Source organism: Centruroides vittatus, unplaced genomic scaffold, assembly GCF_030686945.1.
Source record: "Centruroides vittatus isolate TY-2023 unplaced genomic scaffold, ASM3068694v2 contig_1012, whole genome shotgun sequence".
In the NCBI taxonomy this organism is placed as follows: domain Eukaryota; kingdom Metazoa; phylum Arthropoda; class Arachnida; order Scorpiones; family Buthidae; genus Centruroides; species Centruroides vittatus.
The window spans coordinates 539,776-789,635 of record NW_027120659.1 but is presented as its reverse complement, the minus strand read 5'-3'; the positions used below and the strand labels follow the sequence as shown (position 1 = coordinate 789,635).

Here is a 249,860-nt window from a genome sequence, read left to right as displayed (position 1 = left end):
GCAAATTTGGGTACTACTTTTTTCTTCGCGGAATCTCTTTCCCATGTCGTCCTTAGTCACTCTCCCAAATTTGGCGACAGTCCGGCTGTTAGATTGCTCTACAGATGTCTCTGAGTACTGTCAGTTTAAAAAAAAAAACACCCTGTACAGTAATACCTCGACTTACGCTGCCCCGACTTACGCGAACCCGGAGTTACGCGATTTTCAAATCTCGACGATTCGTCTTTTGTTTGAGCGCCACGCAACCCTTGATTACTCACTCCCCCCAAACTATTGTTCAGCTTACAGGTTCGGACGTGTCGCGTGGAATCGACGCATAGCTACAATTTATTTTGTCTTATTTATTTCTGTGTTTGTTATATCTACGGAGACTTGAGACTCTACTGTGTCATCCAAACGAAGTAGAACTGATTCTTCTGCATCAAACAAGAAAAGAAAAACTCCATCTTTAATAATGTTAACTTTACATTCCAAAGACTTCGATACAAAAATGAAAATTTGTAAATTGGCAAAATTTTATCCTTTAGACCCAGTTCAATCAGATGATCGAATAACGGTTGGAAACGTGACAGAAGGCCTCAGTTTAATTAAAAAGAGGTTACAAATTTTAGAAAATATAGACTCCAACGAAGAGCGCATTTCTTCTACAAAACAAAAAATAAAAAAATTATTAGCTGCTATGAGGAAATTTTACGGGAGAAAAAAATCTTTGAGCCGTCAGACAAATTTGTTAGATTTTAGGACGCCTTCTATAACAAAATAACTTCGATTTACGATTTTAATAATATAATTTGTTATACATATGTATTATCTAAGATTTTATTAAACATTTTTTTCTAAATTGTTGTTTTCTTTAGTCTCCGGCCCCAATTAAAAATAATTTGTATGTATTTATATGCGAAGTTATATCCCGACTTACGCGGTTATCGCTCGGTCCCACTTATTGAGTAAGTTCGGGGTATTACTGTATATAAGATAACAATGAAACCAGCGTTGTCCGTTAATAACATTAATTAATGTAAAAGGATCTCCACATGGTAGACAACGAGTCCGCATCTCTATGGTTTATACAACCAGTTGTCATGTGCGCCTTGCAGATTTCCAATCTCTCAAGATGTTTGACCGTTTGCCTATTCGTCGTCGTTTTTATAATTGCCACTTGATCCCATTGGACGTTAACATCCTTCTGTCTTGCGTATGATGGCAGCGCAGTGTTGTCAAGGTTCTTACTGATTGTATATCTGTGCTCTTGAGCCTTTGTTTTAAACTGCGCATCGTTGCACCCACATAAACAAGCTTGGAATTGAAATGTTGGTTGTGTAAAGGCACCGAATATATACCCGTTGTTGAATTCCGATCCTCTTTCTTTTTATCGTTTCTTAAAAGTTTGAAAACAGTGGGATTATGTCAATATACAATACGAAAATTATCAGACCTGGCAGTACATCTATGTATCTTGTTTAAAAAAAAATGGGATGTAATTAAGCACTATTCTTTTATATTTATTCGAAACACATTTTATGTTCTATAGTTAATGTTGTATTTTTTTTTGTAACTGAGGAAGATCGTTAAAAGCGATTGAAAACGTTATTATTTTATTAAATTTTGCTGGATTGATTAAGGTATAGTTTATTTATAAGTAATTTAATTATTAGTGTTAGTAAAGTAGTGAGTAAGTAATTAGTAGCAGTCTAATAGTTAGCAAAGCGGCAACGCGACAACGTAGGCTTTTGCGCAATTATTTAGAAAGTTAATTGAGTATTTGCAAATCCGCAGCGCTGGATCCAGCACCAAGTGCTGGATCCAGCAGGCTGAAGAATGCACTGGATCCAGCTGGATTGCTGGATGAGGGATCTAGCAATTGCAATCCCTAGTTGAGGCTAAGCTTGACCGAGCGAGGTTTTTTTTTAACTCTCTGCCTGTGGGCACTAAGAGGGCCTCTAAGTAAGCCCATTATGGGTTTGGCCAAGCCCACAATGGGGCAGCTGGGTGGTAAGGGATGGAGTCTGACATATCCTGATGGACCACTCTGAAAAAATTCCTGGGGATTTTTCGACCCATTTGGATTTGATCCCGGGTTCCCCAGAGCGTTAGGCTGCTACCTTGACTGCTCGGCCACCTGACCAATCAAGTGAGGTTAATACATTACACCCGGCATAATGGCCACATTATAGATTTAGAGGCATTGGAGATCTCTAAAGCAGGCCAGTTAGGCAACTGTGTTAACCATAAAGACTAACAACAAATTTCATGCACACCTCAATCCGATATTAACACCCTACTCCCACCCATACACATCTTTGCACTCCTGATTGGTTCAATCAAATTTATAACTTATTTGAATTTATCGATTCAAATTTGAATTCTGCAGAAAATTTTATAATCTACTCAAATTTTAACAATATAATTTCTAATTCTGCAGATGTTCTGTTTAATTTGTATATCTTTGATGCAGATCTCAATAGAGGGTCAAAGTATTTGTATTTCATTAAAACATTTTTACTGGAAGAATTTGGGTTTTCTTGTTGTGTATTTTATGGTGCAATTACTGCAAGAAGGTACAGAGATGAGGTTTTGGAATCCAATGTGAAACTTTTCTGACAAGCTGCAGGTGCAGATTTTTTTTTTCTTGTGGATGATAATGTCCATACACACATTAGGGCTGCACTCTGACAATTAAATAGTGGAGATATTCGTTTCTTGGAATGGCCAGCAAGATCTCCAGATTTAAATCCCGTAGAATGTATGGTATGCTCTAGGGAGATAAATATCATTCTGTCGGCCTTCACTAAGAACACTCTGAGAGCTTCAAGGTGCTCTTGTTCAAAAATGTACTTTGCTCCTGACAGAACCAGTACATTACATTATGATCAATATGAGCAATTGCTGTGCAGCATGTGTGAGTGCAAGTAGCAACTCTACACCATATTAAACATTTTCTGTGCAAAAAGATTTACACCAATGTTTAGTACTTTTTCATATTGTTTTGATTTATTATAATTTAGATTAAATTTTAGCTTTTTACTTATTTTGTTGCGTAAAGATCAAGGCTGTCCATCTGGGAAGTGCGGTGGGTGCAATGCACCCGGGCCCCATGATTGAGGGGCCCCAAAACAATCATGAACTAAATTCCCTTATTTAAACTTTATATTTTATTTAATTACTTTTTCAAATGTATTTAATTTGAGAAAATGTATACTTTAGTTTATTTTTAAATTTGATTACTAGGTATTTAAAATAACGTGATTATCACCTGCCACCTCACCACTTTACAAAGTAATTCTTGAGAATTCCTCTAGATGGAGAAAGCGTTTAGTTTTCGTTAACTGATGAGAGAGTGACCATATAAGGAACGCTTTTCTATTGGCAGTTTGTGATCACATGAACTTCAGCAGTCATTATTCGGTACTCTTTGCTTAACGGGTCACCAGTCAATTAATGAAATCCAATTTGCATTTACATCTTAATATTTGCTTTTAGATTAAATTGTACATAAAGTTAATTAGAATGCAAACCTACTGTTTTCTTTAAGTATGTATAAAAGTTATAAAAGTTGATTATGAATTTATACAATGATTATCAATACATGTTTGATATTGAAAACGATTAGAATATTTTAGTGTTGGTATAATTCAGGGGTCGGCAAATTACAGCTCGCTGGCCAAATCCAGCCCGTTGCCTGTTTTCAATCTGGCTCATGGGTTAATATTGTATTTAGATGGAAAAATTGCAAGTAAATCAATTGGGGATGGTGCAGCCAGTCTTATCTCAGATGGCACCATTGTCTTAAGGGTCATATTATTATCAACTTGCATTTATTTTCTATAGCTGTTATGCTTTTTATTGTTTAATTTTATTAAATATTGTTAAATTGTCTGTATTTTTTAATATTTTCCATTTGTATATTTATTTTCGTAGTTAACTAATAGTGATGATTAGATTTCAATAATTTATTTCTTTAAATCAGCATTTTTTTTTATTTATCTAATGTTTATAACCCTTATGCAAACTAATTATGGAATGCACCACTGTTGAAGCTGTTTGGTGCGGCAACGTCCCCATTATGCTCCATAACTCAATGGCCAATAGACGATTTCAGAAGTTTTGAATAATGACTGTGTGTGGTGTTACTAATTCAGCAAAGAGTGGAATACCACATGTCAGTTTTGCTTTAACCAGGCGTTAATATTGTCTTTCACGGCACTCTGCGAAATTTTCGCCATTCTATAATAAGTTTGTTAAAAATGTTTTTATTTGTTTTTAAGTATCAGCAATAATGTGTATAAATATTATATATGTAAATATGTCACTTCCTAATAATAAATAACTTTATTTGTCTTTGCTTTATGAGTAGAAGTACCTATTAAAAAATATACCTATTCGAGTTTGCAACCTGGCTTGCCTAACCCGACTTTTTAATACGATCTGGCCCTTTACTAGAAAAGTTTGCCGACTCCTGGTATAATTAAAAAAGTTAAATTTTGACTTCTAGTTGTATATTTTATGTATAATTCATTTTATGTTATTTGGTTGTAAAATTTTAAATTAGAATAATATTAAAATGTAAAATTAATCTTTTAATTTGTTTTCAACCTATTTGCATAGTACCGCATCTCAGTTGCGTCATTGAACATCATGTGGTTATGTAAATCACATTTCTTGGTAGGAGTGATGTACAGATACTTCAAAGTTACCGTAATGTATTTATCAAAGTTTGCCATAATTGTTCTCTTTGGTCAGTTTGTTATGATTCGATTTAAACTGGATCTTAGAATATGGCAGTTGTCAAATGACGAAGAAATTGCAATTCGTTTATTCCTAGAAACTGGAATCTTACACGGTGAGTTAGGAAATATGCTTTTGTATTGGCAGTTTGTGGTCACATGAACTTTGGCTGCCATTATTCTTCCACACAATGCGTGTTAGCGAGGTTGGAATGAAAACTTTGTGGATAAATTTTATTGCCTCTACATTTGTGTCTGCAAACAAATGGAAATTAATCAAAGGTTAGTGATATTAAGAACATAAACACAATATTTCTAATGATAATATACTGTTTATTTGTATTAATCTTAAGTTTTTGAGTTTTATGCCAGATGTTATACACTGATATTTGTTAGTTAAGTAAGAAGTTATTGTTTAGTTTAACTTATTTTACACTTTAATAATTCTTAGAGTATGACTGGATGTGCTGCTTTCGGTGCACAAATTGTGTCGAGAAAGAATTTTTGATGAAAGTTTATCCAAAAGATGTTGCATGTCTGAAACTTTGGGAAACAAAAGCGAAAAAAGAAAACTGGAGAGCAACTGACAGCAGCTATTTATTTGAAGTAAGTGAAGTATTAACAATCATCTATGTATATGTGAGAATCTGGGATTTAGAAGGGTAATTGTATTGGATGTCAACTTCGTATACAAGGGCAAAGGTCACTTGAGCCATGCTCTTAGCATTGCTTTAGTATGTTTTAGTCATGATGTAGCCATTGTTCACATTTTCGCACCCTCGCTGAGTACCCAATGGAGATGGCCAGATGGCTGAGAGGTCAAGGTGACAGCTTACAGCTCTAGGGGACCTGGGATCGAATCCGGACAGGTCAAAAAATTCCCAGAAGTTTTCGGAAGGTGGTTCGTCTGGATATGTTGGGCCCGTCCCTCACCACCCAGTCACCCCATTGTGGGCCTGGCCGAACCCATAATGGGCCTGCTAAAAGAGGCCCTGTTAGTGTCCACAGGGCATAATTTAGTTTAAGTTTATGAGTTGAGACATGAATTTCTTATCTCAGCTGGTGTCAGAACCTGATGTAAGAAAAAGAGAGATCTTGCCAATCTTCCTTTTTAACTCATGTACTTATACCATCCTGATAGTGAGCGGGTTAGGTCGAAACAATCCCCATAGTTCATATTTTGTTGTCATCCGAGTAGGAATTGAACAGCCTTGTTTTCAAGTTTTGGTGTTTCTGAAGTAAAAAAAAGCCCATTCTCATATTTGTTGTCAGGGGCAAGTTATATCCTTTGAAAGGGTGTTTCCCTTGAAAAACAGTGTTACTTTTTCTATAAGCTCACATTTGGTTCATAGTTAAGGATTAATTCACATTTGGTTTTTTGAGATTTTGATCACAATACTTTTTGAAGCTAAGTATTGGAAATAGTTCAATAAAATGCGAGATTTGAATTTATTTATCAAAATTTATTTAAACATTCCCTTCAAAGTAATCCCTTTGGAACTCAGTGAATTTTGTTTTATGACATCAAATGACTCAAAATGGTGACCACAAATCAGAAATTTTAGTCAAGGAAACAGGAAAAAGTCAGACGATGCCATATCAGGTGAGTATGGAGTTTGCAGAACTTAACTGAAATTCATGACCAAAAGTATTGTCAACAGGTACCTTTATGGTGCAAAATTCACGAGTTTTCTCGACACAAATTGGACAATGATCTATGAATGCTTTACTCAAATGACACAGAATGCTCAAATATTATTCTTTGTTGACAGTTTGGCCAGTCGTAAGGAATTCGTGATGCACAACACCATGAAAAATTGAAGAAAACAGTCAACACGACCTTTATTTTTGACTAACGTTGATGTAATCTCTTCAATTGTTGAACTGTTTTGGTGTCAGAAAGAAAGAGCCACATTTTATCACCCGTAATGATGCATTTTAAGAATGATTCACTTTGAGAAAGCATTTCTTTGGCCACATGTAGTATTTAGAAAAAAAATTACAACATGTTTGAGGACAATTCAAAAAACAACGCACTTGCAAGCCCAAATAATCTTTTAAAATTTCTCGATCCAAATGATAGTGGAACATATCCAATAATATCCTAATTGTTAAATGATGGTCATTGAACACCAAATCTCTCAAAGCATTGTTCATCACCAGGGCCACCGCTGATAATCTACCAGGGCCCTTAGTCTCGAGTTTTTCATGTTACAACTGCTAACGTGTCAAAGGTGTCACCTGGTACCATCTCACACTCTGATGTCAAATTGGTAGTCTCAAGTTATAACTCGCGTGCTTTCCCATCTCACCATGTGAGTTGAGCACGTGAGATCTCTACACAAAAGTGAAATGGCTGATGGATATGCTATTAAAATTATACAGTAAATTTTTCCAAAAATAAAAAGTAGTATTTAATTCATCAAAAAAGAGAATTAAAATGACAGTAAATTATATGTATAAATTATTAAGAGCATAGACACTATATAAAGATTATTCATTAATCAGAACTTAACACTTCTGATTAATAAATAATCTTAATAGACAAAACAATTTAATAAATAGATCAAGGAAGAAAACTATATGAAGAAAGGATTAAATGAAAATACTTTTTCCATTACACAACGGATTTTTTAGCTCCAACATACGCAATTAATTTTTCAGTTAATTCTCTCCACAAATCGAATTGTCTTTTTCTTTTAAATTTGTTGTCGAATTTTCCACTGTTCATTTTCTTATTATTTTCTATATACGTTACTAATATTTCTTTCTGTTCTTCACTTATTTTTTAAAATAAAACATTGGAGGTTTCCATTTTGTTTCTGTGTACTATATTGCTATAAGACAAGACTTTTAACTGTAACATGTGTACACTAATTCATGTTGATTTGTTTACAACTTGTTACAGTTAATTTGATTGGTCAAATCATTATAGTTGCAAACCCAGATGCATTGTAAATAATCCAGTCGTGCTTAACGACACACGTAACCAAGTGAGTATGATGAATTTCCGCTCATCTTTCGAGTTTGCTTGATGGGTCTAACTTGAGACTACCAATTATGTGAATCATAGTAACACGAGCGAGTTCAATGATGCCAATTTGAGTACAACACAAAAAACTCTAGACTAAGGACCCAGAGCGTGGTTCAACTTTGATGGGTTCTGTCTACCTCGAACAGCTCGTACTACTCAAATACTCTTGTTTTTGATAGAATATTGTCAACAAAGGCATTTTGCAACATTTCCAATGTTTTTGTAACTATAATTCCATTGTAAAAACAAAATTTAATGCATGTTTGTTTCTCAATTACAATCAACATTTTGAAAAAGAATTTTTGCCAGTGCAACTGATCACCCACTGTAAACGTTTGTTTTATGTGTAAAAAATTTTTGCACTGGCAAAAATTTTTTATACATAATTTAAAATTTTATAATTTTAAAAATTTACACACAAAACAAACGTTTACAGTGGGTGATCGGTTAACAAACATAATTCATTCCAAGACTGTTCACTATCCGAATTGTTTGTTAACTGATTATAGATTTACCATAGGTTTTTATGGGAATTTGATTAATTCATTTCGGAGACCTCAAAAAATAAAAAAATATGTACTTTCTTACTACATTTACTTATATGTAATAATAAAAATACAAATATACATAGTCTTGCATTTTTATTATTCATGTTTTTTTCCATTTGTGAGAGTTAAAGAATATGTCTAATGTTGATAGCTTTTCTCTCTTCTCTTCTCTTTTCTCTCTCTCAGGATTTTCCAGAAGTAATTAATAGTGTGAGATAAGCAGAGGGTCAGGGGGGAAACCTCACTGACACTTACGCTGCACGGGTTGGTAAAACCTGTCCTCGTTGTCGTTGGATGGCCAGGAGGGCAAAAGTGAGTGGGGAGGTGCGTCAGTAAGTCAACAGGCATCCTTACTTTGACAGGAGACAAGGTTGACAAATAACAATAAAGGTTTATTAACTAACAAAAGTGAACATACACTAAAGATACACATACAATAAAGATATACAGATAATTACTGCTAAAATGCGGATAAAATATCCCTATCGCTAATCGCAATCTAACCAATAAATTAGTTACGTGCCTAACCTCGAGTGGGAGAGAGTTTACAAAGTCGATATACCTTGATATGTGGTCCGATGACAGTATGCGACGACCTCCTGGACTATGGAAGCTGGAATCAGTCTTATGTCCGGGACTGGAGACACTAGATTCAGACCTTCCTGGATGATCGTGCTCTTTCCAGAGTCGATCAGGTTTTTATACAATCGTTGTTGGCATTGAGCCAGTCTATTATTCAATGCTCGATGACTAATTTGCTGACTCGCGATGACTGGGACTTCTGTTTTCTCTTTCTGATCGGATCGGATGTGTAATCAACATCCGACCGATTTCCTATCGAACTTGCGGGTCCTGAACCCCTTTAAACTCTCGCATTTACGCCCTCAAAACCTGCGGGCTCACAATAGCATTGTAATTGTAGAGACCCCCAAGCCTATTAACTTCAACTTGGTTTGGATGCCATTCTAAGACAATCATTCTGACATCCTCCCACTTCTTCAAAAGATGTTTAAGAGCATATATTGGCATTAATCCTTTTTTCAGAAGAAAACATATCTCGCTGAGTTTCTTGGTCTTCTGTCATCAGATCAGTTTCAGGTTCCATTATGAGCTCTTCAATGTTCTTTATTTCTCAGATCTGATTTTTGTTACTCCTTTAGCTGCTCAAGTCTTCGTGATTATACTGTATTTTTCTTAGATAAGATTGAACTGAGGCCTACTGTAGTCATGTTCAAGCCATACTGCCTGGCAACATCAGACATCATCTGCCCACTCTCTACCTTTGTTGTTATACTCTCACCTTTTGAAAATAAAAACCCATGCAAAACTTAATGAGTCCTCACCCGACAGTCTTGCAAATACTATAAAAGAATTGTTTCTGTCAGAAAAATAAAAGACTAGAATTACAAGGGAGAGTTTCAAAGTTTGGAGAAATACTATCCGATCGGTATATACCTGGTTGAGCGTCGACGTTGACGTCTCCTGCACTCCAAAAAGTTTGAATTGTTGCCTAAAGACAAGGGAAGACCATTTGGTATTCATTGTTTTACGTCGCTTTATGTGTTTGTTCTGTGAGAGGTGTTCATTGTCTTAACGTCAAAATCTTTCGCGAAAGTGTTCGTTAACCAACCACCCACTGTATTTGCAGATGAAAACAGATGATGATGTGCGGATTGCTGCTAGATGTCAATGAAAGTCATACTAAATGACAGCACCCTGTTGCATGTGTGCAATTTAAATGAACCATTCCTAACACTTTTTGATCACAGTAGTATAATGTTCTGTTTGTATGTTTTTACACATTCCAATCAGTAGTGATCTAGTAATTTGGAAGAACGGAAGTAGAAATTTTCTCAAGTCTTAGATTTTAGTTAAAAGATTAACAGGAGCCAGAATTAAAAATGTATCATTTTTGCATTTATGGTAGAGAAATATGAGCATAAATTTTAAAAGAAGCATATTTATAATCAAGCCACATTCCATAAGATTCATGTCTTCCAGTTACATATAGTTTTTCTGCATTTAGAGTTTCCTAAATGGTTTCTTGTCTAGAGCATTCCAGATTGAAAATAATGTATTTTGCAAAACTTGGTTTTAACATATGATGTAAGAAAAATAATTTCTGTAAGATGGTTATGTAGGTTGACAAACAAATAAATAAAATGAGGTGTAAACAAAACTAATGCAAATTGCAAGAAAGCTCTTTTATTGCTATTGTGTGTGTGAAAGGGTTTTGTAGGAAGTTACAAATAGTGAGATGGAGAGAGATTGTTTATAAAAGGAGCTGAACTCTTTTTAGATTATATTTATCAATCTGAAAACAAAGTTAAAGAATTAGACTAGGACATCACGAGACTTTGTTGTATCGTGATAGAATTGGGGAGAAAGAAAGAAGCGATCTCTGCACTTCTTAGGCACAAAAGAGTGAAATCTTGTACTTGACTGGTGAGGTTTGCATTTGCCTTTATAAAAGAGGCTATTCTTGTACTCGATGGACGTGGATAAGCAAACTTTGCACTTGCTGCTACAAAAGAAGCTAACTTTTGTACCTATATATGTGGCTAGAACATCTGGCACCTGGGGCAAACTTAAATATGGTGTCTTTTGGATAAACCTTTCATTAGTCTGTAAAATTATAAAATCGCCCTTTTTATTAATATAATGCACATTGCATTTCATAATATAATTTTTTGTACTCACTTGTGAGAATTTTCTATGAATTTATTAATTTGACCATGTGATAATTTTGGAATTTTGATGTTATGGGCTCGTACTCACTTTGCTCCTGCCTTTCCACAACCCTGCTTATACCTGCCGGCCGTGGGAGATGTGGTTCTTGTACTTGCTGACATAGAGAGGTGATCTGAGAACAAAGCAAACAATGGCGATTGCTTTGTTCTTGTGATTTGTTTGTATGTTTGCACCTATTTTCCATTAGGTGTCGCAATGCCGTGTTTCATTTTTCTCCTTTAAATTCCTTTAGGCACTTGATTGCGTCAAGGAGCATAGATATTGTCACTTTGATGCCACTGTATATCCAAAACAAAATTATGGATTCCTATTTTCTATATTTAAATGGACCCTCATTACATTCTTGAATTCCTCATCACAATTAACTAAAAACGACAAAGTTTTATCAAAATCAGCCCATCAAATTTTGAGAAGGAACTGAATTCTATAAACCCATGGAAGACATACTAGCAACTTTGGGACATCTCCTGATTCATGTAATATCTCTTTGTCATGCACACTAATGCTACAACCTTGTATCTCAAAAACTGTCATGGATGCCCATTTTTATAATGTTTTTGGATTCTTCATGCAATAAAGTCGAAGTTTAATCAAAATCGAACAATCAAATTTTCAGATGGAACACAATATCGGCTACACAGAAGAGGCTTCGCTAATGCTCCACCTCAATAAAGCAGATGTTTATTTCAACTCGGTTGTGGAGAGGTTGGAGAAATATTTAAGATGGTAATGAAGGAAAGTTAGAATTTGAATAGAATACGACGGACATAAGGATGGCCACAATAAAAACAATATTGGGTCAAGCTGATATTGAAGATTTTGACTCAAACAGAAATTCTTTATATCTAAAGTTATAGAGAAGAAAAGAAAAAGAAATAAGGAAAAAAAAAGAATGTAAGATGTACAGAAAGGATTTAAATATATGATAATGATTCAAAAAATCAGCATCGAAGTGTCTTTTAAATAAAAAGAAAAATGACAATGGCAGAAGCATTAAGTCAGAACTTCTAAATTATACATTACTATTAATTTTCATGTTTTAAAAATCCAGCAACATTTAAATGTTGCTGGATTTAAAACATGTGTGGCATCATCTGTTAAAAATATAAAATATTGTAATTGTTATAAAATAGCAAAATGCTTAATTTTGAGGTTAGGGATAGGTCTTATAAAAAAAATTGTAAATCGAAGTATCAAACACAAATCCGTGTTAATAACAACCACTTGGCTTTTTTCCACCTTTATTTAGTTGATACGGTACACGTTTCGGGCCTTATGCCCCTCATCAGTCAACAGTTCTCCCCCAGGTGGAAAAAAGCCAAGTGGTTGTTATTAACACGGATTTGTGTTTGATACTTCGAAGAATAATACAACACGGTTTCACAAAAATCAAAAATTGTAAATGCTAATAACGAGTAAAATCGTCATTAAGTCTGACCCTATTCGAGATACAAGACACGACCCTCCATCTCCCCTACCCGTCAACCTTTGAGGATGATAAATTTTGGTGGTTAATCCCTTAATACACAAACCTCCCTGCAAAATTTCAGACATTTTCAACAAAATGCATGGGAGTTATTAAGCTTTAAAGCGGGTGAACAAAATGGTGCCCCCCACACACACACGACCCCAAATAGGAAAAAACCTATGAATTTTTTGCATTTCTCGACATTTCAAGTCCCGAGTCCAAAAATGTAAAAATCTTGGGAGGAGTCAGTTTTTGACCGATTGTCATACTTTCTCTTTATTTTACTTCCCACCTGTTAGATATAACAAACGAATATTTAACAAAAGACATGTTTCTGTCATATTTTTGGATTTTTCTGTGTTGTTATTTGTAAAATCTTAAATTGATATTAAGGAAAAAAGTTTTTTTGATTGGATAACATTTGTAGATGGTTCTTCGGCATGAATGGAACCTAGAGGCGAGAGATCCAGTTTCTCTGAATCATTACGTAATGTCAGAATTGTTTAGTCTCGGACTAGACCGGGAATGTCTGGCCTGCAGGCCACACTGCAGTCCATGGCCTACTGCACCCTACACATTTTTTAGATACATTTTCATTTATTTTGGTAAAGTATGTCGAAAAAATTATTCCCATTTCAATGGATACACGTCTCTATTATTGTTTTTGGTCGATCTGCTCCAAATTATTCTTGTTTAACTCAGAATCTGAGGAAAATATAGACTATCACAAATCCTGGATACCTTTCCCCTCCCCTGATTTCATCCCCTTTATTAACTCCTAAACTCTGTCCGACCTGCACCAAATTTTTCATACATATTTTCTGGTATTGAGGAAAATGTAGAACTTCATGAAATCTGGACACCCCACTCTTTCCCTGATTTGATCTCCTCGATACTTTGCAATAAACATGACAAGCTAAAATAACAAAATTTACAGTATGGTCTTCATTTTAACGTTTAGCCATTATCCTGTTTGGAAGTTCCGAGTCTGGAAACAGTAGAGATGGGTTGTCCGTAACAGTTCCTTTGGAACTATTATGGAAACAGACAATAAATTTCCATTAGAACTGTCTTTTAAGTCAAAAGATGCTCAACTAAGACATTTCTGAACATGAAGATTAAAAATATTAAAACAATGTTTATGTTTTTTGAATTTTACATATCTTTCCTTGCAATAAAGCCATAGAAGAATTGATAAACATTACAGTACTAAGAATGCTACAAAAATTTATGTTTGTAAATAAGTGTCTTCAGTAGAAAGAAAACTTAGTAATGATCAGTAAACACCCATTTTTAATGTTTTTTGATTGAATGACATTTTTATAATAAAGAAATAATCGATAAAATGCTTTCCATCTATTTATATCATAAATAACATCTACAGTTTCTATGCTTTGTTAATAATAATTAAATTATAAACGAAACCATATTATGCTCGAATACAAAAATTGTAGCATCTTCTCTATTGTTACATCCAGCTTTACTTTTTTTGTTATGCATAATGCTATTTCTGAGAAAGAGCTAACCAAAGGAGAAGCGTAGTTCTTGGAATAATTTAAATAAAAAAGTATATTTTCCCATTTGGACTAGCTTTTATCATTTAAAAAATTGAAATACAAAATTATTTCAAATCACTTAATAAAGTAATTAATTTGGGTACACATAATTATCGAAACAGCAAGAACTTTTATATAAAAATGTGAAACAGTTTGGCAAGATGAAAGATTTATTTCAACAGAACCGACTACTGACATTAAAATGCCACGATTAAAATACATTTTGGAAGTGTTCAAAATATAACATTTTAAAATTCAAACAAGCAAACATAATATGTATTGCACACACAATATATTGCAAAAATTAAAAATAAACTGACCTTGATATGTAATTTAACTAGTGATGATGGTAGCATTTTCCAGTTTAAATTTTTGAGCTACCATAATGACAACAACCTGTTAGTGATGTTTACAATAGAAATTCTGAAGCACCTGTTTTGTTTTAGCTACGATAGGCCTATTTTTACAGATAACAGCTAAAATTTAACTGCTAGCCTGCACATGTTTTTACATTTTTGTGTTTCAAAAACACTGGTTGTATCCTCACAAACAACAACCCGTGATAATTCTTTGATATACCACTAAGCAAGCAACACTCACGGATGAAGTGTTTTTGCTACACGTACACTTTAAGGGAAGACCATAGGTAGAAAACACAGTGTTCTGTCACCATGACACGCATACAGTGATATGGCACAGGTGGTGAGCCCCACAAGTTGGCCACGAGTTCAATTTTAGCTAGGTCTTATTTACGTGTTCGGTATCATCAGACTTACTTGGTCGATAATAAATGGCAACTAGTGGGAGCTTGGGAAGACTTAGATTTTTTTTTATTTATTTACTGTTCGTCCATTGGGACTCAAAGCGCAACGGTTCTAATATTTTATCGTCCGACACGATGCATATATTGTGCACAAAAGTGTCTCCGTGCCTTGTTATATCCTCCGGGTGATTAAAAAAGTATTTAGGACCGCAGTGTGAGACGTTTGCCATAACCCGATGAGAAATATTCTCTGTCCGTGAAGTGAGGCAAGGCAATGAGGCATCACATCACAGAAGGCATACACAGCAGTCAGTCTTTTTCAAATGAGCACGTGCCTACTTAGCACAAAGGCAATGAATAAGAGGAATATGGAAGCACTGGTAACTGAACATTTTCCACACTGTTTGATTTCACTTTCCTGAAAAATGTGTATATATTTGTTTTAATTCATATACACACATGCAAAAATTATAAAACTTAAAAGATTGCTACTTACTCCTGCATGATAATTAGTACAAGATTTCGGCCTGTCCCTATAAAGACCCGTTTTCATATGTAAGCATTTTACGGTATTATTTGCTTGATATTCTTCTGCCGTAAGTTTAACGGAATTCTTCTCGCATGGACAAGATGTATAAACAACTAACATTAAAAGATTTGTATATGGGACTTGTTGTACGATAAATTGCCTGAAATAAAAAATATATAATTTTGGAAATTTCAAATAAAATTAAATCATCAAATCAGTTAAAATAATAAACAACATTTTTTTAACTTATAGAAATTATTAATATAATTTGAATACTATTAACTAACTTCATTTTAAAATCCTCCTAAGAAGAATATATTCAGAAACAATTCCTCAAATTTGATATTCCGGCCAAAAGATTAGTCTGGTATGAGATATGAAGTGATAATTTTCATATAATGTTAACTTAGTGTATAACTGCTAGCACATAACACTATCAGATTTTGTAGTGTATGTTTTAAGATATTAGCTTTAGATTCAGACTAGAGTCCTGCTGCTCTACATGACTAGTTTGAATCTGAAAACTTAAAATTTTATGGATAGTTAGGCCCTCCTTATATGAGTCAATCTCATTACCCAGTTGTTTATATTGTGAGTATGGAAGAAAAGCTTCTTAATGTCCATATAACAGAAGAAGTTATACATTAATATAGATAAAAATATTTGTTCATATGTGGATGAAGATTATCTATGAAATATTGATAATTGGATATTAAATGTCCATAGAATCTTATGAAATAAAAAGTTTGTTTTATTTAAAAAATGCAAGCAGAGCTAGAGTGGAAATTTGTTTTCTTCCACATTTTAAACTTAAATGTGCTTTAGAAATGTAAAATTAGTTCTTATTGAAATTTTGCCAAATATTTTTTAATACAAACCATACAGAACTCTAAATAATTTTGAATACTTGGTTAGTGTGTTTGAATAAAATTTTTAAATGTTGAAAAAGTATATCATATGACTTTTCTCACGGGTGCATTGCCTCTGCCTCATAAGCATCATTATGGTAGCCACTGTTGTTTGCAACATATATACCATGAGTACTGGCTGCATGTTACATAACCTATGGAACAAATCTTAAACGTCTATGACATGGTATGGAACTTTAAAACTTACTACACAATTGCTGATAACTCTACATGCAGTACAATTTACTTCTGTTGTGTATATGGCTTTTGGTCCGCAAATCATGAAAAATGTATCGGAAATATTTTCAAATCAGTCAATGACAAACTGGGATGTTTTGAAAAAAAATTGTAATGATAAAAGATATGACTTCAGTATTGGAGTCCCCTTCTTGTTATAAGAATTTCATAATCATTGAATCATATCTCATTTTAATTAATGACAACATTGATGCAGTTCTGAACATACATAAACCTAACTTCAGAAATATGCCACTTGAGATAATTTAGTGTTTAAAACTGATTAAAAAGTCATTCCTTGTGTTTTGAATTCTTTAAGGTTTTATACTTTATAACTAAATTTTGATTATGTAATTTTAGTATTCTGAGAAACATTTTGCATTTTGAATCATCTACTTTCGTGAAAACTTTAACTCAAATAAATGAAATGCATTAATTCAAACATCATAGTAAATATGAAATTTTAATACAACTTTAAGGAAATGATATTTAACTTACTTGTCACAACCTGTCTGATGGCACATTGACAGTCTGCCTTTGATTGGATCTCCTGAATCTTTAACTTGCATTTCATATAGATATAATTCCTTTTCACATGGTCTTGGTTTGGTTTTATTCAATAAAACATCATCATAATCTGCTTGATTAAAACCATAATCTAGGAAAAATGCAAACAAATATCATAATGCATTGCCCTGTATAATATTAATCCTTTTCGTTCCAATATTATTATCTAGAATAGCTTGAAGTTTTTCAAGAACAACAGATTTATAATCAGACTTAATTATTTTTATTACGAGCAAGTTTGATATCTTATTCAATGGAATCTACAAACATTGGTTGATAGACAGAAAGCCCTAACCATGATTGAAGAACCATGTGACATAAATCAAATTCAAACATAGTTTCCTACAATAATAGGAGAATTCCTTAGTTTTCTCTTTATACAATTTACATCTCAACTAGTGTTATATTGATTACATTTAAATGATTTGAAATTGTGTATAAGGAGCTGTCCATAAATGACATCTACATTGGAAGGGGGAGGGGTTACAACTGAGATTTTCCGCACTATCTAGAATTTTTATGCGCTGATGTTAATTAATTTTCCTCTATTCTCCGCATTTTCGTCGGAGAGGTCAAGAGGATGACTCATTTGTTTTCCCTTTTTATTATGACGCAGTAGAGAAGTGACCTCATTTTACACAAGACGTTGCAGGCATCTGGGAAAATTCCTCCCCCCCACCGAGGGTTTTGCTATCTGTATCTACCATCGTAGGACGTCGTTTTGTACCAATTATTATGCAATTGAACAAGTCCCTCGATAGAGAGTAGAAAAAGGGTCACCTTGCTGAGAAGTTTGAACCAAACTTTCTCGCCTGTGACTAAACCGATGATTCATAAAAAGAGCAACAATCATCATATAAGTCCCAACAAAAAGCTTAACCTCCTGACCCTTCCATCTGGTTGTGGAAAGCTAGATACTTCGATTAAGAACAGTTGATATCAACACGTCTTAGTCATACATGCACACACCACCTGGGGTGTGAGTCAGCATCTGTTCAGATGAATATAAAAAGGGGCTGAATACGGCCATCAACTGACGATTCCAACAGACGTCCATCGCCATACGCTACAGCGGCTACAACCATCCTCTGGCCCGCCTCCGCCATACTTCCGAAGGCCTACAAACTTTCTCCATAGGTTACAGCAAGACTATGGCCAGTTTGCCACATTCTATAAAGAGATCCACCTCCACGGTAGGAGAAGACTTATATACCCTCTCCCTGAGGTATTGACTTATTTGTAAACTCTCTCTCTCTCCGCGACTAGGTTTAGCAGACCCGCAATCGGATGGCATACGAAATCCTTGTCGCGCATTGTTGTACGATTTGCACGATCCGTGCAATATAGTCTAGATTGTTATGCGCTTTATAGCTGTAACGTACGTATATTTAACCTCCTGTATCTTAGGTTATCTTATTTTGTAGCATAGTGTATATTGCCCTGTATTGTAGATATATTAAATGTTTGTTATGTTAAACCCTGTCTCTTTCCTTACTACGGACAACCTGGACACTTTACTTCTGGCTTCCCCACTCACCCCTTTGCCCTCCACTCGTAAAATTTGCCATCCAGTGACCCCGTGATGGATCTCTCCGATCCGTGCCGATAAGTGGGGCCAAAAGCACACAGCTTTTACCCCCGGGTTCTCACACAACAAGTTGGACAAGGAGGAGGGGGGATTTAGCATTAATGGATGTTTGTTTATTTCATTAAATTTTATACAGTTTATGCATTTTATTATATTTATTTAAATTTCTTGTATGTTTCATTTCTACTTATGGTAACCCCGACTGTGCCTAGTGGTGTCGGGAGAAATAAAGTTTATTTTTTATTTTGTCTACTTATGGTAGCTATCATTCATAAAATGATAAAGGTTGGAGGAGGATTGAGTTTTGTTGGACATCCAAAGAGGGAAAGGGGATATAAAAAAATATGCACAACAGACCTGTAATGAAAGTTAATTATTTTAGGTTTATTTCTGAAAAACTATTATCAAATGCTTTTACAAGTTATTGAGGACAGAGAAATGCAGTAGTCTGCCAATCTGTGGACCAACTACAAACTAATTTTAAAATTCGTGACTCAGATACAGCTGCGTAACTAAGGGGATGTGGGGAAGGTGGGAATGTTTCCCAAGCACCGACCTTTGAAGTACCAAAATTAACTCGTAGAATTTTTTATGAAATTAATGTTAAATAGGGAGCACCAAGTATGAGGTTTGCCTCAGCTCTGCCCAGAGATGAATAAACAAAGTAACAAATCCTAATCATTTGCTAATATTGACAATTAATATGTAATTTAATACAAGCAAAAAACGAACAATATGATAAACTCTTTCTTTTCATGTTTTTACATAATTTACTACCAAACTATTTAGAATAAAATAAAATAATACAATTAAGAATAGCTATATTGGTAACAATTGGATAATAATAGAAGATTTAGTGTTGTTAGATTATACTATACCATACTATAGTAACTAGAAGATATAGAAAAAGTAACAGTTAAAAAGAATAATGATATTATTACATACAAAGCATAAAAATAACTTTAGTGACTGATAACAATTACCTGAAGCAAATACTCCTTCATGAGACCAAAGTCCATAGATGCTGTAATTAACTAAAAATCTGAAAGAGGAAAAAATATAAGTCTTTATGCAGAATACTAATTAGTCAATATCAAATACTTACACAGCTAATTTACTCCAAAGCCAGTTCAACATATTTTTCACATGATGAAAAGGCTGTAAAAAATTTTTATTTAAGAACAAATGATTAAACAATTTAATATTTCTATTAATATTTAAATAATTGAGTTTGAAGCCAAATGATGGCAATTTATGAAATAACTTTATAAGTAATATAAATTTCATAATTGTATATAATACAAATAATAGAGATTGATAACAAAATAATTAGGATTTGATATCTACTTTCAGGATTCAAATTACTCTATATTAATTAAACTTCAGTGATGATTTTAATATAATAAGTAAATGGCAACACTTCTGCTGCTTTCATAAAGTAATGATATAGATTAACAATATATAACAATGTTTGAATGTATTCATGATATATTACAATGACAAAATATTGGTATTATTTCACTGACACATTTTGTGAACCCAGCCCAATATGCAATGAAATGAATCAGCATGGATGAAAGTTGACAAAATATCCTTATTTTTAAGTAAATTATATCCTTATATTTATGAAAAATCACAATACTATTGTGAGATCGCAGGGCGCTAATTTATTAATTAAATAATTGTAAACTTTATTGAAAATATTTAAAATAATATTTTGTATAACATTAATGAATTTTTATCTAAAGGGGAAGTTTCTGACACGAACTTTCTTGATGACGTAACGGGAGATACTGTAACTACTTTCGCTTTCCTTTGTTAAAGCAAAATCTCCTAAGTTAGAGAAAACAGAATACACCTAAATGATCAACTATAATCATAGACCTTGGTTAATCTATAGATAGAATAATATAAAGTTAGTAGATGAAGAAAAAGCTTCAAGCATTTAGGTAAGGCTTAACTTTGACAGAAGTCAAACTTTCGCTTCTGACTGAAGTGAAGATGAATCATAGAACAAGTCTTGGCTGGCTGCTAGGCCCTATAAAAGGGAACCGTTTTAGTGCCAAAATGCGCAGTCCATAGAAGGATAGAAGTCATACTCATAAGATGTTAGGTGCAGTCCTGAAGATAGGAGAAGCCATACTAGTTAGGCACAGTCCATAGAAGGAAGGCCATTCAAGAAATAATTATTGGGCGTAGTTCCCACATGCCACTACTACTTATGTGAATATGAGAAGATTTCAAGTTCTACGAATATGACATGCTATAAGAAGCAACTGAGGTATTAGAATTGATAGACAATTGTAAACTCTCTCTCTGCGCATTTAGTTTAGATATAGCGTGAAATAGGTTATTTTTAGATCGATCGTATTAGTTAATTTCCATGCAATTTATTATCATGTTTATTTGGAATTCATTTGTTTAAGTTACTATGTATATCTTGTAATTATTCTAGTTTAAGTCCCAATAAATATAATCTTGTTTTATTTAACATTGGACTTAGAATACTTTTGTTATCGCTCACGTCATATCGCAAGTCGATTTCTGTGTGTTATTCCGCGTATTACAAAACCGAATAACTGGTGTCATGGTTCTGACAATAAAGGAGAAAGTCGATTTTGTGATCAACGATCTCTGATCTTATATCTTTAAGTCCCTCCTACCACTCAGAACCATAAGGAACCATCTCCTAAATTGGGTATGACAAACTAGAGAAACTGTTTATGACAAACAGGGTCGTGTAAGCGGTATAAAAGATAATTTCGTAACTTCCATACCCTTGCGGGATCTCACACTATCAAACAGATTTAAATCCCAACCAATCATGGTAGCAGAATGTCTCATTGCAAGACTATTTGACATAAATATTAATAATTATAATTAATGCCCTTCTAGATTTAGATGATGTGATCAAGTTAAAGCATGAGAAATATTGTAAGGAGTTTGGTAATGCTATAGGTCAAACTTTGTTGAACCAGATGTGTTTGTTGCATCACTGGCTCATGACGTTACCAAACTTCTTGTTACTTCTTGCAAGTTCTAATTTTGTTTGATCACCAATTAATTAAAATGGGCTGGAAAAAATTCAGTATTGTTTCTTTGCTTGATTTAGTATTTTTACATATTTTAAAGTAAATAAATTCTTTTATGAGGAACTTTTATCAGCAGTAGTCTAATGTTCAGTTTTCTTTCTAGAATAATTTCTTGACTTTAATTGCCTGGGCAAAGCACAGGCTACTGGGGTATCATTTTCACTTTCTTGTCCAAGTTTTTAAAAATAATTCCCACGTTAGATTTTCGTGATTTTGGTGTCAAAATGCTCAGTATAACCTTATCCTTTGTCAGAAATACTTTCTGTAAAATATAATCCACTCTGAGAAAAGATATATTCAAAAAACAAAAGTGTCGACTTTCTCCACTTTGACACTTAATAACAAAAAAGTATTTTGACATTTTTGAGTGCTGTTTTTTGGAATTTATAAAGGCACACAGTTGCTTCATATTTTTCCAGAGTTTGGTGAATTTTGGTTGAACTACAGAAAAGTTATACGAATTCTAAGAAAAAAGGTATGTCCCTCATTCCCACTAGATGGCACCACATTACCTAGCTCTAATAATGGGAATACATAATTTAAATGCTTAATTGGGACAATTTTTGATAGGGATCTTCCGAAAATATGTCAACTTTACATATGCTAATTCAGTGATCTCGTACCCTAAGACGAAAATAATTATAAGTTGTACCCCCTATAATATAATATATTAGGGAAACTTGGCGTACTCCCAAGTATCACTTTGCATACTCCATGTGGAGATGGAGACCACAGCACTAATGTCATGTAAGCCTAACAGTTGTTGGAGACAAAGCAATTTTGTCGTTTACTCGGGCGATTCAATTTCTCCACAGGGGGTCAGCATTGTGGGGACATAGTGGTATCACACCGGGATCATGTCTGAGACTGACCTGAATACAAGCTACTGACCACCTCCAGATTAAACCAGCAACTCCTTCCTCTTGTCCCATTGGAAATTTTCAACTTTTATGTAACTATTTCAAATACATGTTTTTTAGTCGTGTCAAACAACTCACCAATGCTATGTTTCAGATGCAGTTCCCTCAGTGGAGACTGGACAAAATCTCAAACTTGGCTGCTTTTAACAAATGTGAGCCCGCAGGTTTTGAGGGCATAAATTCGAGAGTTTAAAGGGGTTCATGACTCGCAAGTTCGATCGGAAATCAATCGGATGTTGATTACACATCCGATCCGATCAGAAAGAGAAAACAAAAATCCAAGTCATTGCGAGTCAGCAAATTAGTCATCGAACGTTGAATGATAGGCTGGCTCAGTGCCAACAATGATTGTATAAAAACCCAATCGACTCTGGAAAGAGGGGCGATTGTCCAGGAAGGTCTGAATCCAGTGTCTCCAGTCCCAGACATAAGACTGATTCCAGCTTCCATAGTCCAGGAGGTCGTTGCATACTGTCATTGGACCACATATTAAGGTATATATTAAGGTATATCACTTTGTAAACTCTCTCCCACTAGAAGTTAGGCATGTGACCACTTTATTGGTTAGATCACGGTTAGCGAAAGGGATATTTTATCCGCATTTTAGCAGTAGTTATCTTTATATCTTTATTGCATATGTATCTCTATTGTATCTCACTTTTGTTATTTAATAAACCTTTATTGTTATTTGTTAAACCTGTCTCCTGTCAAAGTAAGGACACTCATCGACTAATTACGCACCTCCCCACTCACTTTTTGCCCTCCTAGCCATCCAACGACAACGAGGTCGGGTTTTACCAACCCGTGCAGCGTAAGTGGTCAGCGAGGTTTTCCCCCTGACCCTCTGCTTATCTCACACAAGCGACTCCAATTTATCCAAGACTTTTCCTGCTTAAATGCCAACTGATTTTATTTTATTATTCTTTTATTTCTTATTTTTTCGTTTACTTTAATTTCTTTATTACACTTCTCTTTTCTATCTGTACTTTTCATCGTAGTTTTTTTTCTTTTCTCAACAATAAGTCACTTATAATCTTTCATTTGTGACATATCAGTGCTCAAACTGCTCACCCTGACTAACTACATCAATAAACATAGTCTCGAGTTTCTTGATGTCACATATCTAGTTAAATTTATTGTAATTTATTAAAAAAATAACTTACAGTTAAAAGGAATGCAGCTGGACCAGAAGAATCTGTTGGTTCAAAGCAAATAGCCTGATAGTCAAATAAATGAACCCTAATTAATAGATAAAAATGTTTATTTCATTTCAAACTATTTATATTTCTTTTCATTATGAAAAAATTTCAATATCACATACTTTTTATATATTCCGTATTTGATCATCGAATTAAATAAAGTAAAATCAATTTCCCCAAAAAATTTTCCAGTCTGAAATTAGAAAAGTGAGAGTTTAAATATGAATTAATTTTCATAATTTAAAATTATTAAACTTTAAAACTTTCTAAAAGTATTATTTTTCATCAAGAAAGGAAGATTCATTAGTGTACCTGTTGATAGTTGAATATTAAAACAGGTGCATTTGTAATTATGAATATTTAAAAAGTTAAATTATGATAGTAAAACCTGTCTTCGGCAACCACCCACGGTTCCTTCAAAAAGTGGTCTTTTAGACAGGTGGTGCTGTAATACCGCATTTCCGTATGTAGTGTAAGTTTTATGTCAATGGTTAAAATGTGTACAAAAATTGAAAATCCCACCAAATGCAAAGTGTGAAGTGTTATTTGTTTTCTAAACATGAAGAAAGTTTATCCTATAGAAATTGATAAACAAATCACAGAAGTGTATGGTGATCACATTATAAATGAAACAAGTATGAGAAAATGGTGTTTAATGTTTAATCAAGGAAGATAACGTGCAACTGCATTCTGCTGCAGCCACTCAAGCTGTGCTTCAGAAATTTGGCTGGGACATTTTTGACCACCCACCATACAGTCCCGACCTGTCCCCAGTGACTTTCACCTCTTTCCCAAACTGAAAGAGTTTTTGAGTGGATTTGGAATGTTTTGTAATGGATGATGAGGTGAAAGTTGTTACTAACCGGCATTGGAAGTATGACAAAGGAATCAAAAAAACTAGTGTTGTGCTACAACAAGTACTTAAGTTGTAATGGTCACTATGTAAAAAAATAACTGGTCTTGTACTAATTACTTAATAAAACTTTCTCCTATCATTACTAATTTTTCCTTTTTTATAGCCAAATGTGATTTTTTTCTGGGTGTTCCTTATATATGAAATAATAGTTTAAATAAGTATTAGCAAGTGCAACATGACTACATGAATGAGTTTCATGTATTGTCAAATCATATATACATGTTAATTTGTTGTTTGCTGAAAGAATTAATTTTAGATATGATATTAAAGGAAATGTAACATTATGTTAAATTTATATATCGGTACGACAATTTTCACGCCAAACACCGTATAAATGTTGCAAAAAGTTCAAATGTGGATATAACGCTGAACTCAGTAAACTTTTTGCAACGTTTATGTTAAATTTACAGTTCTAATAACATTTTTAGATGAATTTCTATATAGAATTAAATAAAATGCAATATATTTATTTCGAGAAATATAGAAATATGACATGTGAGATGATCAACATGTCATAACTGTGTTTAACTTTGTCTACCTGAGACACTAGCAAATTAAGGCTGTACGGCGGGCCATAATTTCACTCATTACGGTCATTATCTTCAATGGTATTGGTCAAACTTGGGGAGAGTTAGGAATAATGCTTAAAGTCCATACTACTAATGATAAATTATTGTCTAGATCAGATCCAATCTAAGATCTTCATGGCAGTAAGTAAAAAATTGAATATTCATTTCATACAGCATCAGATTGCTAATGCAATGAGACGAATATTCAATTCTTTACTTTCAGTAACATGAAAATTTCTATTTTTAATAGAAAAAAATAATAAATAAGAATTTTAGTATTTGTCATTGAAGAAAAATAAATATTTTGCTGAATTCATAACAATTATTTCTTGTAAACATGTTTACAAGATGATTACTTGACAAATGCAAATATAAATTCTGATATTTTTATATAGATTAAGTCTAAAATTGTAATTTTTACTATTAGACTGATACAATTTATATAAAAATAATTCATTCAGAAAAATTATAAACTTTGCATTTCCATTCATTCCAAGTGATAAATATAATTTAACAATCTAGTAAAACATTCTTTCAAACATTTATTTTATTTCTAAAGAATTAACTTTCAACAACCTTCCATCTTATATTTTACTATATTGTAATCTGAAAAACAAAGATAAAATATTTCCAGAGAAATTTATTCCATATTTAAATATTTGATTTCTTATACTAATTTTTTATGAATTAGTAAATAAATATTTGAATTCTTTATCTACCTGTTCATATTCTTCAGAAACTACAGTAAATCCATTATTGTCCAAAAGATAACAATCTAGATCCTAAAAAATTAAACATAATTAATTACATTGATGATAAAAAATTGGTTCTAATAAATATTAAGTGCTATAATTTTAAAAATTCTTAATTAAAACGAGCCATTATTTATTATAGCATCACAATGCTGGACTGCAATTTTTCACCACAATGTTCTCAATTTTTTTTTTTTTTTTGTGTTTCTTGCCCTAGCACATCTTACTTTCCTGTTAGCAATAGATTTGTGCCAATCATCTATAGTTAGATAGATGATTGGCACGACTGTTCAGGGGGAAATTTTTTAATTGAAATAATGTGACTTCTGGTGCAAACCAGAAGTTTGTATATACTTAATTGGGACACAATCATTCACAACTAGGTAAACTTGATAAAAACCCATAAAAAAAAAAACCAAATGTCAGCAAAAAAAAAGAGGGATAGAGCTAGCCTCTGCCCCTAAGCTTTGCATATCTGGTCCCAACTTCCATCTATCTAACTCTGTTCTTGAGAATACAGGACAGACAGAGAGATAAACAGATGGATGACTGGAAATTTATGGGTCTACAATTTTTTCAATTTGCAGCCCAATTAATTTTAAACAGTCTGAGTCAGACAGATAAATTTTAAATACAGTACAATCATTTCAATTTTTATATTTTGAAAATGATTCTGAATAATGATATATATATATATATATATAATTTTTATCTTTTTTTAAATGATTTTCTGCAGGCTTTATTGAATTACCAATTTATTTACTTCTACCTTACTCTAAACTTGTGCATTATATCAGTTGTCCTCAACCATTTGGATGACACAACAATGAGCTAGTGTCACATAAAAGATTCATTTATACATAAAAAGAGAAGTTGAAGATTTTAATATTTGCATATTTCTTATATAAAAAATGCAAAGATAGAGAAACAATTAACATGTTATTTTTTTAAATTTTGTGGCATCAGTTAAGAATCTTTGCAGTATATTATAAAAAAACAGTATATTATTATTTATATTATATTAAAAAAAACAGTTTTTAAGATGTTCAGCACTATTTAGTGTTAACTAAACTTCTTATAAAGAAATAAAGTGAAGTTTATTTCTTTATAAGTGAAGTTGTTAGTTACTTCTAATAAAGTGAAGTTGTGACTATAATTTATGTCATAAATTTCATCCCTTATGTATGAAACCAAATTTTACTTTTACAGTGCTATAATAATAAAAAATAATTACCTCTCCACCACATTTATATCTGCATGGTTGCAGCATACACTGTAACAAAAATGATTTAAATTATTGATTAAAATTTAACACATTTATTTAAATAAATTATTATTGTAAACTAACTTTTGATGTAATATCAAAAAACGTTTTAGAAAAAACAGAATGAAGAAATTGTAATCCGACGACAGCTGCGGGAGCTTTTTTCTTTCCGGTACCCAAAAAGATGGCGTGACTTGCAGTTACTTTGGTATTTTTCTTTGAACCTGCAAATAATTCAGTAGTAGTATTTGATAATCAATCAAATTAAAATCTGAAAATTGTATTCTTACCTGCATTGTGTGGGACAGAAAAAACAAAGGCAGAACTGTTAATATTATAAAAGTCAACAGCACGTTTGTAAAACAATTCATCAATAGCTCGAACGTGTAAATCTTGAAAGGGCCTAATAATAAATGTAATAAATATAGTGATATTAATTAAAAATAAATTATAACTGTTAATACAAAACTTTTTTCTAAATTGTATAATTTAAAATATAATTAGAAGCATTTTCTATGTATGTTTGTATATATATATGAAAATGGATATCTATCAGAAAAAACTTGGGTGTTTGAGAAATAGTTAAAAAGACATAATTACTCCAGTAAGGCAGAGATTGTATATATATACACAGTAAGACCCCACTTAACGCAGGAGGTATGTTCGTATGTTCCTAGATGACAAAGTGCTAAATGAAACAGCGTTAAACAAGGTCATTTTAACACAGAGTAAATAGAGAAAGGAGAACACACAACCAAAAATAAACAGATTTTAATTAATTATAATTGCCTTACAGGAAAAATTACTACAGGTGATATAATAAAAGAAAATTTGTTTTTTTCTGAACTAATTTCTCATTCTTGTGTCAAATCTAAACACCAGTGTAAAATCCTATTAATGAGTAATGTCCATGTAGACAATTAAAAATAAACAGATTTTACTTTAATTTTAAGTTATTTTTATATTAATTTGTATAATATAATATGTTAAATAACACATGAACGTTACATTTCTATGTTAATATGTTTATTTTTTGTGACAGCTCTTCTGGCTCTTTTGAAATTCTTGTTTTTGTGATAAAGTCGTGTAATTTCATTTGTTGCTTTCTTTTTCTTTCCTTAAGCAAATGTCGTTAGCAGGGGATCGCATCCAAAATGCTTCATCTTGCTTTTGCATTCCTTTCAAAACCTGGATCATTCGGTACAATTTGATTGATGATTTCGGTTATCATTACCAAACTTTTACTAAGGAAATTTGTAGAACAATTCTTTGGGTTCTTTGTTTTCAGAATCACTATTTTCCAGTTCTACATGAATTCCTTGTTCTGCCTGTTCTTGAAGGTCACTGGTAAGGCTCTCACCAGAAACCTGCAGTAACTCCTCAATATCCTGCTCGTCTACATCTCCTAGTCGTGCTGTATCGATTAGGTTGACAATTTGGTCAACCTAATGATACAGCGATAGGTTCTTCTCGTTTAGAATTCTTGGATACCTTCAGCCATAACTTCTTCCACACTTCGTTCATGCATTTATCAGTTAATTCTTGCCAAGCAAAGTCAATATTGCCTATGGCATCCACAATGTTATATTTTTTTCCAAAATTGCACCAAACAAACATATATTTAAGTAAAGTACAGCACTACGACAAATTGCTACCTTTTGCTGATTGGTTCGTGTTCATGAATAATCGTATTATATATGAATCAATGAAATGCTGTGATAATTTGAATCAGTGTAAATTTTAAGCTTTTTTTTAGGCTTCGAGCAGACTGTGTTATATTGAGTCAGTGTTAAGTGGGGTCTTACTCTATATACGAGGTCTGTTCAAAAAATAACCAAACTTTATTTTTTATTTTTATTTTTTTTTAAGTTACAGATTATTGGTCCTTGTCCCTTTCAAAGTACTCCCCTCCCCTATTCACACACTTATCCCAGTGGTGTTTCCACTTTGCAAAGCAGTCTTGGTAAACTTGTTTTGGACAGTCCTTCAATGCTTGTGACGAATTTGTTTTAATGTCATCAAATGTGTCAAAACGACATCCTTTCAGCACTGATTTTAATTTTGGAAACAAGTAAAAATCACAAGGAGCCAAGTTTTGATGATATATATATATATAACTTGAATTGTGATCAATTTTCCCATGTTTTACTTTACTTTAAAAAAAAGAAAGTTCTCTCTAATATTTTTTCAGCAGGAAATTTTCATGGGGGCACAAAAGTACACTAATATCTCAAATACTATAGTAGAGATAACAGAGACTTATGACACTTCTATTATCAGAATACAACTTTGTTACTGATATGCATTTCAGTACACATAAAAATGCATACTAGTAATAAAGTTGATTCTCTGACGATAGAAATGTCATTTTGATGTTACCAGTATCAGTGTGGCCCACTAGTGGCCAAGCGGTCTTTGTTCCCAGAACACTGGGAGTTTGATCATGGATTCACGCCTTGCTCGGACGGGCTGGCCACGTGGAATTTTCCAGGTTTTTTCCATGTTTGTAACGCCTAAATGGGGACCAGTTTTCCTTAAAAAGACCTCCCAGAAGGCATTCTCCCTAGGAGATCACCCAAGTGTTGCAATGCCATAACTGAACTAAACAAACAAACAAACAAACAAAAACCAGTAGCAGTGTCATAAATCTCTGTTATCTCTACTATAGTATTTGAGATATTAGTTTCAACAATTTTCAAGACAAGATGCTCTTTTATAACAAAAGTACATATTTTAATTTTTTCATTATTAAATTTATTAGTTTTTGCATGTAGCAGTTGTAATGATCTGAACAAATAAAAGCAACATTATAAATCACATTTACACTTAAAGCAATCTATTTGTAAACTAAATTGTGTGTTTAATCACTAAAACACTCATATAAGTTTGTTTACTCAATGGCAACCCATAACAAAAGTGACGGTTATGATTAAAGACTATGCAGCAACAAAATCCACAGGTGCAGAAGCATTTCAGCTACTGCACAACTGAATTAATTGTACCTGATATTTAATTTAATCTAATTTTTTTTTATTTTATTATCTCCTACTAACTATCTTATTCAATCATCAATTGTAAATATCTGTAACAAATTCCTGTTAATCCACTCTAATAATTGTAACCAATACTATTTATCTAGCACATCATTATTTTCACTGTATCAAACTGGGTTATACCTATGTGGCACCCAGTATATGCTGTACCTAGTGTGTTGAATAAAATATATCTGTATCTGTATCTGTGCATATGCACAGCTTGGAGGAAACATTGATTATGATCTTAATCTTTTTTCAACTTATGAACAATATGACCGTACATCTAAAATTTAAACTTTCTGTGGATTCTAAAGTTCTCTTGCCACTCATGGAGTGGCGTCAAAGTCAGCCTTTGTCCCGTAGTATAATACATATTTAATAAATAATTAATGTGGACTTATTTCTATTGAATGTCATCATTTTTCATTTTTTCACAAATTCTGAGGTTCATTGCTGCTCATGAGATGGCAACAAAGTTGGTAATGTTAAAGTAATGGCATTTCTTGATATTGTTTATAATTTTTATAAACTATTATGATTAGTGCTTCAAAAATGCCTCCAAAACATAATAGTAAATCTAGAGATAAATGCAAGGCATGTCGATTATTATCATGGAAACTAAACTGGAATTTATAAAACTGTGTATTAGATGAAAAAATTGCATTTATAATGACCACTACTAGCAGCAGTGAGAGGGTAAATGAGTGTAATGCATTCTGTTAAACATATTGAAGGATCAAATACCAACAAAAAGTAGTTATTCTGTACACAATGTAATTTCTAGGTTAGTTTTCAACTTATGAACATTTCAAGTTGTGATAAAACCTCAGAAACCTAACCTGCTTGTAAGCAGGGAAGATCCCGTAATTGATAATAAAATATGCCTTAAATGTATTGTCATTTGTATTGATATTACATAAGTTAGTATACTTTCAGGCAAATATTAAAAATAATTACTTTTCAGTGCTATTTCTTTGCTCGTCTTCACCGAGATATTCTAATACTCTCAAAAGACCACTTCTTGTTGCCACAAATGTTACAGTTATACCAAACATTTTGAACATATTTGGCCTGAAAAATGTAATACATTATTAGTAACTAAAAATAACATAAAATTCCAAAATGGAAAGTTATTATTTTAAAAATTAAAACAGGTAAATAATTTGATTGTCCAGTTACTTATTCAATTAAACATGAATAAACTTTTTTTGTGTTAAATAAATCATGTAACAATTAAAATGTTTAAGTGGAAATCTTGCTTACTATATTATATAACTTATATACATGTATATGTATATAAAAGCCCTAAGTATACATTATATATATATATATATAGTTTAAATTCCATTAAAATTGTATTATTATTATCAATTTGATCAATTTGTATTTAAAAAATTTTATTTCTGTAAAATTAAACACATTGTTATCTGTACCATAAAACAATAAACAAACAATGCATGCAATTCCAGTCCTGACAATCAAGTTAATATTTCATCTTCCCTATACGGATTTAAAATGCTACACTGTACCTGGGTATTAAAGCCAGTAGAAGACCTAGTGGGCTTATGCATTAAATAATGAAGTTTTTGTTAGTCATCACAATAATAGAAATGTCATTATGGAACAGCCACTTAACCAAATTACAGCATATAATGGAATAATTCTAATTTTAATTGAAATTTTTATTTAAGTTTCGTTAAATTGTTTAAACAAATGTATTCATATTGTATTAAATCGGCTTGAATTATTCCATTTGCACTGCTTATTTATGATACAAAAACAAGTGAATGGAAATTCAACTTACCTCATCCTGAAAGCTATGTTAAATTTAATATCTAACTACATAAACTGTAAAAATTCTTTTATTATTAAAAGATTATTTAATTAAGTAGATTCATTAGAATTTAATATTAACATTATTTTATAAAAATAATTATAAATAGCAAAGTTTACAAAAAATATTAAAAAACTAGCTTTATAGATGCTCTTGCAATTATTATATAAATCAAAAAATACACTTACGTAAAACCAGATAACCGGAGTGATTAGTATTCGGGTCGCAAACGTTCCAACATATTTTTTAAACATTCATTTAAAAAATATGTTGGAACGTTTTCACGTGACGGAATTCGAAACTCGTTTCTTTCAAAAAGGAATATATTCGAATTTATTACTACTAAGCCTGAAGAAGAGCCTAGAAGAGGCTACGAAAACGTTTGCGACCCGAATACTAATCACTCCGGTTATCTGGTTTTACGTAAGTGTATTTTTTGATTGAATCACCGGTGTGTAAGGAAGATTGAGTATTATATAAATCAAAGATTTTACCATAATTTTCATTATTCTGTTGGCTGAAATTTAATTTGGCTTGTAGGTATATAATATTTTCAGCTTAAATTCATTTCAAATAGTAATTCAAAAATATTTAGAAGAAAAGATTGATCTAGAATAGGATTTGTATATCCAAGTGTATAACCAAGACTGGAGCAAACACTTGATTGACAACAGACTCACTATGATGACGGGCTCCTTCCCTTTTATTTGGGATCCTCCCCCATTGGGTTCTATTTCCATATTTGGTAATGTAGGTTAGTTAAACCAATAGCGATTTTTTGATGTTATATTTCCAATACAGTCAAAAGTGACACAGTCAGAAGATGTGTCATCTCTGGACAAGGAAGCAAATCCATGGAAAAATGGAATCACTTCCTGCTATCACGATTGAGTGTGAGAATCCAGACTTCAAGTTAAACAACGTAACTAAATATTATAATAACTTCTTAATAACAACTTTGTCGAATATCTGTCAAATTTCACAACTGGGAGTATATCTTCCTTTAAATTCTCAGCATCAAAAAAGATGCTTTCTCATGACCTTCTGACCTGCTGTCTCGATTTCGTCGTTTAAGATGACAACTAGCATCCAATTAAGTCAGTCGTCACCTATTCCTTGATGGGTCAATTGTTTGTGTGTGCTTGTCGGAGACCTTTGATTTAATCATCACTGGATACATCGGTCACTGATACTTCATTCCTCTCATCTACGACCACATCTACAGTGGATCTACAAGTTACAAACTATTTTCGAGAACTTTCGTCTTACTAACCCAATCAGCAGACACCAGATCTCTGCTCTTCTACAAAAGGTATTTGTCCCCATGTGCTCTATTGTAAACTCTCTCTCTCTCACAACCACCTATGGTATATAGGTCAGTTATTTCAACATATTACAATATATCATGTATCTTTTTTTCCTTTCAAATAAACAATTATTTGTTTGTTAAACCTAGTATCTGAGTGCATTACTTCCATTATGCTGTCTCATAGTCCTCCATCTGGAATTCGATCGCTTACACACATGGTCACTTGCGTGACTAATTTTGAACAAAACACAGTTTGTTGTTGCAGGTTCTGTGTTGAACAGGACACAGTGGTGTCATTCTGACGTGGCATCGAAGAGGTGCCGACCCTCCGGTCACAGAGAGTTAAAATTTATACTTAATTATTTAAGTAAATTAAGTAAATTTTCTTTATTTAGCCTGGATTCTCACACATAAACCCAAACAAATTTCAAATATTGAAAACCCACTATCTAAACGTTACCCATAAGGGGCTGTCTGTAAATTACATCTACATTTTTCTTGAAATTTTTACTTCTCCCCTCGTCCCAGTTTGTCCAAGTTTCCATAACTCCTCCCCTCTGTCTGAAGAGGGGACATCCAACAAAACTCGACCCCCCTTAAAACCTTTATCACTTTATAATAACAGATACCATAAGTAGAAACAAAACAAACAAGAAATTTGAAATAAATATAATAAAATGCATAAACTGTATAAAATTTAATGAAATAAATGGATATCCACTGAAGCTCAACTCCTATCTTTGTCTGACTTTGTCTGACTTGTTGTAACCTCCTCCCTCCTTTCCAATGTAAATGTCATTTATGGATAGCTCCAATGCCAACTCATTGAAGATCTAAACAGGTTACTGTCATGTAATGGATTTGAAATGCTAATCCTTGGGAAATCAGCCCAAATCAATGGAATATTAAACTAATTTCCTAAAATATGAAATGAAGAAGTTGGTTTCTCAAAGTTAACCAAACTGAATGGTTATTGATGAATTTTTAGGTTTTTAGCAATTTGGTTATATAGTTTTCCATTATGAAATATTTAAATAAAATTTAATTTTTAAATTATGCCAGAAAAAATTTTTTCTGGCATAATTTATCTAATTGCAAAAAAAAAAATATTAGTTTCATTTTCCATATGAGACAAATAATTAAAATTTAACATACCTAAATGTTTGAACAAAGCAGATTTAATTAAAATAAAGTTAAGTAATTAAAAGTAACTGTTCAATGTTTAACAGAAAAACACTAAAATGCTTTAATGAAGTTAAAAATTATTAACTAAATACACAGGAAGCCATTTTGAGTGCTTTTGAATTCAACAATTCATCTTTAGGACACTTCTGGAAACAAACACCATTTCAATGTTCCAAAAACAAATATGATGTACGTACAGCCATTGCTATAGTTACTTTAAAGTTAGAAATTAAACAAAATAATGTTTCTTATATATTAAAAATTAAAATAACTTTTTAAACTGTAATACTATCATGAAAAGTGGAAGTGGCTAACCACAATTAATGTGGTTAGCCACTTCCACTTTTCATGATAGTTTGGAAATCGACCATCCATGTGTTTCCTCGAACTACAAAGTTTACCCTCAACCTCAAGACATCAAACCAATCAAATTTGTTTACTACTAATCAACAACAGAAATCAAGAATAGTGTGCCTCCGTCCACATAGACGTCGAAAAATTACTTTTATATCTTATATTACAATAATCAATGCAATTGTACAAAAAAAAATGATGAGAAAAAAATTTTGTTTTGTTTAATTTAATTCTATATTATTGTAACGCGTTGCTATTAACTCTGTACCTATTTATATTAATGAAATGTCTGCAATTAATATATCAGCTATCCAAGAGAGAGTAATAATCGATGTAACTCCCAGACAGTTAAATAAAATCGAACTAGTCCCTTTAAAGACAAGTTCGATTTAGAAAGACCAATGTAATGTGAAGACCGGACCCTGGTCCTGAATGCAGCCCGTATTATTTCACACAATGACCCCGTGGGAAATGTTAGAAAAACTCAAAATATAGACAAGATATTCATCCTTCCTCCTTCAGTGAGGGCTTCCTGTCTCTCCGGATTCAAACCCTGAGTCACGGAGAGTTAATCATCCCCCTTCATGATTGGTGTTTGACTATAACGTGACCCAGGGTATATAAAGTGGGTAAGAACAGCAAACGGGGTCGCTGAAGGAAAAGAGGGAATGCTCGTCTCAAGCCAGCAAGGTCAAGAACCCAGGGCCGAAACCTGCCGACGTGCCTCCATCGACCTCTCCTCCTGCCATCCTCTCCGACCAGTCCGACGACTCGTTTGAAGTCTGATCCGAAGACTTGAACAATCTATTACATCGAGATATCAATACTGGGAAGAGGTATGACCCCGAAAGTTGTAAACTCTCTCTCTTAGCCCCGCAGTTAGGAACCGGACTATTTGTATTAAGCACGATCGCCAATAAATCGTTGTTTTGTTTAAATGGAGTTGATTATACGAATATCGCCTTGATCTTATCGACAAACCCACACGCTTCCTCCACTCGACCTGACAATTAATTACTTAATCTCGACAATCAGGGACAGTCCAAATCGAATCCAGCCATCCGAAAGTGGGGTGGGTCTTGCCGACCTGGTTAGCTGAAAAAAGGAGGTATGACTCCGTCCTACCTCCCGGTGATCCCACAATATAGCAGAAAATTATTCCATTATCATTTGCTGCACAATATATCAGTTGGTTAGATATTAATTTAATCAAAACTTTGCTGTGAAAAAACAGAAATTACATCTCGAGTATTTTTGAATTACCCATCTCCAGGAGTTTAACTAATGAATGAAAAATTTTATATCATTTTATTATATAAACTTACTTTTATAACAACAATAAATACAAATATATAATTTATAACATTTTCTCACAAATCAGTTATAAAAGTTTTTATGTTAATGAAATTTTTGATGATTATTATTATTATAAATATTATATTTTTATCATCAATTATTATAAATAAAGTCAAATGACCAATGTTTTAAGTCATTTTTATCGGCAAATTCTTTCTTCTATATACACTAAACCCTCGATGTTCGTGGACATCAGTGTTCGAGAATTTGATCATTCGTGATCAGAAATTTATGCATCAAAATTTCAACTTTTGTGAAAAGTTCCGACCTTTCAGGAAATGGAAGATTACGTACTACTGTAAACTGGAGTTGGTGCCTGCACAAACTGGATGTTCGACCAGGCACAATGCTAAAAGATCACTGCATTCACTCATTGGTATGGTGTGTGTCATAAGTTATGTTACCAGTTTGTTTATTATTTTTTCTTTGGCTTAAATAAAATGAATTTTGCAGTGCTACAAACCATTGCACAGTTTATTTATTTAATAAAACTATCTATTTTTCTGAAAATTTTTTAAAATAGCAGTAATACATAAAGTCTTGGAACAAATTACAAATTTATCGTTGAAAATAGAACTCAAAGTTCGAGAATTTGATGTTCTCGAAGGATTATTTGGTCCCAATTATTCACGAACGTGGGATCAGTGTATATGAACTATTTTCTATTTTGTTTTCTGATGAATAACCTATATTAATGTCATATTTACTGATCTCCTTAATAAATTTATGTTATAAAATACATTGTAAATATAAAATTTTTTTATTTATAATTTTAAAAATATTAAATTATAAATTTTTTATTCATATTTTCTAGTTACTTTAAAATTAATCTTGACATTACAGTTTAAGATATTTATAACTAAATTATTTTAAATTATACATGAAAACATTAAACTTATTAACTTTTCTAAATTTCAGTATGCATATTAATTTTTAAATTAATGATAAATAAATAAATAAATTAATTAATTATAATTTAACTACCTTTTATTCATTAAAATTAAAATATTTTTAATACAAAACATGAATACTAAACAGAATTACATATATTAAAAAAATTAATCATTTTAAAGCTTAGAAGAATAAATTAAACAACACTTGTTCTTGTATTGGAAATGGCTGTCCCAAACCAATTATCAGGAGCATTATATACATTTTTTTCTATTCTACATAATGTTAATTTAAAATGTTTTATTAATTAAAAAATTTTTTAAATTATATATATATTAATTCACAAAAACCTATTTAATTTTTAATCAAAACTTCAGAGACTTTTCCAAAAAGATAATTTATCCAAAACAACAAATCCATTTTACTTCATAGGAACATGATTAAAAAAGTTCTTTAAATATAAAAATTTATCATTGTCAATCACAAAAAGTTAAAAATAAATATTTGCTAACTATTTAAATTATTTTTTCTCTCTTTAATTTCATATTTAACATGTAAACTAATATCTACAGAAACAAAATGATCAAACAGTAATGTTTTTCTTTTGGATCAGAATATTCAACATTTGACAATTTACCGCTATATTTGATAAAGCCACCTGGGAATTTCCGACAAAGAAACTGACCTGAATATGTAATGAACAAAGTGACAGTTTTATAAGTATATTATCATCTGTGTTGTAGAAGGTGTTAAGATATATAAATAAATAAATGACATATGCACCTGTGTTTTTTCCATGAATCTGTTACTGATTAAAGTTAATAGATACTTATCATTTAAATTAAGAAAAATCTGCTGTTAATTTTACCATAAAGAAATCTGTCCCTAAAATTTATTGTTATTATATGAGGATTTGAAGTTATTAAATAAATTAATTCTTTAGAATGTATTAATAACTGAAACCTTTTTAAAATTCTCTCTTATATCACTTTTTCATCTCTTAAAGTTAAGTTTATATTAATTAAATATATGTATATTATAATTTTTTACATTATAAAAAAAATATAAACTCTACTAAATGCATGTATAATGTACTGTTTTGTCAAGAGGTTAAAAGAATTTTAAAAATATTTTCTCTTTTAATCTAGGATTAGTTGTTGCACTTGGGCTTCAACAAAACTTATGCAACCTTTCAATCATGTAACATTCACTTACAGACAATTTAGATATCATCATTGACAGATTAAAGGGTGGCTTTCATATGAGAAAACTGTCAAAAGATTTGTTTCTGGAAATGTATCAATTGAAATCAGTTACAAAAATTGATTTTTTCTGAGATCTAAAAATTCTACAAGAAATTCTGTGAAATCAACAATCGAAAAAGGCCACAGTTTAATTAGAGTTAAAAAATATTTTAAATCATTAATGCATATTTTACTGTTATATGTATATTTCATAAACGAATGTGAACAATTTGGAAAAGTTTCTGATAGTTGTGATTGGATTATTAATTAATTAATCACTCATTTGAATTTTTATTCAATGTTTAAAAGTTATTCATTAAAAATGTATCTAAACCAAACATCTGAATCTATTAAACAGATTGGTCAGCTTAGTTGTTTGCACTTTTGTACATATATATTATTAAAGAATACAAATAAATAGTGGAGAATATCTCTGCAAAAACATTTATATTAATAAATGTTCTACAACTTATTCATTTACAATATCAACTATTTTTATTTTGGATAACTTTGGAACTAAATACAGTATACAATTTGATATTTTGTAGGTATAATCAGTGACGGCCCAAGGCAAGTTTTAGGATGGAGCGAGATCCTATTATGGCGCCCCCCTTGATTGCCTTTAATTTATACCAGTGATGCATGCAAGCAAGTAACTTGGAAGATCTGGACATCTTAATTAACTATCTGTCTAATTTTTCGATTGAAAACAGCCGTACTCGTTGGCACTGCACTCCTCACAGTACCTATAGGAACAATTCATATAGAATGAAAAAAAATATATGTAGGATTAATGTACATTTCTTTATCACAAATATTACTTTTATAATGAGATCACTCATTGGTATTATTTTACTAACTAGTAAATGAAAATTCAGTCAATATTCATGGACAAGATCAATAAGCATTATCAACTTTGGTACTGGTACTTATTTATTATTAATGTAACGATACTTATAAAATTCTTAACTATTCAGGCTACAGGCTCCTAATAATAATAAACTACTTAAATCACCTGGAGAACAAATTTTAATTAAATCGCTGCTTACACACTTTTGCATTTGCAAATTTTTTTATGCTCTCATACGATAATATCTGAGCTATATGATTTTCAATCGACAGCAAGGCTAGATCAGAAAGCTTGTCTTCTGCAAGAGTCGACATAAGGTACAGTACTTTATGATTCAATAAAAAAAATTATAATTTAAAAAAAACTGTGTTTTCTATTTAATTGAAATCTTGTGTAAATTTTGACACCCTTTATAATACAAAGTAGATACAGTACATCTCATAGGTATCTCTATAAAGTATGAAAGAATACCTTAACGAATAAAAAAATACTTACTCACACGTCAGCTGACAAGTGAAATTCATGCAGAAAGCGCGGGAACATGCTCGGCAGTGCTGGCGCTTCAAAATGGACTCGCCAACTAAAACGGCAGCGCCTGTGGTGGCAGCACTGATGATGTAACTGAGGCGGGGGTGGAACTCCACCCACACACTCGACTCCGCGCATCTCAACAGATAAGGCCATTCACATACTGACCACACGCTCGCAATTAAAATATCGAAAAGTGAAAAAAAAAACTTTTTTTTAAATTTTCTTTACCATTGAGGCGCCCCCTAGGACTTAGCGTCTGGAGCGGCTGCTCCGTTTGCCCTATGGTAGGGCCAGTTCTGGGTATAATAAATTAGTTTCCAAAATTTTCTTATGCCAAATTTAAGATAATTGATATTGGAATATCTTAGAAGCTTTTCAGAAAAAACAGGTAATGCTGAGTTGATAGAATAAAATACATCTAAGAAGACAATTACATTATAGAACAAATATAAAAAATATGACACGGTTTCAAAAAATGGCAGAATTACATCTTACTTCTATTTGACTTCATAAAATTTGTCTTAGTTTTTGTTAATTTATATTTTTTTCGTAGACTTAAAAGTATTTTTCTTTATTCTATTTAGAAACTCTTAATCTGGAGTCCAAGGACCCTTGAAAGTTTGTGAATGCTTAGGTTATCAATATCTAAAACTGCCACTGACTCAACTTTTTTAGAATTTTATTGCCTATATCTTCAAGAAATGAGATTTCTAAAGTCAAGATTTCATTTCAAATCAATACTCTGATGTTGCTCTAGACATAGAGGTATTAAATACTATTAAATTTTTTGTCCATGAAGATGAATTAATGGGCTTGAAAACATTAAATGTAATGTTCTATATTTATTATGCACAATTACTTTTTGAAATTATTTTTAAAAATCATTTAAATGTCATTGAATAAAAATTCAAATTTATAGTTATTCAATCTTATTGTTAAATATTTTGTCAAATAATGTAAAAAATATTACATAAATTTTATTTTTATCAATTTGAAATTTAAATAATAAATAAAAATATATATAAATAATCTAATTAAATATGCTAATTTAAGTTTTAGACTACAAAATACTACTGTATGCTTTATTTTAACAGAATATTATGTAAATTGTGTTGGGATTAAAATCCAGTTACTGAAGATTAGAATTTTTCACTAAAAATTCATCTGTCTAGCTTCTTTGATTTTAAAAATATAGAATTATTATTACTAACTAAATTCAAGAAAATTTATATTACGCCAAATGACTGACTGATTAAATCAGGCTACTTCTCCACTATTATTTAATTAATTTCTAAATAATTTGTCATTAGAGGCAAATCTTATTAAATTTAATAATTATAGTTAAATTTGGCATGTTACTAATGTTTTGGAATGTTTGTATAAAGTTTATATTAATCTAACTCATGTATAAATTTTAAAATTTTCAGTAAATGGTTTTAAATATTTTTTATGCTATACGGATGTGTCATTTTATGCCAGTTGAACCAATAAATATGAGTCAAACTAGTTAATCTTTAATTTCAAGCCTTTATAAATCTAAAATGTCTTCTTTTTATTTCAAGATATATATTTAATATTTCTGAATGTAAACTGTTAGAAGCGAAGTGTATTAAAGTTAATTTATACAAAAGTCTGTAAAGATTTTGAAAATCTTGTCTTTTGCTTTATAATAAATAAATGTAAAATATACATCTAGCAATTAGCTTCTATTTTGAAGCACATTCGAAATAGTAATGTAAAATCTCCAAAACCATTTTAATTAATTCTAATAAAACACTTATCAAATATTTAATAGCAAGGAGTTGTCATAAAACTATTACAAAAATATAGTATCACGTGAATAAATTTAATATATTGTTGTAGATTCCTATATAATGAATTTTGAAAACAATGGACTAAGTCTTATTTCAAGCATCTGTCAGAGTGAGAATACAAGACTATGACTATTAAGCAGAACATCGACAGCTATTATTAATGTTTCTGCTTGGAAATTTTGTTTGTTTCTCTTATATTTATAACCCAATAAGCAACCCCAATCCTTTATTGTGATATTTCATATAAAGTTTGTTTTATAGCTGACATTGATGTCGTTGGATACAACATATAATTGGCATTATCAGACCAAATTAGTCAACATTACTACAAAAACTTATAATTATGTAAAAATCATCTCTTGTAAAAAATTTAAAATGTTTTTAAAACAAAATAGTGACTTGGTTGTTTTTCATCTAATTTGGCAAATGAATGAATCCATAATTTCTAACAAATACTAAAAATCTTCATTAAAATAAAATAAAACAAAGTTGTTCAATTGGCATAAGATAACCATGTATAACACTATATTAATAAAAGTTTTAATTAAAACTAATACTTTTACATTATTTTAAATGCATTTTTAAATATAATTCTAACTAAATTCTTATTACTTTATTCAAATTAAATTTAAACTTACTCAATTTGAGAAGGTATTGAAGTTGGAACGCATTTTGTGACGTCAATATTAGTCACTTTGGCATCAAAAACTAAACTTTGAATGAGATCTTTCTCACCTATTTAAAAGTTGAATTAGTATTAATAATATAATTTTTCAGAATAATGATAAAAATTTAAAATTTTATAATAATAGATATGTTATCAAAGAATTATTATAAAATAAATTTTATTAATTTCTCTTCCATGGAGATTCAAAATAGAAATAATTTGGTTAGAATTTAATTATTACTTATTTAAAAAGTTGTTTAATCTAAATATGTTTTACAATATATACTCACATATAGGTTGATCAAATAATGGAGGAAAAGTGCTTGTAGTTCTCCAGCGAAATTGTTGTGTTTGAAGAAGTTCTGTTAAGAACTTTCTTATTATTTTTTCTGGTGATAATTTAATATCTTCATCTTTATTTCTAATGTCACAATAAACCCTAAATATATAAATTTATATTTAATTAACCATAGAATATAAAATAATATTTAATTTGAATTTAAATTGAAACTTTTTAAATTCAAGATTCTTGTATAAATAACATCGATAAAGTTTAAACCGTATAACTAAGTTACTCGTCTTCTGACTAATTCATGAATTGGGTGAGCATTGGATTCGAAGGACATAACATTTTGGCTTATTTGTCCAAAAAATCCTTTTAAGTGGTTATAAAAGTGAAATGAAATTATGTAATATGATGTCAAAATCTTGAATAATAGAATCAAAAAAAGATTTATTTGACCCGAGATCAATATATTACTAATGAAGACAAAGGAAAGTGATCGGCATGAATTGCATGACATTTTATATACATCGTTAATTCAAATTGTTAACTCTAAATTACTGTTAAATTATTTTAGTCAAATTTGTGAGTATGAATTAATACAGTAATTATTTTAGAAATTTATAAAATTAATTACTTAAAGTCTCACTTTACCATTATTGTTATAAATATATTTAGAGATTTTAATGAATTTATTTGTGAATAAAATATATTAATATGCAACATTTAAATATCAAGTACTGTATCTGGGTTTACATTTGATAAAGTACTACAGTAAATTTCACGCTAATTAAACTAGATGATAATATATTATTATATTGCACTCCATAATATTTAAGATTTTACTCTTGTTAATCCATTTTACATTAAGAGTAAAAATAAAAAGTAAGATAAAAATATCATCTGCTTACCAGTCAGGATGAACTCTCCATTTGTCTCCTTTGAAATAATCTCTCCCTTTTAAGAACAGTTTGTGATATTTAAATTTATTAAACCATAAACTATTTATTTTTAAAATAAAAATTTTATATTTAATTTTACTATGAATTAATTTTTAAAAATAATTTAAACACGAATAAAACCTTTTAAATGTGTAAATTATAAAAATTATTTAAAAAAATTAACATTCTTTAGTTTATAACAGTAAACTAAGATTAAAAAATTTTAATTAACAATCATACTTACAATCTTCCTTCATTAACTTCACTTCAATTTGACCAGTAACACGATAATGTCCGTAAGGTTCAGGAATTGATATAGCCATTCTGCATTCACAAAGCAAGCCATGATTTATGAAATTTGCCAAACTATTTTTCTAATATTGAAGAATATATATAAATATATAGAAAACCATAAATGTGTAAATATTCTCTTGAATTACTTACGAGAAAGGAGTGTTTTCAATGGGGCCATAATAATAAGTATTAGTCCTGGTGACGACACGTCTCTATAAATTTAAATTGAATTTATTATATTTCATTTAGAGGTTTATGGGTTTTATTATAGATTTGAATAAAATATTCTTTTATTATTTTATTTGATAAAAATTTAAGTTTGAATTCTGTATTCAGCTTAGGGTTTATAATATTCTTTTAAGGATCAAGAACAGGATAAAATATTTTCCGAAGAAAAACACCAGGACAAATGTGAGATAGTTAGTGTACTCTAAATGTATCAAATAATGTCATTTGATATTTTTACCTAATGACAAAAAATGGTAGTAATAGATATAAGATGTTACAAGTAGACTTGTCAATACATTTGAGATTAGTTCATTTATACACATTTTAAACCAAATTATTTGAATAGATTTTAGAAGTAGAGGATCTTTCAAAAAGAGTGCTAACATTTTAAATTATTGTAATTATGTTAATTATTATCTGAGATATTGTAATGTACAGTACATTAATACATTGGAAAACTGTCCAAGCTTCACTTATGCCCATTACAATTTCTCAATGTGTGCACTTCCTGCTATACAGCACACATCCAATTGATACTCAAATTCTTCCTATACTCACTACAGAAACATATCCATTGTCACTCCTCCCAGAGAACTACAATTCTACAATTCCTGAAGATTACTTGATATGTTGCACAATGATGAATGAGAACTACTAAACACAAAATGCCTTTTCTGTGGCAAAGTTGCAATTTTTGTTTATGACACTTCCTACAAGCAGTAGACAACAAGACAATGAAGATGGGAGTGAAACTCAGGCAGTTATTCTATTAATTGGTATATGTTGCATACTTCTAAAATAATAATTAATGTAATTATAGTAATTTAAACTGGTAGCATTCATTTCAGAAGACTTGGAAGTATTGTTTTATGTCACTGCTCTATATGTTATACATGTAATTAATAAAATAATGTAAATCCTGACTGCCTAAATTAAGATTTATTTGCCTGCTGAAATAAATTAGAACAACACAGAATGTGATACTTAAGGATTAATAATCTGATTAAATTCAAAGATTGTCTCTCAGAAAATAATAATAATAGCTTAATTAAAGCTAATAGCAAAGTTATAAATATACAGGAGAGGTTGGCAGAACCTAAAAATGGTGTAGAAGAAGAAATGGAATTGGATTTTCAAGTTCCAAAACCCAAGAACTGAGGATGATATGCAATTTCCAATAGTTTGTTGGAAATGAAATTAACACTCCAGAATATGTCAAAAACACACTTAAAAAAAGACCAATGTATGCACCTGGAACCCATAGATTAGTACCAGAATACATTATGCTGGAGGTCTAAACCTTCATACATAGCCTAAATGAAACATACACTGCAACCAGAAACAAGACATAAAAATGAAGCTAAAATGAACAGCAGAAATTGCCAGGATGCACAGCTACACTAAAAGCTTAGTATATAACATGGCACATAGGCAGAAATCAACACAGGAACCAGCAGAATAAAACTCCAATGAGAGACCCCAGCAGGATGCTGCTCTACATCATAAAATATATGATACCACATGCATTCTTTACATCAGGAGAAAGCATGATATGTTGGTGCAAAAATCGCACACAGATGTAAATCTGATGCATTCAAACTGCTTTGAAATGAGAAAGACCAAGTGGACATAGCAAGAACACCAGGAGTCTATAAAATTCCATTTAAAGATGACAAATTTGATAGAGACCTTGTATACATTAGATCTACAAAGAGTTCTCTCAAGCAGCACCTTCTTGAACATAAGACTGATGTAGAAAAGAAGAGACAAACTACTGCTTCAGCTATATATGCAAGTGATAATGAGACTAAACCAAAATGCCAACAAGCTACTCTAACATGCAAAACATACCATAGAAATCAGATCAGAAATTTAGGGGCACTAGAAATATTTAAGACAGACCTCCAAAGCCTATCCATCTATTTTAAGAAAGAAAAACAGATCTCAAAAGCATGGCAGGCTATATTGGACCCAACACTGTAATATGTGATGCATAGACTGTAAATATTTTAAAAAATTGGATATTTAAGAAAAGTTTTAAAAGTCAAAACCATTTGAATTCAAACACTATGGATAATCTTCTACACATTCCAAATCTAGAATACCAGTATCAGAAAGATTCAATTTTGGAAAAATCTACATGAAAAAGGTCTTAGATATAGCATTAGTAACAGCTTTCTCATTTATATGCAAGGCATACACAACACAATTAAAGTATATTTTCCAAAAAAATGTTTATCTGTTTTAATTAAATCCTATACTTGTTTACTACAGTTCAGAACTACTGTGAGTACATAAGGAATAATACATGTAGAAAACTTTTTTGTGAAATCAAACTTCTCATATATTCTTAATTTTAATTACACAAACATATCTGCATATATAAAAACAGATTAACTAACTAATTTGTCAATCTTTTAACATACATCCATTTGGAAAACCTACTTTATTCTATAATGGTCTTTCAGCTTTAACAGACACCCACTTGCCTAAATTAGTCTATTAAGGTTTTACTTTTTAATGCCCCATTTCAGGGCCCTCTTTATTCTGGGTCCTGTGCATCTGTTATACAATGCTGTAACTATGCAAGTGTATGTGTATATGTAGATATATAAAAAAATCCTGGCTGTCTCATAGATGTCGTTGTATTGTCACTTTATAAGTGCATTACATACGCGTAGATTTTGGAAGATTATCTGCTGGATTAATGTGATATTAACTTTTTTCTGCTTTTTTTAAATGGATGTTTGTTATTTTCTTTGTTTTTTCCCAGATAATTCTCCTGATGAATTTGATTATTTGATTGATTGATTATTTATTTGTTTTAGTTATTAATTATTGTATAGTGCACTGTACTTGCTTTTGTAATAATGCTTTGTTGTATTAATATGATTGTACTCCCTGCATAATGCATAAAATCAATATGCTAAATTAATAAATAAATAATATATAAAATATATAAATCTTAAAAATTTGGAAATTATAATAAAATCAAATAAATAAACACTGTGAAATTAATTTTTAGTTAAAAATTTTGAACTAATATAAATTTAATTCATAAAGTATATACAATATGGTGACACCATCTTTAATAATTAAAACAAATGCCTTTTTGAATTGTAATTGAAATTTATTTTATAACTAGCAGATGAGCCTAGCATTGCTTGGGCAAAAAGTTATGATAGCAAAAATTAAGATTATTAGATTATAGCTGATCTTACTCATTTTCAGTGGGTGCAAGAATTAGTTCACCCTCTTCTGAGACTAATTATAGAATTTTTAGATGGGCCTAAAAATACGTTTGATTTCTCACAAAAAACTGCATCTAAAATAGTACAGTAGAATCCGAGTTCAGGGTAATCCTTAACCCTTACCCCTCTCTTCTGCAGGGAGGAGGGATTTCCAAAAATATCTTCTTAGTGTACATTCTCATGATGTACCCTAACTGTGTACCAAATTTCAACTTTTGACTCTCAACCGTTTGGGCTCTGCACTTATTATTATTATTATTATCAACCCATCTCTATTACATTATAAAATTCCTGAAATTTAAAACTACTACAATCATAAAAATAATAAAGTTTAATAAATCTTATATAGAATTTTACATTCAATTCTTGTCTAAAATTAAATTAAAAACAATAAAGATTATAGTCAATTCAAAAACTTTATATATTAATGTTCTAAACTTACCATATCATCAAAATGAGATTTTATTTCTAGACGATTCCATCCAATTCTCCTATTTATCATGGTTTCTCTCATCTAAATAAAGCATTTTTTTATTATTTCTTGATAATAATAGATATAATAATTTGCATATTATGAAATATATATATGACAAGTAATAATTCTTTTTATTTTTATTGAATAATCTTATAGTCAACACATCAATGTTATATGGCAATTAATAAATATAGCATTAATAAACATTTAATTAATATAATCAAGAATACTTACTTCTAATAATGTTGAATTAAATTCCTACAGAAAAAAAATTAAATATTGAATTAAAATCATCATCTTAGAAAGTAATTTAATTTATTAAAATTTTTAATTACATCTAATGTATTTTTCAAAAGATCTTGAGAATTAGTGTGAGTTTTTTTCCAGTCAATTTTATTGTTAATACTAAAAAACAGAGTGATTTATTAAGAAAAAAATAAACTGAGTTGATCTATTTTAAAACATAAAACTTCCAATATTGAAAAATATATTGAAATTTATATATATTTAAAAGCTTTTTTCCCCTCCTCATACATTATCTGATTTTAGGTAAAAGGAACAATCACTATTTGTGTGACTGAAAACAAATTGTAATTCAAAAATCTTTTAAGAGTGAAACATACATTTGAGTACATTTTATTGTTTACTTGATGCTGAAATGAATTTAAATCATTATTCATGCTTAAAACTTCACATATCAAATCAAAACAATATATTTAATTGTACTGAATATCAGTGGCAACTTGGGGCTATCTAGTGTGGGAGGGCTAAGCAACAACTACTACTTTATATAACAAACTATACTGTATATATAAGCTTATTTTAGTTAAATTTTTAAAAAATATAAAAACTTCAGGATTTGAAATTTTTATCTTTTTCATATTAACATTTATAGGTCACAGAATACTCTGCATTTTGCTTCAACCCAGTAATTAATTCTTGCCTTGTGTCCATACTGTAACAGTAATGTTAAATGATTTAGTGCTATCATGAGTGATATTTCATTGTGTGATTGTGATGGCTGAACAAGTGAGACTGTTTTCCAATTGGGAGATGAAAGTACACTGTTTAATAATATATGACACATTTCATGCAACTGCCCTAATAAAACCGTTTTTTTATTCTGTATTGGTTTTGATTAAAAAAAATTCATTTTAATTGTGCATAATAATTTATATATTTATCATATAATAAAAATCAAGACATGCTGCAATTTTGCACTACTTATCTCTAGCTGCTGCTGCTGAATATGCAACAAACAAATTTATTGTTCTGAGTTTTAAAGTGTAAAATAATTGTTAAGACAAGCTTTTAGATTACTCAAAAAATTTTGATGAAAAACATGTTAAGAATTGAAAAGCCAATTATTTCCTATAATTTTTAAAATATAGAGGTACTCCTCACTTTACGACCGAGTTCCGTTCTGATGACTATGTCATTAAACAAATTGGTTGATAAGTGAGGAGCTTGTGCCAGAAATATAGGATTGTTGTAAAATTATAAAAATTATGCAACAAACAAATTTATTCATAATTTATTCATAATTCATAAAAAGACATGCATATGTACATATTATCATTTGTTTATTTGGTTATCTGGAGCTGTAGAGGATCCAGGTAAAGAAGATGACAATGGTAAAATAGAAGTTGTACCTTAAGGGCAGAGGTCCTGGATGTAATAGTTGAAAAGAAACTCAAGAAACCCAAGCCGATTTAATGTTTTTAATGCAATCTAAAATACTGTATGATTTCCAAAAATCACGAAGGGTTACTACATCATTTTTTGTTGCTGCTACAGCTTGGGAAAAAGTCGTGCACAAATAAAATTCTTTGAACGTAGCTATAGCATCCTGATCCATTGGCTATAGGACAGCAATTGTGTTTTTAGGAAGATGCACTATTTTTACGTCTGGATGTAGATCATCAAGATGCTGGGGGTGGCCTGGAGCATTATCAAGCAAGAAAATAATTTTAAAAGGAATTCCCATTTTCAAACAATAATGCTGGATTGAGGTTATGAAGCAGTTCAAAAACCAATCTTCAAATAAAGGTTGCATCATCCATGCCTTTTTATTTGCATGATAGTAAACAGGCAGACTGTTTTTACTATTGTTCTTTAATACACATGGGTTTTCAGAGCAATAGATCAGGAAAAGCTTTAACTTGAACCCAATGGCATTCCCTCCCAACAACAACGTGATCCTGTCTTTAAAAGCCTTGAAACCGGGCAACTTTAGCTTCTTTGTGCATATAGGACCTTTCAAGCATTTTTTCCCCATCAAATCCCAGTTTCATCCACATTGAATATCTGTTATGGGCAGTAGCTGCCTTTTTTAATTATTCCATCCAATTCGTCAACAAATTTTTCTACTGCTTCTACATCCATGCTTGCTGCCTCACTGCTGATTCTCCAATTATGCAGGTTGAATCTCTGCCTAAACCGTTCAAACCATCCATGGCTTGCTGTAAATTATTCTGTCAATTTTTTGCCTTCACGTGCCTTCAAAGTCTCAAAGATACTGCATGCCTTAGCTTGAATTATTAAAAGGCTTATCGGCATATTATTTTGCATCTGGTTATCAAACCAGATCACCAATAATTTCTCCATTTTGTGAATAAGACTTTTTCACTGCCTAGTTATTATGGCTTTAAATCCTGTTGATGATTTCACCGCCTCTTTCACTCTAACTTTATCCTTTAAAATCATTTAAATTGTCGAATGTGCCAATTTCAAGTCACATGCTATTTCTTTAACTGTTTCACCAGCTTCGTAGTCTTGTATGATTTTTATTTTCATTTCAAGGTCAATAGCTTTCCTCAGTTTCTTAACAATTTCTCCAGATGATGCCATACTTTTTCTTTTTGTTGATATCTGTACTATTTTGGGGTTACAAATGTGGAAAAAACGAGGTTACACAGTGACTGCTTGTCGGAATGAAACTGACTGAAAAAGTGTATAGTGCATATATCACCATTTGCCACTGATCAACACTCAAGCTGAGAAAGGAGATTCCCCAAATTGCAGGTCAAAATTCGATTGGTTGTAAGTGCAAGTGGTCATTAAGAAGATAGGTCATAAAGTGAGGAGTACCTGTAATTTAATTATATTGTATATTATATTTACCCAAGGAGAGTTCATTTCTCCAACAACTGCTTCAACTTCAGTAACATCTACACTTGTGTAACCAGGTTTTAAAAATTCACCAAACTGAAATAAAATATTTATAGGCTATTAATAGTAAAAAATACATATCATTCACAATAAAATAATATTTTGTGCTTACTATAAACAATTTATTTAGACAAGAACACACACATACACCAAAGCCAGCTATGTAATTTCAATACATTTAGTAAAACAAATGTTTCGGTCTATTTTAAATGGACATTTTCAGATTACATAAGTTCATATAACTGGTTTTGGTGTATGTATGTGTTCTTGTTTAAGTACTTCTAGTTTTTGTCAAGTTAAACAGAGTTTATTTAGATTTGATATTGTTATAACTGATATATTGTTATTTTGGACTTTTGAGTCCAAAATTAGTTAGCAGATAATTTTCAAGATTTCTCTCAGCTCCAGATCAAATCTGAATAAATTTAAATAATTTAACTTTGTTTGTTTAATAATTTTAATCGTTTCCTAAGTTAATTTGTTTAGGAGCTTAAGATGAAAGAAATCTCAAAAATATTCATCTGCCATCTAATTTATGACTTCTTTAATCAAAGAATTATTTCAGAATTTTAAATTAACATACAGGAATTAACAAAAAATAAAAATTTAAATTAAGTCAAATTAGTTAAATAAGTTGAATTAAGTCATAATTAGTGATGAGTTAAGTTGAATGAAAAACAACTGATCATTTGATATCAAAATTACAGTATTTGAAATATCACAAATGATTTTAAAATCATTCAAATTATTCCCTTGTCCTTTTAAATGTTTGAACCTTAAAAGAAACAAACTGCAAAAACAGTTGTAAAAATTCCTTAGTCTACAATTGAAATTTTATACCAAATGACTACTTTCATCCATAAGACAGCAATTTTGCCCATTGGGAAACATTGTACTACATGAGCTGAATGCTTCCTATCACATGCCATAAAAACAAATGAATTAATGGTTTTTTAAACAATTTATTTATATTAAAAATCTCACTTTATTTCTATGATAGGCAATTAATAACAGTGTTTATATTTTCAATTCTTCCTGAAGCCTGCAAGGCAAGGATAAACTTTTTCAGAAATGTTCATGGATCTTGGCAACACAAACCCTATCATTCCCAGGCAAATTTGCTTCACAGATGAAGCATCCTTTTTGCTTGCAGCAAGGTAAATGCCACTAATGTATGCTATTGGATACAGGAAAACCTGCATCACTTGTGAATAAAATACACTCAATGTCGGCAGTGATAATTGAACGATTACTTGACCAAGTTCTTGGATCATTTTTTTATTGGCATCCTTAATTCCCAAAAGTATTTGAAGCTCTTGACAATGCATATTTTCCACCAACATGATGGAGTTCCCTCTCAGCCATTGGGCTCTTCCAGTTAGTTTGTCTTTACATGCCATTTTTCCAGGAAGGTGTATTGGTGGAAGAGGTTCATATCCATCCTCCACCAATCCACCTACAAATGGCATTAAATCAGAAGTGGGGAGGAAATTCCCACTCTCTTGATTTGACACCATTAAATTTTTTTCATTGGGGGTATATAAAGGACAGAGTTTACCAAACAGCAATTGAAAATGTCACAGATTTACAACAATGCATAATTGATGCATGCTTCTGCACGGATAACGACTGACTGGCTTAGGAAAATTGAGAAAGATTTTGAGTCATCTTGCATACTGTTAGGTAGTGTGATGATTGTTCGTCATGTTTTTCCTATCTCAGACAATGCCCTTTGTTTGATGCATTCCCGAATGTTCCATTGTCCGTTAGACCCAGAAGGGGCAATGATCCCAGTAGGAGGGGGTAAGAGTGTATAAAAGGTGATAATGCAGATGGAAAGGACTTTTTCGGACAATCTGGGAAGCGAGCTGGGTGAACAACGAGGTCAACGGAAAGCAAGGGTTATTGACAATCGAGATCGAAGGTGAACAAAGAGTGGGGATAGAGCTTATAGACAGTTTTGCCCATATATTTAATTGTATATGATATATATATTAATTGTGTGTAACTTATGCATATCAGGAGGAATTAATTGTCACGAAAACTGAGAGATTATTGTAGTATATATCGAATCAAGTGTTAACTCATCTTCGGGTCGAGAAAATAAATCTTACAGTAGCATGGGGCACCCATTTTAAACATCTCATGAAACAGGTAAAATTTCCTTGTCAATTCTTATATTACTTTTCCAGCTGTTACATATACATAACAAGGAAAAGTAATGAAATTATGTCAAATTTGACTCTTCAAGTTTTTTGCAAAGCTCCATATTTTGAGACCTCCTGAACCCAAAAATGTAAAAAAAAAGCAAAAAAAAATTCCATGGATTTGTGTGTGTGTGTGTGTGTTGGCATCTATTTCGCTTAATATCTCAGGATGGGGTGAAGATTAAGTAACAAAATTTGGCACAATAGCTTATGTATAAGAGGCATTGATGCTACTAAATTTTGGTGATGAAAGATTGAGGAAGAGGGGAGATAGAGGGTGGACATGTGTCATATCTCACGTGGGTTGGACCTAACAAAGATTTTACTTGCTGTAGCATTCACAGATCTTTATAAAACTCATTTCTACCCTCAAAATTAAGTCATTTGCTATTTTACTATAATTAAAAATATATAGAGTTTTTATAACAAAATCCCATAATAGATGGCACCACATATAATTTTATTTATTTATTATGAATAATAATTAAACAGTGATATTTTTTAAAATAAAATTTCATAAAAGCCAGGAAAGTTACACAACTCATTGCTAGTATTTTCTTGGAGTTTGCAAGAGAACTTTTTTCCTTCATTTCAGTAAAGAAGCATGAAATTAGCATGTAATTTTATTTCCAATTAAAAAGTTGTCTGATTTAAAACAACCTAATAGTTATTGCTCAATCAGTATTGTACATATGTGGTATAAAGGTCACTATTCCTACATTTTATGTTAAATTTTTGCATAATTCCACATAATAACATAACAACCAACATGTTTGCTTGGCTACATCCTTACTTCATTGGGGACTCCTATGATGCATTATTTTCCAAACTTAATTTTGATGAAAAATATGGAAAAAATTAGCTACTGCACATGTTTTTGCTAAGAATAAAATAACAATTCACTATCATCAATATCAATCAACAATTTATAAAATTATAACTTCTCACAAACTCTAATTTGTTTGAAAAAAAAGAACTATCAGAAACAAGTTAGAAATGCTTTGAAATTCCAAAATGAAACTAAATTATCCCACAAAAATGGCTAAATAATTTCTGCAACATAATGCCATCTGTTTTAGAAATAGTGAAATAAACATACAACAATGAATGCATCAAAGATGTTAAAATAAAAATTTCTACATTTTTCACACTGAATATATGGCACACATCAAAGCCAAAAAAGTGATCACTATGCATAGACGTAGGGATGTAACAGTGACTGAGAAAGGGTTAAAGGCTATTATTTCTTTTCTATTTTTAAAATTATTTAAAATTTTGATTATGTAAAACAAACATGGTATTTAAAAAATAAAAACCTATCAGTTTATCTTTAGAAGAAAATCCAATTAACAAAATGAAAAATTTATATTGAAACCAAGTTCAAATTATACAGTAATAAATGAAGTATTATTGATAAATTTATTATGAATTAACAATACATAATAAATTTGTTACAATTATTAACAGGAATTAAAATAAAAGTAATTACAACATACCCTTGGACGGAGATCAGGATGGTATAAAACGTAACCATTGTTGGTAATTGCAAATGAATATCCATTTACACCTAACTAAAAAAAGTATATAAAAAATATTATAAGATAAATTATGTTAATTTTTTATAATTAAAAAAATTATTCAAAAAGTATTAAAAAATTTGGGTGTACTATAAATTACCACCTATGGAATTTCAGGACTTTGATTATATATTTGAACTCAGGTGACTGAGACGAGTTCAACGGTACCCTATTTTTGGACCAGAGACGAAAAATAAAAAAGTTATCATACTTTTTAAGTTACCATACTTTTTTAATGCTCTCATGAAGACGGCACCATAGTTGCTAGTACTGCCATCTTGCGGTAAAGTCTGCAAACCATGACGTCGGACTACAGTCATCTCCAGTAGGGTTAAACACACGATATGAGAGCAGAGAGAGCGACGCGACTTCCGATCATCGCGTGATCGCCATTTCGGTTAATGTTACTTATGGCAGCGAACATGGCAGCCATTCCCACTGTTCGTGCTCCTGACTGACCTCCTGGAGGGGAGCCGCCGGCAGGCCGCTATGTGCTAAACGTCACTAGTTATTGATTCACGGTAGTTCTTGAACAAAGTAAAAAAAAAGGGGGAAACGTCTACTAAAGGCAATTTTAACGGCAAGCGACACTACTCCCGATTGCGATAGCGAGGCCGACTTAGTGGAGAGAGCGACGCAACTCTCTATTATTGCGCGATCGCTGAAAAAAGTAGGATAACTTTATTATTTTTCGTCTCCTGTCCAAAAGTAGGGTATTGTTGAACTCATCTCGGTCTCCTGAGTTCAGATATATACTCAAAGACCCGAAATTCCATAGGTGGTAATCTATAGTATCCCCAAAAATTTTAACATAAATTATTATTTTATTATACAACAACAGTGATAAAATGTGGCTTTTGAGAAACATTTCACTAACTTCAAGATTTCATATATAGAATCTACAAAAAATCATTATACCCTAACAAAAATCATGAAAATATAATGCTAACATTGTTAAAATCATTACATAATATCACAATGTCCATATAATAAATAAGTCTAATTTGACTGACAACATAATAATGTGAAGATAGTATTATCACTAAGATCATAATGTTATATTATATTATGACATCATCCATTCTGTTTTCCACATGCTTTAGCATGTATAAATATAATTAATCAACAATTGCAAGAGCTAGTAGCTCTTGCAAACAATGATTAATCTATTTATAGCTCTTACATCATTACATAATCTTTGACTTCCGATACTTTCTGAGCAGAAAATCTTTTAATTAAATTTTATCTATTTTTCAGATTAACATTTATTTTTAATAACACTTTATACAATCTTCACATGACCAATTGCATAAATCTAACATATTTTTCATACGTTGATTTTTTATATTGAAATATTATATAATTAAAATGCTAAATGTAGTGATTTTGTGTAATTATGATGGTACTGTTTCATTTAGAAAAAAAATGTACTTATACCAAAAATTCATTGTATATGAGTGATGACTATATTAGATACTTATCAACAAATATAAGTCATAATAAATTAATAATAAGAATGTGATACCAAGTGATGATGACAGATAAAATGACCTATTCTTTAATTTCATTCTTTGAAGTCTTAAGATGGTTAGAGGTAATGATAAAAATGTGAGAGTCTGGAGACTCTCCCCTTTCTTTCCTGTGGGAATGTTTATGTAACAAACGATAATGACTGATTGTGGGTGTGTGTGAATCATGACATTTAAACAATTACATGGTGGTGAGAATCAAATAACAAAATGGAAACAAACTTTCATCCAAGTCATCAAAATCCTGTAACAAAATCTTATATTGGCCCACCAGGACACAGCTGTGACAAAGAATTACCTGATCAAATTCCCACACCTGATGGGGATATAACTGGGTCACACTCGAGGTTCGAGGACGACTCCACCCTCGAAGCTCGGTGACCCAAGGCTCTTCCGTCAACACTCTCACAATTGTCATCTCCCGTCTCTCTCAAGAAATCTCCCTACCAATACTACCAATCAAAAGACATTGGTCAACTAGTGGTATTATGAACCGATTTATGTAACTCTCTCTCTCGGTCAACTTAGATATAAGTAGCTAGTTTGTCGAATTGTATTTAATCGATATATTTAATCCCTTTGTATGTAACCACTGTTTTATTTAGCTTATTAAATTGTTTTATTGGTTAACTTGCCTTCTTTGGAGATCAGCTCCCTTATCAACTTACTTATGGCTCTCCCCACTTGAACTATGAATTATCCTCCATACTAATTCCCGAATCAGCCATTCAGGCTGGGGGTAAAGCCTTCTTACTCAACCTTTGTTTACTACACTCACAAGTTAGGACACATATTATAATTATCCTAACTGGTGTCAGAAATCCTAGACAATCAGAAGATCTCAACAATCTTCCTGTTAACTAAACAAATGCCATCCAGTTGTGGCTGTACGCCATATTTTTGTACATGTATTTTAGATTTAATTAGTTTTAATAATTTTCTCTCCTTCTTAACCCTTCTTTCTAACTTCCTTTGTCCATTGTTCTGGCTTCTGGGAACGCGGGCTTCCCACTCCCCACCCACCAGGGGGTCGTGTGGAACAAAGAGTTCGAGTGGAGGACGAGTAAAATCTGGGTCACGAAGGGTCACTTTTTCCCCGGCCGGACAAGAAGAAGCACGGACGAGAACGGCGAGCTCGTGAGACGGAATTCTACGAGGGCCGAATGGAGAGCCGTGAGGTGAGGATCTGGATTTTCGAATCAGAGACCCCGAAAGGAAATTATAGTAGAGATATTTGAAACGTTGACGAACCCAGAGACACGGAGAATAAACCACCAGCCAGCATCGGAGTTCAGCGAGAACAAGGGTACCCCACTGTCCTATCAATTCTTCTCACTTCCTACTTTTATACTTTTCTATCCTTTTAGGTTTAAGTTAGTTAAGAATCGCGCGGGTTTTATTAGTATTGTCGGGCAAGTAGTTGCCAAGAAGGTAAGCTACTTGGGTTATTGTTACAATCGGACAATAAGAGAAATTGGACTGAGGGAATCCAAAAAGAACTTATTTGTATATATTATTAATCGCGAAATTAAATTCGTTTTAATTGAATCCACGTGTCTGTGTATTCCTATCGCGCTTCACACTTTACATTGGCGTCCGCGACAGGATTCCCTCCTCGTTGATCCAATTCTCTGTATAGCTGTACTGATTATCAGCCATCGTTGTAAGTTATATGGAGGACAAAGGTACTCCCAGTATGAGTTTGGTGGCAGAAAGCCACAGTGAGAACCCCCCACTCGTGGTTACTGGATTCTTAGGGATGATCCCCACTTTCTCAAATTCGCCTAACGACACGGTAAATATAAATCAACTTTTTAGAACCATTGATAATGTGGCTAAGTTAGCCCAATGGGGGGACGAGGTTAAGGTGGCTGCGTTGCAAGCTAAACTAAAGGGTGAACCATTAAACACTTTCTTTTGTTTATTGGAGCAATCGCCTGCACCAACGTTTAAGGAAATTGAGCAAGATCTAATTAAATGTTTCCAGAAGCACGAAGGGAAAGGAAGGGGCTTACTCGATCAATTACTAAATTTGAGGCAAGGAGGAAAGGAATTAGTCAGTGAGTATATCATTAGGACTAAAACCATAATGTCTAGGGCTATCCGGAGTAACCCAAATATCGTGACATTCAAAGATGAGATTATCAAGGAGAGGTTCATCAGGGGATTAGACATAAGTATCCGAAGTCACGTATGTCGCAGGGAACCTGCTACCTTAGAGAAAGCTTTCGAATGCGCTGAAAGGGAGGAAGAGCTAGAAAAGGAATGTAGTAATCCTAGAGACCTCAAAACGGTCTGTTATAACTCCCAAAGCGAAGTGGGTGCTGAATGTACTAGTCCTGAAGTAAACCCTGACAAGACTCCAAAAGATGAGGATCGGTTGGCTAGTTTAGAAAAAGGGTTGAAGACCCTGTTCGAAATAGTTTCCAAGATGGCCGAAAACCCGACCCAGACTATTATGTCGCCTAATGTTAACGGCAGACTTTGTTTCATTTGCAATAGCCCAAATCACTTGGCTCGGAAATGCCCCAAAAGAAAAAGTTCGGAATTGAAACCAGCCCGGGAACCCGATCAGGGTCAGTGTCGCGTTCCCATCCTCACATTTAAATTGACCGAATTTTCACCTTCGGAGAGGGGACTCCCGTTAATAAGTGGCAGGGTAGCAGGGATAGAGATTAAGTTCTTAATTGACTCTGGTGCAGAAAGGTCTTTAGTTGATATAGCGCTGACTCGAAACTCGAAAATAGCTAAGTCTTTCCAAAGTTCAAGAAGGGGTGAGATCACCCATATCAGAGGTATCAACGGCACAATCTCCACATGTAAGGAAGTCCTAGAGGGATCCATAAGCTACAAGGATGCGATAATACCTGCTTCCCTTTGTTGTATGGAATTCCCGGATAGGCTAGAATACCAAGGGATTTTGGGGATGGATGTTATCAATTTAGTCCCGTCATTGATAATTGATGGATGTACATTCATAAACCGTGAAGCTAGAGTGTTGAACCATAGTCCTCGCCCATCGATCATGTATTTCGATTGCTTAAGTTGTACTCCGATTGACACCGCCATAACCCCAGGAACTACAAAAGCTAATGACGAAAATCAGGTGACTCGCGTCCTCGATAAGTATCCCGGTTTGTCTTCGGAGGGGGTCGAAGATTTGAAAAACACCGATCTTTTTATGCATAGTCCCAGTTTCCACCATAGAGTAGTAGAATCACAAATGGAGGACGATTTTTTAAAAAAAATGAAACTAGGTCTTGCGAAAGCTCAAAGGAACATGCATCAGGGTCTTGCCGGAAAGGGTGTCCAGCCAGAATTCCAGTTGGAAGGAGGTGTGTTAGTCCACGTTAAACCAGGAAGAGATGGACTTTATAACTGGAAGCGGATATGTGTAGGTCAGAAAATGGGTGAGGAGGTTGTTAGAGCGTTCCATGAGTCTGGCCTTGGGGGGCACTTGGGCATAGAGAAGACTTGTAATACTGTTGGCAGGCATTACTACATACGGGGCCTACAATCGATAGTCCGATCGGTAGTGAGGGTGTGTAGGACATGTCAGCGGTGCAATACAAAAAGGAAAGGGCGTAACTTTAGTGCTGGTGAGAGAGTGTGGCTGTTATGCAAGCACCAGAGTAGGAAGTTCGGGAAATTTTCCCCTAAGTATTCGGGCCCTTACCGTATTACGAGAATTTTAGGTCCAGTAACCGCAGAGTTGGGTGGTAGTGATGGAAGAAAAAATTGTACTGTGCATTTCAATCGTCTGAAACCATATTATTCATATGCTGTATATAAGGGTCAACACCATTACCGACCCAACAACAATGACTCCCCGAATATAACCGATGATGATGGAGGTGACGAGATTGCATTACAGTACAGGAGACAGCCGATGACATCAATCAGGCGACAAGAAGACGATGCATCACCAGTGAATCCCCTTGAATCGGATGACGGGCATCAAGCTGTTCCCGCAAGTGAGAGTCGATACCACCTTCGAAAAAGGAGAGTAGACTACTACAAACTCCATCATGGACTTTGAGCCTTTCCGATGGGGGCGTATGTGGCTGTACGCCATATTTTTGTACATGTATTTTAGATTTAATTAGTTTTAATAATTTTCTCTCCTTCTTAACCCTTCTTTCTAACTTCCTTTGTCCATTGTTCTGGCTTCTGGGAACGCGGGCTTCCCACTCCCCACCCACCAGGGGGTCGTGTGGAACAAAGAGTTCGAGTGGAGGACGAGTAAAATCTGGGTCACGAAGGGTCACTTTTTCCCCGGCCGGACAAGAAGAAGCACGGACGAGAACGGCGAGCTCGTGAGACGGAATTCTACGAGGGCCGAATGGAGAGCCGTGAGGTGAGGATCTGGATTTTCGAATCAGAGACCCCGAAAGGAAATTATAGTAGAGATATTTGAAACGTTGACGAACCCAGAGACACGGAGAATAAACCACCAGCCAGCATCGGAGTTCAGCGAGAACAAGGGTACCCCACTGTCCTATCAATTCTTCTCACTTCCTACTTTTATACTTTTCTATCCTTTTAGGTTTAAGTTAGTTAAGAATCGCGCGGGTTTTATTAGTATTGTCGGACAAGTAGCTGCTAAGAAGGTAAGCTACTTGGGTTATTGTTACAATCGGACAATAAGAGAAATTGGACTGAGGGAATCCAAAAAGAACTTATTTGTATATATTATTAATCGCGAAATTAAATTCGTTTTAATTGAATCCACGTGTCTGTGTATTCCTATCGCGCTTCACTAAACAAATGCCATCCAGTGATGAAGTGAGCAGGGCTCACCATCCCGACGTCGGAAACAGGATTGACAGTAATAATCTGTCACCCCCCGAATTCTCACAAAAGTAAAGTGCCTGCTTTGCTTTCTCAAACTGGACAATTAGATAAGCTGTTCAGAAAACAACAGCAAATGTAGAAACAATTACTATTACAACAGCTATGAAAAATTTGTTTGAAGCTTTACTTAGAAACACGACTTCTGATGATACTTCTCTGACAAACTTTGCTCTGGTGAACGAACATTCGTTTCAAGAATTTAATCCTAAAACTAATCAATTGCATCTGTACTTAGTGTTTGAGTCATCGTTTCAAAGCACATCGCCTTACTAAAAATACCAATTGATATCATTTAATATGTCAAATGATGCAAAATGGTAGATATAAATATAAGATGATATGAATAAATTTCTCAACACATTTGGAATTAGTTCATTTGTAGATTTATCCAAATGTTACATATTTTAGAAATATTTCAAATACTTTGACTAACTTTAAATCATTTAACATAAGCCCTATACATTAAAATCAATGTAATCTATAACTTTTAAAAAATTCCAATTTAAACTTATCAGAAAAATTCATATACTTTCTCTTGACCTATCAATAAACAGTAATCATAATAACACCAAATCTTAATCTTAAAATTGGTAATTCTATCATTTAATAAAATAAAATACCAAGAAAGCAATTAGCGTGAAGCTGATGATAGGCAATTGCAGTTGTTAATATGGATTCAATGATAGTATTTATAATATACATTATAATAAAAATAAAATGGATTAAAACTTTAGATAAAGCATTATTTTAAAATTTTTTCTATCAAATAGTGTAATTATAAAATAATAATTGCAATTTTTAAATTTCTGAATTTATAATTTTATAATTTATAGCCTTTTTCCTAAAAAAAATTAGTTTTATAGAAATATTTCTCAAAATTATCTCTTGAAATTTTCTTTATAAGAAATTACCTTGTATGCTGGTGTCAATTTCATAAATTCTTCTATAGGCACATCTATACCAGCTACACCTAATAAATCTGCTAAATGAGCCTTAAAAAAAAAGAAGAAATAATTATTTATATATAGCAGCATATGTTTAGTATGTAGCAAAATATTATTTTAAAATTTATAAATTATTTTAGCATATTATTATTGCTAAAAATTTCCATATACAATAAAATTACATATGAATGAAACTCAACTAATATAATATACCTATGATAAAATTTTAATATATTTATATATACGACAAAAAAGATGCAAGATGTGCAGAAGTGTAATTTTATTAGTTTTTTTTTGCTGTTTGTAGAAAATGAAAGTTACCTTATCTCTATGAAAAATAAGAAAGATAAGAAAGAAAAGTACCTTCAGGCTATTTGGTTACAATGAAATTTGGATTTAATGGACACTGGGTTTAGTAAACATCTGTACTTACTACATAAAACTTCCGATTCCAGATTATTGATGTATCTGAATTAATATAATCAAGGTAATGTATCACCTTGATTAAAAGGAAGTGCCTTCTGAAGACACAGGATAAAAATTTCCTATTCTTCCTGTTCTCTACAATGACAATTATACTTGTAGGTGATTTCTCTTATTTGTCTACAAGTGGAATTGTAACTTAACCTGGGTAAAGTAAAAAATTATGTTGTTTGTACCAAAAACCCTCTTCTGTTTCTGCATTAGGCAAATTTCTCACTTATGATAAGATTTAATATAAAAAAACCCTCCATTCTAAGAATCTTTTCCATTTATGCAGGTTTCCATTTTATACAGGTTTTACTATATTCTACTATGTTGTTTTCAGTGTCATCTTTTTTGTACATTTTTATAGTTCCATTTTTAGATAGTATTCTGATATTCTTTACATCAAACATTAATAGAGTAACACTAGCACCCTCTCTTCTTTAATGGAAGGGAAACATTAAAGAAACAGAATTATGAAAACGAAAGGAATGACATAAAGTAGAATAAATCAAATGAGCCATGGGAAAATTAGTAAACATCCTACTTGGAAAACTTAGATAATAATTAGCAATTTTTCTTGCCTCAAGGCTAAGTCATTTCTTTTAGTTTAATTAATTTAGAGAAATCTAAGTTATCATTAATTTCTAATTATTGAATTTAGTACAAAATGGCACTTAACACAATTTGGCACTAAAAGTGTCAATTGAATAATTACTGGATAAAAATAGGCCTTTAATTTCAGCAATTGTTTTTCTATTTTTTTACTTCTGTTCTTATTATACACTCTTGTACAAAACAAAACCATGTATTATTATTTAAAAACACCGGATATTGTAAAATATTCAGCAAGTTTTAATGATTACCTGACTTAAATAGACAAAGTCTTTAATCCTGAGAATGTCTGCTAAACCAAGCTTCTACTGTTTTTGATACTTTATAAAAATTCTAAGATGGTAAACTGTACATTTATTAATTTCATTTTTTTAACTTAATTTCTTCAAGCTTAAATGTAACTGAAATAAACTTTAAACATAAATTTGAAAATCTTACAAAAGAATAATAGAATAGCATCACATGTAATTCTTTAATACAAGAAATAATTTACAGAATGCAAAAATAAATATGATAAATATTTACAATATTTTCAGAGCAAAAAATAAAATTTTTATAATAGTTCTATATTATTCTGAAAGTGTTACTTTTTATCTATTACATCCTTTAATAACATGAATATATTAAATCAAAATATTAATGAAAAAGACTTTTGTATCATGTAATTGAAGTAAATTAAACATGCATGAGCAATTAGACATTTATGCAATTTTATATTTTAATATAGTACAGTAGAGCACCAATTATCCGACTCAATTGGGGACTGAGGTTGGTCGGATAACTGAAAAAACGGATAACCAAAAAGTATGAAAAAATACATTATTAGTATAGTGTATTAGTCTATTAGTATATCCCATGTAATAAGCATATTAGTATATTGCTATTAACCTATTTCGCGTTGAATTTTCATCGATGTTAAGCCTAACAAATTTTTAAAAAAAATAATAATCATCGTTAAATTATTTCTTTATTTTGCACAAAATAAATACAGAAATAAAGAAAAATAGAAAATTAAGCCTGGTTTAAATACTGGCCTCCCTTTCATGGTCGAGCCAGTGTTTCTAGCTAAAACACGCAAAAATTTAACAAAAATAATATTAAAGTAGCCAAGACATAGCCAAATATTGTAGCGCCACATCACTAGCGGACATTTGACTTTGCCGACTAGAACGCGATCGGTTAACCGATGTGATGGTTGATCGGGGGTCGGATAATCGATGCATGCTCTACTGTATTTAATCATCTCCATTTCAGCATCATGTGTATCAATAATCAAGATAAATTTCAACATTATGAATATTGGAGATATACATAAACATAATTAAGAAACTATCTCCAATTAAAATAATATCCAACTGTTAATGATATATGAATTCTAAATAAAATCTTATAACATGCTTATACTTCATTACTCCATTTTTAGAGAGCATTAATGTGCAGTAGCATAACTGGGTTATAATTAATATTAAGGGGATCCTAGTTAGAATGTGTAAACCTACTTCCACTGCTGTACCACTGTAAATATAGTCCAGTGTTTTTCAACCTTTTCATTGAGTGGCACCCCTGAATGAAAAATAAAAAGTCGTGAAACCCTTGATCAGCGGTGGATCTAGAATCTAAATAAGGGGAGGCTGATGGGCCAGATGAACCTTTTGCAAAAACAAATATTATGTGCAATGCTGGGGTGGGATCCGGGGAGGGAACTCTATCCCTGAGAAGAAAAATTTTAAAAATTGACAATTTGAAGTAGCATTTTAATGCAAAAAACACATTTCTACATGTTAAAAATCAAAATTTAAGTCCATTGAATTTTGTCGAATTACCTACATGTAAAATAATAGTCTCACTATTGTTTTTTAAATCTACTTTTATTATTGGCCCTAAACTTTGTGACACCCCAATCATGGTGCTGCGGCACCCCAGTTGAAAAACACTGATATAGCCACTAGCACTGTAGATGAAGAGTAAACTGTAAGATATTGTTTAATTATGTGCATAAGTAAATTTATCACATTCAAATCTTTTTCCTGTACTTATCTGATTTTTTTCTTCATTTATTTATTTACAAAGGTAAGGGGACCCCGAGCTTCTGGTTACGCTACTGTTAATGTATATTAAAACTGACATTAATGCTTAATATAATAAAATTTTATCATCAACAATTCTACAAAATTCACATATCTTATATATCAGTGTAATGTTATTAAGGATTTCACATTTTAATTTTTCGACTTTTGTATTTTTAATATCTGTGTTATATTGATTATTTAATTTTACCATTTAAAATTTCGTGTGTATTCAAAAATTATATTTATTTATATTTATATAACTCACTACTATATTTATGTTCTGCAAAAATATTTTTGTTGGAGATATTTAAACATGTTGACATTCTACTTATTCTTTTTCCTTATTTACAAATTTATGTTAATAGTTTATTGTATTCTGACTATAATTAGACCTAAAGAAATTAAGTTTAAAATTAATGAGAACATGGCATTAATAAATATAGTTTATAAAAACTTTACTTAAGAAGATAAAGTAATTAGTAACACCTGAAGATAAATTTCTTTTTTATCTTTTTTAGATATTCATAAAAGTTTTTACTCTCAACTTCCAAAAAAAAAAAAAAAAATCAAACTTTTATTTTTTATATTAACAGTGGGATTTTAATAAGACATCAGAGTTTTTTGAAAAGATGAATAAACTAAAAAATATTATAAATAATATATTGCAAATTTTCTATCTAATTTGTTATTTAAATAAAATTATTAATTAAAGAAAAGGATTTTATTCAACATTAGAAGATAAGCATTGTTTTATTTCCTTAATTTAACAACTTGAAAGTAAAAGTATTATAATAGCTCTTTAATTATACAGTTTTTTTGAAATAATTATGATAGACAAGGAAGTTAATAAACTACTTGATCCCGTATTGATAAAAATAAACTTTAGACAAAGATTTGCTTAGACAAACATTATTTATTTTGTTAAATGTTCTTCAGATGCTAAGTTCTTGGTGCCAGAATTTTCTGCAAGTGTAAAATTTTATTGTTTTTGCAACTTTGCAATTCCGGAACTGATTATCAAAAATATTTAACGAAATAATTGTCTCCGCGCTCAAAGCTAGAACTATTTAAAATCAATGACACAAAAAACCTTACACACGCTGTTTCTAGCAATTAAACTAATAAACAATGACGTCACGTAAGTATTTGCTAACCGATGTTCCAACCGACCTCAGTGCACCTGAAGAAGGCCTTTCAAAACGGCCAAAAATGTTTGTGCTTATTAGTTTAATTGCTAGAAACAGCATGTGTAAGGTTTCTTGTGTCATTGAAATAATTGTCTATCGAATCATTGTCTAAGTCTTTTCTTTGCTAATTTTAATTAATTAAAAGCAGTCAGATTTTAAAAATAATTTTTAAAGTTTTCTATAAACATTATTTCGATTATTAATTATATATATATTTCACCTAAAAATTTTCAAATTACTTAATAATTTTAAACAAACAATTATTTATTGTCACATGTCACAATGCTGGGCTACAATTTTTCATCACAATGTTCTCAATTTTAATAGTGTCTTACCCCTGTACATCATACTTTTCTTGTCAACAACAGTCATGCTGATCATCTATCTAACTCTATTCAGGGGAAAATTTTTGAACTGAAATAACATGACTTCCAGTGAAAACCAGAAGTTTATTTATAGTTAATCAGGGCCTCCTGCCCCTAAGCTTTCCATATCTGGTCTTGCTCATAATTTAGCGTGAACCTTTCATCTATCTAACTCCATTCTCGAGATTAAGAAAGGACAGACACCACACAGACCACCAGTGGGAATTTACAGATGTACAGTTTTTGAAAATTGCCAGTGGCGTGCCGTCATTGGAAGCGATGGAAGCGCCGATTCCACCTTCCAATGACCTTCCCTTGTATTTTATAAAATATAAATTTTCATATTTTAACGTTCTTTGACTTAATTAAAATGAATATTTTATTATAACTGCATTATGTATCTTTTACAAATTTCTATACTACATGTGAAAAAAACGATAAGATTGCTATTGTATATTCGAATAATTCGGTGGCGGAAGGAATGTCAAAACTGGGTCAGTTTCTAATCAGCTAGATTATATAGGCATTAGCACACATGGTTTACACAGCACCAACCTCACCCGGTTTAGCTGGTAGAAGCGACACACGCGTACGGAGTCCAACTTTATAATCTGGACCGGTTCTGAGCTGTTAGCCGCCTGCCTGTCAACTTCCAAGCAGCCAGATTATAGGCATTGGCGCATGCGCTTTACAGAGCACCAACGTCACGGTTTAGCTGGTAGAAGCGACACACGCATAAAGAGTACGCGACTTTATATCCCGGAGCGGTTGTAGGCTGTTAGCCGCCTGCTAGATATTTGGCCACCCTCGCCCGATTATGTGAATCATGAGCAGACTAGATCAACGGCGGGCAACCCGTGGGCCAGCTACGGCTGGCGAAAAGTTTCTATCCGGCCCGCGAGATCTTTAATAGATTATTAAATTGGAAAAATAACTATTAATTAGTTATTTTTCCAATTCTTTGTAATTTTCGAAAACGATAAAAAAAATAAATGTAGTAATTAACTTTTTATTTATTTATTTCATATTTGCAGACTAAAAAAATTACGAGTCACAAGAAGGCGTCAATTAACTACTATGGCGCGGAAAAAAACGTAAAATTTATTCTGGCCCATGTTATAAAAAGGGTTGCCCACCCTAGACTAGATTTATAACAACCCAACCGATAGGAGTTTACTGGCACGTTTTTATGATAGTTCTGTATAGTTGACAGGAGTTTTAAAAAAATCCATTAAAATATTTGATACATTTATTTCACGTTTATTCCGCTCTCCCATCTTATATTACTTACGGATTTCGATGTTAAACCGGCGATATTACGATTTAGTATGACCCATCTGTAAGGGGATGCAGAAAAAACGTGTACAATTCTAGTACAGTGATAAAAAATTAACTATTACTTTGGCAGCATCATTTACAACCAAATTTAATGAATGAGACGTACAATGGTACAAAAAAAGCTCTAGAATTTATTTTCCTTAAATTTACGATTTATGTATCGGTTGTCGTAAAAATTTCTTTCCACTTCTTTCCCGAGACTACAGATATTCGAGTACAAAGTAACCAGTTTCGACTTATTCCTATTTAAGAAGTAGTTAAATAATTAAGCGATTAGGGAATTAGAAACAAAATAAAACCCCGATGAAAGAGCCGAAATTTTACTTAAACAGAAGCTTAACCAAATCAATTTCTTGCCGAGTACAGTGGGGTCTGATCTCTTCATAATATTAGATGTAATAAAGACAGAAATTTCTCCAGTTCAATGAGAGTGACCGAAAAGTTGTAAATTTTCGAAATTTCCGTGAACACTCGATCCTAAAACGAATTAGTTAGAAAACGAACGACGGACAATCTGTTAAGTTTAACATATTTAGATTTTTACAGCTATGGTGAGAAACGTTTAAAATCTACAACAACCCCGTCGCGTCCTTTGATATATACTAGTGACACGACAAAAGAGGCATTTGACATCGACCGGTATCGGCACCCTCGGGATTTGGCACGGACACACCTACCTGGACCGTCTCTGATTCCATTCATTAGCCACTCGTAGGGAGCTATTTCATTAAGTGGATTGTTTTAAGATTTAAAAAGTAAAGAATATTTTATGTTATTTTTATGTACGTTTCTTTACAAAGCTATATTTTAATTATAATTTTCTTTAAAAGTATAGTAATACAATCAAACAATACATTGTACCAGGTATGTATATCCACCGCACATTTTATTTCACCGAGTAAGTTTTTATAATTTATTTTTAATTTTAGCCCTTATATCGTGGCTAACGATTCAGAATGTAATTGTGATATTAAAAATACATTTAGAGAAGTCTACAGTTTTTACTGGCTTATCGAACAAATGAATACGAATGGACCCTAGACCAGTGATTCTTAACAGGGGGGCCGCGGCCCCTGGGGGTCCGTAAGAAGTTTGCCGGGGGCCGCCAAATTATGCAAAATTTCCTTCAGAATATAATAAAAAGAAAATTGATGTATAATCCGAACATCGTATTGAAAAGTGAAATAAGAAAGATAAAGTTTTCCTATTTAGTTTTTATTTATTTATTTTGTATTTCTTCCTACATACAACTTTGTTAGTACAGAAGAAATAAATGCAAATATGCTACTTACACCGCAGTATTTACTTCTTTTATTCCAAAGCAATTTTAAGAAACTATTAATGCTTGGAATTTTAAAAATAATTAGGAAAAATAGTAGGCTTTGAAAATTTAAATATTTTTGCAAAAGTTATGCAAAATCCTTACGACAAGTGGGCGTTTTAGTTTTAGTTTAGTTTTAGCATCGACATTGGATCGATTTATCGACATGTTTCTTATTTTATTTTCTGTTAAAAATTAATGAGTTTTCATGTTTAATTGTGAAGTTTGAATGTTATTTAAATAGATAATGAAATAATAAAGTTATGATTTACATTTATTATATAAAAAATAAAGCAATAATAAAAAAATCAATTTATTATAGATAAATTATCAAATTATCAAATATAAATTATTATTAAAAAATGGGGGTCACAAAAAAATTATGAAATATTTGGTGGGCCATGAGTATAAAAAGGTTAAGAACCACTGCCCTAGACCATCAGTGACACGCAATTAACTGATGGCCCCTGGAAGTCGGCTTCTTACAGAAACACAGCTTCCTTGTCATCAAATGTCACGGCACGCCAGTGGCGTGCCATCATTGGAAGCGATGGAAGCGCCGATTCCACCTTCCAATGACCTTCCCTTGAATTTTATAAAATATAAATTTTCATATTTTAACGTACTTTGAATTAATTAAAATTAATAATTTATTATAACTGCATTATGTATCTTTTACAAATTTCTATACTACACGTGAAAAAAAACGATAAGATTGCTATTGTATATTCGAATAATTCGGTGGCGGAAGGAATGTTGAAACCGGGTTAGTTTCTAATCAGCCAGATTATATAGGCATTAGCACATGCGGTTTACAGTGCACCAACCTCACCCGGTTTAGCTGGTAGAAGCGACACATCGTAAAGAGTACGCGACTTTATATCCCGGAGCGGTTGTGGGCTGTTAGCCGCCTGCTAGTCACCCTTGCCCAATTATGTGAATCATGAGCAGACTAGATCAACGGCGGGCAATCCGCGGGCCAGCTATGGCTGGCGAAAAGTTTCTATCCGGCCCGCGAGATCTTTAATAGATTATTAAATTGGAAAAATAACTATTAATTAGTTATTTTTCCAATTCTTTGTAATTTTCGAAAACGATAAGAGAAATAAATGTAGTAATTAACTTTTTATTTATTTATTTCATATTTGCAGACTAAAAAAATTACGAGTCACAAGAAGGCGTCAAGTTAACTACTACGGCGTGGAAAAAAACGTAAAATTTATTCTGGCCCATGTTATAGAAAGGGTTGCCCACCCTAGACTAGATTTATAACAACCCAACCGATAGGAGTTTACTGGCACGTTTTTATGATAGTTCTGTATAGTTGACAGGAGTTTAAAAAAACTCCATTAAAATATTTGATATATTTATTCTGCGTTTATTCCGCTCTCTCATCTTATATTACTTACGGATTTCAATGTTAAACCGGTGATATTACGATTTAGTACGTCCCATCTGTAAGGGGATGCAGAAAAAACGTGTACAATTCTAGTACAGTGTTAAAAATTAACTGTTACTTTGGCAGCATCATTTACAACCAAATTTAATGAATGAGACGTACAGTACATACAATGGTACAAAAAAAAAGCTCTAGAATTTATTTTCTTAAATTTACGATTTATATATCCGTTGTCATAAAAATTTGTCTTTCCACTGTTTTCCCAAGACTACAGATATTCAGGTACAAAGTAACTGGTTTCGACTTATTTTTACTTAAGAAGTGACTAAATAATTAAGAGATTAGGGAATGGGGACATAAATAAAATTCCTGTTGAAAGAGCCAGAATTTTACTTCAACAAAAGCTTAACAGAACCAATCACTCGCTCAGTACAGTGGGAAACTGATTTCCGTGTACAACTGGTATTAAAACGAATCAGTTAGAAAACGAATGACTATTAAGTTTAACATAATTAGATTTTTACAGCTACGGTGAGAAACGTTTAAAATTTACAACAGCCCTGTGGCGTCCTTTGAGAAATACTAGTGATGCGACAAAAGAGGCATTTGACATTGACCGGTATCAGCACCCTCGGGATTTGGCACGCACACACTCACTACACACCTACCTGGACCGTCACTAGTTCCATCCATTAGCTACTCGTATCGAGATATTTGACTAAGTGGATTGTTTTAAGATTTAAAAAGTAAAGAATATTTTATGTTATTTTTATGTACGTTTCTTTAAAAAGCTATATTTTAATTATAATTTTCTTTAAAAGTATATTAATACAATCGAACAATACATTGTACCAGGTATGTATATCCACCGCACATTTTATTTCACCGAGTAAGTTTTTATGATTTATTTTTAATTTTAGCCCTTATATCGTGGCTAGCGATTCAGAATGTAATTGTGATATTAAAAATACATTTAGAGAAGTCTACAGTTTTTACTGGCTTATCGAACAAATGAATACGAATAGACCCTAGACCAGTGATTCTTAACAGGGGGGGCCGCGGTTCCTGGGGGTCCGTAAGAAGTTTGCCGGGGCCGCCAAATTATGCAAAATTTCCTTCAGAATATAATAAAAAGAAAATTGATGTATAATCCGAATATCGTATTGAAAAGTGAAATAAGAAAGATAAAGTTTTCCTATTTAGTTTTTATTTATTTATTTTGTATTTCTTCCTACATACAACTTTGTTAGTACAGAAGAAATAAATGTAAATATGCTACTTACACCGCAGTATTTACTTCTTTTATTCCAAAGCAATTTTAAGAAACTATTAATGCTTGGAATTTTAAAAATAATTAGGAAAAATAGTAGGCTTTGAAAATTTAAATATTTTTGCAAAAGTTATGCAAAATCCTTACGACAAGTGGGCGTTTTAGTTTTAGTTTAGTTTTAGCATCGACATTGGATCGATTTATCGACATGTTTCTTATTTTATTTTCTGTTAAAAATTAATGAGTTTTCATGTTTAATTGTGAAGTTTGAATGTTATTTAAATAGATAATGAAATAATAAAATTATGATTTACATTTATTATATAAAAAATAAAGCAATAATAAAAAAATCAATTTATTATAGATAAATTATCAAATTATCAAATATAAATTATTATTAAAAAATGGGGGTCACAAAAAAACTATGAAATATTTGGTGGGCGGCGAGTATAAAAAGGTTAAGAACCACTGCCCTAGACCATCACTGACGCGCAATTAACTGATTGCCCCTGGAAGTCGGCTTCTTACAGAAACGCAGCTTCCCTGTCATCAAATGTCACGGCACGCCACTGAAAATTGCAGCCCAATTATTTTTTAATTAGACAAATTTTTCAGAAATTTCAATTGGGTCCTATTATTTCAATAAGGAGCTATTTGCTCCTTATTGAAATAATAAGACCCACTTCTCAAGCATTTGTGAAAAATAGGCTTCTGAAAATTGAGTGTTTAGCTTACAAGTCTTTGGAAATTTCATTTCTTGTAATAGCAATAGCTAAGTGGATAAAACACTAGGCACTGGAGGTAAATGATGTAGGTTCAAATCTATGCAATTTCAGTTGTTTTTTTAATGTGTGTAATAACATAATTATTTTATTATTTTACCATATCATTAGCATTATTATTACTATTATTATTCCTCACATTTAAAGCTTATAAAACAAAAATCTTAAAAATACGTGACAACATTTCCTGTTTAGCAAAACTGAGGTCTCTAGATTTAACTCTTGTATGTAGTGAAATAAAATTTTTATTTCTTCATATTTATTTTCAGATTTTTCACTCGTGGTTACATACTATGTCACCACAAGCAAATAAGCTTCAGATGTTACTGCAGATGAACAAAAAAGACAAGGATGATAAAAATAGGGTAGCATAATCACAGTGAGTTTTTAATTGTTATGGACAATTTCCTGATGTGCTTATGTTTGTTACACTTCAAATATAACAAATACCATCATATCTAAAAATTAATTATTTTACACATAAAAAAAAACTGAAATTGCCTACATCCTGTAGCTTCATTGGCTAGCATCTTATCCACTTGGCTATCACCATTACAAGAAGTAAAACTTGCAATGACTTATAAGCTAAACACTCAATTTTCAGAGACCAGTTGTTCAGAAATGCTTGAGAAGTGGGTCCTATTACTTGAAGGAGCCATTTATGTTTAGGACTACATGCTCACCAAGTTTCATTCAAATCAAAAGACCTGAACATCTGGCCCTCTCTTTGTAAGCTGAAACTAATTTAGCATGAACACCTTAAATACTTTTTCAGCAACACTATAATTTATTTAAACAAATGTTTTCAACCCTTTTCAAAGATTATAACTTAGAAAAAGACAAAAAACGTTTAGAGAGTTGCTGAAAAAGTATTTAAAGTGTTGTTCAAGCTAAAGTTTTCACTACAAAATATTTAGAATATGTTATTAAAGTTATTTCTCAAATTAATTTTTTCAATATCTGTGCTAAAATAAAATTTTTTGATATATATTCTCATTGAATTATTTCCAATAATTGATCTTTTGTTCCTCTGTATAGAATAACAATTTAATAAAGTTTTACTTATTTTAATTTTAACTTTTAATTGTCATAAAGATAAGCTGTGCAGCAAATTCACAGATCAACTGAAACCTATAGTACAGAGGACATCACCTCTGACCTAAAGTTTGATATAAACAAGGAGATGCATGCTACCTGCTGAACATTTGTATCGACATTGCTCCCTATTCAGTAAAATCATCTATTCACCCTGTTCCTCTTGTAAATATCAGGTACTTGGTTAAAGTAAAATGTTACATTTTATGATTTGGACTGCTGTTTGACTCCAATCTTACCATTGAAATATAGTCACGCAGACAAAGCGTTTGGGTTAACCATGAAGTAGAATGAATTTTCTTTATACTATTTTGTATCGGCATATTACTTTGATAGTGACATCTCAACACTACAAATCTAACCAATCTTGTTATTCTTGTTATTTGTAGTCTACAACAAGAATTAAACGATTAAACTAACACAATTTATTTCATTAGACAATTTCAGAAGAGTTTAACTCAAAAATAGATAACACATCTGCACAGTAAAAAGAAGTTGCAGGTTTGTATCAAACTCTGAATCAATCTTTTAAAATTTTCTAAATTATTTGATTAATTAAATTAAATTTTTAATTATTATTATTATTTCAAGATGCAGCATAACTGCCTACTTTTAGACCAAATGTATTGGCTTAATCATTTTATTTATAATTTGAAAATAACCCAGTTCAGTTAATTAAAATTCACAGATTTTGTTAAATTAAAATGTTATGCAATTCTAGAAAAGATATTCTTATGATAATCTCTTAACTTTTAAATATATTTTTATTTTATCTTGTGAAGATACTCACAGAAGTATTCCTTTTATCTATAACAGGTGTTGCTACAGTTGTTAACAACTGAACTTTAGGAGGCTCTTCATCCTACAAAAGAGGTTATAAATTTCATACATTTTTATAACTTTAATTTTTACATTATGAGTTTTTATCACCACAACAACTTAAATTTTTGTATATTTTAATTTATAATTAAAATTAATTTATATAATTTATGATTTATTTAATTATGAACCATCTACAAATATAGAATGTTCAAGTTATAGTCTCCAAATTTATTTCTCTTCATTAAATATACAAGATACTGAAATAAAATTTATATTGTAGCTGTACGCTATATATTTTTGTTGTAAATATAAATTTAAGTTTAGTTTAGTATCCTTTTTTTTTCTATTCTTTGTCTCATCTCCTTCTAGAACTTTCTTGCTTTATCTTTCTGGTTCATTATCCCTTGGGTGGGATTACCAATTCCAAGAAAGGTGTACGTAAACAAAAGGTGAGGCAAGGCCCTGGGGCTGATGAACAAAGGGAAGAGACCCTTTCGGTGGAAACTCTCAACGAGGACGGACAGAGAGAAGGAAGGTACCAGATAGCTAGTACGACAATCGGAGACCACTAGGTTTCAAAAAAGAGACTTGGACTCGAATTCCGAAGAATAAGGGTGGAATTAGGGTAGCCACCCGATCGAATTTTAGATGATTGAAGGCTACGTTCACCCCAAGGAAGCTAGTGAAAGAAATTGAAAGGAGTGCCGACAGATAACACGAGGAGCAACGTTCACCCCAAGAAAAGCATCAAACTAGTATATCACCCAAGTCTTTGAAAAAACAGGAAAGTCCCGGATATTTCTACTTTTTTTCTTCTTCTATTTTCCATCTTCTCTTCTTTCCTTAGTTATAATTAGCATAAGAATTAGTTTGTAAGTTTCGGCCCGCGTATAGTTGTCGCGCTCGTTGATCTTTTGTTTGTTAGGATATATTGTAACGTGTGTGTGTGTATAGAAATCACTTGTAGTTGTTGGGATCCAAAGAACCTGTTTAGAGCAAAAATAAATTACTTTGTTACGAGAATAAAATCTAGTTATTTATTTGTACTATCCCTCTCGCTGGACCTTGTACTTGTTGCCCTAAACTTCACAATATCGCTTTTCAATATAGTCTTCTAGAAGTAATATCCATTCTTTGGAGATGTGTTTTACTGATACATGGCAAAAGTAGCTTTTGTTGGCTAGAAAAGTTACTGCCACAGATCATCCTTTATTGTTGGAAACAACCAAAAGTTACAAGATGCAAAATCAGGATCTGGTGCTGGTGTTTTTTTTTATTTTAAAACTTTATCTTTGCTGCACAATGGCATGGATTAGTATCCTGATAACATCAAATATGATGAGAAATTAAATGATATTGTTTCTGAAATGCTAGAACAAACTTTTACTACAGAATCACTTCATATGAACTACCTGTCACTGTAGTACCCCTGGAACACAGTGCATAAAAACTATTCCATCACAAACCTGGAAAACAGCAATTACCATTTTCTTCAAATTTGTAGCAACATGGAATTTCTGAGTGGTAGTGTGCCCATAAGGTCATAACATTCACATATCCTTCTGGACATACTTATGAGTTATAACGATTTCTAATAAATTTTGTCTACTAAATTTTCTGGAAGTTTTTCCAATGAGATATAATTATTATTCTTATTCTGTATAAATAAACATTCATCTTAAATATTGCTGTTTAAAATGTAATTGATGTGTAGATATTACATGATGATATAAACTTTTGGGTACATCTTGTGTATGTTATATACATAACTGACAACTATTTAAAAAAAAAATCCATAAAGTATATTTGGGTGTGCCCATCAGTGGCTAAGCAGATAAAACTGTTGAACATTAATAGTTGGTCCCAGGTTTGTGTCTAACAGATTAATCATGTGAAGTTTTCTGGGTTTTCTTCATATCTGATATCTAGGTAAGGGCCAGTTTCCAATGTCCATCCAGGAAGTACATTTCCTTGATAGATCACCCTTGAGTTGCATTGTGACCGTCGGCCATATTGTATATATATATATTTTATTGTATATAGTTGTAATCCTATCTTATTTTTGCAATTTCCTCCTTTTTCCTTTGTCTATTCTTTCTTAAACTTTCCATGACCGTTATCGCCGTGGGGCTGGATTAGCTGTTCTGAGAATCAGTAGGGACAATAGCAGGTAGTGTGGCCTGGGAAAAAAGTGGCTAAGAGAGGGGTCACTTTTCGACTAGACACGAAGAGAGTCGGACGAAAAGAGCGAGGCTCGATTGTGATTTCCGAGAGAGGAAAGAAGTTTGCGATAGTCTAGTGAAGAATCGAAATATAGAGACCGGCATATTGGAGAACCCCATAATTGAGAGAAGAAAGGATAGTGAAGAAAGCCACTATCGTCGAACCCAGGTCCTACACAAAGTACGTATCCGCCGAAAAAGAGAAAACCCCGGGTGAATCATCCCTTCATTTCTTCTACCTTTCCACTATCCTATCTTTCTTATTTTTCCTTAATATTAAGTTAGATTTAAGCTAGATTTAAGTTAGGTTAGTCACGCAATTATGAGGAACTGATTGTTATGCGCTTGAAAATTAACACACCATTGTGCTTTGTTTAGGGACAGAGAGTCCCCTGTGTGAAACACCTGGAATTGTAAGTCAGTTGGGATTCCTTAACAACAAAAACCTTATTTGTTCTAAGTGGAATAAAGGAACATTGTCTATTATTGTAGTCGTTGCAGTGTCCTTTTCTGTATGTTTCATTTGCGGGCCGTACTGCCTCACTTTTATAGAACACCACAGCATTACCTTGTCTCATCAAAAGTATTTTTTTGATTATTTTTTGAGAAAAAATGAGGAGACCTTATAACTTGTTCATATATTAATTATAAGTACATACTACATAAAACTGGATTAATTAAGTCCATTGCACATAAATATACCAGAAATATCTAGCACAAAATTATACTTACTAAAACTAATGATAAAAATGTTTTCGACAATTTTTAAATTGTCATCATCTGGTTAAAGCTAGTCGAACATCAATGTAAACATTCAAACATCACTTTAAAAATGCATGGAGCAATCATTTCATTGGTTGAAAAATGCTGATGTTAAAAATGACGTTAAATTAAATTTACAGTCTATAGTCTTACTTCAAAAATAGATCTCCATGCTTTGGAGAATGTATCTGCATCTCTGTAATTTATGACCATGTTTCAAAAATTAGCTTTGCATGTTTCAAGAATCTCTAGATGTTTCAGATTAGTCCAATTCCTACTAGTATGTATTAATCTTGTTTCATTGAGAAGTACCCTTATATTGTTTTCAGATGAAAATGTCGCTAATGTTGTGGTGGAAAGGCTCTTTTTGATAGAATAATGGTGCTCCTTGACACACTTGTAAAGATATCAAGCCATTGCATCTATGTAGACCCATTTCTTGTTGAATCTGTTGTCTATAATGGGAATAAAATATACCCCAGATAAATTCTGTGTGTTGATAGGGTCCTTGACATTCCGTAATAAAGAGAATACAATTGAGTTTCTTATGTAGGAATGTAAGGAACTGAGTCCGAGTGTTATTTTTATTTTATTATTAATATTATTTTTCGTTTTATTATATTTTGTTTGGGGCTTATGTTTAGTTAGGACGAAGGTTCCCCACCACTCTCTTATTAGTAACCAAAAAAGAAGATAATAAACCAACTCACGAAAGAACGAGCGCCGTAGAAAAAATCACGCGCACTTGCGCTGCCCAGCGGAAATAAACAGTCCTCAGAAAAAATGGAGGGGGAATCCCCACACTCACTAGAAAAAAAATACTTACTAAACCATCATAAAACATCCCAGAAAAATGTGCTAAATGCTTTGTAAACGGTTTATAAGATGTTGTCAGAGAATTGAAGCTGCCAGAAAGAAATTTGATGTTAAAAAAACTAAGTGTGTAAATAAGGGGAATAACCTAGCTGAATTGTGACGTCACCTCTCAGCATAAAACCAGCACGCTAACCAAAGACGAAGGAGGTGATTTCCAGAGTGAGGTGATTCCTGATCGAGGTGATTTCCAGAGCGAGGTGATTCCTGATTGAGGTGTACTACTGAGTGAAAGATTCGAGGCAAAGTCCAGATTGAGAATTAAGTGATCCAAAGTGTTTAAAGAGGAATTCGATTTGAGATAGCGAAAGGATTGAGGAAACAGGTTCCTAGTATAGTGAGGTGACAGATAGACATTCAGTTCGTAAGAGATTTTGTTCATAGTTCTTAAGTATTTGATTTGTCGAATTTTCAAAGGGGAATTAATATTAAGTTAAGCTAAGTAGCTGAGTTTTATTGTCAGGTTGACTTGTTGATTTTTGTTAATAAATTTTGTTTTGGATTATAGACAATTGTACATAGTTAAATTCGATTTACTAATTAAATATATTTGAAACTTTTTCTTTGACTTGATATTTGTCGTTATTCTTACTAAATTTTTCGGTGCATGCATAAAAGCCCAGGCCTGGCAAACTAATCTCGAATCCACGTAAAGTACCCGTTAGGTTAACAGAAGTTTTACCGGCCGCAGTTAGTAGTCGGTTTCCTAAGATACTAAAAATAGTACTTTACATGAAATACAAGTTGGTTTGTTCTCTCAATTTGTTTGTATACCCTTGAAAGATGTTGGTTAAGACTGACGACTTTGTGGGATTTAGATTAGTCCTTCTTAAATGTATTTAATATTTATGGATGAGATTTTCGATGAGGAACTAGAAAGATACCCATGTTGTTTCACTATGCTTGTGATGTATTTTAGTTTGATCTCTCTGTCAATGATATTGGTGCAGTGAGTGAATACTCTTTTGATTAGGGCTCTGTAGGCTGATGTTTTAAATATATACAGGTCTCTAGATTCTGTTGGAATAAATTGAGGTTCATACTCCAGTTTTCTATAAACCTTAGTTGAAATGTGGCCATTTTTGAGTGTAAGAACAATGTCCAGGAAATGAACTTGGTGATTGCTTTCTTGCTCAATATGGAGATGAAAGTCATAGGGGTTGTTGCTGATGGTTTTTAAGAACTGGTTTAAATCAGGTTTCTGTCACCAGATTATGAGATCATCATCAACATATCAAGTGCTTGATCATTAAAAAATGAGAGCACCTCTTTTTCAAAATGACAGGGAACTAGATACCAGGCTGCCCACTGGGACACCTTTGCTTTGAACAAACATTTGCCACTGAAATTGAAAGAATACAGAATAACAAATAATTTCTGCTTGCTTCAAGATATTTCGATGGAGTTTCTGTGACTCAAAAATGTGTAAATAGGAAATCCCAAAGTTCTCAAAAATAAGATTCAATCTTGATTGATTGAAGGATTCAAAATCACAGATGGTGATGAATTCTTCATTGACTAAGGAGGTATTGGCTAACCATTGTAATAATTCTTCCAAATTGGTTACCATGTGATTGTAGTCCTTGACTAAGGAGATGATGAAGTGGTTGAGTATTCTTTTAATTTTTATAAAGGGAGATGCAGATTTGTCCACTACTGAATGTAGTTGTTTATTCAGTTTATGAATTTTAGCAACAGCAAACATATGTGATAAGATAGTGCCTGTATGATGGCCTTATGCATGTGTAACTTGGAAACTAATGGAGTGTTGGTAAACTCGATGATTTACATATTTAAACAATAATGACCATACAAATAATCCTTGAAACAATACAATTTATGTAATTATGCAAATATTGTTTAATTTCTGAATTTCCACCAGAAACTCTAGAGTGGTTTTTCTTTTCACATTTAAATACAACTGTGACCTGATTGATATTGTGAAAATGTTTAGTGCTGTGTGCAGTTGGTGCCAGATCCTATGATAAAAAGTTGGAGTCAAGTGTTAAGTTATTCTGGTTTTATGTAAGTGTATTTTTTGATTGAATCACCGGTGTGTAAGGAAGATTGAGAATTTACAGAATGCCTTTGTCAAGAACTGATTTTAGAACATAAATAAATATTGAATAAATGTAGAATTTTATAAATGTCATCTATATTTTTAAAACAAATTCCTGATGAAGGCAAAAATGATTGATTTATTTTAACTTATGAAAACATTTAAATAAAAATAACACCAATAAACAGACTAATTCTTTTAACAAATTGTATATGTATTGGTGTATATCATTATTTTACAATAAAATAATGGAATTGCCTAATTTTATTATTAAAAATATTTCAGATGATTTCAACCATGTATATCAGGGCTGACCAAAACTTGTCATGACAGAAGCCATATATTATTGCCTATCAGAAATATGAGAGCCACATTCTCATATACCATATTTAAATTGCTAATTTATATAATGGATATGTATGTGATAAGGAATCTTAAGTAAGGATCTAGAACAGCATTTTTCAACCTTTTCTCATTGCAGACTGGTAAAATTATGGATAATTTTACTCGGACTGATAATCATATGCATCTATGAATTATGCTTATATATGTTTATCTAAAATTACTGTACACAACAAAGTTCATACATTAACTCTAGATTACTATTTAAATGTCAGCTGTAATCAACTGCACCAGCATCACTACAGATGATTGCTGGTGCAAAAAAATTTCACCAGTCTGCAGAAAATATTTCTCTGCAGACTGGTGAAATTTTTTTTTATGGACCAATGGTTGAAAAACACTGATCTAGAGGACATTTTAAAAATATCAAATAAATTAATGAGGTTTTTTTGTTACATCATTTAATAATTTTCATATGTATCTGAATATCTTCATGAATATCTCTCTTTGATGAGAAAAGAAGTTTTAAACAATAGTTGTCAATTCTCATATCTGACTCATAATCTAATCTAACATTTTTGAGATATCAAAGCTAAAACTGAAGATGTTACAAGAAGTCAAGTTTTTTTCTTTCTTAGAATTTTGTCATCACTTGTGGATAATATTTGTAATTTCATAATATTAATTTAATTTCATATTTTTCATAGAAGATTTTTTAACTACTGCACTTTGTGATTGTTAGCACTTTTCTACATGGATAACATGTGGATAACATATTTGATTAAAATACAATCAGGGTCAGATCCATGGAAACAGCTACAGGAGCTTAAAATCAAAATATCTACAATACAATCATTTTGCATCTGTTAGTAAAAGATACTTATAATTATTCAAATATTGTTAATTTTTGAATTAGCTCCTTTGGGTTCATCTGGATCCACAAATGAGTATAGTGACTATTTATAATGCTTCATTATCTTTACCAAAAAACTGATAACACAAAATATCATTATAGGGAAATCAATAAATGTAATCATGTTTTGCAGCATAATTATATTTTATAACAACAGTCTATCAAGCATTTTTTTTATTTTATACCAAGTTTTTATAAAAGAATAAAAATATGGTGATAGATCATCAGTAGTTTTGAAGTGGGGTGATAGCTATTTTCATGTCTCACACTAAGTCAATGCTATAGTTTAGGCTGCCTAAGGCAAGACATGCATTTGGTTCCCCTTATCCCCTTACATAAAATGAAAAATAATTTGTTTTGAAATGCCATACCAATTAGAAGTTCCATACCTTGTTCCATCAATAAATATTCAACTTGTGCCATATAATATAAAAAAAAAATATTTTAAAAATAATACAACTGAAAATTTTGTATAAATTTATGAAAATCTGCCACTTGGGCAAATGCCCAGTTTGCCCATATGGTAGCACAGGCCCAGAACACTGTAAGTGAATACCATGAATTTCATTAAGTTGGCCAAGCCTGATAAACCCAATTTATAATTAGCAGATATCTTAAAAATTTGTCAGAATTATAAATATAATTTTTTTCAATAATTTCATTGGTAAGAATGTTTAAGTTCAAATAACTAAGAACATTTTAATTTTTTAATGTTTACTAAGTAAATGAACAAAATAAAAGTTACTAAGTTTTCTAAATAAAGTGAAAAATAAAATGTCAAAAATAAAAACAGATAACAAACAGTGTTAAACATATACCAATATTGCTGAATATGTGATACAATTAAATCATTTAGTATAGTTTATAAGAAATAATCTAAATTTATTTAAATATCCAATGGATTTTAAATTTAATTCTAATGAAATTTTTTTAATGAAACAAATATCTTTTATCAAAATATCCATAACTCATAGAGAAAAATACAACTTACTTTAAAATGTTAATTAGTGAAATATTTTCTAAAAAACAGATGTTTAGTTTCTAAATATAATCGCTTTTAATTAATTATCTGTACTTATTAACTTTGAAGTTTAATCTAAATTTATTTAAAGAATAATTCAACTGCAGTATAATAAATAATGAAACTGTTAAAAGTATTTTAAATCAATATAATGAGTTTATTACACTTCATTTATTTTGTAAATTTAACTAACTCTTAAGACAATTTATAATTTATTGATGAAAAGTCTTTTGTATAATGGTCTGTTTAATTGCCTTTCTTTTCTTGTTCTTTTAATAAGAACTATTGTATCTTATTATCATCAAACATATTTAAATTAAAAATCTAATATATAAAAAACAATCGCAAAAAGGTAAAATACTTAATAATTAACAAAAAAATTATTACAAATTATTATTTATAATAAATAATTATAAATTTTTATAATTTAAATGAAAAATCATTTATGGTTAAATAATTTCTAATATTGCATGTGTATATTACATAAAGCTAGGCTCACACTGTTATATTAATAGATGAAATGAATAATAATCAAAGTGAAATGTTGTTTACTTTGTACTACATAATGCAAATTGAATTAGAATGTAATTGGTTGAAAAAATCTTGAACGCTAGTTGTGAAAAGCTGATTGTTGAATGAACAGAAGTTGGACAAAAGAAATATTTTAAACTCCTAATAAACTGGTTGAACTGTCACCAAAATGGGACAAAATGGCAGTTCGTATGCGAATCTAGCTTTAATACTAATAATAAAAATGGAACTAATTTAGTTTTAACTTCAATACTTTACTTATTCATTAGTCACAAATTTTGTAAATTTTTAATTCCTTCTTTATGTTTGAATTTTAAAAATCAATATTAACAACAATTTTTAAGATTTATTGTTCGAATATTTAGATTGTTTCTTATGTATTAAATCTGTTTATTTAACTCTCTCTTAAATTCTTAACATGAAATCGGACCCCAACCTAGAAGATTCTAAACAAAATAAAAAATATAACGGTTGCCTGGTGTAACAATAATTAATAAATAATAAGTTAAATATATACAAATTTAATGTGTTATTTATTATTCTGGTCTTGATACAAGTAAAGAGCTTGGCTTGGCATCTACATCTGCTAGTATCTTTAAGCAGCTCCATGTCTGGCAAAAGTGTAAGGAAAGGTTATCAGCAGATTGCAAATTTTTGGAATGTATTGGAAGATAATGTTTTTTGAATGACTGAATAAATGTGAATTATTAAATTTGTGCTTATTACAATGCAATCATTTAAAATCTAAAAATACCAATTACCTTAGTTTGTATGCATATGCAGACTCTGGTGAAGCAGTTTGATTTTATGAAGAGAATTATTATGTATCTTTCCCTTATCAGTTATCATATTATTTTATTACTACTTGAAGATTTTTGTACATATACAGCTTTTTTAATTATTTAATAATTTAAAATATTTTTTAAATTGTTGAGTCTGATTTAAAAATTATATTTTTATATATGATGTAGGTATTTAATGTCTTATATTTGTTTTTACTTTGGTTATTTTATTACATAAATTACAAAATATTGAGTTCAGAATTCAACTAATTTTCAAATCTATCTTGTATTTTTTTTTCTTATTTAATCTTATCACAACACACCTTTCTTGTTGCTGAGATAGTTTTATTGAAAACTAACGTTTTCGGCCTACTCTATAGGCCATTGTCGGGCTTAATGAGAGAATGTTCCAATTCTCTCGTTAAGCTCGAGGATGGCCTATAGAGTAGGCCGAAAACGTTAGTTTTCAATAAAACTATCTCAGCAACAAGAAAGGTGTGTTGCGATAGGATAATTATTTGCTGAGCACGTTCTGTTTAATCTATCTTGTATTTTTTGGTTTTTTAAAATAAAATAATAGATATAAGTTAAATTTTAAAACATAATAATCAACCTAATGATAAAAATATTAAAAATAAGAAATGATAAAATTATATTGATAATTATGGAATAATGTAATGTTGTAATAAATACAATTGTATAAATGAATTTTTTTTTTAATTTGTGATATATATAAAACAAATATATAATTTAAATATTTCATTACATTAAAAACTGCTTTATTGGAGAAACTAACAAAAGAAAATTATCCGAATGAGAACATAAATATATAGAAAACCCTATATACTTTTTACCGGAGTGTCTAAATTTTAAAATACCAACAAATATTCTCAAATGCTTGGCTCGTAATTGGAAAAAAAACAAATAAGTTACAAATTTATAAACTTTTAACTTAGTAATAAACACACTGTATACCAGATTAAATTACAAATATCACTTACAAAACTAAAAATCCAGCTCTTAGAACACAACTTTGAAGGATGCTTTGTTCTATGAGTTGGTGTTTTGGTTTTTAAAGTGATATTTATAACTTTTAGCTTATAACTCTTATTTATGTTTATTAGCATTTAAATTAGCTTTTTATTCTAATAAAAAGCTAATATATATTCTATCAATAATTCATGTGTCATATAATTAGTTAAAGATGAAACAAACATATTAAACTATTATTAAAATGATTTATTATTATTTATTGTTAAAAAGTTTTAATAAAATTCAGCTTACTATAATTATTCTAAATATTCTATATATAATTATTTCTATATAAACACTATGTACTACAATATAAACAATTCTCACCTTAGATGTGCCTTTTTTATAAACTCCACTCTTGTTTGTAGCATTAAAGGAAACAATTAGGGGAAGAAGGAAAAGAAAAAAATAAAATACAAGGGATAAAATTGGTTAGGTAAAAGGAAAAGGGAAAGAAATGGAAAAAACTGTCAATTGCAAATTTCATGCATTCTTTTAATTCAAGCAATAAAACATTCAATATTCAAGAAGTAGCAACAAATTTTTATATGCATATACAATATTATGTCTTAACTCTTAAAAACCTCATTATTTATAAAAGAGTATACAATGGAAAGGATCAGAAGACATTCTTTCAATGAATAAATATCAAAATGATGTAATGGGAATGGCTAGTACAGTATTCAGAATGGATAATTTTGGTAAAAAATAGAACAAATATCATGCAAAACAAAAAAATTCTGATTAATTTCAACAAAGCACATAGAAAATGTCAAATCATCAAACAAAATTTTTAAATAAAACAAATTAATTATTATGGTGATTGGTGATATGATGCATCAAAAATCAGTAGTCATATATTGAACAAGATTCCATAGGAATGAAAGATTGACTACATGCTCAAATGAGTTTTTCATATAAATAAAACCACTTTGTTAATAATACTAACATTTTCATCATCATCATCATCATCATCATCATCATCATCGTTGTTGTCATTATTATCATCACCATCTTGAGTTAACTGCTCTTCTGTTTCAACTGTATCAATGCCATTCTCTTCAGAAACATAAACTTCGTCATCGTCGTCGTCAACTTCCGTCTTCAAATGTTTCACATAATTTTCTCTAAGTTTATCATGTTGCTTATTTTTCCACATCCAATCAGAAAGAATATTGCCCTATGATCAAATCACCTATTATAACAGTTCTTCTATTAAGACGGTCATTATGCCAAATTTTTCTGATCAAAATGTTAATTGTGAATTGCCAATCACCATTAAAAAATTGTAAATATTAATTGAAAAAATATATATTTTAAAAAATTTTAAATAATTTAAATTAAAAATTAAAGTTGTAAAAATTAAAAAAAAAATCAAAATTTAAAATACAAACAATATACAAAAAATGTATTCATATTTATATTAAAATATAAAAACTAAATGCTAAAATTATGAAAAAATATTAAAAAATTCTTCTGAAAATTTGAATTTTTTATTGAATATTTTTAATGTATTCAAAATATTGATTAAATATATATACATATGGACATATATACTTTCAGCAAAACTGAATATCAATGCAGTCTATATTTAACAAACCATAAAAGTATATATTGAAAGATATAATCAGATACAATAACAGTGCATGGAAAAAGTGAACATGAAGATTAATTATAACTTACTGATATAAAAACAAGTTTATATAAATAATACGATTCTGTGACTGTATTTTTCTCTTAAGACTGATTTATTTTATCCCAAATATTTATTGAAAACAGAAATGAATAAACTGCAGAGTAGGATTGCCAATTTTCAGAGTAACAAATTCCAAACACAGTGCAAAAAAACATCAACTTGGAAAAAGTGATGAGCAAAAGAAAACCTACAAACAAACTTGGAAGCATTTTTTCCTTCTCTTCATGATTATGATCATGACGAGACAGCCTAAGATATCAGCTCTACCATTTTTAGACTCCACGATCAAATCCAGCCAAACAATCCCAGGAAGTTTCATGAGTGGTCCATTTTGGACTTATCAGGCCCTGTCCCTCCCCACCCTGCCATCTCCATTATGGGACCTGGCCAAACCCAAGCTAGGTATGATTAAAACAAGTCCTCTTAGTATCTGTAGGGGAGAAAGAGAGAAAAATGGGAAAAAATACAAGAACTAAAATAATTCAGATCACAGTTAAAGGTACCAACTTCTCATGAGGAAAAAGGAACAAGTTAAAAAAAAAAAAACCATTTATTTCTTTCAAACATTTTGGAACAGTCTTATTTTTCTGAACAATTTTTAAAAATAACCGAAATTCTGTAATTTGGAAAATTCCAGACGGTTCGCAATCCTACTCTAGACTAGGTAGAGAATACATCTGCATCATCTACAGTAACCAGATTCTACAACATTTGAATTAGCTGGCTCCAAAATTATACAGGAGAAAAAAATAATAACAATAATAAATTATTGATATGGAAAATATTTTTTGTATTTTAATCTAATTTTTGAAGATTAATTATATTTGTGTATGCAATTGATTTTGCTAGTTTCTAGTATCATTACATTTTATATGTCTACTTTTATAAATAAGCAGAATAAATATATAAAGATAACACACTTATTTACAATTTGCAAATGTTTCTATTTGACATAAATTTCTTTTTGATACTTATATCAATTTGAAAAACAGAAAATAAAAATGTAATAGTAGCTATAAAATAAAATTATTTAGAACTTATTGTTTTCACATATAAAAACGTAATCAATTTTATAATTTTACATATTACAGTAGAGCATCGATTATCCGACCCCTGATTAACCGACTTAACGGTTAACCGACTGCGTTCTAGTCGGCAAATTCAAATGTCTGCTAGTGATGTGGCACTACAATATTTGGTTATGTTGTGGCTGTACGCCATATTTTTGTACATATGTATTTTAGATTTAATTAGTTTTAATAATTTTCTCTTTCTTAACCCTTCTTTCTAACTTCCTTTGTTCATTGTTCTGGCTTCTGGGAACGGGGGCTTCCCACTCCCCACCCACCAGGGGGCCGTGTGGAACAAAGAGTTCGAGTGGAGGACAAGTCAAATCTGGGTCACGAAGGGTCTCTTTTTCCCCGGCCGGACACGAAGAAGCACGGACGAAAACGGCGAGCTCGTGAGACGGAATTCTACGAGGGCCGAATGGAGAGCCGTGAGGTGAGGATCTGGATTTTCGAATCAGAGACACCGAAAAGAAATTATAGTAGAAGATATTTAAAACATTGACGAACCCAGAGACATGCAGAATAGAGCACCAGCCAGCATTGAGTTCAGCGAGAACAAGGGTACCCCACTATCCTATCAATTCTTCTCATTTCCTTATCTCTATACTTTTCTATCCCTAGGTTTAAGTTAGTTAAGGATCGCGCGGGTTTCATTAGTATTGTCGGGCAAGTAGTTTCCAAGAAGGTAAGCTACTTGGGTTATTGTTACTAACGGACAGTAAGAGAAATTGGACCGAGGGAATCCAAAAGAACTCATCTGTATATATTGTTTATCGCGAAATTAAATTTGTTTTAATTGAATTCACGTGTCTGTGTATTCCTATCGCGCTTCACACTTCACATTGGCGTCCGCGACAGGATTCCCTCCTCGTTGATCCAATTCTCTGTATTGCTGTACTGATTATCAGCCATCGTTGAAAGTTATATGGAGGACAAAGGTACCCCCAGTATGAGTTTAGTGGCAGAAAGCCACAGTGAGAACCCCCCACTCGTGGTTACTGGATTCTTAGGGATGATCCCCACTTTCTCGAATTCGCCTAACGATACGGTAAATATAAATCAACTATTTAGAACCATTGATAATGTGGCTAAGTTAGCCCAATGGGGGGACGAGGTTAAGGTGGCTGCGTTGCAAGCTAAACTAAAGGGTGAACCATTAAACACTTTCTTTTGTTTATTGGAGCAAACGCCTGCACCAACGTTTAAGGAAATTGAGCAAGACCTAATTAAATGTTTCCAGAAGCACGAAGGGAGAGGAAGGGGCTTACTCGATCAATTATTAAATTTGAGGCAAGGAGGAAAGGAATTAGTCAGTGAATATATCATTAGGACTAGAACCATAATGTCTAGGGCTATCCGGAGTAACCCAAATATCGCGACATTCAGAGACGAGATTATCAAGGAGAGGTTCATCAGGGGATTAGACATAAGTATCAGAAGTCACGTGTGTCGCAGGGAACCTGCTACCTTAGAGAAAGCCTTTGAATGCGCTGAAAGGGAGGAAGAGCTAGAAAGGGAATGTAGTAATCCTAGAGACCTCAAAACGGTCTGTCATAACTTCCAGAGCGAAGTGGGTGCTGAATGTACAAGTCCTGAAGTAAGCCCTAATAATACTCTAAAGGATGAGGATCGATTGGCTAATTTAGAAAAAGGGTTGAAGACCCTGTTCGAAATAGTTTCCAAGATGGCCGAAAACCCGACCCAGACTACTAAGTCGCCTAATATTAACGGCAGACTTTGTTTCATTTGCAATAGCCCAAATCACTTGGCTCGGAAATGCCCCAAAAGAAATAGTTCGGAATTGAAACCAGCCCGGGAACCCGATCAGGGTCAGTGTCGCGTTCCCATCCTCACATTTAAACTGACCGAATTTTCACCTTCGGAGAGGGGACTCCCGTTAATAAGTGGCAGGGTAGCAGGGATAGAGATTAAGTTCTTAATTGACTCTGGTGCAGAAAGGTCTTTAGTTGATATAGCGCTGACTCGAAACGCGAAAATGGCTAAGTCTTTCCAAATTTCAAGAAGGGGTGAGATCACCCATATCAGAGGTATCAACGGCACGATCTCCACATGTAAGGAAGTCCTAAAGGGATCCATAAGCTACAAGGATGAGATAATACCCGCTTCCCTTTGTTGTATGGAATTCCCGGATAGGCTAGAATACCAAGGGATCTTGGGGATGGATGTTATCAATTCGATCCCGTCATTGATAATTGATGGATGTACATTCATAAATCGTGAAGCTAGAGTGTTGAACCATAGTCCTCGCCCATCGATCATGTATTTCGATTGCTTAAGTAGTACTCCGATTGACACCGCCATAACCCCAGGAACTACAAAAGCTAATGACGAAAATCAGGTGACTCGCGTCCTCGATAAGTATCCCGGTTTGTTTTCGGAGGGGGTCGAAGATTTGAAAAGCACCGATCTTTTTATGCATAGTCCCAGTTTCCACCATAGAGTAGTGGAATCACAAATGGAAGACGATTTTTTTAAAAAAATGAAACTAGGTCTTGCGAAGGCTCAAAGGAACATGCATCAGGGTCTTGCCGGAAAGGGTGTCCAGCCAGAATTCCAGTTGGAAGGAGGTGTGTTAGTCCACGTTAAACCAGGAAGATATGGACTATATAACTGGAAGCGGATATGTGTAGGTCAGAAAATGGGTGAGGAGGTTGTTAGAGCATTCCATGAGTCTGGCCTTGGGGGGCACTTGGGCATAGAGAAGACTTGTAATACCGTTGGCAGGCATTACTACATACGGGGTCTACAATCGATAGTCCGATCAGTAGTGAGGGTGTGTAGGACATGTCAGCGGTGCAATACAAAAAGGAAAGGGCGTAACTTTAGTGCTGGTGAGAGAGTGTGGCTGTTACGCAAGCACCAGGGTAGGAAGTTCGGGAAATTTTCCCCTAAGTATTCGGGCCCTTACCGTATTACGAGAATTTTTGGTCCAGTAACCGCAGAGTTGGGTGGTAGTGATGGGAGAAAAAATTGTATTGTGCATTTCAATCGTCTGAAACCATATTATTCATATGCTGTATATAAGGGTCAAAACCATTACCGACCCAACAACAATGATTCCCCGAATATAACCGATGATGATGGAGGTGATGAGATTGCATTACAGTACAGGAGACAGCCGATGACATCTATCAGGCGACAAAAAGACGATGCATCACCAGAGAATCTCCTTGAATCGGATGACGGGCATCAAGCTGTTCCCGCAAGTGAGGGTCAATACCACCTTCGAAAAAGGAAAGTAGATTACTACAAACTCCATCATGGACTTTGAGCCTTTCCGATGGGGCGTATGTGGCTGTACGCCATATTTTTGTACATATGTATTTTAGATTTAATTAGTTTTAATAATTTTCTCTCTTTCTTAACCCTTCTTTCTAACTTCCTTTGTTCATTGTTCTGGCTTCTGGGAACGGGGGCTTCCCACTCCCCACCCACCAGGGGGCCGTGTGGAACAAAGAGTTCGAGTGGAGGACAAGTCAAATCTGGGTCACGAAGGGTCTCTTTTTCCCCGGCCGGACACGAAGAAGCACGGACGAAAACGGCGAGCTCGTGAGACGGAATTCTACGAGGGCCGAATGGAGAGCCGTGAGGTGAGGATCTGGATTTTCGAATCAGAGACACTGAAAAGAAATTATAGTAGAAGATATTTAAAACATTGACGAACCCAGAGACACGCAGAATAGAGCACCAGCCAGCATTGAGTTCAGCGAGAACAAGGGTACCCCACTATCCTATCAATTCTTCTCATTTCCTTATCTCTATACTTTTCTATCCCTAGGTTTAAGTTAGTTAAGGATCGCGCGGGTTTCATTAGTATTGTCAGGCAAGTAGTTTCCAAGAAGGTAAGCTACTTGGGTTATTGTTACTAACGGACAGTAAGAGAAATTGGACCGAGGGAATCCAAAAGAACTCATCTGTATATATTGTTTATCGCAAAATTAAATTTGTTTTAATTGAATTCATGTGTCTGTGTATTCCTATCGCGCTTCACACTTCACAATGTCTTGACTACTTTAATATTATTTTTGTTAAATTTTTGCATGTTTTAGCTGGCAGCACTGGCTCAACCATGAAAGAGAGGCTAGTATTTAAACCAGGCCTAATACACTATACTAATAATGTATTTTTTCATACTTTTCGGTTATCCGACTTTTCAGTTATCCAACCAACCCCAGTCCCCAATTAAGTCGGATAATTGATGCTCTACTGTATTAAAAATTTATATATTAAATGTTACAATAAAATACATTTATGACCACATATTGATACATAATCAAAGTCATATAAAAACATTTCATTTTGTAAATAAAATGCTATCAAGATAAACAGTAATTATTTTCTAACAAATCGACCATACCATCTGATTTTACATTGCCTTTTCATTCTGCTTAAAAAGAGATATAGAAACATTTAAAAATTATTATATTTGGAAAGCCATTTTTTTGCAAATTTATTATTAATTTTTACTTAGTGTTGTTCAGAATTAATAATCCACAATGCTTTAAATCATAAAATAAGATTAAAAAGATATTAATTTTACTTATAAGAATAATTTCATTCCTCTTGAGTTCTTTTGGTAAAAGTTTAAAGAAAAAACATGATAATATTTAAATATATAATAATTCAATTACATACATATATATATATTCAATAATAATATATGACAATAGCAATGTTAATTCAACATTTTAAAGTTTTCTATAAAATTTTTCTCATAATTAGGTTTTGTTTTGATATAAAATTGCAGAATTTCAAACTATTTCTACAATAATTTCCTTTCAGTTAATAATTAGGATAAATGTTAATCACTGAAAAAAATATTATCATCTTTTAGTACAAATATATATTTAGTACGTGAGTATATATTTAAAATTAGTACGTGATATATATTTAAAATAATGTCTGGTATATCATCATCATCATCATCATCATCACCAAATCTATATTTTATTTTTAAGTATACTATTCCAGCTTTCTGATAAATGCAACTGCTAAGATTTATTTGATGTAAAAATTTTTTATCTATTGTATAAGAGAAGACAATGGAAAGCAAATTTATAGTAATGACATGAAACAATAATATAAATTTACTGTATAATTGTTGAGCATCTTCTAGATATGTTTTATGTGCAAACTTGCATATAGGAAATTGACTAAATTGAGTGCAAAGTTTATCTACCCGCAAGCTTAAATGTTATCTAAATTCAAAATTGCAGACAGGAAATTATATGAAGTAACAAACTGAAAATATTTCATTTAGACATGAATTTTCCCATTCACATATATTATGATGAGTTTATGATCTATGAATTGAGTTATTGTAAAATAGCAGCATGCTGTAAGTAAGTGTGCTATTATTTGTAATAACTTTACAGTATACTGTATATACAGTGTATGCTACAGATTTGGCTATATAAATGACATTTTCAAATTATGGATGTTAAACATCCTAACTGATATAGTAAAAAAAATAATCATTACAGTTACATTCACATTAATAATTAATACATATTGCAATGTTTCCAATCTGAGAAAAGCAAATTGGCTGACAAGGTGAGCTAAAAGGGCTGATAAATAAAAGTTACCTTACTCTAATTAGAATAAAACTCATTCTGAATATGTTTTAACTCCCTTTCCACACAAGGTGCAGAAAAGAGTTAATGGAAAAGAAAGAAGAAATATATACACTTACAATATGTTAAAAAGATGCAGAACTTTGTTGGAAAGTAGAGATACCAAATGGAGACCATCTATTTATACCATTTTTAAAACCATTGTTAGTCAACTAATCACAGCGAGAGATTTAAATTTTGAAAAGAGTAATTTTTGAAATCAAATACAAAATTGTTTACAGTAGAAATCTGTCAGCCAGTCAAAAGGATAATTTCAATTTCCAAACATTCAATGGGTGGAAATCCAAAGAAATCAATTATAAATCATTCAACTGTCGATAATAAAATCAAAATTAATGAATTTTATTTGTAATCTAAATTTTTAAATTTTAAAGTTTGTTAGCACTGGCCATTAAATTAATTAACTTTGTAAATTTTAGTATTAATTTCTGACATCAGTAATATCAAATGCTGTCCTTCTGTCAGGAAACGATCCTGTACACTAATACTACTGACCAGACAATAGGATATAACAAGTAATAGGGTAATACAAGTATAACAGAAAATAGTTCTCATTTAACATTGAAGAATATTAAAAGAAAGAGCAGTCATAGAAATTATTAAAAACACTCAAAAGCAATAAGAATAAATTCTGGAAGGCAGGCTACAGAACAAATGGTTGTCATGTACAATGTAGCTGGATGAGTTTTTTTCTTGAAATTCAGATAGCATACTAGCAACATATCTACATAATTATACAATTACCCCAGGATTATTTTAGTTCACATTTTTGCCGGATTCATGCACGCTGAGAGTCTTCTGACAGATTCATGCCCGAATCCACCAGAGGACTCTCAGCTAAAAGTGTGAGTATAAAACAAGGATGCTATTGTGAAGGATTTTTAATAATTTTTAATGTATTGTAGATGCCATAGCCTACAAAAACAGGTCAGCATTGAGATCGTTTTTAATTATGTGTTAATCGTTTGATAGTATTTCTTCTGTTTTTAGAAGTGTTTTTTACTTCAAGTCGCCTGCTGTGTTCGTGGTTCCTGGATGGAATAAAGGATAAAAATTTTGGACTCAAACTTTGTTTGTATTACCTTGTAAGTTCACATTTTTGAATTGAACATATTTACATATCAAGCAAAGCTTAATTAACCCTTTTGCAACCGGGGTTCCGATCTATCGTAAGCCTAATTGTTAAGCAAAAAGGCCAGGGTACCAATTGATCGTTACCCTGTTAACAATCGATTTTTATAAAATTTATCGACAACAGATGTCAGCACTTGACGGCAGCGTCTTGTTTATCATCTGTTTCACATATTTTTGTCCAGGTGGTGATTTGTCGACTTAAAAAATTTTAATTATTGGGTTTTTTTCTTAATTTTTCATTTTCTGATAATTTTTTATTTCATTTTTAGCATATTCATGCAATAATATTACTATAATAAGTTCATTCATGCTATAATAAGTTTATTCAGCTATAATATGTTAATGCATTATAAATATTCGAGTTATGACCTTCAGTTCTGATATTTTATATATTTTTTTAATTTTTAATTTTTATTTTAATCGAAAATATCAGCAAATGTTACATCTATTGTTACTGGCAATCATATGTTTATTACAAAAATATATAATCTTGTTTGATATGAAGTGAATAAAGTATATTAGTTCATTATATTAGTTGAAAGCAGAATAAAGTTTAGATTTCAAACAAATGTTTGATATAATGTGCGATAATTTCACAACGAATAAACGTGCATGCATAAATGTTATATCAAATTGTACAGAACAATATTCTACGTCGTTCTGGCTCAGTGCCAATAAGAATGAAGTAACCAGACAATGTTAATTTTGACAAAAAGTAAAAAATTTTCAAGTTTGAATGTCAGTTATGATATATTAAATTTTTTTCTCATAAATTTCTCTAATAAAATTTATTGAAAAATACCATATTTAAAACTAAAGATATTACTAAATGTACGTAATTTTTTTCGTATGAATATAATAATAATTTGATTTTTGGTGAATTTTTAAATTAATATTGCCTGACTGACCTTGACTGACCTATATTGCCCTTGGTCATTTTTCAAAATAAACGTAAACAAGGAGCAGGACAAACGAGGCAAAAGGGTTAAACCATAAGTCTAAATTTATAGATCATTAATTAAAGTAACTAGCCTAATTCACAGTGGCGTGCCGTCATTGGAAGCGATGGAAGTGCCGATTCCACCTTTCAATGACCTTCCCTTGTATTTTATAAAATATAAATTTTCATATTTTAACGTACTTTGAATTAATTAAAATTAATATTTTATTATAACTGCATTATGTATCTTTTACAAATTTCTATACTACATGTGAAAAAAAACGATAAGATTGCTATTGTATATTCGAATAATTCGGTGGCGGAAGGAATGTCAAAACCGGGTCAGTCTCCAATCAGCCAGATTATATAGGCATTAGCACATGCGGTTTACAGTGCACCAACCTCACCCGGTTTAGCTAGTAGAAGCAACACACTCGTAAAGAGTACAGCTTTGTATCCCGGAGCGGTTGTGGGCTGTTATCCGCCTGCCTGTCAACTTCCAAGCAACCAGATTATAGGCATTGGCGCATGCGCTTTACATAGCACAAACGTCACGGTTTAGCTGGTAGAAGCGACACACGCGTAAAGAGTACGCGACTTTATATCCCGGAGCGGTTGTGGGCTGTTAGCCGCCTGCTAGATATTCGGCCACCCTCAGCGCCGGATCCAATAGGAGCGAGGCCCGATTGAATTTTTTTTGCGGGGCCCCTCAAACTTTAGATAACAAAATTAATTAACTGTTAATTTACATATTGAAATATGTTGGGTTTTTTTAATAATAATATACCTAGATATTTATTTTTGTAACATGTACTATTTTTAAATATATAAATTTTGACGTGATGCGGGGCCCTTCAAACGCGGGGCCCGATTGGCACCAATCGCTCCAATCGCCTAAAATCCGGCCCTGGCCACCCTCGCCCGATTATGTGAATCACGAGCAGACTAGATCAACGGCGGGCAACCCGCGGGCCAGCTATGGCTGGCGAAAAGTTTCTATCCGGCCCGCGAGATCTTTAATAGATTATTAAATTGGAAAAATAACTAATTAATTAGTTATTTTTCCAATTCTTTGTAATTTTCGAAAACGATAAAAAAAATAAATGTAGTAATTAACTTTTTATTTATTTATTTCATATTTGCAGACTAAAAAAATTACGAGTCACAAGAAGGCGTCAATTAACTACTACGGCGCGGAAAAAAACGTAAAATTTATTCTGGCCCATGTTATAAAAAGGGTTGCCCACCCTAGACTAGATTTATAACAACCCAACCGATAGGAGTTTACTGGCACGTTTTTATGATAGTTCTGTATAGTTGACAGGAGTTTAAAAAAACTCCATTAAAATATTTGATACATTTATTCCACGTTTATTCCGCTCTCCCATCTTATATTACTTACGGATTTCGATGTTAAACCGGCGATATTACGATTTAGTATGTCCCATCTGTAAGGGGATGCAGAAAAAACGTGTACAATTCTAGTACAGTGTTAAAAATTAACTGTTACTTTGGCAGCATCATTTACAACCAAATTTAATGAATGAGACGTACAATGGTACAAAAAAAGCTCTAGAATTTATTTTCCTTAAATTTACGATTTATGTATCGGTTGTCATAAAAATTTCTTTCCACTTCTTTCCCAAGACTACAGATATTCGAGTACAAAGTAACAGTTTCGACTTATTTCTATTAAGAAGTAGTTAAATAATTAAGCGATTAAGGAATTAGAAACATAAATAAAACCCTGATGAAAGAGCCGAAATTTTACTTAAACAGAAGCTTAACCAAATCAATTCTTGCGAGTACAGTGGGGTCTGATCTCTTCATAATATTAGATGTAATAAAGACAGAAATTTCTCCAGTTCAATGAGAGTGAGCGAAAAGTTGTAAATTTTCGAAATTTCCGTGAACACTCGATCCTAAAACGAATTAGTTAGAAAACGAACACGGACAATCTGTTAAGTTTAACATATTTAGATTTTTACAGCTATGGTGAGAAACGTTTAAAATCTACAACAGCCCCGTCGCGTCCTTTGATATATACTAGTGACGCGACAAAAGAGGCATTTGACATCGACCGGTATCGGCACCCTCGGGATTTGGCACGCACACACACCTACCTGGACACACCTACCTACATTCCATTCATTAGCCACTCGTAGGGAGCTATTTCATTAAGTGGATTGTTTTAAGATTTAAAAAGTAAAGAATATTTTATGTTATTTTTATGTACGTTTCTTTACAAAGCTATATTTTAATTATAATTTTCTTTAAAAGTATATTAATACAATCGAACAATACATTGTACCAGGTATGTATATCCACCGCACATTTTATTTCACCGAGTAAGTTTTTATAATTTATTTTTAATTTTAGCCCTTATATCGTGGCTAGCGATTCAGAATGTAATTGTGATATTAAAAATACATTTAGAGAAGTCTACAGTTTTTACTGGCTTATCGAACAAATGAATACGAATGGACCCTAGACCAGTGATTCGTAACAGGGGGCCGCGGTCCCTGGGGGTCCATAAGAAGTTTGCCGGGGCCGCCAAATTATGCAAAATTTCCTTCAGAATATAATAAAAAGAAAATTGATGTATAATCTGAATATCGTATTGAAAAGTGAAATAAGAAAGATAAAGTTTTCCTATTTAGTTTTTATTTATTTATTTTGTATTTCTTCCTACATACAACTTTGTTAGTACAGAAGAAATAAATGTAAATATGCTACTTACACCGCAGTATTTACTTCTTTTATTCCAAAGCAATTTTAAGAAACTATTAATGCTTGGAATTTTAAAAATAATTAGGAAAAATAGTAGGCTTTGAAAATTTAAATATTTTTGCAAAAGTTATGCAAAATCCTTACCACAAGTGGGCGTTTTAGTTTTAGTTTAGTTTTAGCATCGACATTGGATCGATTTATCGACATGTTTCTTATTTTATTTTCTGTTAAAAATTAATGAGTTTTCATGTTTAATTGTGAAGTTTGAATGTTATTTAAATAGATAATGAAATAATAAAGTTATGATTTACATTTATTATATAAAAAATAAAGCAATAATAAAAAAATCAATTTATTATAGATAAATTATCAAATTATCAAATATAAATTATTATTAAAAAATGGGGGTCACAAAAAATTATGAAATATTTGGTGGACCGCGAGTATAAAAAGGTTAAGAACAACTGCCCTAGACCATCACTAACGCGCAATTAACTGATTGCCCCTGGAAGTCGGCTTCTTACAGAAACACAGCTTCCCTGTCATCAAATGTCACGGCACGCCACTGCTAATTCAAATCTCAGTTCTATCAGTATTTGTTTGCAAAGCATTTAATGTTGATCTAGCTTGTAATGTTGTTTTAGTGCAATATTTTGCGTAATTTGTTATTTTATATTTTTAAATTAGTCTAAATAAACATTGTTAATTTCAAATAGAATAGATCATTCCCGCTACTAAATGTTTTAAATTTTATGAAACAAAACACTTCATTGCAATATATAGTTATTTTTATAATACTGTTAGGTTTACGTATTAATTTCTGAACAGTTTTTTTGTATTCTTTTATTTGCTCTTAATAAAATAAAAATGCCCATAATTTCAGTAATTCTTTATACTTTTTTATGGTATTATTGAATTTGTAATTTCATATATATGTGATGATAAAAATATATTAGTTTTAATTGTTAAAAAAGAAACAGATTTATTTGAAGAGAAGTTCTTCAAACATTCATAAATTTTACACTGTTGACAATAGCTTTCCAAAATATTTTATATGTATAATACCATCTTAGTCTAAACCAATTAAACAAAAATTTTCATTTTAAAATTTTTAGTAAAGGTTTTTCTGTGAAAAGGCAATTATCTATCAGATATAATGATAAAAATAATCTAAACTTATAATTCTGTAAAATAATATTAATACTTTTCTCATGGCATTAATATCTAATTAATAATTTTGTATTTTGTGTATTTACAATAAATATTTCATTCAAAATTTAAACATAAATAATTGACATTATCTTAATAAAATTATGTTAAATCATTTATCATTTATGTTAAAAACAACAAATTATTGTTTATTTGAACATTTTTGTAGACTGAAAACTTAAATAAATCTTCAAATATAAACAGAAGTGTATAAAATCTTAACTTTATACTTATTTTCTATATACTTAAAGAGCAATTAACTCTGAAAATATGCAAGTAAATAATAAATATTTCAATTAAGATAATATTAATTATTTTTAAATTTTGAGTGAAAATACTATACAAAGTTTATATTTGTAGAGTATTTTTACCATTTGTTTACATGGCATTCATATATAATAAGTAAATAATGAAACTATTTATTAAGAAAATGAAAAATATTCTATTCAAAAGCATTTCAGATAAGAATATAGAGTTTTACAAAAATAAATATCTTATTTTTAAATAAATAAATATCTTATACAAAGCTAATTCAAAAATTTTGAAAATAATGTTTCTGAATACAATATTTTAAAAATTTTCTTAAATATAAATATAGTATATAAATTTATTTATTCATGCATATAAAAAATATTTTCTATATTCAAAAATAAAAATTCAAATGTTTACAATATTAACATTAAAGCATATATTAACTATAAGTAAATAGATATGCTGTAATATAATTACATTAAATTTTATCATTATTATTAAAATATTAACTTACAGGAACATCAGCATAAACCCCTGTCCATATAACAGGATGTAGACCTGATAATACAATTGGTCTACTCATTACAGGAACATATTTCTATAAAATTTATTAAAAACTAATTTTTATAATGTTTTCCTAATTTTTATATATATTATATAAAACAATATATAATTTCATCTAACACACTACAAAAGTAACTGACTTGAACTTCTTCCTTTACTTCAGTAAATCTTGCTACATGAGTAAAATATCCTGGAAAACAAAAATTGTTATGTAGAAAAGTATGCGTACAAAATCTATAAAATGTATTTATTTCATATACTTTATTATGTTATTAATCATGAAATGAGAATATAGATTCATTTAATAAACTTCCATAAATGGATATCAAAAGATCAAGTAAATCATACTTTTATTCAATGGCACCTAAAATTTAATCTTGGGAGAGCAGAGTTGAACAAATAAAAAAATTTTTAATGCAAACTCAATAAAATTTCCATCTTACGTGATTGCTAATTGATCAGTAATATATAAATAGAAAAATAAATTTAAATTAGGAAAATATTTTTGGAAAATTTACTAGTGTTTCTTTTCCTTTTACTTTGAGGGTGTCAGAGCTCCCTTGGCCCACTCCCTGGGTACACCACTGCTTTATTGTGGTAAATGATTTTAATGCAAACATTTTCAGCCATTTGAATAGATGTCATCAGATTTAAAAATGGAAAATAAATTTAAATAACAAAATAATATAGTCTGAAGCATAAATTTAAAATGAGACAAAGGACAAATTAAAATGAGTATGCGAAATAAAACTAACAAAAATATTCTATATACAAAATTATAATGAATATTTTAATAATATAAGAATAAAATACAAATATAATTAGAATATTAGAGCACAAAATTCTCTAATCCAATCTAGCCTTCGTGGAATCGAAGTGGTGTCAGATTACAAAAGATCTGGATTACCAAACCCATTTATTTTTACTAGATTTACTTAAAGATATGCTTTAAATGATTCAAAATTATTCTTTATATTATGTGTATTTTCCTCCCTTTTGTTCTTTTTCATTTCCTTCAGTTAGTCTTAATATAATTCATAAATATTGCAAAATAAATATATTGTTGCACAAAAAGCAGTCCTACAAGCAATTATGAATAAATCATTGGGGCTAGAGGGCAAACTGTAAAATTGTGACTGGTAGTTTTTTCCCAGCCAGCACTAGACATATTAGCTGAAGTTTAAGTGTAAAAATAAATAGCAGTAGCCTAAATTTGCATGATAAAAGCAAAATCATATAATATATATACTGCATATGGGCACTTACTAAGCTGAGGGTACTTAGCTCCCCATAGCTATGGGTTTAACAAAAAGTCAAAAACACGTGTGCATTCACTTAAATGGCACTCACAAACAGTGATTTAACTCAATTGTCAAGGGCCAGTATATAAGATAGTAATATAAAGTTATTGAAAGTAACACTTTAGATTTGTCATTAAACAGTAAATTAATCACTTTAGATTTATTATATTTCTTTATGTCAGAAACATTGAGTGCTAATTTATGTTGGAAGCTTGGTCATTCCAGTCACCCTGAAAGTTATGCCAATGATCAAATATATGGATACTCTATGAGTAACAGTGATAATAATAAGAGGCAAAGTTGTGCAAAGTTATTATGCAAGTGTTATACTGCATAACTGTTTTGCATAAATATGGAGACTTCTGAATCAACTTGTAGATTTCAAATAGAAATTTATATATGTACTGTGATTTGCATGCTAATTAATTAATCTATTAACTAACTTTTCATCTTCTCCTACTGAATGTACAAAGCATATCTTTCTTAATATTTATTAAATCCTAAAACTGGAACTATCTTGTAAGCATGAAAATTTACATCTTCCTCTCAATTTTCAGCATTCACTATTTAAAAAACAAATGTTTTCAGCTACATTCAGTGGCCTGTATCAGGTTAAACAGATTCTATATTGAATGACTATAGCAGATTTGAAGACTTTGAGCTTGCTATAGACATTCAATATAGAATCTGTTTAACCTGATGCAGGCCACTGAATGTAGCTAAAAGCATTCATTTTTTAAATAGCAAATGCTGAAAATTGAGAGGAAGGTGTAAATTTTTGTGCTTTTTTAATATGTTGTTATTCAATTATATATGTTAAATTTAAAATAATTAAGAAATTACCTTTGTTTTCACAAGCCATCCAATTTACTTCACGTATTTCTGTTACTTCTATTCCTACTAAATAAGTGAACACCCTTACCTAAGTCAAGTAGATTAAGAACATCAAGCAAATTACAATCAAAATTTTTAAAATTATATATAAACTATAGATTTTAGCTCCTAAAGTTTAGAACAGGAAATAATTGTATTATTAAAATATTTCAATTATCTAAAAATCTTTGTCAATATTATACAACCAAAACTTCTATCAAAAATTACTTATGAAAAACAGTTGAAATATAGTTTATATTAATCATATTTAAAATATAATATACAGCACTTTATAAATTATTTTCTACATATCATTATTGTAATCACAAGATATATTCTATTTTCAATGGCTTTTAAATTTAAAACATTTAGATACCTATTAGGAAATATGGGACAAGAAAAAATACATAAAATTTAGTAAAACTATCAAAAATCAATATTCATGATAAAATGTTCTAAGTTTTTAATTTATATAAATTAAGCTTAAAACAAGGCAATTGAATTACAATAACTGCCTTACAGCTTTCATGACCTGATGAGTATTTTCGAATTATTTAGAAACTAATATTATTTTTTTCATTTGACTAAATTTATAAATTTCAGAACTTAAAGATCAGAATAAAAAAAAAACCTTCTTTATCTAAATAAAACTGTTTTGTTTTGTTGTCATGTGACGTATCTAAACTGGAAAAATACAAAAATCGTAGTTTTTCAAAAGTTTTTTCAGGATTTTTATTTCTTCAATTAGTGAAGTTTGAAATTATTAAATAAAGAATATATTCTTATAATTTAAAATAAACAATGTTATATTTTATCATATTTAAATTATCTCTAAATATATTTAGTAATTATTAAAATAAGAAATTTTTAAAAATTCTCTGACTATATATTAAAAAATAATAATAAACTTACTGGTATATTTGGCCAGTTATATTTACGAAATATATCTTCGTATGTCTGAGGTGCTCCATCTGTTACTAACATTATAGCCTGATTACATTGACTTCCTAATTTGGATTTATTATACTGGAACAATTATTACATAAATAAATATCGTAAATAGTTAAAGTGAAAAATTACTATCTAATTAGCAAAAATCGTGTAAAATTTGTTTTATTTCATATATTATGTTAAAAATTTATTATGATAAGTAAAAACCTTATAATACTTCAGAACATGATATAAACATGGATAATAATGTGTTGATTTAATACTGATTTGATAGCAGATAATCATTAAATAGATTACTCAAATTGAGAATAACTTCTCTTGAAATAATTTTGAAAGATAAGGATCAATCTAAAAGTTTGTTAATACTGTATTAACAATTCTTTAGGTCACTAGTTCTTAAACAGTGGGACTCAAGATCATTTCTAGGCAGTGCAATAAAATAATTAATATTGTTTACTTCAAGTACAACACCCACACATACTTGATAATCTATTCACTAATTTTAATACAATATAGCATTAAAATACTCACGACTTCATTAGTATTATTACATTTTAAATCATCATAACTACAATGATAACAAGTCATTATATCATCAAAATTTGATTTTATTTAGCAGTATTTTTGTGTTATTCTACTTTACTTTCACCTAAATATTATAGACTTAACAATATAATTGATTTTGAAATGACTATTAGAAATTCATTCATAACACCCACTTTGTTAGTAACTGTAAGGGTTTTTATATTTTAAATTGTAAAGAGAGTACAGTATTCTCAATTGTTTTATACAAGTTTAAATTTTTTCTAATGTAAAGAAAAAAAGCATGCTACATGCATGATGACATTGTGAGGATATATCTTTTAAAACTGATAAAAATTTAAAGTAAAATTAAAAAAACCTAAATCCTATTTTTTATTTCTTTGTTTCAAGAAAATAACTGGCCAAATTGGCTTCTGTAATTTTACTGATATTCCTTTGTTATCTATCAGGAAATATTTATATTGCTGTTTAGTTCATAAAGTAGTCCAAAATATTTACAGAATATCATAGAATTAAGTCAAATGCAAAATTTTCAGATTTTTGCATAGTTTCTTCTACAAACTTGTATTTTCTAATTTATTTTCAGATGGACAGTCATTTTTACTAATTAGTACTATAAAATTGTAAAATAATGTAGAGTCTGGGATGAACGAAACAATCCAGACATAAAGATCGGTAAGAAAAAAAACGAGGACTTTACACAATAACAAATTTTATTATTTAAATAACATAAGAGAGGAAAAACAAAAGGAACACAGACTTAACCTAACAAGATACAAATTAATTTACAGACGATAATTATACACGTTCGAATTACACATTATACTCAGTCGATTGGGAAATGGGACATCCACGTGTTGGGAAGAAGTCCTTTCCAGCGAAATAAATGTGATGACTGAATGAATGTTCCTTCCTCCACGAAATACTATTGTCGCAAAAGGCACATACCGTTTCCTCGCGCCGATGGATCTGGATTGTTCTTCCTAGCTCCACCGCTCCAATTCCTTCCTTCCAATCCGTTAGCAAAACTTCTCGCTCGATCCGGGCTAATCTCCAAGAAAGAAAAAGTACTCCCCTGTCACCACACGTACGTTTTATATATTCCCACCATCCGGGAACTTCTGTATCACGTGACCCATCAATCCGCCAATGACCGCTTACAAACCTCACCCGTCAAGGGTTGGTACGCGACGACATAAACGGAACGGAATTTATTTCCGTTTCTCTAACTACAATACAATAAAATAAGTAATTGACACAAACAAAGAAAAAAAAAATATACATTTAGTGATCAAGCACTACATATCTCCCCCCAAAGAATTTAACCGAAATGCAATTTCCTAAAATCTATCTTCCGCTCTCTCAGATTATAATGCCTTTGCTTGTCGCTTCCTGTAATAGATTGATCGCACGAAGCCTCCTTAGCCTCACTACCGCCCTTCTCAGCATTTTGTTTTCTCATAATACGCATATCCAGATCATCATTGTCATCTTCCTTATCCGTGTCTATTTCTTCCCTCATGCGAGGCTGTCTCCGCCTCTCGGGCTGTATGCACTCGAAACACGGTTTTAGCCGGTCCACATGCACCGTTTCCACATCCCTTTTTCTACAACCTTCCACGCGATAAGTTGTGGGGTTTACCACCTTAACTACACGAAAGGGCCCCAAGTAATTGGGAGCAAATTTATCCTTCTTAACCCCCTTTCTCCTCACCCAAACCTTCTGTCCCTCGCTGAAATTTTTCAGTTTTCTCCCTTTATTGTAATAGTCACGATTTTTCTTTTGACAAAGTTCGGATTGCTTACCAGCCAACTCACGTAACATGCGTAACTTCGTTAGAATATATGATCTACGTTCATCGGCCGTCCTATCGATTGGCGTACAATTGAACTCAGGGGTGCATGGATCTGTGCTGAATAAAAGGAAGGCAGGTGAGTCGTCAATAGCGGAATGGTGGGCGTTGTTGTACGCAAAACAGGCTGATGGGATGAGATCATCCCAATCGGCATTATCATCGTCCAAAGACTTGGCAATTATGTCAATGAGAGACCTATTAGCACGTTCGCACATGCCATTAGCGCAAGGACAGTAAGCAGTAGTTATATTGCATTTAATTCCCAACCACCTACAACAATCGCTAAATAACGAGGATAGAAAATTCGTCCCGCAATCCGATATGATTATCTCGGGGACACCGTACCTGCATACCACTTCGTCAAATATAACGTTACTGACCGCCCAAGCGGTTTGGTCCTTAAGGGGATGGGCCTCAAGGAAACGTGTGCAAAGATCGATTATAACTAAAATGAACCGATTTCCCCGTCTTGAAATTTTAATCGGGCCAATCATATCAATTGCAATCTTCTGAAAAGGAGTATCTGCTCTCTCGTTCTCTTGTATGGGGGCCTTGCCTTTATGGATGTTATGTTTTTGGCATTTTTCGCACCGTGTCACCACCTCCTCAGCTATCTTTCTTAAATTCTTTACGAAATACTTTCTCTCAATGTTTTTAATTGTTTTCAACACACCCCAATGACCATGCAATTGATTTCCGTGAATGGCAGTGACTAAATCATTAGTGAGCTCTTCCCCTACACATATCTTGTCAGTGTGATAGTCGCGTCCTTTCCAAAACATTTTTTTATATAAGCACTCATTCACTAATCTATACCCGTTAAATTCACCGCTCGTGTGGTTACTTCTCATAATATCCCTTTTTATTGGGCCAAAGACACTATCACTGTCCTGTGACTTGCATATTTCCTCTTTATCTGGGATCCTCTTCCTCCCAAAATCTACATCTATGTGATTTATGCCATTTATGTTACGCGACAGGAAGTCAGCCACTTTGTTGTCTACCCCTTTGACATGGTTCACCTCTATATCATAGTCCATAAGTTCCATCACCCACCTTATTAACCGGCGATTCCCATTATGTATGTTGCTAAGGAAAACCAAGGGTTTGTGATCAGATAAAATAATGGTCTTCTGCCCTAGTATTAGATATCTAAAGTGTCTTAATGCCATGACAATCGCTAAGCACTCCTTCTCTATAGTAGAGTAATGTTTTTCCACACCCTGGAACCTCCTACTATAGTAGCCTACCGGGACTAAATTATCACCATCCTTCTGCTCTAATACGGCTGCTGCGGCCTTGTCGGATGCATCAGTGTGCAGGTAGAAATCTTTTTTAAAATCTGGATGTGAAAGAATCGGTGGGTGGGATATAGCCTTCTTCAGACTATCGAAGCTGTTCTGGCAATCTTCACTCCAACTAAATTTCTTCCCTTTTTTAGTGAGCTCAGTCAGAGGTGAGGCAAGTTCCGAGAAGGACGGGATAAAACCCTTAAAAAAGCCTACCACTCCCAAAAAACTTCACACTTCCTTTACACTAGTTGGAGCCATGATATTCTTTATGGAGTCAATATTGACGGGGTCGGGTGTAATCCCCTTTCTACCTATGATATGGCCCAAATATTTCACCTCCTTGGCCAATATCTGGCATTTGTCCGGATTAAGTTTTAGACCTTCATCTCTTAGGGTTCTAATAACCTGGTCGAGTAAGTTCAAATGATCTTCTAAAGTTTTCGAGAACAGCACAATGTTGTCTTGGAAGACGAAACAACTATTTCCGACAAACCTGGCCAAGACCCTTGTCATCACAAACTGGAAGTATCTTCCGCTATTCTTTCCTCCTTGCGGCATCCTACACAACTGGTACTTTCCCCACGGCGTGGAGAAAGCAAAAACGTGTCTTACTTCGGGCGCAAGAGGGATTTGAAAATACCCTGCCTTAAGGTCGAGGACAGAAAAAAAACTATTGCCTTCCAGCTGTGACAAGATGTCATCGATCCTGGTCATTGGGAAGATTTGCGGCTCAGTGATCTCATTGATTTTTCGTAGATCTAGTGTTAATCTAATTTCACCTGACTCCTTAGGCACCACGTGTATTGGAGAATTCCACACCGAGGAACTCTCTTCGCAAATTCCCGCCTCTAATAACTCCCCAATCTTCTTCTTCAGTGATGGTAAGTGGTTGTAAGGGATGCGATATTGTTTTATGTTTATGGGCCGTTCAGAGGTCAATTTAACATGGTGTACATAACTCTTGGTACCGGGTATTTCAGTGACTTCTCTAGCAATCGCATCAGGATAAACGCTTAACACACCTAACACCTTATTCCTAATTTCCCCACTCAAGTGATCAAGTTTCCACACTTCCTGTCTCTTGTCAATAACTTTATTAATATTAACAGAGAAATTACGGACTTCCTCCACCATACCCGACTTAATAGCAGGGCCCAGATCGAATAGGAGCTCAGGACTACGGCCAATGATGTCCATACCAATAATTAAGTCATAAACAGCACTGCTTGGAAATTTTTATGATAGGAATTTTTATCTGAATTTCGTTATCCTTGGCCACTATGCACTTAGTGACGATGGCTTCGTCGCTCTGGATGATAGCACCTGACATCCCACTTATGTAGGAATCATTACAAACCAACCAATCTTTATTTTTTATATTAATCCGATCCATAATCTCACTACTTATGACAGTTTTCTCCGCGCCTGTGTCCACTAGGCACTTCACTTGACAACCAAAAATGTTCCCATCAACAACTGGTAACCCACGCTCTGTTAAGTATACCTTTGTGGTCAGAGTTAATTGCGTCAAACGGTCATTGGCCTGACCTCTCGAATGACCGTTCTTCAGTTTAAATTTTTGCGTCGTCTACAATTTCTGGCCACGTGCCCGACTTCGCCACAAGCATAGCACCTCCGCCTTTCGCCTCTAACATTTGTGGGGGCTCTAGTTTCCCTAACAAGCTCGCTTAATGATTTCACGGATTCAGTTAATTGCTTAACTTGCATTTCTAATTCGCAGATCCTCGATTGCTTTTCCCCTAGGTCACTCTCCTGTTTGACATTGGCACAAATCTCACTTACATGTATTCCCTTACCACACGCGGCCTCAATTTCCTCTTCACCCTCCGCTTTTGCAATGGCCTCATCCAAGGTACCCGGTCGTCCTTGCATGACCCGCTTCCGAACCTCGGGGAGTAGGCCTTTCATAAAACAGTCCTTTACGGAATTGTCCCTTAGATCGCTAAATTATGGTTTCGCATAACAGCTCTCGAAAACAAAGATTTTACACAAATTCCGTACTCCCATACCCTTTCACCTTTCTTCTGAGCTACATTAAGGACTAAGTTAAATGGGTCCTGATCACGTTCTTTGTGGCCAAAGCATTTTATAAGGGCCTCCTTCAATTCACTATAGCCAATTACACCTTGATCCTTCAGGTCAAAGAATACAGAGAGGGGCTCACCTTTGAGTCTTGCTTGTATTACTGACGTCTTTACGTTTTCATCCCATTTTGCTAGTGAAGCCACATTCTCGACTGTTAGGAAGAAACGGCGTACGTCTAATATATCGCCGGGTAAGTTGGTGAAACAGGGAATCATACCCATAAACCCAGTCACTATAGGCACATTCTCGGTCTCCGCCATTCCAGATGATGTTCCGCTAGATACTTGTTCTTCCATTACAATATTATTAATACAAACACCTATAGACCTAATATCACAATACTAACAATGATCCTTAACACTATGCTTAAACTAGCGCCGATACAAATTATGTGTATATATCTACCATTACACACGTACAGTACACTTACAACCTGTACAATCCAGCACAATTTCAGTCCTCTTACAAACTTTCCTTCTTACCTGTGACACAAAATCCTGTCGCGGACGCCATTTGTAGAGTCTGGGATGAACGAAACAATCCAGACATAAAGATCGGTAAGAAAAAAAACGAGGACTTTACACAATAACAAATTTTATTATTTAAATAACATAAGAGAGGAAAAACAAAAGGAACACAGACTTAACCTAACAAGATACAAATTAATTTACAGACGATAATTATACACGTTCGAATTACACATTATACTCAGTCGATTGGGAAATGGGACATCCACGTGTTGGGAAGAAGTCCTTTCCAGCGAAATAAATGTGATGACTGAATGAATGTTCCTTCCTCCACGAAATACTATTGTTGCAAAAGGCACATACCGTTTCCTCGCGCCGATGGATCTGGATTGTTCTTCCTAGCTCCACCGCTCCAATTCCTTCCTTCCAATCCATTAGCAAAACTTCTCGCTCGATCCGGGCTAATCTCCAAGAAAGAAAAAGTACTCCCCTGTCACCACACGCACGTTTTATATATTCCCACCATCCGGGAACTTCTGTATCACGTGACCCGTCAATCCGCCAATGACCGCTTACAAACCTCACCCGTCAAGGGTTGGTACGCGACGACATAAACGGAACGGAATTTATTTCCGTTTCTCTAACTACAATACAATAAAATAAGTAATTGACACAAACAAAGAAAAAAAATATATACATTTAGTGATCAAGCACTACAATAATGACATGACAAAATGGTCACCTTAGGAATATCCAGCTGTATTTGAATATCTTATTAAAAGTAAAGCATATGATTACTAAGAAATGCTTAATGATAGGAGTCTTGATTCTTATAATTATTTTTCAAGTGGTAAGGTAGGCAAAACTTTAATTAATAAATGGTCACAAAACATTTGTGTCCTTATGTGAGAACCCAAACGAGGTCTGAAATCACAAAAATGCAGAATTCTGTTGTGAAAAAAATAACAATAAATTATATGAGAGAAAGAGAAAAAAAAACTCTTGATCAAAACAACGTGACGAAAAATGTTAACGAGTCTCGGGATGACACCAACGCGTGTCAAATGACCTGTTAATGTTCAACCCAAAGGTAGAACTCTGACACGTGCTCATAAATAGGTACAAGTTTGACACAAATACTCAAAGAAAAAATTCAACTCAGGAAAACAATTTCAGAAAAAGGGAAAAATTGGAGGGATAGAAAAATATCGCATGATCGTTAGAATTCCAAAATCACATCAATTATAAACAACGGATTAAATTATGAGTGCAGGTGTTGTGGTTCTATCAACAATCTCCGAGCACAGTCGACAAAGGGTGTCAAATACACACCTCAAATTGGACCTCTCCCGCGACCTGACATGGTCTCGTTTTGTGCTTGGAAACAAAGGGGAGACCAATCGGGAAGCGAGGAAAGGGACGAGGGACTAATCCGAAAGGTGGATAGTACACGAGAAAAATGTATAAAAACTGGGACTTCAAGATCGAAAGGGAGTCTCTTCCAAATTAAGAACTGTCTCCTGTGGATTAAGCCGACGGTGTGTATAGTGCCATCACCCAGAACATCTCAGTGTATCTCCGCTCGTCCACATCGCTCGAGACATCTCTGGGTATCTCCGATCGTCCCCATTGCCCAACGGCCCTTCTTGTCCGGCCGGGACTGGATTACAATCAACCAACCGAACTCAAACGGTTTTTCGCATGTAAACACTTGTTATCATTTGCCTCCTTCGCAACCGCCCACATACACAGGTTCCCTTAGGCTCATTCTGACGAGGGATTAATTGTAACCCCCTTGAAAGTTGGCAAATCTTACACTTAAGACAAATATAGAGTCATCGCAAACGCTATCTGCAAATAATCATTCTGTATGGACTTATGTGTCTAATGATGGCAAAGTTATTTATCTAGCTGGATATACTCAATTCTAACCCTTTCCACCCTGTGGGCACTAAGAGTCTCTTTTAGCAAACCCATTATGGGTTTGGTCGGGCCCACAATGGGGCAGCTGGGTGGTGAGGGATAGGGCCCGACATATCCAGATGGACTATCCCCAAAAAATTTCTGAGGATTTATCGACCCATCCAGATTTGAACTTGGGTCCCCCAGAGCATGGCGCTGCTACCTTGACTGCTCAGCCATCCAGCCATCAAAGCTGTACTGGTACATACATGGCTGGTTATCCATTCTCATCTTAAATTTTCATCACATGGAAATAAATAATTATTTAACTGGAATAGTTGAATATACAGACAATCTTGAAGCATCATGTTTTCGTGTACATTGCATATAGCTTCAAACCACTTATAAAGAACTCTCTGGCTATTATGGCAACCAACCACTGCACAATATCTTTCTAAACTGGTCTTATAAGGCAAGTCACCAATGAATAACTAAAAATTGCAGACCTATACTAACAACTAGCAGTATCTTAATGACTGTCAAGACATATGTCCTCATGTGGCAGAATTCAAAACCACATTCTGGAAACTTGTGAATGTAATTAAATAAAAAAAACCACACTTTCATATAAAATATAAAAATTAATTACTTACTCTTTGTAATAGTTCAAAGGCTGTCGTTAAACTTGAAGTGAAATTTGCAACATTTGAAGTATTCACATTTTCTAAATGGTCCTTAAACACCTTCAAAAGAAAATTAATAATTTTATTATTAATTATTCATACAATCAATATAAACAAAACTAAGACATAGAAACTTTTAATAACATATTTTAGATAATGCTTTAAAAAATTAAATAAAAAATTAAAATTTTGTCATTAGTACATTTTTATTAGACTATCTTGCTGTAGTCTAATGCAGGGTCCTAAACTATAGGATGCAGCCTATATTTTGAAATACCTATCAGTCCTTAGAAAACAGATTTGTACACTTCTATTAATACCATACAATAATTATAAAATACAATAAAACATCTAGTTTAACATTGTACATTTCACATTTCTCAGAAAAGAAACTTTTATATTAATTTGAAGAACATATTATTTTTGTGTGTCCTATATCATTCTAAAATGACATACCTGATAATTTTTCAGCTTTTCTACATACTGCATATCTAATAGGTGTTTCAAAAGTCAATGAAAGATAGTCTTAATTTTGAAAGTATAGATAGCTAAATCTTAATAACTAAAGAGTATTGCTTCAAGCAAGTTTTTATAAAGTAGTTTAGAATAAAACCTATGTGGAGTTTAGTCATTAATCTTTTAAGCAATTCAAATATAATCTAAAATATAATATAACACATCTAATTATCATTTTTACTCAGTGGTGTAACTAAGATTTTGCTCTGGGTAATCTGGGAGGATGATCTAAAAAAAATACAATACAAATGAGGAAAAATTAAGTGCCCTTACCCCTTATTGCCTACAAATGAGCATTCCTTACATACCTAAAAGACAAATTTATAGAATGTTCCAATACATCTAGAAGGAAACTCCAAGAACAAACTTGATATCCTAACTATGATCTTTCTTTTAGAACAGTCCACAGTCATATAGTGTAAGTAATAGATTGATAACCAAGCATTCATTTTTTTATTATAATAAAAAATGAAATAATTGACTGATAGTGAATTATTAATTAAATAAAATGTAATTTTAGATTTGTTGTTTAAGATAAAAACTTTTTTTTTAGTTTTATTCATCAGTTAATTCAAATTTTATTCTTAAAGCCTCTAGGGAAATCCAACACCTATATAACCCATCATACATCATCATAAGTATGCAACAGTTTTTACTAAATAATTAAAGACAATTGTTAAATAATTTTCTTTAATCATTTAATTATAAATTTATAGTCATTCATTATCATCCTTATAAAAATTTTTAATTATAAATTATGATATATAATAATAAATTAGTCTCAAATACAGTTCTTATTAATATCAAAAATCTAAATTTTAAGAATCCAGATTTTGGAGAATTAACTGAATTGTTAAGAGATAAATTAATGCTTCACTTTTTATACCTGGTTAAAGCATGAGTACAGTAGAACTAATTATCCATGGTAAAGTGGACTGATGCTATCTTAGATAACTAGAAACTCATAAAATGATGGCCATGGCCAATTTGGATTAAAAACATAAAGGATTTGTATGGTAGCATTCTTAAGCTTCTTTTTATACCTTACAAGTTAATGAATTTAATCATATATATGAAAAACATTTTTTACATCATTTATTATACAGTTAATACTTACAATAGTTTCAAGAATAAAAATGAATATTATTTTAGCTACTTTTTAAAATGAATGCATTGTCTCACATTGAAGTTAAATGATATAAGGTAATAGATGCCAGGGATGCTCAGAGGGAGAGAAAATCATTTTGTAATACATTTTATCATGTTAAACTTTCTTTTATAAATTAAGAATAAGGAAAGCAGTATATTCACTTTAAGGTTTATCTTGAATAATACAGAACCTAGGTTAACTAGGGCTTAGATAATTGGGGTTCTACTGCACTATTAACAATATTGAAAAGATTTTAATTCATTTATTCTTATTTTACATTTACCTGTATATTTTTGGCATTTGCTTGAACAAGAGATTGATCAAAACATGGAACTAATGGCTCCACAGTATCGTTGAACTAAAAAAAATTAAATTAATTTGTAAGAAATTTAAAAAATACAAATTTATATTTATTTTAGATATACTTACACTGGACGACAAAAAAAATAACGCACTATGAAGGACTTGTTGGATTTGAATAAAAATTGGTATGTGACATCGTCATAGCTAGTCAGGTATATGATTGCAACCATAAAGCAAAAATATACTTTATTGTGCAGTAATGTTCAATACAGTGCAGGCACTAATATCCCGTTGGGCTGCCTCTAGCGCGGATACAAGCTGTGATACGCCTTGGCATGGAGGCATAAAGGTTGTGTATAATGTTCTGTGGCATATCTGTCCATGCGTGATGCAAATGAGACTCAAGATGTGTCAGATCTCACGGCTGTCGCAGCTAGCGTCCCAGGTAGTTCCATACATGTTTGATTAACGATAAATCTGGAGACCGTGCAGGCCAAAGAAGTGTGGCAATGTTATGTAGGCATGCTTGGGAGACCGCTGCGGTGTGTGGCTGGGCATTATCCTGCTGGAATATGCCTGTTGGAAGCCCTGCCATGAGGGGCAACACATGTGGCCAGAGGATGTATTGCACATATCGTTGGGCTGTGAGGGTAGTACGCATGACAACTAGAGGTGTCCTACTGTCATATGTTACGGCTCCCCACACCATAGCACCGGGGGTTGGGCCTATGTGCCGCTCCACAGTATAGGCTGGGTTGATGCCTTGACTAGCAGGGCCGCCATACCCTCACACGGCCATCGTGAACCCCCAAACAAAAGCGGGATTCATCGCTGAAGACAATAGGGTCGGTAGCTGTCCATTGTTGTCATGCAAGACACCACTGCAGACGGAGGCATTGGTTGGTGGCTGTTAATGGTAGAACACATACTGGGCGTTGGGAGACCAATCCGCCTTCTACTAAGCACCTGGAAATGGTGCGGCTGGATACATGGTTCCATAATGCAGGTGCTACTGCTGCGTGAATGGTAGACGACGAAGCTGTAGAAGCTGTTCGTGCTTGACATACAATGAGACGATCCTCCCGCTTGGTGGTCTGTCGATAGTGTCTGGAGCCTGTTTGCCATTCATGCGTACCCGTACGTACCCACTGCTCATAACACATCCTAACGGTTCCATCAGAACGGTTCAGATGGCGGCCAATCTGGCGGTATGACAATCCTCTTCCTCTCAATCCAACGATGTGACCTCTCTCAAACTCACTTAACTGAGCGTAAGGCCGTCGAATGTGTCGTAGAGGCATGTCTATCACTCAACGAAGTCACAACCATAAACACAAGTGCAGGACATATGCACAAGTCATCACAGTGTGCACCTTTATACCAGACAGAGGAAGCACTTTTCTACCCTCTGGTGGTGATACAACACAGGAACCTGATCCCAAAAGCTAATCATTTACATATCTAGCTATGATGATGCAACATACTAATTTTTATTCAAATCCAACAAGTCCTTCGTGGTGCGTTATTTTTTTTGTCGTCCAGTGTATATATAAAATGTATGCAAAAAAATTATGGTATTTTATAAATATGAAGATTATTATTAATTTTAACAACTTATCAGTTCGTCAATGTAATTATACTATTCAAAAATAATTATATTCAATTTCAAACAGCATACATAAAGTTAAATATAATGAACACAAGTCTTTTCATTTTTTATTAGTATTATGCAAACAAAACAACAAATATAATAAATAAAGAATTATTTTTTCTAAACTTATTCATAACATATTTTCAGAAAACATTCCAAAATGAATGCAACCAAGTTGGAACTTTGAATATTTTTAAACCGTAAATTATTTATGCGTTGATGTATTATTTATCATACAAAAAATTAAATAAAAAAAATAAAATACTATACATTTACTGGACATATGTATCTTTCTTCCAATCATTTCTGTCATATTAAAATAGAATACTATAATAAACACATTCGGTTAATGTAACCCTTGGTGCCAAGATGGCGGCTCGTCATTGATTCCAGCAAGGAAACAGTGGGACGCACGTTCTAACCTAACCTAACCTATTCTAATAAATTACCATAATTATTAGCAACCAAATTATTAGAATAGTTAGGTTAGGTTAGAACGTGCGTCCCACTGTTTCCTTGCTGGAATCAATGACGAGCCGCCATCTTGGCACCAAGGGTTACATTAACCACACATTCAAATAACCTTGAAGAAACAGCAAAAATTTAATAACTAAAATGTTTTTGGACATTTTTAACAGCCTCTTAAGGACTTAGTGCTCCTCTCATGTACCAAATACACAAGGTCCTTCTTGAATATATTATGGCCACAGAATGCATGGTGGCTCTCCAACATCTATTAGAACAACTACAATGCAGACTAAAATGTTTTGTATGCACCACTTTGGCACGAGCACTCCCACAAGAAATGCCACGGTTATGTCCCCATTAACACCCAGATTATTTATTTTTGCAAAGGTGCACAAACCAGGGAAAAGATTGAGATCAATGGCGGACAAATGCGGCTTGCTCAATTTGAATCAGCAGGGCATACTGGAGAGGCTGTCTTTGCAAGCTCTATTTTTAAAATTTCTTATCCTCTGTTTCTAATGATAGTGGATCCAGGACTAGAAATGGGTCTCAGCCTTCCTGAGCCAGAGATGTTCTCAGGAAGTGTGCTTTATGCAGTCATAGTCTGTAAAGTGGAGAATAAGGCAGCAGAGAGTAGCAGGTTTGAAAACTAACTTCAAAGTCTTCAGATATCCTTGTTCATCTGCTTCTACTATTTCCAAGAATAACATTCTTGTGACTGTGGGCAGTTCTAAGGGTTCTGCCTCAGCTCTGAGTATGCCTCTGCCCATGGTGGTAAACCTAAGTGTAAAAAAATTTTGCATCACTTTTGTTGGCTACCTGAAAATTTATCTCTCTTCTGATTTGCCAAATCAGATTCAAGATTTTCTCCTGGAAGAAATCAACAAATCCACGAATCTAAATGACTCTCCTAGGTTTATTTTTTGGGGGTCATTGAGACTTTCTTGCTTCTCTTTGAAAAGTGTTACTTGACTTAGGAAGCATATTGAGGCCTTTGCTCATGAGCAGGAAGTCCCTTTTTATTGTTTTCAGGGTTACCCAAGCCTGTGAAGGTTTTGTGGCAATCCTGGATCCTCTTTAGATCCTTACAAGACTCAAGATTCAGAATCTTGGTCTGATGTTACTTGGCCCTGGAAATTACTTGATAGAGCTTTTGGCCCTTATGATAAACATATGGTTCTAGTGATTGACAGTGCCTTGGTGGAAATGCTTCAAGGCCTAGACCTTAGGCCTTTTCTGGGACTTACTAGAGTCACTTTTAAAATCATTGATAATTTCTCTGACTTATCATCAGCATCCACATAGGCAGTTACAGGGGGCCTTGGAGAAACAGGCCATTACCATAATGCTCATGCCCAATCACACCAGATTGGCATAGGAGCTCTGGTGTGGGTGCAAAAAGAAGCATATGGAAGCTGGGACCAGGATTGGTGACAGGGCAGACTTGACCCCTTTCATTTACAGTACAAACAGAAAGGAAGGAATACCAGAAGTACATGGATCAACTATGATCTTGGGTGGAAGAATCACCTCTGTGGAAAAAAAAAGATTGGCTCTAAAAAAGGGTGATTGCTGGTGCAACAGGCAGGACCATCGATTGTTGAACCAGATAAGGCTGAAGGAGAAGCACTTTGCTGCAAAAACAGATGCAGCAATACCAGCAGCCACAGGTCAGGAGGGCCAGTTCTGCATCGTTCTTTATGTTTGAGGTGACTCCCACCACTCTAAGATCAATTTCTTGGGGAGGATAAGGTGATGATATCAGGATATTTTAAGGGAAAGATGATATAGGAAAGGACCTGAAGGAGAGCACTGTGGTTAGAGAAGAGAGAAGCGTTAGAATTAATGTTAATGAAAAGAGGAAAAAAAAACATTCTCATTTAAAAAAAAGAACTATCGAAGAAGACTTGAGGGACATTATCCCTGTGAGTTGTAGCACAAAAAACATAGACTGACAGTGACTATGTCCATGTCCATGGGTATAAAAAAAGACTAAAACTGGTAATAAAGATCATGCCTTACTTTTAGTTTTGTTACAGATAGGATTATACTGACTCTTCCCACCTGGTAAGATCAATCTCAAGATCTCTGCTGAGGTTTTTACTACTCATCATCTTTCTCTCCTAATTGATTGTGATGCAAATGCACACAACAGGAGATGTAAAAAAAATAATCTCAGAGGAGACTATTTTCTGGACTTTTTGGTGGCCATTGACCTGTAATTTTAAATCAAGGTAATAAATCCACTTATGATGAATTCCAGACATGTGGAAATTCTGGATCTCATTCTAGCTTCATCTGGTTTAGGTAGCAGAATGATAGACTGGCATGTCTCTGATGAACCATCCTATCTGATCACAGACACATTACATTATCTCTAGTTTGGCTTCTAGTTAAAATAGGTGGCATTTTACAACCAAAAGAAGGTTGATTAGCATTTTTTAGAGTGCTTGTCTTCCAGATTACTTTGCTTTTCATCCTAATTTGGTGCTGTATTGGACATTGAGTTGGCTGTTAATTTTGTGCAACAGCACATTCTCAAGTCCTACACTATTAGTTAGCCTATGAAGAGAAGCTCATCCATTATTTAATTCCTTGATGGAACATGGAACTGAGCTCAATGATTTATACAACTTGGAAATTATTTAATTGTAATAAGCATACTGATGAGTGGAGCTTTTTGTAAAGCTGTCACTCAGTATAAAAAAGCTCTTAGAATGGCAAAAAGATCTTCATGGAGGAACTTTTGCTCAAACATTTCTAATTTTCCTAGCAGCTCAAAACTCATGACAATTTTAGCTAAGCAATCCTGCTCTGAACTGAATTCCCTGATTCTTCCTGACAGTAAGACTTCTGCTTGGAAAACTATCCTCTGTTTACTTGAGGCTCATTTTCCAGGCTTCAGAATTGATGATTCAAGTGAATCTTTTGAGTTTTCTATGCCATTATAAAGAATCTTGGAGGTAACCCAGATCAGTGGTTCCACTGCTAAGATCAAATTGGCTATTAAATCATCAGATTTATTTAAATCAGCTGGGACTGATGGCATTATTCTGGCTCACCTGCAAATTTAAGCTGATATTTTTTTTGGCCTTTAGTCTGTCATATTTACCATACCTGTCTGGAATTATATTATGTCTCTGCTAGTTAAAGCAATTTTCATTCCTAAGCCAAGAATCTTATTCTGAAGCTAAGGCTTTTAGACCTATTATCCTAATGTCTTGTATGTTAAGACACTAGAAAAGCTTATTGATAGGCACTGAGGAACATTTCTTTGAGTAGATTTCTCCATTCCCTTCTGTTTGCTCATCAACCTGGTAAGTCTTATGAGGCTTAAACAGTTTGGTTTTTCAAATTGAAAAATTAACTGCATTAGCTGCCTTTCTAGATGTTGAGGATACTTCTAATAGAACATCTTTTGAAACTATCAAACACACTGTACTTGAGCATTGCATCAGTCCTGCTCTTTATTTAGTGGATGACTACATGCTATGCAATCATAATGTCATGCTTTTCCTTTTTGAAACATTCCTGAGAATATCCATAGTGCAAAGCTACCTAAAAGTGGTGTTCTTTCATCCTTGTGGTGCTGTCTCATTATGGATACTCTCCTAAGAGATTTTAATAGTTCTGGATTGTGTATCCTGGAATAAGAAAATGTTAATGTTCTGTTTCATGTGGGGAAATTTTCCAACATCTCTCAGACCTTCCTCAAAGAGACCTGTAAAAAACTGGTGTAAGCATAAGAGCTTAAGTATTAGTCCTGACAAAACTATTATTACAAGTATTCTTTTACTTACAGGAGAGCTTTTAGAGGCTTCTCTGAACTTCTCTGTGGTAAAAGATTGCTGTTTTCTTCTTGAGTCAAGTATCTTTGGGTACTACTTGATTCTAACATGTTATGGATTTTACACCTTGAGATGATTGTAATAAATGTAATAACCAGGTATCTTCTGATTATTACACTTATCAAATCCTGGGATCTATAACCATATGTACTCTTTTGAAATTTACTATAGTGGTTTGACCCAAAGTAGCCTCTGCTGCCTTAGTTTAGGCTACTGCACTTTGCAAAGATTGTCAGACAAAGCTACAAAGTTTGCAGTGAACTGTATGCCATGCTGTTACTGGAGCTTGTACATGATCCCAGATAGTTCTTTTGAAGTTCTATTGGATCTTCTTCCTCTGCATCTATTTATTTATTCAGGCTGAAATGCAAAGGATCCTCATAGGCTCAAGAGTAGGATTTCCCAATGGGGTCAGTACTGACCCCATATAGACTGATAAAAGTTTGAGGGGAAATCAATAAAACTTTGCATATATATATTTATTTTAAAATATTAAAAATTGTTCACATTTTTTGTTCACAATAAATGTAGAAAAATGCCTTCTAAAAATTATGTAGGAGGTTGTTGCATGTGTTTTTATATATAAAATAATATTGTTTAGTATATAATATTGAAAGAGGTCAATGAAAAAAATTTTTTCTTAAAAGGCTGTTAATTCATGAAAAAAGGTTGGAAGCTTCTGCTCAAGGGTATTCGTCAACTGATTTTTAGACCAAATCCTATTGGACATTTGACTCTACTGAGAAACATGATGAAGAAAAGACATCTTTTTTATGGGTTCCAAAAGAATTTTCCTTGGTTTATGTTTGGCAAGTGTTATCTGGAGTTATCATTCCTCCTTGACATGCTTGACATATGGGTAGGATAACCTTTTGCTTACAGATGGATCCAAAACTGATAATAGCATAGGTGCTGGCATTTCTGGGAGACAGTCAGGCAAGGACTTCTTTGTCCCAATGGATAAGTTCTCTATTTTGTTTCAAGCACAGTTTCTAGCTATTATTTGGTGTGTTTGCAGTATTTTATGTAGAAGTCCTCTTAATAAGACTACCTACATTGTTTTCTGAAAGTCAGGATGTCATAAAGACACTTGACTCTTGTCAGGTTGTTTGGGAGCACTTGTTTAGGAATGCTATTTACATCAATGAGCTGGCTACTTGCAACAGAATTTTTCCCATAGTGACATGGCAGAATATCAGGGTAATGCTGGCAATGTAAATGCTGATCTATTGTACAAGCAAGGAGTTTTATATCACTTTGTAGTGCTCAAACCAACTCTTAGTATTTCTTGTAATACTTTATTAGAGCTGTCAAAAAATGGACTACCTCTAATCAGTGGAAGTTAACCACTGATTTAAAGCAGAACAAGGCATTTTTGCCTAGTCTGTCCTCAGGGTGGGCTAAGGATTTCTTGACTTTGAACAAAATCATGTTTGTTTTTTAGTCAGTGTTGTGACTAGTAATCATTTTTGTAAACATCTGTGCTAATAGAAACCTTCCTTGTCAGCCTTTTGTTGTTTTTTAGATCTTCTGAAGAGACTTTCCTGCATTTAATTTGTGAGTGTACAGTTTTTTGCTCAGGCAGCCTTGTTTTTCTGGGTTCTCTTTGTTGAGCCTTGATGATGTCCCTCAGCTTTCCTTCAGAAACCTACTGTCTCTTTTTAAGAGATTAGATTTCTGAAGTAATCTTTCATGGAGTGCACAAAGAACTTTTTAAGTTGAGATATATTTAACATGCTGGCTCCTACTTGCACAATAACAACTACAACATGCCTGTTTCTATATGTCGTAAGTTTCCCATAGCTTTTTTTTTTGTAAATGAAAGCAAAATTTCAATACTATGTGTGGTTCATTACAATCAACTTCCATTTTATTGTAGGCAGACAGAAAAGAACATTTGTTCTGAATACTCAAGTGCAGAGGTTGGCAACCTTTTTGTCAATAAGAACACAATATAAATTCAAAAGTTATGGGGACACATAAGAAAAACTTCAAAATATTAAAGGTTTTATTTCAAGAAATATGCATAGATATATTTAAATTATAAATACAAAACAACAATTATAAATACAAACATCCAAATCAGTGACACTTGACATTGCAAATCTTCTACCAATTTGTTATAATTAAGAGTATAATTAGAATTACATGTTTTTAAACAGTTATCTAAATTAGAATCTGTGAGCTTTGATCGATATTTTGTTTTTAGATACACCATGTTTGAAAACAGACATTCACAATTATACGTAGTTGCAAAATATGAACAAATTATTAGTGCACATTTTCTTAAAATAGGTTATTTATCTTTATGAACTAAATTCCAAAACATGTTAATGTTATCATTATGACTTGTTTTTAAAACAATATTGTTTTGCAGAGTTATTATTTGTAATTCTATTTTATCCATATAACTAAGCTCAAAATATTTGCCAATCACATCACATGCATTATCAGAAGACACGTTAAACGGATTAACAAAAAATATTGCAACAGATTCTAAATTTGTAAAATCTACAAATCAGGAAGAAAATTCTTCTGAAAGATTCTTCATAATTTTTATATATGATGTAGATTTTTTGCCAATCCTTTAGATTTTGTCGTGCGATATGGTTCGATAATTATCTCTTTCTAGTACTAATAATTAATATTACAAGTGTTGCATGTCAGAATCGAGACTGCCCGGCATCTGGTATACAAACCTGTATATTATCTTAATAGTACAATTAAAGTTTTCTTTGTTCATCTACTATCTTTGGTTATTTGTGAAACACCTTTATTTTAACAAAGATTTATTTCATAAATTAATATTAGAATAAATAACAAATATATATTCTTTGTAATACATACTTTGAGAACAGTGACAAAATCATTTTCAAATAATGTATCCAAAATATTCATTACAACATTTCCTGCTATTTCTTTTCTAATACCAGTCATTGATCCACTAACATCTAGCAAGATAACAATATCTTTTGCAGATGCAGCAGCTTGAATATACCTGTAATAAAAATTATTATTATAAAACATATAATAAAATAAAGTTTTTAATTGAAATATTACAACTTTTAGTACTTATAACTGATTAGTTCAGTTATATTACATAATTGCAACAAACAACTGTTTCAACAGAATCAAATATAAATTTTCAAAATAATGAAATAAAATTGATTTTCAATGTTAAGTGAAAAACTAAATCATCCTATGATATATTTATAGGATAAAGTGCAAATAATTTTACCTTACAATTATTTACAATATATTTAAATTTTATTAAAATACTTGACAATTTCAATAACTCCAATTATTTTTAGTTGCTCTTGTTGTTCAAAGAGATATTTGGGAGAGAATAGTCATAAAGCCAAACAGTTGCTGAATTATAGTGGGTTATATTACTATCATTATTATTTATTAAATGCTAAGTATGTTGGCACTAGAGTAAGGGTAAGGTGACCAGATTTTAACATTGGTGAAGCGGGACAAAATTGACAAAGGGAGAGCGGTTGTCTTGTTGAAAAAAAATTGTTCTAGAGCAACAAAATTTTATCATCAAAGAATGCAAAAATTGTATTGTATTATGTATTTTTAAATTTCAACATATGTAAAATTTACAAATATAATAAATATATATACTATTATAAATCATTAAAAACTCTTATTCTTTTGCATATTTCTCAGCTGAGTTAATTTTTTCTTAGTAGATTGCTGTCGTTGTTTAAAATGTCATTAAATTTTTCGCAAGAATTTGTTAAATTATATTTCACACATAATATGACTTTCAAAGTCTCAACATTTAATTGTGATTTATCAGATGTCCACACTTTATTTACGGTAGAAAAAATATGTTCAATCGCAGCATTAGTTACTGATAAGGACAACGCATATTCCACAATTTTTAAGGCATTATTGTATGGAACATAGTTTGTTTCAAAATGATGAAATATTTCTAACCATTTGTTCTGTGTTGATACTTTTGCTGATGTCCAAGATTTAACCTTTTCCTTATCAATTTACTCAACTTACGTCGGTAATTGGTTTCAGGAGAGGCAACCTAAGTCAAACTTACTTGTCTTCCAAATTTGCTTGTCACTAGGCTAAACCACAAATAACCATTCCCAGTTCTGTATTTTATTTATAAATGCATTTTTAATAATATATGGTTAATAAAGATCTATTTTAAGCTTATGAACAAATTACTTTTTTCTGTACTTTATTAAAAACTAAAATTTATCTAAATTTACAAATACATGTACAGTACATACATACTTGTAAATGTACATGTTTACAGTACATCGTGGACTTTTTATTTGTTAATGTGGTTTGCTCTAAGACATTATAAAATAAATTGATTTTGTAAGGTTAAATAACAAATATAGTTGTTATAAATTATTTTGCGATAGTAAAAAAATAAACTAATTTACATTAAATTTACCAATAAAGACCACTAAATAAGATGACAACACAGAGTCACAGATGCTTTCATATTTCGTTCTCTAGGATTTACGATGTACATTATTAACATTTACTGTAAATGTATGTATTTTAATATGATTTTATATACTTTTATTCTTATTTATTGTATAATAACATAATTTTATGTGCTTCTAACACTTTTCTAGTGATATTACGACTTCAATATTTGTGGTGGACAGACGTAAAGGCGAATAAAATGACTTGAACTTGATTTTTATTTTTTCATACCTTTTTTTTGACAAACGACTTAACTTAAAATGACGTAACCTGAGGTATACCTGTATAATTTCTTTAATAACGATTACTCATTAAAAAGATCATTTTCGAAAATATTACTATCTGGAATATGTCAACTAATGTGATCGAATCATTATATCTTTTACACTTATTTTATGCTGTGAGGTTCCTCCATCTTCTGCTTCCTTGCATAAATTCTTTACAGTAATATGCTTTAAATCACATAGCATGTATTTTGACATGCCTAAGAAGTTTGCAGCTGTAGATATCTCACTGATGATTGTTAGAGCACAAAGTACTTGCCTAAGCATATTTTTGCAGTGTTTTAGCCACTTCTGCAAATGTGAAAATTAAAATGTTTCTTTTACTCAATCATTTATGTTTACAAACTTATTAATATTAGATTAATATAAAATAATAAAACAAAACAAAATTATTGAAAGTCATTTAACAAAGAAACCCTTAAACAAATTTGTTATTGTTGAAAAATACTACTACTCTTTTCACTTTTTATCACCGAAATTGTAATAAAAATAGCCCATAAAAATAGTTCAAAAATATTTATATATTTAATGCAAATAAAACAAACAAAATACTTTTAAACAACAGCAAATTTTTCCCACCAAGTTCTTTAAAAATTTTCAAGTTAAAACTTAAGTTGAGTCGCTTTGGTGATTTAAGACCAATTCAAGTTTGAATCAATCAACTCAAGTCAATAGTATGGCTAAAAAGCAGTTCAAAATTTATTGAGACGACTCTTAGTCTCAAGTCTAAAAGTGATTTGCAATAAACAAGCAATAAAAAAATTGATAAATAAGTGATAAACTTGAAGAAGTACAAGTGTTCATTATAACATTTATGAAATCGTACTAACTTAATTTAATTAACCTATTCAAATAAATGCTATAATTAAAACATAGTGTAGTTAAAGTTATTACATAATTCTGTATCTTTTTTAATGTATATTTTTGTTTATATTTCATATAAAAGAATCAAAATATATTATAGCAATGGTATTGAAACATTTTAACAGTGCGACCCCAAGGTAATTTTCCACGACCCCAAATGGGGTTGCGACCCATAGATTGAATACCACTGTATTATAGTATTGTCAAATATTTGGTATTTCTCTATAAAAATAAAGTTTAATAAATTTAATAAGAGAGGAATATAATACACCACGCAATACTGCATGTGAACTTATTAAAATATATTTATTTTTGCATTTTAAATTAATAAAAAGAATTTAATGTTTATTTAAAACATGTTCATCTCACATTATGCTATTTCATTTTAAAAATAATATTTCTTTAAAAATAAATAAAATTTACAAAATGATACAAGCTTAGACATAAGAGGGGTGCTCATTTTCAAATATACCATTTGTATAAATTTGAAAATCCAAACAACAGAAATGAAAATCTACTTTAAAAAGTTCATTTAAAAAAATTAAGTAATAAATATAATTTATTTTCGTATCCAAATGAAAAATAATAATAATTTCCTTAACTTTCAAAATTTTTTGCATGTTAACACAAATTTGTTAAACTGAAGATAACATATGTTTAAGTAATGTTTTAAAGCATTATTTTATGAAGATAATATTATAATTTTGTCTGATTTTCATTTTTATTCTATATACTTCTTCGTATTTCTACTTCTGACATATTTGTTTCAATTATATTCTTACCTTATATCAATTATTTATTTATCATTTAATGTAAATCAGAATTTATTCATTATAAAATTATTTCATTCTTGCTGCTAGTAATTTAATCAACTTTTATACTATGGAAATGTTTATACATTTTTAATAAGATAGCTGTTTATGAGAGTGTCAGTAATTACAGAAATATAGTACAATTATACCTGATTAAAATAAATAATTAATTAAAATAAGATTTAAAAAAAATAAATGTTGTTAGTTATATATATATATATATATATATATATTTAATTAATTAATAGAAATTTTAAATTGATATATTTATTATATGTAATTAAATATACACAATTAATTAATTTAACATTAAATACTGCACCTTTTAAAATTCTTTTGTGATTTATTAAAATTAAATTTATAACATGTTAATTATTAAAATTATAATCTAACTTTTGCAATTAATTCAGTATTATTAATATTTAATTTAATTGAATAGAAATGATCATTTTAATACATATATCTAAGTATAATGAATGATATATAACCAGACTACGTATATTCAGCTTTTTCTATTCTTTAAATATTGTATATAAAATTTTTATAACCTTCACAATAATTAAATTATTGAAAAACAGCATTTTAATTCAAATATTAGTATTACGGTCAATTTAAGAATGTTTTTAGCTTGGTGTTCACTTAACACTCAGCTAAAAATATTCTTAAATGAACTATTGTTTGTTTTTCAGCTACGCATTCATTCATTGTGTTCTTTGTAAGTTAAGAGTGATGCCTTCTGAAGTTACAAAAATAAAGATTCCAAAAATATTCAAGAATTAGAAGTTGACTAATGATTTCCTTATCTTAAAGATAAATTTGTTGTAATTAAATTAAATTCATCCAATTAATAGATTTATAATCTTTATTTTTAAAATTTAGTTTTATAAGTATTATTATATTTAAAAAAGTCAATAAAATTGAGAAATTAAGGATTAGTATAAGTTAATCTTTTCTTAGATTCTAAGAGAGCAACATTATTTAGTATTAACTTCTTGGAACTTATAAGAATGAATTATATTGAATTTTTAGTTAATTCTGAATTAGCTACTTTCTTTGAATTTTTTCTAAATTAGGATAATTTATGCATCTAGTGTTTTTTGAAAAAAATATATAAATATATATATTTACCTATTCATAAAGATGTTTAAAATTTCAAAATAATTATGTTATTCATTTTATTTTATGAAAATGCTTTAACAAATTCTGCCGGTCTGACAATAGAATGCATTAAGGCATTGTTCCTTATTCACTAATTGTAGATTTGAATCCCGACTTCAGCAGATATTTGTGTTTGTCAGATTTGGATAGGAATTGTTGTTTTAGGGAAGTGTATTGCCGTTGCTATAATTTGTAACATTGCATTTTTATAAATTTAAATAAATAAAATGTTAATTATATAAAATAATAAAAAAATTGTAAAATAGTGCATGAATTAAATTCTAAAAAATAAACTAAAAATTTTTAATGACTTATTCTCATTTCTAAATTTTTTTCAAAATCAAAAAATTTGAGTTTAAGGGTCATTAACTTAATTATCAAGTTTATCATTTAATTTAAAACATTACTAAGTTTCTAAAATTACTATAAATATAGTTTTTGCACTTTTTGTACTTTTTATTTAAATAAGACAAAGGATTTGGGTTTGAAATTGTATAATTTCCAACAACAGTGATACAAATAATTGAATGATTTAATATTAATATTAAAAATGTGATACTTTGAAGCTTCAAAAACCTTCTAACAAAGTCTTATATTTTTAATAAATACATTAAAGTCAAACAATCTGCCAGATTATACAGGCTGTAATAGATTATTTGGCCTTAATTGAAAATCAGATTATTGGCTGTTTATATTTGTAAATACTTTAAAATAGGAAACATTTTATAACATTATATATTTTAACATTCTTATAAGTTTTCTCAAGCTTATAAGAAACATAATAAAGTTATTTTTTTTTTTGTTCTGTATTGTACTTTAAAGTGTGAGAATCATAAATTGTTTCAAATATAAATGTTTCTTTGTCAATCTTTGACCCCATACTTTTACTCATTTATAACAGAACTAATTGATTACAAAGATTTTTTTTATTTACTTGTATTAAATGCTCAAAAAATGTTTAATACATTTAAATAAAAAAAGACCTCTATAATCAATTAGAAATTTTTATATATGAATAGAAGTGTTTGTTTGTTATTTTGAATCATTATTAAAAACTTGTAACATGGTAGAAAAGTCATTTTTTCTTTTAAAAATTGTATTATTTATAAATCTACAATATTTAAAACAATATGTATATTAAACACAGACAAACCTAAAACCGGAACAAATTAGCAAGGTTGCAACCGAAGTTTTCATCTCTAAAACATGAACATCGAATGTCACTATCTTGTAAGTGGCACTCGACATTCGACATTCACATTTTAGAGATGAAAACTTCGGCTGTAACCTTGCTATTAACTCAAAATAGTACTTTTACTAACGTTTTTGCAGAATTTACAACATTTGTAGCAGATGTCCTCAGATATAATAGATATAATGCAGAATTAAATAAACAAATTAAAATTGAACATGATTTTTTGAATAAATTATAAGTTCAGTTTAAAATTATTTTCCAAAAAAAATTATAAATTTTGTTTAAAATCAATATATATATTAATTAAAACAAACCATTATAAAACTCAACTTTTAAAATGGAAGAGATAATATTTAAAAATCAGGGTTAAAAATAAAAAAGCTACCTCAGCATTTGAAAAGATAAATAACTCTGTAAATAATCAATATTAAAAGCATGCATATAATTTACTTACTTAATTACATACAAAAATCAATGTATTTCTACTTAAATTAGAAACTTGAAATTTGATAAAATTATAGAGCTTAGTATACACCTGGTACAAAAACTCTAAAATACATTTAATTTCAGTGTTTAAAGATTGTTTTAAAAAGCTAATTTCTTAAAAAGAATTACAATTTCAGGATTTTTTAATAAAATATATCTTTAGAACATTTTTTTCTTTTTTAAAGACTATCACTGAAAGAAATACTGTAAGTAAACAATAAAATAATGTGTATTTATTTTAAATCTTTTTGACTTTCTCAAAAATTTTGTTTTTAAATATCAGCAATCAGTAATTTAACAAAGTCGACTATTGTATAAACATATGAAATGTAAACATCTAAATTCACAATCAATCAATCTGATTTTAATAGTCAAAACTTTATCAAAGTTTAATGACTAATATGTAAAAGCAAACCTTCTAAGAATGAAGCTCTAATAATAATATTATATCTAATCAAAAATATTATTTTTCAAATGTTTCCAGAAATAAAATTTGATTCCAATAAGCAATGTAAGTAAGGTTCTTTTCTGTTAACAGGATGTCAGTTGTAACTTTAATCCAATGTGACTATTGCATTTAACTATTTAGCCAACATGGTTGTGCCAGCTTGAAGTAGCCTAGCCCACTTGACTGTTTGTGGGGTACTTGATGTTATATAATTTTAGGGGGCTTGCCCCCACCACCCTAAAACTATATAACTTGCACATCAGGAGTGGGGCTTGCCCCTACCCTCAAGGTGCAAGTAATAGCGAGCACTGAAGTGCATAACTATATGTGAAGCATGTAAAATAGGCAGTATACTGATACATGTTAAAAACTGATCTTTGAAGGCGAATATCTCACAAAGGGTCAATAATTCTGGGGTAGTGCAAAATCTCTCATTCAGAGCTTGAATATTACCTGTTGCTGTACAGATTGGCTGGCATCCCATTAACAGAAAGGTACCATAAGTAATTTCTAGAATATTGTTCCAATAAACTTTTGTACAGAAAAGTTTTGAAAGTTATTCTATCAATGTAATTGTTGTATTTAACATATAATAAACACAAAACATATTAATGTCGTGACTGTATATTTAATAAATGTTTATTTTTATTCTTTATTTAAAAGCTTTCTCAATACAATTTTCTAAATTAATTTTTAGAATATGCATATTTAAATTTAAATTTGAATGTGTATTGTAAAAATAAATTTTATTCAAAAAATAATTTAAGTAAAATCAAAAATTATAAGCAAGGCAGTTCTATGAGAGATAACATGGGTTAAAGCCCACTGACACAAAAACATTAAAATTTATTTGTTGAAACTTTAAAACATTTATGATGGCAAATATATTTATCAGACTTCAATACAATCATTCCACACATGCTAACAAAAATACTTATAATTCATACTTTGCAATTACATTGTAATTTCTATGTTGTGAATTATTTATTTATTATGTATAACACACTATTATAAAATTGAATAATCTCTATACTTTTTCACCAAGAAATCATGACAAAAAGTCAGAATGTGCAGTTTATCCAAAACAATTTGGTGACAGAACCTATAAAGTCTACTGTGCTTTCTGTCACTAAGTGTTTTTCTTACTTTGATAGTGATGAAATTCACTTATCAACTGGATGACTTTGCTTAATATAATGGCTGTCTGTAATCAATGGTCATGAGCAATATTATTAAACATTTTTGTGTGACTAATTTTGTGAAAATAAGAATAAATAAAGTTAAATATACAACTGAGATGACAGTAAATAATCTTTATTCCTATGTTACCTCTTAGTTTAAGCTATTAGTCTATTGGTAGATTTTCATCTTCAATTTAAATTAAACAATGTAAAGAAGTCTTACTTTCATTTTGTGGCAGTGTGCCATATTTTGTATATATATATTTTTTATTTTAATATAGTATAGTTTCTTTTCTTTCTTTTTTGTTCTATTGTCTTTCCTTTCTAGAATTTTCCTTCTTAACCCTTTCCTCTTGAGTGTTGATGACCCACACAGAGAACAAAAGAAAAAGAAGAGCCCTGAGTGCTAAAGAGGAGAACAAGATACTCTTTTGGTTGGGACATCTGAGGGACAGGACATATGAAGAGGTGCTCTAGGTCATTTTGGCAGTGACTAGATACGAAAGAAGGCAAGTTCGACAAATAGAAATATAAGGACTTTGAGAAATTACCAAAGTGAATTTAGTAAAAATCAGAAATCATCCATGTTTTCCACAAGAAAAAAAATCAAAGATTATCATCACCCCAAGATCATTGCTATGTTTGGATACCCACTTTCTACTACTTTCATTATTCTACACCTATTTCTTCTCTTCTTTTGTAGTATATAAATTAGTTTTTTAAGTGTCTAGTTATAGTTCATTTTATATCTCTTGCAAAGATTGTGGTAAAATTTTGTGTCAAGAGATTATCCTTAACCATTGTCCATATTCCCACATTTTGTACAAATATTTACTGTAAGACTATGAAATTGTACACCGAGGAGGGTCGGAATCCAAAAGAATCCTATTCACAACATGCAAAGAAAGTAAAGATACTTTATAAAATTGTATATTTCCTCTCGCTGGATTACTTATTTTGCGTGAACTTTTACAATTTAATTAACACATTAATTCATTATGTAATACATTACTATAAATAGTAGATAATTTATCAGATATGCAAATAACCTTTTTCCCCTTGGTATTTTTATCTTTTAATACTACATGGACTTGTAAACTGAACATCACCCATATTAAATGATACAAAACAGAAAGGGAAAATTGCTATTTTGTTATAATTAGTAAAATTTTGTTAAATATATAATAAATTAAATTAGTCAAGTTTCTTCTTTTTTTAAACTAGTATCTAAAAAGACTGGGAAATATGGATTACTTTGAGGGCACAGGTTATTGGAGTAAATACAGTAATATTTATTTATGCTAGTTTGATTTTTTTATAACTATCATAAAAGATCTAATTTTTATCAAAATTTCATTTAATAAAATTAGTTTTTGTAAATATTGATTTAAATGAAAATAGAACTAAACAATTTTGGTAAAGATATTAAACATTTTTTCTGAAATTATTTTAGTACTTTATGCAATAAATGTTTCATTTAGAAAATTTCAATTTTTATAATCACATAAAATTTCTAAAATGCATAACAACTCTGACATTAAATGTAAAATAAGTGTTTAATAAACAATTATAATGCACAAACCTTTTTCAACTAAAAACAGAAAAATATAATAAACATTGTTATATCTTCCAAAATTATTTTCATTCACAAAATAATCTTTCAAGTAATAATTTCAAAAGATAAACAAATAAAAATCATTTTGGTCAAACAATTTCAGATTGAAGAAACTAAAAAACATATAAAAAGTCTTTCAAATTCTATAGAAAATTAATTAATATCTTCAATAAGTTTCATGCCTCGTCTGGAAAAAACAAACTCAACCTTATAGCTTTTGTATTAATTTCTCCCTTTATTCATTCTTCCATATTAGCATATTTTAATAAATATTATTTATTTTTAAATAAAAATATTCACGCCAATAAATCTATTTATTCAATGAGAAGTGTTTATTTCTGTGTTACATTATCAAACTTAACAACAAATATTTATTGCAAATCTACAAATTTATCGTTAATCTATTTTTCATTTAAAATATGTTTATTGAATATTATTTGATAAAGATGTTTTTAAAAATCTGATGCATTGTTATTTTAAATTGTTCAAAAATCTAATGTTTTAAAACAAAAATTATTTTAAAAATAATTGTATTAAGTCAGTATTACATTTTAATCTAATTATTCTTTAATATACTTAACAAGTTATAATGTTTATACACTTTTGTATAAACATCCCCAAGCCCAATGTATTAATACTAAATCAAACTATGGCAATAGTTTGGTTTAATACATCCTTTTGATTTTGAATATTGAAAACTTACCATGGTTGCATGCGACAATCATAAAAATCGGGATCCTTCTCATCATCATCATTTTTTGGCCATTTTGAACCTGTAATATATATCAATCCATAAATTTATCAGTATTAATTTTCCTATTAAAAAATTAAATTTATTTTTAAAATTTTTGCCTGGAAATGTTCGAAGAAATCCTGTACTGCTTCCAAAATATTGCCAATGAAGAGAAGGATCTGCTGCTAAGTTGTTCCTGAAGACTGGGTTGAGGTATTCAGACCATTTAATAGCATTTACCAAATTTGATTCTATAAAAAGCCATATTAAATCATTCTATCTGATGGATTAACATGACTGAAATTCAGCAGTTTATAATTTTTAAAATAGAAACATTTACTAACCTTTATCGTAGACGTTTGTTGGAACATGTATGGAACTATGCATAGTATTTACAGGAATATCAAAATTACGATGGGGTTTTAATTCTAATTCTTTCCATCCAGCATCTTTTACTGGCTGTTCATTTGTATCATATATTTTTTTGGCATTAAAATATTCAAACTACATAAATAAAATAATTTTACACATTAAAGAGATAAAAAGAAAATTAATTTATTATTTTAAATATATTTTTAAAATTTTAAATAAAACTAACATTTAATGTCTTTTCATGTTGGTGAGTGAATACAGCTGATTCTGCAGCTTCCGCTATCCTCTGAAAAGTAAAGTAATAATTTCTAAATTATATCAAGATTAATTTTCTTATGTTAAAAACGTTATAAAAAGTTTATTAGCCAAATTTATTATTTTTATACATTAATAAATATTATTTATATTTAGTTTATTAGTAAAAAAATTTATGTAAGAAATGAAATTTTTTAATATCAGGTCAGTCCATAAGTCCGTGTGCATTTTTATGACCTTGAGAAAAATTTTGTTTTGCTGTTAAAAATGTCAGTCTAATGTGATAATTTTTACACCGAAGTGTTAAATTGGATCTCATTCATATAATACTGTTCAGAATTGTGAACATTTCAGTTGTTTATTTTCGTTAAAATGAAAGTAACGGACGAATACAAAAGACATGTTTTATACTTTTTACTTTTAAGTGGTGAGAATGCTACAAATGCAGCCAAAAAAATAAATACTGTACATAATCAAATCGTAATTAGTGCAAGGACTGCGCAGAAGTAGTTTGAAAGATTTAGAAACAATGATTTTAGTGTGGAGGATAAGGCTCGTACTGGAAGATCCATTGACTTTGATGATGATGCTCTCTCTGCACCAGTTGAAGCAGAACCATCTTTAACAGTTGACGAAATTGCGGAACGTTTAAATTCATCCCACGGAACTGTTCATAGACACCTACGACAAATCGGAAAAGTTTCAAAGCTAGGAAAATGGACACCGCACGAACTGTCAATAGCTAACCGACAACAACGTGTAAACATTTGCACGTCTCTTTTATCCCGTATTGCTTTAGAACCTTTTCTTGGTAGGCTGGTTACCGGAGACGAAAAATGGATCCTCTATAATAATGTGACGAGAAAAAAACAATGGATGGATGGCGACAAGCAGCCAAAACAGACTGCAAAAGGTCGCATCCAAAAAAAATTCTTTTGTCTGTTTGGTGGGATATGTCGGGTGTAATTCACTTTGAGCTGTTAGAACCTAATCAAGCAATTACAGCTCAAATGTATTGTGAGCAATTAGAGCGTTTAAATGAAAAATTGAAAAAAAATCGACCGTCGTTACGAAAAATACGCACGAACTTATGGACTGACCTGATACATTAGTATTAAAGCAAATTAATATAATCTACAAAAATTAATATATTTCTATGTATAATTATAATACTTATAAATTCTAAATAAAACTTCAAAATAATTTTTTTAAAATTATTTTGAAGTTTAAAATTTAATAATTTCATTTGAAATTTTTCAATTCATTTATCAGTTCTACATATTAATTGTTCTATAATAATAGTTTTATACAAATAGTACTAAATTTTAAAATTATCAATGTTGGGACCTTCTGATGCTAATTATTGATGCTAATTATTGTGCTACTTCATAATGCCAGACTGCAATTTTTAATTTATTGAAGAGACTATTTCTCGTCTATAAAATCGTGCTGCTGTCAACGGCTAGACACCTTAGAGCTGTGTTCCACAACTGGTGTGCCATCACAATGTGAAAGGTGTGATGTGAACTTTTACATCTATTAATTGTCAAGTTTTATTTATATATTTTTTATTACAGTTGCTGTGTTTCTTATGCTTGTATTTCATTCTCTTCTGTAGCACTGATGAAATAAGATGATGTTTGTTTATTCTTTATTACAAGCCATGTATTCTAAGAAATTAAATGTAAAATAAATTTGCTCACAGGTGTTGATGTCTGTTTAATAATAATAATAATAAGATGAAGAAGAAGAATGATGATAACAATAATAATAGGTTAGTGGCATTACATAATTCTGCTACTTGTACCATATCATACATTTTGAGGGGAATAACATTTTGGTGTGCTGTGTTGAGTCATGGGTGTGCCGCAAGTAGAAAAAGGTTGCAGAACACTGCCTTAGAGGTATGAAGGAGTACATGTCAGGAGTTGCAATTTGGCACAGTGTATTTGGTGCCCAAATCATATGCACATAAAAAAACCAGACTTGCAGGTAATCAGGGAACTGAAAACCGGGTCAAAATAAAATACAAAATGACAAGACTGTTTCTACAAACAGGCACGAGTGCAAGATTTGCACATGCATTGCTTGCAAACTGAAGCAATAAACAAATGCAAATGCAATGTAAAATCTCAAATTTTAAAGATATTCACAAAACATTTTGTTTTTTTAAAATTTGATTTTATATTTAAAATTCAAGAGGTATTCTTTATAATAACTTTAATTTTGAGATTCAGTAGAAAGAATATTTCAAATAGTATCTCTGATTTTGAATTTCAGTTTTGCATAGGTTTTAATATAAATTCACATATAGCGAGACATAGCCTTGTCCCAAAAATGGCTTCGCAGTTTTACTTGTTTAATTTAGAATATATGCTTTCCATCTCTAATTATTAGTATCTTGTCCATGTACACCATACTTTTCCTGACAACAACACAGTCATGCTGGTCATCTTTGTAACACCATTCCAAGGAAAATTTTTGAATTGAAATTGCACGACTTCTGGTCTATACTGAAAGTTCGTATATAGTAATCGGGGCCTCTTGCTCTTAAACATTCCATATCTGATCTCAACTTTCATCTATCGATCATTGTTCTCAAGATTAAGAAGAGGACAGACAGAGAGACGGACAACAGTGGGAATTTATAGGTCTACAGTTTTTTCGAATTACAGCCCAAAAATTTGAAAAATATTTCAAACAGTGATTAAATCTTTTTAAAGTTCAGTTATGTACATTATTTTGAAATCTTTTATTTACATTATCATTCTATATTTTAGAGCATTATATTTTTTAAAGACAACTTATTTCAAATGAACTGAAAATTTTAGCAAGACAATCAATTAGAACAACTGTGAAATTAAAATATGATTTTGAAATTATTATTTCATGAAATTAACTATAATACAAGGACTATAGCTTCATGTAACAAAGAAAGAAAATGTTTCTCTTCTTCATTCTTCCAGGAAAAAAAGCAAAATCTTTTTTGGTACATATGCTTTCCCTAAGGGTATGCCAACATATATTGAAATAGAATTGACTATTTGAATCATATGGAATGAAAGAATAGCATTTCTTTTTTTTAGTGAAGATACTGAATGTATGTAGTACATAAATAATTGCATAAAAAATTATTATATTTTAAAAAAATAGTTATTTAAAGACCTTATAAAACATGTAGCTTGTTAAAATTAACTTAAAACTTAAAAAAATATTCATTTAAATATATTTATATTAGAGAATTTTATTAAATATTCTATATCCACCTTTTGACTTAACTGTTGTCTAAGTTTGAAGAGCAAATAACTTCAAATTATTCAGATTAAATTTATGTTTATGACATTCTTAATTTTCTAACAACATATGACTACAATTAACTCTACATGTTAAAACTGAATCCTAACTAACTTGATGTAATTGTTCTATTGATCATTATTTGAGTTTTTTACTATATTTTACAATCAATACACTTTGTATACCTATTATATCATTGAAGGACTTACACAAGAATCTATAATACATTTAATATAATTTTTCAATATTTTATTTTTTGTTTTCTTGAATTAAAAATAAAAAGAAATTACATGAAATATAAATTATTTACATACATATGTGTATATATGTGTATGTGTATGTATTATAGGCCTATATGTAAGTAAAATCTAAAATCAAATATCTAAAACTGAAAGCATAAAAATCATAGCAAAAGAAACTTATATAGAATATTTTTCATCAATTTCTGCCTTTTTAATTTGTTTTGTGATAGTCACGTGAGTGTACAATAGTCCCCGAGAGGCAGTACACAAAAAAATAACAACAATTACAGTAGAGCATCAATTATCCGACTCAATTGGGGACTGGGGTTGGTCGGATAACTGCAAAAACGGATAACCAAAAAGTATGAAAAAATACATTAATTAGTATATTAGTATATCGCTATTAACCTACTTCGCATTGAATTTTCATCGATGTTAAGCCTAACAAAATTTTAAAAAAAATAATAATCGTTGCTATGTGGCTGTACGCCTTTATTTATGTATAGTTTTTAGTTTAATTTATATTCTATTTCTATAAATCTATCCTTCTTTCCAATTTTCTTTGTCTCATTGTCTCGAACTTCCGAGAACTCGGACTTACCCATAGCCCACCAGGAGGTAGGGGAAAACAATAGACAGCAACGAGCCTGGAGGGGAAAAGGAACATTCCACTGGACATTCTTTGGCTGGACACAAACGAAGAAAGACGTGTGGCTGCGAACCTCAAGAGTGAGAAATTGGCGAGCTCTGTGGAATAGGGCCAAAAGGAACAGATTAAGAAGAGAATCCGATCACTGGAAGAAAACGCTAAGAAACTCTCATTGTAAGAGAGAGTATACAAGCATTATAAGTCAGGACAAGGATCTGCGTCCAACAACAGCCAAGAAATTGGGTACCCATCTATCCTATAATCCTTCTTACTTCCCTTTTTTCTTCTATCCCTTCCTATTAGTTTAAGTCCGATTAAAATTCGCGCGCATTAGTTAAGTAGTATTGTCGGGCAGCATTTGTAATGGAACTGTACTATGCGGATTACGGTTACGATACGAACACCGAAAAACAGCGGGAATCCATAAAGAATTTGTACCATTTATTTCCAACGCAAAATTAAATTTATTTTAATTGATCAACACGTGTACGTGTTTTTCTTTCGCGTCATACTTTTCACAGCTATTGTATCGTTAAAAATTATTTCTTTATTCTGCACAAAATAAATACAGTACTGTACTGCATATTGAAAAATACAGTATAAAACAAATATATATATATATATATATATATATATATTTGGGTAACATATTTGGGTAACATATTTGGGTAACATATATTATAAAGTAGGCCTATACATTAAAAAATGAAGTCCAAAATTTTCTTTTGCTTCACAGCTGACCCTTGTTTTTTGCCGCTAAATCTCGCACATGTTTTAAAAACAGCAATTGGATAGCGTCCTTACATAAAATTAAGCCTTGTTTAAATACCGGCCTCCCTTTTATGGTCGAGCCAGTGTTGCCAGCTAATAGACGCAAAAATTTAACAAAAATAATATTAAAGTAGCCAAGATATAGCCAAATATTGTAGCGCCACATCACTAGTGGACATTTGAATTTGCTGATTAGGACGTGGTCAGTTAACCGATGTAATGGTTGATTGGGAGTCGGATAATCAATGCTCTACTGTATTTGTTTTTTTTCACGTGATTAACAATATACAAGATTCTTTCGGATTCCAACTCTTAATGTTATACAATATCCCGAACTGGGCGTGGAATCGAGCAAATACAGAACAAAAGAATGTGCTTGCAACAAATAAGAAAAGACCAACTTGTAATCTTACAACTAACTTACACTAAATTATAAACTAAAAAGGAAAGGAAGAATAGCAAGAAGTTTTAGTATGATAGAGGAGATCATAAGGAATACCCGGGTTCTGTGTTTGGTATTGACGCTCTTCTGGTGGGGAACCACTCTAAATTGTTTCTTGCTGATCTTTTTCAGATCTTTTCGAAGATTCTCTTTTGTACAAGGGACGTTGTCTCTCTCCCTCTCTTTATGTTAGCAAGGTCCTTTCTCTTTCTGTAGGCCACCTTCATCTCCCTGTGTCCTTCCAGATGACAAGCAGGAGCATAACTTTCACATGTCTACCTTCACCGAGAGTCCGACCCAAGAATGAACCTTCTTATCATTCTAGTAGCCTCAGGGTCTTCACTTCCCATCGTTACCATGGTTCATGGAAAGGGTTACCCCACCCATAGGAAGAAATGTTCATAGAAAATTCGAGAAAACAAAAGGAAAAACAAAGAAGAAAGAAAACTAAAAAATAAACTTATATCTAATATATACATTAATATGGCATATTGCCACAGTTTCAATATGAAATAATACTTTTCTCTTATTATGTAAAGACAGAAATGTATTAAAATTAAACATATTAAAATACTAAAAGAGTATTACTAATAATTTTTTAAATTTTACAAATATCATCAAAATGTAAAAGTGCTAAAAAAAGAATGATGACAAATTAATTATAAAAATGTAATAAAAAAAAATAAATGTATTATATATATATATATGTTGATAATTTGTCATTGTAAATGGCATAAGTTATAGTTTGTTTGAAAAATGTAAATAAATTTGTAGACTGTTTAAAAACTATTCAAATAATTAGTGTATATGCATGTAAAATATCCATTTTCTTAATATAGTAATTATATTTTTCTTATAACAATTAATTTAGTGACTACTGAAAAATCAATTATTTTTTCTCTTCCAGTGCAAAATTCATTTATAGCCTAAGCTATTTTCAAAAGTATTGTTATTTATGAATATCTTATAAATTATCATTTGAATTTCTTCCAGTTATAAATTTCAGTGGATGATCAATATTCCACAAGCAACTGTTTCAGTTACCTTATATATGCTGATATTATTATGCTTAAGCGATATGTAAGTACAACATTGTGTGTCATGATCAGTGAATGCAAAAGTTTTCATTGACACCTGTTCAACTGTCTTAAGAACCTATTCAATTCTTTTCTATAGAATACCTGAATTCCGTGGAATAAAAATAACAATTTGATGCTAATTACTCACTCCAATGTTGTGCCAGTGACTAAAAAGAAATTAGGTTATATGCATGTTGAATGCATACACTTTATGGTATGCAGTTGAATAAACTTTTTCTGCTTCTTTAATTTACATCAATTTAGTGGCATATAACAAAAGTTAATGTAATAAAATGTTTCTAAGAAACTGTGTTCATGAAAAAATAACAATTTGTTCATAAATATGATGATACAGATTTTCAAAATGATTTTAATTAAAGAATAATCTTAATTGTTTCAACATATTATTTTGAAAACGTCAGTTGTTTTTAATACTTTAAATAAAATGTATATTTAAAATATTAAATTAATATTGAATTAAATATTCAGAACTATTCGGATTATGCTATATTTAGAACAGAAATTAATGATTAGATTAATTTGTCTCTGAGATAAGTTGAATTGCTATCTATTAATAACTTTAATATTAGATATTTTTAAACTAATTTAATTAATAATTCAGAATTTTCAAACTTGCAACTCTTGTAATAACTATTTTCTAGATATAAAAATTTACACTTATTATAGTCATACAGATTAGGTTATCATCATGTAACACTTTTCATGTAAATAGCATATTTTGCTCATAAAATTTATATATATAAATAGCATATAATGTTTTATAAGTTAAAAACTAAAAATACTATCATAATTTCATAATCTTAACAATAAAAAAAATAATAGCAATCATTATTAAAACTGTAATGAATCTTTCAATGCTGACTTCACTTTTACTGATTGAAAAATTAATGTATGTCATATACTAGCAACCTACACAGTTTTCTAGAAATTTACACATCTGCTACTAGAGAATGATATGGCAATCAACATTTTAATTACAAAGTAACCTAAAGATGGTAATCAAATAGCTAATAACCATTATCCATGTTTTTCTTTCTTTAAAAAATGAAATATTGAATAAACACAAATAAACATCTAAAACTGACTATAGAATTAGAATATTCAAGCTTTCAGCAATTTTATTATTATTTTATTTTATTATTATATATATTATTCATTTCCACCATTTTTATTCATTTTATTTAGTAATAAATTCTATAAAATGCAATTATTCAAATTGCTTTTTTATGGTGACAATTAATAGAAATGTCTTATTTACAAACTAAGAATTGAGAAATTTACGTAAATCATAAGTTTCTTCATAGAATAAATTTTCATACAAGTTTAATTTTTTTCACGAATTTTCAATTTTTTCCTTTACTTCTATATTCCAAAGATTGATTTTTAGATCGAAAAACATTTGAAAATATATAGTTTTATTAATTGCTTCTATAATATAGGAAGTTAAACATTTTTGTGAATAATTTATAAAGAAATGTTTTTGCTTATTTGTATTTATCAAATGTGGACTGTATTCGTAAAAGTAGAACTGTACTACTTATACTACTTAGTAAACACAAGGAAAGAGTCTTAAATTACTATTTCAAATTTTCAGAGTTTCAAAATCCTTAAACAGATGGTCTGATTTTTAAACTTAATGATAATGAAAAAAATCGAATTATTTCAAAGATCCAAAATATTTATTAGTCTTAACATTTATAAATATCTAATTTTATCTTCAGAATTATTCTATTGAGTATATATTGACTTCTAGAAATAAATGAAATACTTTAAAATATAAAGTTTTACTTTATGTAAATGAATATTTGTATACTTTCTGTATTTTTCTGAATTATATTCACAATAAATATTATTTCAATGAAAGGTAAAGAAGTTTTAAACTGAATGGATATACAATTATACTATAATAAAATACAAATAACATTAGAAGAGATTTCCGTTTTCCCATATTTATCATAATAATTAACCGTTCAGTTAAATAATTTTTTTTATCTGTATAAAAGTGAATGCCATTCTTAAACAAAATTTGAACTGTTCTTTTTATTGTTCTAAAGTAAAGTTTATGCTACTGTACTAAAAAATGGAAAAATACAAAATTGTTTGTCCAATAAATAAACTTTGATTTCTTAAATATTAAAACTGTTTTGACTTTAAGGTAATAAAATATGAGATTAATCATAAACTTTTGTGCAGATATAAATTTAACGTATCATTTTAGTGATGAGATGTTGAAGCTATGAAAGAAAACACTGAATAAAGAACATGCACAGTACAGCACATATACAAATAATTTTATTTTTGATACTGTTAAAGAAAATTTCATTATAAATAATAATATCTATCTGTCATACTTCACATAAACGTTAAATAATAAATATAAAAGAGTAAGTATTTTGAATTACCAGGATAATTAGCTGAATAAGAACTAAAACCATTCAAGTTTTTAAGTTAAATGGATTAATCTCAGCTGTCAAATTTCTTTATGAATTAATTTCCATTCATCTTAAAATTAATCTCAAAAAAACATCTGATAATTTTGATTGTTATTTTAAAAAATTAATTAAATAATATTTTTTAAAGTAAATTAATAGGTTAATGTTACCTTAGGTAGCCAAGATGGCGGCTCGTCTCTAATTCCAGCAAGGAAACAGTGCGACGCACGTTCTAACCTAACCTAACCTATTCTAATAATTTGGTTGCTAATAATTATGGTAATTTATTAGAATAGGTTAGGTTAGGTTAGAACGTGCGTCGCACTGTTTCCTTGCTGGAATTAGAGACGAGCCACCATCTTGGCTACTTAAGGTAACATTAAACATATTTAAAAATATGAATTTTCATAATAACTTGTAATTGTAATAAAATAAATAATTTTTTCCTCTTTTTACTCACCTGAACAGCATCTCGCTTCCAGCCGAGCATATTTTTTACATCTAATCGCATTTCATCAAACATTGGTGGTATTTCTACCCATTCTACTTTGGCTCCATGTTCCTCAAAATTCTGTATAATAAATTTTACATTATTTTTAACTGTTAGATAATTTAAATATAATATTTATTTTAATATAAAGTATAAGGCATATATATGGCAATCGATAATTCTATACAGTGGATATATAAGTATGCAAAGTAAAAAATAAAATAAAATTTATATATTTGGTAATAATAAAAAATATTTTAAACATTACTTGGTATATAGTCTGCATTAAAAAAGTTATCTGCTATCATGCCTTTATTTAGTGACATAAAAAAACATCTGTTTACTTATTTTATAACATGAAATAAGAATTTTCTAGTTCAAAAAGAATTTTACAACTTTAAAAGCATATAGAATTTTAATTAGAAGCTTCAAAAATCCACATACAACAGCAAATTATGGTCATGACAGTACAAAGATGAATGTGTTTTGTACTCTTAGCAAATATAAAATGTATGATAACTTCTATTTCTATGAGGGGACTATCAATATAATAGAAAATTTTTTCATTTCACAGTTAAACAATGACAAAAAAGGATATGTGCACTTTCAGCAAGATGGTACACCATTCCACTATCATACAGATGATAGAGATTTTCAAAATAAACATTTTTATCAGTGGACTGGTCAAGCAGAGCCAACAACATAGCCACCTTGTTCTCCAGATTTGACATCTCTTGACTTAATTTCTGGGGTTTCATTAAAGATCAAGTATTTATGTGGAATAAATACTTGATTTTCAAATCTTTAAAAAATCTTTCTGCAAATCTCAGAAACTGGAAATGGATTCTGGAAATCTCAGACCTGAACTAAATACTTGAATCACCATCATAGATACCAAAGTGACAACAGATATATTATTTCAAGTTTGGCAGGAAACTCAATTTAAGTGAGATGTCTATCATATCACTAATGGTGCTCAAATCAAACCAAAATGACTGAAATAAAACTTGATGAGTTTTGCTATAAATTAACATATTAATTGATCAACTGATTCATACAGTTGATATCAACATATCAACTGTGAGTCTCCTGATTAAAATTCTGTATGCTTTCAAAGTTGTAAAGTCCTTTTTGAATCACTGTACATATTTCTTAAAATTATAACTATAATTAATGTAAACTGCATATTTAACAACAAGAAGAACAATTATATAATTATATTTGTACTTATTTTAGTTTTCTTTACTCTTTTTGCTAACAGGACCTTTCTAATTGTATCCATTATGTATTTGGGTATGTCACAATGACAGCAATTAAGTAATAAGGGACAAAACCTAACATATAGACCAGGTCAGACCCATCCACAAAGAATTCCTGAGATTTCTAACCTAGGCTTAAACCAAGTTCTCCAGAATGGCCAGCTGATGCTTTTACTGACTTGGCTGTCTAAAGACATCCTGTATTATTACATAAAATGCCTTTAATGTTATTGTCTTGTGGGATAAAAAGTAATCCATATAAAGAAAGAAAAGTATTTGATCTTTATCAGCTCTCTTTAGCACTAAATAGTACAATACAAATTATATGAAAAAATGACTTAAGATTAAGGTTGCCAGACATTCTTTATTTCAAAGGACAATCCTTTATTTTAGCTAAATTGACCTTGTCCTTTGTGTAATTTGTCCTTTACTTAGTAATGGCAAGGGGGGATTTATGCATGGATGTACACTTATCCATATATATCAATCCAACTGTGAAAAAGATATAAATTTATTTTAAATTCTAAACTAAACTTTGCAAATATTTATAGTCAATATAAAAACTATAATTTTAAATAAAAATTTAGAAAGTATAAACAAAGAAACTGGATGAATAAGTAAGTTTAATAAAATTAACATTTTCAACTGACTTTATAAGTAAAAATACCTTCAAACATAAAATACAATATATAAATATGAGTGATCAAATTTATATATTTTATTTTATGTTTGACAGTATTTGTACTTCAAATAACATTCACAGAAACCAAAATAAGCCTTTCATAATGGTTAAATATGTCAAGCAAGTTTCAGCCATACATAAGGAAATAGCCAGAGAAAAAACTGCAGAATAGTTTATAAAAGAAACTCCGATCTACTCTACTAAAGAATGCTAAAGATCCAAATGATCCTAAACACCTCTATTAACCAATACATCATCCATGTATTGGTTAATAGAGTTTGTCGCAAGTTGGAAGGAGCTTAGGAGCAACAGCATGTTCTTTGAACATACAATTAAAAGAACTTAAGAATCTATTAAAAATGGCCTTGCCACAGTGGCTTTAGTAGCATACAGCACCAACCATAAAGTGCAGGTCTATCTAGACAGAGCACATCTACTCCATCGTATCTGGGACAAAATCCAACTAAAACACCTGGAGATTATTGAAATTTATAAGGTTAGTAGAAATGTGTCAGCTATAAATTATATAGAAATGAACACAATTTCACAAGTGTGGAAATTTATTTTTGAAACAAAGTAATAAAAATTTTTTAATACACAAGTGATGATGCAACTGGAAACTTCCAATTGAACAATTATTCTTTTTAATCAAATTTATATATTCTATTTTATGTCTGATGGTATTTTTATTATAAATCTGATGATGGCCAATAGTCATTTGAAAACATTAGTTTTATTAAAGTGTTCTTTCCTCTTTTTTTTTGCTGGATTTTTGATATTGTGGTGATTTTACTTACAAAATATTAACTAAAAAATCATTTAAATTTACATTTTTGGTGTGAAGCAAGAGAAGTGAAAGTTGGAAAGTGGTAACATTAATCATTTTTAAGTATTCTTTAATCAAGTTGTGGAAATCTAGCAACCCTACACGAGATTGTCATCCAAAGTCAACATTGAATATAAAATCAAGGAGTTCAGGTACATTGATCGGACTGAAATTGAATAAATGAAACAGGAATTGGAATAGATTAAAAATAATTTCATTGGGAATAGACAAACAATGTATACTCTTTTTTGATTATTTCAATCTGTCACCATGCTTGAAAAATACAGAACAATAAATTAGTAATCTTGTTTAAATTTGAAAATTTCAAAATTGTGAAGCAGTTAATTTCCACAAAAAATGATATGAATGATTTGAAAGCTGATAAAAAAAAAAGAAAAGAAGAAATGGCAGATTCTTCCATACAGCTAAAAACCAAATAATTAAGACAAGGTCCATTTAAATAGATAATATAAAAATACTGGTATTCTTCAAAATATTGAAAAAAACTTTGTAAAAAGTCAAGCCATTCTGAACAAAAAATTTCAACATTTATATTAAAGTGTAAGGAATAAAGACATCACAGAATTTATTACAAACCAACCTATTCAAGTTAAATAAAAGTCATAAAATAAATTATCTTCCTATTTCACTTATATTTCCAAGCATGATCAATCAACCATAAGATTTAGTGATAATCTCCATTAATCCATTAAATTATTGTGTAAATTTTCAAGTTATTTGTTGGATGTTTACTCAGATCACTTCCATTGCAAATTTAAATTTTTTTTTTTTTTTAATATTCTCAAAAGACAAGCAATTGTCAACAAACCAATGGAATAAAAATAATATTTTTTTCTGGTAAGAAATTGAATTTTCAGTTAGAATCATTTTTAAATTCCATAGTCAACCACATAACTATAACCAAATCGTTATGTATTAAATTAGTTACTAGTCCTAATATCACCGATAGATAACACAGAAGATCATTTACCAACAATTCTTTTAATATTTTCAACTGTAATATTTGTCTTCTTAGTGCCCGCAAAACAAAAAGAATTAAAAATAAAAATAAAATATCCTTTCTATTTTTCTTTATAAACCACGAGAGTTCAGATTAAAGATTTTTCAATGAGAGATGATCAAGTTAATTAAACAATCAACCACAGCAAGTAGGATTAAAAACACCATAATGTCAATCATAGAAGGCATATAAATTATGACACAATTCCAATTGCTACAAATGAATGATATAAATGAAGAGAGATTACATATATTGTACACACAATTATTTACAACATATATAAAACATACATAGTCATAAACAGATAAAGAAGTTTCATTTACACACAACAAATTAAATTTTCTCAAATATTTAATAAGGAGAAAAACATATTTTAAATACGATCTTCGACAAATAAAATTAATTCCAGTTTCATCTTTATTGATACAATATACACATAATTGAACACTCTTCACTATACAAGCTAGAGATAATATTTATATTTTGAATTTAGAATGATTTTTTTCTAGAATTTCATATCATTACTACTATAAGTTATCATTAATCATATAATAAAGAATGGTATTTAAGATGGTATATTTACAAAAAAGAAACTTGAACTTGTAATTTTGTAATTTAAAAATAAAAGTATTACCATACTCAGTACAACTTCCTTTCAGAATCTGTTAAAAGTTTATAAATCCATAGATTTGAATAGCCCCACAAGCCTGACCTGCTTCTAACAGATTAAAAAAAATAGATCAATGGCGAGTCTTTTTGAGAATACAAGTACAAATCTACGGTATTCAGTCTTTAGAAATATTTCATAAAAATGGAAAGATATATTTCTAAAACTTTATTTCAATACTTACTTATAAGCAAAACTATATTTCTCTAAACATTTGTTTAAAATATGTAACCTATTATTGCTTGTGAAAAACTATTCTAAACTTTCAACATCTCTGCAGATAAATGACAATAAATATCTATAAATGAAATCGAAAAGATAATTCAGATTACCTGACTATATATTTGAAAACATAAATAAACTTTTAAAAAAGCAAAATATTGATATTTATATCAATATTAATAAAAATTTATGTAGTATATACTTTAAAAGATACTTCTAAAACTTAAAAGATAACTCATTAAAAAATTTGACTGCATATTTTTGTTGTTATTAATCATTCAAGAATATTTATTAAAATATGCATATTTTGTATCATTTAAATTTTTGGTATTCAAAAATATTCAAATATCTTCTTTCACATAATCAACATATTGCTTTTTATACTTTCATTTTGAAATAATTTAATTAATTTTTTAGATAATTTTAAAATATTTTATTTTTTAAATTCTTTTGTGAACAATAATATTTCTTTATTATACAAAATGTATAATAATGGTGATAATTTAATTATTTTACTAAAAACACAGATTTTCTTATTACAATGTTTTAATAATTAAGGTAATTATCATCATCATCAGATATAATAAAAATTTTTAGTATTTTTCATTTTCATATACACAAGAAATTTAAAAAAATAAATGAAGTTTGATTTTGTGCAAGACTATTTTTTATATTATTTTAGTATAAATGTTAGAAAATGGATTTTCCTTTCAGATATATCCAGCAAACCTTCCATGCAAACCTTTCAACTAGTATTTTTTATCTAAATATGCATGATTTGTATAAAATTATATATAATTTGAAAGAAATCAATAATTCAAATTATTGTATTAATGCTATATATCAATGTAAAAAAAAAAAAAACCTTTCTTACTTACAAATGTATTTAATTTATTTTACTTCACTGTATGAAATAACAACTAATTAAATTTCAGTAATTTAATTATTTAATTTTACACTGTGATCTTTGTCATTTTAGAATAAAATAGAAAATGATACAGATTAAGTTCTAATTTACATGCATCAAAATCAATTATCTACAATGTATATCATTGAAATTTACAATTTAAAATAAATGTAACTCCTTTATCATCACATTTATCTTCTAATCAATGAATATCTTTGAAATGTAATTTGTGCATTACATTAGAATAATTTAAACAGTAACAGGAAAGATCATTTTCTAAGGAACTGTTATTTTAGCACGTATATTAAATGCAATTTTAGTCAAATTTTCAAATAAAATAATGAAATATAAATACCAGTAATATAATTTCAGTGTTAAATTAGCAGAAACTGAAAAAATTAAGTTTTATTATGTATTATGTAAGAATATACAAAAATTTCTACAATATTACAAGTAATTAACAGATAAATTTTGTTCAAGCTTACTAATAATTATTGCTAGCCTATATTTTATGTAAACAAGATTTTGGATTTAAAACTATGTGTTTTTTCAAAATATTAAGTAATGTTTTAAATGACAGAAAACTTTATATTAATGAATAGTAATTATGATGTTTTTTAAGCTAAAAATATATTAACAGTTTAGAAATTGTAATTTAAAAATTTAAATAAAATTTAATCCTGTATAAATGTAAAAACTTTTGGAAGAAAATTAATATGATATAAACCTGAAAGTTTAACTACATTCTGAAACAGTATAAAAATATAATGGCATATATTATATAACAAATTATGTTTGATAAAGAAGCTTTTAAACTAATAATAAATTGTGTTTAATAAAGCATAATTTCAGTAACTTTGAGACACATCTCAGTACTTCCATATAATTTTTTTTCTAATTCTATTAAATGCAAAATATACACTTTTTAATTGTTTTTTCACTAACTTCCACAATATTTTCAACAGAGTTTTAAATCTGTGGAACTAGGAAGCCGTTTCATTCCATAAAGATTGTTATCATGAAGCCTTTTAAACAATAGCTATTCATGGATGCATTGTCGTATTGAAAAATATCATCATTTATACTTAACATGTCTATAATAGTATTAAGATATACTCCATGATATTTTTCTACACTCCAAACTTTGTCATGTTATTTAGAAAGCACAATTCACCTAACTTCTGTAAGGAAAAAGAAACCACACACCCCATAACTTTAAAAGAGAATTTTTCAGTAGGAATTTTTCAGTTTATAACAAATATAAAAATTCCTCCAGAATTTTCAATACAATCTTATCCTTTTCAAAATAATATTAAAAATGATAAAATACTTAAAGATAAATATTTCGACATTTTCGGTATTATTTTTTTGTTCAATAAATATTTCTACAGATTTCACTTTCTGGTTAATATTAGCACATTTCTTCCACATTTTTGATACTGTATTACTTTTAATTTACATCTAATAAATCTTATTAATAATTTGTGTTAAGTGTTTCTTAATAAATGACAGAAAAACAGAACTTTGGATGGAAATCTCTTATTTCTGCTTATAGCAAGAAAAGCTAACCATTGCTTATTAATCAAAATATGGAACAAACTTATAGTAATTGAAACAGGCTACATTCCAGCAATTTCTATCTTTATTGAATAATGAGAGGTGATTCTTCATATTAAGTATAAAAATAAATCTAAGATAATTATTGATTTATTGATGTATGTATCAATAAATAAAAACACTATAAATTAAGTGAATTAGTTTTTTTTAATGTTTTTAATATATTTAGATGTACTGTACAATATAATTAATTCCTAACTAAAAATCATGAAAAAGCAACAAATATATATGTATAAATTAGAGATAAACACTAAATCATATCAGTCTAATCTAAACAATAGATTCCAAGAATGGATTACAAATAGATGGTAAACTGATTTATATATATCAGTATAAACATATACATACAGAATATATAAAAACAAACATTGGAGATTGAATAATACTAAGAATTTATAAATATATCAAAAGTTTAATCTACTATTTTATTACTTATTTGCAAATATTTTAAAAGATAGAAGCAGTTTAGAATATGTATAGCAGAAAACCCCATCTCTTGAAGACCTACTAATGAGATATACAAGGAGGAGTTGATACGTATAAATTCTTTAACAAAGAGGTGTTTAGAGTTAGAAACAGGAGATAGCAATGCTAATAATTCTCAAATAGCCAATTAGCCATAACTTGCAGATTCTGTTATATCCATAATATAATTTCATTAACAATTCAGTTAACTAGATTGTTAGTGAGATTACATTATATATATATAATACTATACCATAGTATACATCTTATAGTTACAATCAAATATTATTATAATATATATGTAGAGTTAGAAACTTTTGTTTTGTTAATGATAAATAACAATTATGTTTCTAAATTAATTGTAATATTAATCTGTCTTGAAAAATATAAATTTAGAAAAATTCTCATTTTAATAACTATTACAGGTTCAAATCCAACTTTAGACTGTTGATTTTCTAGACTTATTTAAATATAATTTAAATATGTTATACTGTCTAATCATTTAAAGAAATCAACAGATTACAAATGTTTCAATATCAATTAGTTCTAATAATTAATTAATTAAATGACTAATAGCACAAATATAATTTGGAAAAATAATGTAATTTTTTTTTAAAGATATATTCATTATCAGGTTAAATACTGAATGCAAATGCAATTTAATACAAGTATTATCTTAGTATAAATAAGTAAATAATAGTGCTCTGAAATATCTAAATATATGTGTTTTTTTTTTTTTTTAGATTGAATTAGTTAGCCTAATAAATAGGGTTGTAATAAATTAAAAGGCTTAGGGCTGACAATTCAATCTAAATTAAAGTTGTGGGCTAGAAGCATTATTTATTATTATATATAAGTCTTTAATATTCTATGTATTGATCACATTATTTTCATGACCTTTCTTATGTGTCATTACTTTAATTAGCATTCATGTAACTTATTATCATTCCGTTTAAATATTTGTATCAGTTCATCCCAAACTTCTTTCTGTAAGACAGTATTACAAATATTGTGACAAGGAATGTTGAAAATCTTTTTTTTTTTTCTGGGAAAACCTTAAATGCAGAAAAGAGATACTGTAATTACTGATATTTTGAAGTTGACATTTCTCTAGTTAATAACTAATCTCTGCCATGTGCTCAATTCTGCCACATCATGAGATATCATTATGATTAAAAATTAATGTCACACATTTTATTTTTAATGAAGATTTCTAATTATCATTTAAAGCCAAATGTATCTGAGTGTCAAAAATATGTAAGAAACATTCTTCTAACAATTTTTTAATAAATATTTCATTCATATAAAATTTAATAAAATGAGATTTATGAAATTTTGTATCTAAATTGTAATATTAATCAAAATTTTTGCTTGAAATTTAAAAATTAAATTTTGATTAAACTGACAGCTAAATTAAATGATAAACTTAATAACTTTATTATATCTAATCACTAATTGTTATTAATATAATTTCATTATACAGTTTTAAAGAACAATAGAACAGTATGCTAAAGGGTAATGATATCACTAAATAAACTTTATCATCCAGTTTTGTATCTGACCATTATCATTTGTGTTCTGATACTCTTACTAATCAAAAAAACTTTTAAAATAATTAACTTGACTTACACAACAATTTCAGATAAACAATAAAACAATGAATATACAAATCCTAGAAACATTATGACATATTCAAATTTAGTCATTTTTAAATTTAGAATGAATTCTATATTAAGAATTTTTACCTATTCCAAAATGTTAAATGGACTGAAAGGAAACATTTCCTATTTCACTGGTATTTCAATCAGGCAAAATTTGTAAGAAAGTAAAAGATAAGATGCACAGCATCTTAATACATTGTCAAAGCATTGGGTTACATAACAATTCTTAAGTGTTTATCTTCCTTTCTATTGTGACCGTCGGTTATATTGTATATATATTTTATTGTATATAGTTGTAATCCTATCTTATTTTTGCAATTTCCTCCTTTTTCCTTTGTCTATTCTTTCTTAAACTTTCCATGACCGTTATTGCCGTAAGGCTGGATTAGCCGTTCTGAGAATCGGTAGGGACAATAGCCGGTGGTGTGGCCTGGGGAAAAAGTGGCTAAGAGAAGGGTCACTTTTTGACTAGATACGAAGAGAGATGGACGAAAAGAGCGAGGCTTGATCGTGATTTCCGAGAGAGGAAAGAAGTGCGATAGTCTAGTGAAGAACCGAAATATAGAGACCGGCATATTGGAGAACTCCAATAATTGAGAGAAGAAAGGATAGTGAAGAAAGCCACTATCGTTGAACCCAGGTTCTACACAAAGTACGTATCCGCCGAAAAAGAAAAAACCCCGGGTGAATCATCCCTTCATTTCTTCTACCTTTCCGCTATCCTATCTTTCTTATTTTTCCTTACTATTACGTTAGATTTAAGCTAGATTTAAGTTAGGTTAGTCACGCGTTTACGAGGGACTGTTTGTTACGCGCTTGAAAATTAACACACCTCAAATTGTAAATCAGTTGGGATTCCTTAACAACAAAAACCTTGTTTGTTCTAAGTGGAATAAAAGAACATTGTCTATTATTGTAGTCATTGCAGTGTCCTTTTCTGTACGTTTCATTCGCAGGCCGTACTGCCTCACTTTTATAGAACACCACACTATCCATCAGAAACAGTTCTTGAAACTATAGTATATGATGCATCCAAGCCATAAATGTAAAGAAGAGTTGAAATCATTTCTAGATCTCATATTTTATAGAAAAAAGTGACCTTAGCAAAACTGCTACATTAGCTTTCAGATAAGTCAGCATGGGAAAACAACTACAAATCCAGAAATATATTCTTAAAATTGTTGAAGTGCTCTTGATTTTGGATTCAGTATTCATGCATTATAATGCCAAGAGATTGTTTATATATTGATTTGTGATGCTTTTCTTTATGACAAAATATCATTTGCTTGCAAAAACTGGCATCCCCAATAACTTACAAATTCTGATATGTTAAGTCAAGAACAATTATTCTTAGACATAGGCTCTAGCAATTATAGATAATATGAAGAAGTTTCATGGTTTAATCTATAGTTATTCCACTGATATTTAAGTACTGTACATTCTAAGTTCATTTTAAGATTTGTGGATAGGTTGATCCGGTATGAAAGATCCTAAATTGTTATAATACAATTATTTAAATGCATATGATTATTGACTAACTTATAAATCAGTAAAATCATTACTGAATGCAGATATATTTACTGACAAAGTTATTAAATTGAACATAAAAGATATTATTTTTCTGAACATTGGAGATCTGCAAAATCTTAACTTATAATTTTAATTAAAGATAGTATTTTATTACAAATGTTCAGCTGGACATTGAAGGACAGACAACAAGAAAACAGTTTTTTGAATTTGATCCCTTTTCTCACAAGTAGTTTGAACTGTCCATACACAAGGATTGCTTATTTGAGAGAATAGAGCAGTTATTTTATTGTCATGTCAAAAAGTATTGCTAGAAACATTTCAAATAGTACATCATTTGGAAGAAAAATCCAGAAAATATTTTTGATGGTCAGAATTTGATACAGACATTGAATACTAGGTTAGAGTCAAAACTATCAAGTGGCTCAACACAATCTATCAATAGTTTGTATGTTACTCGAACATCAGCAGAAATTCCACAAATGCAGATGCACATTGACTTTACAGGTTATTTCAAAGTTCATATTTTTTTATAGTAGAGGATTCTTACTGTAAAAACAAAGATCAAATATAATCAATTACATTCAAATATAGTCATTATAACAACTGTCACAATGACTATGTTTCTCAATGATTATATGTCTCAATGATATCACACATGAAAATTGTGATACCTAATAATAGCACTACTTTAACATATGAAAATGTTTGATCTTTGCTGTCAAAAAATAGGGTCCATCATATTATCTTTTTCTTATATTATAAAATCACTTCTTGGCCATGCAAAACAGATAATTCAATTTACTAAAAAGACATTAAAGAAAATAGTATATGATGATAATTATTTGCATTTTTTACCCATCATTAAAAGTTGGGAAACAGAAATACTAATCAAAAGATCTATCACTGATGTTTAGGAAATTCTGCAAACTGAACCAACCTAGCTTTACAGTCAATAAAGGATTTAGAAATTTGAAATGATGATAAAAATAGATTACACAATAGTATATTAATGCCAGCTCTTGATAGTTTGATACAATATTTAATATAAAACAAGATTTGAAATTTAAAATTTAATTGGCAAATGTGAGATCCAAATACATATTTGTTTCTAATGTTTGGCTATACAGTTGTTAGGTAATAAATATTGAATTTAATGTTCTGTTGCATATACAGTATGTAGCATATAAAGTATATATTAACATCAAATTTCTGAATAATCAAGATTTTAGTAGATTTAAATTATAAATTTTGAAAAAATATTTAAGTTCATTTTGTAAATATAAAAATAAATATTAAAATATTGAACAGAATTTTACAAAAACAAGAGAAGTTATTGATAATGGTCTTAAGAAATAAATTTCTTAAAGATGATCATCAATAATGAATAATAACTTTCAAAAAAAACAGGACAAAGCTGGAAAGCTATTAATAACTATCAACTACAAGAATGCGATATTAATTCCAAAATGTGTAGAAAAATTTGAAACATAGCATAAAATAAAATAAACCCGATAAATGATGACGATTATTTGTTTTTATTTAATTTCTATAAATCCATAAAATAACATATTTATCCAAATATAAAGTTCACTTTTTTGCAAGTTTTCAAAGAACAAATTTGAGGTACATCTTATTTGCAAAAGTTTCTTTTGCATCCTTTTGGTGCAAAAACAACCTTATCAATACTATATATGAGGGCATAAAAGAACATTATACTAAACAACATCAACATTTTAACATAAACAAAATGTATTAAGTTTAACAGTTTAATTTTAAAACTAAAATTATTTAATTAAAAAAACATACTTATGTCTGTTTGCACATTGATCACAAGAAGACAGGTCATCGCTAGTCTGCTGTTTTGAAAGGAATTGTTTAGATAACATTTTAAAAAATCTGGAGAAATAGTGGTTATTCCCTTCTTTAATTGAAAAGATTACCAATTTAAGTTTTATGAAGGGCAACACAATGAATCATGAAAGACAACCTGAGAACCAGCGCCGTAACTAGCCTTTTATGCGCCCGGTGTGAGCATCTGTAACTATGCCCCAAAACTTGGTCCAGGTCATTTCTGCACCCCCGGGTCTACGCCCTGTGCCCGGGCACCGCCCTAGTTACAGCACTGCTGAGAACTGAGGAATAAACTTTTCCAAGTGTCTAAGGAGATGATATGATGCTAGCTTTAAGTTTGCAAGTTTTTATACATGCAGAAAAGCATGGAAATCATCCAGCTTCAAGAAAATATGAAAAATATAATGATAAAGTTTTCCTCGTTTTAGAAAAAGGATCAAAGTAGGGGTGAACCTTGTATTCAGGTATTTATGGTAAATTTATATAAAATTTTACAAATATATATATTTCTTAAAAATCAGAAAAAACACTTAAAATAAGATGCATGCATTTGTCAAATATAAAAAAATTTTACAACATATAAAAAATAATATTGGGTTGTTCAAAAAGTAATTTCATTTTTTTACCACCAGAAGATTAGTTGTATTTTTACCTGACAATTTCATTTTAAATCATATTGTCATTATATATTTTGACAGCTGACATTTCAAGGCTTATTTGAAAAAATTTTGTTTGATTCTTTGAAATTGTTTTTCTTTTGGTGTCCCATTAAATATGAAAAATCGAAAGCAGCATTTTCGGCATATTTTGCTTTTTTATTACCAAAAAAATAAGAATGCTGTTAAAGCAAAAAAAAAAATTGTGTGATATATGGAGATGATGTGTTGACAGGATGACAATGCTAAAACTGGTTTGCAAAATTTTGTTTTGGCAATTTTGATAGTGAAGATGCACCATGTTCTGAAAGGCCAGTTGAAGCTGATGAAGACAAAATAAAGGTATTGATTGAAGCAAACCACCAAATAAAAACATGAGAAATCACTGAGATAAATTTGTTGAATTCAACTGTTTATGATCATTTGAAATGATTTAGTTTTGTTTCAAAGCTAGATATATGGGTTCCACATGTTCTTAAAGAAAGAGATTTGTTCCATTGCATTGACATCTGTGATTTGCTTCTCAAACTCAAAGAAATAATCCATTTTTGAAGTAAATAATAACTGGCAATGAAAAATGAATTGTTCATAACAATGTCGAACGCAAGTGATCACAGAGTAGAAGCAATGAGCCAGCTCAAAGCACTTCGAAAGTTGATATTCATCAAAAAAAAGTGATGCTCTCTGGTGGGATTTAAAATAATGGCTTTTTCAAGTTTCTACCAGACAATTCTACAATTTATTCAGAAGTGTACTACCATCAACTGGACAAATTGAGTAAGACCATCAAACAGAAAAGGCCAGAACTGATCTACAGAAAAGGTGTAGTGTTTCATCATAATAATGCCAGACCTCACAAAAGTTTGGTAACTCATCAGAAGCTGTTAAGAGCTTAGATGGGATGTGCTACCACACCCACCATATTCGCCAAATCTGGCACCCTCAGATTATTACTTTTTCCGGTCTTTACAAAATTTTTTAACGGTAAAGCATTTAGCTTTACCGTTAAAAAATTCAAATGAAATTTTTGACATCCTTCAAATGTGGATGTCAAAAATCACTTCAATCAGTTTTTTGTAAGCAAAGATCAGAACTTTTATGAGCATGGAATCATGCTACTACCAGAAAGATGGCAAAAGATATTGGACCAAAATGGTCAATATGTAATTCAATAAAATATTTATATATTATAAGAAAATTGTTTTTTTCATGAAAAAAATGAAATTACTTCCTGAACAACCTGTATTTAATCAATAACTAATCAATATTTAACTAATATCTAGCTCAAATGAAATAGTTATTAGTAAAAATTAAATATCAGTTAGTGTATTAATAATTCCTTCAAATTTTATATGTCATAAATAAATTTGCTATTCTTTTACCAATATGTTAATGACAGTCATTGTTTCTTTGTTTTTTTCATGCTTTTAACCTTACTAGGATTTTAATTTTTTGAAACACTAACTGAAATATAACTGATAATTCTTCTAACTACTAGAATTTCAGTTTTGATTTGAATGTTTCAGTTAATTTATAAAAAAGTCAAAATAAATGGAAACTTGAATTAAAAGTCTATCAAAGTTTATAATCAAAATCTATTAAAATTTAAAAGCTTGACTATTGATTTATCGGCACATCACACCAGTACATTAAGACTATATGGCTAACTGCAATTAAAAGTTTAAAAGAATATGTAAAGAATAGTTTATAATCAAGTAACTACAGTGAAATGTATAAACTGGACTCATGCAGTACTGAATACTTTTTCCAGTTTGGCAGTTTTCCATTCTGAACAGGATTTTTTAACAAAAAAATTTTTCTGTTTAGGCAGGTTTCCATTTTATTAAGGTTCAGTTTTGGACAGGTTTTACTATACATACAATTATTTTATATATCTTGGCTAGGCAATGCACAGTATTTGGTTGGGCTCTGAAAGTTTTATAAAGTTCAAGAGCTTCTTTTTGGTAATGCACAATGACCTTGTCATATTTGACAACAATCTGTTTCTTTCACTAAGTATATAGAGTGGTTACTGCTATTCTGCAGTTCTATAGCCTGGGTACAATTCATGAAATGAGTTGTAGATCCAAAAGTATTTTGTACTTAATAATTTTCATAAAAATTCTCTAGGCCAAAAGTGAATATGAAACAGAAATAACTACAATAGTTAATATTTACAAACTACTGTAAATGTCACTTTGTCAATTATAAATAACAGTTAATCTTAATTTTTATAACTTTTTTTCCTTTTGTTATGATTTGATAAAACAATAAAATATAGATTAATTAATGAATAATTTTTATTTATTAAGGGTTTATCACACTACTCTTTAATCACACTTATACAATTTTAAATTTTATTTTCTTTTGGTTTATTATAAAAACAAATGCACAACTAAAAAAAAATCTTATTTTGCTAAAATGAATTTCAGGTTTTGGGTTAAATGCATAAATAATAGAGAGGTTGCAGCCGACATTTGCAATGCAAAAACGTGTACGTCGGATGTTTGACACAGCCTTCCAGTAAGCCTAGAAATTTGACAATGGCGTTTGGAACATCAGTGGAATCATGCTCGATGTTCCAAAACGTCGAGCATGATTCCACTGACTGCAGTGTCAAACTTATAGGCTTACAGGAAGGCAGCATCGAACGCCTGACATATACGTTTTTGAGTTGCAAACGTTGGCCGCAACCCGTCTAATGCCATAATAATTGATAAATATTTATTAATTTTATTGCATGCACATTCAAATCTTTTGTAACCCATCATTAAATTTTATCTAAAGATATAAATCACATAACAAGTATTTACAGTAACAATAATAAAAACTGACTTTACTGATTGATAGTGATGTATCCATAGTCATTAGTAACAGTCATTAGTTGAATAATGAATCAAGTACTTCACAAATTGATGTGGTTGCAGAAATTTGTAGTATTTTTTAATGCTTGTTCCAAATACAGGTATGACAAGCTTTTTCAAATTGCAATGAAAAACTATTTTCAATTTTATTGTAACTGTATTAGGGCCTACAATATTTGCAAAATTATACAGTCTAGAATTTACACCACTAAAATTTGGATCACATTGTAATATTAAATATAAGAAAAGTATTATTATAATTAATAATAAATCTATGGTAAAAGTATGAATGGCTTATTAAAACCTAAACAAGAACCATTAATTAGCCACTTATGTGGCAATAAGTAGAACAATATTCACAATAAGCAAAATCCTAATGTGTTTGAGTAAAATAAAATATTATTTCTAAATTTTCACCTATATTCAAAAGTAATTTTAAATAATATAAATACTAAATAATTTAAAAATGAATGATGAGATTCACTTATTCAACTTGCACAGTTATATACTGTATTATTCATATCTGTTAATAGAACTGTCATGTCTGGATAACTCTTATTAAATGATGTAACTTATACATTAGCTTATCTAATATTCTACTTTATATCTCATACAATTAAAACAGTTCTCCTAGCAAAAAAATGTCCAGTGCTAACTAGAAAAAACTTAATCAATCAAAGAAGACACAGTCTGTTCAAAAATATGGTGGATTCAAAAATATTTTTGAACAGACTATGTCTTCTTTGATTGATTAAGTAAAAATTGCCTAAGGACGAAAAATTCAACTAGAAAAAACTTATTAAAAATGCAAATTTTTATACATGATTCAAACTTATAAAATATTTGATCAGATTCAAATGAGTTTGATGACCAAATTAATAACATTTGATATTAACAGCATTAACTTATTAATAAAAAAATAATTTTTATTAAAAACAACAAACTACACCTTAATCCAGTAAAGAAGGAATTAATGTTTTCATCCAATAAATAACAACCTTCTTTTACGTTCCAGCAATATTCTATTTCGTAAAAAACGTTTTCAACTGCCTTCAGCAGCCATCTTCAGTTAACCAGTAGAACACCACGTGCATATTTTGGAATTCTATGTTCTTTTGTACTGGTTAACTGAAGATGGCTGCTGAAGGCAGTTGAAAACGTTTTTTACGAAATAGAATATTGCTGGAACGTAAAAGAAGGTTGTTATTTATTGGATAAATAATTCCAGTAAGCTTTGTTTATTTATTAATGTTTTCAACCTTTTCAAGGCCATCATCTGGTTCTAAAGATGGAACATAAATTCAAATAGGAAACAAAATTAAAATGTAATTAGATAGATATGTCATGACATTTCGCATGCACAGGCTTTAAAAAATAAGGTCCTCCATGCATGTGACAAAGGTGCCAAGTCTCTATGATTGACTGCAGTGCCTTTGAGTTGGGAGAAAACCTAATAATGTTTTTGAAAAAATTAAAGATGTTAGTTTGTCATTAAATTTTTGTTGTTTGCTGGATTAAGGTGAAGTTTGATGTTTTTAATATTAATTACAATAATTTTTATAACTGAATGATTTGTTAACAAACAAAAACAAATCCTAATATACTGTATTAACAACCTATATAAAACATATCTATTCAAAAAAACCATCAATTTCTAAATGATTAACTTTATACTGGAACTGTAGTATACTGAAAATAGTTTAAAAACTTTTTCTATTAATTTTAAAATGTTTAATTCAAAATTATCCATGAAAGACAGAAATCCTTGTTCAATTTATATGTAATACAATCACAAACTACAGATTTTAAGAGATTAATAGATTTACATATTAAGAGTAAGAGATTAACACAAATAATTACTCTATGACAAAATTTATCTTATAATAACAAAAAAAATTTCAATTTATTTTCAGTATTACAGAATTTTTCCCATAAACTGATATTGTATATTTATTTTTAAGTTTAATACTGTGCCCTTGGGTATATAAAATCATCAAGCAAATTAATCAAGTTTAATTTAACTACATTTTAACTTGTAAAACTCATTTCAAATCTGATATGATAAAATCAATGCCATTGGAATTTGCGTGCTTTGAAGCAATAATCTAATCTCAAAACAATCGAATGAATAAAATGCAGTAGCAAATTATTTTCAATTTATTATCTACATTGCATTGAAACATTTCGTACGAATTCCCCATAATCAAATGTATTCGATCAATATTGTGTCTATTATCGAGCAAATATAATGAAAGCATGCAAAAGAATCGTACTAAATAATAACGAAAAGTGGAAAGGAAATGATTCGAAATACTTCGAGCGTTATCGCTATTGATCGAATGTCAAACTTGGAATGAACCGACCGACAATTTTCCAATCGAGACAATAAAATTACTTAAATGTGGCAAGATCGATTTTTAATTCCCATATTAAACGCCTTTAAATGCTCTTTTTGTTTACAATAAATTCATAGATTACAAATACATAAAACCTTCGTTGGTTTGTACAATTTTTGCCAGAAATTTAGTACAAGTATTGCTGTAGTTCACACATTTAAAACATAAGTGCGGTAAAACCTGTTCAAAACGGAAAAATTTCTACTCAACGCAGCGATTTTCTGGCCTAAAAGAGAGGAAAAAAAAAAAAAAAACTGTTCAAAACAGAAACCGGCCAAACCGGAAAAATATTCGGTACAGTACAAGTCCGGCTTACACAAGTTTCACTGTAAACAGACAAATAATAATACTTCTCATCCAATATTCTCGAATAAACACTGAAAATTGATATAAATTTGCTGGAATTAAGACTGTTTTTATCGAAATCAACTTGAATTCGAGATTCCAACCTTCCAAATGCAGTTATCTCCAACACAATAAGAACAATTCGGTTAATGTTACCCTAGCTATACAAAATGGCGGCTCGTCTCTGATTCCGGCATACAGAAGCGAGGAAAGTGGAGATGCACGTTTTCTAAACCTAACCTATTCTAATAAATTATCATAATTATTAACTACTAAATTATTAGAATAGGTTAGGTTTAGAAAACGTGCATCCCCACTGTGTCCTCGCTTTTGTAGGCCGGAGTCAGAGACGAGCCGTCATTTTGTATACCTAGGGTAACATTAATTCTACATAAAAATTCAGTTTTATAGACGAAAAACCAGTCAAGATGGTTGTCTAGTTACCTGAAATCTCCACGGAAAATAGTAAATAATTTTTTTTTTTTTTTAACTTGTTAAATTTTCTTACATTAAATTAATTTTGACAGCTGTATTTATCACGCTGAGAGATTGATAAATCTCTCCTTATTACTACTGAAACTTACGCGAAATATAACACAGGTAACACTGAAGATCATCGTACTGTCTAATTTAGTAATCAAATTCTTGTTTTAACGGATTCAAGAATATGTTTAGTGTTACAGATAATCCAATATTTTAAGATGGGCAATTAGACTTGACCAAAATATATTTATTTAGCGATTGGTCACTTTGTCTTAAAACAATTACAGACGATGCTGTTCTTATTCTACGAGACGATTTCATTTTCTGCTTATTTTTCCGTATGTACTCCTAATACCACGTATATACTGTACTGTGGGGAAGTACTCGATCTTGAGAGTATTCCCCGTGCAGGAACAAAACAAAAAGAAACAGAAATAAATCATACATTCCATGACTCCAATGCAAGGAACTTAAGGTTTATTTTAGTCCTTCCAATCACTACTCTGTCCTTCCACTATAACAGACACGAAAACAAAGGAAACAACACACACAAAAAAAAACAATCTCGCGACTCTCTCGTCTACACGTCCTCCTTCCCTTTCTTTCTTCCGAAAAAGTCCCTCTTTTTCCCTTGAGCATGCGCGATCCACCTCCTTTCCTCCTTGATCCGGTTTTTTCGGTTGTCATCGAGAATGCATATCCGTTCTTTACCCTGTAGCCCACCCAAGGAATTGGTTACGCAATAGAACACGTGATCTTCAGACCACATACCTCTCCTTCTCCCATTAACTTTTACACTATGAGGACCCATCCCTCCTTTACTGCGTGAACCACCCAAGGGGCTGGTTACGAGCCGGTTAAGCAACAGAACACGTGGTCTTCAGACCACAGTACTGTATATATTCAAGATGGCCATACTTCTTCGCTGTATACATTCATAAATACAGTATCTTGTACAAAGAACATGTTTTGTATAGATGTAATATACCAGACACTAAAATCGTCATTTTCAGATCACATAACATCAACAATTAGACTGTGTCTCAATTTTAATAGCAGTCAAGGTGGCAGTCTACCGCTCTGGAGGACCCGGGATCGAATCCGGACGGGTCTAACAATCCCCAGGAATTTTTCGGAGGGTGGTCCGTCCGGATATGTCGGGCCCCGTACCTCAACACCCGGCAGCACTACGCGTGCTTAATTAAAAACTAAACAAAATTCAACTATTATAGTAGTAAGATATAATAATAAATGATTTTTAATTATCGTAATTGGGCTGCAATTTGAAAAAAATTGTAGACCTATAAATTCCCACAGTCGTCCGTCTGGTTGTCTATCTGTCCTTAATCTCGAGAACAGAGTTATATGGATGAAAGCCGAGACCGGATATGGAAAGATTAGGGGCAAGGGACCCCAATTAATTATATACGAACTTCTGGTTTGCACTGAAAGTCATGTTATTTCAATTCAAAAATTTTCCCTTGAATGGAGTTAGATAGATGACCAGCACGAATTTATTGCTAACGGAAAAGTATAATATACAGGGGCAAGATACTACCAATTTGGTTTATTTCAAATTAAATAATTATTAAAAATATTATTAAAAGTTGCAGCCCGACATTGTGACGGTGTCGAAATAAATAATCGCTCGTTTTATATTTACTTCACTTACAAACAAACTGATTCGTAAGTTATAGAAAAAACTTCATATATTTTTAGACTTTCAGAATTTATTACGTAAATATTGTTCTTCATTTCATACGTAGCGAATTGATTGAGCGCATACTAAACCTTTTTTGTGCATACAATAGTAAATCTGATAGAAGAACTGACAAAAGGAGAGTTAAATAATTACTAGGATTTGACCGTTAATACCTACACAAAGGTTATTTCTTCCGGAATAAATAACCGATACGATCCAATTTATTCAAAACACTTTGTTCCTTAGAAAATAATCTTAATGACGCTTCTAGTTTTGAGATTTGTAAGTTATATAATCACATGATAGACTACGATAAACTATATTATTTTCAATTCATTTACACATTTTAAATTTAAAAGTTCTTTCTGCCCTGCAGGCATTAAGAGGACCCTTTTTATGCCAATCGTAAGTTCGGCTAGGTTTTTAACGGCCATCCGATGTCTGTTCTTTTATAATAAGGGAGATAACAGAAAAGCCTTCCTTAAGAAAAACAAATCGAGATTTATAGAGTTTGCTACAAATGACCGGGAGGATATTTTACTTTTTATATAAAACTAAAGCTTCTATTTAGAAATTCATTTGATTTTTTAACTTGTATATATTTTCCAATATATATACATTGTCTTCGAAAGCAAAGTTTAATCGACCGCGCAATAAAGAATATTCTTACTACCGCGAGGAATCCAAATTCGAATCTGTTCCGGATTCTCGTGCTTTTTCGAGGTAATACATTAAAGATTTTCCTTTCTCATTCTTCAAAGTTAATATTTATTACTGACGAAACACGATCTTTAATTGACAAAATTGAAATGCTCGTTGCCACAGAATCTCTAGTTATTTAATCCTGTTGAAAAAGTTTAATCTATCCAAAAATAAAAACTCCGCTCGAATTTAATTTAAAATCTTTATCGAATCGTATTGATTCTTTAAACTAGTAATTTTTTCATACAGACCTACGGTACCCATCTTTGTCGTCATCGTTATATATTGTAACTCACTTATTCCTAAGTGAGTTACAATATATAACGATGACAACAAAAATGTATTAAATATAAAGTAATTTTACTAAATATCATTATTGTTTTCTGTTTTTCCTTTTCTACCTAGTGAGGAAGGACCTTTTTTTTATTCCCATCGTGGTTTCGATCAGATTTACAATGGGTGCGAGTGATGAGGAACGAGCCCGAAATATCCAAAGAAGACAACTCTCTGCGGTTTTCACCAGCCTGATTCGATTCCGAATCCCCCAGAGCGGAAGGCGGTTCCAATGCGGAAGTTGGTAATATTGTTTTTGATTATTACAACAAATAGAAATAAATTACAGTAAACTAATTATTAACAAATAGTAACAGATATCAGTATATACGAAATTCGTTTTCTATCAGTACAATTAGTAAAGAAACGTCTCAGCTATTTTGAATATAATTCAGAATAATCTAATATTATACCTAATAGAATAGACTATTATGTATTGAACAATGAAGAAATAAACAGATTAATTGTAATAAACAAATTATTACAATATAATAATAATAGTAATAATAATAAAATCAAAATTTACAGATATGCAGAATAAATAATATTTCATAAGATGTAAATTTCTTAGACTAATAAACAGAGATTAAGATGGCAGCTTTAATGAGGATTTCATTGCTGAATTAAAAAAAAATACAAAATAAATTATTTTAATTACTGAAATAATTGCAACTTAATATTAAACAATACATTTTCTTCGAAATTTACAATGTCAAACACAGGACTGGGGGACTAAAGTTATCTTTAACTCAATTAGACTTAAATATTGGAATGATACCAAATTTGAAATAAAAATATAAATCTCTTAAAAAGAATTCTGTGAGAATAAACTAAAATAAGATAAATAATGCATTAAATTAATTTTCCTTTTGAAAAACTAAATTAAATTTTTAAAATAAATTATGAATTCTGTTCAGCTTTCAATCTTTTCGACTTTTTATAGCAAATAATTTAGAAAAAATTATAATTTTGTCACCGTATTACATACATTAATCTACATATTAAGCTATTACAGGCTAATATATTCTAAAGCCGGTAGAAAAATAAACAAAAACATAAAATACATTTATTTATTTAATATTCTTAAATTAAAATATTAATTACTGTTTTTATTTTTTTCAATTCACTCTAACATTGATTATAATCAAACGAATTTTCTATCAAAAATGATTTTATTGATTGGATAAAATACCCTGTGGATTTAAATCCAACTGGGATTTGTTACAAGTTGCAGAGCATTAGATCGAAAAATAAAAAAACGAAAAAAAAAGAGATCTATATCTAGAATTATCGAAGAATTTTGAGACGATTTGTACCTTCGACGACTAGACTCAGCTTTATCCCTTTAGATTTCGAGTTTGATATCTTCTCCTGTTATTGAATTAATCTACAGAAGCAACAATTCCAATTTATAAGCCAATGCTGTTGTTTCTAATCCTGTAACCACTTTAATAAACCCTAAACATTACTGCATGGTAGCGATAACAAATAAATAATCCTACTAACAATTATAAATCTAATTGTTTTAATTTGTTTTCTTTCTTAATTTATGGCATTTAATTAAAAAATAATAATTAAATTCCTATACGTAATTTTATAGGATAGAAACTTTTATAACCATTTATTTGAAATAATAAAAATCTATAATCACCACCCGATCCCCATTATGGGCCTGGCCGTACCCGTAATGGGTTTGCTAAAAGAGACCCTCTTAGTGCCCACAGGGAGGAGAGAGTTTGAAAAAAAAAAAAAATACTATGAGGCGTATGTAAATTCAATAAAACATTAAATATATAGGCCTATATAATTTATTTTAAAATAAAAAAATACAGGAAAATTATTGGGTCTGTCAAGATTTAACTTAAGGATTTTGGTTAATTTTACCCTTGGTGCCAAGATGGCGGCTCGTCTCTGAATCCAGCAAGGAAACAGTGGGACGCACGTTCTGACCTGACCTAACCTATTTTAATAAATTACCGTAATTATTAGCAACCAAATTATTAGAATAGGTTAGGTTAGGTTAGAACGTGCGTCCCACTGTTTCCTTGCTGGATTCACAGACGAGCCGCCATCTTGGCACCAAGGGTAACATTAACCAGGATTTTAATGTGTACAGAAATGTCATTAATTGAAATTAAAAAGTAAATACAAAAACTAGTAACAAAAGAGAAATAATTAAAAAAATAAATTCTATTTGAAAACTAAAACAGTTTATTCAGTTTCCATTTCATAAGTAAATATGTTTTAGAATTTTCTAATTTAAGTTGATATTGGATATGGATTTAAATATAAAAATAAATTTATAAGCGAGTAAATTTTAGAAATGAAATTGCTATAAATTTTCAAATTTAGAATCTTTATGCATAAAATTATCTTTAAAAAATCATTATTTCTAACTTTATTTTACCAATAGATACTAAAAAGAAATAAAAGTATCGCTCGAAAGCCTATAATAAGTATGTAAACGATAAAACGAAAATAAATTTTTATAGAAATAAAATATAATATAATCAAAAAAATATGACTGGCATTAAAAAACTAAAGAATGAAATAAACAGAATTCAAATAAAACCATTTCTAAAGAGAAGTATTATGTAAATTTGTGAATGCAGTGGATATTGTATGTAAATGAAATGTTCCATCTTTGCTGTATTTTTATGTAGATGTAGAGGTGAATATTTGAAAAAAGTGTAAATTGGTGAATGGCTTAATGGTTAATCCAAAAGTATAAAATAGCTGTAGATAAATAAATCATTGTTTACATTATTTAAAAAAAAAATTCTACTCTAAACGGTTATTGCATTTCTCGTTCTTGTAATAGAGATCTTCTAATCAGTTGGTTTAAATTGATTTGTTTTTTCGTTATTGGTAATCGTTCTCCAGTCGAGGACGGATCGAAGAAAGAATTCGTTGCAAACTATTCTTTACATCAAGTTTTCTTAACACTTCTTGTTAATAAAGCAAAACTTCTTCAGTATTTTTTGTTACGTTACCATAATGCATTTTATATTAATATTTCATTACTTTGACTCGTGATTCAACTAGCATTAAAATTATTCTAGCTGTTTAAGAAAAGGTCTGCTTATAAATTTGAAATGGTATTGATGACTTCTAAAGATTATTTACTGTGAGATATTTCGAGTTCAAGCCCATCTGCCATTTCGGTGACTCGCGATTTTCATGTAATTTTTGAATGATCTTCCTGAATTTTCTTCCATAGTGCGCAACTTCATGACGCTAAATTTATTAGTCATATTCATGCGGAATGAGACTAAGGTTGCTGGCATTTCGCAATAAAATTCAATTCAATGTAATCTTCAGTCATACCATTAAAGCATTGATTTACATTGTCACTTCGAATTTTTTCACTTAGAATTTAAATAAACATTATTTTGATTTAAGAAAAATAAAACCAATTCTGCGTAGTTTTTCTGCATAACAATAAAGCAGGCAATTAAATTTTTGGTTTTCCTTTTACATTAAACGGTGAAATAAAACTGAAATAATTTTCCTAAATTTTCATTTTTTTTTTCTATTAAAATAAATTATATTTTTTAAAATAAGCGCATATATATAGTTTATAATTATACAAATACATAGCTATATTTTAAATTATAATTTGTAAATATAAGAGAACAATATAGTTTTTAATGTTTTATTGAATTCACATATGATTCCGAATTCGTAAGAGAAAGTGCTGCCTGTTAATAAACTATACTGTGTATATGAAAAAAATACAAGTAAAAGAAAATAAGTAATATATCAAATAGTTAAAGTAATTATTTAAAAAGATCACGTTACTTATTGATTTATGTTTGAGAAAAATCCAGACGAGAATTGAAGTGAACCTGCTTAAACCACATGGCATAAGTAGAGTCATTGGCATGGCCTTCGTTTTCTGAAAAGATTCATCTCGCTACTCATTACTAGTATTTTTGTTCTTTATTTGTATGAAGCCTCTAAAAATTTGGACCAGGAACTTCAAAGTGCTTTAAACACGGTCTTAGACATGCCCTCCTACAAATCTAGTATAGCAGCCATGTTTTTTGATATGAATAAATATTAGTGTTTATAACAATATATAAAAATCCATTTACAGTAAAATGAAAATTGTTTAATCTACCGAAAATTGTTTTAAATTTTTCTTGAATTTTTGGGAAATTCTTTTAATTTCACGTATACAATAAATCATTTGTGTGCAAAGATGTGGAAAACTGTTTTGGCCAAACAGTTTCAGTATGAAAGATTAACCAGCAGGGATAATAAATTAGAGTTCAGACCAGACAAGATCGAAATGGCACCTTTCTGATAATTGAAATTATATGGACTGGCAATTAGCCTGTACAGTTCAGTCTATGACTCCAAAGTTTTTCAGTAGTTCGAAAAAGAAATTATCTCAATGAAATGATGTAACAAATGATTAAATAATTCAAACAAGTTTCAGCATAAGATTTGAGAATATTTTAATATCACGAATTTTTTCCAGTTATTTTCGGTTCTTTAGCAAACAGTTGAGATATACCAAAAACCAATTTACTAAATATTATAAACTTTCAGTTTCTGAATCGAATTAAGAAAATATTTAATGCTGAATTAAAAAATAAGTGGCTATTTTTCCTTCAACAATGAACAATTTAGTTTAAATATAATAAAGCTTACATACTACAAAAATAGAAAACTCAAAATAATATGAACGAAAACGAACGCCATAAAAACGTTTGAATAGATAAATGAATACTTCAAATAGTTTTGTATGAGTTTTTTGAAAGGTGAAGACCACGTGTTTAGGTTATTTATTTATTTTTAATATATCATGGTATTAAATTCGGAAAGGAATATTCGATGTATATGTAATACAAAGAAATACTTAAATATAATATAATACTTCAGAAAATTATGTAAATAAAAATATAAAATATAAATACCTAACAAGAAAACAAGTTATATAAATAGTCATTACATTACTGTCCGTTCACGCGAAGAAGAGACTACAAAAGAATGTGATGACGTCAAATGGGAGAAATCCACTTTTGAAAATAGGGGTGCCGAAATTTAATTGATAATGCAACCATTACAATTAAATAAATAAGAATTTTTTTACGATGGATACGTTCATATTATAACTTTCTGAAATCGAATATTGCGTGATTCTTTATAAAACATCAATTTGTGGCTAATTGATGACAATTTTCAAATACTTTACAAACATAAATAATTTTGTGATAATTATACTTAATTTTAATCTTGGCATAAATTAAATTATGCGTTTACATGCTTTCGCAAATTATTTATTGAATCAAAATTTTTAAAAATTTGCTAGACCTTTACTTATTGCAAGACAATGTACAGTGCTGTATGTGCATGATATAACAACAAAACTATATAGTAAATCAACAGAATGATAAATGAATCAAAGAAAAGTGGGAAAAAGGATTAGCACATAATCGAGAATGTCAGCTTAATCATAAATGAATTACAGTTAGTTAGTTAATAAGAGGAATCAGCACATTGCCTTGCTACAATTATACCCATTAAGTACCAGCCTGCTCTCAATAGTTAACCAACATGAGTGAAGAGAGAGAGAACAATAATTAATATTTTAACTGTATTTTCATAATTAAAACACAAAAAGTCCAAAAATAAAATTATATTTTATATAAAATTCACTTTTGTCAATGCATTTTTCCAACGCTCATCCATATCCTCATTTCAAAACATGTTTTAAAAATTAATTTACAACTGCTTGATCATTAATTTTACTTAAACACTTTAAAAATTTTATACTTTATTCATCTTTTTAAAACGTTAAACAAAAATTCTCTATATATTACTTTCTTGAGAATTCTTGGATGCCTGAACTTCAATGGAGATAGCCAGTAATGATAGATTAGGAACGACATTCAAACTCGGAACTGTCCATGAAAAATCATTGGATTTGAACTGTACAATGACAAAATACTTTGTATGACGTTCCTATTGTCTGAGAGTTCAAGACGTAATCAATAGACACAAGGTTCTCATATATAATTTTAAATAATTTTAATGCAATTAAGGTGCAATTCAATTTAGATCATTAATTTAATAATTAATTATTTGCTTGATTAAGTTATTGTTTGATTTTGAAATTTTTTTAGCAATTAATTTCGCCGAGTTGTTTTAAGCAGGATTATAGTTCAACAATATAAATTCTTTAATATCAATATTCAAAACATTTTAACTAAATAAATAAATTCAAAATTTCAGATTTCAGTTGAGCTACTTGTTAATAATGTCAGATGTCACATCCAGTCAATATTGAACATCCATCATTGAAACCATATCTAAAATAACTGTAAAACAATTGCAGGTTGAAAATAAAATTGCCTGGATATTGGAAACTATTTTTTTTTTTTTTTTTACAATTTTTCGCCTCTTTTTCCATTAAAATAACTGAGGGATAATTTGACAGATTTTTAATCCAAAAATATAATCTACTTATTCAAACTTTGGTACAAATAACAAGTTTAACTTCTACTGAATGGAATTCTTTAATAGTTAATATTTTGTCAAGTACATATTGCCCATTCTGTTGAATCTGAGGATAGATTATTTTAAATCATATTGCATTTAATAGTGTATGTCAGTGATTCTCAAAGTGGGGGTCGTGAAAAATATTTGGGGGGTCGCTGAAAAATTGATTCTAGATCAATTTTTTCAAATATTTTATAAATTTACTATGGATTCATGTTTAGAAATAATAGAAATAAAAACTATATAAAATAATTTTTACTTAAATAAATTGCACATATAAATAATAAAAAGAATATAAATATTTAAATACGAGCCTAACCTTCTCCCTCCGGGATGTTTTTCGACACATACTCATTCTTCGGGGGTCCTTTGAAATTTTTTAGTGCAGAAGGGGGGTCGCAGTCCAAAAAGTTTGAGAAACACTGGTGTATGTTAATGAGAGGAAGTGTAGAGTCTAAGTGTTGAATCACAAAACATAGCTAACAATATTTTAATTGTGTAATTTCATTAAAGATCAATAAAGTTTGGAAAACTTGCAAGTTGATAACAATTTCAAGAATGATTTTCTTGCATTTATTCGTATACACCTAATCCTTTATTGAATTGGATCCTTACACAAATTGTTTGTATTTAAAATTTATGTTTTTATTTTTTCTAGTATATATTTGTAACTAAAACTGAAATCATGCATTATTTTTCTACTTAGTTTTAAAAATCTTTTAGAAGGTTTTAACTATTTCTAGTGTTGCTAATGTTTTATGTCATATTTTGCAGTTGAAGTGGAATAAAGAGTGAAAAGTTTGTTCTAAATAAAATATATCTTATGTAATGTCTAATGCATCACAAAAATCGAACTACTTTAAATTTAAGCTTCGGATTATTATGAATATAAAATCAATGTTACTAGTATCAATTACAATATCATTGATATCCAGGATACTTGCAAATTCTTTCTCATCTATATTTAATGCGTTTCACTGTTTTAAAATTCACTGGCAAATTTTGATTTTTTATAGCATATAAATTAAATTGTATAATAAATGACGACAGGAAGAAAACATTAAAATTAATTTAATTAGCTATACTCACTGTTAATCATGTTATATATATAATTATAATTTGCACTTAGTTATAATGAATTGTGCCCTTAGTTAATGGTGAAATTTAATTGGAACTTCAAGAATATCAAATGCTCCATTTTTTAACCCATATAATTTTTTATATATTATTAATATATTCATTTAAAAAAGGCAATTTAGTTTATTTTTCTTGTTATGTGAGCATACAGTCTTGAATTTTGTATGCAGCTAATTCAAAATTATTCTAAATCCATACTATAAAGTTACATTTCTCTTTTGTAGCTTGAATGTAATTTTTTAGAAAAATTCTTTCTTTCTTAAGCAATTTAAATTGGAATAAATAATTAATAAATACAAAAATCCATGTTTTTTTTCCTTTTAAATTATAAAATTTCAAGACTAAGAAAAACGTGAATTTTTAATTACACATTCTTGGAGTCAGTCAAGAAAGATTCTACATACAATTTACAAATATATGCTTAATTGTAATTATAATTAAATAAATACAGATTAATACTTAACAAGTTTACAATTTCATTAATAACAAAAAACTTTTTAATTATTGTTGAATTTTTTAAGGAAGAGGACAATCAAAATCCAGAATAGAAAAATAAATAGGAAAGTGGAAATGAAATTTGAGTTTAAAAAAAAGACTGAAGACACTTTTAATAATTTGTAATCTTCAAAACAACAACAACAACAAAAAAGTAATTTAAATTTAAAATAATAAATATATTTAGAAACTTTTAATTTGAAATGAAAGTTCAAATTATTGAAAAAAATCAGCCAATAGTAGACTTTAAAACAGAATTTCTAATTTATTTTTTATTTGTTTTAATTTCTTTCTACTAATAATAAATGCTTTAATTTCTAATAATATAATAATAAATAACAATTTTCAAATATTGTGCATTTTATATTTTCAAAGTTTACAATTTTTATGAAAAATATTCACAACTTTTTAAAAAATCTAATTCAAATAATAATGAGATTATCTAGAAATAATAAATTTTAAGAAGGATCAAGTTATATCATTAAAATTTTTTTCTGTTTTGAATAAGGTCAATACTAATGATATAGCCTATATAATTAATTAATAACTATGAAATCAGTGAAATGTGTGAACATTTAAGAAAAAAACTTTAAAAAATTAACACTAATAACAATATCTACAATTAAAATCTAAAAAAACTTATGAATGAGTATTTTACAATATTTTCTGCAGAATATTGATTTATTTTGTGCTAAAATAATGCAAAAGATTTAAAAAGAAGGATTTATTAATAGAATCAAATACACCTTTGAGAATATAAAGAATAATACATATTATTAGTAAGACTTGATCTTGCGATTCTCATCTTCTTTAGAGGAAATTTAAAAGAATATATAAATATATTTGTGTAAAACGTAATAATAATAACTTTTTTTAAAACTATACACTATATTTTAAAGCAAAATTGACATTGATGTATTGAAACTATAAATGCTACGAAAGAGTACATTTATATTTTCATAATACACCGGTAATACATTTTATAATTAAATAATTATATAATTATGATGATTTTTATTATCATATCAAATAATGATAATAAATTAACGATACTTAATTTCATAATTAAATATAAACACTAGAAATGTAAGATTGTGCACAAGATACATAATGATACACAGAAGATGAATGTGTAAAAAATACCTTCTTCTCTAATCGGATCTTGACGTACAACCCTCCAAACTATCCTACTTTGCATTCACCCCTCATTTAACTATAACTCCTTTAAATCTTTCCTAATTGCTAATTTCCAACTTTTCTTGATCCTAGCTTTTATCTAACTAATTCGTCTTCCTTCCTCTAGCCACATTCCCAAGTCACCTGAGTCTATCTTCCATAAGCTTCTCTCTAATGTTTCTTACTCCTAAACAACTCCTTATATGCTGATTCCTAATCCTATCAGCTAACTCCATATAAAAACTTGAGCATCTTCATTTCTGTTACCTGCATCTTTTTACCTGAGCAAACCTGAGTCTACCTGCAAACCTTTTACTACTGTAAACAGAAAGCAAACTACTGTATTATACTATTGCAAAAATATTATAATTAATGAAGTAATTTAAAATTAATGTTTCTTCTGTTCAAATTCTATAGCTAACATTATTTCAGATCATTATACATTTGTAAGTTATCAATTTAAGATTAACATATGTCCTCTTTTTCCCGGGCATATCAATATTTATTGATACAGTAAAACCTGTGTAGACCGGAATCGCACGATATTAAATATTTTTTTTTTTTTCTGTTTGGCAGGTTTCCGTTTTGAACAGGTTTTCGTTTTGAAACATACAAAATCACTCCGTTTAGGATGGTTTCCGTTTTATTGAGGTTCCTTTTGGACAGGTTTTACTGTATATAAAAATGATAAAAACAAAAGAACGGTTGGAAATGTATGTATTTTTTATAAAACTTTTAAAGATTAGATGTTTATTTTACAGTCACCTATACGGCACTTTTATCAAAACTTCATTTTTTATGATCTGCTATAGTAATTTAAATCAATTAAAATCTTAATTATTATATTGTTATACTAAACTTTAATTATTTTAAACAAAATAATAAACAGAAAAATTAGAAAATCTAAAAATCTTTTTCTGTTTACAGCTATTTTAGTCATATAATGTGCACAAGATTTTATATGCACGTTCATGTATAAAATTATACATAAATAGCAACATTACCAAGTAAAAACATGAATTTTCCATACAAATTGTACATCACATGTAAGAAGTCTTCAGGTGTAAATGGACGAAACAATATAAAATCTCAAGAGATCAAGAAAAAACATTTGTCATTATAATTATAGATGTAATTTTCTTTAAAAAAATAATATAATTAACTGCCAAAGTTTTCCATTACTTACTTTTATGTCTTTGATTGAATTGCTAGCTCTGAAATTATCAACAGCCATAGTTAGAAAGCGGTAATAAGATTCAACGAATTTAATTTCAGTTAATTACAACAAAGATTACTCAATACGTCTTTATTTAATTGAGTTGACGATCTTAATAGAGCTCTTTGTTTCAAAATCTAGGCGAGATCTTAATGTCAGTCCTCTCTTCAAGAATGTAGTATTTTTAAAAGGGGAACAAAATAACTTTTTCTTGAAGCTCCTAAAAGATTATATCAATTATCTCTTTGAATGTAATGATCTCATTTTCTACAATAATATAAATGGTTTAACAAACTTTCTTTAAAAGGAGTAAAGAATAACAACGTTTTATTTAATCATGAATTAATTTAATTCCTTTTTCTTAACAGCAGCAATACATATTCATGTGTTTTAAAGATGTGTTTATATGCTTTTCTTTAAAATGGGCCTTACAAGAATAACGTTGAAAAATTAAATAAGCACAAATAAAATATCTACAATAAACTCATAATAGAGTAACCACCCGATATAGTGAACTTTCGAATAGTAAATAATGCTTGTTGGTCCTTGGTATTCTTATTTAAGGTATGGGTTGCCGTAACCTACCAACTTTGGACTATTATATTATTTTGGACTATACCTAGATTCTAAATGATTAGCTAGTCATTTTTTGGAAAAAAAATCGAAGTTGGTCGAAATAATAGTTCAAACTTGATGAGCCATAATGGAAATCCCTACTGAACTCTTGTGTAGTGAAGGATTTTCTCGGAATTGAATTGTGTTGATGGAAGAATGCAAGTCAACATTTAGGTATTCTGCCAACGTGGTGCCTCCTAGAAGGACTTTATGGGGAACTGACCTATGGGAAACTGGATAGACCTATGGAAAACTGACTCCTATTTAGTTAATACCTAAACACATGGAAAACACCACATGACCATACCGCGTAAGGAATAGAAAAAAATTACTTTTTGAGTAAAATTTATTATGAGATTTCACAAAATAATAATCATATTTCTATTTTATTGTTTACAAAAATTTTAGACAACACAAATGTTAATATCCATAATAATAAAATATTATAAAATAAAATAAATTTCAAAGCTGAGATTAAAATAGTTATATTGGAAATTCTAAAATATGAAAAAATTCATTCTCAAGCTTTCTAGATGTTAACAGTTTCATATGAAACATACATTTTCTCCTCCTCTCTACTACAAGGAAATGATAAGAAAAATTAAATGGTAAAATTGTGGTCTCTTCGTTATGTCATACCATTTATAAAAACCATGAAAAATAGTTTGAACGACTTTCTACGAAGCTATTCCTCTATTTCTTGGTCATTACATATTCAAATTTCTTACAAAAAAAAAATTTTGACATTATCAATATTCACCATAATTTCCGAAATTTCATTCTATGTATGAATGAAATTATGGGTTTTATGCAAGAATTCCTAAGGATATTTATAGAAGTCTTCTAATAGAATAAGTCCTTAAAGTCAAATGAAATTTGGGCATATCAGAAAATTGTTTGTAGATTGCAAACTGGATGTAATTAACATCGATTCGAACGTATTAACTTAAAATCTATGTATCAGCAATATATATTTAGTATAACTTTTTAAAAGTTAAGTGTAACTAAATTTAACTTTTTACATTTCCACTCGGATTCATCCTACGTTATGTGAGTAATAAATATAAATTTCAAAAAAAATTATTTCGAAAATTTCAACAAAAAGTACATAAAAGAAAATTGAGTGAACTTATGTTAACTGGTTTTCACAAAAACACAAAAGTTATTGTTTCTTATTTCAGAACCACATAATTTTGTAGAAAAAAAAACTTTCTTACAAAATAAAAATAAAATAGATTTTATAATTATTTCATTTAAAGAAGAACATTGTTTAGATTACTGTATTGAATATTTTACATGTGAATCGTCACAATGCCGTAAGAGATTGTTTATTAAAAACTCTAATCAAGTGTTGATCATTTTCCTTAATTTTAAGTTTAAATAGGCTATAAAAGTATTTGTAATAATATCCCTATAAATACTTTTATAGCATATTTAAGCTTAAAATTAATTATATATCAATTAAATTTTATACACGAATTGATTCGTGAATGTAAATTGCTCGGCCATATCAGGCCGAGCAATTTACATTCACGGAAACAAGTTTACATGCTACACTTAATGGGATAAGAGGTTTGCCAGTAGCACTCTACAGCTTAATATTTCTTATGTTATTCATGTTGTATTGAATACTGAATGCCCGGTAACTGCGAAGATAATAATGGTTATTAATGGAAAAAATAAGAAAAGATTGCTATTAACGGACGTCGTCTAAAAATAAGTATTGTACATGATTTCATAAATATTAGTCCTACAGCATTATCAGAAACAATCATGCCTAATTATATATAATTAGTAAGCATTATTCAAAACAACCACACTGATCTAAATTAGTATATAAATGTGTGTCACGAAATCCTCAAAGTGCTCCTTTTGTCTTGCGGGAAAGCATCGGCGCTCAACAAAAAAAGAATGCACAATGCACAATGCACAAACGCAGGTGTAATCAGAAAAAACAATTATATACACAAAAACAGTTAAAGAATCTTGCTCCTTTCTTTAAATTCTGATGCTTTCCTGCAAAATTTTCATGTAACTTGAGGCAACATAGAAACTGAGGATTTCGTGACACGGTATATTATCACTTGCTGCTTTACAAGTACTTGACGGCTAGAATGCCAAACAGTTAGATGCTAGCCTAGCGCTCTGGGAAACCATGGACCGAATCCGAACAAATCGAAAAACTGCATAAATTTTTCATAAGCGGTCCGTCTCGGATATATTGGGCCCCATCCCTCACCAACCAGTTACCCCATCGAGAGCCTTTTTATACAGACTCATCGTGGTTCCGGCTAGGCTGGACGAAACCACAATGAGTCTGGATAAAAAGGCTTTCTTAATGTCCACAGGACGGAAAGAATTATAAAAAATATCTATACAAATATTTCATTTATATAAAAGTACACAGCTGAGGTGCCCGGTTTCGCTCGGGAAATGATATTGAATATATGTAAAAAGTTTCATAGACATATGTTCAGCCCACGGGAATCCCCAGTTGATGACAAACGGGGCACTTTCCTTTCCCAGGGATGGAGTGAAACATCCCACAAATTATAACCGTAAATAATGGTTAGGATACGTAATCTTACACCCTGAACCATGGGACGTTTTAGTACAATACTGTATTCTATAATTTACTTGTGAAACAATCCCAAAAAATAATTAATTAAATAAAAATTTATTGATGTAATAATTTGACTCCAAGCTTTGCTTCCCCTGGAAAATTTTCTGTGGATGCCCATTGCCGTGATACTCGTATACTCGGACAAACACGAATTCAACTTTATATACAGTATACAGGTAACACTATCTATGCTATTATATTTTTAATATATAATAGTTATGTTTAGAACCTCAACATTCATTTTACAAGACCAAAATATACAAAGGAAAATATTTACATGTCAATTTGTACCTTAATTGAATACGACAAATAAATAAAGAAAAGAATAATTAATTTTTTAAACAATGGACAAATGTTGACTGATAAAAATCATGATCTGAGGTTATTTTTAACGTGTCAAATAACACACAATCTGTCACAGCGACTGAAAATATTACATTATTTATTTGTCTTACATTTATTCACATATTGTTGTTAGTAATGAATAATTATTTCTAACAAATAACAATTAAAAGTAATGTAAATCAAAAGCGAATTCTTTACGACAGTAGTGAGTACGAAAATCAGGGACAGGAAGAGCTGGGTATTCTCCCTCGGGTCCATAGTTGTCTTTCACGCTGTTTTTTATTAATAAAGAAACATTCAACACGTTTTACTTGTTCAAAAATAATGGTAAAAGAAGCCCATTAAGGGAGCAAAAAGGGCCCCTGCCCTATACATTCTCTGGAGGGCTCTGGTCATTGAGACTATTTCCGAGAACGACTGCAAGGAAAATGGTGTAAACATTTCAACGAATTTTATGAGCGAAATAATAAAAATTTGCTACACAGATGGTATTAACGAGATTAAGATTCTTGTATGATTAAAACAAATATTTGTTTTAATCATACAAGAAAGACATTTCCTTTCAAAGGAAGGAGGAAAAAATAATTGTTAATACTCTCATAAATATTCCAAATGTAGTTTGACGTCAAATCATAAACAGAATTTATTTAATAACATTATTTGACGAAAAATTTTATAAATTTGTGTAAATTTTTTTTAAAAAGTTATTTGTTTTAAATATTTATATTTTATAAATAAAATATTTAAATATTTATTATCCAAGTCAAATCAATCAATTGGAAGAACACCTGGATGATCGTATCCTTTGAAAATTAAATTTTTATGCATAAGAATAAAAGAATTTTAAGCTCGGAGGGAGGTTTATTTTGCCCAAATGGCATCTCCTAATAAATATAAATAAATAAATCTTTCAAAATCGAGCTGCTTGAAGTATCTCATCTTTTATATCTTTATAGACTATAACTTGGTTAGAAAAAAATTACATATCTCGGAATGAAATAAATGGCATTGTATGTTATATGTGTGGCAAATACGTCTTTGTATTCTTTATAAAAATACAAATAAAGAATATCTTTTTAAATTTATCAATGACCTTGATATCGAAAAATATGACCTAGAAAAAAATTGTTTTTATGGCTCAGTCGATTATTAAATAACGAAATAAGTTCATACAAAAATAACTTTTCTACATTTTCACAAGAATTTATTCTGCTTACATACAGTCAAACCTCTAAATAACGGCCACTGACGGGAATATTAAAAAAATGGACGTTGTTTAGAGGTTATTTTGTATGTATTTTTTGTTCAGAAAATAATCAAATTCACGAAAAATAGCCGCTATTTAGGAGTGGCCAGAGATTGTATATATGTAATAAATTTTGTACATATTTATAATGATGAAGTAAACTCTAATGGCGGATGTAAATATTTCATTTGCCATTCAAATAATTTATCAAATGTATGCATTTATTATGTGTCAATGAAGATCTGGATTTCATTAGTTTCGATTTCTCTTAAGTACTTCGGTTAAAATATAATTTTTTAAATCTCTCACTTATGTTAGCAAGCGGATGATATAAGTGAAATATGAAAAATATGTTCATAATTCCGCTCATTACATTGAGCACAGTGAAGTTCAGGCACATCCTTAGTGACGAAATGTTAAGATAAATTCATATTGTTCAGTAAAAATCAAAAATTACTCGTTGGTATTATTTTAAATATACAAGTAAGATATGATAATGCTTCAATGCGAACTGCCCTCCAAAAATGATAAAGGTCAGAATCGATCCTGAATCCCACAAGACGACAGGATAGTTTACAAGTAGCCATCCGATCAACAATGAAAAATTTCGACAAGTATCGACTCAATTCGTGTTGAAAAAGTTCTGAATATAGAAATTTTTATAAGAATTTTTAGAAAATTCTCACAAAAACTCGAAAACAGTGAACCCAAAGAATCGCCGAAGCGAATTTCTGATTGTAAAATATGTATACGTTACGATCGTAAAAGTATGTTATAATGTATAGAGATTGTCAGCTCGATTATTGTCTTAACGTGGATTACGTAGAAAAATAAGTAAAACATAGATCTACATAGCAATCTATTCATTAATTTACGTAACGATCTACGTAGCAATCTAAGTAGAAATCTACGTAAAACGCAGATTACGTAGTGGCGCGTTATCCTATGGGCAAAAAGAGGAATTACCTGGGCATCGCCAACAAAGAGACCCAAACCAATCTTTTATAGATTCATTACTGTAGTAAAAATGTCGAAATTTAAATTTGGGCCTTATCTGGGACCCTAGATTGCCGGTGTGGCACAAAGCGCACAAAATTTAATCTGATAGAAGTCGCATTAAAATAAACGAGCGAAGATCCCCCCAAAAAATCCCCCGAAGGAAAATGTACGTAGGACCCTATAATTCAAATTTGCCCGGGTCTTCATGAAGCTATAACGCGCCACAGGAATTACGTAGCAATCTACGTAAAACCATGTAAAATATTTTAAATATCTAATTTTATTTCAGACGAATTTATGATAATCTAAAATCAGTGGTGATTCGTACTGAATATTTAAACTGTTGAATTTAATAATAAGGATATTTACAGTTACACATTTTACTGATAGCTACGCAATGTAAATATTACGATTGTTATATACATTTCAAATTCACCTTATCTAACGTAACGATTTCTAACTTCTTAATTTGCATGATTAAACTGTTCTTTATCAATTATAAAGTTTTAAGTATTCCTCGTCAAGCTTTCGTGGATAAATCCAAATTAGCATCACTTACAGTAAGGTCATAATGGAATTACAAATCCAAAAACGCAATATATTACCCCTGTTTATAGTTAATAAGTAAGTATTTACGATCCACCCTTAATAGCCGTTCGTTAATTATCGCTAATGTTATTGTAAGTTATCATTATCATGCAAATTTCGCTTTAGAATGCCTACTTCTTGAGAATATGTGGAAGCGATCGGCGAGTAATGGCATTTACGAAAGCGATTACGAACTCAAGTAACTTCTCAAGCCAGACACCAAAAATTGCATTATCATCTTGAGATCTGTAATACTGTAAGATGCAGATGTTAACCAAATTGTTTTCTTTGTGTTAAACGGGTAACAAGTGGAAACATACGAGAAAAATCTGTTTCAATTTGAAAATTTCGTATCGCAAAAGTACAATCATTACGTTTAATCTGTTTCTGTCATCGTCGTTTAAATTCTACCGTTTCACACGACAAGGATTGTTAAAATTAGCGCCGTATTTGCACCTAACAAGTTGGAGCTTAGAGCTTTGAGGCCGTACATTAATTATGTATACAGTTTAACGGAAGAAGGGGCCAAGACATTGTCTGAGTGGACCTTTTGTAGCGGTAACAGTGTTTACGAATTAATTTAAATGAGCCTATTTTACTGCTCATGTGAGCAAGCTATCACTTAAAAAGTATTTTCTAGGGGTCCATGAACTCTTGTACTGTAATTAAAGGGGAAAGGGCTGTCAAAAGTATTGTACATCACTGTACGCAACAGGGAGGATAGAGCAAAATTAGTTCAAAAATCCTAAACTTAATTAATGGATGGCCCTTCATATTTTTACCTTTTCATTATTTGGTAGGGAAGAAGGACCTGTAATATGTTATAGCTTAGGACCACAAGTCAAGTCTAATCCAGACTAAAATAAAGAAAATAAACGGTTAAGTAATCTAGATCCACCCAAAGTATTTGAATAATTTTTAATACGTACTTCAAATATTTCATGACATCAATGAATGCGGTGCTAATCTAATTTTGGCAGACAAACCGGAAAAAAGCAATTTTATTCTATAAACAAGTGTCAGAAGTGACAAATTATTTTAAGAATAGTACTTAACGCTTACACTGCAAGAGTGTCTTAACTTTGTAAAAACAAAGTCGCACAAAGAATATTTTGTGGAAAACAAAACTGCAGATAAAAAATAAATTTCAAAAATTGTTTAAAAAAAGATAAATGAAATTTGTATTTTAATAGTTTTAGTACAGAAATCTAAATTAAGGTTTCGAATTTCATTTGATTTATACTTAGAATGACGCCATGAAGTTTGCTATGCAGTCAATTTATACATCGGTTCAATAACTGCCATAACTGCCGTTATGAAGGACTCTGCTTCAAGTGTCATAATATCTCATAGAGTAGTTAGAACCGAAATCCTCTCCCCATCCTCATCCATAATGATAATATAAATACTAATATTAACATTTAGTTTGGTCCTAACTTCATCCATAATGCGGGTCGATCTCTAAAAAATCTAGCAATAAAGAAATCTAATGCATAGCGAGCGAATAAATTCAATTTAATCTATGGCTACCTCAGATATGATTTTTTAGGACTTCTGCGAATATAATTATCTGAAAATATAAAGAAAAAAATTAAATAATTTTTCCTATACTCATCCATCAATGGGAATATTAATTTTTTTTAGTTTATTTTAAAATTAATTTTTGCTAAGGAGCAGGAGACAGAACCGCCTTGTGGGTTATGGGACCTTAAGCAAAATACATATTGAGGCCCTACAGCAAATTAAATTATATTAAAGTAAATGAAGTAAACAAAAAAAAACATTAGTGACCCGGGGCAATTTGCTTCTTTCCCTCTTACGAGGTACCGAACGTTATTACTTTATTAATCACGCGTTTAACGTACTGTACCTGTACAAAGCAGTGACGTAAACAATACGGTTCGCTACGCAACACTTCATGAAGACAAATGAATCATTCTGTTACGCGAGGGTCGAGACCCTAGTATTACGTAGCATTTTCATAAGCACCCACCCCCTGTAACGAATCCTAACGATTACCAGCATATACCCATCCACCCATATCTGCGTTACGTAATTTACGGACAGTACCATATTCTTCATAACGTTTGTTAAATATAGGTTATTAACAAAATAAAAATAACACTAAAGGCAAAAAATACTGTATGTGATAGGAAGAAGTTATATTGACAACTTTCATCACAAACCCAATCAATATCGTACTGTTTCATTAGTAGAATTCTACTCGACTGTAGGAATATTTATATAGGTTTTCCGCTACATCAAATATTAAAACGGTTCAGTGTTAATTACCCAATCTTAATGAATCTACAACTGATTATTTCGAATGTTGAAGGATAATCAACTGTATCAGTAATACGTTTAATAAACGAACAAACGTTTTTATTAATCATGAAATAAACAATTTGTGACTCGATCATCTTCATTAAAGTTGATAAAGAAACGGAGGATTTTGAGAGTATGAGTGCTGATAGAAGCAGATTGAGGGACCACGTGCTTCCCCAATCTCCGTTTTTCGGAGAATGTTACTCATTTAGTTGCCTAATTTTACGTAATTGAAGTCATGCCATATAAATTATTATATTTATCTTTATTTTAAAGTAAGAAAACTGATTGCTTTGGTTTCAAGAGAGTGCTGCAGTACCATAAGCACCCCTTTTGGATACGTCCCTGTTGGTTCGTTTATTAAATGTGTAGCTGATATAAATTCTCTATTCTTAAACGTTAATTATTCATCAGTCGCTGATTAACACATACATAATGAAGTGAAATAAACTTAGTGAATAATTTTTTATTCGTTTTTGAGATTCATCCTTACAAACAATGGCGCGTTATAGCTTAATGGGACCCAGGGAGATTTGAATTAGGGGCCCATGTATAGTGTTGACTTACGACATTTTTCTTTCGGGGAATTTTTTGGAAATAGTTTCTTATTAAAGATTGGCTTGGGACCCCCTGTTGGCGAGGGCCCCCATGCAATTGCCTTTTTTGTCCGTAGGATAACTCGCCACTGCATACAAATCCAAAACACAAAGGAAAAGCTTATGATCGAATTCATTAAAGAATGATGGATTAGGCATATTATTCATATGATTTTTTTCTATAGTAAAGTTGATTATCTCTATCAGATATAATTAAATCATGCAAAAAAGATTAAAAATTAGAGAAGTAAAGCAATTTAATGAATAAATTTAATTCAATTTATTCATGAATTATTTATAACTTTTAAAAAATATAGCTGACATTACGAGTTAAAATCAAGTGGTCTCTGATGAATTAGTTGATACGCAGTCAACCTTGCCAAATATTCAGTTTTGACAATCATTAGCTGATAATGATCAACTTGAAATGTAGTTAAGTAAGGTTGATTGCATATAAATTAATTCAAAATCCCTGAACTCTTCTATATGTTGACAAAATAATTATTGAATAAAATAAAATGCTTTAAGATATAAAAATTTTCACTTATACACTTTAAAACTTTTATAAATTTTATTAACAGGATTAAATCAAATTTCCTATTGTAAAAAATTACAATTACATACCTTCAACTACGCATGTAAATGAATTGCATGCTCACGAAATCTTTTCCAATTAATTAGAAAAACAGCGTGAGTAATTATTATGTTAATATTATGGAATAAATATGAAAGTCGTGTATTTAAATATTTAATAAATATTTATTTAAACTTAAATATAGCGCCGTAGTGGTTTTAAGCAACTTAAAAGCACCAACTTCCGATGCCCACCAGTGACCATATGGACAAAACACTAAGCTTTGGTAGTGTGGTTAGGTTAGGCCGTGGGTTCGCGCCTCGTCAACGGGCTGGACGTTATTATTTTCGGGTTTTGTTCACGTTTGTAACACCTAAATAAAGGCAAGTTTCCCATAGAAGTCCTTTCGCAGGTATCCTTTTCAGCAGATCGCCCACGTGTCGTGTTTCTATATACAAAACAGTGGCACGTGATACTGTGAGCAAAAAGAAAAATAGCCTGGGCTCCCAACCAACCTTTTATAAACTTATTACTGTAATAAGAATACCGAAATTCAAATTTGTGCCATATCCGGAGACCCTAGATTGCCTGTGTGGTGCAAGCGCAGGATGCACCGGTACAGTGCAGAGGTCTCGTTAAAAATGAACGAGGATACCGGGAATTCTCTCCAAAATTCCCCGAAAAAAAAAAAATTATTTGAAGTCAACACTGTACACGGGGCCCCCTAATTCAAGTTTACCTGAGGCCCCATGAATCTATAACGCGCCACTGTATACAAATAAACAAACCAATTTCTGATAATATATCACGTCATTTGGGTTTAAATTTATTAATTATAAGTTATTTTTAAAAAGTATAATTGCATAAATGTATTCAATATTTAAGAAAGAAAAGAAAAACAAAAAAAGTAAATTTTTCTGAATTAAATACCATAAACACAAGCAATGAGCCATAATAGAGGTTAGAAATGAATTTCGGATTTTAATATTAATTTACATATTTATTAAATTAGATAATATATTTACTTTATCATTTTCTACAAATATTTTTATTGTTTTTACTGTCATTTTTCTCTTAAAGTAAGCAGAAATCTCAATATTTGTAAAGGGATTTATTCAGATAAAATATCCTCAAACACAGCAAAGCTGTTTCATCAACTTGATCTTACATTAGTTTGTAAACTCGTTTGTAAACTAATTTTTTTTAAAATATGCTTTATTTTTTCCTAAAGAAACTTGCGGAATATATATTTATACATATACATATATATATTTTTTTAATTTAAAATTTAAAAATTCTGGTGTTAATTTATTTGCATAAGAAGAGCTTTTCGTACAACCATTTTTATACAAGTCGCTTATCTATAGTATGCAAATTAGAGAAAAAAGGACAACAGCCATTTCAAGTACCTCTTTATGCAAACGAAGGAGACAGGTTGCCTAATACTGAATAAGCAGCTTAAAATATGAAAATAAGTGATACGAGTTGTGCCAAACAACAGCAAAATGCATATATATATCTATTGTTTAAAAAATATTTTTTGAATGTAAATCCTAAATGAATTTCATACCATTATAACAAGAAAAAATTAAGCTTTTTCGTTTAAAAATATAAAAATATATTAAATAAATTTAAAGGTTTAAAAATATTTTAACATTGTTGCTGGATTTTCCCGGCATTCTTTATTTGTTTTCGTCCCTAACAATTGCTACCATTACTTTTAAGTCTTCGGATTGGTTCGGGAGATATTAAAGGGGTAGGCCATATCTCCCGAATAAACGGTCCGATTTTTTTGAAAATTTCTAGAAATGATTTCCTCTAATACATAAACCTCCCTGCAAAATTTCAGATATTTTCGACAAAAGGCACACGAGTCATTAAGCTTCAAAAAGAGTGAACAAAATTGTGCCCCTCCACACACAAACATCTATCTATACATACAGAAAACCCCAACTTTTTTGCATTTCTCGACATTTTAGGGCCCGAGCCCAAAAATTAAAAGATCTTTTGAAGGAGAGGTAATTTTTTATGACCGATCGCCATGCTTTCCCTTTGTCATATAACAGCCAGGAAAGTAAAAGATTGTTTTATTAAAAAATTAGGAAAAATCAAGCATAACTGACAAATTATAAAGTTAATCGATCATTCAATCTTCTCCAATTCTTTACAAATTTATCGATTTTAATCTCTTGAAACTTTTTTACAATAATAATAATAATAACGTAATCGATAAAATAAAAATAAAAAATTTAAAAATTCCGGAAAAATTATTTCCGTAATAAAAATAATGTCTGTCAGAATTAATCTTAATAAACGATAATTCTTATAAAATAAATTTGAGAAATAAAATAATTCAATTTTTTACAAAGCTAAATGGAATTTGTATACGAACTACACCGAAAAATTTTTGATGTTTTTCGGTCCAGGATCAGTGGTGCGTTTTCCTATGGGCAAAACGGAGAATTACCTGGGCACCCACCAACAAAGGGTCCCAAACCAATCTTTTGTAAACTCATTACTTTAGTAAGAACATCGAAATTTAAATTTGGGCCTTATCTGAGGACCCTAGATTGTCGGTTTAGCGAAGGGTGCACTGGCGCATCGCAGAACTTAACCTGCTTGAGACCGTGTTAAAAACGAATGAGAATACTGGAGGATTTCCCAAACATTCCCTCGAAGAAAAACGTTTGAAGTCAACACTGTACATGACACTCTCTAATTCAAATTTTCCCGGGTCCCACGAAGCTATAACGCGCCACTGTGCAGAGTCCTTCAAAGCAATAGGCTAACGCCTTATCGCCTCGTCCATCCGGAGATCTGACAGTATTTTGAATTAATCAAGTGCTAAACGTTAAAATTAACCTATAAAACCCGAAGAAAATAAAGACAATTTAACTGAAAAGCTCGTAAAAATTTCCCATAAATATCAATAAAGAAAACAACAAGAGCAGGAATTTAAAATAAACGACATAATTTTATAATTAACACAGTTTCTAATTATTCTTTTATTTTAATACATTAGTTCACTTTACCGCAAACTTAAAGCGAGCTGATGTTAATCACAGAGAAAAGAATTCCTCTCCATTCAAAAATGTTACGTTATACTTCAACAGATCACGACTATGAATTTTGATACTGGACTCTCTTCTCTTGCTTTCTGTAATCTTCATGACGAATTTGCCCGACTCTTACCCATTTTCTGTCTGTAAGTAGTCGAGCGTACAGGCAAGAACCATTAGAATCGCTCCATTAAATACAGTATATCTCTTCCCATCCTATCTCTTGGCTTTCAACAACTTGTTCGAAAAGAAACAGATTTTTACCAGCGCTTCTTTTGAAATATATCATAATTAACGGATTTAATTAAAGGCGACAACTTTTGTCAGCAATATATTTTGCCAAATCTATGTTCAAGGCGGGATTCAAATAACAGAAATTTAAAAAATAAGAAAAGAAAGATGTATTTGTTAATTAAGAAAAATAAACCGCCTCGACTAATTCATAAATAACATAAATGATCATTTTTGCATGAAATATGTTAAATGTAATTAAAAATTCAATATGAAATGGTTCTCAATTTGTTCAAAATTTAAAATTAAAGGTACATTTAACTTTGATTTTATATGAGTATAAGCTATATGAGCCATATGAGTCAATTTCATATGAGTAGGAGACAAAGTCTGAGCCAATTTTGCCCATTATAATATTAAAATAAATGATTTTTATTAATAATTTTCACGAAAATGATTTTTAATATGAATCTAATACATGTTCTGAATCATTGAAGGTGAAATATGAGCAAATAAACTGTAAAAAAAGTTTTAAAAATAGGAAATTTAGCATAGAATGGTAAATACATCGTGTTAACTCCGTTGAAAACAATTATATACGCATAAATTCTGTAGATAAATTTCTACAGAATAAAAGAATATAGTAAATATATATTGTAGATATAATTATTTATGATTTTTAAAGTACGAAAAACATATTTCGAAATTAAATAAAGCGAGTAAAAATACAATAATTTCAACATAACATCATTGAATGAATATGCTAACCGACATAAAATTACTTTCCTTTCGTGATATTTTCGAGGTAATAAAGAAGAAATTTATTACATTTTATCAGATGATGGAACGAAATCATCGCCAGATTTCGTTACTTCGGCCATAGGCATAAATATATTCTTCTATTGCCTCGAAAAATAGTTTTAAAGTGAGTTTTATAGGAACGAAGAACTTAAGTCTATATATTTTTTACTATTAAGAAAATATTAAGGACAAGGGCTTTCAACTTTACTTGCTGAATAAAACATTTAGATTAATCTCAAGAAAAACTGTTTGAATTTTATTTATTTTAATTAATTTAAAGTAAAAAAAAAATTGAATTTATATTTATTTTCATGGAATTTCTGATTTTTCAATCATCTGTTTAATACATGCATCTGTAATCCTATATTTTAACACTATTTTGAAAATATTTTGATAAGAAAGAGTGAATTTTAGCTAAAATTTATCCTTTAAATTGTAAAGTATAAGCATAAACTTGAAATTTTATATTTATTTAATTCTTGTTCAATTTTACAATTTACTAGGCCAAGTATAAAGCCTAAGATTACTAAGAAATGTTAATCTAACTTACAATTTTTTTTTTAAATATTAAAACAGTAGAGAAATGCAACGAATTCGGTAAATTGTTTGTTCTCTCGAAGAAGATACTAGAAAGGCATGGGATGACGTCAAATGGGAGAAGCGCATTTTCAAAAATAGGGGTGTTTCAGACACAAATTCGCTTAATCTAGTAAAATATTTAGTTTTAAACGGTACGACGTAAGTTATATTTCATAAAATGATGATAAAAGTGTCTAGTGATTGTGTGAGACTTACGACAGCCAGATCCATTCCTCGTACGTACTTTACAAACAATGCAACGAATACAATTAAACGAGTAATCGTGGAATAATGAAGATGATAGATCTGTCACGAAAATGGAGAGGATTGTAAACAGCTTTGACCAATTAGTAAAAGGGCCAAACCGATTAATAGGTACGATAAAGAGGAGTAACATTTAACAAGATGGAAGTTACAAAGAGAGATTCTATCGCCTCGAATCTCGTTATGTTTCATGACTATCTCTTGCATAATTTCATAAGCTGAACTAATTTCGCTACTAGAATACATTTTGCAGAGTTGACATTACCGATATTCAAACCGGTAATGTAAACATTATAAAAATTCAAACCTATTACACATAAAAATAAGGCGAGAAAATCGGTATATATGTCGGCAAATCTATTTTGCAATGTATGAAAGTGATGGAGGGCTTTTAGTTTCTCGGAGCAAATTGTGGAGAAGGTAAATGTAGTTATGGAAATTTGAGATTCAACTTACAGTGATTTCAATTTTTCCATGTTTTGATGCCTGGTAATAAAATATATTATTTTAAAGAAAATTTTTATAGAATACTGTCATTTACTTATTCATATATATAATAAATTTCTAAAAAATACAAAGAATAGAAGGAATAAAACGTTTAATTAATCTTTTAAAATCTCTTTTATAAGCTTAAAAATCAAATTTTCTCTTCTCCCAATTTAATTACTTGAAATTGCAAAGTGTATTTAGGATAATCATCTGTACAATTTATTTAAATGTACAGTAGAGAACCGAAAATCGGAATCAATTGGGGACTGGGGTTGTTCAGATTAGGGATTTGTTCCGATTACGGATTATGTACGAAAAAATACATTAACCTGTCCGATGTTCAAATTTTTCTCCGTTGCGTGTCGCTTCGTGTTGAATTTTCGTCGATTTTAAGCCTAACGAAAATTTTTATAATAATAATCGAGGCTATCGTATCGTTAAAAATTATTTCTGCATTTTGTACAAACAAAATAAATATATTGAAGAATATAAAAACATTAAAATTATACTTTAGAAGTAAATTTAGTATCAAAAACGTTCGATTCAGCACGACACAGTCCGACTGAAAATCGTGCCGATTACCGGCGATTCCGATTACCAGGGTGCCGATTTACGACTCTCTACTGTAACTGCAAAAGTATCCTCTAAGTCATATTTTTTTTAAAAACAAAATATAATATATATATATATATATATGTTGTTGAAATATGTTTTTTCTATCTTTTTTCACATCTTCAGAAGATCCTTTAATGCTTCTTGGGAGGCACATCCCACAGGTCTAGATAAAACCTTAGAATCAAATTGTTTATAAACGAAAGATTTGAATCTTTTAAAATCGTTATTACTTTCTTAATTCAGCAAATAATTATTATTTATATTTCAGAGCAAATCGTGTTTAAAATTTCACAAATTACGAAATCTTCACGAATCTTCCGAATTTAATTTTCTTTTTAAATATTTACAAGACGAAGAAATGATTACAAAATATAAAGAGAAAAATTGATGCAATTATAATTGAAATTGATTGTAATTATTCTTCAAAGCTAATTACAATTTACAATAAACGTGTTCATCTTAAGATTTAAAAATATGGATATATTTATAATGCGTGAACGCAGCATTATCAATTGAAGAAACCATGGAAAAAATACAGCAACGAGCTGCATTACTTTCCGGGCAACATTTAAAATTTTGGTGGCGCCATCTGTTATTATATTTTAAAAACTTTTCATATTTTTAACTATTATAAAATGGCAAAAGACTTAATTTTGAGGGTAGGCATGGATTTTATTAAAAAAAAAAAAAAAAAAAAAAAAAAATGTAAATGCTAATAACGAGGAGTAAAATTGTCATTAAGTTCGACCTTATGGAGATACACACGACCCGCTTTATTTTTCCACCCCTCGACCTTTAATCATCAAAATTTAATAGCATCAACCCTCCTAATACACAAACCTCCCTGCAAAATTTCATAAATTTTCGACAAAAAGCACAGGAGTTATTAAGCTTCAAAGAGGGTGAACAAAATCGTACCCCCCCACACATACACACACACTAACCTCCATACATACAAAAAAAAAAAAACCCAAAGTTTTCTGCATTTCACGACATTTCAAGGTCCCTTGATTCCAAAAATGTAAAAATCTGGGGGTCATTTTTTCACCGATTGCCATACTTTCTCTCCATAACGTATAACAGCCGGGAAAGTAAAACAAAAAAAAAAAAAAAAAAAAAAAGACAGCTCATTTAATGCAGTTTAGTCTTCATTTAATACAATTTCTATCGGGCAAAAATTAATATTTTGATCTTAATAATTATCTTTCAAGAACAGGCAACTACAATGGAAACTATTTCATCAATAATGAAAGTAATAACAGGAAAGCAACTAATATACTTTCTGTTTAATATAAAAATCCGAAATTACTCTTTTAACTTTTTCTCTCAATACACGAAATTTTTAAAACAAAGAAAAACCATAGAAACAACTATAATGTTTGTTATTTGAAACATTATTCATATCCACGAAAAAAAGTAAAAAAGATTTTACAGATTAGAAAATTTTTCCCCTCTTCATTTCTAGAAATTGTTTGGGCCAATTTAAAAAATGTCTAACTTTAACTAAGTTTGGCCCACTCTACCTTTTAAATATGATGTTACTTCCCGATTAGATTTCGAATAAATTTTTCAAACCAAAAAAAAAAAAAAAAAAGAAAATCTTTAAAGTTATAAAGAATTTTCTTACTTTTCCTTTCATTTATTTCGAATCTTCGGATTTAAGGGTTTATGCCAACAAACAACAATAAGAAAATTATACGTCAAGAAGACGTTTAAAAAGTTTATTTTATTTTTTGATTTTTTTTTTGTTTTTCCACCCAAAAAAGGGGGGATTAATCAATAAAAACATCCAAACTTCTCTTCTTCTTCTTCTTCTTTTTTTTTTATCTGAATAAATTTGAAATTCGGAAACGGATCGAAAATCATCAAACAGATTTCCAAATGTGACTCAATAGTTTGAAACGAAACAAAAAAGGTTAAAAAATTTAAAGAAACGATTTAGACATGAACTGGCTATATAAATCACTAGCTATCCCTTCCTTGGAAGAGGTTGACATGTCAGCCACCACGTATCACGTCGTCAATCATGCACTCTTATAGTACGAACAGAAATTTTGCACTATCGATCGTGCGCTATTTGCCGAACCGTGAAATATTTGCTTAGGAGAAGAAACAGGAAAAAAAATAAAATAGAAGTAAAAAAAAAAAAACTTGAAAACCAACGACCGACTTCCTCTTTAACTAAAGGAAAACAAATAATTTATTTCTTTCCCTGTGACGTTATTAAAACTCGATCGGTGATTGGCTAGATAACAACGGCCATTAAAGTGTGAACATTAAATGACTCACGTTTTGGATATTTCTTAGGCAAGTCGCTTGTGCACCGGTTTCTGCAATCTGTTTTCCAAACCTTAAAGCCCAGTTTTTTACTCTGAAAAAATAAAATAAAATAAAATTGAATATATTAAACTGTATAAAATACATACGTATATTCATTATAAATAAATTTCTAGAAAATTTGACTGTTGTATCAATGCTTTGAATACGTAATTTAAATCATGTAATAACCGAAATGGAATATTATATGGGCATAAAATTAATTAATTAATTAATTAATATATATGTTAAATAATCTATATTTTACTAATTGATAAACCATTAAAATAAATCACGTTTATAATTATATATATATATATATATATATATATATATATATATTCTTGAGCTGAGACGGATTGACACATAAGTTAAATAAGCTGCAGCTTAGGCCCTCATGCAGCTTAGGGCCTCACATTATTTTATATGTACCGTTATTTGGTAGAGAGTAAGGGCCTGTTATATGTTATAGCTTTAGGCAACAAGTCTAAGTCCAGCACCGAATGGTTCGATAAAATTGAATAGTTTACTTTGAATACAATTCAATGAGAACCATTCCCGAAAATTATTCAAATTACTATAATTTTTAAGCAGTAGAAGGTTATCCTAAAGGCAAAAAGGGCAAATGTCTGGGCCCCCCACTGACAACAAATCTTTTATAAGAAAATGTTTCCCCAAAAACTTCCTCGAAGAAAAATGTCTGAAGTCAACACCATGCAGTACATGTGCAACCCTAATTCAAATTCGCCTGGGCCCCACAAGCTATAACACGTCATTAGCAATACGATACAGAAATATTTAAATAAATAAAAAAGATAAAACTCATCACAAAAAAACTTACTGTACCACGATTTATTTTAAATTTATACAGAAATGAAGTCACAAATTAACTTCTAATTCTTTTAAATTTACTTTCAGGTCCTTTATACATCAACTATGAAAGAGAATTCATGTTTATGGATTATTCTGTACTGAAATAAACAAATGAAGGACTTCTATGAATTTATTTATATATAGAATTTGAGATAATTAATTGATAAAATAATGTTCTTTGTTCATCTAATTATAAAGATTGAAATCGTTCGCGGATTTATATTACAATGAAGTTCATTAAATTGTGCAATATGATAATTTATTGATTTGCATTCGACGAGTTTGCTCTTAAATTATATATAACATTAAATATATATATACTAATATATTCTCTGATTCAATACTATCAATTTTTATGATACTTCATACGATACAGATCTTAAGAAATCATACAGTACAGTATTTTCAATTTTGATTCTTTTCGCTATATAGGCACTAACAGGGCCTTCTTTCCAGTCATACTGTGAATTCGGTCAGGCCCACAATGATGAAAAACGGGGCCCAACATACCCGGACAGACTACCCGCAAAATATTCTTGGAGTCGGCTCGCCCAGATTCAATCCCGGATCCCCCCAAAGAAGTAATCACGCCTTCATTTGTCTATTCGGTATAATTGTAACAATGATCAACATTTTAAAATTTCGAATTATTTTTTAAATATTTCTACGTGTAATTACTTGAGAATATTTTAAAATCTTCAGGAAATTTAAGAATTTTTCTGTTTCTTCGTGCGCTTCAATCTCTGACTTCAGAAATTGGAATTCGTGGATTTCCGTCAATACAATATCACGAAATATATTAAATTCCATAAAGTGATTTATAAAAATTTTCTCCATTATTAAGATATATTGAATATTTTAAAATTAAAATATCTTCTTACGGACGGTGAAACTACAAAATAACAGTAAAACCTGTCCAAGGAAACCTGCCTAAACGAGAAAAGTTCTTCGGATGAAAAAAAAAACCTGTTCAAAACGGAAGCCTACCAAACCGGGATAAATATTTGGTACCATACAATTCCGGTAGACCTATAAATTCCCACTGTCGTCCGTCGAAAACGGTGTTAGATATATGACCGGCACGACTCTGTTGTTGACAGGAAAAGTATGATGTACAGGGGCAAGATACTAATAATTTGAAATTCATATCATACATTTTGAATTAAATAAATTAAAAATACGATTTAAAAAAATTGTATTATTATTAATATTATATTTATAATATTTAACAGAAATATATTCAAATAGAAAGTAGTTACATAAAGGAATCAAATAAAAATATCATGGACTTTATAAACTTCATAAAATCAAGTAGCATCTTATTTATACTCATCTTCCTTATCGTGATGAAAAGTCGAATAAATTGCTATGGGATTTTATTGATTTCGTAACAGCATGATTTTCTTAATAACATTTTCGTGCCCGAATCTCGAATGATTGATGCATATTCGTTCAATATAAATAATACGTATTACTCTATATAGTTCATATTGTTGATTATCAAACCGCTGTAAAAACTGCATCTCTGTGCCTTAGTTATGCCTAAGAACGTCATAGACTCGTCGTTAATTCCACTTCAACTAATAATATACCTTAATATTTATTTTATTGTCCTTTTAAAACTATATTTAGGAATTTTTTTTTCTTTAGAGGAAGCAAGAAAATTCATGAAAACAAATGAATAATTGCTTAAAAACTGCTTAAAATTTCGGAATTTTATGAAATATTTTCATTGTTTCCAGAGAATTAATTTAAAAAATATTCTTTAAATTTAAAAAAATTAAAGAAAAATCCAAAATTTATCACGTTAAATGACAAATTTCCTCTGCAATTTATTTAATTTTATAATTATAAAGACCTCTTGTATAATTAGAATAAAGTAAGAAGACAATTTCTGAATAACTATAGCAGACATTTTGGTATCTTATAGGCTATTCGATAAATATTTCTCAGTGATCTTCAAAAAAATTTTGTGGTTGGCTATTCTGGCTATGAAGAATATTTCACATTCTTCGAGAAAAAACTAAAAATATTGTCGATAAAATTTGAATTTTTCTTCCTTTATTATGTGAAAGAGAGTCCAGAACCGACCTACAAAACCGAATGTTTCTATATTTTATATTCAACTTCGGATTTTTATGTCAGTCAGTGAATGAATAAGTGGAGAATTAAGCCAAAAACCTGCTTTGTTGTCATTAATTTATACATCTTTTTTAAAAAAACTTACATCGATTGGCTATTATAATTATTAAAAATACATTCTTACATTACAGTATATTAAGCACTTATTTCCATTATAAAATTATGCAAAAATTTATGAAATTATTTTTTAAAATGTTGAAAATTTCAATTGAAAAGATGATAAAAGATAACTAAATAATTTCTTAATTTCACCTGTTTGCATAAAGTACTTAAAAACCCATTTATGCAACTCTTATATAAAACATTGTATACTTTCACTAAATAAATTATAATTAAAAAATAAAGGGCATATATTTTCATCAATACTTCTATTGAACGAACAGCAATTAACTTGTTTTATTACTCATCAATTGTAAGAATTATATTCCCATTTTCCCATTCTGAAACAGCTTTCCTGCTGACATCATAATGCCTCCAGGGAAAACAAAGTCAACCATCCTGCTGCCAACATTGCATTCTATTTGATTGGGAAATTCTTATATAATTATAAATTAATTTCTAGTAAGAAAAATTTAATAATATATATTTTTTTCATGATATCTTGCATGTGTAAAGGTTAAACAGTCACCCATAATTGTCATAATTAACAGATTTAATTTCTCTCCTATAATCTAATATTAGAAACGTATATGTATTATATACAGTTACGGTTCTAAGCTATAACATAATAGGCTCTTTCCCTTCACCAAATAATAATAATAACATATTTAAAAATATGAGGCCCTAAGCCGTGCGGCTTCACTCATAACGCGAGGCCCTAAACTGCAGCTTTGTTTATCTTACGTGCTAATCCCTGTGGTATGCGTTGTATGTTATATATTTTTAAATATTATCACACGAGAATAAATAGAATGAATGATTAGTATCGTTTTGGAGGAGTGAAATCAATAACACAGCACTCTGTATAACGCATATCAATGGACATCCACTGTATCTAGTTAGAAGGAGGAAAACAATTGAAATTTGCATTATAATTCTTTCCCCAAAAATAAATTAGACAATTCCAAATCGGGTGAAGGTCATATCATAACATTAAATACATTTATGCATTAGAAACGAGTCAAGCATTTAAATTTCTCTGCATTCTCACCAATTAAGTAAAGGTGCCATATATTATTTAATAAATAAATATTATAATAACGAAATCTTTAGAATATTTCATAAGAGAAATTTGATAATGATAATTGAGAAGGGGAAACGTAAGAGAGTAAAAAAATCTGGTATTAGAGGCACATGACACTTAGAAACGGCATAATTTAAAAATAAATACAATTGGCACTTATATATTTTTGTACAGGCCATTATTACTTATTCACTCTCAACACTTCCAAAAAAAAGAGGATTAAATAAGTGGTGACACTTTCGGATTTTTTCACTCTCATCCCTTCAATTGTTGTTACAATTAATTAAGAAAACGTTTACACGGGAAAAAAACACAAAATGTAGCCTATTAAACATTGTATAATTACGACTGATACATTATTTAGTCCTTGAACGAAAGTTATTAAAAATAATTCTTTAATAAGAATTGATCGCTCTAGTGTATATTTAACTCGAAAGAAAGTTCTGTTTTCATTAATTTATTTTATTAAACAATATGTACGAAAAAAAATCAAATTTAGAAATAACAAAGATGAGAGACCGACTCAGCTTTGGAGGACATTACGAATTCCAACACATCACTTTAATGATGTTTCGCTGTAAAATTAGGATCCAGAAGAGAAGAGTTAATTACTGAATACAAGGCAAAAGGGTCGCGCATATATATATTTTTAAAGTATTCACCACGTCATCTTCACGTACACGCCATAAATCAAAGGAAGAAGAAATGTTATGCCCGTGGTATTACAGCAAAATGATTGTACAACAAACAATAGAGTGAAAATAAGAAAACGTTTGCTAGAAAATATGAATAATGGAAATAAGAAGTAGATAAACAAAAGCAATAAAAGAGTAAGAGTATAATTTATTTTTAAATTGCAAATGTAATTATCTTACAGAAATACTCTTGGAATGGTTCTTGAATTTTAATTTTCATTATTAACGTAATCCTGGCGTTTAACACACTGTTAAAGTTTTTTGATCTTCAATGCGCTTTAGAAAAGAGTTGATCACCTATACAGAGAGAGAGAGAGAGAGAGAGAGAGAGAGAGAGAGAGAGGTGGGTGAGAGAGAAGGAACCTCTTGGCATGATGCCAAGAAATCTTCAAAAAGTACCCCCTTTAAACATTCATACTATACAGTTCCAGAGATCTACGTGAATAAATAGAAATCGTTCACAGAAATCGAGCACAAATCAATTTTCATAAGCAATTTTTCAAGATAATTACTTAGTGCAGATGTCATTCTAATGTTAACAGGGGTAAAGCGGAGGAATTCTTCTTAACACTTAATAAATATCGAACCGAAACTAATTTCAAATCGGCATTTGGCTAATATATACAATATATTTCAATTGTATCGTGTTGCAAATTAACATGAGAATCGTGTTTCCGGGCAAAATTAACCTTGCACAGATTGAAAGCCTCAACATTGATCGAATAATACCGAAAAGAGAAGGAATTTGTACGATATCGTTTGTTAATTTTACTTGGAATTCAATACTAGGAGGAACACTTGAGATAATGAAATGTTTTTATGCAGTGAGTACACAATGACTTCTTCTGAGCAGCCTGCCACAACCACCTGACTGGATAAATGATTAGTTTGTCATGCCTACAGCAGTCCAGACTTTTCTATATAAAGATGCCAGTTTATCTCGACCGATAAAACTTTTCGTTTGTCAAAATTAGTGACGACTCCATCGTGATTAATTTAAAAAAATAATAATAATAATAAAAAAATCCGTACATTCTTAATTGTTAAATCGTTCTATTTTAAGCGCCCGCTAAAGAAAATAATTGATTTTTTCAATAAGAAAAAACAAATAAATAAATCAAATTTCTGCAACTATTTTACTTTGCAGAAAAAATTCTTTGCAATTCTTATCCTCGACTTTCATGTGCTTCAATTTTATTATTTTTTCTAATTGCTTCTAATTTTGAAAAACAATTAATCAAATGTAAGCAAAAATTACGAATTTTGCGAATTAAAAGTGATAATAAATCGAAGAATGAGCGATTTTACAAAGTTCACCTGTTCAAGATAGGAAGAGAGAAATATTTAACTTAAATTTTGAGCAAACGAATCGTTTAATGTTAAATTTTTGCAATAACAACAACATAGAAAGATGTTTTTGTGTTTATCAGAGTGAAACATTTTCTAAATTTTTAGAAAAAAGGAAAAGAAAAAAAGAAATCATCCAGAAAAATAAATTCAAAACTACTTTTAATATCAGTTAAACGTTGATTTTTCTCTCTTTATTATTATTATTATTATCGCATTATCAAATTTGAACAAAATCAATCATTTCTGAAATAGTGAGCGAATATTTTCTATTTTCTTACATATAAAAATATGTTAAATTAAAAAAATAAAAACTATTTTAACTAAAATTTGAAGAAGAAAGAGTAGCTAATTACTTCTGAAGAATTTCAATATCAGGCAGCAATTAAAATAAAAAGCAAAAAGTTTAATACAATAAAAATAATTTTGAAACGATATATTTTTCTCAATTTATTTTTTATTTTTAATTTCGTATAAAGAAAATTAAATCTTTTGCATTAAATTTGTTACAATCCTGATTAAATCTGACGTATTCCATCTTTAAAACTTGTATAAATTTCGAATTTCTATCTCAAATATTTCTCGAGATATCGCTAATACATACAGACAAGCGAACGAACAAAATGTTCTACTTTGAAAAGTAACTATATATCAAAATAGAATTATTTAAAAATATAAAACATGTATTAAACGAGCGAAAATTAATTCATTTTAATTTAAAATATATGCTGTCGATTTTAGTAGTGTCTTGCCCCTGTACATCATACTTTCCCGGATGACAACAGAGTCATGCCAGTCATCTAACTCCCTTCCAGTCCAAACCAGAGATTCGTACATAGTTAATTAAGGCCTTCTGTCCCTAATCTTTCCATATCTGCTCTCGATTTCCATATATCTAACTCCTTTCTCCAGATTAAGAAAGGACAGACGAACAGACAGACAGACGGACTCGAGTGAGAATTTATAGGTCTGTATATACCCATTAATACAGTAAAACCTGTATAAACCGGAAGCACACTGTATCCAATATTTTTTCCGTTTAGGCAGGTTTCCGTTTAGTAAACAATAAATTAAGCATTATTACCATAAAAAAACGATAATAAATTAATACTTGAAATAAATTTCTCAATTAAAACCTCATAAAATATTATTTTAAACAATAAAAATGTTGGAAGAATAATTAAAAATCGTTATACAAATTAATAAATTATTTTACGACCCGGGAAAAAAAAATTTTAATTGATCAGTTAAGTTTTAATGAGCGCCATATCTAATTATTATCTAATCATATTAAGTTTCTTTATTCTTTTTTTAAAATTTATTATATTATTATTATAATATATATATATATATATTTAATTTTCTTGATTTGTTTCTATTTCTAGTTACTACATTTAACTAGCGATAAGTGTGTAGATTGCTGTGGAACAATTTATCATAAGAAAATGTTCAGGGCATGAATTTAATCTCATATTTTGTAATATAACTAAAGCAAGTTTTAATAACGACAACACAGAAATATGATAAATTAAACCTTCGTTTAATGATATTAAATTCATCTAAATTATTATTAAATCCGTCAGAAAACATTTTTTTTTTTTATAATTAGAATATCAAGGCGAACTTCATGTGTATTTTGTTTCGTGTAATCTTGATTTAAAATAATAATAATAATAATAATAATAATATATTAACGTTGAGTTAATCTGAATTTTTAATTGAAAAATTACTGTAGACAGGCACAAAAAAAAATAAAATAAAATTTTCTTTTTAATTTTCATGCTACAAAGCATTAGATTTTAGCCTATATAAATTGTGAAAATGCCACAAGATATTTTTATTCTTACGAAAAAATAAATAAATAAAAATTCTGGTAATATTCTATATTTATAAACTGGCTCACATTATTGTAAAAAGACTGCCTTTAAATAAACATTCGTGATTTTTTGGTAATTCTTGCCAAAAATTACGAGTGGAAAAGTCTTATCTGTAGGTTTACATTCATAACTTTACTCTATGGATGTGTTGAAAATAAAATAATTTAATGTCATTATGGTTGTTTACACAAAATTTATAAAAAGTAGATTTTTTTAAATAAAAAAAAATAATAAAAATTTACCTTTTTTTTGTGGTGTTAAATACATTTATTTAATGTAAACATTGTAGTTTTCATGCGTATTATGCCTTAATGTGTCTGTTATATTATTGTTGTTAGGAATTAAAGTAATTAAATATGGCGGAAGTGAAATCTTTTAAAGAAATTTCACTTGTAAAATGTAAAATAAAATAAAGTAAATAATATAAAATAAAAAGTAGATTTTAAAAAAATTATTATTATTATTTTTTTTGTAGTGTTAAATAAATTTTTTTAATGCGTACATTGTAGTTTGTAGCGTGTATATGAATATTGTATGTAGAATATTAAAATTTCATATGAATTAAAATAATTAAATATGACAAAACTAAAATCTGTTACGGAAATTTCTCGTGAAAAACATAAAATAAAGTAAATAATATAAAATATAAAAGAGATTTTAAGAAATTAAAATTTATCTCTTTTTTGTTTTTGTAGTGTTAAATAAATTTATTTAATGTGTAGAATGTAGTTTGTAGCGTGTGTGTGCCTAAATGTATCTATAATATTATTGTCCATAAGAATTAAAGTAGTTAAATATGGCGGAATTAAATTCCTCCATAGGAATTTTGCATGTAAAACGTAAAAAAATAAAGCAAAAATTTATTATTTTCTACAGATGTATTGCCGAATTATTTTATCGATTTATGTAGAAAGATTTATTGAGTAATGAACATAAACGATTAATTTTGAATTTTAACATGTTTCCGTAAAGATCAAACAGTTGAAAATTTCATTTTCAAGGGAGAAAAGTGATACAATCATTCAATTTGGAGGAGTCAATTCCCTGTTAGCTCAATTAATTAAGGCTCGACTGGTCCATAGTTGATTGGGATAAAATCAAAATGTCACTTTGCGTTAGATTCATTGAATCAAATTAGAGAATGATAATTACGGGTCTTTGTTATTAATCTTATAATATTATGCAAATATCAAACAGGAAATAGGCGAAAACAAAAGCCTTTCACCATCAATCCATTATCGCATCAGATTGTTGAAATCAATTATAATACATACAAAAGGGAGATTTTATATAAATTTCCGATCATTCTTCGCAATGGGTGATAAGTGAGGGAGGGAGGGAAGAAAAAAACGATTCAAATTGCTATCACAACGAACATTTAAATAGTAGAGCACGAGTGAACATCTGCAGTATCTAACCCACCATTTCTCCCATCGGTTGCTGCTTCTCCAGCATAATGGTTCCCTCCTGGGTCAATTTCCAAGACGTACACCAACTGCTAGGAAGTCACCAATCAATACCGACCGGTACTGTTTGTGCTTATAGCCACCACATCTCTTGCTGACGTCATTATCTACTACCGAAAAGCCACAAATTCTTGATTTTAATGCGAGGTGTACATATACATACAGGGTTTAAAAAGGCCTGTAGTCGTACACTTACGCTTAAAAAACTTTAACCCTTTGCATTTACAACAAGAGCCATTAAATGCGCGTAAAAAAACAAGAAAACAGTCCCGTTAATTCATTAATTAATTCGAATAAATTCGGGCATTCTATACACTTTAATGGCATTATATAGGTTTATATAATAGCCTATATACGTAAGCCCTTGCTGCAATTATGGACTGCGTTAATGCGTTCAAACATTTAAGAGCTTTGATTTAGAACGATATTATAGCGGAAAATTCAGCCAGAACGTTTAAATTTATTTCAAAAATAGAAGAAAGGAGTAAAAAATGAAAGGGGGGAAGAAACTAATTCAATATTATAAAACGAAGCACAAACGCTAAACAGATTACACGCGCTGGAGGATATTAATTCAGAAACATAACCCCAAACAGATCGAACGATAAAAATTAAGCAGAAATGCGTATTAGATAGAAAGTAAAAACAAAAACGGAGATTACAAGGCTGCAAGTTGGGAGATAAACAAGAGTGAACCCCTCCAGCTCCAGAACAATACTTGCAAGAGGAAAATCGATCGGAGTAGAACAGAGGAAAAGAAGCAGTTTGACAGCTGCGTTGCTGTCTGGACAGACAGAGATTAGGCCTAGAATATACGGGAAGTTGACTGTTAATACAGAGGTGACGTGATAGGAATTTTCGATTGTGACTCATCATTGCTAACCTTCACTATGCATTTATTTGTATTCTTTGTAATAATTAATTGACGGCGGCGAATTTGTAAAATTCTCAATTTTGTGGTTAATTTCCTGTTTACTGCTACAAAATTTCCCGTAATTTAATTGCATTTCTAAAATTTAATTCACTAAATACTCGTGTGCAATATTACTTATCTGATTGTTCCACTGTTGAAATTTATAACAATTTTAATCGAATCAAATCTGACCCCGATTTAATCCGAGATTTGTCTTAAATAATTCGAATTTTAATCATTTTTAAATGTAAACATTCATCTATATATGGGTTAAACAGCTTTCACTAAGAACGAATGTTAATTTAGTAATAGTGAGAGCTTTGCATAAATCAATAAACATTTCCCTTTTTATATTTTTATTATTATTATTATTATTTTTCCTTCTCTTTTTGCCGAAAAACCGATTATTAAGCAACAAATTCAAAACGTAAGATTAAACTTCTTATCAAGTGTTAAATTAGTTTAATTACTTTTATTATTTTCTTAATTATGATTTTCTATAGGCCTACACAAGAATTGATAGTGTCTCATTCACTGAAGATGGAAGCTCGAGTTAAATACAGGAAAAAAAAATAAATTTATAATTTAAAATTTTATTATTTTAATTAATTTTTTATATAATTTTCTATAGAAAAAAAAATATATTATATAAAATTTAGTACGAAGAAGTAACGCGAAAGCGTATCTTGATACATTACGTATTGATTATCAATTTATAAAATAAATCTGTTTAAAATTTAAAATTTTATATTAAAAAACAAAAAAAAAATACAAAATTTTCTATATTAATTGATAAAAAATTAGATCAAACCTCGTGTCAATTAATAAAAATATATGTGAAATACAGTAAAACCTGTGTAAGACGGAATCGCGCAGTAGCGCATGTTTGTCCGGTTTGGCAGGTTTCCGTCTTATTCGGGTGGAGATTTTCCTGCATTCGAATCATTTTTTTTTAACGAAAAATCGAATCTGTAAATATAGTAAATTATCTAAATTAATTTCGAGATGGGTTTAATTGTCATTAGTGAACATTTCAGTGACGTATAGTTGCCTTTGCAGTTCAGATCATAAATCAGATCAGTTACGATTCACGAGCACGTGTAACACCCTATTATGAGTTCATCTCTATTCAAATTATTCCTTACCAGTCCTGATCAACTATCATGAATAACGAATGACGAACTGTAAAATACTTAATGAACAATTAAAGGTTGTCATAAACAAAACATTTATACCTCGTTAGATAATGTACGTTTTATGGAGCGTCAGCGTACTCGATAGGAGCGTAGGGGGAGAAGAAGGAAGAGGAAAGGGAGGAAAAAAAACACTATAAGGAGTTATTAGAATAATAAATTATATTTTTAAATGACTTCTGGACCCAAGACGCTATATTGAAAATATTGATAAAAGCTGTTATCTAAAGGAGGTTGTATCGTTTGATATTTAATAAGTTTATCAAAGTGACCTTCCTGATTACTCAGAAAGCAATAGTTTCACTATTTACTGTGCATATAAGGTAAAATTTAAATAGTTGTTCCATAAAATTCGGTAGTAATGTTACAGGAGTGTCGTTTTGATAAATCATATTTATTTATTATTTATTTACATATTCTACCCCCTTTATTAAACATGTCTACAATAGCCCCATGGGCTTCTACATGTATTAAATAGTAAAAAAAAAAACTATATGTATATTCAAGTATATATTCTTTCGACAAGTTTTACAACATCCGATTTAATGTTCGAAACAACAATACTTTAATGTTCGAAACAATAGTACTTTAGTGTTCGAAACAGCGACAACTTTAATGGGTTTTTTTACGAGATTTTACCGGATTTTTTGGGGGAAAATATTGTAAAATTTTGACTCTAAACGTGTATACTCGTGTAAAATAATTTTAATTAACAGATTTATGAATGATTTTACTCCATTTCTTACCTTAAAAACTCACAAGAGAAGAATAAGGTAATCGGTAATTACTGATATTTTTTTTCTTTCTCTGTTACTATTTTCCTTATCATTATTTAAATTATCTTCAAACTTCCTGTCTGTCCGTCCGTATACTAAACTTTAGAATATATATAAATATATATATATATATATATTTAAAAAATGATAAATGGGAACATTCACGATGTACACAGCTGGATAACTTTCTAAGAGATAACAGCTGCTAACAACACAAAAAGCTCAGCACAATACAACAGAATGTCAAATTTGTATTAACCATGAAAGGTATCATTTTACTATTTATGCTCCTCCTTGTCATTCAGGTAAGCAGACTTACGAAACAAAAAATATGAAATTTAATATAAATGATGAAAATTTATAGTACAGCGCCTATATAAATATTTAAATTTTAATAAGGAAAAAAAAATACACGTGTTTAAAATTTATAACTATTTAATACATTCTTTTAAACAATATTAACAATACTTTCAATCGAATTCTTTTAAAAAGTGATATATAAATTGTACTTCTTGAAGGTGTGACCTGATAAATTATGTATTGAATGTCTCGAATGTAAAATATATATATATATTTAAAAATTCGATAAAAAATTTAAATTTAAGCGGAAATTAATTCGAAATTAGATTTATAAACAGCGAAAATTTTAAGTTAATTTCCATATTTGCCACCCTCTAAAAATAAATTAAATAATTAAAACATTGAAATATGTTAGAATATAAGTTAATATTAAAATAAATTAATTTATAAACAAGGGATTTTAATTTTTAAATAAATAAATAAATAAAAATAATTATAAAACAACAAAAGAAAAGCGCATAAAATTAACCTCGACGTAAATTAAACATTTATATAATTTACCAAAGCTAGAATTAAGAAGGGAAAAAGTGTTATAAAATTAGATTTTAATACGGTTTAGCAATCAATAGATAATTTTAATTCGGAAACGAAGAATAGACGACAATTGAATGTAGCATTCCAATTTCGAGTCGTAGCTCCATTTCTTTTCTATAGACGGAGGCAAGGAAAGAGTGTTTGACACAAGACGAATGCGACCTGGAAACAGAATGCTGTATGACCCTGCGTCTTCTTCACTATAGAACTGGCTATTGTCGATCCAAGCCGAAGGAAGGTAACAGAATTTATGACGTCATTCACACTCGGAGTTTAGTTCCAAGATGGAAATGAAAAAAGTTTCTTTTTAAATCACGAAATAACATCGTAAAATATGTTTCTAGACGTGCTATACATTTTTCGAATAACATTTTTGAATCCTTATTCATACATTTAATTTTTATACTTTAGGTGAAAAATGCGATCCCAGAAATTATAAAGATATTTCCAACTACGATCTGTACAGCATAAGATGTCCTTGCTACGAAGGTTACGAGTGTATACCCGATTCGGTAACCATTGATAAACAGGTGAGTATTAAAAATGACTTCGATCATTTCAAAAAATATAAGAAAAACCCCTCTATGACGGACACTTAAGAATGGCCGTCGTCTGGAGGTTATTCTACGGAAACAAAATGGCCACCGTTAGAAGTACGACTGTATAATTATTATTATTATTCATTTTCGATTTTCTTTATTATTAATTAAATAAAATAATTAAAATTAATTTGTTTTTATAATAAAATAAAATGTAATTCATATTATTTGAATTTTACAGCTTTAAATTTTAATTAATAAATATTTTATTTCGAGTTGATACGATTGCTTTAACGCGTAATAAAATTTATAATGAGCTTCCTCGCTGCTAAAAAAAAAATCATTTAAATTATTAAATTGTAAAAAACGAAATAAAAATTATATTTTTTAAATTTTTTACAGTATAAATTTTAATTTTTTTTAAAAATAAAAACAATTATAGATACTTTAATTAACTCTTTTAATGCATTTTCTGAAGTCCATAATGAACAACACTTCTAGAAATTCGCGTTATTAAAAAATTTTAAAATGAAATAAAGTTAATATTATAAAATTTAAATCATTTTTTAATTATTTTTTCAGCTTCCTACTTTCAATAACGCAATTTGTAGACGTTCTGAAGAGTAAATGGAGTGTTGTTAACACAATTACAAAGTGAAAAAAAAAAAAATATATATATATATATATAAATAAAAATTTAAGTGAATTGTCTAATGTCTCGAACGAATATCCCCAACTAATAATTAACTATCCAAAGGATTTACAAGAGAGAAAAATCTGTTGGCTGTAGATAGTGACGTCACTATAGCCACTAAGTGATTCCCAGGACACTATCTTATCTCCAGCAGAGCAGCCATCTTGCAGGGGTTCCGCATTGATTCTGTCTGAAGGCTGGCTGATGCTTACGTAAACCACAGAACAACTCTCTTGTTCGAAAATTATGCAATTTATTCAATTAAAAACATATTCTATTATTAAATTAGATTAATTTCGATAAATATTAAACAAATATACAATGCGAACGTAAAAAAAAGAGGGTTATTAAAGTTGCTCTTAATGTTAATTATAACGTTATAACGGGGTAATTATTCTATAAGGTAAAAGGTGTGTAAATAATAGAAATTATTCTTCTTTGTGTCTATGGAATATAAACAGTGGCGAATGAATAATCGAATATTCATTTAACACGTCCATGATTTTGCAGTATGACAGGATACGCAGTTAACTACTGGAAACGGGTGAAGAGATTTTATGACACATAAAATGACTCTTTATTATTGTTGCCATTGTCATGTAGGCATAGCTGAACATTGGGATGAAATTCTAAAGATTAAAATTCGAAATAATTTGCCTATTGTAACTTCAGAAACGGGTTTATTTCTTTTTTTGATAATTCTCTTTTGTGTAAATTTATTCGATAGACGATAAGAATTTATTCTTTTTTAAAATGGTAAATTGATACGAGGAGATATTGGTCTTATAACCACGCAATTAAGCATTAACTTATGTTTAAATCATTTCTAAAGCGCTCCAGGCTAAAACACAGGATACAAGAAAAAGATATAGCCTGGATCCTATAAATAAATCGATATAAGTACACATATCACATTACATCCGGCTGCAGATAGAAATAAAAAAAGAAATCTCTCCGAGAAATTCGACGAAATTTTGTCTACATTTTACTGAAAATGTATACGAGGAAATTCAAGTACAGTACAATTAATTCTTAAAATATTCACTTTTATATTCGAAGCGTGCACTTTGAGGAAGATTGTACTGAAAAATTTTTAAGTATTCATTAAGTGCTTCAAAAATAAGTCATTTTTTTGCACGAAAATTCCAGTAGATTTCGTTTAACTCGTGTAATAATATAGTTTACATTCGAATTAACAAAATTAAATAAGGTTTACAAGAAAAATCCATTGGCATTTTTTTATATATTCCCCAAAAAGCATGCAAGAAAACGCATAGATCCGACGCTTTATTTCTTAAAATACACGATTTATATTCGAAAAAAACCTTTTCTCTCCAAAAAAATTCTCAAATACGCTACATTTTAATTCTTAAAACAGATAATTCGCATTTAAACTACCAAAATAAGAAAAAAACAGCGAATAATCCTTCTAAAAATTCAACAAAACACCATCTTCTGAGAGAATTAATTTCCTCGAAAAGTGTATAAGAGAAGAAGAATTCAAAATACGTTGCTCTTAATTCTAAAATAAGTCATTTACATTCGAACCGTATAAGATTAAAATAAAATAAAATTCATAAAAAAGTACACTTTCTTCCTTAAAAAAAAAGAAAATCTGCAAGAAAATCCTCATATTGCACTTAATTCTTGGAATATGTAATTCATATTCAAGCCCATCCAACTCTATCACTTTTGAATCTACTGTAACTGAATAAATACGTTTCTATTCCATTCTAGATTTTTCAACTTGTGTTTAAAAAAGCGGATAAATTTTACATATACACACGGATCAGATAGAAACATGTAAATAACGAGATTTTGTTACGTTCTTGTCACAGAGATATGTAAGAATATGGGTGACAGGTAGCCAAGCGGAGCGAAAGACATATATATATATATATTTTTTTTTTTTCGAATTTATGCAATTTTATATATCCAAAACGGGAGTTACAACTAGAATAAAATAAAATATAAAATTCAGAAAGTAAATAACGAATGTTTATTACTAGTAAATGGCAGTTAATTACATTATCAGGCGGATTAAATTAGAAGAATTTTTAAAAGATAATCATTGGGGAATTTAATTGTGGCTGATGACTGGGAACTAAATATTGTATAATAATAATAATAATAATAATAATAAAGATCGATATCTTGCAGACTTTTCCAATATAATATACTCATCAATTTGATGAAATTTCGTGTTATTTTTCAAATATTAATGACCCATTCTTTTCTTCGTGGGAAATTCATCGTTTACAATGGCAACATATGCGGCAATTCCAGAAATTATATTACGAAATGGCTCCGAGATAAAGTATTATTCATAAGATTAGATAAACAGATGAAACTTTTCACAAAGATACTGTTTCGAATAGATCATCAAACACTAAAAATGAAGTCGGTTCTACTTTTCTCTCTCTTCCTGGTGATTCAGGTAAAGCTTTATTTATTTAACTTCAAATCATACATTTATATAAATTATTTATTATCTACTACGTTCAAACATTTATTAAACAGGCGAGCTCATAAATTTTTAAAGTATTATTTACATTTTCAAATACGATTAAATTTAAATATTTCATTAGGTTGCTGTTTCTTACGCCATTATTTTTACGCTGGAAAACGGGGTGTTTGAATTTATGAAATTCTTTTAAAATTCAAGCCGATTTTGTAGTGTTTTTTTCACTAATTTTTATAAATAAACTCTCTAAATACTTTTTGAATGTTTTAAACATTGGAAATGGTCCTAACTCTGCATATTTTAATGAAATTCCTACGATAAGATATAGGGATTCGTATCTCGAATGCTGATGTTGCATTTGAAATTTCCCTAAATTATCGGCGTTAAAAATTCAAAAATGATAGTAAATTATCTTTCGAAATAGTTGAAAATTATCGTAAAAATTAATTTGGAAATTAAACTAGATGTTCGATAAATATAAAAATAAAATATTACATTTATTTCGCCAAGAATTTCGCAGATAAAAATCCATTATTGGAAGATTTAAAAATAAATGTAACGAGAACAGAAGCGTAACTAAAACCCAAATTAGAACATGCAAACCTACATTCACCCCTGATACGGGATGAATATAGGTTGGCATGGTATGTACACATGCGAGGGGATCAGTAACGTAACCAGGGAGTTGCACCCCTGGTTACGCTACTAACATAAATATTTAAACATATGTAAATATTAAAGACAAGCAAACACACACAGTATTGGCATGAACATGCAAACATTCTAAAGAAATAAAGGAGCGCCGAATGCGAAGGTTCAATCATTTTACGTGAAGTATATTACTTTTTTTTACAGCAGCTGTAGTACACGTAAGCGAATATGCGTGTTTTATTTATATAATCACTTATATTTACTACATACTCATGTCTATTTATGCCCTAACACGCATTCGCCGTACGGTACGTTCACATTCATTTATATGCAGTCTGTTTTAGATAGCGGAACGATTATGTAGCTTATTTTTTAAAGATTTTTTTATGGATATTCCCAAATAAGGGGTCCATTCCCAATTTCTCGTATGGATCCATTACAGATCATACTCACCTGTGTGTCAGAATGGCCCACCAGTAGCCTAGTGATAAACCACTGAAGTTAGTAGTGGGTTCGAGCCTTGCAACGTGGAGTTTTCGGGGCACGTGGAGTTTTCGAGGTTTTCACGTTAGTAACATTTAAAGGGTAGAAAGTAGTGATGTAACGAATAGTATATTCGGCCTCAGCCGAATACCGAATATTCGGCCAGAAGCGTGACGGAATACCGAATATTCGGCAAGGAGCGTGGCCGAATGGCCGAATATTCGGCCAAATTATTCGGCTTGATTAACGCACATATAAAAATTAGCGCGCAAACCTCATTATGCAAGAATCGCGCACCCTGCTCTCTATTATTTTGTTGCTATTGTTTTTGTCAATATTTTTAAAATTAACATGATTTCAAATGTTATCTTTTGCATATAATAAGAAATGCTCATTCTTTGCTTTATATATAAAATAAATTATATAGTTAGTTACTCATCTTCTAGAAATAAATAATTATTTCATTAAATACGATAAGTTTCAATAAAACGTTTCGTAAATCATTTTAAAATATCGTAAAAAATATTAAAATATACAAGAATACGAATATAACATAATTAACTAAACAATAACACTGATGCCCGATACGTTCTAACCTACACGCCATCAATGCCATAAGATATCGGGCTAGATAAAGGCTATATTATTATTTAATTACGAAATAATTTACTAGAGTTAGACGCTATTTCTTATTAACTTTAATAATTATAGTTTAATCTTTAACATTAATAAAAGTTTCCAAAATGATTAATTTACTGTGTTTTTGTTATTTCTTACTCCTGTTTTTAGGTATTCGGTATTCGGCCGAATAGGCCGAATACTGGGTAGTAACCGAATATTCGTTACATCACTAGTAGAAAGTCCTACCGGGGGTAGATCTCCTACGTGTCACGTTACCGTATACAAATAGTATACCATAATAAAGGTCTTCAAGGTGATATTTATGTTTTAACACGCTTATATTCATTACGTGTTCAAGTTTAATTACATTCTGAACTCGGCATACGTTCGATTACGTTCAAGTAAATCTGCACCATTGAAGAATAAATCAAATCAGAACGCCTAAGGAAATTTAAAATAGGAATAAATTGCATACAAACCACAATCAAAATGTAATGATGTGTTTCAAAAAGGTTTAATAAAACCATCATATTGCATTGTGTATCGTTTATCGATAAATTGATTCCAATTAAACATGCTAAAAGGCATCAATTTCCGTACAACAACTTTTACAAAGCCACCAATTGATTTTTGACTCGATGAGAATCTTATTTGGAACTCAATTCCCAAAGGTTAAACGTCCAAAAAAAATTTCCTTTTTTATTAATAATAAGAGGAAAATTTGATTGCGGATTAAAGATATATAATTAAAAATGATAAATAGATGCTTGGATATCCGCAATATTGACAGAAGTCACACGATATTGTCTGAATTTACCGTTTTACTCTGTAATAAAGACAGATTAATAACGCAAAACTTTGACGTGGGCGTCATTTACGAGCCTCTGTTTTATAAATCTTCAGAATGCTGAATTTACAAGACAGATGAAATTATAAAACTAATGAAATTCGATAATTTTTAAGCATTTTTTTTTGTAGTTTCTACTTAAGTAAAATATAATTTTGTTTGTTTTTTTAAGTTAGAAACCTTACTTTTAGCGGATCTCATTACTAGAAAACAGAGTTTACGAATCCCTGAAGATCGTGGCTCCATGTTTCTTGCGATTCTTACGTTCTAGAAGAAATAGATTACATTTAAAAAAATTTCGGATTTATTTTGTAGTTATAAAACGTATAAGAGGGATTAATTGTAAGGGTTCCAATAGTGAAAACACTATTCGATAAGATGATGATTTTTGATTGAATAGCTCAAAATTGTGGAACTTACTTCTACAGTTTGTATTGCAAGCTTCAATATGGAGCTCAATTAGCTCAAAATTTGATTGAACCTCCAAATTGCGTTAAAATTAATAACTCTCTTTTAGAGATTTTTCATTTGTTACAAAGAAGGTTCATAATCCTGAAGATTGCGATCCATTCACTGAAAGTCACCAGAGTTAGACTTGTTGAGGCCCTAACTGATAACATACGTATTATAATAGGCCTTTTTTCCTCCACCAAATGTAAAAATATGAGAGCCTAAGCTGCAGCTAATTTAGCTTATGCCTAAAATTATATATAAACAGAATTGTTTTAGTTAAAAATCCTCTTTTAAGATGTCTCTTTAATAAATGATGGTGTTATGTCCCTTGTAAACTTCTCTTAAAAGGCTACATCAACACAAACTGGGTTTACTATACCAATGATTGCAATCCACCAAAGATGAGATACTCCAAATTAAATTTAGGCCGCTCTGACCTTATTAATTCCAAAATAATATTAAAATATAGTTCCTCAACTCTGTTTTTAGCTAGAAAATCTCTTCTAGAAGGTGCCATTACCAAAAAAATATAGGGTTCACTATTTCACGGAGGTCGCCAAACACCAGTATAGAAGCTACAAATTAAAGTTACATAAGTTTCTTTTTACAGACTCCAAAATTACGTTCAAGAAAGGTTTTTTTAATATAAAAAAACCTCTCTTAGAAGGCCACATCAGCAAAAAGCTAATACCAGCGATGGTAATCCACCAAAGCTGTGATGCTCTAAATTAAAGTTAGACCGTTCCGACTTTATAGATTCCAAAATGACGTTAAACCCGAGTTCTTCGACCCTTCTTTTAGGTAGAAAATCTCTCTATAAGGTACCACTACCAAAAAAAAATATCGGGTTTACTACTTCACCAAGGTCGCGAACTAACATTTTACAAGCTCCAAATTAAAATTACGTGCATCTTTCGCTCTATGGACTTCGAAATTACGTAGACACCGCCTTTTAATTATGTATTAAAAATTAACGTTAAATTTATGCAATAGAAAAAAAAGACAGGAAATTTTTCTTTGTATCAAGAATGTGTCCTTCAAAGTTTGATGTTAGAAAAAGAAATTTGCTCTAGGACCCGTTTATAAATGTCGACAGATGTTATCGCTTTATATAGGCCATGTATAAGCGATGTTTTTGACGTTTCATAATTAAATCTACGATAATAGGTGATGCTATTACCTATAGTAACAAAAAAGATAAGATAAACAACAAAAAACTTCTATTACTAAGTCGACCGGGGAAGGGGAGGAATTTATTCAGTAATTTTTCGATTAAAAAATAAATAAAACTCATATTTTATTATTATTTATTTGAATTATACAGTAAAAACCTGTCTAAAACGGAACCTGTTCAAGACGGAAACCTGCCAAACAGGGAAATATTCGGTTCTGTCCGTTTCCGTTTTAAGCAGGTTTCATTGAAATCTGCGGAATTTTTAGCAAAATTCGAGTTACTTATTATTTTTCTCAAAATTTCGAGAGAATTTTGCGTAACGTTTTTGGATACTTGCAATAAATCCGGCTTATAACATTATTATCGGCGCTATAAAGGGTTATAGATATGGATATTCAAATATTGACGTCGGAATTGACGTCACTATTAGATATTCGTATCTAAAACCGTTATAATCAAATCCAGGCTCGAAACTGACGTCATAATTGCTCAATTTTGACGTCAATAAGATTAGGCTCAAAACTGACGTCATAATTGACGTCAAAATTGAGCAATATATTAAAAATTTTCTTTTAAATAATTAAAAATTAATAACGTAAAGCTATTATATAAAATTTTAGCAAAATTTTACGGAAAATTGTACTTAATTTCTACTCTGCAATATACTACAATTTTAGTGCACTCTTCTACTGATGCGATATTTCTTTTCTTAATAAAAATTATTAAATTTTTAAATATTTTATCGTTAATTTAATATTGTACGTTCTGAATAATTTAATTACTAAATTTCACTTTTCTAAAGTAAATTTCATTAGTTTGAGAGTGGCGAAAACATAACAACATTAACTTTTATATCGTTAAAGGAAAAATGCGTGTTAATGGGCTTCTCTTTGCCGGTTTTCTTAACTCGTGCTGCTGCTACTTCGTTCTAATTAACAAGAAAAATGATAAAATTCGCTAAAATCTGTGATAAATTTTATCTTTTTAATTGAGAAAATCGTAATGTTCGCTAGAATACACTATTAAGTTTGCTTTACTTAGCATAGAAAATGCTGAAATCCACTAAAATTTGCATGCACAGAACTATCAATTTAGCGCAGAGAAGGTTAAAATCGGCTAAAAATCTGTATGCAAACTTAATTTAATCACACAAGTAATTAAAAAATATATATATTCACTTAAATATAAGCGGAATAAATTCATACTAAATTATCTTATCTTACTAAAACATTCACCATAATACTACCCTTTTCCAATAAAGTATTATAATTACATTTTAAAAATGAAAAATAATTAAATCAGAATTTTAAAAATATAATTAGGATTTAAAACATTCGAAGGAGAGAGAGAGAAAGGAAAAAAAACAGGAAAAAAAATCACATAAATTCCTGAAAGCCAATGAACTGTGCTAATGAAGAAAAAAAAACATGGCGCTAGATCATGAAGCGTAGGAGAGAGACATTTAGAAAAGCGAAGTTTGTCCCCCGATATCGATTACAACTCGTGCATGTTTCGGAATTTTGTTCGAAAAATTCCAATATTTAGCGGTTTTACAGAAACTGCTTTAGACATTTTAGATTAAATGTTAGTTCATGTTTCTTATTATCCATAATCAGCCATTAATACTGAAGCAGAATAAGGGGGGGAAGAAACAATAAACCAGATACTAATTTAAGCTGTGTTTTATTGAAATTAAAAGCCAATATTAAAATTATAAAAAAAGGAAAAAAAAACAATGCAAATAATCGATATTTCCTTACAGAAATTCTGTAAACTGTAAGAAAAAATAAAAAATAAAAGAAAGAAATTAGAAAAATATAAATAATGAAAGCAACATCATTAAAGTAAATGGTGCCATTTTCGTTTTAAAAATTGTAATTTTTCGTTTATTTTTATGTTGAAAAAATAATAAAATAATCGTTTTAAATCTGTCTTCTGCATTCATTTCTGTTAATAATCTCGAAATTAACTTAACTTTATAAATTTTATCGGATTAACTTAGCGCCGTGACGTCATATATGAGTTTATTTTATTTATTTTTTTCTTTTAAATTCAGCGATTGAAAAATATTAAAAGAAGAAACGACGAAAATGGTTAGAAATGCGTAGATTTTTATTCCTCGCGTGTTGTATAACATAATCTGTTAAACTATTTCATCGTTATTCTATACATTTCATCAAATTACATTTAATAGAATCGCTAATAATGCTGCTCAATAAAGGGAAAAATGAATAGACAGTTTGATAAAAACGGTACAATTTTCGGTGATTTAAAAAGCAATAACAATAATAAAATTGCTCTTTTCTTCAATTTGTTCTTCCGTCTGTTTGTCTTCCTGTAAATTCTCTCGGAAACTAAACGCTCGTTTTACTCGCCCGTTGTCTATTCGTAAAATTTCCCAGAAATTATGAATTGGATGTGGAAATTTTAGGAATCTTTTCACAGTTTCTTATTTAACATTTTTAATTGTAAATTTCTCAGAAATTGAAGTAAAAGTTTGAAATTTTGTGTTTATATATCTAAGTTTGGCTGTGTGTATACACGCAGTATTTTTTCGAAAAAATTAAAAAAAATATTTAACTAGATTAATGATAATATAACGAGCAATCACTTTACAGTATAAAATTTTGTATATAAATATTAAAAATGTTCCTACACAATCCGAATTTATATATATTTATTTTGTTTTCGTTGCTCTTAACAAAATATTAAGTTACATAATCTCCTTCAGAGAAATTTAAAACTGTTTTATTAATTTCGAACGTAACACTGCACCAATATATAAACAGATTTATAGGTCCTACACAGCTTTACTCTTTCTGCACCATGAGGGCTCTAACAGCGCCTTTTTAATCATACCCATCATATAGATCCGTTCAGACTTACGATTGAGGACCCATATCCAGAACAGACCCCCCCTCATAAAAAACTACCAAGATTCATTATCCAAAGAAGTAGGGCCATCAGGCCGTCATATACAAGTTACTCCTGAACAAGAATAATCAGCAAGGTCTTCTCTAACTTGTTTACCTAATTAAACTTTAGATTAGGGAACTAATTTTATGCATTTTATTCTTATTTTTCACGTGAATAAGCACGAATACGGTATTATAATGCGTGCAAATAATTATTTTCAGGCAGCACCGAATCAGAAAACGTGTGGGACCAGCGAAGATTGCGATGAAGACGAATGCTGCGTTGGTAAAAATCCATTTCGTGCAGGAAGCTGCGAGCCTTTAGCGGGTTTAAGTAAGTCAATTTCGTTTAAGTAAATCAATTATTATTCAAAAATATTAATGACGAAGAATTTGACTTTTTAAAAATTAAAACTAATTAAAACTTATTGATGGCAATCATTATCATATAACCATTATCATAAACTGCCAGAATATATTTTAATTAGCAAAGCGCCCAACTTAATTCTTGAATTTTTAGTAAAAATATCAATAATAATAATAATAATAATTTTAAAATATATTTATATTATTATTATTAAATTTAAACGTTTTATGGATAACTTAATTCAAAACACTGATTAATTCCGTGAATATTTGTTAACAAGTGAAGACAAAAATGTATCCTTATGAGATCTCGTTTCTCTAGCTTTAATAAGGTAATTATAATTTTTAATTAAATTTAATAGAGGCGAAATTTACGTCATGTTACAGATTTTTTTTCTCTCTCTTGAATTTTATTCGGTAATTTTCAAACTAGAATTGGCTCGATGTCAAATATTTGGCCTTCTTTCAACAAACAACGGAGAAGAATAGAAATTTTCCTGTTTAAATAAAAACAATCATTTTGTATCCGTAAAAAAATAGGTAGAAAAAATAGTTTTTAATGCGATTTATTTAATATATATTCCAGATGAATTCTGTGTTCCCGAATTAATGATGGAATTGTTAGGTAAAGACTATAACCATGGGGGTTGTCCTTGCGCAAAGGGGCTCAAATGCGAGCCAGAACAAGTTATAACTGAAGAGGGTGTAAGTAATTAAAACCCTGATTTAAATATCAATTTAAAAAAAATAAATAATACATTTAATTAATTCATTTATTTCTATTTTTACAGGAAATACATTTCAAAAATCCTAAATGTAAGCAAACCAGCTCGGATTAAATTTAACTTCTTCTATCAAAAGAAAAAAAAAATTGTCTGGAAAATAAACTGGTTTAAACACAGATTATATCAGATTACTGTGACTTTACATGTTCAGTTTCGTCTTTGGTAAGCACACGAAAGACAAATCTGAATTGCCAAGTATCAGGATTGACCTTTATACAAAAAAAAAACAAAAGATTGGCTTAACCAGGGATCACAATGCCATTATAAATAAACGAAGAAAAAAAAATCAAATAAGTACAAGAAACTGATTTGAATGTACACTAATACACGTGTATAAACAATATCTAAGAGTTTACTCTTCATCCACACTGGTGTAGGAGTAAATGTCGATTTGCACGTTCTACTTCGGGCCTCTGTAATATCGGTTCTAGTTACGTCACTGATAAGAAACGACGAAATTTGATCGAAAGATTTTTAATTTGTACAAAAAAGAAAAAAGTACAAGAAGGAGGATTTATAAAACAAAAAAAAAATGTAAAAAATTATAGAAAATATATGGCAAGTAAACTTTAAACTTACATTGGAAATTATTATAATTAGGGCTTGGAAGGCCAATCAAAATTAAGGCCTTCTTTTTCAATTGCTTTTACATAAAAGATAAATAAGGTTTCTGATAGAGAAGGCCAGCGGGGACGTTTAGCCTTTCGGACCTTCTCTACTTAGAATTAGCAGTAATAATATTTTAGGGTCTACTAATTATAAAAGCAGAATTTTTTCTCTTTAATATGCGATAATATTTGCTATTTCGTTATAGGAATAATATATACAGTATTTGTAATGAAATTTCAAAGGAAAAAGATGCCCACCAAGCACACGATGAATAATTTTCGTCTTAGTTTTTCATGCAAATTACGCTGCGATTAGTCCATACGCTAATTACATCTAACCGAATTTTAGTTACAATTAATTTACTTTCATTTTTAGTTTATGTACTCAAGAAATAATTACACGGTCTGAATTTATTTATAAAAATCCATATGAAAAATAATTAAATTTTACATGAGGCAGAATCAGATTTTTTTTCTCCGCTACCCGACAATTACCTTCTGTTAAACAAACTATGGCATCTTATACGATATCTGATATGCCGTGTTAATATTTATAGCAATTTAAGTAATGCATTCGCATAGGAACTTAATAAAATTTACATCTCCTTAATTTCCATTTTCTTCGGGTGAAGAACCAGAAAATTCTGTAACAAATTCTAAACTCTGTTGAATTTCTATACGGAATTTCCAACTAGATGAACACCCGCTGAAAAACTATCAGTTCCAGCTCATAAAACAAAGAAGAAGCGATTTTTTCCCCCATTGTAACCTATGCGTTATCTTGCCCCATTTCCCTAACACTTAAAGAATTCAAACAATGTATGGTAATGGCCGGGAGAATTCTGTCTTTTCTATAAAACACACAAACAAGAAATTTATATGTACATTTTCCCCCATCAATCGATCGAGTTCATGAATTTAAAATGGCGGTGATGATCTTTCCTTAAAATTATCAGCAAGGCAGGTAACTCGTTACTCTTCTTCAGCAAGGTTATATGAAGTTAAAGTAAATCCAAGCCAAATTGTCTAAGTATCGATATTGAGAACAAAAGAGTCGATCGAGTTTAGCAAAGCTTAAACTACCTGTCATCGAAAGAAAAGTTTTGTTCAAGGAATATGATGGATTATTCCACCAATCACTCGCTAGAAGAGAAGGAGGGTTGAAAATATCGATGCGAACTCTAGTAAACATTTTGGTAAGAGTAACCACCCTTCAAAAAACGATGGAGGAAAATTTATACCCGAGAAGATAAGTAGATATAAGAAATAAAAAAAAAAATAAAATAAAATTCCCCTCCCCACCCTTCCATATTCTGAATAACATTTACAAATAATACAATGAATTACAAAACAAATGAAATACAGTATATAGTTAGCATAAAAGATGATACAGTATCGCATTAGATATTTTCTTCCCCCCTAAACAAACTTATGTAGCAATTATTTGCAGCTGTTGGGTATCTGTTAAGGGGAAGAAAATTCAAACAATAGTGCTCTGTCTGTAAACACTTATGGAGTGTGCAGCCGCCATTACTGCCAATGGAATATTGATCTATCTTTGGTCTCCTTAAGTATCTCTCGCTAACATTTCCTGGGTAATAAAAAGTTATCTCGTATTAATCGAGAACCAGACAGAAACAAAGCATTCAATTATAACAGAAAACACCGGTTTAAAAATTGCTAAATTCTTAATTTTAAACTCCAATTTTTTCCATTTCGTGCCGAAATTTCGTAATTAAAAGTATATTATACGGAGTAAACTCATCAGCAAGATTATATTTATCATCGCAAACTCGACATAATTGCCATTTTTACATTAGAAAATGATTAAAATACACTAAATTTTTATATATTTTTCGAGGAAAAAAAAAAAGAAAAGAAAAACAAGTATTAAGTCAACAGTTTTAAATACAAAAACTGGAATATTTATTACTCTTCCTATATACAAGCGGTGTTAAATTCGTAGAAGAAATTACAAAAATTGAGTAAAAATTAAATAAATTACACACGATTTCTAAGCTCTAATGACGTTTCTTAATCAATAACAATAAATGAAACTTTCAACTTTTTCAAAGCCGAAAGTTAACTGATTAGGAAGCGTTAGATGAAATCTAACGCTCCCTAATCGAAGATGTCGAGCTGTAAAACGAGCATTAAAAAACAGAAAAAGTTATATACATATATTATTTTTTTTTTTTTTTTATCTGTCGATCATTAATTTTGTGTGTGTGTTTGTATGTCTCCGTGTGTGTGTTCTGTATCATTAACACGACATTCCTCTGCATACGCTTACATAACATTAAGACCTTAGCAAACAACACAATTACAAAACACGATTTATCTATTTGTATTAAGTCAAGTTAGATTGATGAAGTAAAAATATAACAATTTGTTACTCTCGTATTTTTCAACACCAGGTGTAACCTACAGACGCCTTCGATTACTTCTAACGGGTTGCTATGGCAACCTAAACACCGCTACCGGATCGAAACCGAGCTCCCCGAGTGCCCCCAACGGGACATGGCTTTAGGTAACTCACTGGTCTAGTAGCGTTATCAGTTCCCGTCTATAGCGAAAACGCCAGTCCGAAAATGTCATTGCATCTACACAAAATGCATTAAAAGACTGCACGCATGCTCTATACATCGTCGCATTCCTCTTCCTCTCCCCTTTTTTTCCGTCGTTATCAATCTGCCTCGCAATAAAAAAAAAAACAAATAATAAAAATACAAGCCGCCATCTTTACGAAAATCGTGCCACTTCCGTCCATCCCGATTTATTTGAATTCTTTCGGTAAAATATGCTAAATATTGAAAAGTTAGCACAATGTAAATTTTCGTATTCCATCTTGTCATCACTTTACCATAAAAAAACTTGTGTTGGATTCACTTCCAACATTTTTTTATTTTGTTGGTGATAGCGTTTTCATATAAGGATGTTCACAGAAAATCCGGAATATATATATATATATATAGAAATATTCCATAAAATACAAAACATTATCCATGATTTTCTACGAGGTATTGTCTAACAAATGAGTCATTTCAAACATCAATAAAACGCTATTTATATAAATATTACTTTCGCTATTCTTCGATTCTCGATATTATATTATTATCTAGAAAACTGGGATGCGCGATCCACTTGTTGAGAATGGATCGTGGATTACTATTTGGGAAATATATTCGTGGATTGCTGCGATCTGTCAGTTGAGAAACGTTTCTAGATCGTGTTGCAATAGTTGGAAGACATTTCTAGATCGTGACCCGACATTTCAAAAAGGTTTCCGTGGATTTAACGATTGAGAGAATATTTCCGAATCATAATCCATCAGTTGGGAATCAACGGATCTTGTAAATAAGAGAAATCTTTAAAGATCGTGAATATTTCTAAATCATAACACTGATTGACACACTTTCTCGTTTTAAAATTCATCAGATGAGAAACATTTTTAACTCAGGATAATATTAAGCATTCCCATAGTCTAAAGCAATGAGGTTCTCATAGAGGGGTATTGTAGAGGTGTGTCAAGAAACTCATAGAAGTGCCACAAAATTTTTAAAAAATGATAATTTTTGCCTGTTATTTGTACATACTTTATATAAAAAACCTATAAATCTTTAACTTTTCGCTTCCTCGAGGCATCTTTAATAGGATTGTTAGGTGTGCCAACAAAGATCGCGTGTGCCACTAGCTCAAAAAAAAAAAAGCGATCAAGTGGAAAAAAACCTTACAAAAGATTAAAAACAAAGCGTATATTTTACTCGTATAATAAAATTTAAAGATTAGAAAGAAATTTAAAAAAAAAAGAAAGCAAAATAAAATCATTTGAATCACGCCGCAACTTAACCATTGCAAACATCAATTATTGGATCACAGTGAAATTAGATTTAGCATTGTAGATAAATGTCGAATTTTCTAATATAACAAAGTACTGATTTAGTTACACTCAGATTTAGTGTTGCAATATAAGCGAGATTAAAATTTAAGATTCTGTTAAACTGATTTAATTAAATTTCCTCCTTTCAAATTCTTAACAATTTTAAATTCTATCTTAATGATGAGAAAACGTTAAAAAAGAAATTCTTTTTCTCTTGTTACCTTCTTCCTTTTCTTTATTTTCTTCCTAAAATTGAAATGAATAAAAATAATTATCGTGAATGTTATTTTTAGTGACACTAAAATATCTTCCAATGTTACTTTAAGCATCGTTACATTAAGAGAAAATATATTTTTCTTACAGTGAAATTTGATACTCGACATTTTCGTGATAATCTAAGCTTCTAGCATTAAAAAATTGTGAATTTCGTATTAAAAATAAATGTAAAAATAAAAAAATATATTCCGTTTCCATAACACAGCGATTCGTCTTCGTAAACATTACAACAAATTGTTATAATAGCTTAACGTTGTATAGTAACAAAAGTTTAAATTGATCGTTTAATATTTTAAAATTTATTCATGGTAAATTACTTGGCATGGTGCCCATGGACAAAATAAAATTTCCAGCAATTTTAAATGATTTCTGCTTAAAATTGAGTGGGATAATAAGAGTTTCTCAACCCGTCGATCGCGTTTCCTTTCTTAAATGCGTTAGGAATACGGAAGGGGTAAAAGTTGGAAAGCGTAAATCTAATGGATGTTTCTAGCAGTTTCTTTAAGAAATAGGCATCCGTACAGACTTATTTATAGTTAGATAAATACGCCCACGAATTTCTACTTTATTTCTAGTATGATAAATCAGTAAAAAATGCTCTTAGAACAGCATTTTCCAATCCGTAGGTCGTGACCTCTTCTGAATATGTCAATCTTCAGGTATGTTAAAAGGAAGTTCCACTACCGAAAGTAAGTTGGAAAATGCGATCTAATGGATATTTCTAGTGATTTAACTTCAAAAAACATTGCGATTTTTGAAAGCTTATTGTATTTTTCTTCATTTTATACGAAGAAAAAACAAAAATTCAATTAAGTAACCATCAGAAAACGTTATTTTATATAAAGGTTAATTTAAGAAAATTATAAAATCCATTCGAAATTATTAATTTGAGTCAATATTCTTTCAGATAAATTAATAACTCGCAGCATTTTATTAATTTTTTTTCTCTCTCTCTACAGCATCAATTGGAGGTAATTATCAGTTTAGTGAAGAAGTATATAAACCCTCCGAGCTACGATGAAGAATATCATTAGAAAAAAAAATTAAATATTGCTGTTATACACAATTATTAACACGTTTTCTATTATAATAACTTTTAAATAATACAGAAGTCGGCCTACTTCTATAGAATAAGTAGCGATATACAGTGAAATATTGCAATGGGTTGCTGTTTTTTATGTTTTAAGTGTGGGTAATACTCGGTCCAATGTTTTAGTGGACACGCGATAACTCCTAGAAACATTACTATTCGAAGCATCTCGATCTGATTCTCAAAGATATCAGCAGTTCAACAACAAAATATATAGCAGACAGGGGTTAAGGTTCGATCGAATTGTTTGAATCTCACGCTACTATCTATTGTTCCAGATTTTCAAACGCCAACACTGTACTCGACTACATTCTATAGAATGGATACAATGCAGTTAAACGTAGTTTTAATTAAAATTAGGCGAATAAGGGGTCTTAAACTGCTTTATATATATATGTAAGCTATATAATTTTCCCGTTTACTGAGCTGTATTAAGATATTATTATATTAATATGCTTAAAAATATTATACTAGCTGGTGTAAAGAAGCGTGTTAGAAAATATTTGTCTAGTAGGTCGATTGCATTAAAAATAGATAGAGAAAACAATAGTTTGCAAAGTTCAACATTCGCTTCTGTTAATGGAAACAGGGATTTTATTCGAATTGAAAAAAACTATATTATTTTTTTTCAGGCGAAGATTTAGGGGGTGCACAGGATTCACTCTCTAAATCTTCTGCATCCCAGTTGCCCAGCTCGGAAAAAATCCCCCTTTTGGGGATTTTTTCCGAGCTGGATAGCTGGGGTGCAGAGGAGGGTCGGGGAAAAAACCCTCAAAAAGAGGTCCAGTTGGAATTTTTCCCCATTAGAGCCAAATACTTCAGACAGTAAAAAATTTTGTAAGGTATTCGTTTCCTTTCTACACCCATCTAAGGATTTGATGCGCTATTGTAGTTTTGAGCAGTAATTTAGAATTGCCTGGTATAAACCTGCACGCATTTGGATTACACCTAATGAATTTAGTAGTATTCCGATTCCTCGACCGCAAGCATCCATTGCTAAGAGAAACTATCGCAAGGATGCAACGTTAACGTGGTAAACGGTAACGAAGTAACGCGTTGGAGCTTGCTACATTAGGTTATCTTGGAGCAAATTAGATTTTGTACTCGAACCGTTAAATACGGGGGGTACAAAAATTACTCGACGTTAAGAATCACATATTCGGTAGGAGTTTTGTCAAGTGGAGATTCAAAGCATGAAAACGATCGATGGCAAACATTTGTTACATATCGCACGGTGGTGTCCGTCCGACATCCCACGGACAATCCCACGCCGTAATCTCGTACTCATCTATCAACAGGCAAGGGATGACATGTCATACACCATAACACCACCTGGCACCTGCACCACCTGCTTCTTGCCATTTCTAGGTAACAATGATGGTTCGGCCGAGTGCCTATGAGTTTTTACTTCCCTCCCCCTCCAGTGCTTGACATCTTTCTTATTTCTCGAGATGTCGAGAGAATAACTATCATCTTTCCTCATAACGAAAATACGTCTTTTCTAATATTGAACTTTTCTCTTTCCAAAGAAATTAATCCGCATCTCGTCACTCTTACATGAAATATATTAAAATTATGAAAAAAAAGAATTACATTTTGCTTGGTAAATTAAAAGTGAACTTTGGCATATATATATATATATATATATATATATATAATTCTTTTTTTAAATTGATAATAACAACAATTTTCGGTTAAAAATCCTGGCAGTAATACTGCCGATCGCCCAATAATCGGATTTAAAATCTTCTTACATCGAGCTTACAGCTTTTTCGTTGAAAGACTTTGTGTCATGGCAATATTGACTGATGATAAAAGTTGAATAGGTCTCCTCCTAATCTCGCTAAAGGTAAATAAAATTTAATTAATATCGCTTAATATAATATCCCACTTTTATTCCTCAATAAAATATTATATTATTGTCATTTTATTACTAAATCTATAATCGCTTTATTCAGCGTAACAAAACTTTCGTGTACTAAGGCAAAGTATTAAATTATATACTCTTTTTAAAGATTTACATTTAATAAATATATATTTTTTTCATTGATTTCGTTGTTTTCGATCCAAGGAAGATGATGATAGTTCCAAGATCACTGAATTGAATGCTAAAAAATGCTTTAGATCTTACGTTGCTGTATACTTTGTATGCATAAAACAGCAAAATTTAAGAAGATTTCATGCTTCAGTAGATAGAAAAAGGTCTTGATGGTATGACTCCACATATTTTATCAATAATATAAGAAGAAAAGAAAATCATCCCAGAACGAAAATAAAATTGAAGAGTTCATCATCTTCATTCTGCATTAGATCTTGTTGTTGATAACGCTCCACTTTGTATTATAAAACAGAAAAAATTTAAGAAGATTCCATCCTTTAATGGAGCGAAAACAATGGAACACGATGTTGATGATGAGACGACTCTATATATTTTATCAATGATATGAAGAGGAAGGGAAACTTCATCCCAGAACGAAACGAAAATCGAAAAATCCATCATCTTCATTCAGCCATTACTTCGTTCCATATAAAAAAAAATTGAGCATAGATCTTATAAAACTATTTAAAGCGTAAGAGCATTAAAAATAAAGCTATAGATTTACTTGCGTTGAATCTGATGATAAAATTAAAAGAAATAAACCATTCATCCTACAGTACCAGGACGATCGAAGATGGCGGTGAAGATGAAAATGATGAGAAATTTAGAGACTTTCTACACAAATTAATATATAATTTATACTGAAGAATAGAAGTTTAAGAGCCCTTTATCCGAGTGAATCCGAAACGTATATTTGAAAAAGATAAAAACATTTCTAAGAGAAAAAATTGACGAATTTAAATAACCAAAAATAATTATTATTGTTCCATTCGATAACTAATCTTTTTAATCTTTTTGATGGAAACATTCCTAGATAGGCTGATCTACAATGCAACTCATTGTCTTCGCGAATCAGGACAAACAGTATAAATATAGAACAACAGCAGTGGAATATTTTTAAGTCTACATCATTGGCTCGCTGTTATTTTCTTTTTATTGTGAATGAATTAAAAATTAAATCACAAAATTATTTATAAAATATAAATAAATAAATAAATAAAAAATGCGAGAGAATATTCGAGAAGAAACAAGCCATTAAAAAATCGATAAAATATATCAAACCGTAGCAATAACTTCGAACAAAAATTATTATTCTAATTCATGACAGTTTGTGCATTTTTTCTTTTCCTTCCCCTTCCTCTAAATGGAAAGGAAATACAAAATTGTTTCACTAAATTATACAATTTCGAGGGAAAAGGACTAAAATTTTTCTGGTCGGAAACTCATTTATAAAGCATTTTAACTATATTCAATAACCCGATTTTCTGTAATTCAATATAAAGAGTCGTAACCGTTACATTCGAAAACGTTCAGGGGATTACTAAAAGATATCAAAAAAGTAATTAAAGCAATATGATCGCATATTGACTAAAAGATATTTCTAATAAAAATTTAATTACTGCACACGACACAGTTTCTTCTTCTTCTTCTTCTTCGTCATCTTCTTCTTCTCTCTCTTTTTTAACCTTTTCGAATTTGCAGATTAAATTCTTCCAATCTGAATTGCAAGCTTTATTTTTCTCTCTTTCCATTCGTAATTTCCTTCATATAAATTCATAAATGGCCATTTTTCCAACAGGCAAACAGCAAAATTATATTTACAAGTAAATTTCTACGTTGATGATGGATCGAATGTTCGAAAATGCTAAATTGTTAATCCTCTGATTTATATTCTAAATATATTCTAAGTTATTGATTTTTTTATGTTATTTAAAATCTCTCACGTCATATAATTCTTGCATAATTGGTGAATTAACTCGACTCAAATGCTGTACAAGATATTATGAATGCGATTTGTTACTTGGTCTTGTATCACGTAACATCTACTTTCTTAAAATTATGTTAATTTTCTAATTTTTCTTATTATCTATAAAAAAAATTTAATATTTCTAATGCTTTTGATAATACAGCGAAACCTCGATATAGCGCCGTCACTTGTTCTCCTCCGAAATTGGCACTAAATCGAAGAATATCACACAATAACGCGATCAGAGCACACATTTGAGAGTTTGACACATTGCACATTGCAATTGTTAGACCTAAATTATAGCATATAATAGGCCCTTCCCCTGTACCAAATAACGAAACAAACAAAACAAAAATAAAGCGAGGCCCTAAAATTGCATCTTTAGCTTACCCAGCGAAATCCTATATTCAGTAATGCAGAGATAGAAAGGGTTCTTTCTACTGTTTAATTGACTCTATAGAAGGGTTTTGCTATATAAGAGGGTTTGACTGTATTCTTTTATTCATATCTAAACGTTTTCGCATGTAAAATTATTAAAATTAATTACTAAAAGCCACCCACATCGTAGCATCAGTGCATCCAACAACGTTAAAACTCTCTTTATTTTCCATTTAAAAAAAAAAATTATTAATTTTTTATGCCTCCATATTTAAAATTCAGTTTTTTTTCTTTTTCCTTTTCTTTTTCTCCTTCATCCTAAGTTACAATATTTCCTTTCTCGCAACGTTAAAAACTTTTCTTTCTTCCTAAGCATTATAAACGTTTAGTAATGAAGCCAAATAAAATAATCCACTCGTGGAAAGAAAAATAATTAAATTTACATATTAATATTTTCGGTAGCATAAAAATAAGAATTTTTCGGAGGATAAAGCGAAGAAAAATAAAACTCATTAATTTATTAAAATTATAAGAATAAATTAAAGCATAAAACGTTTTTAATTCGTAGATTTATTAAAGTTAAATATAAGTTATAATTTATAATTATTTATAGATAATTTATTCCAATTGATAATGTTACTTATCGATCGGAATTTCGATTTAAATTCATTTCTGCAGACTTCTTTATTTTTTCGGGAATATTGATGAATCACTTAATTATCATATGCACTTCAAGAACGTTTTCTTGATTTATATATCCTAATGTAGAATAATAGCACGAAAGCTACATCTCATTATTCTTTTTCCACAATTTCCCAGCCAAATTTAATAAAGTTTAGATTAAAGAAGACGAATTTCATTAAATATGAATAATTATATGCTTCGGATATCATTAAGATATATTTTAAGAGCCTCAGAAGTGGGGGGAAAGGAAATGGCGCAGGAAAACATTGCGAAAGCTGCTCAATTTCTTGTAATAAATCAAAAAGTACAGTAAAATCTGTACAAAACGGAACCTGCTTAAATGGAAAAACTCTTCAAGACGAAGCGATTTTCTGTGCTAAAAGAAAAACCTGTTCAATGAGGAAACCTACCAAACCGGAAAAAAACATACCGATTCCGGTTTATACAGGTTTTACTGTACATGCAGTAAAAACTGCATAATCCGTTATGCAAGTTTTATCCCTGTTGATGTTAATTTAAGTACGCGAAACACGACATCTTCCACATTTACTTGATGCCAAATGCAATAGAAATATGGCGGAACTTATCTCGTAATCAGCTTAGATCAAACAAGAACAGTAAATATGTGACCCGAAACATCATTTAAAGAAATAATGCGCTTGTATCTAGAGCAGTGAATCTTCCTATTCACAGGTAAATTCACTGTATACGAGCGTTACGAAGTTAGAGCACTCATTTAGAAAAGTTATTAGCCATCTTCAACACTTTTGATTACTCGAATCTCGGGCGAAATTCAAAGAAATTCACGAGAATTAAAAATAATAATAATAAATAAGTTTAAAAAATAAATAAAAACTTATTTTATAGTACGTAAGTTTAAACGTCTTTTGGCACAGTACGTGTATTAGTAGCGGAGTAAAAAATAAATTCTGATCAGGTGTCGACTTCAGTTTGATGAAGAGAAAATGCTACCATCTTAAATTTTGTCATTTTCTGAACAACGATTCGACATTTATTATTCTCAAGCAGTACAAATTTTCATTATTCTGCTATCCGTGTATCGTGGATAGAATTTTTATAACTCACTTAGTCACTCACTGAAACTATATCTTACTGATACAAAAATCACATTTAGTGTTTCATCTCTTCACCCGCTACAGAAACGTGTTTATGAATATTTTTATTAAACACTTTAAAGTAAGCAAAAAATCCATATTTACTACAAAAAAAAAAACACTTTAAAAACTCCTACGAAATGTGTTAGGCCCAATTAACGTATTTGCAAAGCGCTGAAATGAGTATTGTTTGAAAGAGCATGGCACATTTTGTGGAAATACATCACGTAAAATTATAAATTTGTTTAATTAATATTCTATATAAAGATTAAAAGTTTAAAAAAAAAGAAGAAGAAATTTGTAATGCATCTTCCTAACAAATATGAGAGTAGGAAGTATGTTCTGGATCATTACGAACAAAGTACCAAATATGGTAGCCGAGTAATTACGATTAATATGTTGTACAATCTCGTGTCACTTCAGACACATCTCGCACATTTATTTCCTTTCACTGTTGAAATATTCATTGCAGACATGTTGCACATTCACGGCAACACCAGGTTACGATTACTATGATCAATTTAACAGAAGCTCTTCACTTTTAAATACGAAAACAAAACGCCGCAATGCAAAATTCACAACATTTAACGATGGTCATTTTTATTACAAAAACAAACGAATCCGTTGTTTATTAATATTATTTTTAATTGTTATGCTTATTGAATTAAGAGAAAATGTAGCTCTGAGGGTTGAAAAAAAAACCTCAGAAGTTTTATCAAAATAATAGAGATTATAAATCAACTATCTAAATGATAAACAAGAGAAGTGGATCCGGCCATTGTTGCACAGGGCATGGCTTCGACCAATAGGAAGTGCTGCAGCTGTGGAAACTCGCACACGACAACTTGAGCCCCGTCAACAAAGGCAGAAATGGAAATTCGAGGGGGTAGGCCGCGTGTTTTTCCTGTCCCCGAGTCGGATGAATAGAATAGAGGGGACGGAAGTGGGGGAAGCGCGAATCGTTCAAATAGAGGCTCCGGAGCGAAGTAATGTTAATTAAAATGCAATAACCTCTGCACTTTCTGATAATAACTTGAAGGGACGTTGACTTTTAAATACACAGAAACACGCGCTGTAAAAATAAAAAGGGGGAAAAATCGCAATCCACACAATAGAAATAGTTCCTCCAATCCTTTCAAATACAAACAGTACTTATCGATTGATACAACATCTTGTATTGTTTTCTAAAGTTAGTTATAATTCCGTTTGCTGGTATTACATATAGATAAAATGGAAAGGGGGAAAAATCTTAAAATATATATATATATATAAAATAAAGTAAATGGCTTCCGTGCGATTCTTGACGATTTCACTCTTATGAGAGTGAAGTGTCTGAACGACACTCGAAAATACTCGTACTTGAAAGATATGTTTAGATAACGAAACTAGTTGGTGTTGGGTTACGTTTCGGAGAGACGGATCGTCAAGAAAACGACTTTGGTTGCAAGCTAGAAGGAGATCGATAAACAACATCAGCAGCGAGCGAATGTTCCATAACAGACAGACACACGACTAGAAGTCCCTTCACCAAAAAAAGACTATGGTCGGGAAATGGACGTAAGATTATTTGTTGAGAAACTTTCATTAGACTCGGGTGTTTGCCTGCCAACAACCATAATGCTTTTGTGATAAATGGAACGGGATCAAATTCGCCCTTTTCTCTATCAAATCCTGAAGAGGATATACTCTTTCTTTACGGATTTGTAACGCAGTTATTTTTAACTTTAAAATAATATTTCATCTAAAGTTATTTCTTGACAAATCCCGAAACGTTCGTTGCATAAAACATATCACAAATGCGCCGACTATCAACGCTGCAAAATGGGAACTCACTTAAAAGAGGCGAAAGCCACAAATTATTTTAGCCCGATGCCGTATCGTCCGATCAATTTTTCAGCAGCGCATCTCAAACTGGGAGCGCATCACCCCAAATATTTTTTTTTTTTTTGTTTAATATATATATACACGACGTTGTAAGAGCATAGAAAATTCGGAAACAAAAATACTTATCGGCATCCCTACTGACGTCGAGTCACACACACTGCGATTTGACGGAGCGAATAGCGAAAGTCAAACCGACCCGAAGATACTTTTGGATTCTGGTAATGGACTGCTGAAGAGGAATAAAAGAGCTCCATTACCGGTTCCATCGGCCACGTGACCGGGAAAGAAAGAAATTGAAAAAACATAATCGCCCGACGGAAGTGTTATAACGAGACTCCCTTTTCCCCTCGCTCGGTTACCTTTGAAGATATTTTTTTTAAAAGTTTGGCCTCTATTGTTAAGCGAATCACAAAAGTTTCCCCAGTAAAAGAATAATTGTTTCTGTCAACTATATGTTTGATCCCAACTTTTCTCGCTTTTAACGATCTTTTGTGACGTGAAAAGAGCAGCGCCATCTGCCGACCACCTAGTTTAACACAGATTTTACGACGTTAATTTGTGGTTATGTGTGTGTGCGTGTGTTTACCAGAAATGCGATAGGGATGACCAACAAGGTGGAACAATCGATATTTTACTCGAAATAATCCTAATGTACTTCATATATACACCCGAAATTTCCACCGGCAACCCAGAGCGTCGAAGAATTGACAGGTTAAAATCCCCCAATAAAATTTATATAACGCTTAAACATATTTCTGTAATGTTCTCGATAGGTCCACCGACGTTATTTTTTTTTGTTTTTTTGTTTTCTTCAGAAATTTTTCTTAATTCATTGATAATTTTTCATTGACATCTGTCAGAAACGTTCTGTCCTTTTGGAGAAATTGATAAGTTGCCAAAAGTTTCATCCATTAGTGAGTTGCGGTGGACAACTCGCATCCGATTCAATAGATTAAACATACGATATACACTAATACCGAAAATAATAAGTTGAACAATGTTGTACAGTATAACTCTATTATTATTTTTTTCCCTCTCTTCAAACTGTTATTTTCAGTTTGATAAATTGTTTCGCTTCGTAGTTAAGAAATGTCAAGATTTCCTTTTAAAAAAATAATAAAAAAAAGACATTCTGAGAGATTTATAAAATTTCGATCGCCTTTTTTTCTCTCTTACACAACTCCATAAAGGTTTTATTACCTCTTACATTAATTAAAAGCGGTATAAATTACCTTTAAAACAATGGAAAATGCGTTATATTTACCAAACTTTCTGCTGATTTTTTCCGCTCGAAACGGTTTTTAAATTCTATTAGATGCAACATATATCAGAGCAGAAGGAATATTTTGATTTATTACATATAAAGAAAACTCGGTTATAAATTTAAAATCGAAAACTTATTACTAAAAAATATATATATATATATTTATATAGAAAAAAAATTTTAAATAATAAAAATAAAAAAAATCAATCCAATATGCCGCAATTCGGATCGAATTTTACAGAAGTGAAATATTTTCTTTAATTTTTTATTTATTTATTTTTTAAGCAATTTTCATGGAAATTCAAGCGAAATTTAAGGTGATGGATTTTTTAAGTATTTTTTTTTTGGAGGGTTTGGGTGAGTTTTTAGAGTTAAAGTAAAAGGATGTGCGCGTTTAAGTGATCGATCTCATCCATCACATCTAGAAGCGAATTTATAATCATTCGCATCACTCAATACAAAACAGGATTTAATGGAATAATTTATTTAGAACACTGTTCTGCAATCAATTGCCAACATTGATCAACATGCTGCAAGAGCGTTTACGCGTTCTATTCAAAACACTGAATATGTATGTACACACATAACACGTCACACACATACAAAAAAGAAAAAAATATATATTATTTTATTTTATTTTATTTTATTTTTTAAAGTTTGAATTTAAAATTTTCCGGATCATTTTCTACGTACGCCATCTATTGGTGTTTTAATTAAATTTGTTTTACTTTTTTTTTTATATTTGTAAGTAAAATAAGTAAATAAATAACTTACTCGCTTGCATCCACTTCGATATCGTCCATTTGTAAAGTGGCAATTGGAAATAAGAGAGATAGAATTAAGAATAGCGAAGGTAGACGGTATATGTGCCACACATCCATGGGCGATGCGTAACGTCTAAGGTCCATACTTGCACTGTCCATGTTTCTATAGCGTTAAATGATCGACAATTCACGCAAAAAACATCAACGACATGATATAGTGAAGAATCTATTTGTGCACAATCGTCGGATCTGTCATGTCTGCCGTCTTCGTGAGACGAACCATCCCCGGCTTTCCTGCACACCACCACACTGCGTCTGGGCACCAGGCCACCCCCCCTTTCAGGAATAATTTGAAACGTTCTGATTGGATTACACGGAGCACGTGATACATAGTCCAAGAGAATTACTTATTCTTACGAAAGGGGTGAACGGAGTGAGAGAAGATAAGTTGGCGTTTTAATTCGTTATACACCTTACCGAGTGGCTAATATTTTAAGAAAATTTTTAAAAGCTACCGGAGCGAAATTATCACAATAAAATAATAATAATAACTTAATTTAATTGTGCAGAATTAATAATTGCGATTAGGTTAATCTAAAATGATTAACCCCGACTGATTTGCGCAACAGAGAATTATGGCATTTAGCCAAAAATAGAAGTAAAAAAAAAATTTAAATAAAGGAAAAGAAAAAAAAAAAATAGCGTGTTCCACGTTAAAGCTCGTACATCTGGCACAGATGATGGACTAAACGCGACACAAGAGTTACAATTTATAAAAATGCACGTTCGACTTCCATGCGTAACTGATGTTTAATGAGGAAAACGTAACAACTTTTGCAAGTGCTATGATTACAATTCCTACTTGAATGTTCGTATTTTTCTTTAGCTGAATCATACCATAGACGCGTCGTTGTCTATTTTAGTAATTCGCAACTTCCTACTGACTCCAGGAATTTTTCTATCCTATTTTAATGTTTACTCGTCTTTGTTTTTATTTATTTACTTTTTAAAATATTTTTAAAACCTTTCTTTTTTTATTTTTAAAGTTAAGAAATCTTAAAAATTGATTATTTATTTAAATATTTATTTATCCATAAATGTTTGTCCGTTAACAAAATGGATGTGGGAATGACCTTTATGTGTTGTCATTTAAAGGATTAATCACTGAAATAATGAATTTTTTTTTTTTTACATGATATCATGGAAAGGATTACTTTTATACTTTTAAAATTAAAGTTTATGTATTTTATGCTTAAAAAATTAATTCTAGAAGCCCGAAAACGATGTCTTGTAACCAATCCTGCAATCCTAGAATCCTATTTTTAATGAATAAACATATAAAAATTAATTAATTTAGAATGCTTTTATAGAGATTTAAACACACTTTCCTATATAATTTGCCTTTAAAATGTCATAATTTTTAAATGTATTATATTTTACTTGAAGTTTTTATAATTAATAAAAGATTTCTGTCATCACGTCTGTCTCGAATATATTTTAACGTTTAAATTTTAATATATTTTAATAAAATAAGAAAAAAACATTAAGTAAAAATAATAGAATAAATAATGTTTTTAAAAAAATTTTTATTGCAATTAATTATAAGCACTTCAAACTTGAAAGCGACTTGATTAATTTTTCAGATCTCACTTTACAAGATAATGGAGGCTTAAAACATCGAGAATTAAATATTAAAACTGTGTAAAATATTAACATTACTTCCAGACAAGTCTGAAACTAAAATCAGTAATGGATAGTCATGAATGTAATTAAATTTACAACAATTTTAAAATTTAACATCTTCCATAAACAATGTAATGAGCTAACAAAGAAAAGCGCATTTTACAGTCGACTTTTAGGGACAAATTTACTTGGAAATTAACCAAAAATGGAAGAGTAATTGCGCTTGATAAATTAATAGCTACATTATAATATTTATGTTTTAATATATATTTACTGAATATATATATTCCTCGTTGCTCCCGCATTTAAAACTCTAACATTAAACATTTTAAATAAATAGATTTATACAGCGATCGTCCCATGCAAATTCTATGTATTTTCAATATAAATACGTACTTTTTAACGTGTAATGTGCCCGTATTCCTTAAATTAGCACATATATAGAAAGCCGCTCATAAGAATAATACATCCTCAGAAATTTCGATTCCTTAGGGGATTCTCCTTTATAGGGGCCTTATCATAAGCCTCCTAATCTCAGGATATGCTCTGTGTGGTCGAGTATGTATACATATACAAATATATACCAGTGTATGCGTTAAGTTAAACAATAGAACTATTCATATTACAAACAAATTTGCTAGTAATTCCTACCTTTAATTTCAGCTCCTAGATTTAAATCAATTTTTATCGATTAAAAATGCAATTTGTCTATCTACTAACAACACTTACTGGCAGAAAATACCATCGATAACTAATAAATTTTGCTCTCTTTCTCTCTACCTTTAGTGCATAATTTTGATTAAAAACACTCAGAAATTAAAATTAATCGAATTGTAATCAATACAAAAGCCTCGCAGATTTAAAAATTTCTGTTATTATAAGAAAATAAATCTTTGTATTAATTCTAAACATAAATAAAAATTCAATAAAAGCAAAAATAGCAAAAGCTAACGATTACAGAATTAAATTTCGTAACCATCGCGTCACGTTATTTGCTAATTGCGGTAATAAATTAGGATCTATCATTAAAAATTTTTTTCTTAAATAAATATTTAAAATAAGAGTAACTAGAGTAGATTCTATTGGCGTATTTTATTTTATTTTATTTTTTTCTGAAATTTTCATGCGGTTTACATACATTTTTAATAGAAGCGTACGACAAAGAGAACGAAAATAAATTTCGGTTATGTTAATCAGCTCGATTAACATAACCGAAATTGATTTATGAATTTTTATTTATGAACGTCTATTTTCAAACTCATACATCAGAACAGTTACTTAAATATTCCGTTTGTGTTCTTTTCTTCCCTTTTAAGAATCGTTATCAACGCTCATTTTTAATCCAAAACTACGATTTTAAAAAAGAATTTCTCTTCTTTAAAAAAAAGAAGAAAAGAAAAAAAAATTCGAAAACGTCATAAAGATTTTCTTTACTCGGCTACAAAATTAAAATTTATAAAACAAAAAAATAGTCCGAGCGATCAATCACCCCCTCCACTGTATTCGACCCCCCTTTAGATTGCTTATCGACCGGAAATAGTCTTTAAAACGCCCTCTAACGAGTTAAAATATCATCATCGAAAAACCCTATCTTGGTCCACTTAACTTGGAAAATATTTTGTGTATTTTAATATTTAGGAAAATTTATTTTAATTTTCTATTAAATAATCGAGATATTTTATATAAATTTAAATTTTACTTTCACTTAAAAAAACATCTGTCAATTGTTTATCCGTAAAATTTAAAAAGTTTTAACACGTTTGCAGTTTATTCATAAATTAATTTTTTTAAACAAAATTTATGTAAATTTATATATATTTTTTAATAAAAAATTTATGTTGTTTTTATAATTAATGTTTTATCTATTAATTTCTGTGAATGAAAGAATATTTTTTTATTTTTTAAGTTTATTGTTATTGTATTTGATATATTTAGTCTCTACTATTTCCATTGGTGGATCAGTTTCAGAGAATATGATCACGTTAGTTCTATATATGTTACTTTTTCCTTCTTTTTTTATACAATGTATAGAGATGTGATGGATCGTCACGAGGAAATGTTGTATGACGATGACAGCTTTGACGTCACTGTACAACTATAATAGCATCACAATTTTTATTACGTCAATTTTTCCGTTTTTCAAGTAAAGAATGAGAGAAAATTTGGTATTACTTAATAGAACATTATTTTTTTTAAATTATTTTATTCTTGATAAATAAAAACAGAAAGGTTTCCTAAACAAAAAAATAATAATAATGTAAAGAAAGCAGGAAAACTTTTTTTATGATGCAAACAGCAAAATTTCATGAACTTTATTCTTTTAAGTAACCTTGATTAGATAATTTAATAATGTGTTAAATTCAAGACCCTCTTTAGATTTTTTTTTTTTTTGCCAGTTGGTGCCATGGGTGCCACCAAACAAACAAAGTTGTTTTCTGCACCCATATTTTTAAAACCACTGGCTCATAAAAGTACAGTTTATTTAAAAAATATAGATTTTTTAAAATATTTTTTAATGAAATGCTTGCTTTGCTGTTTAGAGCCGGCTCTGTTTGAGTTATCAATAAGAGCTACATGCTGACGTGAAATTTGCCTATAATCTTCAGCGAGAAATATGAGATTCAAAATGGATTCGAATCCGGATCCCACATGGTGGTGATAAAAGCGGATTCGGAAATATTTAGAAGGGTGCAGAAAGAAAACAATATGCCCTACAAAATGTTTTACTATCTGAAGTACTCGGCTTTATTCGAGAAAACCCCGAAGAAGGGGTGCAGCTGCAACTTTGCGCACCTTTCTAAATCTGCCCTTGAGTGATGAAATATTCTACTGTGAGACCATTTTTCTTTCTTGTTCTTATTGTTGACTCTTTTCACTACGGTACTGTATTTGGATACTGAGAAGGCCTTTGTTCATGCCATCATGGATTCGGCCAGGCCCACAATCTTCTTTCTTTCTTTGGTATTATTATGGAGTCTCTAGCCTGTTGGCTTTTTCTCCGAAGCACACCGCTTGGAAATTAGGCGAAGCGGTTAGTGCGATAAACAAATCGTTCCAAGATTTCGTTGTGTTGACGAGGAGGAAGGTATAGACCCACAATGTGGGCGACTGGGTTTATAAGGGACAAAAGCTCGACATATCCGAGTCGACTTATCTGAAAATTTCTGAGTCCGAATTCGAATCCATAGTGGCAAACTAGTGTCTTCATTACCTTGTCTCAGATTACCTCATTCGGCCGTCACTACTTCTAGACCACGTCTATGATTCAGAATCTTTTAACATCTAGGAATAGACACATCCAAAAAATAAGCATAGTCTTTAGTTGGTCTATATCTCAAGAACTACTAATCTGAACTGCATGAAACTTAACATACAAGCAGAACATTTCATTTTTTATCAAAAAATAAAAAATCTAAAAAGCAAAAATGAAATCTAAATTATGTCAAACCAAAAATAAAAAGTACTAAGCATTGTCGTAAATCTTTTGCATAGAAAATTATTGATATGGCTTGTAATTGCCTCGTACACGCTTACTCCGCAGAGAGTTTGCTGATACTGGTTATAACATTGTTTCATAATAGCACTTGAAGTCCATTCTTTAAAAAAAAAAATATGTTGAAGCTCCTGGAGGGACCTTCTTGGCGAAGACTGATGGAGCGTAATGTGTCTCCACAGAGCAATCCATACATGTTCTATGGAATTTAGACTCAGCGATCTTGCTAGTCATTCCAGGCAACAAATATCTTCGCTGTCAAGAAAGTCATTGACGAGGGAAGCCCTATGTGTGCGATCATTATCGTCCATAAAATTGAAATCTGCATATACAGCCAAAAGTGAAAATAGAGCCCATTCCTTGGAAGGACACAACATAAAGACTGGAGTGAAGACTGATCGTGTCCGAGAAACTTTTCTAGAAAACTCACTCTAAGAACTAGCGGTAATTATTTATTATTAGTAAATCTATAAACAAAGTATGCATTCCAGTTCAAAATTCAATAATTTTCTCTCAAATATTGAGCATAATTTCCCTATTATCCCGTAATTACACCCATGCCCATAGTGTCTCAAAAATGTCTCACACGAGGTTCCAAAACCTTGTCTCTGTACTTTGTTGCATTAAGGCACCTCTTGCAAAAACTATAGCTATTAAGCATAATTCAACCCCAGACTACAATACCACCATCTGCAAATTGATCTCTTTCCACGATGTTCATTAGATTATATCGGGTCTCTGCTGTCTGCAGATTCTAATCCTACAAGAATCATTTTGTACACTGTATCTGGACTCGTCGGTGAATAGAGCATTGTCTCATTCATTCAAAGTCTAATGTTGATATTGTTGACACTATCTTAAATAGGCTTTTCTACGGACAGGTATCAATGAAACAAAACGTACCAAACGTACTGGGCGTTTAAAAAAAAGACTATCCTTCTAAAGCCTCCTGTAGGCAGTTTTTCGTAAAAGTCTAACGCCGGTGGTCGTAGATAGCTCTGCAGAGAAGTGCCTACCAAGCATTCCTTTGTTATGACATACTGTTTCATCAAAAAACGTTCCTGTTAAAGTGTAATTCTTGGATGTCCAGTTCATGGTTAACGCTCAACGTTTCCTGTTCTTTGAAATCTGGTCCAAGCATGGATGTGATGATCTACGGAATATTCAGAGTCCTGGACATACAGTATGTGTCTGCGACCGCTTCTAGCCTTCCAATAATTCTTCCTTTCATCAATTGTTTATGTGAAATTATCACTGCCAATATCATACGGTAAAACAGAAACAAACTGTTTTACCGTATAATGTTAGCAGTGATACACAAACAATGCTATGCTACTGCTGAATTTACATAGCCTGCGTGTTTTGCATAAGCTTGTGCTTTTTAACGGAACATTTGACTATAACTGAGTATATTTCATTGTCTAAAAGTTCACAGAAATATTTCTCTGTTTATTTGCTTTATTTTTGCTCTACCTGTGGATTAGATGATTTCGCCTCTATTTGGACACGGGATGGCCGGTTGACCGAGGCAGTTACGGTGTCAGCCTAGCACCCTGAAGAGCTAGAATTCCAGGAATTTTTTATGGTGATTTGTCCCGGATATATCAGATCTCGTCTTTTACCATCCGGTTGCTCTCATTGTGGGATTCGTTCAGGGAGCCAGGCTTACAAAGGGCCTGAGGAAAAAAAAAACACTCCGATGCCCACACCAGGAGAAAATCAAAATAAAGAATATGGATGGGAAACTAGAAATGAATTTAAATGTTAAAAATAGAAGAAATGCATGGAGATTCAACTAAGACGAATAACAAAAGTTTGGTATTGTAATAAGCACAATGTCTGTTTTGAAGTTAAGTTTGAATATACTTTATATCACTAAAAAATGCAATATATCAGAAGTAATTGAATCGAGGTAGAATTGTAATTTACTATTTTATTCAACAAATAAGTTATTTGATTTATTTTGTATTTATGTTCAAAATAGATCGAGTAACATTTACAAAATATTTATAAATATTTGATAGAGCTGAATAAAATTAAAGTTACTTGTCAGTCTTCACTGACTACAAATTGACCAAAGTCGTGTTAAGCATTTTTAAAAATGATTGTGTGTGTATGTGTATATAATTTTGTAATGAAATTTTATTAAATTAATGTAACCAAAGCCTTTAAAATATTTTCATTCTAGCAAAATAATAGAAAAAAACATAATGAAAATAATTAAAGATAAAATTGAAGCTAAATTCAAAATGAGAAATATAATAAAGAAGAGAACAATTTTTATAATTTAAAATAACGTCAAATTTTATGAAAATGTCGCAAATTCGAAACAGCTGCTATCAACCGCATCGGTGGTCCATTAAATAGGAAGAATAGCACAATTCTTTCAATTAGAATCTTGCCGATAATCGCTTACATTTATCGTATCATGCTATCACGTAACTGTTCTTATGATTGGCATCTATTTTCGCATTAAACATATATAGAGGTAACACTTAATAATATGATTCTATGAAGCAGTAATATTCTGAAAAATTGAGAAAATATACCCCTCCTCGGATTCTTTTATTTTTCATTTTTGACTCTTTCCATCTTGTGGGCACTAAGATGGCCTTTTAATGATTTTCATCACGTGTTCTTCCAAGTACACAATAAAACTGCTGGATGGCGAAGGAGGGAACCCGACATATCACCAACAGACCATTGCCCGAAAAATTCCTAGAGCCTTTCGATGATCCGTTTTCGATCCCGTATCCCCAGAGCTATAGCCTGACATTTTAACTGTGAACGGAATTACTTATCCTTTTTAGGGAACAGTAAGCTAGACTTAATAAAATTAGATAGATATTTTCAAATTATTAATTTTAAGAAGTTATTCACGAAAAGTAAATCATATTTATGCCAGAAAGATTAGTGAAGTGGAGTAGCAGGATGTGGCAACATAATAAATGGGCGATCTGTCAAGGGGATGTCTACTGGGAGGACTTTCTACGGCAAATTGGCACTCTATTTAGACACGTGAAGAAAACCAGAAAATCTTTACGTTTGTGAGGCGCAAACTCGACACCGACTATCAGTGTTTTATCTACTCGTCCACTGATGGGCGCCGGAAAGATTAAAGATTAACCTTATTTTAGTAGATTTCTCGGAAAATAATAAAACTTCCTTTTTATTTACATAGATTAAATTTAAAACTTTATATAATAAATAGCATGTTCTAAATGTATATTTGTTTTACTTTGAAAAATGTTTTCTTGGAAATTTATATTTAAAATATTTTTCGAATTATGTTTATCTGATAAAGAGATAAACTTAATATCCGAAATCAGTTTAAATGAAACACTTTGTTCAGAATAATAGAAATTACTTAAAACACGAATTTAATTTACAAATATTGATTTATGTATCAATTATAACAGTCAAACCCCCGAACAACGGCCACAGACGAGGACGTAAAAAGATGGCCGTTGTTTGGAGATTGTTTTATATTTATGTGTTCAACGTTTCTGATAAAATGGTCACCATTTACAGATGGTTATTAATGAAGGTTCGACCTTGTAAGAATTTTACAATTTGTCATTAATTAACATTTTTTTAAGAAAAAGTGAAATGTTATAATAGAATCCTTATAATTCAATATACATTTGTCATTTTACAAATAAATGAATTTAATATAAATATATTCTATAAATTTTCTTATAGGCTATAAAATGAACTTTTTATTGATTTATTTATAGAAATACTGTTAAATGAATTTGTTTTAGACAAATTAACTGGCAAATTCGAAGCAGATAACAACCCAAATAGCATACACAATGTTTATATATATATATATATGTAATGATGAGAATTCACGAACACGGTATTGGACTTCAACTCTCATCAGAAAAAAAAACTGAAACAGTGAATGGCATTTGATGATGTTGACAGTCTAAAAGCTCGAGATGAACCCCCTACTCTTCCTTACGTAATCAACAACCGAACTACAATAAACAAATGTTTCCAGCCTCCAACATCCAGTTCTCTCTCTAACAAGTAAGACGTAATATGTCGTCTTCTGTAAGTCTTCTCTGACGCAACCAATGGCTGAGTGGATAAAACCACTGAATACTGGTAGTTGGTCAATGGGTTCGCGCCTTGCCAACGGGCTGGCCACGTGGAGTATTCCGGGTTTTCTTTATATTCAGTAACACCTAAATAGAGGGCCAGCTTCCCATAAAAGTCCTCCTTGGAGACATTCCTCCTTGGCAGATCGCCTATGTGTCGCGTTGCCTCAATCGAATGATTGAGGCAAAGGAATAGGTTGTGTCAGAAAAGCTTTAGGTTTTAGTTTGAATAAAACTAAAACCAATAAAGCTTCTCCGACACAACCTATTCCCACACACAACTGAAGACCCATCACAGAAAACCGTACATGGGGTGAAGTATTACAGTCAAAATTCGAGCATCCGAAACACTGTTCAAAATACAGAACGTATAACGTAACACTACAGAGTATATGTCGTCCAAGGTCTATATAAGAAGGTCAGGACACGCGTACTGGAGCAGCCATTTTGGGACTTTTTGAGTCGCATGTTTAAAACAAACTTGTATGAGCAGTCAGTTTTATACGACATTAATTTAACTAAAATTGCATAAATTAGTTTAATTAATGTCGTATAAAACTGACTGCTCGTACAAGTTTGTTTTAAACATGCGACTCAAAAAGTCCCGAAATGGCGGCTCCAGTACGCGTGTCCTGACCTTCTTATATAGACGTTGATGTCGTCTATCGATTGTAGCGCCGCAAAACTAGGTCATTTACGTAATGTTAGGAAAGCGTTAGATTTTGAGTAAATTAATTTACTTTTAATTGCAGTAATTATATTACAGTATTCATAGTTTCTGAAACTTTAAATGCATAATGTTTGATGTACCCAAAACAAACAAGTTTCTGGATTATCCGAAAGACACCAGGTCCCGTCAAGTTCGGATTTTTTTTAAACTCTCTCTCTCCCTGTGGGCACTGAGAGGGCCTTATTAGAAATCCTATTATGGCTCGGCCAGGACAAAATGGTGTGGCATGAACGGGTGGTTAAGAATGGACCACACAGACCATCTTCCGAATAATTCCTGAGATTTTCGATTCGTCCGAATTCGATCCCGGATCTCCCAAAGTAGTAGGCTGCCACCTTATTTATCTATAAATACTGTATGTTTTTATATGAAAAAAATTATCGAAATCTATTATATTATATTATATTATGCAAGTGAAATAACATAATTTTATATAATTAAATGTAATTAGGCTTAGTTTTAAGACTGATTGTCGAGATAAATATTTTGATATTTGAGGGAGTGGGGATTGCCGAGGTTGGTTGAGAGAGGGTGATGGAAAAAAATTGTCTTAGTAACTTAAATATAGTTTTATTGGCCCGAGTATTTACAATAATGAAATCGCAAAGCACAAAAAAATTGCCTAGTTAAGAGGGATGTACGAATGGGTACGATTTAAAATGCCCTTTTAGTGTCCACAAAGCGGAAATAACAAAAATAAAAAATATCATAATTCCCCTATAATCGAATTAATCGCAGAAATGATTTATTACGATAAACTCTCGCATAGTTTTTCACAGATTTTTCGAAGTTTGGAAAATGACACGTATGAAACAACTGAACCCCGGTTGTGAGTTCGCTTCTCCCCAACAGGCAGGACACATGGAGTTTTCCGGGTTTTCTTTACGTTTGTAACAACTAAATAGGGGCCCGTTTCCTTTAGAAAGTCCTCCCTGGAGGTATCCCCTCGACAGATCGCAGATCGTGTTGCCGTAAACAAATAGACCAACATCGGAAAATGACGAAAACTCTGAAATGAAAATAATTTTGATCTTTTTTTTACCAACAAACAAAAAAAAATATCCTTAATTCCGGCTCTTTGTTAAAACTAATAAGAGATTGACCATTTGATTTGGGTACAAGACAAATCAGTATTTTTTGTGAAATGTAACAAAAGACTTCATAATTGCACGTAGGCTACTGCTACTTTATCGTCGTTTTTCTAGTAATTTTATTTCTAAATCCAGATCCATATAAATAAATTTAGCAAATTTACGAAGAACCTTTCTTAAGATCCCGTTTTGTGAAATCCTTGCGTAGCACAGACCATACGCAAGGATATATCTTCTAAAGAAAAATTTTCATACTTAGGAGAGCATTGAAATTGTTAATTTTAATCATTTGTATAAATAATTTAAGTATTTATCTTTTTCAGTTATGTGAACAAATGTGGTAATAACTGCGTACAATAAAAGCCAAGAAAATTGATTCTCAGATACTTAAATAGACATCAAGAACGAATAAAGTATTCGGTTATATTGATTTTTTCTGTAGCTTGTAAAATATAATAAATATTTTGCTACTAAAGTGTAGTAATTAACCGACTGCTGACTAATCTCATCTGTCGAAACGTTCTCTAGCAGAAAAGTGACGTCAGAAACATTTTCAGAGTCACATGCGGGACTGGAGTCACGGGTTATCGACCTTTCGATATATCATAGTGATATTTAAGTATATTTAGAACACAAATTCAGAAATATACAAACAAAATATTTAATTCTTAAGAATAAAATCCTATTTAAACATAAATAGGAACCGAAATTCTTAAACAAATATCATTCTTGCTTTTATTTTAAAAATAAAAGTTTCTGTTGTAAAACCAAATAGTTTAAATAAATTTTTTTAAATGTAAATTATTATTCTTTCGTTTCTCTTCTCGAAAATAAAAATTGAAAGAATAAATAAATAAAAATTTTGTAAATGTATGTAAATTAATTTTAAGTAATCAATAGAAGATATCTCGTATTATTCGCTTTTATTTTATATTATTTTCAAGTTTATAACATGTCTAAGATAAAAAGTACGTGAAGATCGTTGCCTGATATCTAAACTCAGACCCTGAAAAAGATGAGACAGCGCTCGAGCCATTCACAAATGTGGAGCAATCCCACCTCCGAGACTATCAAAATATACGAATAAAACAAATAAATACAGATTTTTTCACCGCTTATCGATAAAAACGTTAATTTATATCACTTTCGTATCACAGTTTTTTATATATAAGACTAAATTTTAGGTGTCTCTGTATCCGAAACCCGAGCTAAATGACTCTACTAGTCCCACTCTTTCTAGTTCTGTCTATATCGTAATCTGTATTGTAATTAAAACAACTTTTAGTGTTACATTAGATTTAATGTAAAACAGTGGTAAATAAATTGTTTATACGAAATTAATTCAAAATCAAAATTTATAATAATCTATACTGTATTATAATATAGTAAAAATTAGATTATCCGAACTTGATAGAACCAAAAGTCTTTCGAATAATCCAGAAATTCGTTTCTTTTTGTTTTAGGCACATCAAGCACTATGCATTCAAAGTTTCGTGGACAATAAATACTGTAATGTAATTACTGTATTTGAAGGTAAATCTAGGTAATTTTATTTGAAGCTAAATGAAGGTTAATTAAGGTAAAAGATAATTTTATTTACTCAAGATCTAACGTAGTCCAAATGTTACTCACATGGCCTAGTTTCGCGGCGCTACAATCGACAGATGTAGTGATTTTCAGCTACTTGGAGAGTTTAGTCTCCAAGTAGCTGGAAATCACTACATCATCTGTCGATTGACTACTTACATTTTATTAATTACATCATTTACATGTATGATATACAAAGCAGTGACTAACAGTACGCTACACACACTTCAGAAACAAAAAACCCTAGCGTTACGTAATGTTTTTGTAAATACCTCCACCCCTTTATAACGCATCAGTTTTCTGTACATACCAGTGGGTTCTTAAACTGTTTCTGTTCCATGGACTCCTTTTCCAGTTAGGTGAAGGTCGAAATAGAAATACATTTATTAAAATAATAGTAAAAAAACATATAACAAGTAATATACTACAGTATTTTTAACACAGCAATCAACAATTTCACGTAATATTATAAAATTAAGATAGTAAGTTCATTTTTTAGCCCCTGAAAACTTTCTACGGATCCCTTGGGAGTCTGTGGAGTCTGGTTAAGAAGCACTGATATATACAATATGGTGAAAATTTTAAACGGTATTAAGTGCAATTGGACTATAGTCACGTTTTATTTTTAATCGATTTAAAAACTCATTTTGAATTATTTAAAATTTTATTCCATTTAAAATAATGCCATTATACTAATTACAAATACATTATTTAAGATTTCAGAAAGGCGAAAAATTATTGGATTGTGTTCCTCTCTCTTATGATAATCTTCATATTTTTCACAATATAATTTAAATTATACACAACCCTATCATTAATTAATTACCGTATTTATCAGTATAATTATTAAATATAAGTTTTAAAGAAATTATTTTAAAATATTTACGACAATTTATTGAGATCAAGTATTTTAAATTCTCTAATGTTCTATAAATGTATATAGCCTATGAATAAATAATGTAAATATTGAATATCGACTTATTTATTTATATTCGTTATACGTTAGTTATGCTGTTTCATAATGCAATCTAAATCATTCACATTTTTCTATTTAAAATTTAATTTTTCTATTAAAACTTACATTTTTTCTGACTTCCATTGCATAATGTGTTGTTCCCCT

The 249,860-nt window shown here is 30.4% G+C and overlaps 3 protein-coding genes across 9 annotated transcripts; 2 read left to right on the top strand and 1 right to left on the bottom strand.

Moving 5' to 3' along the window:
- Nucleotides 1-13,871: 13,871 nt before the first annotated feature.
- On the bottom strand, nucleotides 13,872-236,376 carry LOC136984698 (voltage-dependent calcium channel subunit alpha-2/delta-3-like). Of its 7 annotated transcripts, none has more exons than XM_067281901.1 (39): nucleotides 236,061-236,376; nucleotides 194,885-194,966; nucleotides 143,894-144,004; nucleotides 134,475-134,534; nucleotides 134,221-134,380; nucleotides 133,996-134,127; nucleotides 133,847-133,916; nucleotides 123,481-123,631; nucleotides 114,647-114,721; nucleotides 112,668-112,757; nucleotides 103,810-103,923; nucleotides 102,868-102,946; nucleotides 100,864-100,913; nucleotides 100,674-100,757; nucleotides 86,403-86,654; nucleotides 74,906-74,968; nucleotides 62,177-62,257; nucleotides 54,802-54,876; nucleotides 51,051-51,134; nucleotides 48,162-48,185; nucleotides 47,895-47,966; nucleotides 44,124-44,185; nucleotides 43,924-44,003; nucleotides 43,650-43,695; nucleotides 42,746-42,894; nucleotides 42,427-42,523; nucleotides 31,950-31,982; nucleotides 31,378-31,491; nucleotides 27,676-27,788; nucleotides 27,470-27,609; nucleotides 27,356-27,394; nucleotides 26,089-26,151; nucleotides 24,007-24,077; nucleotides 23,849-23,924; nucleotides 19,779-19,831; nucleotides 19,657-19,715; nucleotides 17,017-17,176; nucleotides 15,341-15,533; nucleotides 13,872-15,262 (listed from the first exon to the last, which is right to left on the bottom strand). In XM_067281901.1, the coding sequence occupies exons 1-39, from the start codon at nucleotides 236,207-236,209 to the stop codon at nucleotides 15,164-15,166; spliced, it is 3,705 nt and encodes a 1,234-aa protein (XP_067138002.1). In that variant the 5' UTR covers nucleotides 236,210-236,376; the 3' UTR covers nucleotides 13,872-15,163. The 7 variants fall into 7 exon arrangements, with proteins under 7 accessions (XP_067138002.1, XP_067137928.1, XP_067138072.1 ...); XM_067281827.1 differs by having other exon boundaries at nucleotides 74,906-74,977; nucleotides 86,406-86,654; XM_067281971.1 differs by having other exon boundaries at nucleotides 86,406-86,654.
- Nucleotides 207,569-209,848, top strand: LOC136982955 (U8-theraphotoxin-Hhn1c 2-like). Its single transcript, XM_067279567.1, has 4 exons — nucleotides 207,569-207,681; nucleotides 208,391-208,508; nucleotides 208,682-208,800; nucleotides 209,392-209,848. Exons 1-4 carry the CDS (start codon nucleotides 207,637-207,639, stop codon nucleotides 209,434-209,436), a joined length of 327 nt encoding a protein of 108 aa, XP_067135668.1. The 5' UTR covers nucleotides 207,569-207,636; the 3' UTR covers nucleotides 209,437-209,848.
- Nucleotides 211,823-220,353, top strand: LOC136982871 (toxin CSTX-20-like). The gene is made up of 4 exons (XM_067279458.1): nucleotides 211,823-211,940; nucleotides 219,334-219,445; nucleotides 220,064-220,182; nucleotides 220,269-220,353. Exons 1-4 carry the CDS (start codon nucleotides 211,848-211,850, stop codon nucleotides 220,314-220,316), a joined length of 372 nt encoding a protein of 123 aa, XP_067135559.1. The 5' UTR covers nucleotides 211,823-211,847; the 3' UTR covers nucleotides 220,317-220,353.
- Nucleotides 236,377-249,860: the final 13,484 nt, after the last annotated feature.

Excerpts from the sequence above, each read along its gene's own strand:
- LOC136982955 (XM_067279567.1), top strand. The coding sequence starts at position 207,637 with ATGAAAGGTATCATTTTACTATTTATGCTCCTCCTTGTCATTCAG. Across the intron at positions 207,682-208,390 it reads TGCTCCTCCTTGTCATTCAG|ACGGAGGCAAGGAAAGAGTG; the intron begins GTAAGCAGACTT and ends TCTTTTCTATAG. Across the intron at positions 208,509-208,681 it reads TCGATCCAAGCCGAAGGAAG|GTGAAAAATGCGATCCCAGA; the intron begins GTAACAGAATTT and ends TTTATACTTTAG.
- LOC136982871 (XM_067279458.1), top strand. The coding sequence starts at position 211,848 with ATGAAACTTTTCACAAAGATACTGTTTCGAATAGATCATCAAACACTA. Across the intron at positions 219,446-220,063 it reads CGAGCCTTTAGCGGGTTTAA|ATGAATTCTGTGTTCCCGAA; the intron begins GTAAGTCAATTT and ends TATATATTCCAG. Across the intron at positions 220,183-220,268 it reads AAGTTATAACTGAAGAGGGT|GAAATACATTTCAAAAATCC; the intron begins GTAAGTAATTAA and ends CTATTTTTACAG.
- LOC136984698 (XM_067281827.1), bottom strand. The coding sequence starts at position 236,209 with ATGGACAGTGCAAGTATGGACCTTAGACGTTACGCATCGCCCATGGAT. Across the intron at positions 102,947-103,809 it reads ATAACTGGCCAAATATACCA|GTAAGGGTGTTCACTTATTT; the intron begins GTAAGTTTATTA and ends TACTTGACTTAG. Across the intron at positions 100,758-100,863 it reads AAGTAAAGGAAGAAGTTCAA|AAATATGTTCCTGTAATGAG; the intron begins GTCAGTTACTTT and ends TAAATTTTATAG.